Source organism: Synchiropus splendidus, chromosome 2 (assembly GCF_027744825.2).
Source record: "Synchiropus splendidus isolate RoL2022-P1 chromosome 2, RoL_Sspl_1.0, whole genome shotgun sequence".
Taxonomy (NCBI): domain Eukaryota; kingdom Metazoa; phylum Chordata; class Actinopteri; order Syngnathiformes; family Callionymidae; genus Synchiropus; species Synchiropus splendidus.
The window spans coordinates 38,717,404-38,963,158 of record NC_071335.1 but is presented as its reverse complement, the minus strand read 5'-3'; the positions used below and the strand labels follow the sequence as shown (position 1 = coordinate 38,963,158).

General features: G+C 42.8%; 16 protein-coding genes and 2 non-coding genes across 30 annotated transcripts; 6 read left to right on the top strand and 12 right to left on the bottom strand.

Moving 5' to 3' along the window:
* Window positions 1–18,421: 18,421 nt before the first annotated feature.
* Window positions 18,422–22,907, bottom strand: LOC128754681 (glutathione S-transferase theta-1-like). The gene is made up of 5 exons (XM_053857481.1): window positions 22,743–22,907; window positions 21,332–21,419; window positions 21,102–21,252; window positions 20,166–20,342; window positions 18,422–19,028 (listed from the first exon to the last, which is right to left on the bottom strand). Exons 1-5 carry the CDS (start codon window positions 22,846–22,848, stop codon window positions 18,831–18,833), a joined length of 720 nt encoding a protein of 239 aa, XP_053713456.1. The 5' UTR covers window positions 22,849–22,907; the 3' UTR covers window positions 18,422–18,830.
* Window positions 22,908–23,115: 208 nt separating this feature from the next.
* On the bottom strand, window positions 23,116–28,611 carry LOC128754682 (D-dopachrome decarboxylase-A-like). The gene is made up of 3 exons (XM_053857482.1): window positions 28,433–28,611; window positions 27,674–27,849; window positions 23,116–24,525 (listed from the first exon to the last, which is right to left on the bottom strand). The coding sequence occupies exons 1-3, from the start codon at window positions 28,538–28,540 to the stop codon at window positions 24,453–24,455; spliced, it is 357 nt and encodes a 118-aa protein (XP_053713457.1). The 5' UTR covers window positions 28,541–28,611; the 3' UTR covers window positions 23,116–24,452.
* A 4,052-nt stretch (window positions 28,612–32,663) lies between these two features.
* On the bottom strand, window positions 32,664–34,105 carry LOC128754395 (coiled-coil-helix-coiled-coil-helix domain-containing protein 10, mitochondrial-like). Its single transcript, XM_053856985.1, has 4 exons — window positions 33,957–34,105; window positions 33,225–33,441; window positions 32,886–33,027; window positions 32,664–32,813 (listed from the first exon to the last, which is right to left on the bottom strand). The coding sequence occupies exons 1-4, from the start codon at window positions 33,995–33,997 to the stop codon at window positions 32,794–32,796; spliced, it is 420 nt and encodes a 139-aa protein (XP_053712960.1). The 5' UTR covers window positions 33,998–34,105; the 3' UTR covers window positions 32,664–32,793.
* A 690-nt stretch (window positions 34,106–34,795) lies between these two features.
* LOC128753642 (equilibrative nucleobase transporter 1-like) lies at window positions 34,796–47,254 on the top strand. 2 transcript variants are annotated; one of them, XM_053855523.1, is made up of 16 exons: window positions 34,796–35,264; window positions 35,401–35,522; window positions 35,623–35,826; window positions 38,811–38,914; window positions 40,389–40,671; window positions 40,980–41,109; window positions 41,184–41,230; window positions 42,388–42,464; window positions 42,528–42,620; window positions 44,003–44,142; window positions 44,964–45,094; window positions 45,612–45,755; window positions 45,830–45,937; window positions 46,158–46,291; window positions 46,599–46,722; window positions 46,823–47,254. In XM_053855523.1, the coding sequence occupies exons 5-16, from the start codon at window positions 40,488–40,490 to the stop codon at window positions 47,011–47,013; spliced, it is 1,503 nt and encodes a 500-aa protein (XP_053711498.1). In that variant the 5' UTR covers window positions 34,796–35,264; window positions 35,401–35,522; window positions 35,623–35,826; window positions 38,811–38,914; window positions 40,389–40,487; the 3' UTR covers window positions 47,014–47,254. The 2 variants fall into 2 exon arrangements, with proteins under 2 accessions (XP_053711498.1, XP_053711499.1); XM_053855524.1 differs by having other exon boundaries at window positions 46,158–46,344.
* Window positions 47,076–56,930, bottom strand: LOC128753640 (uncharacterized). 4 transcript variants are annotated; one of them, XM_053855519.1, is made up of 8 exons: window positions 56,417–56,930; window positions 55,903–55,998; window positions 55,667–55,825; window positions 54,631–54,695; window positions 53,833–53,990; window positions 52,147–52,644; window positions 48,830–50,277; window positions 47,076–48,427 (listed from the first exon to the last, which is right to left on the bottom strand). In XM_053855519.1, exons 2-8 carry the CDS (start codon window positions 55,927–55,929, stop codon window positions 47,786–47,788), a joined length of 2,997 nt encoding a protein of 998 aa, XP_053711494.1. In that variant the 5' UTR covers window positions 55,930–55,998; window positions 56,417–56,930; the 3' UTR covers window positions 47,076–47,785. The 4 variants fall into 4 exon arrangements, with proteins under 4 accessions (XP_053711494.1, XP_053711495.1, XP_053711496.1 ...); XM_053855520.1 differs by lacking the exon at window positions 55,667–55,825 and having other exon boundaries at window positions 56,417–56,928; XM_053855521.1 differs by lacking the exon at window positions 55,667–55,825 and having other exon boundaries at window positions 52,147–52,588; window positions 56,417–56,927.
* Window positions 56,341–67,496, top strand: LOC128753643 (nocturnin-like). Of its 3 annotated transcripts, none has more exons than XM_053855529.1 (5): window positions 56,341–56,504; window positions 64,276–64,388; window positions 64,448–64,613; window positions 66,086–66,417; window positions 66,486–67,496. In XM_053855529.1, the coding sequence occupies exons 2-5, from the start codon at window positions 64,284–64,286 to the stop codon at window positions 66,993–66,995; spliced, it is 1,113 nt and encodes a 370-aa protein (XP_053711504.1). In that variant the 5' UTR covers window positions 56,341–56,504; window positions 64,276–64,283; the 3' UTR covers window positions 66,996–67,496. The 3 variants fall into 3 exon arrangements, with proteins under 3 accessions (XP_053711504.1, XP_053711503.1, XP_053711500.1); XM_053855528.1 differs by lacking the exon at window positions 56,341–56,504 and adding an exon at window positions 57,009–57,421; XM_053855525.1 differs by lacking the exon at window positions 56,341–56,504 and adding an exon at window positions 62,348–62,458.
* LOC128753641 (chromosome partition protein Smc-like) lies at window positions 57,979–60,669 on the top strand. Its single transcript, XM_053855522.1, has 2 exons — window positions 57,979–58,209; window positions 58,272–60,669. Exon 2 carries the CDS (start codon window positions 58,272–58,274, stop codon window positions 59,838–59,840), a length of 1,569 nt encoding a protein of 522 aa, XP_053711497.1. The 5' UTR covers window positions 57,979–58,209; the 3' UTR covers window positions 59,841–60,669.
* A 147-nt stretch (window positions 67,497–67,643) lies between the features above and the next one.
* Window positions 67,644–77,481, bottom strand: LOC128754938 (ETS-related transcription factor Elf-2-like). Of its 3 annotated transcripts, XM_053857941.1 has the most exons (10): window positions 77,205–77,481; window positions 76,770–76,849; window positions 74,738–74,959; window positions 71,059–71,172; window positions 70,669–70,887; window positions 70,494–70,577; window positions 70,233–70,428; window positions 69,759–70,154; window positions 69,512–69,680; window positions 67,644–68,903 (listed from the first exon to the last, which is right to left on the bottom strand). In XM_053857941.1, exons 4-10 carry the CDS (start codon window positions 71,096–71,098, stop codon window positions 68,316–68,318), a joined length of 1,692 nt encoding a protein of 563 aa, XP_053713916.1. In that variant the 5' UTR covers window positions 71,099–71,172; window positions 74,738–74,959; window positions 76,770–76,849; window positions 77,205–77,481; the 3' UTR covers window positions 67,644–68,315. The 3 variants fall into 3 exon arrangements, with proteins under 3 accessions (XP_053713916.1, XP_053713915.1, XP_053713914.1); XM_053857940.1 differs by lacking the exons at window positions 74,738–74,959; window positions 76,770–76,849; window positions 77,205–77,481 and adding an exon at window positions 73,107–73,272 and having other exon boundaries at window positions 70,233–70,425; XM_053857939.1 differs by lacking the exons at window positions 74,738–74,959; window positions 76,770–76,849; window positions 77,205–77,481 and adding an exon at window positions 73,107–73,270.
* A 2,871-nt stretch (window positions 77,482–80,352) lies between these two features.
* LOC128754977 (uncharacterized) lies at window positions 80,353–94,866 on the bottom strand. 2 transcript variants are annotated; one of them, XM_053858029.1, is made up of 7 exons: window positions 94,635–94,866; window positions 92,547–92,644; window positions 92,100–92,169; window positions 85,508–85,798; window positions 83,475–83,806; window positions 82,688–83,384; window positions 80,353–80,985 (listed from the first exon to the last, which is right to left on the bottom strand). In XM_053858029.1, exons 1-6 carry the CDS (start codon window positions 94,705–94,707, stop codon window positions 82,692–82,694), a joined length of 1,557 nt encoding a protein of 518 aa, XP_053714004.1. In that variant the 5' UTR covers window positions 94,708–94,866; the 3' UTR covers window positions 80,353–80,985; window positions 82,688–82,691. The 2 variants fall into 2 exon arrangements, with proteins under 2 accessions (XP_053714004.1, XP_053714003.1); XM_053858028.1 differs by having other exon boundaries at window positions 80,354–80,985; window positions 92,547–92,647; window positions 94,635–94,865.
* A 1,483-nt stretch (window positions 94,867–96,349) lies between these two features.
* LOC128754371 (ras-related protein Rab-33B-like) lies at window positions 96,350–100,570 on the bottom strand. Its single transcript, XM_053856942.1, has 3 exons — window positions 100,117–100,570; window positions 97,222–97,400; window positions 96,350–96,716 (listed from the first exon to the last, which is right to left on the bottom strand). Exons 1-3 carry the CDS (start codon window positions 100,333–100,335, stop codon window positions 96,401–96,403), a joined length of 714 nt encoding a protein of 237 aa, XP_053712917.1. The 5' UTR covers window positions 100,336–100,570; the 3' UTR covers window positions 96,350–96,400.
* Window positions 100,571–101,245: 675 nt separating this feature from the next.
* Window positions 101,246–122,367, bottom strand: LOC128754370 (N-alpha-acetyltransferase 15, NatA auxiliary subunit-like). Its single transcript, XM_053856941.1, has 20 exons — window positions 122,220–122,367; window positions 117,092–117,176; window positions 116,914–117,018; window positions 115,490–115,647; window positions 108,897–109,031; window positions 108,666–108,819; window positions 107,266–107,385; window positions 107,075–107,170; window positions 106,670–106,776; window positions 106,478–106,550; window positions 106,230–106,399; window positions 106,017–106,169; window positions 105,620–105,748; window positions 105,322–105,535; window positions 105,058–105,251; window positions 104,869–104,977; window positions 103,107–103,205; window positions 102,892–103,035; window positions 102,721–102,818; window positions 101,246–102,619 (listed from the first exon to the last, which is right to left on the bottom strand). The coding sequence occupies exons 1-20, from the start codon at window positions 122,271–122,273 to the stop codon at window positions 102,422–102,424; spliced, it is 2,595 nt and encodes an 864-aa protein (XP_053712916.1). The 5' UTR covers window positions 122,274–122,367; the 3' UTR covers window positions 101,246–102,421.
* A 3,069-nt stretch (window positions 122,368–125,436) lies between these two features.
* On the bottom strand, window positions 125,437–203,436 carry LOC128753317 (mastermind-like protein 3). The gene is made up of 6 exons (XM_053854903.1): window positions 202,365–203,436; window positions 164,963–165,688; window positions 160,993–161,964; window positions 134,496–134,756; window positions 132,831–132,918; window positions 125,437–128,644 (listed from the first exon to the last, which is right to left on the bottom strand). Exons 1-6 carry the CDS (start codon window positions 202,734–202,736, stop codon window positions 127,587–127,589), a joined length of 3,477 nt encoding a protein of 1,158 aa, XP_053710878.1. The 5' UTR covers window positions 202,737–203,436; the 3' UTR covers window positions 125,437–127,586.
* Window positions 203,437–218,781: 15,345 nt separating this feature from the next.
* On the top strand, window positions 218,782–225,005 carry LOC128754515 (short coiled-coil protein A). Of its 2 annotated transcripts, none has more exons than XM_053857198.1 (4): window positions 218,782–218,961; window positions 222,351–222,419; window positions 222,502–222,582; window positions 223,971–225,005. In XM_053857198.1, exons 1-4 carry the CDS (start codon window positions 218,904–218,906, stop codon window positions 224,111–224,113), a joined length of 351 nt encoding a protein of 116 aa, XP_053713173.1. In that variant the 5' UTR covers window positions 218,782–218,903; the 3' UTR covers window positions 224,114–225,005. The 2 variants fall into 2 exon arrangements, with proteins under 2 accessions (XP_053713173.1, XP_053713175.1); XM_053857200.1 differs by lacking the exon at window positions 218,782–218,961 and adding an exon at window positions 221,680–221,777.
* Window positions 225,006–225,155: 150 nt separating this feature from the next.
* LOC128754514 (calnexin-like) lies at window positions 225,156–233,960 on the bottom strand. 2 transcript variants are annotated; one of them, XM_053857197.1, is made up of 15 exons: window positions 233,780–233,960; window positions 231,824–232,093; window positions 231,657–231,730; window positions 230,226–230,284; window positions 230,003–230,144; window positions 229,808–229,889; window positions 228,727–228,919; window positions 228,442–228,631; window positions 228,259–228,372; window positions 228,028–228,184; window positions 227,132–227,347; window positions 226,937–227,053; window positions 226,632–226,758; window positions 226,315–226,451; window positions 225,156–226,104 (listed from the first exon to the last, which is right to left on the bottom strand). In XM_053857197.1, exons 2-15 carry the CDS (start codon window positions 232,091–232,093, stop codon window positions 226,033–226,035), a joined length of 1,950 nt encoding a protein of 649 aa, XP_053713172.1. In that variant the 5' UTR covers window positions 233,780–233,960; the 3' UTR covers window positions 225,156–226,032. The 2 variants fall into 2 exon arrangements, with proteins under 2 accessions (XP_053713172.1, XP_053713171.1); XM_053857196.1 differs by having other exon boundaries at window positions 226,315–226,454; window positions 233,780–233,959.
* Window positions 233,961–234,797: 837 nt separating this feature from the next.
* LOC128754181 (exosome complex component RRP45-like) lies at window positions 234,798–239,129 on the top strand. Of its 2 annotated transcripts, none has more exons than XM_053856620.1 (12): window positions 234,798–234,944; window positions 235,006–235,100; window positions 235,172–235,291; window positions 235,910–236,012; window positions 236,086–236,223; window positions 236,332–236,414; window positions 236,684–236,816; window positions 237,461–237,549; window positions 237,630–237,776; window positions 237,868–238,040; window positions 238,460–238,538; window positions 239,076–239,129. In XM_053856620.1, the coding sequence occupies exons 1-12, from the start codon at window positions 234,879–234,881 to the stop codon at window positions 239,110–239,112; spliced, it is 1,263 nt and encodes a 420-aa protein (XP_053712595.1). In that variant the 5' UTR covers window positions 234,798–234,878; the 3' UTR covers window positions 239,113–239,129. The 2 variants fall into 2 exon arrangements, with proteins under 2 accessions (XP_053712595.1, XP_053712593.1); XM_053856618.1 differs by having other exon boundaries at window positions 237,862–238,040.
* Window positions 239,130–240,568: 1,439 nt separating this feature from the next.
* trnaq-cug (transfer RNA glutamine (anticodon CUG)) lies at window positions 240,569–240,640 on the bottom strand. Its single transcript has one exon. It is a non-coding gene; the product is annotated as a tRNA-Gln (tRNA).
* Window positions 240,641–240,919: 279 nt separating this feature from the next.
* On the bottom strand, window positions 240,920–240,993 carry trnai-aau (transfer RNA isoleucine (anticodon AAU)). Its single transcript has one exon. It is a non-coding gene; the product is annotated as a tRNA-Ile (tRNA).
* A 24-nt stretch (window positions 240,994–241,017) lies between these two features.
* LOC128754442 (synaptonemal complex protein 3-like) lies at window positions 241,018–241,944 on the top strand. The gene has a single exon (XM_053857066.1). It carries the CDS (start codon window positions 241,105–241,107, stop codon window positions 241,807–241,809), a length of 705 nt encoding a protein of 234 aa, XP_053713041.1. The 5' UTR covers window positions 241,018–241,104; the 3' UTR covers window positions 241,810–241,944.
* The last annotated feature ends 3,811 nt before the right edge of the window (window positions 241,945–245,755 follow it).

Genomic DNA, 245,755 nt, shown 5'->3' with positions numbered 1-245,755 from the left:
ATGTCTCAAATGTACTCATCTCACGCACCTGAACTCAAAAGTGCCAAGACTGGTTATAGCCATTTACAGACCACCAAAATGCAGCCCTGAATTTATTGAGCCGACAGAACTCTTCAGTCACTCGTCACTTTTCACTCCAAAGTTTGAGAAAATACCTCAAAATTGCTCATCTTAGGTGACATGTTCATGTCTGTTGCCGTAGCCAATTCATGGCTACTGACTTGTTGGAGCCAGTAGTGTCCTTCAACCTCAGGCAGACAGAAGGAGAGGTCTTGTATTACTGAGGCAGGTGTCCCCCCCATCCCTCGACTCCTCAGAGCAGGTAAGGTAGTTGGCCCTGAACCTGAGCGGACAACCTTGTTGATAACAACCACGATCAACAATGAACATAGGACAAAAACATCGGATTATAGGTTGGTCATAAATCAGTGCCGCAGCAGGACAATGATAGTGGAATGAATGGTTTCAGACTTTGACATAATGAATGTGTCCAAACACATGTCACATGCTTTATATTTACTAGGTCACCATACATACACTGCAATCTTATCAGGCATTATCTGCTGTGTGTGATTTGTTCAGAAAAGGCCACTGAAAGTATGGAACTAGTACAGTCTGAGAGTTGTAAAAGTGTGTGGTGGAGAATATAAAGAGCTGCTCAACCTTCCATCTCACTAACACTGGTCTGATTTCTGTTCACATCTACAGCCCAGTCTCTTTGTCGTGCTGAACTCATTTGCTACCAAGTCTCATCTTCTTCGTCATCATCTCCATTATGAAGAGTCTTCTTCTGGTCCTGGTCATCTGTGGTGTTCCTGCCACCCATGCTGCAGCTGGTGAGTGAGGTCCACTAACCTTCAGCAGGAATCTAGGCCTTCTGTCATCTCTGTGGGTCATGAAGTTCCATACATTTGAATCACTGACATAAATCAATCTCCACTATGGTGCCAATGTACAATTGAAGGATTCAAAGAAAAAATAGGGTTTATGATCCTTGCGTTTGTTTTTCTTAATGTCTGTGCTTCTAGTTCCAGATGCTCCTGAATCAGACCTACCAGCAGAGGTGCACAATGAAAGCCAGCGTGAGTACACAACAAAATCATTTTCAGCATTTTCTTTCTGACAGTAAGAACTTCTCTGGGCAGCTCCCGTCTCTGTGAGTGAAGACGCCCCTCAGCTGCGATCTGGAGGTAAATTCAGACTGTAGAAGATTTGGACACAGTTGCTGAGAGCAAGACGTGGTTTATGTCACACAAGTGATCACATGACAGCAACATTGTCTACTTAAACAAATAGAGGAACTTTTGGTTGGCGAACATTGTGTGTACCATCTAATGAGCACTGTAACTCCTTTAGAACTCTGGCTTGGAATTGATCGTTCATTGAATAGCTTCTTTTTTGATAGATGTGCAAGCGACTGGTGCCTGAACAGCCCAGCAGTTCTTCACAGGACACACATAAAGACAAGTCACATGCATACACCCACGCCACAGGCCCATTTGTAACCAATAAGTGACCTCTGGGAGTGCATGTAGACCATACCACCCTCAGACATATGTTGCCTCAATGGTGGAATTGAATCAGCAGCTACACCATGTTGCCATGTGTGAACGAAATCACCCAGCTTTTAGGCATTTGGGACTCACATTTGTGATGTCAGAAGAGGAATCTGGGTACCATCCAGCAAGCCCAGCAATGATGATGCCTTTTGTTCTCTTTATCAAAATGCAACAGTGTTCTTAGTGTTCTTGTTGCTCATGGACTAATCAGACTCTTGCATCCCTTTAGAACGCTTCCTTGCATGTCCCCCTGGTTGGGTCGGATACAAGCGCAACTGCTACCTACTGGTGACCACCGGCAGATCCTGGGCCAGTGCTCAAGTAACATAACCCAATTGTCAAGATATTTGTGTGATGACAACGGTAGCCCTCACAAGAGAAAGGGCAAAAGCACTGAGAGATTTGGTTGTGTCTCCCTTCTTGCAGGCTCTCTGCGACTCTTATGGGGCCACCCTTCCTTCTGCTCACAGTGTGGCTGACAAGAACTTCCTGCAGGAACTTGCAGGGCGATCAGGAAACACTCACGCCTGGATCGGAGGATTCTACTTTTCTGTAAGTCACTTAGAAACCAACACTCCACAGCGGTGTATATGTGTGTTTGTGTATCCAGGGATGGAAGTGGCTGGACAATACACGCTTCACCTACAATGGCTGGCATTCTCAGAGCAGCATTTCCAATGCATGTATCTACATCAGCACCGTGGGTAAGGTTTTATTCTGTGCAGATTATTAACTTACTTGGTACAGTGCAGCATGGATTTTAATCAAATTAAACGACAACAACACAAGTAAATCAATTGCATCAGTGTTTTTGGAGACAAGACATACATGATTTAACATCCCTTTGTCTTACAGGAGGATGGTCCAACTCAAACTGTGTCACAACCAGGCCATCTATCTGTGTGATCTCCAGCGATGGGTGCTAAGCTTCCACACTGCTGGTCTTTTAATTCGATATTCTTGAAGGATAGAATCAGTATCTTGGAATGGCGCATTGACTCATTAGTGAAGAACTGTATTGTTGTATTACTGCATGAACAAACAAGTAAAACATCCCATTTTCATTATTCACCATTGCATATCATTCATTGTAAAGCAATTGTGATCATTGTTGATAATAATAATTGTTTCATTTTGCTTGAAAAAACGGACTCAAGAAAAACACATTAAACATATCATGTTTAAATCTCAAAACAAAGATTTGTCTGGGAAGTATTTTGGTGTCTGTCTTTTTTTCATGAGATGTAAATCTAAACGTAAAACTGTGTTGTTTTCACCTCAATCGCTTCAACTTCCATCACAAGTTAATTTCAATAAATGTCTTCTAATTTCTTCTCTAAGCAGTGCATCAAACTTTAGCAGCATGCTGAACAGAGAAAACTCTGTCAAGAACTGTGATCATCATTTGAGTCAGAATTAGAAAGGATGGAGTGAAGAGGTTAAGAAGATGACAGCAATTATGATGATATTAGGTAAAATATGACACTTGATTTTTGGAGTCAAAGTGTGTTTTTGAAATAAAATGTGCAAGCGCACAGATATGAACATGCATCAGTGATTTTTAGACAGGTTTGATTACATGATAATAATCAGCAGTGATGTGTGTTTTGAGCACAATATTGCATGTGCAGTCGACAAAAAAGACATTCACGTGTTAAATCCAGTGCCTTGGGCTCATCAATATAACTGTTAACTGTCAGGTGAACAGTTAACTAGTACCCATGTGCCACTTTCACTAACACCCATAACAAAAAAAAACAAGAATGCCTACAAACTAAAAAAAAAACAAACAAGGGGATGTTCTTGATCTAAAACATATTGTTCCAACAGTGAGCCTTTTTATTCACTGCAGGAGTTCATTCATATTGCACCTCAAACCAATGGGGGTGCAGCTGTACAGCAGATGGCAACACATCACACATGTAGAATTGAAACACACAGACTCATCTTAGTCTGAGACTTTAACAGAATGAAACTCATCCATTCAGAAGAAGTAAATCTCCCTCCAATCTGTCCTCACCTGCTCCATTCCTTCGGGTGTCCAGCAGTGAACGTGTTCCCAGTTGTGCCTTTCAGGATTCTTCTGGTGAAAAGAAAACGCATAAAAAACTGCGGTGTCTCATGCGTCTGATCTTTGACTCGCTGTCATTTAAAGTTCTGCAGGTTCCACAGCAGAGGAAGACTGGATTTCACAAATCCACACTCTGGTCAGATCCGTCAGCACTACAGCATTGCCTCCCTCAACTGTTCGGGTGGCATCATGTCCAAGTGCCTTCACAAGATACCAGTGGACATGTGGCATCATAACCCAGTTATTTTCAGTCGTACAGAGGCTCCTGAACATGCATCATCGACATGCATCCGAAATATGTAGGTCAGTACTTTATCCCAGTGAGTGAAATAAAGCAGCAAAAACACATTGCAGTTATGATGTGTATGTATGGCACATGTAAAACAAACAATTCCTCGGCTGAAATGTTTCAAATGTACTCGTCTCAGGTACCTCATAACAGTCACCTCTACTTTATAATGAACTCAAAAGTGCCAAGGCTGGTAATAGCCATTTACAGACCACCAAAACTTAGCCTTGAGTTTATAGAGTTTATAAAATCCTTGACTCACTCGTCACTTTTCACTCCAATGTTTGAGAAAATCCTCAATAGAGTCCAGACAGACAATACAAGAACTCAATTTTGTTATGTACTCAGGTATCAACAGGTATTATATTATAGTCATGGACACAATTTCACTCCACTCCTGCGTGAGTATCAAAGACACTGCACTGAGCTGCTTCCAGGCACATCTCTCTGACAGGCCATGGTGTGCCACAAGGTTCCGTTTTAGGTCTCATTCTATTTTCAGTCTGCATGCTGCCTCTTGGACAAATCATCCTGAGTCACCATGTGTACTTCCACTATATGTGGACGACATTTACATACCCATAAAGAATTCTCAAGGCATAGCTGCTGTTCTAGCATGTCTCGATGATCACTGATAGTATGGCACAAAATTTCCATCAGCTGAACCAGTCAAAAACAGAAATACCTATCTCTCCTTCACCAAATTGATATCCAAAAAATGTGTTGACAATTTTGTTTGTTCTATTCCGCTTAATATTGTGCTGTTTTGTCTCTGGACTACTTAAATGGAGTCAATGGAGAGTCTCCTGTTTTGAGGTCTGATCACAAACCTGTGGAGCTCAAAGAGCAGATGAATGTAAGAATAAATAATTTAATTATCAATCTGTGTCTGTTAATGTTTACTATCTGGACAAGAACCTTATTGGTGTCATAACTGAGTTTTTCCTATCAGCCAAGGAATGCTTCCTCTTTAGATAAATGTTTTAATGAGGTCTGTCATTTGTATATGGTGGTAATAGTTGACCATCTGTTCCATAAAAACCAGACACTAAACTGCATTGATAAGTTTAACAAATCAGCCAAATCCCTCATCAATAAATCATTTTGAGCGACAGCGTCAGTTTGTTTTGAGAAGTGATTTTTGAGAAATATCATTGGTTTACTTACTTCAAGTGAGCTTGGGCTACTATTAAAGCATCTACAACACACACGTTTTCAGTGAAATATCACCTTTTTACTCTCATTACTAAAACAGCCACAAAATATTGAAGAATGTATAATAATAACTGATGTGTATTTGACTTTGGATTCACTTGGTCACATGACCTGGATGCTACTGAAGAAGTATTTGGAAAACATGAAATATTAATAACAATATATTAATTAAGTATAATATTGTAACAAAAATGTGAATGTCTTATGTGTCTCTTGTCCCTCAAATGTTCAAAATAAGTTTAGATTCTACTGGAGACATTTCTTGGACATTATTGAACAAATATTTGAAAATTCTGCAGATATTAATAATTCCCCCAAAATAGATTTGATTTCCTTTATTAGGCCCACTATGGGGAAATGAGACAATTAGCAACTACATCTGCATCATTCCTGGAGTCTGTTAAAAGAATTCTGTAATTACTTCTCTGTGCAGTGTGGTAGACAGGATGGACAAAGCGGAATCAAGAGGTCACAGCGCCACCCAGCAGCATGGAAGCAACAGCAATCAATAAATCGATTTACTCCACTCTGCATGTATGACGGCAACAGTATGAATAATGACCATAAATGTGCTTTGTGAGTTTGTCTGGATTGTTGTATTTGAAGACTATGTTCAGCGAGAACTACCACACCTGCTCTAAGGAGTCGAGGTGTGGGAGGACACCTGCCAAAGTAAGACGAGACCTCTCCTTCTGCTCCAGAAGAAGTGAGCCAAAGTGAGCTTTGTGCCGTTAGGAACATGTTTGCTGCCAGCAGGTTGAATGTTTATTTCAATCTTGTTATTATTCACATGACATTTATTTTACTTACAGTTATTGGCTGTTGTATTATAATGCACAGCTTCTGATACATTAATATAATGTAGGCTTAATTTTGATTTACATTGTGCTCTTGCTTTAGCAAACAGTTTTTGGTCTGCGCTCTGTTACCTGCCTGACACATTGTTCTAATAGCCTTCTTCTGTAGCTGAAGGTGAGGTCTTGTATTACTTTGGCAGGTGTCCCCCCCGTCCCTCGACTCCTCAGAGCAGGTAAGGTAGTTGGCCCTGAACCTGAACGGACAACCTTGTTGATAACCACCACAATCAACAATGAACATAGGACAAAAATATTGGATTATAGGTTGGTCATAAATCATTCCCGCAGCAGGACAATGATAGTGGAATGAATGGTTTCAGACTTTGACATAATGAATGTGTCCAAACACATGTCACATGCTTTATATTTACTAGGTCACCATACATACACTGCAATCTTATCAGTCATTATCTGCTGTGTGTGTTTCGTTCAGAAAAGGCCACTGAAAGTATGGAACTAGTACAGTCGGAGAGTTGTAAAAGTGTGTGGTGGAGAATATAAAGAGCTGCTCAACCTTCCATCTCACCAAAACTGGTCTGATTTCTGTTCACATCTACTGCCCAGTCTCTTTGTCGTGCTGAACTCATTTGCTACCAAGTCTCATCTTCTTCGTCATCATCTCCATTATGAAGAGTCTTCTTCTGGTCCTGGTCATCTGTGGTGTTCCTGCCACCCATGCTGCAGCTGGTGAGTGTAACTTTCAGCAGGAATCTAGGCCTTCTATCATCTCTGCGAGTCATGGAGTGCCATTTGTATCATTGACGTAAATCTATCTCCATGTCACTATGGCGCTAATGTACAATTGAAGGATTCAAAGAAAAAATAGGGTTTATGATCCTTGCGTTTGTTTTTCTTAATGTCTGTGCTTCTAGTTCCAGATGCTCCTGAATCAGACCTACCAGCAGAGGTGCACAATGAAAGCCAGCGTGAGTACACAACAAAATCATTTTCAGCATTTTCTTTCTGACAGTAAGAACTTCTCTGGGCAGCTCCCGTCTCTGTGAGTGAAGACGCCCCTCAGCTGCGATCTGGAGGTAAATTCAGACTGTAGAAGATTTGGACTCAGTTGTTGAGAGCAAGACGTGGTTTATGTCACACAAGTGGTCACATGACAGCAACATTGTCCACTTAAACAAATGGAGGAACTTTCTAGTTGGCGAATGTTGCGTGTACCGTCTAATGAGCACTGTAACTCCTTTAGAACTCTGGCTTGGAATTGATCGTTCATTGAATAGCTTCTTTTTTGATAGATGTGCAAGCGACTGGTGCCTGAACAGCCCAGCAGTTCTTCACAGGACACACATAAAGACAAGTCACATGCATACACCCACGCCACAGGCCCATTTGTAACCAATAAGTGACCTCTGGGACTGCATGTAGACCATACCACCCTCAGACATATGTTGCCTCAATGGTGGAATTGAATCAGCAGCTACACCATGTTGCCATGTGTGAACGAAATCACCCAGCTTTTAGGCATTTGGGACTCACATTTGTGAAGAGGAATCTGGGTACCATCCAGCAAGCCCAGCAATGATGATGCCTTTTGTTCTCTTTATCAAAATGCAACAGTGTTCTTAGTGTTCTTGTTGCTCATGGACTAATCAGACTCTTGCATCCCTTTAGAACGCTTCCTTGCATGTCCCCCTGGTTGGGTCGGATACAAGCGCAACTGCTACCTACTGGTGACCACCGGCAGATCCTGGGCCAGTGCTCAAGTAACATAACCCAATTGTCAAGATATTTGTGTGATGACAACGGTAGCCCTCACAAGAGAAAGGGCAAAAGCACTGAGAGATTTGGTTGTGTCTCCCTTCTTGCAGGCTCTCTGCGACTCTTATGGGGCCACCCTTCCTTCTGCTCACAGTGTGGCTGACAAGAACTTCCTGCAGGAACTTACAAGGCGATCAGGAAACACTCAAGCCTGGATCGGAGGATTCTACTTTTCTGTAAGTCACTTAGAAACCAACACTCCACAGTGGTGTATATGTGTGTTTGTGTATCCAGGGATGGAAGTGGCTGGACAATACACGCTTCACCTACAATGGCTGGCATTCTCAGAGCAGCACTTCCTATGCATGTATCTACATCAGCACCGTGGGTAAGGTTTTATTCTGTGTAGATTATTAACTTACTTGGTACAGTGCAGCATGGATTTTAATCAAATTAAACAACAACAACACAAGTAAATTAATTGCATCAGTGTTTTTGGAGACAAGACATACATGATTTAACATCCATTTGTCTTACAGGAGGATGGTCCAACTCAAACTGTGTCTCTACCAGGCCATCTATCTGTGTGATCTCCAGCGATGGGTGCTAAGCTTCCACACTGCTGGTCTTTTAATTCGATATTCTTGAAGGATAGAATCAGTATCTTGGAATGGCGCATTGACTCATTAGTGAAGAACTGTATTGTTGTATTACTGCATGAACAAACAAGTAAAACATCCCATTTTCATTATTCACCATTGCGTATCATTCATTGTAAAGCAATTGTGATCATTGTTGATAATAATAATTGTTTTATTCCGCAAATAATTCTGCAAACAAACGGACTCAAGAAAAACACATGAAACATATCACATTTAAATCTCAAAACAAAGATTTGTCTGGGATAGACTCATGCGCCTTGATTTGGAAGTATTTTGGCATCTGTCTTTTTTTCATGTGATGTAAATCCAAATGTAAAACTGTGTTATTTTCACCACAATTTTCATCACAAGTGAATTTCAATGAATGTCTTCTAATTTCTTCTCCGAGCAATCGATCAAACTTTAGCAGCATGCTGAACAGAGAAAACTCTGTCCAGAACTGTGATCTCCGGAAATTATGATGATATTAGGTAAAATATGACACTTGATTTTTGGAGTCAAAGTGTGTTTTTGAAATAAAATGTGCAAGCGCACAGACATGAACATGCGTCAGTGATTTTTAGACAGGTTTGATTACATGATAATAATCAGCAGTGATGTGTGTTTTGAGCACAATATTGCATGTGCAGTCGACAAAAAAGACATTCACGATTAAATCCAGTGCCTTGGGCTCATCAATATAACTGTTAACTGTCAGGTGAACAGTTAACTAGTACCCATGTGCCACTTTCACTAACACTCATAACACTCACAACAAAAAAAAACAAGAATGGCTACAAACTAAAAAAAAAACAAAAAACAAAGGGATGTTCTCGATCTAAAGCATATTGTTCCAACAGTGAGCCTTTTTATTCAACGCAGGAGTTCATTCATATTGCACCACAAACCAATGAGGGTGCAGCTGTACAGCAGATGGCAACACATTGCACATGCGGAATTGATGCACACAGACATCATCATCATCATAGTCTGAGACTTTAACAAAATGGAAGTCATCCATTCATTAGGGTGTGTGAGATGAAATAATTGTGAGCTGTTTGTTTTTTCTGTTTTTGGGAAGCTGACTCGGTTGTTTTCGGGGAATTCCGTCCAGTTTCCCCACTACATTTCGTAAATAGCCTCTTTGCTGCATTTTTTTCCGTTTTTGTAAATAGCCACGGAGATGCACGTTTGGAGAATACCACAATAAATTGCACCTTTTTATGATTTTCTTTACTACGCCATCATTTTTTTGAGTGTGGACAAGAACCTTGCAACATTTGGTGTCAGAAGTTGGATGGCTAGTCGGAAGAAGGTGACTCAAATTCATCTTAGGACGAGGAGCGGGACGGCAGGTTCCAGGCACCCCAAGCTTCTTCTACCGCCCGTGGGTCAAAAGGAGGATCCGGGGATGAGCTGTTGACCATCATGAGAGAATTTTTGGTGGGATAGCAGAGTAGAGAAGAGGGCACGCTGGCTGAGCTGCGAAGATTGAGGTCCTCTATGCAACAGAGGGAGCCTCCAGCACCGGCTGGATCTACCCACACCAGCACCTCGACAGCACCACACCACCCCACCACACATGGCAAGTCTACCAGAAACCAGAGTGATGGGCAACAGACCACATCAGCCCAGGTCTGTCTACAGACTTTATTCAGAGCCAAAAATTCTCCAATACCCAGCAGGGGAGGACATTGAGATCTATTTGCTGCGTTTTGAGCGTGTGGCCAAAACCTGGAATTGGCCAGACAATGAGCCCACTGCTACCCTGAAAGCAGCACTGCTGATGAAATTTGACATCTCACCAGAGACCTACAGGCAGCAGTTCAGGTCCTCAACTGTTCCACCAGGCGAGAACCCTACCGAGACTTACCACCGTTTGAAAGGGCTCTATCGGCGCTGAATCCAAAGTAGGCGAGGCCATCATCCTGGAGCAGCTTCTTTGTGTGCTTCTGGCAGAGATGAGGACCTGGGTGAAGGAGCATGAACCAACCGAGGCGATCACCGCCACCAAGCTGGCTCATTCAATACCTCAGCGCTCGCTGAGGAGGACCTCCTGCATCTCACCAGCATCTACAGGCCGACAGCCTAACCAACACAACACCGACAAGCACAGAGGGAAGCAACCCAGGAGACCTCAGGTATCGCCAGCTCAGCCTAAAACCAACTCTGACCCGGGAAGGAACTTGTATGTTACTAGTGCCAGGTCACAAGGTGTCAGTTTGCCCAGTACGAAAGACTAAGTTTTCTGGGTCGTGTTATGTTCCCCGGCCTGAAGAGGGGCCTGGGAAGAACAGACTGCGATGCTTTAAAACTATGACCATAATGGACCATGAAGTGGCTGCACTATTAGACATGTCACTGGTGAGACGGGAGCTGGTTCCATCTAGCTTGGTGGATTACGGCAACAATCCACTGGCAGCTGTACTAAAGAAGATTCAGGAGGCTGGCTTGACACTTGATCCATCCAAATGTGAGTGGGCCTGGAGGGAGACACTGTACCTTGGTTACTAGCTGGGACGAGTTGAGGTGCAGAGTAAACGGACAATGTCAGGCATCATTTTAAAGCTAAACTTCCAATTGAAAGCGCCCATTATCATTTATGTCTCTGCCTGTGAGCTACCTTGAAGTCACCACCCTGTCACCTGATCTTGCGTACTCAGACGGTCATTCAAACACGCGACTGATAATCTTCCATTTCTACAGCCTTGTCCAAAGTTCGTGATGCAGCGTTGTCATTATATGGAAAGCTGCCACTGAGCACCGGGCTGCTATATCTATATGTGCTTATAAAGTATGACAGGTGCTTTTCAGAAAAGCACCGCAATAAGAATTGGGAAACTAGGTTGGAATTCAGACAGACTTTCAGTCAATTCAGTTATGAAGGCATATAGAGGAGCATGCTCAAAGTACATAAATATATTTGTATACCATGCTGTACATTGTGTAGTTTCTATGATTTATTATGCTTTCACACATGCATTATTTGTATTCCTTGTGCTACATTACAAGACTCTATTCACACCTTCATGTTTCCTTTACCCATCCATGAACCCCATTGAAATCGCTGAGCTAGCGCAGTGGCAAGACTTGACTATACTACTGACCAATGAGGTGTATTAATTATCCGTCAAAATGGTCATCTGCTCCTTGTTTTAATGATGAAAATTAATGTGATACACTTGTGATAATTGTTATGATTGTTGTCAATCGTAAATTACAGATCATCAGAACTAAGTTGTTTTGTGTACTTTGTTCTTGGCATTCTTCAACAGTTTTCAATTGCTTGCGGACAAAGGGGATTAATTAAGAAGAGTGATAGCTTTAAATAACGTTTAACCCTTCGGGCACAAAAGTCACAAAATTGCACCTGTAACTTCATAATGAGCGGCATTTTGAGTGAGTGGTTTTTGAGAGAAGAAAACAGATCCCAGTCGTGTAGACACAGGCTGTTTTAGTCACGCAGTAGGAGCAAAATAGAGAGCAGTTTTCAAACTAACAGTATTCAAGCAACAGCTCAAAGTACTGTTATCAAAGTGGAATATTTCAGTGAAAAAACTCAAAGGGTTAATTGACTTTATGCAGCACATGCGTCTTACTGACTTGTGTTATATCCCTATGTTATATTGAGTTCTTGAATTTGAAAGTGCTCAAAGAAGTGTGAATTCACTGATTCTAAAAGTTGCAATGCCAGGTTAATATCAAATATTGAAAAAAAATACAGATAAATAAATAAATAAAAACCATTTAACCCTGTACATTTATTTATTTGACACAAGTTCCATTCAGATTATTTTCATAATAGGAAAGTATACATGTCATAGAAAATGTAAAGAAAATACATGAATTTTCATGTAAAAAATTAAATCACAGCAAAAACAAATGAAAAAAATGTGTAAGGCTTTTGGTGTCAGGTAAATCTGGACTCTCAGCAGTTGTCAATGCGTCTCACACAGATATATGGCAAGGTGTTGCCACAGCTCTGGTAGGACCAGCTGCCTGTAATGCAGAGCGAGGAGGGGTTAGATCACAAATGCACTTTCAGGACAACAAAACAAATGATCAGTAGATTTGGTCTAAGTCCTGTGAATGTCTTTTCATTGGGTAGAAGTTATCCATGAAGCATTTGAAAGTTAAAGGTTAAGATAAGCTGGCCTGGCAGAGGACCAGGACAGGAGAGCATTTGTGCATTCAGTCGAGAAGGGTGGTGGACGTTTTGTAGTTCATTCTACAATACGACTACTGAAAGAGGTAGGAATCAGAGGTCGGGCTGAGTGCAAGATTGTCAAGGAACTTGCAGATACCACAGCGAGAAGCAACCAATTGCTGTGGCACAAACAGAAGGTCAACATACAGGCTGTGGCAGGAGCCATCAGAGCAACACACCCCCAGGTTCCCAGGTTCAGCCTGCAGTGGGCTGTCCTCAGGTGAGGATGTATTGAGACTGTGACCCCGAGGATAATGCTCTAATAACAGAGCGGCGCCATTGTGGTAAAGATCAAGGGATGTTTAGCACCTAGTCAATGTATGCATAATCGGTATTTAAAAATGTATGTGAATATCAAATCCAGCCAGTTTGTCTAAATAAGCAGTCAAAGTCAACTCTCACCAACAGCATTAAGGCGAAGACACTGGTTGTATAGATTTCGTCCAGCGATCCAATGGCTTGTTACATAGTTGAAGGGAGTGTTGTCAATCCACCTCCATCCCTGGACACACAGACACACACTGTAACACAACGCGCATTCAATCGTGTGAACATGAACTGGTGTGTACATGAGTCAGGTAAGTGAGAAGGAAAATGATGAATGCTCGCTGACTTGTTCTTGAGTTTCAAACTACGCTAAGCGAGACTCACTAGAAAGTAGAATCCTCCAACCCAGACCGCAGACTGTCCTGCCTGTCGGGTCATCCGCTGCAGGAAAAAAAGGTCTTCCTGACTATGGACTGAGGTCAGGTCAGCCCTGAAGCTGTTACAACGTGCCTGGTAGAATTGAGACACAAAGAAATAGTAAGTATTTTATCCTGCTGTTCTGAGAGCAGCTGCGAAGCTGTCAATCACTCAAGTTTCTCAACAAATCCACTTGACATTACTTGAGCATTGGCCCAGGTCCTTCGAATGGCCTCAAAGCGATAGCAGCCATCTTTGTATCTGGCCCAACCAGAGGGACACCCATAAAAATGTCCTGCAGGGAGACACAAGTCTGATCAGTTGGCCAGGTAGCCTCACAAACACTCCACTCATGAGCAGTTTTTGCTTTTGGCCCCAGGTTATTTATGCCTATTTGTGGCTTGGACATGACCTGGTTAGGGTCAAATAACTTTTTACATTTTTGTTTATAAATGTTCATGTTTCATCATCATATTCAATAAAGAATAACAATTCTTTGATACTTTTCAATGTGTTTCTATGATAGTCAATCTCTGTTGACTGATGATCAGAACTTGTGCTAGCAAGTACCAAACGAGTTAAAATTTTATGAGATTTGCAGCCTTGAAATATACCTTCAAATGGACAAGGCAAAAAATATTTAGTGCTACCTGCTAATTGTTAATTTTCATGATGACAAATCCAATTCCTGGTTCTGTAAAACCTGAATATCTGGTGACACAAGTACAGTAACATGTTGGAATCAGAGGATGTGGAATTATTTTTATATACCTCTCACAGAAGCAAGCGCTGGAACATCATCAGCCATTCGAAGTGGAGCTACACAGAGAACATGTCAACTACTTTGTTTGTTAGAACAAAAAAAAAAATCAACTGTGAACGCACGCTCATTTTCTTCCTGCTGTCCTTCTGGTGGCATGTCCTGAACAGGTTCAACAGCCTCAGCTGAAAGAAGCAAGAGATGTGATTGTTCCAGATTCTGACTGTTAATCATATGAATTATTGGTCCTTCAACATTGAGCTTTCAGAATTTCTCAAAATCCCATTGGAAACAATTAAGTCCTCACAAGTTTGTGGGCTTATTGATGCTGAAAGATCAGACAAAGTTCAGCTTGCCTTCAGCCAGTTTAGGTGCTGCCATATTTTCAATGTCAGCTGCCTCTGGGAATCATAAAAAAGAAAAGTCAGTGAAGCCAGAAGGTAAGGGAAATATTAAAATTGAAAAAAAAAAAGCTTAATTGGGGAAAATGTAAAACACACAGGACGATCATTATTAGCATCATATATGAGGGTCAGAGAAGCTTTCAATATCTGACTATGTTTACTGCAGAGGACATCATATTGACATTGAAATAGGAATGAACTACGAAAGAAAATAATTTAGTCTAATCTGCAACAAATCACTCACTCACCAGCTGCAGCCGTGATGGCAGGAGCACCACAGAGGAGGACTAAGACCAGAAGAAGACTCTTCACCATGATGAAGGATGTGAGGTAGCACACTCACGAGCAGCAGATGAGTTCAGCAGGACTCTGAGTACCGATGTCTGAGGCGAAATCAGACCAGTGTTGGTGTGATGGAAGGCTGAGTGGCTCCTTATATTCTCCACCACACACTTTTACTACTCACATTTATCAGACTGCAATAGCCTCTTACTTTCATTATCAAAACACACCACTGATAAGCTCTGATCAGATTGGGGTGTCTGTTTGGTGACCTTATTAATGGTGTGGCACGTGTTGGCACATTAATAGCATCAATCACTCTACTCAGATCCAAAAACAACTCTGACTCAGATTTACGATGATGACTTGACTTCATCTATTCCAATGCCACAAACAGGCTCACCATGTGCTCTAGACTGTTTTCAGTAGCTTTTGTGTGGATTCTTTTATTAGCTGTTTTTTCAGGTGCATTTTTGGCACTGTGAATGAATCTTGATTCCCATCTAGTTATATTGTCTTCTGCTGCCTCTGGTTATGGTTTGATCGATTCCTTCACAATGGGTAAAGCTAGGAGTTCCTTGGTAAAGCCTGGTCGGGTTGAACAGAAAGTCTCTTCACTGGTGAATGACATAGATCTGCTGTGGCTGCCGTCATCTAGATTTCGAGGCTTGACACTCACCTTCTACCCTGTGCGTCTACTTATTTGTGCTCATGTCTGTCAACACTGGCTTTGGGACCTTCTGATGCAGTTGATCAGGTTTCATGCGGCCCTCACCCTGAATCAAAATGATTCCTCGAAAACTCTCTTTTTGTAGAACAAAAATGAATAAAAATGCTGTTGGGTTAAGTTACTTCGCTAATGGCGAACCTTGGTTTGAAGCACTAAGTCAACAGATGACATGAATAGTGTCTTGCAGTGTTCACGTGACAGAAACTGTCACATATTTTCATTGGGACAACAACATTTTATGGTCAATTCTCCTGCAGTGTAATCTGAAGAGGAAGTAAATAGCAGGGCAGTAGAGCACACGTGAGAGCAGATGCAAATGCTGATAAACAGCATCAACCCTTCAGACATTCATTCATGTTTTAATCGTTCAATAAATTCAGGAGAAGTCACCCAGTGACCAAGGGTTGCAGATAAAATCCTTGGCATGTTTCTTAACATTAAAATTTAGATCTAAGATAACTTTATCAAATGAACAAATGCCAACACTACTTGAATGAGAGAGCACTGAGAACACTGTACTGTAAACCCGCAACAACTCTACGCAGTTGAGGTGTGGGGGAACACTCACCACAGTAACACAAAACCACTGCTTCTGCTATGGAAGAATGCTGTTAGAATAATGTATTAAGCAGATTAGAGAGCACATACCAATGAATTGTTTGCTAAAGCTAGATGGCTGAAGTTTCCTGAGCTTGTGGTGGCAGAAATGAGCTGCAACCAGGTCATCTACAAACACTGTTTACACTAGCTGCTGATGAGGGGGAGCAGAGAAGAAAACCACATCAGGATCAGGATCAGGATCTGCTCAAACCACAGACAAATGTACACTGCAACAATGCGAGGGAAAATGCGGAACTCACTGACAAGGAAAACCACCAGGAGGGTATTATGTGTATACATGCATCTGCCAAAGAAATTTCAGAACTACTGCAGAGAAGAGACCAAATAGGAGTAACTGAGCATAGCACACAACATAACAAAGAGGACATCATGGGGGTGTGGAGGTCATGTCTGGAAGCAGGCAAGTTGTACCAGGAAACAAAGATAAGTATAGCATTTGAGCAGTTTAGTGCCATAGATTATGATGATTTACTGCTCCATTCATTTATATAGTGATATTGGTGGGTTGTTGATAGTCATCATTCTTAAGCATAGACACAATCAAGTGACTTTCGTCTTTTGCCTCAGAGGCTATAACTCAATGGATAAACGTTTTTAATCTCCTCTAATCCACTGACATGAGTTACAGTTGACATTTACTTTCATTCGCATTCCTTGCATTATATTTACTTTCTTTGCATTATATAACATTGAGTCCGAATCACTACATAGATTGTAGACAACATTTCATCTCACATTTTAGAGAAATTCAAAAGCAGCAGAGTGAAAGACAGATCTTAGAATTTCTGCTTCTTTTCCCCTACCAATCCTAACTTTCCTGATCAGTGGTTCAGTGGCTGTGAGCGCTGCTTGTGTGTGTGTGTATGTACTTGTTTATCCTATCCTTGTGGGGATCTTAGGCCTTTGTGGGGACCATTTGGCCAGTCCTGGTTAAGTTTAGCCCTTTGTTTTGAATGGCAATGCAATCGTGTGTGTGCATGTTTTGCCATACATTGAGTACCACATCTTGATAAGCCAGCACTCTTGTGAAGACATTTAGCTTTGTGAGGACATCTTGGCCAAAAGTCTATTATATTCGAATGCATGTTTGTATGGATGATGTATGTATGCTCAGAGTTCTAGTTAAGGTTAGCCAATTCTTTGGGATGGTTAGGTTTAGGGTGAGATGTTGAGGTAAGGGTTATGTTGTTTAGGCTTTTCATTTCCAGTTTGAATGACCCCCACATTTTCTCTTTGACTATTAGCTGTACATGTGTCCTCTTGACATTCAGGTACAGACAACTTACCTCGGTACATGCCACAAACTCATTCATCAGGGTATTTGTGCAAGTGGCAAAATTTGTGCTGAAACTGAGTGGTGTAAAAAATATGAATGGAGATCTTTGCAGTGTCTCCATCACCATCCAGCTGCAAGTGAGCTATTTGCAGGAGGAGATGTCTCACCAAGACCTTCCTTACAGAGGATGGTTACTTGATTATTTCAGTTTAGTGATATATACTTAATATATTGATGTAGAATTTTTAGTGCACTTGAAGACCAGCTTTGGACGAGGTGGTCCAGATGGAATAGTGGTCTGTGACGTAGCAATAATCATAATCATAATGCAGTTGCTTTTGTATTTCAAGATTTTTGAGATACAGTTTGTAAGGTTATGGCAAATATTGTATGCAAAGCTACTTTACAGGTTACAGATTGTTTGCTAGATTGGGGCTTTTATGGGAAGCCCACCCTGAGGTTCCACACCAGAGAAGAGGTCTCGAGGAGTCCTACCCTGGAAAAGAGAAGCCTTACCCCAGAGAAGAGGAGAATGGAAGTCTGACCTCTGAGAGAAAAAGGAAAAGAAATCATCCTTGAGGTCCCGCCCTGCTGAGGAGGAGTCCCTCCGAGAAGAACCAATCAAAGCAGGCTTTGTTTTTGTGTGTGTGTATATATATATATATATATATATAGAGAGAGAGAGAGAGAGAGAGAGAGAGAGATGTTTTTTGCAAGAAAAACATTTTGCAATGTCTCCTATATTCAACAGATGGCGCTCTCTGTTTAATAACTGCATGGACGTTCTTACAGGCAGAGATGACTGAACCAAGTGCACCTCCCAGGGAGGCCAGGGAATGAAAAGAAATCAAAGGCTTCGAGCCATGCTTCATAAAATATCTTAACAATAAGAGTCTCACAGTATCAGCTGCGTTACTTGATATCATGAACTGCTGTTTGACTTCTCTGATGTGAGCCTTTCCTATAAAGAATCAAAATTTGGGTAAATCAACATAATACAACATAATTAAAACAGGCCCAATCCTAGGGATCCCACTTTGTTTGACTTATTGTGAGCATGTTCCAAATGTTAAAGAGAGGTTATCAGCAAGGAGGCATTGATAATGGAAAGATTTGAAAAGTTTATTGCAACCAGAAACCATCATACTGTGTTTCACAGGGGACCAAAAATCATTTTAAAGGACACACCAGGATTTTACTTACTACATTCATTTTTGCCGGTTGTGAATCAGTCCCTGGGATTGAGGCAATCATGACAAAGCACAAATGAAGAGCTGAGGAATTGACAAATGCGACAAAGGGGCATCTGTGCAGCTATATGACTGTTTTATTACCTCTTGACATCTGTGTATACGCAAAGAATGCAAGTCTGCATGTAATAAAGAATGTGGCCTTTACTCAGGGTTACACAACAGATAACCTGAGCTTGAAACTCAGTCGTACATTAGTTCACACGGCAACTAAAACAGCTTTGATATTTACTTTGGAAACACATTATCTGGTGTGCCAGCCTGCTGCTTTTCACATGAAATGTCTGAGGATTTTGGGCTTGAGGCTCTGCATCTTGCTGCCATCCATCTGGCCCACCCTCTCCTGGGCCCCCATAATGGCCTGATGGGCTTCATCGAAGAGTTCCTTTCCGATAGCAGCCTGAACTCTGTCCCTCCAGGCGCACAGCTTGGGCCTATCTTCAAACACGTCCAAACCAGAACCGACAGGCTGCCGAACAAAAAACTCACAAAGTTAAGGGCTACTGAGAACAAATGGCAGACAATATGTGTGTATGTGTGAACGAATGCTAATAAAACATTTAACTGAAATGCTATTAATAATCAATGTTAAGAGAGCAGATGGGCAGATAAAATAAAAAAGGAAAAACAAGTGTGTGCAGAGAAGTCAGAGGTGTGCCGTGGGAAATGGTCCAGTTTCACCTCATCTGTTTGGCGATAGAGGTGGGGGATGTGATGATGTAAAATTATGGACTATTACAACATGTCGACAAGCTACCAGCGTGAGGAGATTACATGGATTCGGTCACATTCTTTCTATACAATATACTGTAGAGCTATGTTGATGCTCTGATTAGTTCATCAGTCAAAGCAGCGCTGCCGTGGTGCATGGCGCTCCTCTTCCCACACACTCACAGCAAAGCAGCCTGTCAAATGCGCAACTTCCATACTGTTCTTAAACCTGATGCGTGTCTAATTTGACCACAGACCTTCACCAAAGAATGATGACTGTCTGCCCGCAGAGCTAACACCTAACGTGACGTCTCGCTTCAAAACTTTACTGACACTCGTAGAATGTCAAAGTTTGCTTCATGGTTTAAAAGTTGGCGAAAACCTAGATGCATAACAAAATAAATGCACTCCAAAATGTGAAGAGAGAAAGACTCATTGCTTTTATGAAGCAAGTTGAGGCAAAGAATGTTATGGATTTGGCAACTCAAAACTACAATAAAATCATGTAAAAGAGAAGTGATAAAATTGAAAAAGTTATTTGAAGTAAATAAACAAATAAATCATGATACAATTTGCCACATCGCTCTTTCTGAAGACATTGAAAACAAATGCATTTACTGCAATTTGTTTCTGAAAATAGTACGGCAAAATAACAACTGAGTGTCAGTAGCTATATTGTGTCACAAATTAATATGGATTTTATATAGGACTTAAAGCACAAGTGCGCTTTAACCTAGGTTCCTTTGGTGGTGTGCCTCTGGATTTTTTCAATGAACAAAGTGCGCCTTGGCTAAAAAAAGGTTGAAAAACACTGGCTCAGAGGGCACACTGTTCAAGTATACATTTATACCTTTCTATTTTGCAACAAAGAAGCAATCACAAACGTGTCTCTCACCTGCATCACCTCCACAATAGCGACCAGGTCAGCCAAAGAAATTTGGTCTCCAGCAATGAAGGGTCGGTCCTGCAAGAACTTATTCTCGATGAGTGAGAGGGAATGGTTCAGGTCCTCTAAAGCACCGTCCATCTTGTCTTGGGAGACATTCGTTCCCAGCACTTTGGGAATCAAAAGCTGCATTAAAACAAATGAGCTAGTTGTAGATCCAGTACTTGAGAAGAGAGATCAGAAATAAACTCAAAACTATGTCAAATGATGGGCAGCGAATGTCAGCTGTTACAGGAAGATGCATTTGCAGACATTTCATTTTTTAGTAAATGGATATTTCAAGGCATGGCTATAAATCATTAGAAGCAGCAGTAGCAGTACTTGCGAAATGAATATTGTAACTATATCAAGATAGAAAGAAACACGTTGCTGGAAAGGCAAGATGCGCACATTCTCCCCTGGAATAATGCAGACACAAATGAGAGAACTTTTCTTCAATCTGATTCTTTTGAATCCTGCCGTTAAAACATGTAATGTCTAGTCAAGAAATGTTAATAATAATGATAATTAACAGTAATTACAATAATAGTTTTAAAAGTTTCATAACTTGCATCTCAGCATGACCTTTGAACTGCAGATCTCCTTCATACCAGAAGAAAAAAAATAAAATAGAAAATGCAGACCCCTCAAGTGATCACCATGGCTGTGGCACTTGTGTCTGAATGTCACATCAGTCACTCAGTTTTTGGGTTATGGATCATGTCCAATCGATAACTTGGTAGGCTTAAACCAGACGATGATTTAGCCAACTGATATCTCACACCATGAAAGCCTGTCACGCCCATAATAAGTAGTCACAGTGGTTCTAATCCTAGTTGTGGTGATGGTAGTAGTAGTGGTGGTGGTGGCGGTATTACGATAAAAGACATAGTAATTACTAGTTACCCTCAACCAGAACATTTTTGACCCATGCCAGCGGATGGCCATGTGCTGCCAAGACAAGTACTCGTTCACTCGTGCCCGTTTCTGGAGGTCAGCTGGGTACCAGTGGTCGGGAGTCTTGCACTTCTCAGCCAGATACTGCATGATAGCAATGCTGACAAGACAAAACAAAATACAAAATGGAGGGACCATCGAGACACATGTCAGAGTTGAACTGCTGAGCTGTAGGTCACCTTTCAGCCAGACAGAAGTCGCCATCTTTAAGTGTTGGTACTTTCCTAATTGGGTTGACCTTTCCAAATTCTTCACCGTGCTGCTCACCTGACATCCAAGAGAAGCAAGAATTAATGGCATCACATTGTTTCAATGATAACTGTTCTTAAACATCTATGTTGCTGCTATGAACAGGAAATAGTAGTTTTACAGAAGCCAAGAGTTTTAAAAGTGCCATTCTTGCTTCTTCTGACCAATAAGGATTTCCTGGAACACTTAAGGTGGGGCTCCAGAGTTGTCTGAGCAGACAAGGCCGCATTTATGGCTTCTTGCAGATAGTTGGGTATTTGAGGAGACATGCCTGTAAAAGTATACTTTAACGCAATAAGACGTGACACGGGAATGAAATTAGATATCTCATGAAGTGGTCTCAGGGGCGTGGTTTCATAGAGCCTTTATTAAATTTCATCATACAGGCGGAGGCCACATAATGTGGTGTTGAAACACCATTTAGAGCATAAGTTGAACATTGACTCAGGTTTGGGCCTCTTTAAAAACAGTTTGCCCTCTGTTATGTGTGATCTTTGATTCTTGGGTTTACTTCGATCAGTTTGTTACCTCTGTTAATGGTTAAATCATTGGTTACTCTGTTGTGCAGTGACCAAGTTTTTTCATGAAATCAACAACGAATTTAACAAACATCACTGGGTTAGTTTGTTACTTCTCAGTTCCCCTTATGCAGGACACATAATAATCCGAAGAAAGGTCACTTGTACCATAACAAAGAATCACAGTGTGATGTTATGCAACAGATCACAGTTAATGATATAGCAAGTTGCTGGTTATCAGCTGACCATTTCCGAGGATCAGACGTGGAGTACTATTTCCTATGTTTCAAAGGATTTTATACCAAGATTCAGATAGTTATCTTGCAACTTTAAAAACTTTATTTCCTTTGCTTTTCAGGATTTGTATAAAAAAAAAAAAAAAACACCTGAAGATAGCGTTCCGCCCAGAGCTGCAAAACAAAAACCTGATCTGGGTGGGAAACAAATGGTGCACAATGTCTCCATAGAAAAGTGGTGCACAATTCACTATCCCGTGGGGCCACAGGAAAACATGAGGGTGAACTGAGTGAAAAAAAGATTGTCGTGATAAGAAAATGGTAAAAACGTGAGAAGATGCTTCACAGGAGTCTTTCAACCAGATAAAATACAGAGACACAAAACCATGCATAACGTATAACAAGCATGTTATCACATTTATCCATCGGTACCCACTAAACAGCTGAAGGAAAAGTACTTTACTTAGTACTTTAGCTACTTCACTGATCAATGCGATAACTAATTTGGCCGAATGTGGTGAATACCGAATCCCTTCTACCTATTTACTGGGTCGAAGATGTTAAAAAGTAGCAACTAAATCACTCACCAGTGAATAGAGACACGTTCTTGAACTCGAAAGGAATGTTGTTCGCCTTGGCGAAGATATACACGGAGCGACAAGGCTGAGAGAGGAGGTCCAGGTACAGTTCCATGACTCCGCAAACACAACAGCGCCTTTTCCTCTGTGGAAGCGTTCGCTCTGCCGCGGAGTCTGCTTTATCACGGCAGAAAGTTCACGCCCTCGCGGAGCCCATCCCGCGAGGAACCCAGCATGTGCGCATGTGTGAAGTCCAACGTCCAGTTCGAGAGCTCAAGCTAGATGGACATTCTCCCCAGCAAAGCTCATGGTTCAGTTTACGCTGATACAGTCCAGGTCTACTAAGAAGATGCAGATGACGCCATTACCAGTGACATACCGAGAGGATTGGAGACTGAGTGATTGAGAGTTGTGCTCATTAATCGTCTAAAAATAACAGCAAAAACTATTCATCAATCTCAAGCCGCCAAAATAAGGGCGGAAATAAATCATGGCTGTATTTTACCAAGTCAAGAGATATGGCAGCTCGAAGCAAAATGTGAATCTAACTGAGTGATTCAGTCACCAACTCGTTCTTAGTGACACTAACCAAAAGACTCTCCCACACATCCTCTGGAATAATGCAGACACAAATAAGAGAACTTTTCTTCATCCTGCTCCTTTTGAATCCTGCTATTGACACCTAATGTGCGATCAAAAAAGTGTGAATAATAATAAGTGACAGTAATTATAATACGTTTTAAATGTTTCAGAACATGTATCTCAGCATGACCTTAGAATTTCATGTAGCACCATGGCTGTGGCACTTGACTCTGGAAAGCTGTGGTGGTACTGTCCCATCGGTCAGTCAGTTTTTGGGTTAATACAGCAGGCGTGCAACATGTCCAATAGATAACCTGGAAGGCTTAAACCAGACAATGCTTGAAGCAAGTGATATCTCACACCACGAGAGCCTTTCCAGTCCTAGTTGTTGTTGTAGTAGTGGTGATGGTGGCACTATGAGACAAACGGCATAGTAATTATTTGCTACCCTCAACCAGAACATTTTAGACCCATGTCAGCGGATGGCCATGTGCTGCCAAGGGTTACGGTACTCAATCAACATATTCCTTCAAACATGAAGAGTATGCATTAAAATTAGAAGAATTCTAAAATTCTTTTAGATAACCATGGTGCCAGGATCCAAGTTATAAAAGAACCCACCAGTACTCCAACTTCACCTGTACTATGAAACGAAGATAACAACAAGCCTTGAATAAACCTTAAACCACGGAAATGGCAGACCGTAAAAATAGTAAAAACACACATGCCAGGAAAACAGTCATTTTTATTGAGGATATTCAATAACCACTGTCATCCAGAATTAATGATTATTCTCCGAATATATAGATGAATGTGAAATAGAGGTGAAATTCACATGATGTGAAATTGGTTTGATGAGGCTGCCATGTTCAGAAAATGGACATGACTCCAAGCGTAAATGTCTCAGGGTGATTTTCACAGCATGACACAAAACAGCTCTTCATAGCATGGTAAAAAAAAATCCCATTCATCACAAGAAACAGGATATTGTGACTATTTAAACCACCAAAATAGTTAAAGTACAGATATCTCGCAGACCAGTCAGCAGGAAGCTAAATGAACATCGCAGTCTCACCTGGGTAGTGACATGGTTCTACTCTAACAACTGTAGAACACAGTGGACACCACACCACAGGCTCACATGAAGCTCATCACCGTCCCGTTCTTTCCCACCTGATGGGGCTGCAGGCTATGGAACTGGACCACTATTCTACAAAGAGAGGAGAATAGAGTGAGAGTGTGATGGGAAACTTTTCATAGATGCATCTTAATGAACAGGAAACAGGAATCCTTGCTAATGCAAGCTGGAGTCTATCGCTTCATAAAAAAAATGACTCACATCCTTCATTCAGTGGCATTTTCACCATGTTTTAACATTATGTTTTAGATCTCAATCACATAACCACTGTTTAACTCCGTGAACAGCACAGCCCCTGTCCAAGAAAATCTAGTAAATTGGTCCAGGATGCACTAAAGAATGAGTCCTAGTGTAAAGCTTGAGTGAACTCTACATACCATCACATTTCTACCACCTACAATGACATTCAGCAGTAAAGGGAACTAGTTCTGAATTGTATTCCATATCTCAAGCGCAGATTCCCCAACTTCCTCCTGTCTGTATCTCTGGAATCAAGAGAGAATGTCTTTGTGTTTAAATAATGGTGAAATGGAGCTGAAACCCCGCCAACAGATCACATTTCTGACAGTCAAATGTTTTTAGAAATTCTTGTTCTGGCATAGAAATCAGAATGTAGAGTTTATAAAGTTCTTTATTATGTCCTGGGGTTCTCCCAGTCTTCCTGAACAGCTGGATGCAGTTCCTGCACTGTTGATGCCACTGGTACTTCTTGTTGTTCACATCTCCAGAATATCCCAAACTCTTCCCAACTCACAGAAACAGTTCTGTGAACGACTAAATGTCGACATGTCGATGTTGACACATTGCAACGGTCTGACGTGGCATTCCAGCACCCTGCATGGCAATGGCACACTCCCTCACAAGTGCGGCATCATGTTGATGCAACGGCTTTCTATTGTCCCCAGTCTCAGAAGTGGTCATGACATGATCATGAGCATGTCTGGAAGACAAGTGTGGCTGACACTGATTTACTCAAAATAATGGAGTGTGACCATGGATAGCAAAGACAAAATCCTTCTAATATAACCTGTCCATTAAAATGTTTGGTAAATAATAATCTTCCTGAACCAAACACGGAAGAACAAGGGAGCATTATAACATGCTGCGTTTGTTCAACATACACATATTTTGGGCTCCTACTCACAACCCAACAAAAGCTTGGCTTGCATGGAAATGATGCAATGGTTTAAATATTAGTCTAAAAGTCAGTGTTGAGGCGCAGCTGTGCTCTGGTGAAGGAAATGGCACAAAACTGTCCAAAAAACTACAACGACAACCTTGAATATAATCCTTTAATTCTAGAGCTGATTACCAAGAAAGACAAAACTAAATAAATGACTGATTCATGCATTCGTTGCTGGATCTGACCCAAGTCTGCAGATCTGCAAACTTTCATCAGCACCCACCCCCCCACACACAAACACACACGCAGAAACATGTACACACGTTTAAGCAAAAGTGTATGTATGTATGTATTTTGCTCTATGTTCGTTTTAGGGGAATTTTAGACAAGTCCCCAGTATTCACACAATTGCTCTTCCTTTCACACACTCTCTTCAGTCATCCATGTGTACTCTCTCTCTGACTGTTCCCTGACCTTGTTGTCTATGGGTTTCAGCCAAGACTGTGAGATATAATTTATCACAACCACAGCTGTTCATGCTCTTGCTGGGGAACTAGAACTGCACAATTACTAGAACTGAGTGTCGTCCTATCACAAGAGACACTTCTCATACATTGTAGCGGGAAAAGATTCCACTTAGGACTGCTGTGATCCAGCTACCTTTGTTTTTGTCTCTTTTACCACATCATTGATCTTCTGAACATCTGGAATGTGTCTTTCCACCATTTTACATTATATAAATAAAATACTGATTGGGCTGCAATTAAAATTGAGAACAAACGCTGTTTATGTTGTTTATCCCGTGTATATTTAGTGCTTGTCATGAGTTAGGGATTAAAACTAAACAAATATTGTCTTATGAAAGTATAACAAACGCGTTGCTTAACACAACGTTGCATCAAACCACACATCATGAGAAGACGGCCAAGAGTTAAATGAAAGTCCAAAATCTTCGCAGCTATGTGGATGGACATAAGGAGCAGAGATGAAAATGAACAAGTATGAACCTATATAAAATAAGGACTCACAGATCAATTTTCCGGCCGATCACTCATTTTTCAAAGGCCATACTTGCTGATACTGAAGGATTTTATTTTTTTGATAACTGACTGAATACTTATTACACACCTTCAATTTTTTTAGACTCGTTACAGCAGTATTTTACTTTTGTAAACAATAGAAGTGATGCAGTAAACAAAATGCAGTGAACAAACTAACAAAACAATATAGCTTTAAGTGACCTGAGTCTATCAATTGGTTGATGTGTCTGACATACAGAGTAAAGAATCTCTGACACTGCATGTTACGTCACGGGACTACTTTGTCCTCAGTTATCGAGTAAGACTGACTGTCCAATACCATAAATTCCATGCGTTTCCTGGTTGCAGCTTCGCGCTGGTCACTGCTCATTATAGCCATCAGCGCACCAAGTTTTCCACTAGCTTTAGCTTGACCAGCTTCAAATGTTGTGTAGTCAGCTAGTCTGCAAAAACATCATGAACAGGGGGAGAAGTATGACAGGGGTCTTGTGAGATCATTTTGCGCTGTGGTGCATACGTTTTGGTTGGCAGCCTGTCTGTTCTTTAATAAATAACTTGTTTCAACTTCAAAACCTGGTTCCTGCGTCACTGGAATATGTTTGCTGGAGCATGCAACGGCAGCATCTAGGACAGGGGTCACCAAACATTTTGCAACTTCAACCTTTTCTAAGGCCACTGTGGGAGAAAGGATACCTTCATCTTTGCATAAGAAGAAAAGGTTTTCATGTGCACTGCCACGACTAGGACATCCAGCGGTCATGCAAAGGTTTGCCGTTTCTCCTCTGATACTGAAGTTCTTCTACCAAAGACTTGTTTCCTGTTCTCATTTGAATTCACTCACGCCAGATTTACAATTGCAGTATTTAGTATGGTAAGCCAGCAGAACAACCTTTGTAGACCATATACGGTCATTGCATGCTGCATATTAATGCCTATATCCTCAGGCATGTCGGTGACACTTCTGACAGTCTTATGTGTTTTGCACTAGGCAAAAGTATGATTTTCTCACACTTCTTCAATAGTCAAACAGTGACAGTGCAGGAGTAACCACACTCACCGATCTTCACTCAAGTTCAGTTCTCGGGTGAGAAAGTCGAAGATCTTGGCGCTGTGTTCTTTGTTCTTGTCAGCGGTGTCAGTGGCACCGATGGCTGACACGGAAAGAATCACACAAGGAGAGCTGGAGCCAGCGACTAGCATCAGCACTCCAGGCTTCACCACCACGTTCATTCTCTGGGAAATATAAACATACTTTTGGGCCCCCGGATCACAGTGAAAACCAGGACATATACTTTTTTATTAGTATTGTTAGTTAGAAAGTTAGAAAAGACAATTTCTTCTGACCAGTCAAACACACTTTGAGGCATCACTTGGGAGAAAACACCCGAGTGCAATGGCGGATAAGTTAAACCATGAAACCAGGTCCTCCAAAGACATGCACTGACTATTTGGTGACCAAATATATTTAACATTTCATCCCATCATTAACTCCCAGATGTTGTCATTCATACTGGGTTCATTCAACCTGAGAATATTAAGGAGCGTTTACTTGATAACAGATCAGAAAACATGTTTTGAAAATGAGGTTGTAGGCCAAAGACAGACCAACTGTGCAGATGATTTTCTTTTAACATAGCACTGACGTGAAAAGTCGGGGCGTCATGCTGAAGATTTTGAACCTACACCTCTCTGATCATGTACTGAGCTTGACTGATTTTCGACTGAAAGCAGTCACTTGACCGTTCGGAGCAGTTATATTAAAAGAAGTACACTGGTCACTCGTGTAACTGCTGGGGAGAACCTCAACAATACTCACTTCCTCCGGCTTCCCCAGAGCAGCGGCGATGCAAGAGCCGAGCTTCCGAACGAACTCATCGGAGAAGCTGCTGGACGGAAGGTTGCTGAGCAGCTCGACGAAAGGCATCTTGCTGGCAGATTGGAGCAAAGTCGAGCAAACGCGGCAGCGAGTGACGTGAACCTTTCCAGAACCTTTTCCAGAACTCCCGGTCTGGATTTTCAAAATAAAGTTGATCGATGGCGAATCTAAGATTGCTTTACAGAACATTCAACATTTTCTGCAAATTTCAAGTTAGTGGCACATAGATATTAACTTGTGACACGGTTGATAAGATTACTACCAACCGGCTGTTATAATAATAATACAATAATGAATAATTACAGGATAATGAAATGCCAACTGCTGTCCCAGATGTGTCTCATGTCCCCTGAAGGTTTACAATAGATTTGGACCCACTTCGTCCCATTTCCTGGAGGTTATTGAAGAAATGTTAGAAAATATGAATATTTAATAATCACAATAGTCTGTCACGTAATGACGTATGTGTATGTGTGAATACGTGTTGACGTTCGAAGCTCAGACCACCGGATGTATGGCTGTTCAGCTGTTGTGTTCACCTCAATTAAGGAACTGAATCAAAGAAGACCTTTGTCGTCCTGTCTCCTTGGAAGCCAGATATTACATGGTGTCAGAAGACAAAGTAAAGAAGGATTCAACCACCAACGCATCTGTGTCTGCAAGGCAAACTCACTGAGAACTGGAGAAGCTGGATTCAACTCTTCGATGTGTTCAGCACAGCCAAGTGCAGTGAGCGACTATTTTACATGTTGCAGGCGACGAAGCGATAGAAGTATGGAATCGACGTACTGAAAAGAAAGTTTCCAAATCCCAAGAAACCAAAGATGACATGACAGCAGACTTAAGAAGTTGTTAAACAGAGCAAGAGAATACAACTGTATTCCCAAACTGTCAGATGTCAGTGTCCCTTTAAGACTGTTGCTAGAGGAAGATGTAGAATGGCACTGGGAAGATGCTCAGCAGAAAAGTTTTGATGAGACTTTTGAAATGCACCGACACTGAAGTTTTTTTTTTATTTTTTTATCTGAGCCAACAGGTGACATTGTCTGCGAATGCCAGCGCAAAAGGAATCGGGGCCGTGTTGGGGAATTGGCCGTGTTGAGCTGAGGGCCATGAACTCTGAAGGAAGTCAAAGTGGTTGACCAGCAAAGAAAAGTTCCACACCATCAGAAGTTCAAGCATATTGGACATTCAGGGATTAAATCACTCACACAGATGGATTGATGTTCAAAGGAGCTAAATTTATTGTCCCAAATCTGATGAGACAAGAAGTACTGAAAAAAGTACACAAGTCACACTTGGGAATAGTGAAGTGCAAAGAAAGGGACAGAGATGTTTTGTTTTGGCCAGGCATGGGAAGAGGAAGTCGTGTTACATGCAGCCCTGGACATCCTCAGTCAAATGGCCAAGCAGAAAGAATGGTGTAGACCACAGACGTCCAAGGGCCGCAGTGGGTGCAGTTCCAACCGATCAAGAGGACACCTCACCGATCAGGTGTCTGAAGACTGTTATAAGTTGACACCTGATTGGTTCACCTGTTTGTGCTTTTAGGGCTGGAACAAAAACCTGCACCCACTGCGGCCCTTTGGCAGGTCAGTTTGACACACTTGGTGTAGACCATCAAGAACATAGTGGAAAAAATCAGAGTTTGATGAGGGTGACCCATACATTGTTTTGCTGGGGTCTCGAAACACCTTTGGAAGGAATAGGACCGTCCCCAGCACAACTCTTGATGGGAAGAAGGCTGAAAGGAAAGATGCCTGTGTCAACACAGCTTCTCACACCAGATGGAACTGAGGAGGTTCGGAAGAAGTTGGAGGAAAGACAACAAAAGCAGAAAATTTACTTTGACAGACAAACAAACGCATCGAGGAGATGGTGAGAAGATCCGACTACTCAAGGGTGACACCTGGCAGCCAGCTGTAGTACTGCGTCAACACGAACAGCCAAGATCTTTTCTTGTTCGAACACCTGATGGCAGTACCTACAGGAGAAGCAAGAAGTTTCTGAGAAGAACGTTAGAGAAAGTTTTTCCTAAAGAGGTTGACCAAGATGTTGGTGGGATTTTGGAGTCAGGGTTTCAGAAAAGTGATGAGTCACAATGTAGCAAGCTCACTGAAGTCACCGCAGAAAACTGTCCAGTCCCTGAAGCACACAGATCTGGAAGACAATTTAGACTGCCTGATATGTATAGAGAATTGATTTCATATCGATAGTTCTTTACGTCGGTAGAGTTCATTGAAAAAAATTGGTATGTTGTAAATATATTTTAATATTTTCATGGAACTTGTCCTTCAAGAAAGAAAAAAATGTTTGCTCTCAAAAAGAGTAGGATGTGACGTAATGACATATGTGTATGTCTGAATACGTGTTGACGTTTGAGGATCAGACCCCCGGATGTATGGATGTTCTGCTGATGTGTTAACTTCAATTAAAGAACTGAATCAAAGAAGACCTTTGTCGTCCTGTCTCCTTGGAAGCCAGATATTACATATTCTCATGAAATACCAACTGCTATTCCCGACGTGTCTTGTGTCCGCTAACAGTTTGCAATCACTTTGGACACATTTCCTGGAGGCTACTGAAGATATGTTAAAATGATTAGAAGATATTAATAATTACATTATTCTAATAAAATATCAACTGCTGTCCTAGATGTGTCTCATGTCCTGTGGAGGTTTACAATACATTTGGGCTCACTTTGTTCCATGACCTGGAATCTTCAGATTAAATACTTGAAAAATATTACGAAATTATGAATAAATTATAATGACACATTAGAAATATGGACTTCTTACCCAGATATGCCTCATGTTCCCTGACGGTTTATAATAACTTTTGACCCATCTGGACACATTTCCTCGTAGCTATTGACGAAAGATATAAAATAACGAATAAATTATAATTTATTCATAATTTATTTTGTAATTGTAATACAAACTTACCCTCAGTCGGCGTTCAGTCATTTTTGCGTAATTTTCATTGTCCTTTCTACTAAAATTGTTTATTTCATGACTGGTTATTTCACGAGGACATTGAGTAAATATATATTCATATCCCTAATATTATACTTATAACGCTCTATTTATGGTCATATATCTTTATGTAAATATATTCGTTAGTATGCAGACTGGTTTTGCCTAGGTAACTGGGCAGTTATGCAGTTTTTTGAAACTTCATCTTCACACAGAAACAGCTTTCAACTGTAACATGTTGTCAAATACACATTTAATGACCATTGTCACATGAAAATATATTTATTGAACGATTGTACGTTGTGTTATAAACTGAAAGCTCTTTTAATCATGACTGGTTACGTGACCGTCATTGTATTGAATATCAGTGCGGAAATTATGGGACGTTCGAGAAACCAAATGAGACCTACAAATTCCATTCACTTCTTAGTTGAAATACATTTAATGTGTCCATGAGTTATTGTTTTTAACCGACACCGGCACAAGTGCATGCCCATGTCGAGTTGTGTATTTTAGCATCCTTTGTGCACAAGCGAAACGTTTGTTGTTATTGCCCTTTGTTATTGTTAAAGTGGAGAGATGATTTTTCCCCATGTTCCTACATGACTGCAGTAGCACAACACTAGTGCTGCAATCCCCACATCGGAAGTGCGAAGTTGTACCTGGGAATGATGTCTTAACTCAGTTCATTGCATTCCAATTATAGATTGTGGAAATGAAGATGGTAATGTCCATGGAAACTAATCTCACGTGTGCCTCGTCCAGATACAACCCGCAGGATGAAGAAGAAACACAGTTTTGTGGAATGTGTTTGTTTCTTATGATGTGTTTCATTGTTTCAAAGCTTCAACTTCCTTAGGTTTGGGGAGGCCATCTTGTATAGCGTACTCAGAGTAGTGATTATTTTACCACTTTCTGACTTGGAAATCCTACATTGGGTGACACAATGGAGGGCAAAACTGGTAATTTCCCAGTACCAAGCTTGGCTTGGAATTGGCTAATAACCTGAAATATTTAAAAATGTAACAAATGGAGAATCAAATTACATTGATGGCCGAGCCAGACCACCTTTCTGCATGTTTGCATGTTCTCCCTGTGTGTGAATCAAATTATTGAAACTGTCTACACACATATAAGGCAACTTCATGGATCTGCTTTTGTGAAGACTTTTAACCAAATGAGATCACACACATGTCGTACTTTTATCTTTTATTATGCTATATTTAGCAGATCAACAAGAATGTCAATTAATTTCACATTCTGTATTTAGCAATATGCTGCTTTATTGACTAGTGGTGTGTCGCATCTCGTCAAGATGATGACCTTTCATACCAGGGATGACAACCCTAATGGAGAAGGATCAACTTGTTAGCGGAGTGGATTAAAATCTTGAGTGAATGATGAATAAAACGTCGCACCATGGGAATACTTGCACTGTTTAAGAGCCTCACTGAAGCCTTCACATAGACTCAAGTCATTCTGGTTGGTGGCACAGTCCAGGAACTGTTTGACCTCGAAGTGGCAGGGACCTGGTTGGGCTGCTGCAGGACGTGGAGGTTCCTACAATCAAGGACAGACATAAAGTCTTCTCCAGCAAGATGGATGAAGGACACGGCACCAAAGATACAGTGGTGATGTACACCACAATATACAGGACACTTAAAGGTTTTACTTGTTATATGGAGGAAAAAGAGCAGAATAATCCACTTCACCACAGTGAAGCAGCTTGGAGAACACACTGTCAGGGTGGGTTTTACCTGGTACACAGGTTTGGCTGGTTCGGAGCTGCTGCTTCCACTAAAAGCTCCAGTGAGGGCACCCCCAACCACATGACCCACAGCAGAACCTACTGCCACACCGGCAGCTGTGGTAGCCATCTGGGCCATGAGGCCAGGCCCCTGTGATGGAGCTGGAGTCGGCGCCAGGGATGCTGGAGGTGGATGTGCTGGGACTGGAGCATGGGATGGAGCTGGGCTGCAAAGCAAAGTGTCCAGTGGTTTAGATATAATAACACACAGATGATTCCTCACCAGATGACATTCCACCCTAAATGAATGAATTTTGAATAGTTATGGCACCAATTATTAGCAATTCAGAAGTATTGTTTACCTGTTTTACCCATTATTTTGTCATTTTTTCTGTTTTATAAGCAAATGCAAGTGTAAGTGCACAGAGGTTTATTTGAACTGACCCGGACTACTTCCCATGACTGAAGATAAAAGGCTGAGGAATATGATGGAATTGTGTATATGTGCATACATATGCTAATCTATCTTATTAGAGAGAGTACCTTTTCCAGGCAATACATTTGAGTAGAAGAATGACAATAGATATGTTGACCACGACATTTCGGAATGATTAAGATTTAAATTAATAGAGTTATTTACTTGAACCACCTTATGACCACTTGCACTGGTGCGTAGGCGCATTTCAAGGTAAACGCGAGAGCGTCACAATTTCATGAACTTCGCAGATAAAAGCTGACTGACCTGGCAGGAGCTGAAGAGCGGCTGCGGCTTCCTCTCGCCATCTTCTTCACGTTTACTCTCGGGTTTCTTTAACTTGATTTGTGTTAGAAAGTGTGTCTGCCGCACAGCACGAACAGGACACGCTTGTGACCACTGACCTTGTGTCTCACAGGCTTTAAGTAACAACTATCGCGAGATCACAGCGACACTTCTTTCTACCGCTGCCGTGTCAAGCCACATCCTCCTGAAGCAACAATTTAGACATTAATACATTGTCATATTCCCTGAGATGACAGGTTTCAGTTTTGAACAGTCCAAAATCCCAAAGTAAGACACAAATACACACTCAGAAACAAATATAAAAACTTAAGAAACATAATCACAAACTTAAGAAACACATTTACTGCAAACGTTTGAAACACATATACGAACTCTGAAACAAATATGATTTTCTTCTTGGAGGTTAGCATCCCTGAAATGAAAAGTCATCGTGCAGGATCAGAAGCAACTGTGGGTGCCTTTCTCCCTGCCTTGCTCCCCTGCCTTGCTCTCAGGACTCTCTTGAGATTTGGGTGAGATCCGTGATCGCCTGGGCAAGCTCAAACTTTATGCTTTCTGGTCCCAATAGAGGCAAGATCAACGTCTATACACTCACACACACAGCTCTACACAACATTTTTAACTTTTTAGGTTACTTTTTGTTTTTTGTTTTTTTACCCTTTTTAAATTGGCTTTCATGGCAAGCAGAGCGCAAATTGCTCTGTGTTACCATTTGTCCCAACTGCTTTGCCGTAAAAAAAAGTTGACGATAAGGAAGCATTGCGCGTGCGCGCGCATGCGTGCATCAACCGCGCAGCTTTTCTAGAGCTGTTGGACTTGACAGGATTGACGGCCTTTAAGTGGCTGCATTTGACTAACACACTGTGAACTTTCTAACGTGTCTGCATGATAAGGATTTTGTTGCCATCCGTTGCTGCCTGGGCATCGTAGCCATCATCGTATCTTTCCTAATATATAGTATATTTATACTCGCGACAGGGATGATGTCAACCATGGACTTCCACTCACAGGTCGCCTCCATCTTGGAGGTGCTAGCTAATGCTGCCGTTGCAGAAATCTGCAAACTAGTGGACGACGGCTACGCGGTGGTCCAGATGGAAATGACACAGAGCCAGAAAGATAACGAATGTCTTCGGCGGAAAATTAAACTCCTAGAGCTGCAGGTGACCAGATACCGGGCGGAAAGATTAAGAGGCGCTGAAGGTTCGGTCCACAGTCGGTTCCCAGGTGTGCGTGTTACACACCGGCAAAGTCGGGACCCACTTACAGGTGTGGCACACTGAAATATCCATATTTTGCTTTTTTCCCGCTTAACTATGTGTACATGCGTTGCTTGTCAGATATACATTCTTAAATGTACCCTGATTTGAGTGGATGATATTTTTTTTAATTCATCATCTGCCAGGTTCCCTTCTCCATGGCAGAACACGGTTTCTCAACCGTGCCCGTGCAACTGCTCAAAAACCCGTACCTATCGTACTGGACCAGGACCCTGACCAGGAGGTGGTAACCACTACCAAAATGGAGGTAACTCTAACTACAAATCTGATGATTGAACACTGATGAGTGTTTGATCAGTGGAATATTTTATTATTTATTTTTTTTTTATGTGTCTTTGCGCTTTTAGTCACCAGATGCTGAGGAAGAAGAGGAGCTTCGTATTGTGAAAGTGGAAGGAGCAACACAGTGTGGCTCCACCAACACAGAGTCTCCACTGGCCTCCTCCATCGGCTCCAAAGGAACAACAGATGCTTCGAAAGCTGTCCACTCGACACCACCCTCCCAGAGTATCAGCAATGTCCAACCAACCACATCTCAGCTTACAATGGAGGTCAGTGGATCTGACGGCCTCACCGTTGTCAACAAGGTACCAGACACTGATGGCAGCAGAGGCGCAAACCATGACTTATGGGGAAGTGGTTCTTTTGAGCATTTGGAAACTGCAATTAATAATATCAGAAAAGAAAATGTTGCCTTTTCAGGCGTGGATCCAACCACGTCAGATGTGATAGTTATTGATGAGGACGCTTCATCAGACAAGGGGACAAAGGACAATGGATCATCAGTTAATGGAAACAGATCAGCAGTCCTAAGCAGTAGCAATCCAGGCACTAGAAGAGAGACTCAAGATCAAACTCCAGGAGCTATGCTGTGGTCTGTTGCCCGGCCAGGTAGCAATATGTCTGGAAATCAGGCTACACCAGCAACAGGCAGTCGTTTAGCAACAACTAGTAGTCGTGTCTTTGCAGATGCAAACCATAAGAGCTGTAGGTCACGCTGCCCTGTGACACAACCTGAACAGAATTCACATTTGACTGGCTGCCATCCAGCTCTTTCCCAGGTCAGTGTTGGGGAGAAACCACACTGCTGCCCAACATGCGGGAAGCGCTTCCTCCTGGACTCCGACCTTCATAAACACATGACCAGACACACCAGGGAGAAACCATACATGTGTGTAGTGTGCGGCAAGAGCTTTGTGTGTCAGAGTCAACTGGATATGCACCATAACGTCCACACTGGTGAGAGACCATTCAGCTGTACCGTGTGTGGAAGACGCTTTTCTCATCCCAGCAACCTCAGGAGACATCTCAAGATCCAACATTCAACGCAGGGATACCACAGCAATCTGAAATGAGACTAAGCCATGGTTTTGGCACTAAAGACATTGAAAAACATATTTTTTTAAAAAGATTTTGTTTACCTGGGTATCGACTGTTCTAAATAGTGTTTTTATATTTGAATAGTATATTTTTCACATGACTGTGAAGCCGATTGTCTGCTTGATTTGTACTGTATTTCACTTTCTCGTTGTTCTTCCACATTTTTTCACTATCTTTTTATTCAGGTTTTGAAGCCACAATAACTGTAAAAAGGGTCATTCAAGTCATGTCATGTCGTGCATGTGAGACGTCTTGCTACTTCGACTTTTCATTTCAATCAGCGGACACGTTCAGGAAAACGAAAAGTTGTCCTTATTGTATGTCAAGGCTTATCAGATGGCTGATAGGGTGGACTCAAGAAGCGTCTCTGATGTTTAGATTTTGGTTTTAATTGAATGTACAAAATAATGGAAACACCTTAAAGCTAAAAAAGCTTTAAGGTGTTTCCATTATTTTGACCAACCCCTGTACATCTTCATTGTTCCTCATTACAGAAATTTCAGGAGTTTAAAGTTGCACATCTTATGTTTGCTTGTAGCTTTATTGACATTTTAGGTCTGTAGACTCATCAATATGTGGCAGCTAAAGGTGTCGAGCACCCCTGTAACACATTGCAAGTTTGTTGTGTGCCAAAACTATCCCCTTTCTGTATGACTAAATAGTAAGGTAGCAATAAATGCTTATAGAAAAAACAGCTGCTACCAAACAGATTTCCTGTTGTAAATTCCCTGGTTTAAGTGCTGTTCACAAACGAGAGATTACACCTTTAAAAACATAAAACGACAGAATGAAAAAACTCAAACTGATGAACGCGTCTGTGAGATGTCGGTCTTGATGCTTCAGAAGCAACCATCTTGTGTGTGTATAGTTTGGAGCAAAAATCAACTCTTTACAGCAGCCCATTTTTCTGTCTTGTTTAGATCGTTTCTATTCATTACATTGCTCAGGTCTGTTGTCTGTGGTTTACATTTTCACTTCAGTTTCATCATTTATGATCCTCTTTCCATTTTGAAGTGTTGACATTTGTGTTGTTTATTTAAACACTGATGGTATCCCCTTTCTTTTTTACTGAACTGGGAGAATATGAAAACAGAGAGGGATACAAAATGGACAAATGCACAGCAGCAGTAGTAGTAGCTGCAAGGTTATTATGAATGTCTAGAACACTTGCTCAATATAGATAATTAAGACTCTGAGTAATCAAACAAGCACGTGGTGGTCCGACTCGCTCACGACTGATCAGAGTGAATAAGGGATTAAAGTCGTGTGGAAGTCAGAACTAGCGCACATTCTTGGTCTACAAAAGCTCAAGCAAGCAGAATACATGCTGCATGTGAAGGAATCAAACCAGCGCCAATTAGCAGCATAGGAGCGTTTCCGTTCTAGCAAAGCTCTCGGGAAACTTTAACCTAAGAAAGTTGTAACAGATGACACCTGAGGGTGTGATTACGAACCTGTCAGTGTACTCTACAAAATGTGCAAAGCAGTACTAACAAGCTGTTTGGAAGGACTACATGCATATTACCCAGTTTGTTGTTTTGCTCAAGGATTACCCAATTAGAGGTGTTAAAATGCAATGTAGTGTGTTTCGGTGGGCAGGATATTTACCTGTCTCCTTCAGCACCTGCCATTATGAAACCCAAACCAACCCTACTGTGCAAGAGTAGCAGACCTGGTATGACGTGATGCGAGTAAATCTGAACCTCTTGCCTTGCATGCTATTGTGATTTTCTTTTCTCGCCGTTCTTTGTGCACTTCATTTTGTCTTTCCTAAGAACTACTGAAAATGATGTCATGTCTACTTATATCAATAAAGTTACACTTGGCAATGAGAACGATACCCAGAATTGCTATGTCACTTTACAATTAGTGAACAACACTATCAAAAATGATCAACTGCATTATTAAATTAAATTTAAAAAATGGTTTCAGTTCAATTATTTCATGCACAGTGGTCTTCAAGAAAAGTTGTTGGGAAATAAGAATGAAACCATATCGAGACGACTCTTGGATCTCCAATGTCAAGCTGTCCAAGTGAGACATGAACAAAATGATTAGAAAGCCATGATACAAGACAGTTTTTAAGGCTTGGTGTGGTCTCACTGGTTACACCCTCTTTCTTGGTTTAACTGCAGTTTCCCGACTTGATCCACAGGCAGAGAGGCGTGAGAGAGCAGCTCAGTGTGAGAAGAGAAACATCCAGGCTACACAGGTCTGATCCGGCGCTGCAGGAGGTGTGGATGACCAGACAGTGAGAGGGTGAGCTGAATTTTAAACCTTCGTAGTGTATGGATGTTGACGAGTCGTACAGTTTTATTAAAATATGTGTTCTAAGTGTTCAACAGAGAGACACTGAAAACAGCAAGAGTTGTTAGTGCCCACGTGTCTAGATTACCTACTCTAATCTGGATTACACTCCTCATTGGCAGTTGTTCAGAAGTGTCTCTCTGATTGTCTCTGCAATTTAAATGATCTCGATCAGTTTCTGAACAGTACTGTTGTTTCCCCATTTACTAATACAGAGACAATGGAGAGTTGTCTACAAATAATTGTCTCTTTAACAATTGGGAAAAGTGTATTACAGCAGTAGCTGGCTAGCTTTGCATTAGGAAGGCTTGACTCTGAAATTAACATCTCTTCTTTGTTTTGTACAGATTTCCCCCCACTACAGTAATGTTGACATGTATTTTAGTATTCTAAATTGTGAGCAACCGCAGACTCTAGGTGTAAATGATGTGCCACAAACGAGAGATTCCAGTTCTCTCTCCTAAATCAGCCTAAACCTGTCGCCTTGTTGAGATAGACTAATGTGGTTAACGTCCCTACAAAAAGAGGGTCCTTCTAGTCTATTCACCATTTAAAAACTTTATTCCAAAAGCAAATGTCTAAAAAAAAAAAGTGTGTAATTAAAATGATTTTATTAGCTCATTAAATGTATTGGGTTGTATGAACTATTTACACTATTTATTGGAGTAAAGTAAATTAACATTCATTTAGAATTTGATACCTCAATCTTTGTTAGTTATCTTTTCATTTGATCTATAGTGCGTGTGTTCACTGGTACAGAGACTTGTCACAGTGTGCATCTTTTACCCCCCTCATTGAGAAACTGGTTTAACCCCTCTTGCTTCCTTCATCCCCTCCTCCGATCCACTCGAATGGCCTGCTGACAGTGCTCAGGGGATAGAGAGTGCTGTTTCACAGATCTTATCATTTCAGTCTATCATTCCCTCAGTCCCTTGGTTTCCAAACACTGGTTACATGTGACCAATGATTTCTGTTTTGTTTTGTTTTGTTTCAGTGTTGCCTTGATTTTGGCATGTCCTCTTGTGTGTGAGTCCTGTCCTTTGTTGTGTCATGTGTTTTTATCGTCTTTTCTCCAGAGTAATCTAGTAGTTCCTGTGTCAGAACCGTTTCCTTGAAAACCCTCATGTATTGCAGGTTGTCCGTTTTCTTTGTCAGTGAGTTCCATGTTTTCCTTCCACTATTGCAGTGTACATTTGTCTCAGTGTGGTTCTAGCATATGGTTGCCAGAACTTGCCTCTTCTCTGTGCATCCGCATCAAGAGTTACTTTAAACATCAACATCAACGTCTTTGGAGATGATCCGTCAATACCACGTCCAAGGCCCCTTTGTGTGGGACCAGAACCCCAAAATGTCTCAGTTGGAGATAAAGGATTATTTAGAAAGTAGCCGTCTGTAATTGCTGCTGAGATTGTTCTCCTCTTCCAAGGTGGATTCATTTTTTCACAAAACAAACACTTGGGACTCCCACCAGTGTTCACACCATCCTCAGAGGGAGACTTCCACTGGAGTGGCACCTGCAGGACACATGCAGTCAGACATGCCTGGCTGTGAGATGGACCTGAAGCTGCGCTACAGACTGACCCTGGTGTCAGGGATGGTGGAGTGTCTTTGCTTTGCAGGAGTCGTGTTTGGTTACGCATCGCTGGTGTTTGTTTTGAAGGAGGAAGGATACTTCAGGCAGCAGTGTGACACTGCTGTGAATGCTTCAGGTGAGAAGTAGGGTGATGCTGTTTGACGACTGACACAATAGCTAACGTTCTAGGGAAATAAGAGATAAACAACATTGGTTTAACTGCAGTTTATATTGACCGATAATGCTGTGTCGACTGCCACAGCATCCAACATGAAAGCTATTTGTGAGCTACAGAGTGTTGACAGATGAGGCCACCAGATGGAGAGCAGAAAATTACATTGCTAGATGTCCATGTGTATATCAAATGGGAGAGTTATTTCACTGCTTCCAGCCCGTCAGGGAAACACTGAAGTCACACACTTATCTCACTTCCACCCTGAACAGACTGCACCCAGCAGGATGAGAAGTTCTCTCTGGTTTTTACTGTCGCATCTTTTCTCAACAACTTCCTCACGTTGTTCAATGGCTACGTTTTCGATCGCTTTGGCACCTTGGTGACCAGGCTGCTGGGAATGTAAGTCTTTAATTGCCATGAGATGATCAGGGCGTCTGCTTTAACAGCAACAACAACTATGTTTTCATCTGCAGATCTCTCTACACCACTGGTACTCTCCTCATTTCATTCTCCTCTGCAGGTAGGTACGGGATGAACTCTTGAAAAACATTCCATGACTGTCATGCTATTATAGAAGGTATTGTATACTGAAATCTGGTCATCATATTCTTCTGACATATTAAGGATTTCATCCGCAAACCTGTGACTACAAGAGAAGTGGAATGATTTAAGAGACACTTGAGAGACCGTGATGAAATGTTTTTCTAGTCTGCAGTGATCTATGCAAGGGAGTCTGAATCGCTGATGCAAACAACTGAAGCTGATGTGCATTGTGGCAAGACTACTCTGGCATCTGATCCTCAAATGAAGTCATGTACAGCAGTCCTAACGGCAGCCATGAGAGCCAGTGCGAGTGTGCTCAGGTGTCTCCAGTCATCACCCTGTGATGCTCAGCTGTGACTGCATTGTCTTGCTGAAGAAAAAGTGGCTCCAGAATGCACACTTTACGAAAAAAACACAAAGTGGTCAGATTCATGGGGGTCATTTAGTCATGAGTAAGAAAGGATCAAACTTAATGTTTGCGAGAAAGTTCGGTTATCCGGGTCATCATGCCACAAAAGGTTTGAACATGGAAACAGACCAGGTCAAAGAAAACGTTTCACCTGCTATCCTGAAGGCTTCCTGCTGCGCTGGTTCAGGCTTTTGTCAGTCTAATGGAATGAGACAGTCCCTCTCTACCCTGGAAGAAACTTGAACTATGCAAGTACCATTACCATATTGACCCCTCCCTGTAATGGCATACAAATATTTGACACTTGAATGATTATGTCAATAGAGTAGTCATTACCATCTTTGAAATTTGTTATTGCAAACCTATCTAATGTGTACTTCAATAGACTGATTCATTTGTTGCATATTATTAGCTGCTAAAACAACAGTACAGAGTAGATCTTCGACGCTCTAGAAATGTGACGTTCCTAATCAAATGTCATTCACAATACTGGCGAATTGGGAAACCACATCGCCAGCCACAATATATTAGCCTCTGCACGGTCACGCTGTGTTACCACTGATCCCTGGGGAAATCCTTAAAAAGCAGTAGCTCTCCAGTAAGTCCACTAGCCTCTGCACTCATCTGTCAAAGCGACCATTTATGTGCACGAGCAGTGGAGTTGATGCACACAAATGCACAGATGTCTTTGTGACCTAAATTTTGGCAGCTGTTTTGCTATGCAGGCATTTCAGAGGTGTTATTTCCTGCTCTCTCCTGCATTGCTGTGGGAGGAATGTTGCTGCTTCTGAGCAACATGCAGGTACAGTCCATCCTGATTTTGTGCAGCCAAATGTATACTGATCTCTATTGACTCTGTGTGAAGGTGGGAAACCTGTTTGCTGCTCACCGCTCTACCATCATCACCCTCTACAACGGCGCATTTGATTCCTCAGCTGCTATTTTTCTCATCCTCAAGGTGAAACCACCAAACCTTTTTAGGGATATAAGATCAGGTCATGTCAACTTTTGGAAGAACACTGAAAACTAGGGCTGTGATGACTACTGTACTTTTGTACCCTGTCTAATGCTTTATAAATGTGATCTAACATGAAATGAAAGGAAGGAATTGATGAGGATTATTTATTCATCAGGACAAAGGGATTTTAAATTAAATGCTGCTTTTTTTAATATTAGTTTTTTTATTGATACAAAATAGTCATGTATATTGTACTAGCTGGGTTACATTGTATGGTTGAAGTATGTAGAGGACGAAGAGAGCTGCCGTCCCACACTATCACAGGTCAAAGAATTGTTTAATATGAAATCATCTGATCTATGGATTTATATAAAGTGTTGGGAAGAAATAGTGCTATAGATTGGAATTAAAAGAAATCAATTTGGGTGGTATATTTTTGCAGATTTTCCATCTGTCAATATCCAATTAATTTTTTGCTAGCAGGGGTGCTTTAAAATCTCTTCACCTTTTTTGGTAAAAAGAGACTTTAAAGTTCTGGTCTCACTAGTTTCTTAATATTTGAAGCCTGAGCTAGTCAAATGTGAAGAGCTGAACTGAATGTTTCATTTGCAATGGACTAGCATTAACTGGGAAACTTTCACTCCTGCTGGTGTTAACCTTATTCCCTGAGAAACATTCATAAGATCTCTGGGATGGCACGACCTGGATTGGAGATATATAGAAGTAAATTATCTGTGTGTACACTGACAATTTACCCTGCAGCAAGCCAGGACACCTCAGGATGGTTGGGATTTCACCTGAGACAAATTGACAGTTGTGAAGGCCAAAAGCAATGGTGGACAACCTTGCTAGCCTAGCTGCCACAAGATATGGTTAAGGAACTAGATCAGAGACCATTAGTCACTACGCTACTTATGGATTAGTAAACAAGAAGCACAGCCAAGAAATAGAAGCATTACCTGTTCTAAATCTAGAAAGAACTGACAGTTCCAGTCCTCCTATCAAATGCTTTTTGATCACCGGATATCAGTAATTCTTGAGTATCTTTGCGTGACTCAGTGTTCAATGCAGAATTTCAGAAAAAAAGAAGTTGATTTTATGTAATTCTATGACACCGATTAAGATTTCTGGTGAAAATAGGAAAATTGATAAAGCTTCAAAAGCAGTTCAAATTAATGAAATATATTACATATTTACATATATTATATATTACATATATTTACATTTAGCAAATGAGTCATGGTCATGAATGAATCAGTTAAAATGAAGAGCAACTCAATTCTCTGACATGAATCGAGCATTAACGGGTGTGGCAACAGTGATCCAGGACACATGCTTGATGAAGGGATGTCACCCCACCCTGCCCTCACTCTCCTCCTCAGGTTCTGCATGAACATGGAGTCCCTCTTTACTCCTCCTTCCATGTTCTGTCTGTCTGTTCTGTGGTTCACCTGGTTCGCACCTTCCTGCTGCTGCCCCGAACCCGAATCCCCTATCCACTGCCTCAGAGCTACAGCTACGGGTGAGAGAATGGTTTCTTGTTCGAACCTACTGAAAGATTTGCTCATTTTGGAAATTACCGATTACCGGTACTGTAAATACAGTTGTATTTTGCCTGTATATACATTTCAGACTCATCAAGGTTACAAAGTGCTTTACACCGAAACAGAATTCACATCAACATGAAACATGAAACAATCATGCATGGCATACAGCAAGAACAACATTAGGGACCACTGACAACAACAGAGAGGTAACAAAGAAAAAAAAAACCAAGAGGAGATTGAAATACAGTCTGGCAGACAGTGAGAGAATAAAATGAAATTCCCATTAACGAATCCATTTAGGAGACAACATCAGAAGAAAAAAAAAAGTTTTTAAAGAAGCCACAGACTTAGCTAGCCCTATCTCCTCATGTTCCAAAGTCGAGGCACTTTGACGGCAAAGGCTCGGTCCCCCTCTGATTTCAGCCTCAACTTTGGAGCGATTCGAAGGGATCTGTCTGAGGATCTGAGACTGCCAGATGGCTCACAGATGTTAACATACCATAGACGTCGCTGGGAGCTAAACACAGACACTATTTAAAAGTTATTAATCAGATTTTAACATCTTCAAATTAATTCTTAAAAGCAGAGGAAGCCAGTACACAGAAGCTGAAACAGGGGTGATGTTGTCCTCAGTTAAAAGCCTAGCCGCTGAGTTTTGGACCAGTTGGAGGCGGGAGAGAGATTTTTGGGAGGGATGTGTAATAATCTAGGTGGGTGAAGGGGGGTTGTTCTGGGTCCGGGGGATTTAGTATTGAAGTAAGCAGGATGGTAAAGTGAACTCTTTTGTGCTTCACAGAGTTACCTGTGCCAAATCGGACTCGTACAATGTGGAGCATCTGGGGACTGAGAAGGATGCAGTGACCACAGCTCTACAGTCTAGAGAGGCAGAAGCTGAGGAGGAGGTGATGATCAAAGACACATTAAATGGTATTTCAATCCATCCTCAAACTGGCATGAGCTTATTTTTCTGTCCCCTCTAACACCTGTTGCACCCTGTTTTCTGGAAATTAATACCGCCATCTGTTGCGGCAGCTCAAGCACTCTCCACATACTCACATGCATGCATTCCACTCTTTCAGAACAAGACAGCATAGATATCTGTCCAAGTGCTTTACACTTCACAAGCATCAAGTCATTCATTTATGCACAGAGAGCAGGAAGCACCAGCTGAATCGCGGGTTAGCTGTCTTGCTCAGAGTGTGCCTGAACAACACCAACGCAGGTGAGATAAGAGCAGCAACCTCTCAGTCAGTTTGGATGCGCTCCTCTATTTTCTTCAGCAACATTAATGCTGCATGTTTGCATCCAATCCCAGGCAGAAGACGTAATGCATCGGTTGCCAGTTGCATACACAGCCACTCTCTGGGGAGGGACTCCAGTTTCTAGGATGTTGAAGCAGTTACTCGATACTTAATTGGAGCCACTTGTTGGTTTGTGTGTTCAGTGAGAAGCTTCTGGAGTTGTGTGCTTTCCTGGCTCTTTGCAAGACACTTGGTGTGGCTGTCCATCATGCAGCTGAGACACTACCTCTTCATCGGCACGCTGAACCCCATGCTAAACCGCCTCGGTGGAAATGACCCGGACCTTGGTGACTCACACGTTGCAATGTTCTGACTTACTCTTTTAATGCTCATCTCTTGCACTGCTCTGCGCCTCTCACAGTGAGCCAGTACACCAACGCTTTTGCCATCACGCAACTGTGTGGGGTTCTCTGTGCACCGTGGAATGGTCTCATCATGGACCGACATAAGGACAAACCTTTGGCTCCAGGTTAACTTCCTCTTTTATACTATCTTTCCATCACATGCTATTCAAGCAGTGCACACTCTTTACGGTCAGTTCTAGGTATGGACAAATAAAGCATGTTTTAGCATGAAATCTGTGCTCAAGTCTTTGATGATCAATCATTAAGTCTCTTAATCATAATTTCTGTCTACTTCGAGAACATTCCTGAAGCAACTGAACTCATCTGTATGTCACTGGTGAGCAGGAGACACAGAGCAGGAGGCCGATCTGCGCTCCTCCAGCCTCTCACTGCTGCTCACTGCTGTGCAGTGCCTGCTCTTCTCGGTGTGCGCCTCCATCCCCCTTTTGAAACTCCAGTACATCACCTTCATCCTGCAGGTGCTCAATCGCTCCTTCCTCTATGGTGGAAACGCAGCCTTCATCAGTGTTGCGTGAGTTAAAAGCACACTCTCACACAGGTTCAGAGGAAGTCAAGCTGCCAAAATCATAGTCCTGATTCACCAGGTAGCACTTGTCATTGACGGTCGTAATACAAGATATGCATTGTTTTGTGACGTTACACTTCTTTTGCTCGGAGATAAGGAAAGCAACATGTATACCAATGTTTTGGGGTTTTTTTTGCAACAGTCAAGTGTTCTAACTTTGTAAGCTGTGTGTTGATTGATGACGTATTCCTGTGATGCAGTTTTCCAGCAAACCACTTTGGGAAGCTGTACGGCCTCGTGATGTCCATGTCAGCAGTCTTCTCTCTGCTGCAGTATCCCTGTTTCGCACTCATCAAAGGGCCACTGGGCGGAGACCCCCTTATTGTGAGTTCTCTGTCATTCTGTCTGGTATTATTGTATATAACATGCTTATTCCAAACATCTGCACCACATCTGGGCTTCTTTGATCATGGGCATGTTTCAGGTCGATGTCACGCTGACGCTGCTCACTCTGGTCGTCTTCATTCATCCCATCTGCGTCTTCTTCCACTGCAGACAGGGTCACTGCCAAAGGGATGCCAGCCAGGCCAAAGATACAGCCTGAACATTCCATCATACACATATAAGCCTGCTAGATGGAAGTGTCATCTTTTGCAGGTGCCCTTTCAGGGATAGCTGATTTGCCCACCTGTTTATCTCACTTTATTCCCACCCTCCAGCTGCCTTGATTTCTATCTTCATTGTCTACACCTCCATTCTTCAGCCTGTCGGTCTACCTACTGTATGTGCACCTCCAGCCCTCCATCCACCACCAGCCTTGCTGTCGCTATGACTATTACTCGACCTGTAATTCACAACTGTTTATCAGTTACTCTCACTGTAACGAGATCCCGCTGTTGTACTCATCCCACAATGTCTCCACTGATTTACAAGTAGGAATTAGAGTTCAATAAATATTTGAAATAAATTGTACTTTTGTACAGTCTTGTCATTAGCAGCAGACACGAATTGTAAAAATCCCAGGTGGTAAAGTGGACTCATTCTCAAATACTGACTTCAAGTCCTCCACAAGTGATTCAAAATACAAAAACTTTAATCATGCGTACACAGCAAACTACAGCATCTAGTGTATCAGCAAGTTCCAAGGAGACCACCAGACCTTCGGCACACTAAACTACGAACGAGTTGGGAGTGAAGAAACTAGTATGAAACCTAAAAAGAAGAACTTTTTAACCAAATGTAAAGAAATATATAAATGACAGTTTCAAGATACATTTTGGTCAAACAGTTTCAAACCTCTACCTTTGCACTTTGATCAGAGTGACCGAAGGCACAAGGTGCTATGGAGGATGGGTGAAACAGTTAAGAATCATGGTGCAGAACATATGAAAATGGGTTACAGGTTAAACAGAGGGGAATGTATGAAAGTAGCTACTTCTGGACATCACTACAGTCTTTCTTCATTCTTCAGTGCAAGCTGACCTCCCTCAACAGTCATATGGTTGTGGTGCAGGAACAAGATTGTGTCCAGCATCTCTGGAGGAATGTTGTCTCTCCTGAAGGACGATGCTCCTGGTGCGTTCTGTAAGAAGTAATGTGCTGTGTTACTGATCACAGCCGGAGCAGCCAGAAAGACTCGCGCAACCTTTGCCAGTATTGGGAACTGAGCTGCTTTTGTCCTCCACCACTGCACCGGCTCCACCCCCAAAGATGCCCCCTTGTCTGCCCTAAAGACAGATATCTCCATGTCCACTGACTCCTCCACAGAGTTCTCCCGTCTCTTGGGTGTGGAAGAGAACAAATCTCCCAGCAGGAACTCCATCCCAGACAGCCCAGTCTGTGATGTTGATTCATAGTCCGAATCATCTGCTTGCCCCGGGTCACTATCGTCATACAATTCTTCCACCACTTTGACACCAATTGGACTGCAATGTTTTAATCTCTTGCTACGTCTCAGTGGGTCGCTGTCAGACTCCGACTCGGGTGATGAACTCCTCTTCCTCTGGATTTTGTTTTTCTGCCTGACATGCTGTTCCCTCACAATCCTCACAGCTTCTTTTTTTAACCACTCAAACGTTTCCTTCTGCTCCTGAAAGACGGAAAAATACATTTAAGTTGGCATGAATCATTACTTCACAATCAATTATATCTTATAATCTCCAACTGGTAATGTGGATCCCAGGTGGTGCTGGTGTCAGACTTGGCTGGTCGAGTTGGATTCAAGATTTTTTTCTTATGACTCCATGAACTAAGTCACAAATGTTCTGGTTGAGGCATTAGAACTAGCTGTGCTCCACTTTCAAACCTTGTTAAGCAGCAGCTTCAGTTCCAGTGACTGTGTCCTGCCACATTTTCTTCTAATTGTTGACCAAGACACACTTAAATCTCTAGTCACAAAGTTTACATTCCATGATTCCCTTCAGTACAGTATGACACAAGACTATTGAAAAAGTTTATTCATAAATGTGAGAGCTTCGACCTTCAAACTCACCCTTTCCTCCATGAACAAGAGCCCATGGAACTGAGGGTCCAGCGCACAGGCCACACACAAAACCCTGTTGATCTCCGGGTGGTTATAGCAGCTTGTTAATTTCTGTCTTATCGTTGACTTCACCTCCTTCATGAGAGGGGACGAGTCCCCAGACCTGGACACCAGGTGGCGGGAGAGGAGGCCAGTCAGAATAGGCTTGAGTAGACACAGACGGGGGTGGTCCTCCTTGGCAAGGGTTCGACAAGCCACATCTAGAGGTTTGAGAATCAAACAAAGGTCCTCAAGAATCTTCCACTCCGAACGAGGCGGTACCAGCCCCGACGGCATGATGCTGGAGGAGAAGTGACTATTTGATGAGGTTGACTCCCAGTTGTCTTTAGCAAAACCTTCAATCTCTTTCACAGCATCACATATGCTGGTCCTGTGTTTGGTGACCGTACTGAGCACAGGAAAGAGGTTATTCCAGGTGGGCTGGCTGTGAGCCCAGGAGAACAGCTCCGCGTGCTCATGTTTGGTCAGCATGGGCAGAAGGTTCTGGAAGTTGTGGGGATAAAATCCGATAAATTGAGAGGATAACTGGACAAAAGTGGAAAGGAGACCCTGGAAGTGAGCCAAGGTGCTGGAGATGACCGGGTGAGCCATCACTTCATCGATGCAATTTTGAGTAGCACTGTAGAAACATGGCACAGAGGGAAGTGCCTCACTGGATTGGCCGGGTTCGTGGCAGCTCTGCTCATCAGGAGTCCTCGAGTCATCTCTCTCAAGAAAGGTCGTGGAATTTGGGTGAGGGATACTTTCTGCAGCCTCATTGCCCTTCTCCATTTTTATGGACCTAAATTGCATCTTGTTTCGTCCTTCCCCTCCCACTACTATCAGACTTGGTTGGGAGATGCCCCACTCCTGAGCCATAACCTTCACTTGGGCTTCCACTGCCTCCAGGCTCACGGTGCAGTCATTTAACTGCTGAGTGGACAGCGTGAGATTCTGACAACTAAAGCATGGGTCGATGAAATGAGCCCACAGGGAGAGGTACTTTACAACTTTGCCTTGCCAGTTATGGTTCCAAATATCCACACTCAGCGTGACAGAGTGGGGTACATCTCTCACACTGGCAGGTCTTCTGGGTTCATCCTCGATTGGAGCGGTGTGGTCCAGCATGATGTTGACTTCTCTGCTGTCAGATCTCCTCTTCAGCAACTGAGCCAGGCCCGTCTTGCCCTTCACATGGTGCTCTCTGAGCAAGACCTCCAGGAGGGACGGCAAGGGCAGCAACTTGTAGTAGGAGGGTAGAAGCGTGTTGATCAACTGTTTGAAGCCCTCTCCTTCCACCAGACCCACAGGATGGAGGTCCTGAATAAGGAAGTTGGCAATGGCGTCCGTCACATTTGCTGGTAGTAGAATGGTCTGAGTCATCAGGGCACCAGGGTTTGAAAGCATACGTTGTTGACCTGTGTCAATTCAAATACACTGTGAGAGTCAAATACATCTCTTCTACCCCCACATCACTATTCATGGAGCTTCAGAACTAAATCACCACACAACTCCACTGACCAGGTCTGATGATTCATTGTGAACAAGGAAGAAAACCCTCTCTGTTTCTACTGTCATATATTTTAAACCTGTTTTTTTTTTCCAGAGAAATCCCACACAAGCTCATTAAAAATGTAACCATACACAATTCCAAGATATTGTGTGGGTGAATGCATTTCAGGAGATGAATGACAGTACATCACATGTATGGATGCATATAACTAAAGAAATTGCATATTCTTGCTAATCTTTTTACTTTAAAAATGATGAATCCTTTATATAATTTAAGATTGTATCCTTTAAATCGTTCAGAACAAAATACTGTCACAAAATAAAGGCCTGCACCTGCAGTGATTCTGATGTTGGAAACACACATCACACAACTATTCTATTTTAAAAAAATACTTCAATAATGATACTTCAAACTAACTTTCACGTGGCAGAGAAGCAGAGCTCTTTAACACAACGTATAACGTAGTAACATGTAATTATTTATGCTTATCAATAACAGAGGATTTTCGGCGCAATCCTTCAACTTACTATTGGGACGTCGGGCCACACACTCGGATGGGCCCTGGTAGTTGCTCGGCCTCGCACTTGGGTAAAAAGCAGAGTGCTTGGCCTTCAGGTGATACTTGAGGCTGGAAGTACTCCGGTGGTACGAGAACTGTTTACTGCAGAAGGTGCAAAGAACAGCGGCTCTATCCACTGTTCCATCGGAACGAATTTTGAACATGAACAAGCCGTCCAAGGGACCGATCAACGGCCTGTCGTCGACCTCCATCATCCACAACTGTTAGAGACGGTGGATACAGCTGCAGCAAATCCCGCTCGACTCACCGACGGTAGAACAGGCCATCACTTAGCGTTAATTTGTCATTAGCAACTGCACTCCATCAAATTTAGAGTATGCAGCCAAGGTGCGCGCGCTTCAAATATCTATATAACGCATTGTTTTAACGCCGATTAATCCGAGCCATTTAAGCCCCGCCTTTCGATTCACCGGATGTTGCCACACTGGTCACGTGACAGGTGAGCCTAGAGGTTGATCATGGGTATAAATCAAACAGACATACTCTGTACATTTTGTAGAGACATTCGCATTCCGTCATTGCGTGGCAGCTCCTCGGAAGCCTCACAGCGTTCTGAGCTGACGCTATGCGTCATTATACTTTATTATACTGTACTTACTATACGCAGACGTCGAGCTTTATATACCAGTCTTAGGCATGTGACACCTGATGAAATGTTACAAAGAATATAACCAAATCTAGTAACGCACACTAAAACCGTCAAGAAAGTACAACTATTACATTTTTTCGTTCACCAAATGGTCTGTCTTCGCTCTCTACTGACATCGAGTGTGCAAAAACATAATTGCAGCTACATAAATCCAAGATTTCACTTATAAGAGTAATACGATTTTTTTTAACAAAAACAAACATATAGGTACTCACATTATATCACGAAAATGGTAGGTCAATGCCCACACCAACCACCACAAACACGCACATGCACACGCTCTCAAATTTGATACCTGTACCACCCAAAACCAAATGGCAAGTTGCTTACTAAAATATGCTGAGTGACTGAATGAGTATCAATATTACCAGAGCTCAGACTGAAGCTTCATTTTTCACATCAGGTAATTTCTTTCACACAAACACTCAACAAGCTTCAACACATGGCTTTATCTGACACACCCACTTTTGATCAGCACGTAGTGCTTAGAAGAGACACAGAGTAGCAAATGCCACCACCTTGTGAGTGACTGCTCTTTGCCTCACCTTTGGCCTGGCTTGGCTCCCTGACACTGTTCTGGGTTCTGATCTGGTGTTTGGCGATCAAGTGGTTCTGGATGTCGTCTGCTCCTTTGGTACAGCTCAAGTGATCTCCACAGAGTTTACACACCACCAAACTGTGGTCCAGTGGGCGACCTGCAGGGTCCGGTTCAAACCCCACGAAGTACCAGCAGCTGTTCGCTCTGGCGTTGGTGCTCACCAGTTTCTCAGTGCCAGGCATGAAATCATACTTATCTGATGGGTGTGAGGTCAGAGACGGCAGGTGAGAGCTGGACACCAGGGCAGAGATGTTAGTTGAATCGATAATTGTCTCTGAGTTGGACATCGTGGAGACTTCACTGATAACTGGCATGGGACTCTGTGACTGGCTGCAGTCAGACCACAAAGAGGAGCTGCTGGGCTCTGGGAGGGTGATGAGCTGAATGTCCTGCAAGAGGCGCAGAACCGACTCTTTGTCTCCAAGTTCGCATTTCACATTCTCACCTGTGCATCAACAAAAGAAAGATAAGCACACTAAGGAACCGCTTCATCACTGCAGCCATCATTCTACAATTGCCTGCTTGAACATCACCATTTGACACGAGAAGCCTCTACTTATTACAATGTCAAGAGTGCTACAGTGTAAAGGAATCAGCCAGGTCTGCGCCAAGGAAACACCAGTGCTAGCTGTTGGAACTTTGTATCAGCTGCATCATGGAATCAGCAGGTCGGTCTGTTGGTGGATGGAGCGAGACATGATGTCCCAGAAGTGCAAGTCTGGGGAACGGGCGGGCCAGTCCATAACATCAATGCCTTTGTGTTGCAGGAACTGCTGACACACTCCAGCTACGTGAGGTCTAGCATTGTCTTACATTAGGAGGAACCCAGGGCCAACCAGCATATGGTCTCACGAGGGGCTTGTGGATCTCATCTCGGTACCTAATGGCAGTCAGGCTACCTCTGGCGAGCACATGGAGGGCTGTGCAGCCCTCCAAAGAAATGCCTCACCATCACTGACCCACTGCCAAACCTGTCATGTTGAAGGATGACTCTGTCATATCCGACACATGTGAACCTGCTTTCATCTGTGAGGAGCAAAGGGCGCAAATGGCCAATTTGCCTGTCTTGGTCTGGCAGTGATGTGCCATCCTGGATGAGCTGCACTGCCTGAGCCACTTCTGTGGGTTGTAGACTCTGTCTCATGCTACCACTAGAGTGAAAGTACCGTCAGCATTCAAAAGCAACCATCAGCATCAGAACTGAGAAGTGGTCTGTGCTCACCACCTGCAGAACCACTCCTGTATTGGGTGTGTCTTCATTTCCACCTGTTGTCTACTCCATTTGCACAACAGCGTGTGAAATTGATTGTCAATCACTGTTGCTTCCTAAGTGGACAGTTTGATTTCACAAAAGTGTGGTTGAATTGGAGTTACATTGTGTTGCTTAAGTGTTCCCTTTATTTTTTTGAGCAGTGTATATAGTCATCAAATTTGGTTTGTATGAAAAGCAGCTGGTTAATGAAAGTAAAAAATGCCTTCCGACAGTCTGATTTGTTCCAGTGAGGCCATTAGAGAGCTGAGAGGGTACAGATCCAGCACATGAGTGTTATGCTGTGTAGGGATTTGCTCAACTCTAAAATGAATTGTAATGGAAAACAGTCGGACAGTAGACGACAAATGAATCCAGTCTCACCCATCCCCAGGCCCAGGAGGGAGGCATAGTCCTTTCCAATCCAGACCCGAAGCTGTGTTCCCTCAGCAATAGGCTGCGACACTCTGTAGTAGATACGACGGTAGAACTGGAAGACGACCAGGTTCTGATCCTCCTCACTGCTGGTGTATGAGACAAACCTGCGGGAAAGACATGAATCCAAAAACATATTCCAACGAGTTGACTGCAAACAGAACAAAAAGTCACCTCCACCTTAAAAACTAGCTTCATAAAAGCCTCCCTGTGACGGTCGCTTGTAGTGATGAATTGCACACACGCAATAACCACATTGCCTGGGTGATAGATCAGTGTATTCCAGTTTCTTGTTGTGGACAATTTTAAAGCTAAAAAACTCTTCTGGCTCTCAAAGCAACGTAGCTCCCACTAACGCGAGTGACAAGTTTGTTCCAAGGAAAGGAGTAGTTTGGAATTGTTTTGGGTTTACAGCAACAGATGAGGAGCAAGTGATAAAAATAAATCAGAGCTTTTATTTTCACGCCATATCAACACGCCCTATGAAATAACAAGAGAGACGTACTAGGACAAAGTGAGAGGCAGTCTATTTAAGGCCCAAGACCACGGCTTCACACAACCACCTCTTGTGACCATTAAGTTTAGGCTGATGAAGTCAGGCCACCTTCAAACTAGACCATGGAAGCCACAATAGAAAACTGATAACCAGCAGAGTGGTGACGATACTGATGAATGGTGTATGGAAATAAGCAGCTCAAGTTGGAGTCTAGCGCCAACAGCAGTGGTGAGACATGATCAAAATTTCACCTCATCCAGTTGGATTTATCTTCATCAGAGGCGTCCACGTAAACAAACGAGGCGTCGTCCCTGATCTGAAATGGCAAAACACAGAACCAATGACATCCATTGAGATTGTCAAAGTGGACAGCCAGCCTTAAAATGGGAAGAAAGTTCACTGTTGTAGCCTAGTGTGGGAAGATCTTTTTGAGATGTCTGGTCAATTCAGGAAGCGGTTCTTTATCAGATTTTGCTGGTTTTACATTTCACTACTGTAGCAAATGAATTTTCCCAATTAAATATACAGGAAAGCAAATGAAGTGCGCAAGTTTACAAATGATAATGCGTGGGAGTGATCACAGAAGTAACAATGGAAGTAGGCGACATTTTGCAAATTCCATCGGATTGTCATCTGACCACTGCTTGTTGCACAAATACACTCAGACAACAGTATTATTATTGACACAGTGTTCCGAAATGGCTCAGTACATCAAATCAGTGTATTGCTCCATTAGCAGATGGGTGGCAGAGGTTTGTGTACATTAGCTCAGTCCTGCAACCAACAGAGAGTGCCATTTCACAGTTAGCACAATGCATCAATCTGATTCAAATTGTGATCACTAAGGACCACAAACAAGAGTGATATTAAAAAAAATCTTTAGTTAAACTAAAAAAAAAGATTAAAAAAAATAATTTGGAACACTTTCAAGTTCCAGTACCACGTATGATATTATTGATAACTAGCAACTGCATTGTTTATTTTTAATAAATGATAACTGTGGAATTTGCCAAGAAATGGTGGGGAAACATATTTGTACATTTGCAGCCAGATTTATCCCACAAATACAGAGAAACTGTTTGACTCGTGCATCACAAAATATGGTGGAGATAACAGGTGATAGTGATGACATCATGGCACATCACAGTCAGGTTGCATGGCTTCAAGTGCCATGGACACTGCTCTGCTCACTTTCAATACCTGCTTGTTCAACAAGGTAGGTACACTATAAGTTATATATTCTAAGGTTGGCTCCATCGTAACATGAAGGACTTTTGGTTGACTCACCGCCCAGGCATATTTCAGGCAAGAGGGCATCTGTGTCCGGCAAACCTCTCCTATGTAAGGTCCAAAAATCACTCCTTGCTGGAGATGACATTTGGCAAACACTTTGATTTCTTGCATTTGCTCCACACAAGATGGTCCAGCAGCTGAGGTTCCAGACCCCTGTACACCACAAAGCCCAAGGCAGGAGGGCAGCGACAAAACAGCTCTGGAGGGGCCACCATGCAGCCAAGGCTCACCAGGTGGCAACACGGCATCTGGGACATAGTTCTGGTTGGAGACTGGCTGAAGTAGAGAAGTGTCTTCAAAATAGTCTTCACCGTTTAAATCCAAACCTGCAAGAAATGTACTGTTCAATCAAGCAGCAAACTATGCTCAATCCACATATATTAGTGTTATTTTTATTGCATTGTATTTATTCATTTGTGCCAGACTTAAGTAGATTGCAATTTGACCGATTTTGTAATCGAGGGTAATCCCAAAATTATTCAATACATAACGCAAACAACGACTTTGCATCATGTCTTTCCAATTAATATGACACGAATTACATTTGCAATTCAATGTCAATGTGAATGATAATAACGATCATCATCAATTTTGAAATCCACTGAGAGTAAATCACGTGCTAAGCAGTGGCATTGGGCGAAGACTTTACAGGTCGGATCGAAAAGGAAGGTAAAACTGACAGAATCTCAGTCCAGGGATCAACTTGAAACGTGCAGTTGGGAAGGATAGTCAAACACATCTCACCGTGAGTATCTAATAGAGCCCCAGGAGTCGTGGACAGACTGCCTTCGAAGAAATCTGCACGATGTCGACGTTTCAGATGACTTCTCAGGTTGGTTGTATTTCCGCCTTTTGCCAACACGATTTTTCTACACAACCGACATATGGCTTCGCCGCTATTTAATGGGCGTCCTCTCTCGTCTGCTTTCAACCCAAAATATAGCCAAACGAGGGACTTGCCTCTGGGTTTGCTTACCAGGTCCATGTTTGTATCGATGATCCTTCCGGACCCCAGGCTCTGGACCTGCACAAGGCCTAGCTCTAAGCAGGGTAGAATAGACACTGCAGTTACGCTTTGATTTAAATTAACACCAGATCCAGAATGGGGATCAGTCGGTGGATTATTTGGTACATGGATTCTCATATAATTTTATTTGTAGTGGGTTTTTTTCGAAGAATGCATGGGATAATTACAAAATAGGTATGAGTGGATATCTAGATAATATGTTTCTATGTCTTTACGTCATCATTAGCCGACATTGACAGCGTGCTGCGACAGCATTGGGTTGCCAAGTTGGGTTGTTTACGTTTTTTTCCTCAACCCAACGTAATCGCTATACATAGTGATCAAATGCAAATCTAACTACATTTCTGAAATCATTCATCAATATATATTAAATATGCCCATGTGAGTATGCAGCTCTACGTAAGACAACGTGCTTTTAAATCTAACAAAGCACGCCATCGATATCGTCGTATTATCCGACCGGATTTGATGCCATTTTTTATTTTTAGTATGTGCTTAACTGGAGCATGGAAGGCAAGTTTAACATACAATTTCGCTCAACAATTGTTTGAGTCCGTTGTGCAATTTCTCGGAAATGATATCAAAACTGAGGCAACACCTGTTTGGGGGGATAACAAAGTGGCAACCCAAATTCCACCGTCGCTGTAGGATTTTTCGTTGAACGCTCCTCATTCATATCTAACGCCGAGGCTTTCGGATATAGCAGTGGTCACGTGCAGCAGGTATGTGATTCCATTTGAATACTCTGATAACGTGTTGTTTATCGTGTTGAATTGGGAAGCGCCTACTACAACAACTGTTAATATCTAATTGTGCTCGCCAGGCGACAGTAGGTGGTCACTGTACTAGCAGCTGCTAACAATGCAAACTCCCCAAAGTAACATCATGTGGTCAAGCCAAATACAGACTTCCGTACCAATGTTACGCTAAACGTTCGGTGAAATGACGCCAAAGCGAGCAATGACTTACGTCAGATAAACGGAATTGTATTCGTTTGTCTTGTTGCTGTTTTGTGGCCATGCTGGTCACCCGTAGTGCTCCTACCTTCCGCTGTGGTGGGAAGCTTGTTACCTGGGCGACCCAACTCAACTGCAGCGGTAGTTTGTGGTCGAACTGTGGACCTACAACATGACCTGTTGTCTCCTTCCTGAGTCGTCGGCAGTTCTCATTGCTCTGGCACATGTGAGGGAGCTGGAAAAGCAGCTGAAAGACCTACACTTTATCTTCTCACCTGAAGCAAGCGTTCACCTGGAGGGCATATCTGCCGCCCTCACTGAGCTGGAGGCAATCAGGTGTGCAGCCAACCAGCGTGTGCAGGTCCAGATTGCTGAAAACAACGAGTTGAGAAGTCATATCGTCACTGTCAAAGAGCAGATGAGTCAACAGGAGACCGACACACTTGGTAAATATTTGGACTCCCTCTGTGAAAGACGAAAGGAGCTAGTGAAGATCCAAGAAACTATCATGAGTCAGAATGATGATCTACAACTACAGCTAGAGGACTTGAAGGGTGAGCAGAGAAAATTAACAACTGGTTTACAGGATCGATTCACAAGTAAACACAACTTTCAGATGAAACTGGACCTTACAGTGAAGCAGACTGAGAAACTGAAGTGCTACACAGCTGTGGTAACTGAAGACAGAGTAAAACTGCAGAGTAATTTTCAAATGGAAAGAGAAAACCTCTTGGTCGATAGAGACGAACTGCACAGAGCTACCCATTTGACTAAGGAGAAGGTAATGCAACAGAAAGATGTCCTCCTCATCAAGGGTGGCATTTTGGACGGAGTTAATCAAAAGAAACTAGATACTACTAACCGCCTGGGTGAGTTCATGGTTCTCATGGCTCGGCTGAAGAGTGATGTGCATGAAAAGGCAGTGGCCCTCCGCCAGTGTGAGGAACAATTGAGAGTGGAGATACAAAAGCAAAATCAGCTGAAGCTGGAACATGAAGGTTTGATGAATGAATTTTCCAGTATAGAACATGGTTTCAAAACTGCTCTCCAGGTTGGTAGAGAGGAACTTGAGAAGTTAGAGGGCTTGATTGTGAGAGAGAAAAGTTTGAGACTGCCATTCCAAGATTCAGCTGCTCAGACATTAGAGGTGTTGCAGCTTCAACATGAGGAAGAGAGTAAAGTTACGTTGGAGCAATTGCACATAATGCAACAACTGGAGGAGTCCCAGTTGCAGCTGGATGGCTGCCTGGCATCCAACAACAAACACAAAAAGGAGGCCAGCGAATTGGATGGTAAAATCAGGGACCTTCTTAAAGCTGACACTGTCACCAGTGTCACGCTGGAGAAGAATCTGAAAGAGCAGCGTGGGCATGTGGACATGGAGAACCAAAAAATCAGAAGTCTTGAGGAGGAAAAGCAGAAGCTCACACAACTCTTGGACCAGGCAAAGATAGATCAGGAGCGACAGGTGACCTTGATCTCCTCAGATACCAGCGGAATGAAGAACAGATTCACAGTGCTGCAACACGAGGAGGCGGAATTCTTGAACTTGCACCCCACGTATGCTCACCCTGACCAACTACTCAGACACATGACATTGTGTGAGCGGGAGTACAAGCAGTTGCAACAAACAATCATCCAGGAGAACTTGAAGTGTAAAACAGAGAGAGAAATTATCGCCAGGAATATCTCTGAGAAGCTGAAACTGTTGGAGGAGAAAGAACAAATTTTGATGGAAATGGAAGCAGAGTGCTCTAAGCTGCGATCCTGGCACAATGATCTACTGAGGTTCTCTTTGGAATTAAAGAGCAGAAAAGATGGTCTTGAGGCGTCTGCTCAGAGGCTGAAGGAGAAAACAAGCTTGGTGTTGAAACACCAAAAGAAGGCAAAGGTTGAACTGGACAATGTGAGAGCAACTCGCTTGCATAGACTTTACCAACAGGCCGCTGAGCTGAAACAAGTGGAGGTGACCCTCTATAATTATGAAGTTCAACTGGAGCAGGCGAGGAAGGGAAACCAACTGACTCGTCTGCATATATGGAAGATGACAGAGGAGGTCAGACACTCTAAACAGCGCGTGGACTCTTACAAGAGAACGAGGCAGCAATTCCATCAGGACATGCATGAAGTAATGAAGGGAGTACAGGCTGTGTGGATTAAGGATCATGCTTTGATGATGCTTTGAACCATTTAAGGTCTCGTGGAGACCTTCTCAGGAAACTTGACATCCCACCTCAATCAACAAGTGTTTGATTCCCAAGGGAGAACTTGGATGAACCCTGGGCAGAGTTGATGTTCTTCATTTATGTATATCAAGTATTTCGTTTGTTTTATTTTATTTTTTCTGTCTACCCATCTGTGCGTCCAGCTGTCTGTCTTCATGTTGTTTTTAGATTGTTTTGTGTGTGTGTGTGTGTACTTGTACTTCTATCTTTGTGAGAACCTGTATGAGTTTTTAATCAACAGAGAACAACCCTCACTTTGTCAAGCCTCAGTTTGAGGGTTAAAACTACAAAATAGCTGGGTTATTATAATTGGGTTTTAGTTTGGTTCAGAGTAAAGGTTAAATTTCAGTTTCAGTCTCAATCAGTTTGTTTTAGATGGTTAGCTTAAGGGGAGATGCTGGGAAAAGGGTAATGTCAATGTATTGGTAGTCACTAAGACAGGAAGACAAACTTGTGCGTGTGCACGTGTTTGTGGTTACCTACATTTTTTTTCTTTTTTAATTTCTCTGAATGATGATTGATTTATTGTTCAGAGATGTGTGCTTTGTTGTGATTTATTAATTTTATTATTATTGGATAACTGAACTCAATCTGTCCGGGTTTTGAGAATGAAGACTAGGTTTCATTAAGTTGTACAAAATTTCCAAGTTGTTTTGTCGATATGTGCATAAGTCCAACTTTAAAGCATAAAGGCATTTCCACTCTAACTTTTTAATTCTAGTTTTTGTTTTACGAAAGGTTTTTCTTTTTTTTTTTTTTTTTTTTGACATGTTTCTACTGTACGATGTAACCCAGCAGGTAGGACTCTTCAGACTTTTGTGGATTTCTGTGAAAATTGTAACGTTTGAGAGAACATTAGGTTAGACCCAATGTGCTTTGGGTTCTCTGATCTGATTAGTCTTTTCTGAGTCTTATTATATTATTTGGCACATTTTGTGTACGCATTGTTTTTGCATCACACTATTCCTTGCAATCCAATACATTTTTTTTCCCAGATTCGTTTGGTTATCTGGGCTGCTGTTTCACCTGAACTTCCTAAAACAATGACAAAGCGGAGTTGCTATTGAACCATACTATTAAAAGACTAAAAAATCCATGGATTTGTGGATCTGGTTCGCATGTTTACGTGTATAGGATCTCTAACAAACCGTTACTGTGATGAAATGAGCTTAGCCGTTGGGAAGATCCACAAATGTGTGGATGAGAGGTTATATTGATATTAATAAGAGAGGGTGTCGATGGTTTTCCCTTGAAAAATAAGTCAGACCACCTTGTTTCAGGGTGGAGCTTCTGCTTTGGTTCGAAGTTCATTGTGTCAGCTAGAGTTCTGCGCACCAAAGAGAACAAATATGGAATGTAAAAATGGAACCAAAACATTACCACAAACGGCCTCCAATATTGCCTCCAACTAACTCCACTTATTTTTCATCCTTTTTCTGTGTTGCAGCTGACACATTGTCATTGCTATACAGCGTCTTTCTGTCTTTTGTTTTGTGCTTCTTGAAAACAGCCAGTGTTAAATCCTTCTTCCATGTCTTCATGTGTATCCTCCTTTTGTACTGAAGTGCTTCTCAGTAACGTCTCTAATTCATTATGCGTTGTCTATGTGGGGTTGTTTAGAGTTAACATGAGGAAGTTCCCCTTTCCAGTTCCAATCGTCACAAGTTAATGTGTAACTGATTTCCACACCAATTTATAACTATTTAATGGACAAAATGCTCGGCACGTAGTTAGGAGGAAGTGAGGAAAGTTGTTTTCCAAGATGGTGATCTTGTCTGGTCTCTTTGATTAGAGAATTCATGGGAGGAAATGAGTTTCATTTGGTTGCAGTCCTCCAGCATCCACTCTCGACGGTCATTCTTCATGGTCTTTACTTCTCCTATTTCCATTTGGCATGACTGAGAAGTGTTGGGATGAAAACGAGTTTGAAGAGCTGTGTGGTTGTTTCTTTCTTAATATAAGTTTACATGAACTGTTTTTACACTGTGTAATGTTATATCTAATGTATATCCATAGAGGTTTTTTTTGTTTCTTTTTTTTGAGCCATCGCTTGGTCTATCGGCAGAATACTGTAATGAATTGCTGAAGGCCTGATTTGCATTCGTATTAACATAGGCCCTTGATGCAATAGGATATTTCAGCACACATGAACAGGAAGTCATTGCAGAATGTGTGTGTCACAGTGGTGGAAAATCAATGTGGTATTTAAGTCATTACAATTGTGCATACACACTGCAAGTGTGTGTGTGTGTGTGTGTGTGTGTGTGTGTGTGTGTGTGTGTGTGTGTGTGTGTGTGTGTGTGTGTGTGTGTGTGTGTGTGTGTGTGTGTGTGTGTGTGTGTGTGTGTGTGTGTGTGTGTGTGTGTGTGTGTGTGTGTGTGTGTGTGTGTGTGTGTGTGTGTGTGTGACCAGCCCACAGTGACGTCCACTCCCCCTCTCTCTCTTCCGTCAACCAGAGGCTTAATAGAGGCAGACCATGCAGCTCAGATTCACATTTACTGCCGCAGCGATCTCATACGACAGGGAGACTAGAAGACCCCTAGGACACTTCTCTGTAGTCCAGTGATGGACACGATGGGTAAGAAGCAGAATTAGTAGGTTAGACTATGAGAGAAGATGTTAGTGAATGGACTACCATTCACTGTAGCTGCTTCTGTTTTGAATGGGTTTGTTCTAACTATTACGAAAACATGCATGTATGAAAACATGACAGTGACTCACTTGGATGGTCATGTAGCAGTGCTCACTTGTTTCTTTTCTTTTCTTGTTTTTTTTTTTTTTTACATAAACCACAGGAGTTAACTCAAGTTAGTGGAACAAATCCCAAGTGTTTCCACTGGCTGCTTCACGTTCAGAATATTTATCTGTCTGGAAATATCTGTGTATTTTCTGTGATGTACGGATCATAGAGTCTATTCTGAGTGAATCAAGTGGTGCTCATCTCAGCAACATGTGATTTAGTTTTTTTAAGCATTCCAACTCTCAGATTCATTGTTAACCTGTAAAATAAGTGTAGTGAAAATCCAGCAATAGCAATAGTTGTAAATTTTGATTGGTCCGATAACTGACAGTGACCTAGTTTGGTCTGACCCTGTTGGTTCTTGAAACCGCATGTAAATTATCATTGGTCACATGCTGGTGGAACAGATGGTGTGTGTGCGTGTGTGGGCTTGTTTATACTGCCTCGTGGGGTCCAGTTCTTGATAAAACACTATCCTTGTGGGACCTTTTGCCTGTCCCCACAGGTCCAAACCTCAATTTGAGGATGGAGACTTCAAAATAACTGGGTCATAGGTTTCAGTTTGGTTCAGAGTCCTGGTTAAGATCATCCATGTGTTTTGGAGGGTTAAGTTAAGGGTGAGAGTCTGGGGGAAGCATTATGGCAATGGGAAACCTCACAATGTCCCCACAGGGGTAGCAATATAAACGTGTGTGTGTGTGTGTGCTTGTTTATCCTACTTTGTGGGGACCAATTCTTGACAAAATACTATCCTTGTGAGGACCATATGATTTGGCTGGACCCCACGAGGGTAAGTGAAGATTTCAAAATTGCTGAGTCATTACAATTAGGATTAAGTTTAATTCATAGTCATGTTTAGGTTTAGGGAAAGAGGCTGGAGAAAGCGTTATGTCAATGAGAAACCTCACAATGTCCCCACAAGGATAGAAACGTGTGTGTACATCTGTGTACGACAACAAACTTGACCTCCTTTTTGACTTTGGTACCTGTACAAGACGTCATTCTAAGGCAAAAAATGTAAACTTTTAATGTAATGATTTAGTGATAACTCAAAAACATAATCGATTCTTTCCGCATGTACTTTGTATTTGTTCCAGTACATAGACTATTTAGTAATAATGTGAAACAAATATTTACTTGCAAATGTGTCTTCCTCATTGTCGGGTCTTTTCTAGTTGTTACAGAAAAAGAATCCCAGTCAGTCTCACTGTAATTCTGAATAAGTTAAGCTGCTGTTGTCCTCATTATTTCAATCACACAGGTTTCATCGTCAGGGCTGTCAGTATCATGGCCTACGCTTTGTCATGTCAGGCCACCGTTAGCCTTTTTATACATGACGTGTGTCGAGAATGTTGTTGATCTCTCATCCTTGCTGTGGAATGACAAGTTCTGTTCCCCAGTTGTGAAACATTCATAATTCCCCTATCATGTCAGTTTTTACGGTTGTGTGTCCTAATGATTTTTATGGTTATTGATTTATAACTTCTCCATTGTTTGCGAACTGGTCCAGTGGGTCACTGCCCTACATGTTGATGCGACAAACAGGGTTGAGCTAGGACAGTGGCTGCTTATGCATGTGAGCCAGTCTAATCCGATGGGCTTCAAGTCTTGTTGGGAGAACCAACTGATGCCTGTTATCTCTGTCTGCATCTCAGTGTGTCTCATGGGAGGAGGCGCCACCAGACTGCACAGCACACTCTGCAGCAGCCACCCTCCTCCTCAAGGCCAGCCAATCCTGAACACAAATCTGGATCCAGATCTCTGCAAGGTGACCACTTCCGCATGTTCTTGACAGCCACCATCTGACCTGAACATGTGACTTTGCAGGAGTGCAATGGGGCCCCTTCCAGGTCCCTTGATCCGGTCACTGTGCTGCGCCAGTGTGAGGAGGCCCTTGGTGACCAACCGTCCCGTATCAAGAGGAAGTTTGTGTTTTCATCTAAGGTGGAGGACAATCCGATAAGGGTGTTGCAGTGGAACATACTGGCTCAAGGTATAAAGTACAAATGGTAGTGACCCTCTATTGGCATCTTCAGTCAGAGGTCGTCCTGTTAGAAATGAATGGTGTCATCATACTAGTGTTCTATCTCTGAACTGAAGTTGGAATATGACACTGTTCAGTTTTGTGTCAACAGTAGGGATGGACAATAACTTATCGTACACGACATACTGCCAAAAACAATGTCCGGAATGAGAATTCTGCATCTCATGATCAATTTGATAAACACAGAGAATCGTGTTGCATTGGACTCCCATACACAAATACAATGAGACCATGAAGACGCGCCGTGCTTTCCAGTTTGAGTTTGGTGGACTTTGATTCGCGGTCGTAGATTTAGACTGTCTCATTTCTCACCCGCGTTCATGCAGAAGTGTAGTGTGTCCCAATACTATACTACTACTACTACTACTACTATAATATAAAACTGAGGGCACTTGCTGTTCACCACTCGAAATGATCCCTTCGAACCGAGGGAGCTCCGGAGCCGACTTGAAAAGAAGTGTGGATAGATTTCCAGGATACCAAAGAACTTTATTTAAAAACAATGTTGGATAGAACAACAGGGACAGTTTAGTAACAAGGACTACTATTCCGTTTGTTTACTTTCTCTCGTATCACACGTTAGCTTCCCAAATGGTCTGTCGTGTCCGACAACATGATACTACAATCCTACAACAGTATGTTTTTATTTCTTCTTAACAAAGAACAGTCGGCTAGCATCCAGGCTAACATTAACATCCTCATACCTACCGATCTATCACTGCAAATGGCGGCAAAGCCTGCTTTGGCGGCCCATTTCTTCACCAAACCAAGTGAGATTATCAGCGCCGATACAAGAGGTTGCAGTAAGGTAGTTAAATATTTGATGGACATCCACTCCGGTGTTGGTGGCAGCGTCCTCTTCTGCGTCCCCCAATCTTCAATAAGGCGATGAAAAACAACCATTTCATTTGAAAAGGTTTTTCATAACACTACACAAAGGACTGACTGTTTGTATAATGATTTCAAGAATAGAACATGACTGAATGATCATTTATTCACATTATTTCTAATATTTCTTCAGTACCATCTAGGAAATGTGTCCAGACGGGTTCATAGTTAAAGTCAACTGTTTAAGAGACATGAGATACAGCAGACAGACGGCTCAATTTAACCCTTAAATAAAACTGTCAGAGCAGTCTGTCAGAAACTAAAATCAGAAAATAAGAGAAGTGAAACATTGGATTTCTCATCTCTACACTTAGTTAGCTATTATATTTAAACATGAACAAATGATAATGTTAGAGACAAACTCCACTAAAAAGTTTCATCATAAAACGGTTTCAAGAGAGACTGTAGTGTGTCCAACACATGGAATAGAATGAATGATAATTTTTTTGTCCATGTCGCCTATCCCTAGTCATCAGGTTCACACTTTCAGAAGAAGGAATTCTCCTCTAAGCCTTGTGATCCTCTGTCTGCAGCTCTGGGCGAAGGTCTGGACTGCTTCGTCCACTGTTCTCTTGAGGCTCTCAGCTGGTCTCGGAGGAAGTACCTGATCCTCGAGGAGATACTCACCTACCGACCTCACATCCTCTGTCTGCAGGAAGTAGACCACTACTATGACACTTTGCAGCCTGTCCTGACCCAACTAGGCTATAGCAGCACTTTCTGTCCTAAGCCATGGTCCCCATGTTTGGATGTGGAGGGCAACAACGGGCCAGACGGCTGCGCACTCTTCTTTGACGAGTCTCGATTTGAGTTTGTGGAACGTGTGAACACCCGGCTGTGTGCCATGAGAATCCCGACCAATCAGGTAGGTCGAGTGAGAACGAGATCATACAGAGAATCTTTTCTTGTGACCCTGGAGTCTTCTTCCGACAGGTGGCTGTGGTGATGGTGCTGCGCTGTCGGACAACAGGCAGGTGTGTCTGTGTGGCTGTGACTCACCTGAAGGCCCGTGCCGGGTGGGAGTGGCTCCGCAGTTCTCAAGGAGCAGACCTTCTGCGTCAAATCCAAAATGTGCTCCAAAAACATGGTAAAGACACCCCTCTGCTCATATGTGGAGATTTCAATGCAGTTCCCTCTGAGGAGGTGTACCGCCACTTCAGCACCTGTCCTCTGGGACTGGACTCGGCCTACAAGAAACTCAGCAAAGATGGGCTGACTGAACCTCGCTACACGACATGGAAGATTCGCCCTACTGGGGAGTGCTGCAACACTCTCGACTACATCTGGTACACTCAGAACACACTGCAAGTGAACGCCGTGCTGGACCTGCCGACTGAAGACCAGATCGGGCCAAACCGACTTCCCTCCTTCTCCTACCCATCTGACCACCTATCTCTGGTGTGTGACTTCAGCTTCTGTGGAGATTCAGCAGAAAGCTTCTGAGAACAAGCACCTGTAATTAGACGGTCAAGGAAGTCAAACCTTCTGAATCAGTGTTTGTTGTACAAACGTAACGCAAGTGCTCGTGGGTTGTGCAAAACCCACTTTGAGATAACGGAGGTCCCTTCATTACCATGCATTACGATGCAAGCAGGAAAAGAAATAATTTGAACTGTTGCAGAGGAAATGAGCTCAGTGTAAATGTTCATCTTGTGTTTATATTTGAATATCTTGTAATGAAAAGCCAAGGATGCTGAAATGACTTATCAGAACAAATCTTGATGACAGAGAAGACATGTACCTTCACAGTAGCTTGGGAGCAACCGGGTCACGAACACTTGCTTAATGTCAAGACGCACACAATGGCTTATAAAAGCACTGGGTGCTGTTGCACAAGTGAAAGCTGCAATTCCTTCTTGATAAGTTTTTTTTGTATTCAGCCTTCCATTTCAACCGCTTCTGAATCACTGATGCAGTTCAGCATGTGACATTGCGACAAATTAAACTGGTTTTAGAAACTGAAATGAAATGCTGCTTGAACTTTTTTTCAGGGGATGATTAAAGTGGAGCAATATGGGGGGGGAAAACATTTGTTCATGGTTAAGGAGCAGGTTGAGTGAACCACAGGTGTATGCAAATGATCCAAAAGTCTTTATATTCCAGTAAAATCTACTTTATACACTTTGAAACAAGAGTACAGCAAAATAGAATATACTTCAAATGTTGAATGTACAAACAGTTCAGTCTGAACACAAACTTCCATCTTTTCTCATTTGAAAACAATAGTAACAACGAAATGTAATGGGACGGCCCATCGAAAACTGTCTGGGTCACACAGTGGTCTGGTTTACAGTACTCATCAAATGAGACCTGAAAATGGAAGAGCTCCTAAAATACAGAAAACATAAAAAATGAATAATGACAGATAGAGAATACTGTGTTGGTAAAACAGACGCACACACCAGTTTAATGGGGGGGAACTGAAACTGTATAGTTCATATACATATATATTACACACACACCCACACATACATACAACACACATACACACGGATTTGCACAGTGAATACAGTATAAAATCTGCTGGTTTTTGAAAACAGTTTGCTAAACTTCTTTGCCTCATCCGTAGTGTTAATCTATTGGAACTAGAGTTTCCGGGGCCATCTGTGGTTTGGTAGTCAGTTCTAGGTCTTACTTGTAGTGTGAGCCTTTGTTCGTGATTTGCGGCGCACCCTGGTGGGCCTGAGGACAGCAGACCAGATTCGAGTTCCGTGCAGCAAAAGCTGCTAAGACACTGCCAAGCTTGCAACAGGAGTCTGAAACTCAACATTCTGGGTCCTCACCCTTCATTATTTCAGGTGTTTCTAGTTTTATCACTACCTCAGTATCAACTGCCACGGCTTTGGGGTTCCCCTGGTCATGTTGGGCTGGAATCGACATGGGGACAGTCACAGCCTGAACCTGGCCACCTGCAGTCTTCAGCTTTTCTGCAGCCACTCCTCTCCTCTCCTGACCCAACACAACCTCAGAGCCACTGATGATGCCGCTGATGACCTGTGGTGGCGCCACCAACGTTTGATTAGCGGCCGACACGGAGACAACAGTCGCTTTGCCACCAACACTACCAGGCTGTGCCATGACCAGAGTCTGTTGTTGGTTCTGAGGTGGCACAGTCAGCCTCATGACCTGTGACCCTGGCGACATGCTGACAGGTGCGAGAGCACGCACCGCCATTTGACCTCCGATGAGACTGATGCTGGACTGAGACAGGCCGCTGGTCTTGGGTGGACCGGCCTGAAGCTGAGCTAGCTGATGGGCTGGGATGGAGATAATCTTTGCCAGCTGAACTGTGATCTTCTCCCCATTCTTGGCTGTGGCAGGAACCACTGTGGGGAGGGTTTGGAACACAACCTGAAAATATAAAAACACATCACTGAAGGTGCCCTTTCAGTGTCAGACCGAGTCGAGTGATGAAGTTTAAGAGAGTACACGAGCACGGTTGGATCCACCCCATTGCATTACAGAGCAACGCCGAATGTTCTCCAGTGCGCCTGAGATCCAGTTGTAGTCTGGGTACCAGGCGTGAATCAGGATGTCAGGCATTTCTTTCTGCCAACAAACGGCTGCTCTAGAATTGCCACCCAAATTAAACAATACTTTTTTTCTGTTTTTTGTAACATGCTTGTGGTCACATCTTTTTAGTGATCACAGTAATTCACACATTTATTTGAAATTACACGCGCTATTAATCATACTATATTAGCATTCATCACTATACATGACATATCCACACATTCATGTTTGCGGATTTTGATGTATTTCACAGTCCACTCACATTTCAGCATGTTGGTGAGCGACTTGATTCAAACTGTCCGAGCAAAATCATCGACCATCACAACATCGTAAATCATTTGTCAAACCGAAGTGAGTGATTTTAACCCCCCAAATCGAATTGATCACAAAAAGTTCATGAAAATAAACACAGAATAACCCAGAGGGATACAAACTCACACACACACCTTGGATTGGTTGTTGGAGCCTCCACCATCAGGGGCGCTGCTGGTGACAAAAGTCGTGTGCCTGGCTGCTCCCGTTGTTGTTGTCGGTTGCTGAACGGCAACAGTGGAGATCTCTTGACCCATTGATGTCGTCATGACAACAGGGACTTGCATAGCGACCCGCACCGTCCTGTTGGAGAGAGCAGGATCAGTAAGATGCACATTTGTAAGACAACAAAATCTCACTTAGGTTCAGTTGCAGCCTCACCTGGGCGCCGTGCTGTTGGGTACTACGGTTGCTTGAGTCTGCGGAGCTCTTTCTGTCGCGGCAGACACAGTGACGACTCTTGGGACCCCCGCTGTTACTGTAGTCACCCCACCACCAACTGACAGCAACTTACTGTCCATCACAACAGGCACCTGGGCCATGTTATTGGAGTTGGCTCTGCGGAGGATGTTGGGTTTCTTGGAGGAGTGGTCGTTGGCCTGCAACAGGATGTCCGGGGAAGAAACACGATCATAGGACGCTGGTATATCTGAGCCAATCAGATCGTCCGCTGCATTGTCGTCATCGATGATGATGAGGTTTTTTGGCATGGCTTTGAACTGATAGACCAGTCGCTGACCCTCCACCTTAGCCAGAATGCCCCGCTGGTAGTAGTACCTACAAAGAGATTTAAAAGGGTTCATTCAACGCCAGCATGCACTGGCACCTCCAGTCTCTTCCTTCTTCCACACTCACCGTAGTGCTCTTCCCATGGTCTCGTAGTTCATATCCGGCTTGTTTTTGTGTTTGCCCCACAGCTTGGACACGGCCTTGGAGTCCACCAGTTTGAAAATGCCCTTTTCTCTTTGAGTCCACTTGATGTACTTTGGACACGTGTTCTTGTCCTGCAGCAGGTCCAGTAAGAACTCCCACAGGTAGGTTGTGCTGCCTGCTGGAGAAGGAGCTGCTGTGAGTGCACTACTACATGAGCAGGTTGTGTGAGAACATGAAACATACCTTTCCCTTCTTTTGGTTTCTTCTTGATGCCAAGGTCTGTGGCATTGGAAAACGTTGCCTGAGGGGGTTTGGGCTTTCTTCCGGCTATAAAACAAAAAGGGTTTACAGTCAAATGTTGCATTTCTCTGACTTACTAAGTCTTATCAGGAGAGTAGAAAAGAAACGTCTGCTAAACCTCTCTTTTTTCTTCTAGGCTCTGGTTCTGGCTTGTCTGTCATGCCGACCATTTCTTCCTCCTCATCTTCCTCCTCCTCCTCCTCATAATCATCATTATCAAGATCTTCATCTTCGCAGCAGTCTGCGGAGATCTCCACTTCAGTCTCTGTGACCATGTCAGGCCTCATGGCAGCATGGAGGAATTCTGGAGCAGCCATGCATGTCTGAGTGAAAGAGTCTAGAAAGCAAAGATGAGTTTGGGTGTCAGGACTGAAGCGGTGTAACAGTTTACAAGAGGATGACTATATTCATCACCATGATCAGAAGCCAAGATGACTACGGTGTATACTTAGTTTACAGCGAGCACTATGAACATTTGGCACAAGTCAATGTTTGAAAAGTCTCTTACCTGGACTGTTGTCCCCTCTGATGCTGGAAGGAGAGTCCATGTGGAGCAGAGCTTCCGCAGCCTCGATGGTCTTATCGGAGCAGTGGAGGGCAGTGCCTCGCACTGAAGCCTCCACTAGAACACAAATGACAAGCCATCAACATGGTTAGCAATACACGCCACTTACACGAGAAGTGCGACGCTATTATGGGTGTTAGACATTTGGATTGAAGAGCACAGGGTTTCTGGCCCCCGGAATAAGCTAAACAGCTTGTAACCCTTACTTACATTTCCAACGAGGACTTGAACACTAAAACTCACTTGAATTATCTGTTTGTTATGAAAGGTGGTATACTTTTTCCTTATAGGACAACCAACTGTATCTTTAATGCCCTATTGTTGTGCTGCCAGAAGGTAAATAGCACACAGTGATTTGTTTCAAACAGCTGGTAAACTTGGCTCTGTGACACTGGACTTGTCATTTCCAACCCGTGTGTTTGAGGGTGCGGAAGGGAGGACGTTCTTATTTTTCCACTCTATCAGCTTATATTTTTTCCCCTCACAAACAAGTGAAGAAGGTAGGTAGAGAGTAAATTCCTGATTCTGACCCTAGACATCGAGACGGCTCCAACTCCACCTGTTAGCATTGTCAATCACTGGTTGGAAGCACGGGATCCTGTTACAGACTGGAGAGGCCATGTATGGATATTCAACTGAGGCAATGCTCTATCTTTAGAAGGTCCCACTCAATCAGCCCTTCTCACAAACAGGAACATGTTTCTCCCAATCACAGCCTCGACCCTACAGGCTGTTAGTCTGCCCTTGACACCATGCACAAACGCTGCAAGACACAAATCCATTCCACTCCCAGACCGGACGGATTCAGACAGCACTGAACAGCGCGAAAACAGTCGAGTAAATGGACAGAATTGGATATTTTATACAGATGGCGACATTGAGCTGACATTTATTATTGATCTACGAACGATATGGAGACAAATGTAAACAGAAGTAGTTGAAAAAACAATGAAAGCGAACCCGACTAAAAAGTAGTGCGGTCTCCGGTGACTTCCGTGTTTACAAACCTCGTCTTTCCCTCCACTTCTCTTCAAAGACGGACACAAATTTCCCTGTCACTCAAAGCACGCTGCGTCTGCCATTGGCTACTTCATTCCACAATAGACCGCCCCAGTACACGTCTGATTGGATGGCGAACACGAATATAGCAGCCACACCAATCGGATTGAAGTAGCGGAATGTCAATCTAATTAAAAACACACCTCGATACATAAACAATGCTTTTAAAACACCGCGAAATGCGTCCGCAACATTGATGCGGAATAGTCTCGAATCAACCAACAAGTGAAATGAATAACCAGAAAGTAGTTCTACTAAAACTGTCACTGAAGGAGACCCGGTGACAAATGGCATCCACACAACTGCTACACGGAGTTCATTCAAACAAACACAATAAAGCCAAATTAGAAGTACTAGATGCAGAGGTTTACCAAATATAATGTACATTTTATTTCTGGAAAAGCCGGAGACTCAGAAGGGCGGAATACATGAACGTTAAATATACAGCACCTAATGAACAAACGCAAAAACCGCGACAACCCAAGTAGACGGTAAGGGACATACAAGACTGGAATGGATGTATTCAGCGTTTAGCATCTCTTAATTTCATCTGTTTACGTTGAACACGGAGCCACATGTCCTTCCACAGACAGCGTGGCAAAGACAACATCCTCTCACTTCCTGGTTGCACAGCAGATACCAGCATTCCGTTATTCTCCGTCTCATCGATATTGTAATGAACGAACGAACATGCAAGACAATACGCATGCACGCAAAAGGGTATACGTTAAGTCAAGCCAGACACCCTGAAGTTGAAATAACGCACGCAGTGCTGTGATCAACCCGTGTATATGATCACTTCCTGATTGCCCTCCATTTCTTCAGCACTCCGCTCCTAACGCGGAAGGGTAGACGGCGCTAATGGCCCATAACGCAGTGCAGTATCATGGCATCCCCGAGTTGCAACGCTCACAAACACATTCCAAGTCTACCTGCTTTGATGAGGAGGTCGAGCTGGTTTTGGTGTCCCGCATGCTGTGGAGTCGCCATGTTTCCCCTTGCTGCACAATCACATTGACGGAGGACTGAATTCAGCCAGGAGCTGTGAGCTAAAATCACTCCGCCGCTAATAGGAAAGTCAATTCAGGAAGACGCGCAGCTGCTGCCAAAGTGTATCCATCCGCCGAAAACACCGGAAATCCTTCCGTCGCCCGCCCTCCCTGCATCTGACGTCATTACTGCGTCAAATAAAGTTGCAAATACGCTGCAATGATGGATACAAAAAAAACACCATTCTCTTATCAACGCTATCCTTAAAAAATAAAAGTTCTGTCGATTTTGTCAGACAGATCTTCATTGTTTTGTTGCTTGATGACAATCATTTTGTGTTTACACTTTTTTCTATGACATTTTCCAAAGAACATAATGCAGGTGAAATTATATATGTAGGCGCAGACTGTCCAACGCTGAGCTGCAACATAACGGATGTTACTTCAATCAAACGTCAGACAAAGTCTGTCCAAACAGCTCGTGCTTAAGGACATGAAAAGCTCTCAATGGACCGCACGGTACACCATAGCAACACGTGAAACATAGCGTCACTCCTCCTGCTTCTCCTCAGCGGAGATGGAAACATTCATGACTGATAGTGCAGAAAGTGAACACATTATAGAAAGAATGATTGTGGTCCAACGTTAGCGATGTTTAGAAAAAAAATGTGTAATGCGCAAGTATAAATAAATTAATAAAACAAAGTGTTGGAGCGCCCCCAACCGACACAAAACGGACTTGTCTGTAACTTAAATGAAATATAAAAAAAGGACTGTCAATAGAGTTCAATTAATCACAAATTTACACATTTTGCATCTGTTCTACATGTAACTTAAATCAACACAAAAGTAACAATTAATACTTTTATTATATTAAATACCATTTTAACCTCAGTGTGTCTGAGGTTATTCTAAAGAATTTGCATCTGTTATGTTGGGTTGTTGCAGTAAACAAATGCTTGCATGAAGAAAGCATTGTTGGCTACTCTAATGTTGAGAACATCTTCCATAAAGGTACATTTAGAACAGACACAAAATGTGCAATTAACTTGCTATGAATTGGGAGTTAACTCATCGCCAGTGTGATGACATGAAATGATATATTTGAATTTATTTAACAACCCTACATACACATATATTAAAGCACAACTGAATTCTAGACAAGGGTGGTGCCTGTCCTCATCAAAAACGTTTTCACAAATAGAAAATGTACATAATCACAACTGTACTCATTTATTAAAGCAGCTGTGACGAATGTGACTTGAACGCAAGTTGCAGTCGTTTTAAGATTGTGAGAGTTTAAAATCTAACCCAACATTTATCTTAGACATCAAAAGTGTTTAAAAGTTGGACAACCAATTGTTTTAAGAGTGTCCTTTAGTCTTTTTCCTATCGGTCGGTCCTTCTTTGTCCTGCCCCCTCTGCATGCAGCATGTGACACAGATGATCATAGGATTTAAAACTATGTTTAAAATTATGTTTTGAAAACCAACTTAGGTTTTCAGTTTCTTTGAGTTTTTGGTCACGTTGTTCTGACAATCAGAACCTGACATATGGAAGACTTGAGCTCTTACCTGTCACTCTCAGTCTCTGACTCTTGCTCTCCGGCCAAATCTTGCATCATGTCCATCGGGCCATCACACACCAGCGATCAGGCTGTGCACCTCTGTTCATTGGTCGTCTGGCATCAGGCATTTCCTCTATGGTGCTGGTTTCGTCCTCCATCTCCTCTTCAATTGACTTGCCTTCTGCCATCAGCTCCAGGTCAACCACAGCTCCTCTGAGAGTGCAGATGCCTGTTAAAGTGAGAGAAAGATTCTGATGTATGTCTGCATGTTTATATGTAGGCACATGTTTCTCACAGGGTTTGCAAATGGAAGTGCTTTGTGTGTGCGTCTCTGCTGGCATGTGTGTGTGCTGGTGTTAAAAAGACGGACCTGCTAGATGTCGTAGACCCACCAGATCATGTCCCTCTGGCCTCATTGTGACAGAAACAATTTGCCACTTCCACCAGAGGAATGCAAGAGAACACAGAAGTCTGATATCAAGCAGCAACTTTTCAGAAGGTTGGGACTTTGGGTGGCTTGATCCCAGTTGCAGAAGTAAAACTTGATGCTCAAGGGCTGATCTGATCCACTTTTTCGGTCACAGGTTGGTCTCACTTGAGCCATGAAGATCTCAAGATCTTCAAGGTGGCCACTGGAATCGTCTTCCACAATGACATATGTGAGGACAGTGCTGGTGGACATTACAGACCTTGTGCTACTCTACCTTCTATTTCAGGATGTCCCATGGGTGCTCACAGAGGCTTTAGGTCTGGACCCATGCTTGACTTGCCCTTCACCCTCAGTTTCTTCATCTAGCTAGTGACAGTTACAGTGTCTTGGTTGGAGTGTTTGAGGTTGTTACTGTTACAGCAGAGGCCAAAGACAAAGCAGAGCCTTCATCCACGTGATATGTGACTGCCAGGTTACTGCCACTGCAGTCGCAGACGAGCCTGGGGTTTGACCATCAGGTCTGCCAGCGTTTTTGAGAAAGCTCAATTTAGATGAAAAATATATCTATATTTGCACATTGTTTCATTCACAAATGCTTCTTTATATTCACTAAATAACATTCACATCTTAATCACTTCAGTGTAATAAAATGTGAACATTCCATTCCAATTTATTTTGTACATAATGTCGGTGTAAGACACATGGGCAACCAAACAGATTCAAATATCGCAACCAACATGTGAAAAGAATGGTCTGCTCAATCCATCTCTCCTGCTGACATGTTAGAGCAGGGCGGGCCATCCTCAAAGGGCCAGGTGAGACAGCACACACATTTTCACCAGTGAGTTTCAGATGAAACAAGCAACACCAGACTGCAAATAAACCGGTTACACTCTGAGGAAGTACCGTTCATTCAACCGTGGGACTGATGAGCGTCAAACGACCAGCAGAGGTCAGTACTGTAATTCCAAATGCGCGGTTCAGTTGGGCATCGGACACGGACAAACAGTACACTGTATGAAATGTCTAACGCTTCGTCCCTGACCAGAAAACCCTGAATAACAGCGGAGTGTACAAAAGAATACTTTGCAGATGTAACAGTCGACATAATAATGGTAATAATAAAGTATATGGCATGTACCAGAAGCAAAATGTCCACCAAAGAAAGGAGATTGAACTCGAAATTCATATCTCATATAAGTGTTGCCGACCATAAGATATTGTCAAAAGGGCGAGGAGAGTAATTCACTTCTGCTAAAAACCTTATGTCCGGGTTCAAACTCAACTCTGGAACATAGCAAACGTTGCCATAGGACTGAACAGGATATTAGGATCCTGCTGTGTAGCGCACCACGCGGTCTTATTCAGACACATGATTTTAGATCATGACGTTCGTTCTTTGGAAACATAACCGAACAAAACCAACGATAGTAAACGGGCATGTACGTGCACACATCTGCCATGCCAGACTGAATAGACAAATACAACGGTGACGGCGAAACTTGGCAGAGAAGCGCTTCCATCGCAAGCGGCTTCATCTCAGGTGAATGAGGACGCGAAGAACAGCAGTGCAGGAGAAAGTGACATCACAATTGGAGCGACTTCTCACCTTAGTTTCAGTTGTCGTTTTGCAGTGTATCGTGCTCCACAGATCAGGGCCCGCAGTCTCCTGACGGTGTCTTCCAGACCCTGGGCAGACACACGATGTGTAGGTGGATCAATGTACAGTCATCTCAGTCGAGTTTGAGGCGATGACGTTACACACGCGTCAGGCTCCAGAGAAAACACAGACGAGTCTTTCAAGCTGGACCTGCAGCAAGTGTTGGTTCAGCTAAGTGTTAAAGGACCACAGACACTTGGCAGCCGGGCCACTTTTGTCTTCTAAACTGCTCAGGAGACCACGTTCTCAGGACACAAGTGTGGACAGTTGAAAGGTTTCATGACAAAAAGGCCTAATGATTCTCCACATCGAAAGTGGAACGTCAGCGCGCACCATGTGTCACTGTCAACGACAGCAGTTGATGCCGTTCTCTTCCCTTGTTACCTGAAGCAGGGCGGTCGAGCTCGTCACAGAGGAGCGTAGTGAGGCACTTCGGGACACGCAAAGGCCGGAGGAACCGCAGAGTCACGCTGTCCGGCCGTCCGACCGACTCACGATCAGAAGAAGATGTGAGAGAAAATGTCAAATACATCGGACCGAATGTAGAGTCCCCAAAGATTAGCGACAAGACATCGATTCTTCGGCTGGAGCTCTGCTTCTTGAGTGGAAAGAACCTTTCAAAACGACTCAGCACTTAGCTCAAAACCCTGCCCTGGTCACATGACAGACATCGAACGGGTGCACGCGCGCGCACACACTGAGTCACATGGTCTTTCAATAACACAGCCTTTGTTCCGTCACTGGGGCTGCTTGTGTCCATTCTTATGACTGTGCACTCGCAGTCAGTTACACGAACCATGGACCAGGAGAGCAACACGTGGAATCGTCTGCGATTATTGCAATTCTCGATTGGTCTGTACGTCATTTTACAGCGGCAGTCTATTTTGGTGAGATGTGTATTTACAATAATTGTATAATTTAAATTTCACCTAGGATATATTTTCAAGCGGAAAAACGCCAAAAATGAATTTGGAATGCTTCCATTTAATACAGCAGCTGATTGGGAGAATATTATTATAATTAAAGAATATAATTATTTAATAATAATAATAAAGACTATTGTGGTTATTTAATATTTGCCCAGAAGACAGAGAGAACAAAATGAAATCACCAATGCGATAACCGCGAGCGGCCTGTGAGGGGTCTACAATCTCAAGTCGAAAGAGTCATGGCTTGGCTCCATTGCGTGAGTATGAGGAGAGATACACCGAATTCTGACTCACCTGGGTCCGAGGGAGGTGGACAGGAAGGTTGGGACGAACATCACAATTATGGAATGTGTACTGGAATGTGTACCAGTTTGTAGCATGGGGTAAGCAAGCTGTTGCAAACTGACATCTGCACAGTTGGCGATAGACACTATGCTATTATTAGACAGAATATGTGTATTACTAATATTCACATTTATTTATATTAATACATATATTAATAATTCAGTGCTATTGTAATGAAACGTCAGCTGCTGCCCCTAGTTTCGACACATTTCCCGAGGCAATAAATGTTGGAAAGATCACCTCGAATAAAATCACATCTAATAATGCACCGCAAGTGTCTCCATATGCTTCATATCCCCAGACAGGAAGACAGTTGGACTCTTTCAGTCAAATATCCCGGACACTATTGAAGAAAATAATGCTGGCTTCTTAAGATGCTTGTGATACATTGTGTATTTGGTTTCGCCTTTTTGTTCAACCAACCAACCTTCCAAATCTTCACAGAAATTGACGGAACTTCAGCAACATCTGAGCTCAGTTGGGATATATTCAGCTAACTCCAGGATTTCAGTCGCTGAAAGTGGTTGGAATGAACCTGCCCTCAAATCAGTATTTGTTCGAGGATCACGTGGCGATATTACAGATCAACTTTCTTCTTGGAATGAGCTTTCTATTCTAGTGGAGCAAAATAGTTTAGCCATTAGAACAGACAACCTACACCAAGACACCAAGTAACTAAGCAACTAAGCAGAACTCGGCTGACTCCTGAGGAACATAGCCTCAGACTCTGTAGTGGCCTCTGCCTTTAACTGTGGTCTTGCTGGACATCTCTACCAAACATGGCCTAGTAGACCAAAGGTGGTGACTGAGACTCAGGTAGGTCACACCCAAGCCACCCCTAGTGTATCAGACTGTGTGTGACATTCCACTTGTACTGAACATGTGGTGTTGGGGAGTCAGTGGTAAAATAGCGCCCTCTTGTGTCATCAGATGACAGGGCGTGCCAGCAGCATAAAGTATTTGCTCACTAGCCAGTGTAACACAGTGTCTCGCAGCTTCTGGTTATCACTGTGAGCTCATCGGGTTCCAGTGAGTTCCTCGCCCTCCTCACCAGTTGTTCTCGGACTTCCACAGTTTGACTGGGCCAAGCTCGCCATCTCTGGATGGAGCACGTTCTGTCATTCATTCATGCTATTATAGTTAAAAACCGTCATCCCCTTCCACTTGTCAATCCTTCATTTGAGCCTTTGGACAAGGCTACAATCTTCACCAAGTTAGACCTGCATAATGCTTATCATCTGGTGCGCATAAAGAAGGGCGAGATCTTAATTATTTTTAGGTCCAGCAATGAACACAGCAGACAGACGTCCGTCAAGTCCTCCTGCATGTTTTAGAAAATCACATTTTTGCTAAGGTGAGGAAGTCACTTTTTTTATTCTAGGCCAAGATCTGCTGGACGGTGATTGTTGACTTTGTTACGTATATATACACGTTGTTTTTCAAGCCTTGTCTTTCTGATCGATCTTGCTGATTGACACAGTTTGACTGTGACCACAATGTTGTTCCATCATCCTTTCAGTCTGCATCAATATGTCGAAAAGAGGGTTCAGATACAACAAGCAAGCAGCAAGGAGCTTGCGGGTTTGATTCCTGGGTCGGACCGGTGTTTGCATGGAGTTTGCATGTTCTCCCCGTGTGTTTGTGGGTTTTCTCCGGGTTCCCTCCCACAGCCCAAAGACATGCTCTGTAGGTTCATTGGACACTCTTAAAGGTGTGTGTGTGAATGGATTGGTGATCTGTCCAGGGTGGATTGTTGCCTCTCGCCCACAGGAATAGGCTCCAGCACTCCCCGCAAACCTGAAGAGGACTGAGCAATGGTTAATGGTTAAGTATACTGGATGCATTTTTAGAAACATTGGTTCAGTCATTAAGAGAAGGTCCATGTTTTGCTTCCTTGACTGTGCGGATGTGCAGCCTGTGCATCTTTTGCAGAGAATGCATGAGATCCACATGGCACACAGCATTTCGGAACCCCCTAATTTTCCTTCACACATTTGAGTGTGGGTCTCTGATTCATTATAAACCCTCAGCCCAGTGAAGGCATGATCTGCACCAGGAAAGGACGACCTTCATCAGTAGTGTCAGAGGCCGTGGAGAACAGAAACAGCGGGGGCCAGCTTGGGTTAATCCTCATTAAGGAAGTTGACTTGGACGCTGTGGGCCATTGACCCACAGTTGACCGTGAGCAGCAACGCTGTGCAGAAGTGCAGGGCCCAGTCATGTACTCAAACTTGATGTTAACTGCTTTCAGGCATTGTACAAGTGACAAATCTGAGGATCTGTTTTTATTAACTTCACATTGTGATTCCTGCTAGTTGAAAAGAAATAATGTTAATTGAAGTTGTACTGATGAGGCATCTCTATTTGATGAGCTGAAATTCTACTGCAGCTACAGTCTGTAGAGAGAAACAACTCACCATCTAAGGTGGAGACAATGGACATCAAACAAAATGAAAGATAGAATCAAAGCACAACCTTAAAACCTCTAGCAAATCCTGGAACACAGAATGAAAAGTAAAGTACATTGATTTTGTTTTGTAGACTTATTCACCTTGCTTTAAACTCAACAATTTCAGAAAAATATTTGAGCTTAAAATGGGCTCACCTTATCCATCAACTACATTCATCCATTCACCGAGAAGTAAACATAAACGTTTGCCCTAGTCTCTAGATTAAAAGTTTGATCTTACAGTGAACACACTATTGGGCAGTTCATGATGTCAACAGTTCCAACACTGTCATTAACTGGGAAGATTCTATAGTGAATGTCGTCTTGGAATTCATGTCCACTGGCTCCAAGAGAAGAGTAGACAGCGGTTGGTCTTCAAATTCACATCTCTGTGCTGTGTACTTGCCTTCACACAGCGACTGGACTGAAATCCCCACTGTGACTGCAACAAACAAGCACATACAATTGTTTATACACTGTATACTACACAGGCTAAAGTAAAGTGTGGTCATCAGTCACTAATACAAAGATCTATGTTTGGACAATTCAATTTAAGCATTGATTTGTTGTCTAATAACTAAATAGAAATTGTTTTCTTTGGTTCTTTCAAATTTCACTGCGTTTTTGTTCTGTCTGAATCAGCAACAACCAAACAACCCCTCTAAAAGAAGCTTTGATCAATGTACATTATGAGCGATCCCGAGACATGTAGCACTGATAAGGCTCACTTTTAAAAGGCTCAGTGCTGCTCATGTTTTGTCATTAAACACTCCATGAACGGAGTACAAGTCCGGCCTGTCAAAGTCAGACTGGTTAGTTTGGCACCAGCATTCTTTTAAGCATGCGTGGATGAGGAATGTGACAGACCACACCGATTTCACATTTGGAGGACACCAGAAACGTCAGCAAGATGATGTACACAAGACAAGCAATGCAGTGATGAAAACTAAGCTGCTAAACTTCAAACCACTTCATCCTTGATCTGATAAAAAAATTCTCTGAAAGCCTGAAGTGTGTGAAGTGAGGTGCAGTCACTAGTGGCAGAATTTGTACACTCTCATTTAAATTTTCCACGTATACATTTATTTGTCTTTCTTTCATCTCCAAAGTTACAGGTGACTCGAATGAATCAAACCAGAAATATAGGTAATACAGGATATAGCTAGAGAACATGCCTGAGACATTGAGATCATTATCCGCTCATCTGCTCAAATATTAGATCAGGTCTCATAATAATAGAAAATATGGAGCAGTTTACTCTTCAATCGAAACTTAAGAGGTTACAAAATCTCTTTCAAAAACTTTGAGCTTGTGTATGAACGCAGGTCATCGGACACGGCACCTCCCAGGTCGATGCCTGAGCATTCCAGCAGGTGTGTCTGTATTGTGGACCCTCAAGTCCTCCAGCACCCTGAGTCACTGAGGCTGAAGAGTCTCTTTTCCTACACCAGACCACAAGAAGCACCTTCTGCAACTGTGGTGCGCTGCATTTGATGTTGCTTTCCTGTCCCAATTCACGCGATTTCTGGTAAAATTCACATTAATATTTATTTTTGTTTATGTTTGGAAGCCGGCACTATTTAACAACATACTGAATCAGCAGCTGAACTTTTTGATTTTTCAAATTCTTCTCTTCTTTGTCTGCGTGAATGGATGTAGGCGTTATGCAATTCAGCAAGACTGGATTGTCCATATAGTGCAAACTTGATGATTCATCTCTCCCAATGAATGCAAGACTATTTCTTTACGCAACTGCATCTTTGCAGGGAAGTGTGTGGAAGTTACCCCAGCGTGCAAATGAACTATCGTAGAAAAAAATTAACCTTCAAACTATAATCACATGATCAATAGCGTTACTAGACATCGCAGTAGTTGTATTTGATTTGGAAAGAATGCGTACAGCAAGGAAGTTTTCAAACAGTGGGGTGAAATTACGTATGAGTTCATGAGTTCGGTTGTTGCGATATTTATAATAGAATATTGAAGTCCCCTGAATGAGTAGTAATTCACATGATGAGGATATACTTCACCTTTGTTAAATGCCATCATTCACTCAATATTAACATTCAGGAGTTGAAGGTGTAATGAGGTTCTAAACTTCATAACTTCATTCAATATCAATCCACATTATGTGTGGTTCTTACTTGGTCATGCCACCACTGCCACCTTTGCATCAAGAGCAACTTCATTATCTGCGTCTTCATTCTTCTCCCGTTCTTCAAAAGCAGGTGGCGCTATTGCAGCTGAATGTTGTGGTGGTGATGCGTCTGTAGGTGGAGCTACCTGCAGGTCTGAGTCTCCGGTCTCTGGTAACGCCTCAAGTTCTGTCGACTCACCCACATCATCCAAAAGCACTTCAGTTATGGCCTCGACCTCAAGGTTCTCAGCTGAAGATATTGGTATCTCTCTTTGATATTCTTCCTCTTTTGGCTCATGTACAGAGCCCTCCATGTCTGAGTTATCAGTGGAAACCAGCTGAGTTGAAGCCACAGCTTGATCTTCTGCCGGTGCTTCTTCTGTTGGTATTTCGGCAACTGGCGCTCCTTCTGTAACCGTCTCATCTGCTGGTGACTCATCTGCTCTCAGCCCCTCAGCCACTATTGTTGTTGCTGTTACTGTCGTAGTTACATTCGCTGGCTCCTCAGCCCAAACCTGCTCTGCAGTTAATGCTGTAGTTTGAGTTGAATCCTCCTGTGCTGGTGTTTCAGACACTCGAACTGCAGCCAAAGCTGGATCTTCGCCTTGGATCTCCTCCATGGCCTTCTCAACTGCAGACCCTTGGTACACCGTAGGTGCTTCTGTGATGAATTCTTCTGCCAGTATTTCAGCTACAACGGTCTCCTGAGAAGAAGAAATGAACTCCTCAGCCAGTGCAGCGACTTCATGTGACACTCCATCAGAAGGGGAGGACAAAAGTGATGCAGCTCTCACCTTCTCCTGAAGTGACACAGCATGTGCACATTCCCCCTCAGAGTGCAGGTGAGCTACTGCATCTCCAAATGTCATGCCTGCAGGCTTGAGCTCCTCCTCTTCCGTGGAAACCACCTCATCCTCATCTTCACCTGCACCTTCAGCCAGTACCTCAATTGTGGCCTCAACAACGTCGCCTTCCAACAAACTTGGTTTTGCATGCAAACTGCTTTCATTCGCCTCGATAGGCTGCACTGCATTCACCATTCTGCTTGTCCCAGCAGACGCTGTGGTGATCTCGACGGAGGTGCCTGCCAATAGCTTCATGGCCGTGAGAAGATCAGGAGAGGATTCTGCAGGAGGGATGAGATGCACCATGAGACCAAAGATTAAAACCTCTCTGCACTCTGGAAGCTCTGCTTACCTGTCTACCACAGGGGGGTTGAGGACTCTAAAGGAGACTACCAGCTGTGTATGACCTTTTACAACGCGGTTCCTCTCCAGATATCAGTGTTTGAAGATATTACAAGCTTTACTCCACAGTGGCGCTGGGCAATAGAATTGGCTCCTATTATCCAACTGTCTCATCGCATGAACACAATTTGCTCAATGGGTCACAAAGAAAAAAACGCTTTGTTTTTTTATATGCTTTAAAGTGACAATGATCACTAAATTCTGCTTATTGGTTTCACTTGTTAGTGTGAATCGTAACCGATTATCCCAAAAGATACCCCACCCTGGTCCACCCCCCAACCACTCTATGGTCTTACTGATGGCAGAAGAATGAAAATACATGTGGCTGTCACCATAGTACTCGTGGTAAGAGGTCTGAGCTGGGATTCTCCGATGCAGTTGGAAAATGTGATTTTTAGAGTGCTCAAATGAACGTTGTGAAACCGTTGCACTGTGTGATCACATTTGAGGTCCTGAGTGGACCAATATAACATAGGTATCCTTCAGACTTCAAGGAGATTGAAGAAGGTTACACTATACTAAAAATCTTATTCACCAGCTAGTAATTTAACCCCATGTGCAGCAGCAACATAAAATAACAGTCATGATTCCTCTGAAAACTGGAATGATATCAGGCTTATTGGAGCCATCCAGAATAAGCACCTGTGGCAACATAGAAAAAATGTATTTCGTTTTGTACTTAACAATTCACTCGCAAGTCAATACAACTGGAATGATTGGTGGTTTGAGTGTTTCTTGCTTTTAGGTCTGTTCTATAGTCTGGCATGTTTATGACTAAAAGTCCCTGTCAAACATGTAACAAGAACCAAACTCAATATGGACCCCACAGAGAGATTTTTATTTAGAACCTCTGAAGTGCAGCCAGTGACATTCAAATGATCAGAAGTCAATGAAGAGGACGATGGTACATCACAGGGGGTCGAGGAACAGGTTGAAACACGGTTTGCTTTTTGATCGCTGCACATGGTGATGATTCTGATGGTAACTTTGCGGCTTGAGTCTCATCCACAATCATATAGGTTGTACAGCATCTACATTTTCCAGACAATCGATATGTGAGGAAAAAGAATTTGGACCAAGCCGCGTTTTCTCGTCTTCCTTGCTTCTGTTCCTGGCTAAAAACCAAAAACTACTTTTATACATCATCATCACCCTACAGTCCTTTAATATTAATACCATATGATATTAATGATATTAATATCACCATCAGTGAACATTGTTCATCAGGGCAATGATAGAAAGATCTAATGCACAGCAGTTACTGCCACCATTCTTTTTAATAGATGTGACAAACCATAATGTTGCCCCAGACAACATCGACATCTGAATTATCTGCACACATTATTTTCCTTGGAGGGGAGAAACAGCAGCTAAAACAAGTATGGTGGTCTGGATGGATCTAGATGGGTGGTCAAGGAGAACAAGACTGATGGATCCCAGCTACATTTGTGTTGCACGTACTTTTTTAATTCCAGGACCATCACTCTTGCTCTATAGGTCGAGGGAAAACTGGGGAGCAGAAGCTAAAATGGGGCAGTAAGATATTTAAACAGCCATTTCTGCTGTGGGAGCTACAGTACCAGTCTCTGTCTCAGCATGGGGCACTTCATCCAGTGTTGCAGGCGACACCTCAGTGGCTATGACTTCCACTACTGACAGCGTTTCCTCGCTGCTCTCTGGTGGAGCCACCTCTTCAGAGGCCGCAACCTCAGTCACTTCAACAGCAGCCTCATCAGAACCCTCGACCTTTGTTTCTGCAGAGGTCTCTGCGACTGGTTCTTCAGGAGCAGACTCCGCAGTGCCCTCTGTGGTTGTGGCCGACTCCACTGATGCAGCTTCTGCTGAATGAATTTGGGCATCTGTTAAAGAACCTGTCGATGAAAAGGTAAATACATATTTTGGTTAATGTGAGGAAGCAATCTAGGGAAAACATCAACATTGCTGTAAGTACGTTCTTCGTAGACCCAGGCAGAACAAAGTGCATGCTACAAAAATGTGTACAAAAATATGCAAGGGATGGTCAGGACAAGCAAAAGCACCAAGGTTATCCCTGTTTCTTCACACTTTTAGAAACCCACAACAATGGCATCTTCAACAGCCACCATTGTGCCAACGAGCCTGTTTAAAGTTGGAATAGCACACAATTATCGAGACCGTCACACTACGGTTCAACACAACTCTAGACAGAACTACAGTCGGAAAGGTTTTACTTGACGTCAAGTTTGTGGTTTGCACATTCCTGGATTGAGCTGAACAGACCAACACTGGGTTCAGTATGGCAGTATGACTTATGAGAATGTACCATTCTTGAGATATTCACCTTTATGTTTTACTGCATACCATATTAGTTTAATTTTCAAGCATGCCACTGCAGGCACTAATTAACTGTCAAACATTTGCGTACCAAGACCACTCAATTCACACGCTGAGAGAAGCATCTGCCTTTTCTGAAGACCCAACCCCCAGTACCAGAGGTGTTAGTAAGGTATTGCTTAGTTCTTCAGTCTTCAGCCAGGCTCCACAGAATTCCTATGCAGCAGAAAGCAGCACCTACTCTGTCACGGAGCTCTTTGTAAGACTTGTCCAGGATCTGAACTTATAAGTCTGGCAGAATCTGAGAATCCATTTTGAACTGCCTTTTAGTCAGTAAATATAGCAGCAGAAGGCAAGCTTCAGCACACAGTCCTGACGTTCAGTGCCAACTAAACTTAAAACGATGCCAGTATCAAATGTCCAGCATCATATTACACAAATGTGTAATATTTTCTCAAAAGCCAGTAGAACTGTCCATTTTTGCCATTAGCGTTGATGCTAGGTCTGCTAATGGTCATATTGCTTCTTGATTTTCTAGTGCCCCCGGTTCTCTTCGCAAAAACAAATACCGTAATTATTACTATTATACTATTACTATAGCACCTGACTATAAGCCGCACCCACTAAATTTAAGAAGAAAAAAAGTTTTGTACTTATATCAGCCGCACCCGACTATAAGCCGCAGGTGTCCATGTTGCAACAAGAGACATTTACACAGATTTTTTCAAAACTTTTTATTAAATAAATGTTTTCTTTTCAAACAGTGCAGTAACGCAACAGTAATAGTGCAGTAACGTGGCATTCACAGTGCCGTCAGTGGCTTATTAAAAGCCAGTGATCATCATCTTCATCTTCCTCCTGTGCACTAAATCCGCTGAAGTTGTCTTTTTCTGTGTCGGAATTGAACAGTCTCAGAATTTCGTTGTCAGTCTTTCTTTCGCTGTCGCTCTCAACACCGCTTTCTTCTTGAGGCAAATTTGCACTTGAGCTCGTGTTGTCCTCTTCACCAAGCAGCAGTCCAGCCTTTCGAAACCCATTGGTAATCCTGGATTTTTTGATGCTGTCAGGATCCACTGGCAGACTTGGGCAAAAGTGGCTCTTCGCATGCGGCCAGTTTTAGGGAATGATTTCTCGCCACTCGTCACCCACGTCTCCCACTCAACTCGGAGTGCCGCTTTAAATGCACGATTCACACTAATGTCCAGCGGCTGCAAAAACTTCGTTGTGCCCCCAGGAATCACAGCAGGAATTGAGTTTGTCCTTTTGATGGCCGCCTGAACAGAATCTGTCAAATGGGCGCTCATGCTGTCCAAAACGAGCAGTGCTTTTTTTCTGTAAAAAAATCCTCCCGGCCGCTTGGCGTAGCACTCCGTCAGCCATTCCGTCATCAGACTTTCTGTAATCCACTCTTTCTTGTTGACTTTCACAGCGATTTCTTTTGGGAGTTTTTCTTTTGGCATCATCATCTGCTTAAAAATCACCATGGGTGGAAGCTTTTGTCTGGATGCCGTGCAGCTCAGAACACAAGTGAAGTGCGTTCTCTCATGGCCGGTTGTTTTCAGTGTGACGGACAATTCACCTTTCTTGCTAACAGTCCGAGTGAGAGGCAGGTCGAACGTCAAAGGTACTCCGTCCATATTTATGATCTGGTGCAATGGAATTCTCCGCTATCTTTGTTTGAATGAATTTGTGGAAGTTGCTAAGTTTTTCCTCGTAGTTGGGGGGGACTTGCTGACACTTGTCCAAACTCGTCCGTGCCCTCATATACAAGCCTTTTCGCCTCATAAATCTGAAACACCACGATGGTCCACCTTTAAAACCAACTATCTTCTTTTCAGTGGCGATTGTTTTGGCTTTCATTCTGATCTGCACGGTGGAAACGCTTCGGCCGTCTGCTCGCTGTAAAAGTAGTCTTCAAGAATGTTTTCAAGTTCGGGCCATCTGCATTTATTACCTCTGAGAGCTGTTGTCTTTTTGCATTGAGTCAGTTCTTCGCGCTGTCATCTCCAACGTCTCACCATCGATTCGTTTATGCCAAGCTTACGTGAAGCAGCTCTATTTCCTTCTCCGACAGCTATATCGATTGCTTTAACTTAAAAGCTGCGTCGTATGCATGTCTGTGTGGATTCTCCATGATTAGGGTATGTGCAAAATAACTGACCTGAAGAATTTAGTGCGCGTCAGTTTGATTTGTTTGATTGGTCCACTGTGACCTGTTCGGTAATTTCATTGGTCGGCTGCGACCAGGCAAAAACGTATTGGCACACGTATGAAGCACGCCGTAAAAATCTATACATAAGCCGCATCGTCGAATAAGCTGCAGGGCTCAAAGCGTGAGAAAAAAGTCGCGGCTTATAGTACGGAAAGTACGGTAGTGCTAACTTATGAAAAAAAAGTGTGTATAACATATTGATGTTTGAAGACAACTCTGGCCTGAAGTGAACATGGCAATGGATGCTCTCACTCCAGCTTAAGCTGAAAACTAAGCTGCTGTCTCATGGTCACGTTGGGTCAACAATCAGCAGCTTAGGTCTTAAAGGTCTTAAGAGTTCCCAAACAACCTGCAGCTCCTCTTAATATGAGTAATGTGGCAAGCTCTAATGCAGACATGTCATCCCCTGTGTGCGAGCACTGACACTATAGAAGCAGTTAACAAGGAGGTCAAGTCAGGGCAGAATTAGCCAATCATGTGCTTGAGTTTACAACATCTCGCACACCATGAACTGAGGAGCGGATGCCGCTGGAGAGGAAGAATTGCCTTTGCTATACAGGTCACTTTAGAGTTGAAACAAGTGCTTGATTTTTCAGTGTTTAGAGTCAAATGTTTTAGCTCTGCATGAAGAGCACACCAAGTGAAGTCACTGTACAGAGCTTTGAAGTCAGTCTGGACATTTGCTTCATTTGTTTCAGATTCAGGTGGCTCACTAAGCAGTGGTCTCTCTTTCATGAGCCCCGAAAACTCTCCATGCTCCGTCTAGTGCCGGTGCTTTAAATGGCGTATTTCATTTGTGGCGTAAAAGCCTATTAAAATGCTTCAATTCCCGTGCATGAGCTGCACTTCACATGACAGATTGCCAAGTGAGCAGAAAGTAGGAGGGAGGGGCTTCTCGCAGCCCACAGATCTTCATCAGAGTGGCGGTGTAGGCACCAGATCTGCTATGGGGTGTTGTTTTCCCTGGCAAATGCATACAATTATCTTCACATGTGCATAACTGTCTGTTAAGGAGTCCATTCTGACTTTAGTGCGATATCAATAAAAACAATACCCCGTATATGTCAGCCAATCAGAGGCGTATCATTGTCTGATGATGCGTTGATTCTTGGTTTTGGTGCAGTATCAAATGAAAACAATGACCAATACATGTCAGCCAATCACGACGCACTGTTCCGCAGACCACGGAGAAGGACAGACATAAACTTGGCAAACGACCCGATAACAAACATCGTATTTTGCGGATATAAATCTTAAGCATCTGGTAGAAAGTACCCAGTCATTATGCCACACTGCACCACTCTCGCAAATAAAACAAGAAACCATTATTTTCATTTTGGTGAAAGTGATACATAAGTAGGGCTTCAATTAATAAACAATTAATAACCACTGGTGAGTTCACCCCGTTTCCCGAAAATACATTATCCCCAGCTATTTGGATACACTTCTGCTTTCTGATCACCAGAGGTCATATAGCGTGTTCATTCTCTCGTCGCAGGACTGAGCTGAGCAGTCTGTTTGAAACAGTAGCCATGAAGCAAGCAGTTCGGTCTCGATCATGGAGATTGTTCTTATCATATTGTCTTCGAATATTTTCTATATTTCACATGTTCTTTGTTGTTGACTCTCTCTCTCTCTCTCTCTATATATATATATATATATATATATATATATATATATTTATTTTTTCTAATTGGCTTCGTTTGTTCAATGTCAAACAGCTGAAATTATTTTAGAAAATATCGTTTTCATCACAGATGCTTCAAAAACAGGCATTTTGAAAACAATCCTAAAACATCGAGGATAAGAAAAGAGTTGTCTTTTTTGGTATTTGCCAAAACAGAAGTCAAGTCAATTTTAATATGATACAATTTAAATCCAGTGGTGCTGTAACTAATTACACAGAAACATGGTCCATTCCATCATCCACATCAGAAGGTGACGTTATTGCAGAATCAGCTGCATCACTTGCATGAGGATGTTCCTGCGAACGTGTTTCCTGAGCATTTCACTTGCTTGCATAAAGGCAGTGCTCAGAGCCACATGACCTCATCAGACAAAGAACATTTTTGTGCACCAGGGCTCATCCTCATTACAGAGCCGCTGCTCTGAGTCCAGGACCAGCTCATACCAGCTGAAAAGACAAACTCAGAGTGGATGGGGATCTGAGCAGACAGGCTTGATAGAGGCATTCAGAGTAATCATCGGAGCATGCTTGACATTTGCTGGAGGATTCAGAGGGTTTTAAAAAGCCTCTTAACACCACCAGACCGTATGAATGCGCAACCATAATAAAAATCATATTTTGATAATAATTTGCGCTTAATATCAAGTTAGAATGTGGAGAGTGGACGTGTACAGAGCACCGGCATTTGGAGGGAGCAATAAAGGAGGCTAACAGCTGAGCTGTTTTTTTGGGGGGGAGTTTCTGATGTCCACACCTCAGGATTCCAAGCTGCTCAGGAGTGGTTAGGTTCTTCACAAATCTGAGACCAGTCACAGAGGTGAAATTTCACCTGCTGCTTCAGTCTTTCAGATCAGGAGGCTGCTGATAATAAGACGCCATACCTCTAACAAAGTGTGACACGGGCACCAAATATAGCCTTCTCAATGCATTTGTTAAGGCCTCTGGGGCTTGTTGTCAAACTGCATATAGAAATGTTCTGTTGTTTTGTGTTTTGAGTGTTTCAGAATGGGAGGTATCACAGACCGGAGTAGCATGAGCTGGATGCCTGGATGTGTGTGTGTGTGTGTGTGTGTGTGTGTGTAGGCATGTTTTGCCTTACTTGTGAGTACCACGTCTCGACAAGAATGGGGTTAAAACTAGGGACGCTTGCATCCGGCAGCACATGCACGAGACAATGCTGTCCAGGGAAGCGCGTCAGAATTAAATACGCCATTTAAAGCGTCAGCACTTGATGGAGCAAAGAGAATTTTAGGGGCTAATGAAAGTAAGAGCACTGGTTCCTCAGCACCCGGTCCGAGCTGACATTTGGAATGATAAGAAATAATTATTAATTTCACCAAGCAAGATTGAGCAGCCTTTCTCAGGTGTCATTTATGCGGAGACTAATTCCCATTAAGACAAGAAACGACCGGCCACGACCGCCACCTGAATCTGAAAGTTTTGAAAGCGTTCGGAGTGGAAGCTTTGATAAATGCAGTGCTCTTTGTCTCAGAGTCCCACTGCAAGCGGCCAGTATGTAAATGTTTCACGGACATAGAAGAGTCTCAAGAGATTGAATTAAATACATTAATTGAAAAATGATTTGAAATCTTTTTCATATGTCCTTTTGACATAAGAGTTGCTGCACGCTGCAATGTTTTTGCCTCCTTGAAGAGGTATATAAAAATATGTCAGAATTAAAATGATTTAATGGTTCATGTTTTCACATCATGTACACAGAAGGTCTCATCATTTCGATCAGCACTCTTCCTGATCGGAGTATCCCTAGTTAGAAAATGTGTTCATTATAATGAGGCGTCAGTTTGGTCAGAGTCCTGGTTATGGTTAGCCATTTTTGGATGGTTAGGCTGAGGGTTAGAGGCTGGGGAAAGCATCATGTCAATGAGAAGCCTCACTATGTCCCCACAGGGTGCGAGTCTGTGCATGTGTTTGTGTGTGTGTGTGTGTGTGCGTGACTTGCCGGTTGCAGAACCCATTTTCGCGAGTCTCTCTTCATAGCGCTCACTATCATTGTTGACAGTCTTGTAGGCCTAAAAGAAGTAGAGAAGAGGTCAACATTACAAATTCCAGCACAGATAACACTGTGAGCATTCTTTCAAACTTTGCCTTAGACAATGCCACGTTATGAGTGTTACACCATGTAGCTAGCAGGATGAGGACATAGGCACACGTCAGCAACGTGGCCATGCAACGAAATCAATCTGACTTTACCTTTTCTCTCCACAGGATTTCTCTACCAAAAGAACTCTTTAAGAATAGCATTTGCTCAAAGCATGTGTGTTGCAGCAATATTGAAGTTGCAGGAGCTCAGCAAGGTGGATGTGCACACATCACACAGTGAGTCAGCACCAATCGTGAAGATTTTCTGAAGCAGTATGAAGGTCATGGGAACGGTGGTGACACTCACGTAAACCACAGCAGCAGTCAGTCCTCCACCACACAGAACAAAGTAGGTCATGTTGGTAGAACCACCTGGTACACTGAAGGCCATGCACCTCACCGGTGCTGCTGAAAGGCAAGAGACATCTCCATGACACAGACACAGCTTTGCACTGACCCACCACAATATCCGTACGTCACCACTCGTCGTTAATCCAGTTACACAATAGGGCCGCGTTCATTGGAAACAGTGATGGAAAGATTTAACTGCAGCCAAACTAAACACAACTCGTCCCTAAATCAAAGGGCAGAAGGCCACACAAACACTTCCTCTTTCAATATCTGAGCTTGCCTCAGAAAAGCAGGGATCCTGCTCAATCCCATTATGTTATCAGATTGTCTCAGGGGTGAACAAAGAGACGGTGCTGTTGTTGTGCTGGACAGGTGAGCGGCTCCTGCTGGTTCAGAGGATTGTGGGTGAGGAGCACGAGGCGGCTCAAACAGCGACTCACTTTAATCTGCTCCACACAACCCCTCATAGAAACATTGAAATGCAAGGTGCAGGACAGAATTTACTGTTTGATATTGATGGGAGTGGGAATACCGCCGGTGCAGCGTAAAACTCAAAAGCTTAGCTCAGTTCTTTATCTTCTGGCATTATTTGTCAGCTTTCATTTTCCACACACAACAAGACACCAATGAGAGTGTCTAAACCAAACCGTATTGTCACATTTTATTTTGCACATTACATTGCATTCATGAGTAAACAATTCAGAGGTTTACATACATATGACTCATCTAACCTGATCCTTCCTCACCATGTTGATGTGTCATCTTGATACCAATCATTTTAGTCATCATAACTGACCAGAAAACAGGGAAAGTTTCATCTGTTACAGTGTCAGAGAGAAGTCTGTCTTGTCATGTGTTGAATAAATGAGAAGCTGCATAAAGCACATTCACTTGCACAACAACAACAACAAAGAGCGAGAGTCTCTCCACAGAGACTGATGAATCCCTGAAAAGGTCTCCACTCAGAAAGTCTTTGCCAAATCACAACCTCACTGGGAAAGCCAATAAAAAGTCAAAAGCCCACCGTTACCTCCATCTGCTGACAGTCATGACACAGCAGTGATCGGGTTATTTATACTGCTAATCGGTTAATCCCTCAGGACATGCACAGGCCTGGGAAAAGCACATGGGTGGCCTCAAAGATGACGGGACAAGGACAAGGTGCGGTTGCGTGTTCTGAGGAGGTCAAACAAAGGGAGGAATCTCCTCTACTACAGGTGAACCTTCGACACACAAAGCTCTTGTTCTCAGGAGACTGTCTGAAACCTGTGCTTGCTGCCTGCAGGCTTGTTTCTAAGTGTGGAATTCAAACAGGAAATTAAAGCAGTACACCACAATCTGAATTCAGTCTGTGTAACTCAGTTCCTCTACTACCCTGAAGCGGCTGACTTTTTGCTTCTCCAACTGGCATCATTTTTCCCAGCTATAATGCAGGCTTCCCCTCCAGGACACACGACCGGAGTGGGATGCATCTTGATCTAACTTGCACACCTTCTTTTCCATGCTGCTCAGTGAGCTGCAGCCTGCCACCTGACCATGACAGATAGATGGTGCAAGAAGTGAAAACCCCATTTCACTATGGGCCTCAGAGATTAGCAGGAAGCAGATCGGGTGAGAGGATTGCAGGTAGACTCATTAATCTGAACGGCTGGCAGCTATGCAAGTGGGCATGTAACCTTCATTGGAACGGTAAGCTCCACACTAAAACAAAGCTCCACAAAAGGGCTTCCTTTCTTTCGACATTCTGGTTATCAATGACCACAGCAGAGAAGGGGCACTTCAGCGGGATCGGACGTCATCATTAGCAGGTGGACTCAGGTAGATCAAGCCTACTGTCCAGGTGGGAACTCATCGAGAAGTTCGTCTCCTTGTGCGCCCAGATCATAACTGAACTTGATTTTACGCATGGTTCACGAAGACGATCGGATCAGATCACTGAGTGTAAGGCCACGGCCTTGACAAACTTATGTCACGCGAGACATTCGAAACATGAAATACCAAACCAGGTTAATGACACAAATAAATAGGACCGAGGTGCACTTACGAGTCCTGAACTTTGGTTCGAGGAGGTTCCGGGCCAGCGGTCCGACTCGCTGCCACACCCTTCTGCAGAACATCTTGGCCCGTTTGTAGCTGCAGGTGAGTTGTTCTGACCAGCAGTCGCCACTCCGCTCTGGGATCAGAGGCGGCTGTGGGCTGGCCCAGACAAACCTTGTCACAGCGCCCCCCTTCACTTTCGGGAGGCAGCTCACATGGGAGGCGCTTGGATGCTGCGGATCCAACAGTTGATTCTTCGTTGAAGATGACGAAGATTGTCCGCTCAGAGCTGCCGCCCGAGCTTGAACACTCCCCGGTGGGAATCTAAGCCGCTACATCACAGCGTTGGGTTGGGAGTGGAGGACTCATTCGGTCCTGGCCGAGAGACTCAACTGGGGCACCATTAGACACTTGAATAGTTTCTAAAGCAATTCAACTGTGTGATGTCGCGAAACAGGAACGGAGCTAAATACACGTTCACGGTAACCAGCACCATGCAAACCTGAATTCCACGTTCAACACTGAGCTCATAACCTGAACTAAGGTGCAGCTTTTCTCAATCGTGAGGGAAAATAACACATCTTTTTTAAATCACACAGTGATATAAAATAGGATGAACATTCCTTTACCCCAAAATGACCGTTACCATCAACTCACCAAAGCCATCATGGCTATTGTAGTATTGTGGGAAACGTGTTCGTCACATGACTATTGTCATCCCATTATGACGTTGTAGCAGCCAGGACTGACGGGGTGGCGGTGTTTGGAACAGCCACTAGAGGGCGACATGGTGGTATTGTGGAGTGCTGCAAGAGACTCTCTGCCGGTGTTCCCATATAAAATTAACTGAATTATAGTGAAGCAACAAACGCAGCGACAAATAAGTTCAGCCCAGCTCGTTATACGTCTGTATTGACTTGTTAATCTTAGACACTGTGTTTTGGAATGAAGTATTCACATTGCATGCCAGCTAGGCAATGAAACATGTTGTGGACAATGAACCAGAGGAAGTGTGACCCCATGACCCCTGTGCGTCCTGTCTTCACGACCACGGAGTCACCTTAGTACCTGTTCCGACTATCGCGATCATCTCAAAGGTCCCACAGAAGACAAGTGAAAGAGGAGTTGTTCCTCTCCGTATGTGTATGCTGTAGCCTGGCAGACAACTCCAAAGTGAGCTCCGGCTTGACACAAAAACTGACACAGAAATGCTAAAATCGTGAATCAACTGTTTACTTTGCTCAGAAGGGCTGTTTTCCAGTGAACCAAGGGTCTTGCACATAAGTGAGAAATGTTGAATCTAGGTGACACACACACACACACACACACACACACACACACACACACACACACACACACACACACACACACACACACACACACACACACACACACACACACACACACACACACACACACACACACACACACACACACACACACACACACACACACACCTTCCCCTGTCATATGACTGTGTGAATCATGGATTTGTCACCCAATCACAGCACGTGGTCCACTGTGTGGACACTGGAGCACATGTGACTGCTGTGGTCTTTTAAATGTCATGTATGCTCCTCACTCACCAACAGCAGAAGCTTCTTGGACAAGACAGTTAAAAGTGAACAGATTGTTTTATTAAGTGGCCTTCAATTATGTCATTAAAAAAAAAATCATACAAAGAATGACATGGATGAATATCACAGTCTTGATGTCGTCCTGATGTCGAGCGTGACGGACACATTCCGGTCCTTCACAAAAGAGAACTGACTCTCAGCAGCACGACCACGTGTTCTCCACACTTTTCTTGTCCATGATTTTAAAAGAGCTGTTGTGCTGTGGAGACTGCATTGCAGAGACCGTCTTCTGGCCCTTCAATTTAGCACCCACGGCCATGACCACATCCTCCACGCTGTGCTGATGGTATGCCTCCCGGTGCACATGAGGAAACTGTCCCACTGCTTGTTTGGCAGAGGTCTCGAAAAACATCATGTTATGTACCTTGGCGAAACTCATGGCCCGCTCCTGGCTCACCTGGCCCATGGGGTTGCTGTGGTTACGCAGATCGCTCTTGTTCCCCACCAAAAACCTGAGGAACAGAACCGCTGACAATGTTGGTGACACACTATATATATATATTTTTTAAAGACGTTTTTACAGAGCCTGTCCTGTCAGTCACTGCGGGCATCAAGTCAATGACCAGAACATTTCTATTCTGACCACATTTTATGAAACATCATACAGCATCCACTTTGGTCTAATGGCTGTTACTGTCGCTCTATCCAAGAGCTCAAACTAGGGATGCACCGATCTCACCTTCATGGTCCCAATACTGAGAGCTGGTCATTCCATATCTGATACTGATCTTATACTAGCGTTGAAGTGTACCTTCTCCTTGATAAAAGGCAAAAATGACTTCATATGGAATGTTATCCAGCATTTTGCATGTGTTCCATGTTGGCATTGCAGTTGCCGACTGAGCTGCTGCCATGCTATCATTCGGGCGCCGCATCGGGTCGATACCAGATACAAGGATTGGTGCATCCCTAAGTCAAACCTCAGGTAAGAGCTGGTATAAGGCTGTGTGTCCTCACCTGGGAATCTCCTGACCTAGTGAATTCTGCCTGCATTCTTCTATCCAGGCTGCAAGGCTGTTAAAGCTGGCCAGACAAGTGACATCATAGACAAACAGAACAGCGTGGACATTCCTGTAGTAGTGCTGCACCATGGATTTACGGAATCGCTCCTGTCCGGCTGTGTCCCACAGCTGCAGCTAAGAGGGAGGGAAGAGGGAGAATTTAAGGAAAATGACTTTCATCAAACACAACTGTGACACATGGTAACTTGACAGATACTCATGTTTGAAACGTGCTAACATCCTGTGAGCATTTGGCAATAGCACCTCAAAGTGGGATCTGGCTTTCAGTCTGAGGACATAGAGCTGGAATGGGCGTCCGCTGGTGACAGGCCAGCCTGGGTTAGTGCCTGTCACAACAGCAGTGTTCGAACTCAGTGGCAGAACCCTGAGGTGATGATCCAGCTGAAGTAGAAGGATTACAAAGCACTAGGGACTTGTGGGACTCCGAGTCAGCGGACAGGAGTCATGATGCAAAGAGGATGAGAGACGCCTTCAGTCAGCGCAGCATTCGATGGCTCAGGAAAGGGATCCAGAGCAAGAACATTGCTGGACCCACTCTAAACCACCAGGAGTGACTTGTATCCCTGTGGTGGATGGGGTCCGCTTGGGGTATCATGGCTCTGTTGCAGGGCTAACAGGGCTGATGGTCTCGTGCAACATCACCGGGACATCGAGTGCCTCTTCACTATTACCACCTGTGAGTGAGACAACTGCGAGGGCCTAGTCCATATTGGCACTCGGATGAACTACCTGTGAGAGTTGATCTTTGTCACTGTACCCCTGCTCCCCTAATTATGCATGTACACATTTCCCAGGGAGGATATTGGGAACCGCGTTTTCCATTTTCTTGCAGATGATGTTGGCTTCCTTCGACTCATCTGATGAGGTAGTTATTCCAGGCAGTAGCACCAGGGAGGAGGTCCCTGGGCAGACCCCCGCTCGCATCCCCGAGACGAGACTGAGGAGCACCGAGGGGCTCTGTGCGAGCGAGCTCCTGACCCCATGATACAGCCTCAGCTCAGCACTGGAAAGTGGACGGATGAAGTGAATGGCTCATGATCATTTTTCTCGAAGCCACAGCGGGATGCTGGACCAGATCTGCAGTGATGGTCACCTAAAGGGCACTCTATAAAAGCACAGAGCTCATACAGACTAGATGGAGACTCACAGAACACCTTAGCTCAGCAAAGTGGTTTCCTCTTTCAATGCAAGATTGAGTCAACACGCAGCCCTCAGTCAGAGGGAAAAACAAATGTGTGATCTCCCGTGTCAGGCTGAGTCAGACAGACAGACAGCATCAGAATTAGACAATGACAAGTCATTCTGATTCTGAATGTCTCTCTACAATGACCTCCTCCACTGAGAACATGGACACACATCTGTCCAAGTGAAGCCTGCCTCCCTTTTGGTGGGGACACTTTTGTCTCACTGAATTACTTATCGGGTTCACATATATTAAACGAGATCCCAGTGATCTTTCCCTTAATGACAGTGAGGTCAGAGATACAAGGAAAAGATTGGATGGCATACTGTCAAAGGTTAGCATCGAAGGTTGCCACTGTTGGCGGTACGCCTTGGCAGAGCTGTCCCTCACGTCACCCTGTGGTGTCTGATCAAACTTATACAAGGCAGTGTGAGTAATGAATGAGGAAAACATGACATGAAGGTCCTCGATTAAAATATTGATGAGGACACCAATTTTATTGGTAATGTGATGGAAAAGTGTTTCAGAAATTCAAAATAACTTGCACATATGAACACAATCTTCAGAAAACAGACACACGACAGATGAAGGACTGCTTGCCGTTTTCTTCTTCACCCTCACGCTACTTATTCCCTGCTGAGATTTGGAGTCATGTGTTCAGTTCTCTTTCTGAGGAGCGCATCCTCCTCTGCCTCTGGCCAGGCTTGACCTCACCGAAAAGGTTAACCGAAATTCACTTGCACACACAGCAAGGCCAGGACTGCTCTGCTGTTCAATGGCTCCCGTTCTCTGTCATCAAACTCCTGCGGTATCGGGTGAAAACCTCAAGTTGTTTTTGAATGTGGAGCCACGCTGCTTACGTCGTTTCCGGCTTCTAGTGCACACCTCTCTGCTGAGAGCATCCTGGCCCTGTACAACTCTCCACGAAGGCTCAAGTCGGCGGCCAAAGTCTGACATGTTTTGAGCCAAATGGACTTTGTCTTGAGACAGAATCAGAGGTGTGACAGCCCCCTCACAGCTAAACAACCCTGTTTTTAATGAATACATAAGCGACTTATTTGTAGTTATGTATATATGTATGTAGAGCTCTCTGAACAAATGGTCAGCAATAATGAAACAAAGGTCATCAGGCTGTAACACTGGTGCCAAATACAGTCGACGTTTATTCACAAGGGAAATATGGTCAGAAAGAACACAGCACATCAGCCGGCGGGGCAATAAGAGGGGACACAGAAAGAATGCTCAGTCCCCATCAGACTACCCTGGGCACTTGGGCCTTTCTCTTCCACGGTTTTTGGAGTAAGTTCAAACGGGTTCTGATAAGGACACTAGCTGGGTCCCTCCACTTCACTCCCTCCAATGGACACGTGAAGTTCTTACACAGGTCACGTATGTCTTATACCTTTCATGTGAGCTCAGCAGACAACTTCACAGTTCCAGTACTCAACCGGTGTCGAACTGTCGAACCAAGGTAAAGCACGAACTCCTGGACAAACGCGCCCTACATAACTTCCATGTCCAGAGAGAGCTCAACTTCCAGACTTGATTTACACGAAGCGAACTCGACTGAGGCGACCAATTAAATATAGGCGACTAGATTATCTTAAGTTGACTCTTTCAAGTCACTGACAGGAAAGTTGGGTCTACCTTGATTTTCCCTCCATCGATCTCCAGAAGCCTCTCTCGGAAGTCCACGCCGATGGTGGCCTCGACCCTGCAGGGGAACTCCCCGCCACAGAGTCGGTGTGTCAGGCACGTCTTCCCCACGGCCGAGTCTCCGATTACCAACACCTTAAAGGTCCTGCAGCGAGTGAGCAACGAGGAGACGCTGGACAGAGAGGCGGACAACTCACAGGAGGACTCCATCGAGATGCCGCGGTGACTTGCCGCAGGAGCAGTGGAGGCGTGCGGCGAACGCCAGTGAGAGGAGGAGACACTTGGGTCGTCAGACAGCGAGCAGGTGTTAGGGAGGGGAGCTGATCACAGGACTCCATGCCGGGCGTCATCTACCGAGCTCCTCCAGTGTGAAGGTCGTTTCAGAATGAATTGTTTTGAAGACATCAGGGAGTCTTCGCTCGCTAATTTGTCCGTTTGAAGAATGATTTTGTCAGGTAAGTCAAGAGCTTAAACTAGAAATCTGTTTTAAGGCGTTTGTAGAACTTGTTGGGCGGGGGGTTCGTGCGCGACCGCTGCCCGCTGCTGCCCCCTGCTGAGAGATCCCGTGCAGCACGTATAAAGTCAGAGTAGGTTTGAATCCAGGGGTGGGCCGGGGTGGTGCAGGTTTTAGTTCCACCTGATCATCACACACAACTTGGCTGCAGATGAATCAGAAAGGACCAGACAGGTGTCTCAGGAGTTCAATCCTCAACTTATTAAACTCCTGAGACACCTGTCTGGTCCTTTCTGATTCATCTGCATCTAAGTTGTGTGTGATGATCAGGTGGAACTAAATAGAAGAGAAGGTGCCGTCATGAATGGTTGGAACAAAAATCTGCACCCACTGTGGACCTTTCTGGAACAGTTTGCTCGCCCCTCCCGTTGCTATTTTTGTACGTGTACTGTTTGTTTTTAACAGCAGGCAAGCAGCCTAATGAATCAAACCACCTTCATTTGCTTTATAATTCACTGCTGTTAATGATCACTAACACCATGTTACATGAGAGGCTGTGCGACGGCAACAGCAGTAGGTAACTGGCATTGAGTATTTTAACACGTTCTTGAGGTAAACCTGTAAAGTAAATGACATTGAAGAAAAACACACGTTTTTTTTCCTATTTGGTTTTAATACAAAAATCCAGAGATATCTTACATCGCCATCTCAGATATCATCTTTCACATTAGAACCCAAATTTGGAGGAAAAAGGGGAAGAAAAGAGATGGAAATGGTACAAATCCCAGATTCCAGAAAGGAACCAGGCTTCTGAAATTGAACTTGCAGGACAGTAGATGTCATGAGAATGAGGAGCCTCTGACGAGTCGAAGAGGTGATCTTGTCTGATATTGCTGTGATCCATTACCGTCTCAGGGTTTGTGCAAGTAGATGTACATCTGCACCAACACATGGCCAGTACAATCCAGTGGTAGCACACCTCAAAGTGAAGGATGTTGAAACATGATACACACGTGGTTCAGCAGCACCACAATGGGACTCTACTCGCACCCTTAATAGAGAGCAGCTATGAAAACAGAGTTAGTTCTTATAAATAATGAACCTATGCCATTCTCTGCCCGGAACTTCGATCCCCCATGACTCCAGGTAATAGAAACAATAAGAATTTGCTCTTGAATTGAAGGAGCACAGACAGTGTGCAGAGTATGTTTCGTTCCATGCCAGCAGCTTGTGCCTCTGCAGCCATTGATCGGTGATTTGTACAGTCTGTCACACAGCCAAGACATGCCTGTGGAACGGCACCCGGAGCGGACCTTAGAGGCTGCTTTGGTCATCAGCATCTCACTCTGCTCATCTACCAGCGTCTCATAGCACTGGGCTCCAATTATCATTAGATTAGTTTGGATTAAAAAGAATGAAGTGGGCACAGGAAGTGATGGAAGCAGCAGAGTCAAACTCAGCATGATGCATCGTCTATGAGCAAACGCCTAACAGTCTGTCTCACAGTTTTACCCAACAACTGTTTATTAATTTGAAAGTTGGTAGTTTTAAAAAAAAAGGTAAAATGACCATCCTATCGTCTTCCACTTCCCCTTCTTTACCACAATATACACAACTGCGCGTGCACGCACACGCGCGCACACACACACGCACACACACACCTGATTTCCACCATATGGGAGGGAGCCAAGCCATGCCGGGTCAGACCCAATTAAGCTAGACCAATGGACGAAATGTTTATTTCGATTTCCGTGTCTGGTTTGACAAAATTGCTGCCAGGCGTACCGCAAGGCTCCATGCTAGGCCCAATTCCTTTTCTCATCTGCCGTTGTTCCGACCTGCTTACATCTCATTGGCTATCTCCTCTGTTTCAATGGACACATCTCCGTTGGCAAGCTTGGAGCTCTCCTCATATCCAGGGGGCATAAAAGCTAGCGTGTAGGGGTACAGCTTGTGACACTCTGCACGGTACAACTCTGCTCTCTCCTTGCAGTCCCCAAACACGTTGCTTCGAAGAGTCTCCAGGACATCAGTGCAAATCTAGGGGGCAAGGACATAGAGTCAAGTCTTTGAAGTGCACTTACTGGGTATAGCCTTCACTGAATCATCCAGCACTGAGATTAAAACACAGAAACAAATACCAGTATTGTTCTGTTCTCCAGTGACTCATCAAGTGCAGCGGCCAACTCTGCAGCCTTGGTTTCGGTTGATGGATCCAGACACACCATCATCTTAGCAGCTGAGGAGAATTGTGGAGAGTGAGGTGATGCACAGGAACACAGACAGGTCAGGGAAGCTAGTGAGCAACCTACCAGCCAGTCGGTGTGGTATGGAGTTGGAGTGTTTGCTGAGGTAAGCCTGATTGAAGCTCTTTGGATTGCTGTCACCAAAAAGCCGGGTGATTTCCTGCTTAAGAACCGTGCCCACCACTTCCGGCAGCTCTTTGCTCACTGACACTGGACAGAAAAACACTGGTGAGGCGGGGAGATACGGCCCAGAGAAGAGATGTGAGCATGTAACACGCTACCTCCTTTGAAGAAACGAACCAGACACTGGTGCAGCCACGGGTGGTCTGGGTCAATGGCCACTGCCCTCTTCACAGACTGCAGCATCAGCAAGTATTTTTCTAATGAACCAAGAGAGACAAGAACTTCTGTAACAGCAGTATCATACAGTGCGAGGTGATGACCAGAAACAGCACACCCTTCACCGCACTGATTGTTGGAACCCAATCCTGACCAAATCATAAACAGAGCTTAATGATGAGGCACCATGTTTAAAAAAAAACAAAACAAAACATTTCCCACCTGCACTTGGACTAGGGAGGGGCGATAACTTATCGTCCATGACATCCCGGCAAAAACAATTCCCGCAATGAGAATTCTGCATCTCAAGATAAATTCAATAAAAACACAGCTCACTCGCAGCATTGGACTAGCATACATGACTGTGAGGGTGCACCATGCTCTTCAGGTCCGCAGTGTTTGATAGCCGACACTGGCATGTGACAGTCTTGGGAGAGAGTTGAGGCTTTGGTGGGCTATGGTTCACAATCATAGTTTTAAACTTATTTCTAATACAGGACACCTTTGATAATGACAGTGGTCAACTCTGAGTCTCTGGATAGGTGTTTGTTTTATTAAATCGAGAGGTCCTAATAGGTTCTCAGAAGCGGTCGTCTGCCTTAATGCAGGGTCTCACGCTGCTCTGGCACCTCAGCAAAACACCGTGGTGAAATAGCCGGATATTTGACAGACATCTGCCCCAGTGGCAGTGTCCTCTTCCGCGTCCCTGAATAAGGTTCACCGACTGCGGACACACTTTCACAGGCAGAGCTATTGCTACAATCCGGCATCAGTCAGGGACCATCAACAAATTCTAAAACAGCATATAAGTGAAATCAAACATGCCAATGAAAGACAACTTTAGGAAGGAGAATTGTGAAAAGGTTTCTCATTACACTAAACAGAAGACTGACAGTTTGTATAGTGATTGCAAGAATAGAATATGACTAAATGTCAGTTATTCACATAATTTCTATTAGTTCTTCAATAGCATCTGGGAAATAGAGAGTAGTAGACTGTTAAGAGACACAACGTACATTGAGATACATTGAGGACAGACAGCTCAATTTAACCCCTAAATAAAGCTGGCAGAGCTGTCTGTCAGACATGACGGAGAGATGTGACACACTGAATTTCTCATCTCTACACTCTCTACACTACTATTATATTTAAACATGAACAAATGACAAATGTTGGAAACAAATTCCACTAAGAAACAGTCGTCAGTGATAATTATTATCGCCTAAATTTATTTATTTTTTCCCTATTGCCCATGCCTAATCCAAATCTGTGAATCAAGTAAAACATTTTTTTTCCTACGTCCTCTGGATAACAACCAAAAAACAAACAAATGAAGAAAAGTGGCCTTAAAGTGTGCTGACAAGTGCTAATCAAGAAATGCTTGTTGCACTCCACCTCAAACTATATTTCCTTTAAGCAATCGAATTCAGAAAAGTAAAGTAAGCAATTCTGTCGTTGTCGAGGTATTAGTCATCATCACATTGTGTCTCGCCCAGCGTGTCGAGTCAGTCTCTTAAAACTAAGGTGCAACAAGTGGATCATCTTTTTTGATGACTTGGCATTTGCTGAGGACGAGCCTGAAGGCCACTTCCGTATACAACCACGCGTTGTGTCCTAGTCCAACACCAAAACACCAATTGTATTGTACGCAGCGGTAGGAAATCTTTGATTATTTGTTGCAGTGGTATTTCCAGCAAAGCTTACCTTTTCTGAAGTAGATCTCAAATGCCAGGAGGTGGGTGTCAATTCTGTCCTTGACCAGGTGCTTCAGAGGTATTAGGAACTTGACAGCTTCTTCCAGTGGACTTTCTACCTGTGAGGAGGACGTCAGAGCCAGGTGTTTGAGTTTCTTCACAGATGGCCCCTCTAATATCCAGCGCCTCAGTGACTCACCTTGACCAGTTTGTCAGGAATGAGCTCCTCTTTTGGGCCACCAATCTCCTCATCATCATCCTCCTTCTTTTTCTTCTGGTTCTTAAGCTGCTTCTCCTTTTCAGCATTCTTCTTCTCCTCCTCCAATTGTGCTTTCTTCTGGGCTCTCCGCTGCTTGTTCCGGAGTTTCTTAAGCTCTTTGTCCGAGAGGTTGGCTGTGGGGAAAAAGCAGGGTCATTGACACTCATGATGAAGGGAGATCTTCCACCACTGAGCTGTCCTCACCAGTGTCAGCCTGCAGTTCCTTGCTGTCATCAGTAAGAGGACTGTCGTGCAGGCTTAGGTATATCTGGATCGCAGTGACTGCGGCCTTGTAGTAGAATGGATGCATGCGGAGCACGTCCTCCAGCTTTAATAGGTCCACATATGAGCGCAAAGTCATCTTCCTCATGCAGTAGGTGTGAAAGTCAAACTGGTCGTCTGTGATCTCCACAAAATGCTGGGAACAAAAAAAGATAATGACACAGATGAACAAGATCCCTTCATAATAGTACACAAGTGAGAAACACCTTAACACTCTTACCCTTTCTATCTCATGGCACTTTTTCAGTGCTTCCCCAAATTTGTTCATGGCCTTATAGGCAAGAGCACACTCTGTTTGGAACCACATACACTGCATCTCGTTCAGGTTCTCCACTGCAGATGCTCCCTCCTGCAAAGCAACACCAATGTTAAGCCACATTCTTGGCAATAGGCTTCAAGTCGACCAGTGTCACGACATTTTTGATACACACAGGATTAACAAGTTTATTTAAACACATAAAACGTGGTTTCTTTTAACCAGCGTTGGCTCTGTGAAAAACCACCAAATCTATGTTTGTCCTTAGAACAATGTCATTAGGCCAATATTGGCAACTAATGCCAACTAATTAAATATCCATGAGTAGTATAGCATGTGTCTCATTGAGTGAACTTCTCACCCGCGTGAACTTTGAACACATCTCCTCTGCCTCCTTGATCATTCCAGCCTTCAGCATGTACTTGGCACACTTAGAGTTTATGAATCTGTCTGCTGTGTCCAGAGCCTGAGCCTCATCCATCCACTGAGCTGCTTCCTTGATGTTGCCAGCATGCTGCAGAAGGTTACAAAGTCAGTGCATCTGGAAAAAAAAACCTTGCAAACCTGTGCAAACCTTGTAAATTTTGGCTTTGATGAGGAAGAGTTCGATTAATGTTGGTGTGCTCTCGATGGCTGCATTGATGTACTCCAGAGCCAGCGTCTGTTGTCCAACAATGTCGTAATGCTGAGCCAGGAAGTACTGCACCCACAGCAGAGTAGTGGGCGGCTCCTCTTTACCTTCATCTGTGAAGCAGCACACAAACACCAGCTCACGTACAACTAGAGGTAAACAACAGACTGCAAAATTCTATTTCTTCTCACCATTCTGACTAAACAGACGAGAGCTTTTTAATGAGGTTTCGAACCCAACTACCAGCTCCTCAATAATGGCCACCTGCACAGGGGAAAAAGGCAAAGTTTACATGCAGAGTGAGATACAACTTCAGAACCTTTGCTACATGGCTTCGTCAGGTTATGATCATTTCATAAGATAAATCTGTTGAAAAGTGTCACCTTCTCCTTGTCATTATACAGAGACTTGAGAGTGGTGAAGACGGGTGGACAGCCCTTGCTGAAGTTCAACCTCAGATAGTGGTCCAGACACATTCTAAACTTCTCACCTGACAGAGAACAAATAAATAAATAAATTAAACGTGAACAGGCAGGTATGCACACACGGACGCACACACACATCAACCCTGTACACTGTGGAATTGTACATGGAATTGTGGTTGAAGTTCACAGATTATTCAGCATGAGGGCATATGAACAGCATATTTACTAAGCACAATCGAACTGCTCCAACAAAGTCATCGATTGTCTCTCAACATTGAATAGCAGTAGCTCTTGCACCATGGACACTTCATGAACAAGCTGCTAAGATGGAGCTACTATTGAGGAATACGAAAATGGCTGCACCATTAAGAAAGTTGAGTGGTAATCTGCGGGGAACCAGGCCTTTAGGGAACTTCTCCCAAGCTTCCTCATAGATCTTGTGTCTCTCCTCCACACTGCCTGCAAACAAAACAATTAACCTGTCAAGTAATGCAAGGCTATTATTGGAAAGAAAATAACAAAATTGATCCTGATTTTCTTAAATCACATCATACTTGGTTTCTTGGCTTTTTCCAGTCCGTGATAATAAGACCAGTTCTCTGGGTTTCTCTCCTGCAGGCGATGGTAAACTTCTGTGGCTTCATTCAAACGCTCCAATTTCAGCAGCAACTCCCCTACACACAGTGGAGGAAAAGTGACGGAATAAATATATACATAACGTTTTGTTGAGAATTTTCTACTGACAGACTATCTGGTTTTTATATGGCATTGAAAAAGGATCTTTATCTTTACACGTATTCTTCCTACAGTTGATAAATAAGAAATACATATATTTTCACACTATATGCCAATATTTGCAACACAAAATCTGATTCTGGGTTTTCTTTATTTTTGCTGACCTAGTATCAATACGAGAAATTAATAATACGACGGTATATGGTGTACTAAAAATAGTTTGATTTCCTTATTATCTGCCCACATTAACATTCACATTTCAGTGGCTGAAACTGCAACTTTTTGAAAATGTGGCCCAGCCTCCCGAACCTCTTAAATTTGACACTGAAAGTTGTCACACGACTATCTGGGATTGCCTAAACTTGAGCATATCTTGTATATTACGTCAAGTGTACCGTCCGACCTGATCATGATGTGCTGCCCTGTCAATAGATGTGAAAAGTGATGAAGGACCTGCTCCACCACCACCATTTCTAGAACATTTATGTGTCGTGGGGGTCTTGTCCAAACCCCTCCAAAACCGCCCTCATCACTATGGTCTTCGCCTCGGTATGTAACCAATAGCTAAGCCCGTTAGAGGGCGGAGCACGTATGACATAGAAATGTTCAGTTCTATGAATGTGTGTGAAGCCCTCTAACTGTTCGCCCAGCAGGCCGTGTCCTGTTGCTGAGTTCAAAGGAGGAAAGGTAGCAGCAAACAGGTTTTATTTATAATCATCCAATTCTCAGGCACGAGGTGGGGCCTCAGAGTGGCGAAGCCCATTAGAGGGCATGTATTCATAGACCTGAAGTTACATTCAGGTAACTAACATTTATGTCACAAGATGACAAATGAAAAGATAGTATTTGTTCCAATTATGTCTTCGTTGACTTGATGTCGGTGACCTTGTAATATTCCATGGTGAGGCTCTGTATACAAATGGTCTCTATGAGTAATATAAGTCATTTACAAATTCAGTGTTGTTATATCATTTCATTATCTAATAGCACAAATCAAAATCAAAGTCACAATTGTCTAAGTCACAGGCAATAAAGCAGGTTAATGCAACAGTGGTACGACAGTAAAGTTAGGCAGACATCACCATTTAGCTAAAAATGTCTTGGGCCAATTATGCTATTTGGATAGCGATTTGCAAGTGTGTTTGGCTCATAATCATATTTCTCTGCTGTAGGAAAGGATGACATAATCTCAACTGTACTGATAGGGTTGGTGACCTACCTCTCGTCTCTTCCACTGCCAGTTTGTCGCAGATCTGCTTCTCATAGTTGGATAGATGCTCTAACGCCTCCTTGTACAGTCCGGCTTCGCGAAGGACCTGGTTCTGGTACAGGAGCAGTTCACTGTACTCATAGTCGACCTTGTCTGGAGACGTCTGGACACACAACATATATGTTATCAATTTTCTTCTTATAATTTGTGTGAGGCAAACAGAACCTTGACCTTTCTCACCTGTTGTGTTTTTCTGAACTCTTCAATGATCTTGGCAGCCATCTCATAGTCTTCTAGAAGGTGATAGGCTATGGCGTAGCCAATCCAAGAGGCTCGCTGTGCTGGACGTAGCTGCAGCAGCTGATAACGCGTCTCCTGCAGATACATTGGAGATAAACTTCAAGCTACTCACAATCAGAGTCATCTTTATAGTCAGATATTTTCTTACGAAGAATTTGATCTCAGTTTTGTTCTCTGAAGAAAAGTCAACATAAAATCACATCTAGTGTACAAGGACAACATACAGTGTAAAGGTGGTTATTTGTGTACAGCAGTTAAGTTAATATAGTAATTTTCCTAATGCAGCTATGACTTGAGGGAAAAAAAGCACACAGGACAGAAGTAAATCAGAGATTACCCCCTTTAGTGAATGAGGAAACCTCCAGAGGGGGATATTCGGTTCCTTAGCGATTCTCAATGGGAAAAAGGACAAGAAATGGGTCGAGTAGTATAAATACACTTCAGGGATTTTTTTTGTGCCTATCACCAATACGATCACATGGATTGACAATGTATTTGAAATCAAAATGATGAGACCTTCTGTGTACATAATGTGAAAACATGAACCATTAAATCGTTTTAATGGTTCATGCAGACACTGTTCAGACACTTCAAGGTGGCAAAAATAGAAAAACCTTGTCCTGTCAAAAGGACAACTGAAAAACATTTAATTCAACGTGAGACGTTGCAGGTGAATCTCTAGAGACTATGCTATGTCCATGAAATATTTACATACTGTAGCGAGAGAGAGAGCACACATTTATGAAAGTTACACTTTGGATGTTTTCAAAAGTTTTAGATTCAGGTGGCTAACGTACGGTGCATCTGACTGCAAAACAGCAACGGCCCCGGTCGTTTCCATTTCTGTCTCTGCGTAAAGAACACCTGAGAAAGGCTGGTCATCTAGCTCGGTGAAATTAATAATTATTTCATATCATTCTGAATGTCACGCTCGGACCCACGGGTGTTGCTAAGTGTCAGCTGGGGTAACAGCCTACAGCTGAGGAACCAGCAGTCTCATGTTCATGAGCAGAAAACTCTCCATGCTCCGTCAAATGCTGGCGCTTTATATGGCGTTTAATTTGAAAGGCGCTTTCCTGCGCAGCATTAACCTGACGGATTGAAAAACTCTACAGCAGACATGACACTGCCGAGTGAGCAGCAGGGATGAATGAGCGCATCAACACCAGCGGGGCTTCATCAGAGCACCAGCTGTCACACGTGATCAGTTGTTGTGATCGGCAGTGACTGGTAGTGATCGGCATTCATCGATCACGCTGAAATCGGCCGATCAAGATCGGTGACCGATCGGAGCATCCCAAATAGATTTGTGTTTGATTTCAGATTAGAACAAATGTTTTATGATTAAATGTTTTATGATACTACTCGCTTCTTGATCGGTTTACACTGCTGCACAAATGACAAAGGAACATGAGTAACTGCTATTTAGAGTTCAAAAAGCTCTGTGGATTTAGCATCAGAGGAACAGAGTTGTGTGACTGATCTGGTACAGAAATTAAACCTGTGATGCCTGAACCATGAAACAGTTGACAGAGAGTACCAGTTCTTTTAAACACAGGTTTATATTGGTGAAGGAAAAAAAACATCAATGCACATGTATGCATCTCATTTAATACATCTGCTCATTGTCCTTAAATGGTCTTATTTAACAATATAAACATGACATCTAGCCATTAGCTCATGGTTGTTTACTGTCAATGATTAAACATAGAACACTATCACTATATACCATGATGTCAAAGGGGATCAGTGGTCCTAAATACGCTCCTCCACACTTGTGATTAGCTCTGTGAACGTGCAGCGACGGCAATGAGTCAAGTCAGACTTCACAGTCAGGTATCGACAAGAGGAACCATCACTATTATTTCTTAATGATTTGAGATAATCGGACAATTTAGAACGGGTGCTGAACGGGAACCTGCTTTGGATGCCCATACCAAACTACAGCTCTGTGTTAAACACTATGGTCCTCTCCAGGCTGTGTATGAATTAGGGGTGGAACGATATCGGAAGCTCCCGATTAGATACTGTTGCAATATTTGGCTGTCACATCATATCATATATAGTGTGGATATCAGGATATCACAGTATACGATATCTGCGATATCTGATATATTGCAAGAAATTCCATTTCATGTGAGTGAAAAGTTAAAGAAGTTAAAGTGCATGAACATTAATAGCATGACAAAGTGAGTGAGTAATAGTTCTCCTATCTAGTGCATGTATTGCCATCAGCTCTCATGCGCCACGCAGTTCAATGAACATATAACTGCTGCTGATGACGTCACAGTGGAAAAACAGCATACATTGTAGGCCAAGTGAAAGTTTGTTTACAACACAGTCGCCAGCTCTGTGAGCTGTTCGTTGAAGTTGAAGTCTGTCTGTTATACTTCAATCATGATGGAAAGAAGCTGCGTTATTAACTGCTTCACTTGTTCCCACGATTGTTCCCGTTTCATTGATAGAAGAGCCAAGGACTTCGGTCCCGGAATTAACAGTAATGTATAGCCAGGATAGCAGCTGCTAGACTTCTCAACATCACCTTGACTCAATTACTTGGCACGCTGGTGCGTCCACAGCAGTTTTGACTGGATAGTTTGAATAAAGAAGCTCGAAATCAAAGTGCGTGTGGTGCGGTTTTGTACGTTAATCCCACTGGTGTTAGCACCGCTAACGTCAATGTAGCCCATATCTCTTCACTCATTGAGGATTGATTTTGAGTTTCACAACATGCTTTCACCAAACACGTAGTAGTCCTTCTCAAACTAGCCGGGTCCGGTGCAGCAATGATAACTATTAGCAGTGCCTATGTTTATAACATGATGACAGAAAGCACAAGTCAGAGCCTTTAACGTCCCCGGAAAATGTATTTCAAGATGGAGCATGACGATGAGGCATTAATGCAAATAGAATATTCAGAGCGAACAGACATAATACGTTCCTGAATGGAATATACAGATTTTAAATTTGAACAACTAAAAATGCTAGGTAATCCACTATGTATGTTGTAGTAAAATACCAATATTCAATATTCCATCAGTGTATCTGTTATTTGCAAGATATTGTTCTCTGTATCTCTGTACCTAACCTTAACCCTGCAATAAATATCGTTTTTTTTCCCTCCACCCCTAGTATGAATCTGCGTGACCTCATTCTGAACCCTTCTCTGAGCAGGTGGGTCCACAGCTTCCTGACTGTCAGAGGACTAGTAGTTTGGTATCTCATTCCACTCACCCTCAATACCAGATCCCTTCCAAGGCTGCGTGCAGAGTCCCATGTTGTGCTCCTTGTGCACACATGATTGTGGGTTCAAATAAGCAAAGAATTCCATCATAAAGTTTGCTGACGATAGGTGATAACAAGGAGGAGCCCTAGAGAAAAAAGGTCTCCCACCTGGAGAGCTGAGATCAAGAGAGTAGTCCTCTCAGCTGACTATTAAAATCGACCGAACGCAGAACACTCATTGATTGTTTCACTATTGTGCTGAAGGGGTTTGCTCATACTGAAGTCGCATTGTCTTGGCAAACAAAACGAAGCCACACTTATGAGCACCGCAACCTGTCGCTGATCCAACTCCCTGGTGACTGACTGCCAGAGGTGGTGATGTGGAGCAATGTAGCGAGGGCAGCGAGTTGGAGTCAGACCTCAGTCAGAAACCAAGTAGAGGTACAGAAATGAACATATCTTAATGATTCCTGAGAATCTGATCATTTCTCACTGCATCTACCAGATCTTGATGCCTGTGTGCGTTTACACAAACAGCTACACGACACATTGTCGCACAGATTGACATCAACATATTTTTGACGTTGACGTTATCGATGACATCAACAAATCGTTGCAGCCCTTGTCACGAGCCTGAAAATTTGTCAGCCAGCCCGATCACTCTGGACATTCTCGCCTCTCCTTGCTGTCAACAGGCCACTGGTGACGTCACCTGAGAACCAACAGGCCATCTGTCGACTGAATGAAGAGCCTGCATCATTTCCACACAACTACTTTGCACGCTTTCATACTTTGATGTTTTATTACGTTTTATTTTCAGGTACTGCACTACATGTAAAACTATAAAACTGTTTTATTGGAGCAGGGACAAAGAATTTCACCTCGTTTTGTACGATGCACATTGTATGTGTGATCTTCAATCTTTCATTTTCTACCTCGTGATGGCACATTCTGTAACAGTATTAAAATTGAAAAGAAAAGCAATTAAGATTTCATTTTCAAAAGCTACTGCACTTGACGGTTAACAAATTTCAATTTCAATTGTGAATTAGAAAATGCTTTTTAATTTTCAGAAGGAACCTGCCTTGTCTTTGTTTTCGGTAACCACCCCAAATGCATTTCACATCTTCCTTCGCAAGTTTTTTTTTTGACAAAGCTAAAAAGAAAACATTGCCTTTTTTCATTTTCATTCCTGATACACAAAAATAGTTCATAATTGAAATTCAATTGGAAATCCTGAGGCGCGAAGGGAAGTGGCGTTACAGGCTTGACAAAAAGGGCTGGGATGCGCGAGTACTAGCTCACAGTTGTCAGAGCAACTGACAGATCTGATCATTTGTATCAAACAAGCGAGCAATACACAATATGAAACTTTCAATTCAGTGCCTTACGTTGAAACTAAACTTGTGTTCATCATCTTCATCGTTATCATTTCTCACGGATTGACGTAAAGTAATTTTAATTCAGTGGTGCAGAAAGTCATCCCGAGACGCTCCGGTCTCAACACAGTGCTGCAGACAGACCCCTGGATAATGGCAAGCCTCTGATTGACTACCTGTTGACTTGGTATGAGGACGCAGTATCTGAAATACACTTAGCTTCCGTTTATTCCAGGATGACCGTCCACTGACATCACAGAAGCGCAATCTGTGACTTCACATAGCTGTAGGCCTGCACGATTCGGGGGAAAATATGAATCACAATTTTTTTTTTGATTGATATCAATTCTGTGTCACAATATTTTCCCTCATGAAATCTGAAATTTATTGCACACATAAATCATGACAGAACAAAGTTGTAGCACCAAACATATGGTATTTGAGGTACTGATAAAGATTTCTAGTAAGGATGCTCCGAACAGGGTTTTTACTGCTGATCACATGGATTGACAAAGTAATCAAAATGAGCCCTTCTGTGTACGTGATGTGAAAACATGAACCATTAATTCATTTTAATTCAGACACGTTTTAATATACCTCCCTAAGAAGGAAAAAAATAGAAAAAAACGTTGCAGAATGCAGCAACTATTATGTGAAACGGACAACTGAAAAACATTTAACGTAATGGGAGACGTCTCAGTTTGGTGAATCTCTTGAAACTTTCCCTATATTTATTTATCCTGCCCACTTGTACCGGGACTCCGAGACAGAGAGTATTGCATTTATGAAAGTGTCCAGTGCGGACGTTTTCAAATGTTTCAGATTCAGGTGGCTGACGAACGCTGCACCTGACTCCAAAATGGCAACGCATCCCTTTGTTTCTTTCTCTGCATAAACGACACCTGAGAAAGGCTGGTCATCTAGCTCCGTGAAATTACTGATAATTTCTTGGGCAATTGGCGTTCTAAATGTCACGTTGGACCAGTGGGTGTTGCTAAGTGTTAGCAGCACTAACAGATGCTGAGGAACCAGCAGTCTCACTTTCATGAGCAAACTTTAAATGACCGACTGAAAGAACCATCACAGCAGACATGCTGCTGCTGAGTGAGCAGCGAGTCGTGAGGAGCGGCTGCATCACAACCAGCGGGGCTTCATCAGAGCGCCGGCTGTCACGCGTGATTAGTTGTTATGATCGGCAATGACAAGCAGTGATCAGCATTTACCGATCACGCTGAAATCGGCCGATCACAATCGGTGCCCAATCGATCGCAGCATCCCTAATTTGTGGTGTTACCTTGCGGTGCTGCGAGGAGTGAAAAACGCGTCTTGCAAATCACTTGAGACTAGCGCTCATCATCCAGTTTAAATCCAAAATACAGCCACCGAACCGAATTAGAGCCTTTTTTTAGGAACAAGTTTGTTTTGAGACTGATTAGTGGGCTGATTCTGATGGGAACTAAGAAAGAAGTGGTTTGCAGCGCCGTTTGGGAGCGTACAACTCATAAAGGAAAGTTGCTTTTGTGATGCAAATCCTGTCGGTTTGTAAAGTCAATGCAAGCTGAATTTTATTGACAATTAAATCAGACAAGGGTGAATCGAAATCACAATTTTTAATGGTTTATCGTGCAGATCTATACAACTGTATTGTATATTACACATGAAATACACTACACATTTAGTTTAGATCACGACAACATGGAACGCTGAACTGCAAACTTTAGATTATGCATAGCTCGCTTGTTTGATACGAAAGATCGGCGCTGTCATCTACTCGCCTCAAACTGACAAACCAACGCTGGCGCAGAGTGACCTAAATTAGTTTTTCTTTTGGATTTTAATTCTGTCACAGAATAATCAGTCAATATACTTCACAGCATGTGTTCTTACTCTTGTGAGTAACTCTTGAGATCAGTGCATTCAGGTACTCACCCTGTAGCCCTCCAGGTCTCTCATTTGGATCTGGAGCATGGACAGGTCACGGAGGATCTGCAAGTTATCCTTGTCCCATTTCAGCGCATTACGGTAACACTTTATTGCCTCGTCATACTTCTTGTCAGAGCGCTGCAGTAAGCCATACACATGCCAGCCTGAGATGCATTGCAAGTTAAGGATGAAAAACAACACTTTGGAATTTGGTGCATGTGTTTCGAGGTGCAAAATGCTGCCAAGTTGTGCTGACTATTGTAATATTGGAATAACTCTGATAACTTAAATTTAAACAAAACATTTAAGTTTGACCAAGTGATAGATAACACAACAACAATCAAAAGTTCTGCAGTTGTATATCCTCTCTGAAATGATGAAAGATATCAAAGGTTCAGAAGGAAATACTTCCAGTTGCTTCAATGTTCACATTAACAGAAAATTATTACCAATGTCTACTTGTCAGAGAGAAAAAAAAAATATAAAAACAGGGCGCAACTCAGACACCTTTGTCACATTTCAGACAGTTTTGCACGTCAACGACAGACAAATCTCAATCATTCAGCGGCACTGTTTTGATGTGTAACCTCATTGAACTATTAGGTAGTACAGCTTTTAACTCAAGTAATTTCCAGATTTGGTCTCAGGCTTTTCACACTGCAGCTTCTGTCTCGTACAGCCTGAGTTCCATTCGCCCGCTGCTGTGCAGCCTCGCACCTCTGCACCTGCGGTGATGTCCTTTTTTTTTCCCCCTCAGCAGACGCCGCTCCACGCAAAAAAGCTGGTTAGTGACCCACAACGAACATGCCTTCACGAAGTTGTCATCAGCCAGGTGACAACCTATTTATGACCGTCGGCTTGACCACCTTATTTCTCTGTCACTTCTAAACAATAAGAGTCATCGTCGCCTCAGATATTAACTGATGACGGACCTCTGCCATGGTTGTAACAGAATGTGGTGTTTCTCAGCCAAAAGTAAACATGTTGAAAAACTTATGTTGATTTTACAAGGAAATAATAATAAAATCCAGGCTGCTCGCACAACAAGTTAAACAAGAGAGAGTGCACAGTGTGAAAAGCCCCTTAGTCGGGAGTCTACATTTTGACAAAAAGAAATAAATCCAATGATCCATATTTGCTTGACTGACAAAAGTTTGCCTCTAATGAATAATCCAATCATGAAGGCTAAATTAAAGTTGTTGAGTTAGTGGGGCAGCACTTAGGGTCAGAGTTTGAGGCAGCACTTATCAAAAGGGTGTGTGAGCAGGTTCCCCCCTGTCAATGGAGACAGAGAAATAGGCAGACAGAGGGGATGTGCTGACTCAGCTTCACAGAGACAACACAATTGCTGTGTCTGGTTCAGTCACACACTACCACTATAAAGTCAAATGTATATTTCGAGCAAAGAAACGGAACATATGCAAGGATACAGACATGGCTCTTGAGGTCGTTGCGGAGGCCTCTCCTTACAAGTTCATAAGCCTCTTCCTTCTTCCCGAGACAGTTGAGTGTCAGGCCCTTCATCGCTAGGGTTTCTGTTAAGACAGACACCATGAAAACACAAACCCAAATGGACAGTTCCTCACTGTCTACACAGTTATTACTTACCTCCATGTTCTGCAAATTTTGGGTTGGACAGAATTTGTTTGCAGAACTTGAGCCCGTTTCTGTATTGTTTGTGTTCGTAACATCGCTGAAGGGAGAAAAAAAAAAGAATACTGTTAGGCCAGGGGAAAAGTATTATGGCCCTCCATTTAAAATAGTGGGTGTAATAATTTATTCTGAGTTGGGTTGTCCCAAGAACCGTTACTTCACTGCCAAATTGACACAAACACCCAAATTTATCGACACCAGCTTGTTTAAGCCGTTAGGGATGAGCAATATGGACAAAAAAAGTTATCAGGATAAATGTAATTTCTGCAATAACGATAATTATCACAAATATATTTTCATTCCATTTCATGTGTTGGACACACAGCACAGTCTCTCTAGAAACAGTTTTATGATGATAACTTGATGATAACTTCTTAGTGGAGTGGAGTCTTCAACATCATTATTTGTTGATGGTCCCTACCCGGGTGATACCGGGTTGTAGCATGAGCGCTGCCTGTGAGACTGTGTGTGTCCGCCGTCAGTGAACCCTAATCAGAGACACGGAAGACAACACCGCTGCCAATACCGGAGCGGATGTCTGTCCAATATCCAACTATTTTCACCACGGTGAAACGAGGGCCGCATCAGAGAACCTATGAGGACCAACACATCTAATAAAATAAACACGGAACCAGAGACTCAGAGTCGACCAGTGTCATTAGCAAATGTTCCCTGTATTAAAAGTTTAAAACTACAATCGTGAACCAAAGTCCAGCACAGTCTCCACAACTGTCACACGCCGGTGTCAGACGCTGGAGAGCGTGGCCCGCTGTCATTCCTACAGCATGTTGATTCTTCACTAATGCAAATTATATTGACGACTATATGAAAAATCCATCCATCATAATTAGTATTTTTATCATGAAAAAAAAAGAAACCTGCAATTCTGAATGTATTTATTTTACCACTGTCTGTGTGGCACCATGGTATACATGTAGCAGATGCATCCTGATCTGATGCTCTCCACGGTTCTTTCCAGTACTTCCGCCAGGGATTTTGACCCCTTACTCTGAGATTTCACTCCACACACAGAGATTTTCTACTGCTTTTCTCAACATATAGTGAAGAGTGACTCGCAATGTCACTGCTAGGGATGTAACGGTATGGCAGTTTCACATATCACTGCATTATTATCATGGTACTGTGGCAATGTGTACAAATGTTAAAAAAAAACGTAAATACAGAGAAATTATTTAAAAGTGACCTATTTAGGAAAAGAAATGTAGGTTTTTCGAAAGAACAATAATTATTCAACAAATCAGCGTCTTTTTCCTGCTTCAAAATAAACCAGGCGTTGCTGGTTTCGCAAATCAAATACAAATTTAAGAATATCACAATCAAATGTAAAATGTGTAGATCAAGTGCTTCTGAAATACTTTGTGCCACTGTAAAGGACTAAGAAGCAGCTCCCAGCCTCACTGGATTTGATGCAGAACATCCACACCATGTGTGGCCTGTGACCAGGCTTTCAGGTAGGGCATCCAAAGCCACGGCCCCCAGCCCTAAACATGCCATCAATCACTGCAAGCTTTCATGCTGCGAGTGTGGCGCGAGTGTGGCAGACAGACGTTTTTCATGTAAAACAGTGGGGTGACACTACAACCAAGGCATTATACAGGCAATAATAATCGGACATAGGGCTGGTGAATGAATTGAGTTTTTAATCGGGATTACGATTATGTCTTCCACCGATTATGAAAACGTGATAGTCGTCATGACACGATTATTTAGCTGGACACCCGTCTCCCCAACTTCTCTCATTATGTCCCGATGCACCCAAATGCTGCACTACGCCTCGTCCAGAAGGCACAGTGACAGGCTCTGCCTGTCTGCGAGAGTGCTACACGGCGTATTGGATGGTAATATTAGCCACTGATAGCTCCCGACTCGGTACAACGGCGACATGGTATTCAGCGTCAGAACCTCAGAGGAGTAGACAGCGTTCTGAGTCACAACCGCAGTGATAGCTGCTTGTTGGAGATGTTTCGAAAACCAATGAATATTTGGAAGTGGATAAATGCATAAGAACAATCGCTCGCGCACAACCTGAGACAGGGGTGATGAAAACAAGCACTCCATGTCATACATCAAGCTGCAGAGACGCAGGAAGAGTGCTCAGATGTGGAAGTTTTATAATTTAACGAGTGACTTTTCTTATGAGCTCATGAAAAATTACGAAAAAAAAACTGGAATGTGAAATCACTTCTTACAACATCAGAACCACAGAAAAATCTATGCATCCCAGTCAAGTGCCAGCTCAACAAATATTTTCTTGTCTCCACTGTTCTCTTAAACCCAGACCTTACAGACTGGAGTTTCTAGAGAGAAACATTTAACCTACATGACGAAGGTTAAATATAACTGTTAAATTATTGTTTACATTTTACACTTTGTTTTATTGTAGATCATTGTTCAATAACGTCTGAAACTTCCATGACTGCAAAACATAAAACCGTTAATAATCGAGATTATGACATGAATCAAAATAATCAAGATTATCATAATCGACCAGCCCTGATCGGACATTTAGGGCGTCCTGCTGAGAAAAAACTGGGCGTCCATTTTTTCATGGCCTGGAGTGCACCATGCTTGCAGCACTGGCGTCAAGGTTGGCAAAAATGCAGTGGCGATGTGCAACTGTTACATGTAGTGGAAACCCTGCTTTTCTGTACTGGCCATTATTATAGCCCTGTGGTAACAAAAATGGTATCCAGTATTGAATCTTCCTGGGTATCAATATTTTGCTAGTGTAGTATCGTGACAACGCAAGTTAAATTCAAAGCGATCTTTAGTCAAGTCTGAATCACATTTAAGAATAAGGAAACATGCACCCAGAGGCAATTCAGGTGAAATTTCAAACCACAAATCTGCATCCTATGGGGTTTTTGTTTAGGTACACTTGTTCAACCAACTTCCAACTATGAAAATGAGCCAACTCACATCACACTGTCAGCGTGACTGACCCACAGCAACAACAAATAGACTAGCTTGGCAATACTTATTCTACGTGAGATTCTCAAGAATCAGAAAAGTAGTTAACCAGTATCCTTTGAAAAACTTGGCCACTTGTCAGAATAAATGTTAAGTTGTATTCAACCGAAATAATCTGAGCAGAGTATAAATACAAGTATAAATCAATTCTTAACTGACAAAAAAAGTAGATGCTGACACTGACAAACCAGTGAGGACGTCCAGGGGAAAAATAAATAAATAAATAAATCATACCTACCGAAACCGCACTTAGATGGAGTTGGCAATGATAGACGGCTCAGGCAGAATTTGGTGATACTGCCGCACCAACAGCGCATGATCATTACGAGGCAAAGTAACTTTGTGGACCTCATAGATGCAGAATACACTATACATGCGCCACGTCGCCAGCGTCTTCTTGTGGTAACTAAACTTCATTTCAAAACGCATTTAGTCATTGTTATCTGTCAATACATGCTGCACTTAGTTCATTTTACTACTCTTTTGATTCTCTCTCTCCTTGTGCCTCATTTCTCCCTGTGAGGTAACCAGTTTCAAGCTGGTGCTTTCAGAACCTGGAAGTGGCGCAGAGTCAGAGTGGAATGCAACTGCCACGGACCGTTTGGTTGATAATTCAAATGAAACATTCTGGTGAAAAAGGTCTGGTCACCGTGTACATCAATCACATCTCTGTCATTCAAAAGTTCACTCAATCACGGCTGTGTGCCGCGCTGATGACAAGGGGTGTTCAGGAGCTAAGCACAGATGAGGATATAAAACTTTGAGCATAGTGTCAAGTCTCACAGAGACACCACTGTCATTGTGGTGGTTAATCTGACATGTGCAAACTGATTGTAGCTGGCACCAGTTCCAGCTGCATCATTTACACGGAACAAGCGCCCAACTTGTCCACTTTCAAGGTTGGCTTTGGTCAACTCTGATGCCAGTGCCAAGTAAACCACTACATCAGCAAAGAAAAGATATTATTCAACCACTAAATGTGTCCATGCATGTGTAAGCTGTACATACACAGGTGTGATTCAGTTTGTAGAGCACCTTGTCAAACGGTTACTGAAAGGTGATATACAGCTAAAAGTGTTATTCAAACTTATTATTATTGACATTACTATTATGCCATTAATGGGTAGTTGCATATTGATTCATGTCTGTTTTCTAACTGTTATTGTAAAAGTTTCAAAATAGGCATTACACACTAATACACAACCAAGCTCCAGGAATTTGTTAAACTTGCTCTACCAAGACTGCAAGGTTAAGCACTAAATGTGCAGGTGGCCTCCGAGACCTTTCAAAGGTTAAATTTACATCAGCCCTCTATCACCTTTGAGTAAATACATTAAAATAGTTCAATACTGCCTACTAAACACAATCAAGAAACACAGCAGCAGTCGTAGTCCAATTTTGAAACGTTATACTGAGTGACATTTTAATTGGTATTTGATTTGTACGACAGGCTAGACAGAACAGTGTAGGTCGGGAAGTATGTGGACAACCATTCTGCTGGATGTCGTCTCCGCCAGTAAACACAAGTGTACTGTACCACTCCACAACGGCGGACCTCACGCCTGCCCGGCTGCAGTTAAATGGCTGCCTAGCCCGCCGGACCTCTCCCAACTGAGGACTCACGAGGTAGCAGAGTGCAACTTTCATTTGGCTAGTCCGCGTATGTCAGCTGCAAACTCGACACAAGTTTGAGAATTAATAGCAGACAGAACTGACCGCTATTCCCCGACGAAAGCAGCAAGCAATCGCGGTAACAACATTCGTCAAGCAAGTAAGAAGTAGCTCCGAGGCTAATTGCTAACACAACTCGCGTTAGCAAGCAACCCTATGAACAGATAGCAGTCTCTGTGCAAAACTAAAACGGCGATTAAGCGCAATACGGCACACAACGTTGAGGCAACAGCAAGGGCAATAGTCTTAAGTTGTGCTGCACTCGCATGATGAAGAAACATGTCGCACCATTTCAGCCCCACGGTGACAGCGCAGAACAGGGCCGAGCTAATGCTAACAGTCCGCCGGTGGCTGTAGAAAAGCGATCCGGTACCATAATAACAACCGTTACACAGTTTTAAGCATCGAAGCAATAACTCACCAGAATCCGTTTGAAGAGAGCGTTCTCTTTCGGTGGTAGAGTGACTGTAGGCATTGTTGCAGACGAGCTTTACTGTCCACCTCGACCTCAGCACATGTAAGCTAAAGTTAGCACTGGCAGAACAAATGAATCGATCACAGAGCAGATCGGCTGCTCCGCTCCACTACTCTGACCTCGACTTGTTCTTTTTGGCCAAAGCGCAGTTCCACCCAGTCAATATTTCTGTCGCTACTTTTCTTCCTCTCGCTTCCCCATACCAAACTAGTTTTCATGAACAGACGATTGATTTCTGAACATTATGCGAACAAAAGGGTGAATGCATTTAATATCGGTGAAACTGACGCAGTGTTGTCGCCAGTTACGGCAAACAATAAAGATTGATGTGGTGAATATAACTCACCAAACTGTGACATCATTAGTATGTATACAAATATGCATTACAACCACTGCCAGTAGTCACACATATTTATATACTGTCGGGAGGGGGGGTCAGAAATCAGTGCCACGCAAGTGAAATTGAAAGTGTAAACACTGAAACGGTTTTTCGGGATTTACTTTTTTTCCGAACAGAAGATTAATTTTCAACAGCATGACCATCATCTCGCTCGGTACTTGGACTGTTTTCAAATCATTCAACTCTCATTAGAGGGCGCCATAACTGCGGACTGGCACGGTCATTTTGTTTGACATTTCATCAAAGTCAACTTAAAATAGGCGAATTTATGGGTTCATTGCTACCTATCCAGGGATTGGAACCCATGACAGCCCACTACATGGTTACCAGAGAGCCAGTCAGACTGGATGGAGTCTTGTCATCCTCTACCTGTGATGCGTTGATTCGTGCCACAGTCACGACTCTGAAGTGTGTGAGGAGGACGGTGTGTGTCTGTGAATGCTTGGCTACATGGTGAGACACACTGAGTAGGACAAGTGGCAGCACCGGCAGTGTGCTGAGCTGCTGCACATCCCTGTCCTTCATCCCAAATAATCCGAGACACGATCCCACATGCTCAGGAGAGTCATCTGGCCCCAGATCTACACATTCAAGTGTGTCTGAGTCTTCCCATCAAGTTAAAGAGCAGATGACAAAATGACTTGCTTAGCTCTTGGGTTTCACTGGAGGTTAAAATTCCTGCTCACGTTTGAACATGGGTAAGCAGGGGATCCTGCTTACCCATGTTTCCCACAGGAACTTCATTCATGGCCATCTGCAGTACTGGCAGAAATGGATCACCACACCATGCTCCTGTGAGTTTCTCTTAAACTCTCATTCATTAATATTGTTTTAAATCTGTGTACTGCACAACAGGTGCACACATTTAAGGGGAGGAAGCAGTGTATGAAGTCTGAGTTTGCCATGAGTCGTGAATGAAACTGTGACCATGCAGTAAAAAAAAAAAAACTGACTTTGCATCCGATGCATCAACTGTGGGAGAACTATTTGCTCAAAACAGAATCAATTCTTAATCTTTCCAAACATTAAATTCTTACCAAAATTCTTGTTAGGATTTCAACCAACTGTGGAGCATTTTGTTGAGTTCCATGACTCGTGAAAACACAATACAATACAATAAAAGCCATGGTCGTAAGTAAGTGGTAGTAGTAATCCCGTAAGTCAATGAGACCAGTGAACCAAAGCAGTGAGAATGTGTTTAGTTAGCCCCCCAAACCACCTTGTGAGGGAAAGTGTCTGAAAGCTTGGCATTCAAAACAATGAGTGATTTATAGAAGTCAGCAGTTGATTTGGAAAGGAAGAATGGGCAGCTCGTGGCAGGCCTGCGGCTACTCAGCTATGATTAGATCTGTGGACAAAAGCAATGATTTTCAGTCTCAGCAACTGCCATGAGTTGTACTTCCACCACTCCAGTGATGAAGACTTCATCAGCCACACAGAGGAGATAGTGAGGCTTAGGCTGGAGGGAATCGTACCTCCACTGTGCTCCACCTTTTACTGCCCTTAGTCCTCTGCTCCCTGTGTCCTGTCTATGCTAAACATGAGTAATGATGTTGTCATTGTTCGTCTCCATTTGTCAATGTCATGAGTGTGTAGTAACAGTGGGGGTGGGGAAGAGAGGAGGGTGTGGCTTGCACAGGAAAAAGGTATGTTTTGGAAATATATGTTGGCATGGCTGATGAGCTGTGGGTGTATATCCCGAGGCTCTAGAGCTGCATGGGGCTCTTCAGTGAATGAGTACTAAGAAAGGTTGTTTAAGGTTTTCGGTTGTTTTTGAATGGAATGCTCCATGAAGACTACGCTGCCAAACAAAACCCATTAAAAATTGAAACAAACAAACAAACAAACAAGCAGGTGTCTATTGCTGGTACAATAACCACGATGAGGAAGTGGCCAAGTAACCTACAACAGATGACTAATTAGACGATCTTTTGTTGAACTGTTTCAATGCCACATCCACCGGAACAGTCTCACATCATTTGTCCCATGTTTAGTAAAGGATTGATCGTTCACATTGGACACAAGGGCCAAGGATGTATCTTTAGAGGCTTATGTGTTAATTTGAATTGAAATTCTCCTGATTATTCCATCAGGTCACAATCTATAAGGGAAGGAACGGGGGGCAAAACTGATCTATTTTCTACATCTAAAATCTTGAGACTGGTTGCCATTTGTACCTTTGTAAAAAAAAAAAAAAAAAAACTGATTTCTTTTCCCGTCGAGTAATACCCCAGCTTCAATGTAGCTTCTGGGAAATTTTCAGATGGTTTCGGTTTTTGTCATCTTTTTCTACTATTTGTAGCATGTCAATTCCCACGTACCTTTATTAGGCCACTTCCAAGAGAAGCCATTAAAACACTGATGTGAGGAAATGAGATTTAACATAAGCAGTCAACACCACAGAGGACAGCACTAGTAGCTCTGTCCATGAGGAAGACAGGAAATGGGATTTCATGTCCCATATAATGAATAGTGGACAACCAGTTGTACAGTGTCCAGGTACATCATTCCTGACACACACCACTGCCTCATGTGTTTCTGCATTGTTCAGAAATTCAAACAACAGCCCCAAAATCTCCACCAGTTTGACAATGGTATATATTTTTACGGCAATGGTTGACTTTTTTATGTTCTGATTTTTTTTGTTGGCTCCCATTGTAACACTTGTTTCAACAAGGACTTCTGTATTTGAAGCGTGGACACAACCTTAAATCCAATGACTGTAAAGTTCAAATAAAAAAAAAAAAAATCACAAATTCACATTTTAAATGATCAGCAAGAAAACGCTCTCTTTATTGTATCTGTTTGAAAAACAAAAAAACCCAGCTTCTTTTGTTGACATTTCTGGATTCTGTACAGAATGAAAAGAAATAAGCACTGGTTAAGAACAGAGGCCAATTAAAAACTAGGAAACAAAACAGAAAAAACAGAGATTTTACGATACAAATTAGTAGTAAGACATTGTCTGAAGTGCAATGACATAGCTCAGATGGGTTAAAAGAGAAACAGAAAAACTTAAAAAATAAAAATACTCTATTTTTCAACAAACAGTAAATTCTTTACAGAGTAGAGACTGTATTATCTGATGTATTTAAACCTGTAAAAACATATGTACAAATAGCCATTATCTTTATATACTCTTCTCATAGTCACATATATGTCAGCACCAGTTAAAAAAAACAGTTAAAATAAAACAAAGAACATCAACAAGTTTTTTTTTTCTGTTTTGTTAGAAATGTCTACAGACTTGGTCCCAGTACAAGAGGGGATGAGAGGATAGCTTTCACTTCAAAGAAGCATGGACATAGACACTTTCTCCTGACCTCCTTAAAGTGTGTCAAAAAAAGCAAGGTTTGTTCCCAGCATCATGCCCCGACCAATGCCTTGCAGCTGAACTCAAAAATTCTCAAAGAAACAACAGATCTGTTACCCCAAAGACAAAGGTGTAACCACAGAAGCTCACTGGTGGGTGCTACTGAAGACAGCTATGCGCACAGGACTACAGGCATGATATGTGAGCGTTAAAGGGCTGGATTGTAGAACACCAACGACTATATGGAGACAAGAGCCTAGTTTACAGAGAAGAAGGCAGTTTTGGTTTGTTCATCCACCAAATGCTCTTTCAGGTGAGTACAAGCTCTGTCATCCTCCAGTGATCCAGGCGAGTAGCTCACACACATGTGCAGGACACTGACAAAGAGGAGGGTATTCATTGGAAGCAGTGGTTTATTTTGATAGATGTGATCCAGAACACTGATGGTCAAACAGTGGTTGATTTTCAAAGTCAAGTGGTGGACAAGGTCACAGTTGGGAGTGATGGTAGCGCAGCAGTCACCACAGTCGAGGACAACACAAACTAACAGACAGCACTTTTTATGTTTTTCATTGACGAGACATGAGTGCAGCTATGTTCTGCAATTAAAAAAGGCAGAAATGTGTGGGCTTTCAATGAGTTTAGGAAATAGAAGTCACTTGTGGTGTTAGATACATTCAGTGAGCATTCAGCTTTGTGACCCTCTGGCATTTAAGATGCCATTTTTCATACCTGTGGTGGATTGAATGTTAAATTAGCTCAGGCTTCTGTTGGCTGTGTGTGTGTGTGTTCTTGTTCTTCTATCTTTGTGAGAACCTGTATGAGTTTGAACATTTCTGCAAAGTGAGGACATTTTGGGCTCACTTAGTTATGCCTCCTTTTGAGGGTTAAAACTACAAAATAGCTAGGTTATTATAATTGGGTTTTAAGAGTTAAGGTCACGTTTTACTATTTGTTTTAGATGATTAGGTTTAGGGTGAGAGGCCGGGGAAAGCATAATGTCAGTGATGGTCCTCACTAAGATAGGAAGACAAACGTGTTTGTGTGTGTATATCTTCCGCAGTCCATTCACTTTCTGACACATTTGGTGCTTGTCTGTCATTACAACCTCAGTATGGAAATGGACTCCGCCCTCCCGTCACACCTCACTAAACAAGTCAGTAGCTTCCAGCAGGAGTTAGAGAGTGACAAGTTCTTTCCTTGGTGGCGACAGATAACTGTCTGCTTTGTAGCGAGGTGGAAAATTTAAACAAGAGCGTTGGGAGTGCGTGACAAGTCTCTGGACCAAGAAAGAATGAAGGAAGCAGAATACAGAGAACCACATTACAGGTGACAGTGAAAGACACAAACAGCAGAGAGTCTAGAGTCTTGTGTCAGTCAGACGAAAACAAAATTCCAACATGAATATTTTGATTATGTTAGGTTTGGGGCGGGGTTGGGTTGTCATTCATTAATGCACACAAGACACGATATCAGAGTGCAGATATCACACATAAAACAGATAACCTTCGAAATCTTGCTCACGTTTTGTATAACATGCCCCCTTCATTCGATTGTTTGAAATTCCTCCAGTATAAACGTGCGTCCAGTTTCTTGTTGGCTATTGGTTTGGGAAAAACTCATCCATCCAACCATCATTTGAGTCCAGCTCCACCCCTGATCCATCTGCCAATCCAAAGGCTCCTCCCCCAGAGGGCGTGCCCCCATACCCATATGAAGACATGTCCTGATTGGCTGTCCTTTGGTAGCCCTGTGTCTGGCTGCCTACCCCAACAGCCCCTGGTCCGTATGGTCCGCTTGGTCCTCCTCCTGCTCCTATTCCAGGCGCCAAACCTGCCATCCCACTCATGCCCTGGCCCATCACCCCTTGGTTCATGACCATCGGTCGTGGTTGGTTGGTCCTTGGCTGACTAGTCATGTGAGGGGCTAGCATTGGGCCACCCATACCTGCAGAAGGGTTCCCCATCCTTGGGTCTATCCCTTGACCCATTCCCTGTCCCTGGAAATGTTGCTTGGTCATTCGTGGAGGCTGGCCAGGCTGCATTCCGTAACCTTGTGCTGAACTGAAGCCCACCATGTCTCCTCCAGATGCCCCTGTAGTCCTTCCAACTGCTCCTCCAATGGCCTGCTGCTGGGGCCAGCCCCCAGGACCCATCCCACTTCCACCTGCTCCAGCTCCTAGCATGCTCTGTAGCCTTTGTGCCTGGGCTTTGGCATTCTGTGGTCCTTTCAGGGGCTGCGGATTTAAAGTGTTCATCAGCATCCCCTGCCCACCATAGCCTCCGGCTCCGCCACTGCTAGGACCTCCTGGCAAACCTCCAACTCCATGCCCCGCTCCTGCCTGCCTGGGGGGCCCTGCAGTAGGGTTCTGTTGTGGTGGAAGACCAATCGAGGCTTGGACACTTTGGCTCTGGTGCTGCTGCTGGTGGATCATATGGCTCATGGAGGGGTTGAGCCCATAGAGAGAACCCTGATTGCCCCCCTGGTTACCGTAGGGGAGGCCCATATCATTTTGGGGTCCTACTGAGCCTCCCTGGCCCTGGACAGAATTCATCTGGACCATTTGCTGCTGGTTCTGCTGCTGCTGCTGTTGGAGCAGACGAGCAGCCCGAATGGTCTGGAGTGCCTGGCTCCTTGTGGCGAGATCTTGTGGAGGACCTGGAGAGAGCAACACAAGTCAGAACGTTGAACACTGAAACATTGTTTAAAGTTTAAAGTTTTGGAACAATGGGGTCTTCAGGAATGACAGTTGTAGGATATTTGTAAGACTCCTGGTAAAAATACACCTGACAGACTGCTCCTCATCTCTGTGTCACCCTGCAAACATTAGAGGCCATAGTATACTTGAAATCACTGAGAAGACCTGACATTCACTGTAGACGGTCGACATGACATTACAAATGGCCCACTCTGTCAATATGCTCAGACCAAATTAAAGGCATGTAGGTTCAGCGACACAGTATTTTGATGCCACAGAACCACCAAAGCACTGCTGTGATACATGCTTCCGAGCAACCTGTAACACCAGAAGCTGCAGCAAAGTAGCTTTGCAGCAGCTAGACTCTCCAGTTCACAGGAGGATTGTGTGTTTACTACAGAATGTAGATGTGTTGTGTTGGCATGTATGCAAGTGTGGCTGTGTAGCAGAGCTGTGTGAGGTGTGTGAGAGAGTATGATGAAATAACGTTGTGGCATTGATGTCTTCCACCAATGACCACCAGCAGCAGTTTACTCGGACTGTCCGACCCACGCCTCACATGCATGAGCTTTATTTTACTACTTTCCTTGTTCTACGTTCTTTACTACGTTCCTTGATGTCAAGTAGCAAGGGATATTGTATTTTTAATGTTTCAGAGTAAGATGATACACTGCATCCCCTACACTTTCCATTCTGGCCTGAATGATCCTCTCTAGCCTAGTTTGACGTGGTCTCCAAGCTGTTGGTGGAAAACACACAAATGCTGCATATTTTTTGGCGCTGAACTGTGGCACACCGCTTGTGGACCATTTTAGAGTGAGTATACTAAGGGGAAACATCATCATTGACTAGAATTGAAGTGACCCATGTTGTAACCGGCCACCAGTCAGTAGTGTGGCATAGCTGCTTTTGATGGAGGGGTTCATGTCCAGCCCATAGTTGCACACACTCTCCATACTCTGCCTGTTACCTGACGCTGCTGCATGAATCTCGAAAGATTACTCTGATCCATTCAGTCCATTCAGTAAGTGGGGTCATAATTGTGGCAATGTGTGTCAAATCACGAGCCTGGCTAAAACAACATCTAGGTCCAGATAAGTGGAGCAACAGAGTAGGCATTGACTAGGGACATGGGAACCAACTCTATGCCCAGCTCCTGCCTGGCTGGGGGCCCTGCAGTTGGGTTCTGTTGTGGTCAACTAGTATTTGTAAATCATTTAAATAATTTTCAGGACTACAGGCATGTAAAAAGTAAACATGGAGCAGGAGCTCATAACAAATTGACTTGATAGTTGATAGATAGTCTTTCTCTTGTATATTGCCCTCCATTATTTCATCTACCTTTCACACTCACTCTTGCACTCAATGTATCTTCCCCTCAGACCCCTTCCCTCCCTCGTTCCCTCTGCTCATCTATCTCTCTGACTTCACCAAAACTCTGGAGGATCCAGGACAGACAAGTTGCCATGGTAACAGGCCGAGAAGGAAAAATCTTTTTTTTCCTACCAGAGAGCGAGAAAGTGGGAGACTGAACAAAATCAGAGAGCAGATATCTGACATGAGAGGACGTGGTTTGAAGATTAGTAATGTATGGGATGTCTCCTGTTCTCTTGGTTAGGACCCAACAGGGAGGAAGGCATGAAACAATGTCATGCAATATATGTGTGATTCAATGCGTTATCTAGTGATATAACAGCTACAGTTTAATTTTGATAGAGTTTATCTGTTAGATCCCATGTTCCAGATCATTTTGAGCCACTCATTGAGGTTAGAAAGTGGAGTCTGAATAAATCGAAAAGATGTGTGCATTGAACAAGAGGTGGATCAGAAATAAAAGGCTTCTCTCTTTCTTTGTTTGATTTCAACCCTTTACAAACATAAGTGTTGACTTCCCAACCCAAAACAGTGACGCATATGGTTTAAACAGCCTGTGAAGGGTCCACATAAGTCCAAGAGTCATTTTCCACAATAGTATGCATAGGATTATTTACAGTAGATAGTTGTGGATGGACTGGTAATATAAACATGATAATACTGAAGCTGCACACCACTTCTCTATTCAGGTAATCATGCAGCCTCAGAGGCAAACGACAATGGAACCGTGGCAAGGAAAAGCCGCCTCTTCCAGGTAGAAACCTCGAGAGAACAGCCCAGGTTTCCATCCAATAGAGAACTGTGTCAGATGGCTGAGCAATAAAAGGCGAAAACTTCTGTTCTACTTCTTCTACTGTTCTCTCTCCATGGCTCTTCTCGATTTAAACCAACTGCTGCACCTCTTGACACCAGTCCGTAAAGATGATCAAGTTTGTGGACGACACCACCATCATTGGGCTCATCTCAGATGGAGATGAGTCAGCTTACAGGAAGGAGGTGGAACGACAGGTGTCCTGGTGCAGCCACAACAACCTGGAGCTGAATGCACAAAAGACAGTGAAGATGATTGTGGACTTCAGGAGAGTCAGAGTTCCTACATACCCCTTCATGATGGCTGAGTCGCCCATTTCCCTTGTGGACTCTTTCCACTTCCTGGGAACCTCCATCACTAAGGACCTCAAATGGGAGCTGACCATCAACTCCTTCATCAAGAAGGCCCAGCAGAGAAAGTTTTTCCTGCAGCAGCTGAGGAAACTGCAACTGTCGACTAAGATGCTGTTGCAGTTGTACACAGACATCCCTTATAGCCTCACCGTCTCTATCACCGTGTGGTACAATAGCGCCACCTACAGAGGTAAGGGCAGACTACAGCACATTGTTTCATTCTGCTGAGATCGGTTGCAGACTGCCACCTCTTCATGACCTGTATGTCTCCATGACCCAGAGACATGCAGGTCAGATCAGAGCCATCCCTTCTCACCCTGTTCTTCTCCTTCTCGCTCCATCTGTCCACCCTCCTTCATCATTCATCTAATCTAATCCCTCTCTAATCCATCACCTCCATTTTATAACAAGGCACTGTTTACTCCATGCCGATGTTTGGAGTTGCACTAATCATAGACAACTACTCAGCATATATGAGAGCTTTCCCTTCTCTTCCCTAAATTAAAAAAAAAAATCTGATCATGTCACGGTCATACTAGCATTACTACCTCACTATTTATATTGCATATCATTCCCTATCAATTATCATGCCCATTTACATTGCATTGGGTGGTACATTTTGATGTGTCTTCTCAGCAGAGAACATTAATTCTGCTCAAGGTCATTTAGCAAATGCCTATGTCCGTAACCATTTAAGCTACAACCTTTTGTGATACCAATGTTAAATGCTTTAATGAAAAACTCTGGCGCCCAAAGGGTTTATAGTTCTTTCCCTCTACTATGAAGAAAAAAGACGCCACTTCTATGAGGTGAAACCCTCAATATAACATAACTAGGGACCCACCGAAAATTTGGCCCCAGAAAGTTTTTGGACAAAATTGTATGTTATCATAACGCAAGCAAAACCACGGCTAATGGGTGCAACCCTCTGTACATGTCTGCGGCGTGATGGTCTTTCTGAGAAAATCCGACCAATCGAGGTATGTGTAAAGCTGACATTACTATTTGCAAAGCATTTCTCTACATTGCAATTCTTACATGATGGAAATCCTCTGTGGTCTGGACTGCATATAGCGCTAATAGCAAACGTGACAGTCATGTCACTACATTTGTACTCGTTGTGATGCTCTTTAGTGTAGTCAGTAAATGTTAAAATGCAGGTGACTTAAACGCACTTAGTGTTTTTATGAGAGAACATCTCTGTAATGTTAAACGTTCATCATTCATGACTGGGTTACGGCTTGACAACAAAATGCTTTGTTTTGAATTTAATTTAATTTTATATCGCATATTGTTTGAAGTGTGTTGTGTCAGTGCCACATGAATGTTTTCAGAATCTATTATGATTGACTATTTATTACTTGACTAAATGTGGCTGGAATGCAATGATCACAGCCATAAATGCAATCTTCATTTGGTGTTTCGGTTTTCAGTTCTTGGCCTTCGTCGCCTAATTTTCGTTTTTCACTTTCGACCAAGAATTTTCATTTTGGTGCATCCCTGGTAAAGTAGTAACTAGAAATATAGATTATTAAATAGTCATGATTTCTGTCTTTAAAGCAAAAACACTCAACAAAGATAAACGGTGAATATGTATATACAAGTTACCTTGGAATTGATTGACTTGAGGGTAAGGGTTCCTCTGGCCCTGGCTCATCTGTCTTGGTAGATGCTGCTGCTGCTGCTGCTGTTGCAGCTACATACAAACACAGAATCACATACAATCAATATGAAGGAAGTGGACAAACATCAGCTGAACAAAAACACAAGCAAACACAGCGACAGGTGACCATTTATTCACCACCACAAAAGTCACACACAAATAAGGTGTGAATTTAGAAGACTGCAACAAATACAGTCAGTTGCAACACATGTTAACCATACATGGATGGAGCAGTAGGGGAAGATGCATCATTAATGTAGGACCATTTCAAAATGACACTCATAAGGAATGCTGTTGAGTATGTACAGTATGTTATAAGGAGAATTTGGCATTCAACAACAGCACAGAATGATGGTGCATCGCTGAAAGCCATACATCCACTTTTAGCATTAAATATGCTACTGAGAAGTTCTAGACCTCTAATTGAACTAGACTCAAGACATCATTCGTAATATTAAATGTGGAACCAGATGTTTACATAGAACAAGATGAAGCGTATGTCACAGTTGAATAACATGCGTCAGATGTCTTAGGTGTATAGGGATCTAGATGGACATCACAGACACAGTAGCTACAGTAGCATCAGTTTGAATCAAAAGTCTTGAGTGCATGGAGTCAACAAAGCCTTATGTTCTAACCCTGAGTTAGGTCTGGAACAAAACTTAAGGCATTCGGCTTATGTGTGTTGTCCAGCTGCTCCTGGGTGCTGTCTACGTCTAAATATCCTCACGGGACAGAACGTTTGGTTGGAATTTGTGTAAATGGTTTGCGCTGTTAATGTCACAGTTTTCGTTTCCCGCGTAGAACGCGCACATCACTGGTCGTGTTAATGATGGAGTCAGCATAGTACAACTCAACCAAGTATGCTGGTCTCCTGGCATAGGACCCTCCTGCCATGGGCTTTATTAAGATATCATGCCACATTAACACTTCAGGTTCAATTCAACTCAAACACATTTTAATGAAAATACTAGTTTCTAATTTCAGTTTACAAGCAACAAATCTCCAAACTCACAGAAAGTAGAAGGCACAAAGGCACAAGAGATCAGTCCAAATGAACCAGTGTATTTGAAAAGCAGCCAAAAACCAATTTCTACTTTTGGCAATGATATCATTATTACTTACAGTTACAATTTTTGTATCATTAAAATCACTGGCAAAAACATCAGTTTGAGAGACAAAATCATCCATCACTCATACTAGCCAATGTTATTTCAAAGCTCTCACAAAGGAGTGTTCACAAGCTTTTCAGAAAAAGGGTGCGCTTATGAAGATGCTTTGGGGACAAATGTCCAACGTAATAGTCTTGAATAGTTGGACAGTCCCAAGAACTGAGTCTGGTCAAAAACATTCTAAAATTCTAATTCTAATTCTGCTTATAAAATAGTAATAAAGATATCCTACGGGCAACGTAATGAGCATTGAGGTCATTATCAAAAGTCAGGATGTGTTTTTTTTCACAGAGATGGAAATTGAAAGGACCATCACTTTATCAATGCAACTTGTTCTCTCTGTGACACACAGAGAAATGGAGAACAGGCTGCTGCTGGTGATTACATGACCAGACAGAGACGGCTAGAGGAGAGGATGAGGTGGGCACTGATACTCACCTGCTCGGCCAGAAGCTGCTGCTGTTGCCTCTGCTCCCTGAAAAGCTGTTGCTTCTGCTGTTCCATCATGTGCATCTGCACTCTTTTCTCCTGCTCCATCACCATCATTTGTTTCATCATGGCTGCCTGCTGCTGGTTACCCACATACCCCGGCGGTGGTCCTGATCCTTGATTAGGCCCCACTCCAGATGCAACACTGCCTCCGGGGTGTGGTGGTGGAATGGCTCCTGGTGGTCTTGAAATTCCACCCACACCTTGTTCCTGTTCATGAGACACAAACCAGCAATGAGGCGGATTAATGATGGAGCAGCTACACATGAATACAACCCCACTATGAAGTGATAAACCAAAAAAGTGGGCTCTGTCCGCCATCAATCATCAGCAGAGAGAGGAAAACACTCACACATAAATATTTATTGCAGCTATTATAGTTCATCTCTGATAATCATCTCTAACAAATTGGAAGACCACTAATCACAAAGCCCATGTTTACATCTAATCCACAGAAAAAGTGTTCCTGGGTGTCACTGCTACAGAGGCCGGCAAAGACCTAGCTGATTCAGCCGGGTCCTGGCTGCATACATTACCTCCTCATTAGCATTTAAAGTGCACTTCGCCATGCTCCAATAGGACACAGCTTACACCCCGGCCAATAAGAAGGAAGCATTAAGGAATGGCAGGTGAATGAATGTGGACATCGAAAAGACAATCAAGCAAGTCAGGTAGGATGGAGGAAGGTTGTTAGGATACTATCTGACGAGCATATTTTTGTTGTGCTGGTGAGTGAATTATGTACCACAAAGTGTGAGAAGAGGTTTATTTCAACAGTATCTATTTAATGCTGTACAAAGAGCCTTGATATTGGAGGCTCCATTCTTCTAAGAAAGCAGAGGCTTACAGCTGGAGAAAATCCACCAGACGGATCGATGCCTACAGCTACGAAGTCTGCAGCATTCCTGACAGCTGGCAGAGAGGCAAAACGCAGTGTTAAGAAGTGACCAACGGGTGGCAGTGGTGATCTGTGAGCATGTGTATGCGCGTGTGTCTCACAGCCTCCTCTCAGCAGATGGCTCAATCATGACGTTCTGATCTACGATCTCTCCCACTTCCTCGCTCACTACCTCTTCCTTGCACTCCTCCGCCTCATGGGCGTCCACCGCACGGACAGGAAAGGAGCATTTCGAGATTCGAAGTGGAGAGGATTTTGTGAGGTGGATGCTCAACAAACTGTGAAAGATATGCAGCACAATGACAATAATCTGAGTGAAATCTGTCTTTGGATGGAAGACAAATGTGGCAACATGTCCGTGTGGCTCAAAAGGGGCAAATAAATGAAGGAAAAGCACATAAAAAGAAAGTGAGGAAGTAGAAGGGTGACAAAGAAACTTAAAAGAAGGGGTGATGTGGGATACCGTGGCAAAACTTCATGCTACCGGGAGCAGATGGCATTTGGATGAACTGTACTAGATGCAGCGTTGGCCACCTACAGGACAATGCAACCGAAATCAACATATGTTCCAATGACTGATGTTATTCTTCTGCTTTTCTCAAAATCTGTATGGTGTTGTGACCAGCAAAGCCTCCAGTTTCTTGTCCAGAAACCCATGGTTTTTGACAGAGATCACAAAAGTGGGTCACACGCTGTTTGTTGGTGGATGCTAATAGCAGCACATACAACCGCAGACAGCTTCTGAGAGGACAGGAATTACATGAAACAAGGAGAGCTAAGATGTGTGTGTAAAGAAAACCACCAACTCAAACACTGAAATGGAGCCGAGTGACATGTGCCACACAACACTATGAACATCAATAAGTGTAATATAACAGCACATCATCCACAAACACTCCAGTCTGTTAGCGCAGAGGCGCCCTGCAGCAGAACGTGTGCTGTCTGTGCTCTCGGAGAGAATCACATCTGTCACCCACTCGTGAAAGAGAAGGACGTCACTGTATGAGCAGAGGGGAACTGGGATGGATGGAGATGCACATCCACTGCAACAGAGAACCAGTCTACACACATGTTGAAGCATAGTCAGAGAGGTGCATGTGGTTTACTGTTCATGACACTGAAGATACAGGTGAAGCTGGGGTGTAATTTGAAAAATATTTTCATGAAATCAACACTTGAATTTAACTGGTCAAACCCAAAGCTGCATGCTTGAGCCTGCTGAGCACCTTGAGGCTTGACCACAGTCTGGGACAAGGAGGAAGTTGATAGATTAATTATAGGTAGAGATCAGGGATACATGGGGTCAGAAATATTTGTCCCTGACCTTCAAGCCCACGTCGTTTGTCTAGAAACGTTACATTAAATCAAAAGACTCAAGTCAGAGAAAAATCATTTTCCTTACCCGAGTAAGGAAAATATGCTAATAATCTACCTGATGCAAACTCTGCTGGCATCCTTCATGTCCGCCATTACCTTCCTTCCACATCTAGCGATTAAGGAGGCACGCCGTAATGTCTTGTGTGAAATTTCTTCATCCATATTTTTTTATGATTGGGGACACACCAAAATGAAAATTCTTAGCCGAAAACGAGATGGCTGAATACCAAAACTCTAAAATAACTATTATGTCATTGCATGATAGTGCACTGTGGGAAGAATAAATGCCAGCTAACTATAAACACGTGCTGGCTATGAACAGAAGGCTCAGACTCAGAGACAGCGCTGAGTGGAGAACACATATTTCTCAGTGATGTTTACATGAAGAAAAAGAAAAGTTGAAAAGTCAGAGAAAATGAGGAGGAAAAGATTTTACTGTCCAGCGATGTCCTTATCACACATGATGAAGAAGCCTGATCAGACAATCGCACGCAAGCAGCACTTCATTTGGCCATATTGTTTCAGTGCTTAAAGTCTTTCAGAAAAAGGAAAATGCACTTTTGGGTCATTTTTGACCAAAAATTCCGATTTTCGGGTCATCCCAAATATGTAAGCACAAAAACGTGTTGGGTGGCAACACCATTTTGGTAACAAAACAATGAATTAATGTGAACTCTTCTATTTAAGTCACTGCAGAGTGTCCTTCAGTCAACCTTATTTCGGACTGTGTAAAAAAAAAAAGGAAAAACTTCCACCAATTGCAAGCAGAACACAATACTGCATACTAATGTGGTCAGCAAGCTTGACATCTTAATGGGTAACTCATAACTCAATAAGAAGAACATGACAGAAGGACAGAACTGTGAGGAACCTGCTGAAGTTTGAGCTTTCCATCTCCAATATCAGCAAAGCTAAGACCTCCTCCAGAAACATGCCCTCACTCCCGGTTGCTCCCAGAAGAGCATTATATTTAAACTGTCGGAATTGATCATCTTTCTGCTCTTAAGCCTAACTAGCCTATTCCTGTTTCTATTTCCCTCTTTCCCCCTCGAAACGCACACAAACCGCGGAAACATTTACACAGAGAGGAATATCCTCACTTAGAAGTGGGTTAACAGGGTCTCTGGGGACTCTCCTTTAACTACCCAGTGAACCAGGTGAATGCCAGGCAGTTGAGCACTGAGATCCATGAGGGCATGCAGGGGAGGATCAATTGAAGTAAATGAATCCCTGCAGCATGAGAGCTCTTCCCAACCAATCTCTCTCTCTCTCTCTCACACACACACACACACACACACACACACACACACACACACACACACACACACACACACACACACACACACACACACACACACACACACACACACACACACACACACACACACACACACACACACACACACACACACACACACACACACACACACCAGAGGCCACCCACTAACGGCAGTCTCTGACTTCACAGTTCACACTCTCAGAACCACATTGCAACACATGTAGAATTCACAAAATGAATAACAACGGTAGAGACAGCGATTTCCCTTTGAATTTGGAAGCAAGATTCAACTCTAGAAAAAAAGAAACAAAAAAACTTGGCATATCGCCTGTTGTTTGATTTGACAATCACAGTTGAACATGATGATGGGTCAATAAACAAGATAAATGAAATATTTGAAAAATGTGAAGGTAAAAGAACTGGCAACAAAACAAAAACCTGACTCAGTAAATGCACAAACATTGTATATTTTCATGTATTTCCAAATGATATTCTGTTTATTGCCAAAAGCATGAAAATAACAGATTTGCTGATTCCTTGGCAGGAGGCCAAACGAACAGCTATCATTTGAACTGCATATTTAATCTTTGAGCACAGACAACATATACACTGCAAAAGAATCAAATGCTATCCATGTTGTAAACCCTTGATTATTTTTAGACAATTGATGCAGTGATCCATCTGAGGAAGATGAGCAGTTGCTGGTTCCAGTCTGCAATTTCCTTGTTGGGGACGGACTAAAAGACGGCGAGCAGAGGACAGAGCAAGAATGAGGAGGAGGAAGAGCAGCAACAGGATGAGATCACAAGCGGTCAGGGAGGGTGAGCAGGGACAGAGCACACAGAGAAAGACCAGTGGTACAGCATATCACCTTGGAAACAGTCACCATGGAAACCTTAAAGACACAGACAGATTGATGCGGTTGTGTGATGGAAGTGAGCACAGGTTCTAACTCTATGTGTGCGTGTGTTCATTGATGTGATGGACATGATGCAATAAAATACATTTTTAAAAGTGGTACCTAAGTCTGTCGTGTGCAGCAGGAGGGCGACAATGGCGACTATTGTGTGCTGCACAGGCATACACAAACCACTGCTCCTGCATATGTGTCAAGTGTCTGGTTATTGCGTATCAAGAAATATCAAGAGGATTTGAATTATTCATAACGGTTTTCAGTGCAATTACACAGCCGTTAACTGATGGACATACGTCGGTCCTCTCATCACCTACCCTTGTTGACTTGTTGGTGACTGGAAACTGCCTTTTTGACATCACACAGCCCTTGTCGAATGCACCATGTACCAACAACCTTCTGTCTCACCTAATCTCTTTTTTGTTAACTGATACATCATCTCAACTTCAGTCCCTCCTTTACCTCCCCCTGCACTTCACCTCCATCTCCATGTTTTCTTTTTACATCGTTTCCCATTCCACGTTCTTCTCTCTGCATCCTCATTTATCCATCTTTATTCTGGCTGTTGTTCAGTTAAAGCCATGATGTGTCCCCATCTCATTCCTCATCCCCCCCCCCACTCACTCCTTCTATTTATCCTGACTGCTTTCTGCTTTGCTCCGTCTTCAGCGCATGATCATGCAACCTCAACCTCTCTTTGTCTCCCCCTCCCTGTGTAAATCTGTAAAATGGCCCCCATTATGGCTTTCCTACCTCTCTTCCCCCTCCCCCTCTCTCCAGAGAAGCCATTAGGTGCTGCTGTAAGGCTATCATTCTTCTCCTCTCTCCATCTCTCTTTCATTCCTGCCATATTCTCAGGATGATCGTCTCTCGCTTTCTCCTCCCCTCTGCTCTCCATCTTTCCTTCTTCAGTTGCTTCAGGCACCCTTTCTTCTTCCCTCCCACCCTCCCCCTCCTCACATCTTCACACCATCTGATTCTCCTCTCTTCCATCCTCCCTCCATCTTACTCCCTCCACTCCCCACCTATTCACATAGACTCCTCTGATCTGGTGAGGAGGGCTATACGCAAGCCCACTACTCACTAGACATGAGGCTGACATGATGACGACCGCAGCCACCATGTTGTTTGGATTATTTTAGAATACTTAGTAATTAGAATATTACACAGCAAGTACAATCTGGAACAGCTCAGACAGAGGAGGGGCATTCAGTCTCTCTCATAGAACACATGAACATCATAAGACAACGAACACTTCTCAACAACATAGTGTTGAATGTATGATGAGAAGACCACAGCAACACTGACCTCCAGGTCCAACCAATTTGTAGCATGAAAATCAACCATTACTCAAGCATAATAACCCTTAGCAAACTTTGTTGAGTGAAATATTTCCACTATCAATAATAATAATAATACATCTGGTTCTGGTCCTCCAATCACAGTATTTTACAGTACTAAAGGGATACAAGGTAAACTAGTGTATGCAGGACTGAATGTATACAGGATAGAAAATGATGATAAATGCATCTATTTATATTTATTTATATTCTATAAGAAGTTAAGCATCAGTATATCAGTCAAACACAAAGGATCAGCCTTTAGAGCACAGCACTGCCGTGATTTCCATGCGTCTTCTACATTTAGCCTCAACTCTCTGTACTGCCTTATCTTGTTCCTCCATCGCCCCCACATGCCCAGAGTTGTAGACCATTAATCCTTCTCCCTTTACTCCTCTGATTTACCTTACCAGAGGGAGAGAGAATGACCATCACCGAAGTCAGCATCTCAATAACTCCACAGCAGGTTATTGTCTGCTCCAGAGCCAAAATAGCCCTTGGTAATATGATGAAATTTGATGTAAAAACTTGCAACGGCTCTGTGAGAGTCAGAGTGTGGAAATACCTCCATTCCTCGGCTGCTTTATCACATTATTGCATTCTAGTCATCGCACTGCTCGTCTGCCTTGCTTCTCCCAACATTCTGCACATTGCTGTCTCTCTTTCCATTCCCTCTTCTTTATTGCGTTTGTCTCACAAGAGAAGCCCCTTCATTAATCACTACGACTCAACATGTCTCTGTACCGTATTCATCAATAGCGTAACATACTGATACTGACTGAAGTACTGATCAGGGCACAAACAAATAATACATTAGCATGACAAACTCTAAGTAAGTCAAGAAGTGCAAGAAACACAAGGAAATGGTGATGCAACCACAAATCGACAGAAGTACAGTTTCCCATCACCTCACAACAGCTGCTGCGATTGTGGAAGTGACATGGTGTTGATCAATGACAGCGTTTTCAATCACATTATAGGACTGTCAACAAAGGAATCTCCAAAGTTGGAGAGCAATTTCAGCATCCGTTACTTCTCAGCTGGAATATGCAGAATAACCCTACACACAAAGGCTAGCTAGAAGAGAGGTCATTCTCGCAAATGTATGCTCACTGGGAAACAAAATGGACCATCAACTCCACTGACTGTGATGTGAGAAATTGCCACTGAAGTTTCACAAGCCAATCAATAACATTCCACATTTCACTTAAGTGCAAGATTCAGATGCTCCAAACATCCACCCACACATCACAACGGAAATTTTAGCTTCTCAGACGCAGTACTGGCCCCATTATATCAGTCAAATGTATGTAGCTGAAACAGTGCCTCAAACCTCCATTTATTTGCATCTGATCATTAACACTGCAAGATGATCACTAACTTTCATTTAGCATTTCAGAATATGAGGGAGGATAGCGTACCTCATTGGCATTGGCATGATGAGCATGTCCAAAAGCAAAGGTTAGTGTGTTCAAATATATTAACAACTACTTTCTGTCTAAGAGAACCACTGGATTTATGCTGTGATATCTTAGGAGCCCTAACGTGGTGTGGCATAACACAGCTTCCCTTTAATTTTTTTTCCTCATCTGTGCTCAGCTTATGAACTCTACTCGTCGGCACTGATCCGGGGATCCGGGAACCCTTCAGAAGCTCTACCATATAATTTATTATTGCTCCTCCACAACTTCTGTGATGCAGTCAGGGAAGCTATCGATGGCCACCGTGTGCCTTATGCAAAAAAATTGGTGAATGAGTCTCAGACCAGTGGTGCCTGCTCCAGATCAGAGCAGGCTTTAGAGTGAGGAGGAGCGACGAGTGGCCTGTGGTAGTCATATTCCACTCCACCACCATGTTGCCTCCAAGATTCTGACCATTCGGTGGAAATTCCGTTTAAACAGTTCGGCATACGGCCGAAGCACCAGTTTAGACAACAGTGGGTGCTGCATTCAGGAGTCGTGCCCTGAATGCAGCATGTTTCCAAAACGAGTAGTGTACGAGGGCTTGCATTTGAGTACTCACAGATACCGACAGTGAGTACTTTTGCCATGACACTTTTCTTTTTTTTTTTTTTTATCATTATTTGACTAACATTTCTGACTTGGGCGACGATCCCAAGTTACACAGCAGATCAAACAAAAATTTTACAAAATTGTCATAAAGTGTCACTCAAAATCTGCATTCTGCCATAAAGTAGCATTGGTTTTGAGGTATTGGAGGCCATTCTGTGAGCACAAGTACAAGTACTCGAGAGTGGTATTGGAATGCGACTCCGACTAAGCAGGGGTGAATTTTCTTGGCTCCAGTCGTATTCCTGTGCCACGTAAACATAGTCCATGTAATGTTTCTTCTACGCACTATGGTGATTAACCATACGATCAACCATAATACCAGCAACTGTATCTCTGGCTGCAGATGATTCAATAGCACCGCTGTCATGCATCACTCATTAAAGATAAATTGTGATAATAAGATGTTTTTTTTAAGTACTACGCTACTCAACTATTAGTCTTTTTTAGCAAACCCCTCCTGGTATTTGATTACACATTTATTCTTCTGTTAAGTCAACAACAGAGCTGGCCAGCTTGCTTCTGTTGGAGCTGATCTAAACAGGAGTACTCCCTTCACAAAACAGAGCCTTGAAGAGCCAATTACAGCAACCAGAAACCATCACTAGCACAAGCATTATGTCCTCTATCATGTTGCTTGCACAAAGCAAGGGAAATGAAGGATTGATTACCAGGCAAGGGAGATGAATAAAAACAGTCAGCTGGAAGAGATGAAGAGCTCCCGGGGAAGAGAGGGATGGAAAATGAAGGAGGGGACTAACCCAGAGCAAGAAATGGACATGTAAACAAACAGTGGTTAGAGGGGAAAATGAAAGTGAGCTACAGAAAAAGTCAAGGGAGGGGAGTATGGCAGCAGAGTGGGAGCCAGCCTCAGTGAGAAAGCAAGCTTGACCATATGTCTGAGTCAACAACGGTAAGAGAAACCTCAATAGAAGAAAAAAGGTGTGGAGGTGCGAAAACACTCCACAGAGAGACAGAAAAGAAATGGAGAAAGAAAAAAGACACCTCAAGTGATTCTAAGATGAGAAGATCAATAGCCACCAAAGAGGTGACACACACAGTAAAGAAAGGCAAAGGGGTGTGCTTCTACTGAGGAGGTGGGTGGGTGGCTGGCTGGCTGGCGATCGGGAGGTGAGAATAGAATGACAAGAAGAAAAACAAATTATTCTGTGATTCTGATAATTAGCTCTGACTTTATCGACAAACTCTGCCAGGCAGCAGACGTTTAGCAGAGAATTCACACAACCCTGATGGTCTGGCACGAGAGGGGTAGGAGTAGAGGAGTGAGGGAGTTGGGGAGGATGGTGGAGAGATGGAAGTAAGACACACAGAGGCTGAAGATGGATTGAGATTAATGAAGGCGAGTAAGAGCACAGCAGCAGGACGAAGGATGCTTAGAGATGGGCTGAAAGAGCGGGGGGTGGGGGAATCTGGTAAGAGGGAGGGCTCTGAACTGGCCTTCCCGTCACTCCTTCACAAAAGAGGTCAGCCATGCCATTAACTTTAGTTTAATGAACTTAAACTTATTAAGGTACACTTTTTTGTCAATACAATACATGGACATAACAGACAAAAAATACAAGATGATGAAAGACATATGGGGCACTTGATTTATCCACCTCAAACTTGCAGCCCACAGGACTCAGTCCAGTGGTCCACCACTAGGTGGACCACTGGACTGAGTCCTGAGGCCCAATTGTAGCATGGGTGCAGCCCCCAGAAGCCCTTCCACGATCCTAGACTGATCAATGGAGGCTGGACAGCTCTTAGAAAGCAAATTCACCAAATCACTCAAATGGCATGAAAACACTGCAAATCTGACTAAATGTGATTTTGATGATGTGAGGAGGCGACACCAATAAAGGAAAAATAAATATACAAAACTGAAGGGCGGCGCAGCTGTTCAGCCCTGCGGTGGTGATGACTTGTTATCATGTGACACATGGTGTTGGTCCTTGGTGTAGTAGGTGGAAGCTGATGATTTTCTCGATGACAGAATTGTAATAATCGTAGGATTAGCCATAATGCGGCTGATTTCAGTGTTTTGTGAGGAAGAGAGACTGATGTTTTTATGGAAAATTGTACGACGGAAAGCCACTCTGGAAGGCGCAATGAGCCACTACACAGACTCAGCCACCTCTTCTAATAATAGATAGAAGCATAGTTCAAATGTTTCAAAAACCAAAGATTATTTACCAGTGTGCACAAGTGCATAAGAACACGCTCAATATTTGAAGAAAAGAGGTATTTCAAGCCCTCCATGTGTGTCTCAACAGCTGCTCCAAGTGCCCGTGAAATATTTACATACTGGCCGCTTGTAGCGGGACTTCGAGACAGAGAGCACGGAGAGGGAACAAATGCTGTAGTTAATGGGCTAATGGTTACCTGAAGAACACGGTATACGCTGTGGGGTGCACATGGAAGAGAGGGGTTAAGTTACTGAGTATTGAGGGATTTGTTCAAAAAACTGTTGGAGAAGGGAGATGAGAGTGAGGGGGTGGGTGGTGGAGTCAAAGACAGCATTGATGACTACTGACTCACTGAGTCTGTAAGTGTGGGTGTGAGTGAGTGATAGGGAAATCTAGAGAGAACAACAATAAAGCTTAAGCTACCTCAGCTCTAAGAGTGTACCCTTGATCTAAGCTCCCTTTCCGAGTTCCCCTGCAGTCTCATGAAAGGGAAGATCTCGCTGAAGGAAGACGTGAATGTCTCTGTCCTCTCCTGCTCTGGCACCAATCATTCCATAGTCACATTGTTTCCAGAGCATTGATGTTCTAATGGCTGAGGCAACTTTCATGTATGTTTGAGTCCAAACAGAGTGATGAGCAGTTTTTGCTGCAAAGAAATATATGACAAATCAAACAGTATCCATATCCATGTCTTCAATGTGTTTGATGTGTTTTTGTCTGCATCATAGAGGTTAGTAATAACACTACAAAGGCACTGTTTCAGTACAACCCTCCGACAAGCCACTGAAATGCATCCACTCGTTTTTTTTGGCCCCCAAATATTGTCCTTTTACACACACACCAAAGCTAAGAGGCTGCTTAAAGTTAAATCACATTTCGTCACTACAGCCAAAGGATAGCCGACTCATGAGAGTGATTTGATTGTGTGTTGTGTTTTATTAAGTCAAGTCTCTAAACTTGAGCTGGTTGCATGACAGGACACCACTTTTACTTTAAGTAGAAATTCGTCCATCTGTTCTGGGGGTTTTCTGTTCCATTCTCATACAAACGCTGAAACAGATGAACAGAGCACTAAGCCATAACCTCCCCATCACCATGGTTGGCGCAAGTAAACATTTGTTCAAACATGCATTGCTATATCCTAATGCAACAGTTCCTACCAGCGCAGACTATTGGTCATTGTTAAGGGGCTTTTCACACTCCATTCTGTCTCGGTGGCCTGAGTCTGATTCGTCCCAAAATAGCTCATTTGTGACCTACGACGAAGAACGTTTCAAGGAAGTCAACATTGGCCGGGCGGCACGAGCCCAAACCTATTGACCAACATTGGCTTGACCAATCTTACTTCTCTGTCGCTTCTTAACACTTCGAGTCATCGTCACCTCACATACTAACCGATGACGAATGTCTGCTATGGCTGTATCAGAAAGTGGCGTTTCACAGCCAAGGTAAACATGAAAGAGTGTTATGTTTATTTTCCAAGAAAATAGCTGAGCTGCGTAATGCGGAGCATCTTGATTTTTCTACGCTGCTCTCACAACATGTTGAAAAAAATGAGAGAGATTATTGGCGATTTTTATGAGTGGAGTACAGATTCATACGTCAGAAATTATCAATGCATAGTCTGGTCTTCTACAGTAACTTTAGAAAAATCAGTGTCTTTCCTGTGTGTCTTCATTTATCTAAATCTGTCTGTCTGTAAAAACATGTTTATTAGCCTAATGAACGTGAAAACACGTGATCAAACACACACACACACACAAAGCGAGTCCCTTTGCACTGCACTGTTCAATGACTCCCGTTCTGCAGCATCAGCCTCATATTGCTGCACACGTCAGCGTTTTGGGAGTTTCTTTTGAACATTGTTGTCCACCTAGACAGTGATCAGACCCTTTACTGCTCTGCATTCATCATGTTTGTGTTGATTCACGCAGAACACGTAGTTCCTGGCATCCAGCGGCGAGTCGCCTGAGGCGAGTAGCTCACTCCTTGCAGAGAGCTTCATGGGACAAGGTGCAGCTATACAGGCAGGTTCAAATCCGCAGCCAAAACCCGGTTCGCTTGTTTTCAGATGTCTGAGCCCAACGCACAGAGTGAAAGGCCACTAACACGTTCATGGTGGCCGTGCTGGGCTAATGCTTCAACCCCAGACACACAGCAGAGAAGTACTTGGAGGATAGCTGCTGAGATTGATTGGACCTCGGCATATTGCAGCATAGTTAGCCCCGCTCATTGACCACTTGGGTATCAATACTTGAGGCCTGAGGACTATCAAATACACACACAAACATATTCTTGTTTGGGTAAATATAAAGAGGTAGAAATGCACAGACTCCCAATCACTGTGTTCAAAATAACGATTTGACCATTAGGAGTGAGGCATGAATCAGTGCCAAAGGCGACTGGAGAGGCAGCGTATTGATGAATCGGTACAAGTGTACAGAAACCACAGACGCACAAAATGTTGCGGCTGAAAATACAAGTTGATGCGTAACAGGAGAAAAACACCACGAGTGTCCAAGGGTTTTACAGCATTGTGGATATGGCAAAAGCATCACATCTTCAGTGGCTCATATCAAATCATGTCTTTACACAAACACAAGGGACCAAGACGAGAAACAAGCAGCTGGACACATGTTTAGTGACTGTGATATTGAATCTGTAGGAGGAGATTAAAGGTCCAATATGAAATGAACTGAAAGAAAACTGGAAGATCCATTCTATATTTAGACTGATGTGATTTTCCCGAGTGGAATAATCCACACCCCTCCCACTGACACCGAACAGAACTTTCCTCCGAGGTTGGAAGGGGAGTCAGACTTAGGTACTACCAATAATTATAAATAAGTATATATATATATATATATATATATATATATATATATAAACAAAGTTTACAGGCTAGCTCAAAGCCATGTTTGAAAGAGAATGGGACAGAGACAGGACCCAGATACCTTTGACGATGAAGTTCCTGAACCAGTGAGACAAGAACCTTTTCAACAGAGCAGCACACCAGAAGAAGCAGATGTGAGAGAATCAACTATGGGAATCAATGAGTGTGGCACCATGAGGACAGCACATCAGGAGTGGTGAAGAAACAAGTGTCTTGACCTCGGGAATTCGAATTCCTGCCAACTTGTACATTCTGAAGCAGAAAGCAGCGAGAGAGAGTGGTTCCAATCTTTCATTTTAAGTGTGTTTTGTTTCCTGTTTATTTGATGACCATGGTGGGCATCTGTGTCAGATTCTGAAAGTTAGCGTGAAAACGGCAAGGCTGATTTATTCTTAAACCAGAAAAATGATTGTTGTTCTGAGCACATTATACTTGAGGTGCACCGATCAGTTTTCAGGTCAATCACTGACCTTTGAAGTCTGACCTGCTCATAATGTTTATTTAAATAACTGACAGAATATTTCTTTGATATTTGAAACTGGTTTGATTGAAAAACATGATCTGTGAATACATGGGTAATTTGCTTTGAAAAATAAAGGAGTGAGGCAGTAAATGTGATAATTGTTTTGTGCACTTAAACCCTGTCAAAATGTCTGTTGAAGATTGCTGATAAAAATGAAAATAAAAATAAAAATTTTGTAATCTTAAAAAAATCTTGATTGTTTTTCCAAGACGCCCATCCCTATATGTATGTAAAAATCCCACTCTCGGACTGACTATTGCACAGTTTCAGTACATCTAAAACCCAAACAAAAACAAACAAAAAAAAACCTGACAAAAATTCAATTATCAGAGTATCTGGATATCAGACCATTTGGTAAACTGATATCCATCAAAAATACGGACCACATACGGAAATTCCATTCAATTTGGTTGAAGAACAAGGATTCTTGATTATTTAGAGGACCAAGTTTTCCCTTAATTTACAAGTCGTACACACACTAGGAAATAAGTCTATTAACCCCAAGTGAACAACTGCTATCTGTCGTGTATACATCAAGTGACCGGAGAGAATAAATTTTTTGGGTAATGCCATCACCACGAAAATGGGAGATGCATTTCAAGTCAAAACCACTAGGCAGCGTGTAGGGACAGCATGTCCACTCTGTACACAACGAATGTGGAGTTTGAAAACTCAATATGTGTATGTAAACAAGGCGAACATCAACAGTAGTGATCAGCTCGAAATACAATGTGAATTTTGGTGCCTCAATTAGGGAGGGTAGAATGTGTTCACTGTTACAAATGGCAGTGGCAGTACGATGGACGTTAAATGCCATAATTATAGATAAATAAATACATAACTAGATGTATAAATAAATAAATGTCAAATGAATAAATAACCATTTGATATCTGATTTATTTTTGCCACAGAATGATGATAATTCTGTCTATACATACATATACATTCATTTAGACTTGGATCTTTGGGGGGTATTTAATTATTTTGAATTGTATTTATTTGTACATTAATTTATATAGAGATTTTGTTATTTCAACGTTTATTTATGAATGCTTTTATACATTTTTCTATTTCCACTTTTTGTCTTTTATTTATTTTGACATTTCACAGGAGTGAGCAAGCTACCAAGACGCTACCTGTGTACACCCCCAACCACCGACCCCTCTCAGAGCGTATTCAGTACAGGAGGGAACATCGTGACATGTCACAGAGCTGTGTTAAAGCCTGATACTGGAGACAAACTTATTTTTCTGGCCTGTAACCTATAAAGCAATGACTTTGTTTATTTATGACATTTATGAAATTGAACTCTCTTTTGTCACATTTATTTTACTCACACTTGAAGACTTAATGCACAAAAGGCTTTATCATGTAGCAGAGAGTTAAAGTTAAGTTAAAATTAGTTGGTCTATTTATTGTTATATTTAATTTTTTAGGACTGCATGTCTACCTCGGACGTTCTGCATTTTGTTATCCTTCAATTTTTTTATGTACCTAATATTTGTTAAAGGCAGTGTCGTAGTTTGACATGTTCTGATCATGAAGAGCCGTTCAAGTACAAAAGCAGCATCTAGTTTTGTCAACTTTCATTGGGGGCAAAATGATAGTACTGCCGCCCACACGGGGGCTACAGATTTACTCCCATTTCAACTAAAGCAGACTGTCTGTCACACCAATGTGAAACCGAGAGAAGAATAGATGAAAGACAGAAACATGGACATGATGGAGAGCTTTGCTGAGCAAGGTCATGCTACTGTGGGGACTTTAATAGGGACATGACATTCAAGGAGACTGTCGTGAATATCTGACATAGATGCACATGTCAAGGTCTCATGTTCAGAGAGAGGACCACAGGCTGGAGGGTGGGATGGTAGGAAATAATCCGACAGGAGGAGAGTGATGAATGGAAAAAAAGAAGATTTTGGCCACTGCTAAACAAGCAGGAGAGCTGCTGCAGCCTTTCTGCCAGATTACTGAGTGACGTCGCGTTATCATTTCCCTGATAGGAACTCTGCCACTAAAGCAACAAGGGAGTGAGAGAATGGAGGAGGGGGAGGGGTCACATTGCTGGAAAATCGTCTGATAGCCAAGAAAAAAAGGAGGGAGAGTCAGAGGGAGGGAAGAGGAAAAGTAAAGCAGCAACAGCAGCGATTGAGACATTACGGCACACAAAGGAAGAGAGCAGACACAAAGAAAGAGAGATGGGCAGTGGTGAAAGAGTCCAGAGAAAAAGAGAGAGGCGCAGGGGGTGACCTGAAAACATTTCGGACGAAAATTTACCAAGATTAAATCAAGCAAAAAAATGGTTGGGAAAAGCACTGGTGAGTCAAAAGAGATGAAGTTGACAAAAGAAAAGGAACCCTCGGGACTTGTGGTTCTTGTGTGTGTCTGCAACACTGCAACATTTACATAGGGGGCAGCTGTTACATTAGCTTCTGCCATTGTGTCTAATGAAATCCCAGTCTTGTTAGACACATATATGGTGTAAACATTCAGTTTCTGTTTCCCCAGTCAAGCAGAAACCCTTACCATGAATGCTTATGTTGTTGTTCATTACTGCACGTCATTCCAAAGCAGTTTCCTATTTGGTGGGATCTTGATTCTAACAGCTAAAGAGAAGCAGTGTGTGTGCGCTTATGTATTCTGTTGGTGAGTAAATGTGTGTTAATCACAGTGTCATGCACGCTCCCTTGCAACCCCTCCCATCCCCCAAAACCCAAGATACCAGGCAGAGAAACGGCACTTTAACATCCACGCGAAGCCATAATAGTGTTAGCCAGCAGATTCTCTCTCTCACACACAAACACAAACACACACACCCCCTCCTCCCGTCTTTCAGGAAAATCAGAGGCTTTGTGAATACCAAGCATACCAGAAAAAAACACATGAGAGAATAAGGCCGCATTTTATGAGCCTCAAAAGACAGATGCGGTGCGCACACGCACGCACGCACACACTCAATCAATCAATGACTCATAGACACACACACACTCAATAAGCAGCTCAGTGGTGTAGCATTTGGATAAGAAGCACTCCTAAGACCCTCTGACAATAGTGGGACAGCAGAGCTTACATTATATTAAGGCAGACAAATTGTACACAAGCATCCTTCAAGTTGAGGGGTGTCAGGAGACCACACTGACAAAGAACAAGCACAACACTAGAACGGCAGAACACAACACAACGCACGCGTATACACACATACACACTGGTCCTGTGAAAGCCTGTTTTCAGTTTGACATGTTTAAAGTCAAAATTCACTTTAGTTTATTGAAATGATTTAATGCTATGTAGAACTTCCAGTTGTCAGCTTCTTGATCCATGAGAATCTTTTCAAACCAACAATTCCAAACCAACACCTAGCAGCCCCTTCTACCTGCAGACGCATGATAACAGCATCACACTTATAAACAGGCACGGGGGAAGTTCAGTCTGAAGAAAGATACACAAATATCTGGCTAGCATGCAGATGCTTATATTTAAGACAAGAAACTACTACTATTAATAATATTTTGGTGGCCAATTAGAGATGTATGGAAATGGAAACCGGTAGCCAAATCCAAATAATACTTTAATAATAATGAGTTAATAATAAAACTTTTAGTTTATGATTTAGTTTTGCACTACTTTCTAATATTGCACAAAGATTCTTGAAGTACTTTTTAGACATGTTTAAGCAAATGTTCGTAAAATATTCTGACACTTTAGTCACACAATATTCCAGGAGCATTTGTTTTTCAGTTTTTCACTTGTATTAGCTTTTCAAACAAAACATGCACCCAAAAAAAGTGCATTAACCTAGACCAACCCACAACAAAGGAATTGAAGTCCATTTGGCACCAGTCTACTGTGCCACAGTAGATAGACTAATAAGTAGACAGAAAGCACTGGATAGTTTCGTCAAACACTCACTGCAAACTTCAATTGTAGTCTCACTCTCCCACACTTCAGAATATCTCCACATTGCCAACATTTTACCGAAGACTGTGATTTATTTTGACAATATTACAATGAACATGAAAAACACAAGAAAGAAATGATTCTACACTACGGCAAACACAAAATCTGACCCAATCAACATCTCAACACTTCTTACCTGTAAGTCAGGCCTAATGATGCACACATTAATATGAATAACATCTCTATTTAACTATTTAATTTTAAAAAGAACTACCTTTAATCATTGAAGAATATTTACTTCAAGCCTCGCAATACATGAAAAATACAAACCCAACTCCATAGGACATATTTCTTACCGTGCCTAGACTGGGTTCTACATTCATATTCAGTGCAACAGGTCACTGTGGCAGGTACTCAATCGAAGCAAAGTAGACCTGAATTACTCTTAATACCGAAGCGTCACCACAATGATAGATCTGGCCGCAATCAAAGAAAGAGCAAATGTGAAACATGGGTTCGACAGTCTAAATCCTCTCTGACTGGTGTTGAAACGCTCCTGCTTTGTCCTCATCAGCAGACTGAGCAGCGACAACCGGAAGACGATGCTGAGGTGGTACCGCGGCACCTCTGTACCTATGGTGTATTGCCAGGTTTTCTATGGCGGTCTCGCAGACCTCGTTTCAGTTTTACGGCACATTTTCTTTTACATGCATTCTATTACATTACAATATTGATTTGAAACAAGATATCCGCTCAGGCCTACCCGTACTCCACGTTGTTTGACAGTGCCACACACACAACTATTCAAATGCGGCTAAATACATTTGGTTGACGAATACTCAGGGCAACTTTGCTTTCGATAACCACATTATTATGTGTTGAATGATTTCCACAGTGGTGAACGAGTATTGTTGCGATATTTACTTACATTTATATTTCAGGAGGACATTGCTCTTTGGTATAGAAGTAAATAATTTTGTGACAAAGTCATCAAAACTCTTTCCTGTCCATTTACTTTCTAATGCTTAAGTTATTGTAAGCGTATTCAGTATCAGTACCAGTCCAATCTTAAATTAAGTTACTAACTAGATAGATGGTAAACACATTTATATTCCAATATGTCCAGGACTATTTGAGCCACACTCGTGTCCGCTAACTCAGACTTAAATTGTTCCTTAATTTGAACTGGGGCTTTAGCAGTATACTGGTATTGACGATAAACTTGATATTAAAAAATGAACTTTCAATATTGTGTCAAAAAATTCACATGTGAAATAATATGTAGCAATAGCTCAATTTAAGGTTGGACTGGGAGATCTGCACACACAATAATTTAAGCATTAAAAGTTGCAAAATTGCAACAAGCAGCATCGAAGCTGTTATACAAGCCCAGCTGTAAATATGAGGCCTGATGTGGTTTCCACTTTGACAAGCACATGGTGGACACCTATAACTTCAACCCTCATTTGTGGGCATGTTTCTTTTGCAAAGTTAGAATATATGCAGTTTGAAAACTGCCCCCCGTAAGGATGAGGAAGGTTATAGCATGTGAACTCCCCAGGAACCTATGCCAGCTCTGCTTTTAACACAATTTTTCTAGCTCTGCTTGAAGACAAGTTTTGCCAGCTCAACGTGCCTGGTTCGCCCATTCCCATTGAGGACTCAGCGCCCACGCTAGGGACAAGAGCAGACTGCAGCACATTGTGCGTTCTGCTGAGAAGGGGATCGGTTGCAGTCTGCCACCTCGTATGTCTCCAGGACCCAGAGACGTCCAGGTCGGATCAGAGCTGACCCTTCTCACCATGGTCATGGACTGTTTGTCCCTACACAGGAACAACTTCTTCCCCTCGGCCGCCAGATTGTTTAATTTGTTATTTTATTTTATTATGTTTTTGTTCATGACAGCACTCTATTGCAAAGCACTTTGCTAGTTGGAGGGATCCCCATTGACCATGGCAATATAGAAGAAGAGAGAGTGATGTCGCTTCTGTGACAGTAGGTCACAAACCCAACGTCTCTTCTCTTTTGCAGTATGGCTCAATCTCTAACTGTCTAGAAATAGTGACATTAATGTGGAATGTGTCTTCGAAAAAAAAAAAAAAAAAAAACTTCATTGGATCATTGGAATTCATATTGCTTGTCTCCTTTGGTTACTGCAGAGATTGCACACAAAAAAGGAAGTGAAAGATGAATCTGAATCTGAATTGATTGATTGTGCCATTAGTATTAATATTGTTATTGTGACATTCTTTTGCCCACAGAAAGCATGAAGAGAAAATCTGCAATTGTGACAGCTCTAATTTAAACATACATAAACACACAACAACAACAGCCATGCAGGTCTCCAATTCCATCCCCCGTCTTGATTTATGGTGTCAACCTGTGAGATTGCTTTTCGCAAGAGGAAAACCCTATACCTACCTGCCTCTTGAACACACACACGGATGCACACACACACAAACAAATGTGCACGCACAGAGACACAGCTTCATAAACCTAGTCCTGCCATCCATGTCAAGGTGAAATGGAGGTGCAGAACAAATAGATGTGCTCCTTGCAGGCCTATGGTCCATTGAGCACTGACCACAAAATGAAATGCACGCACATAAACATGCAGCCTTCCCACCCCCAAATATTGACTTATTTTTTACATTCAGGCTTCTACAATAGACAATTGCACCATAGATTTATGTCCCAAATTAAAAATGTCAGGACAAGAAAGTCTGAAAAAACATTGTTTTTTTTTGTTTTTTTAGTACAAAGTCCTGAAGAGTACAATCTTATGATGATATAAATGGAAAATAAACCTTGGCTGAAGAGACCAAATACAACAATCATTTATTATCACAAGTGGCGTTGCATCACGGACGAGCACCAGCCCTTACCAGACAGGTAAACTGTACCTGTAATACCTGAACACTGAATAATGTAATGAGCAAGCAGACTCTAAGACCTTGTCAATGTGCATTTGTGAGTGTGATAGAATTACAGTATTGTACAACACAGACCAGTGCACAAGATGTCCACTGGTGAATGGGCACCTTGTTATCTGTCCTCCAAAGTTCTTTGGTACTTGTATGGCAATACAACATTTTGGACGGCCATTCAAATTAATAAAGTAGCGAAATAGAAAAAGCCAAAAAGGCACATCAGACAGAGCTGACAAAATAAACAGTACAAGAATTGCTGAGTTTGCAAAGAGCTCATGATCCTTTTTAACCATTATGACAGCGAGAAACTCCAAGACAAGACCAAGACCATAGACTGCCAAGACTGAGACCACAAAAAGCAGTCTCAACACCAAGACTGGTTGTCCAGAGCTTCAGTCTCACCTGAACTACTTGTTCAATGCCTTGACTTCAGAGATAGCAAGACAGATTTTCTCTCCTCGCAATTAATCCATGTCTTCTTACTTTGAACAGAGGGGTAGTCGATAACTAAACAGACAGTAGCAGGGTCCCTTTCATTGAAATAATGTTTGATCTGATGACAGAAGTGATCCAATTGGGCACATTCAGGATTCAATTTCATTCTGATCAAAAAGGGTGGATTATGCTGACCGTTTGATCAGCATCCATGTACATAGAGAGTCTCTCTGAGGCTGGTTATTTTCATGCATTTGACAGTATTGCCAAGTCAGAGACGCAAGGTTCCGATAACATGTTAGCTGCATGAGTACAAATCTGAATTGGATAGTATATCTTTCACAGCATGTCAAAAAGTAAGAAGAAGATAATGTACTCATGCCACCGCTGGTACTGACGTGGACACAGTGTTTTGACCTTTTTTTCCAATATGATTTTAGTAATTTTTCACATTCAAAATGGGAATTTGTGAGTATCATGAGTATCTTGAGTAACTTGAGATTAATGTGTTCTCTCTAGTAAAACTATATATACTATATATATATATATATATATATATATATAAAAACACACTACATTTTAAAGTACGATATTGAAGTCAATTCTCTTTCGCCCCTCTTATACCAACCAGTAGAAGACCAGGAAAAGTCAGACAACATGGTAATTTTGTGCACTGGTCATCCTGGTATTTGGATCCACGTCAAACAACCCTGTAATTGACATGGGAATTTATCTGCATCGGTTACACCCTTATGGCGTGAGAGCTCATCCCATTTTCACCAGGTAAATTTCACCACAGACAAATGGCCCAAACAGCATTGCAGAACTTTTAGCTTCACACCTACAGCATTGCTCTCATTAAGTCAGTCAAGCGTATGTTGTAGAAACATTAGAAATGTTGCCAGCAAGCACAGCTTGACGATCATTCTTATCTTATTAGCACTGACTAATTTTTAATGTCTAATAACTATTGAGGGAATAACCAGACCGAACACACAACAGGATGGCGAGAGGCAGCTCAGCAGAAGCATCAATCACCTTCTTGGGGTTCAAGTTTATTTGCCTTCTTTTTTTCTCAGCAATACAGAGGACACAGGTGGAACAATGCAGTTGGGGGATGGAGTGGGAGCAGTGGAGAGTAGAGGAAGGTGACAAATGAGAGGAGCAGCTAGATCAGTCAGGATATTAAGATGAAAGATAAGAGAACTTGATTTAGCAGCAGGAAAAAACCCACCGAAAAAAGGACGTGCATGAGATGGAGCACTTGCAAATCATTTTGTGGCTGTGCTTTTGTGGATGGTTCTTCAAATACGACGGCTAAGAAGACAAACACAATTTGCCAAACAACCAAAGGACCCCCCACTGTCTCCTCAATCACTTGTCCATCCATCCGCTGCTGCTGTCACTACCTATAACTATTTGGATGTCTGTATGTAGGTTACACTCACTTTCCCTTCTTCAGTGCTCCCTTCACTTCCAACAATACAAGACTCGTCTGACCTCTTCAGTTTCCACATATCCAATCAGGAGGCAGCAGACACCTCCTCCATTTGTCCACATGTCTTCATAAATTTATCCCGAGGGCTGCCTGCAACACCGTGCCATGCTGTCCTTCGTATTGCATTTTAACACGAAACCCATAACGGAAACATGTTAAATTAAACCACTCACACCACAAAATGGCCCTGTAACATCATATTTACACATCTGCCTGCTAGACAGACTCACTCTCTCTGGGCAATCAGGTGCAAGACTGTTGGATTCGGCTCCATTAAAGGCAGATTATTGGCGTCAGAGCAGTTTAAAGGTTAGTTTCTCGACGTAGTTGATTTTCCACTTCAAACTTCCTCCAACATAACAGTCCAGGATTTCGTCATGGCTTTTGTTGTCTAACCACAGACGGTCGTTCAGATTCTTGCTCTTGCTTCAGCTCACCACGAAGTGATGGAGAGCAGGTGGAAATGATGAGAGAGCTGGCTTCAATTTGGAGACAGCAACACTCAGATCAACAATGTTTATTTGTTATGTTGTGCCTGATGAAACATGTCATTAACCAGAGGTGAGTGGTTTTCCGGGAGAATTGGAGTGAGAATATGGGTGAGTGAAGGATGGAAGGTATGGGGTCGATTTGGGGGACAAGTGCAAGGTCTGCCATGTGCCCAACATTTGTGGGCATGTTTAACCATACTGAGTACCAATTCTTGAGAAGGCACCTTCTACATTTTGCTCTGCTGAGGACAGTTTGCCTTTCCTCATAAGGTTTAGAGGGTTAAAACGTACGTAAAAGTAGTTTTATAATTAGGTTTAGGTTTTGTTCATAGTCCTGGTTAAGTTATGCCATTTGTTTTGGAGTATTAGGTTTAGGGTGAGAGGCTGGGGAAAGCATTATGTCAATGAGAAACCTCACAATGTCCCCACAGGGATAGCAATATAAGTGTGTGTATGTGTGTGTGAGAGACAGAGAGAGGGAGAGAGAGAGAGAGAGAGACACTGACTGTTGGCCATACTAGCAGCCATAATCACACAGGTTATTATGGATAATAAAATAATAAAAGTCAAGATTTCAGAGACTGAGCCTTCACAGCTCACACCATAACCCATCAACACGATCAGAAAGTTTCCAGTCCAGTTCATTGTTGGGTCAAAACTTATCAGTTAACATTAAGATTTACACCATGACAGGCTGTTACCGCACACACAAGACACCAGTCTACCTCCCCTCATCTCTGAACTGCTAGAGAATCAGACTGCAAGGTGCTGTGGGCTACGGTTTCCACGGCAACCAGCAGCCAAGAAAGCCAGCGGGATGTTTAGCTGGCATGAGGAGAGGAGAGTGTGCATGCAGGGTGTCTCTGTGTTCGTCTGCAAGCAACACACACACGCACACACGCAGCAACTCAGTGTGTGTGTGTGTGTGGTGGTTGGGGGGGGTGCATGTATGAGACTGTGTGAGGTACTGGCAGGGTGACAGCAGTGTGTTTAGTATGCAGCCTTCCGACTACATCTCCCTTCCTGCCTCCATTTGGCCCTCAGACACAGCATTAAAATGACACACACAAACATGCACGCGCACTCCGTCATGATGGATTTTCTACATAATTAAACCTCCATGGCACCACTGTGGAATATGCTCTTTTTAAGGGGCAGGACTGTGGACCGTTAACACCTGAGAAGACAACACATTGTATTTGCATGGACACAGGCATGTGCACAGGGGCAGGCACGCACATGCACACACAAACAGGGTGACATTACAGAGAAATACCCTGATATTTCCTCCTCTACACCTGAACCCTATGGGTGTATGAAGACAGACTATTTCTGTTTTGGAGCAAACCGCTTTATCACAGGGAAGGCATGATGATGTCGCTCATGTAATCTTTGGATTGTTTTTCCAATCCTTCCCCATACAGACCAAAATACAGAGATGCACACACAAACACACAAATGCAGCCTGCCTAAAAATCCTAGCTGATCGGGTTGAGAATGTAACATTTGCCCTCATAAGTCTGACCCCGTTTCCTTAGACTCACTCACTCGAAGCCACACCTCCATAGCGGTGCAGCAGAAACATATTATTCTCAGCTCTAAAGTGCTCTGTAAAATACAGCCGTTTCAAGTGGTTTCGATATTTGAAATGTCTTTTCAGAGCACTTGTAGTAGTAAAAATACCAGGCCTGTAGGTGGTGTTGCAATGCTCAAGTAACAATCAAATACCTCCAATTCACAACAGTGGTGAAGCAGCAGTTTTCAACTCAAGTCACACGAGACTTGTTGAGCCTGCAGTACTTTGTGAATTGAAACATGACAATACCCCACTACATTTGGTATGACCGATATGCAACATGTCTCAAAATACCGTAAGTAATCACTAAAGTGGCTCTGAGTAACTAGTGGAAAACCTTTCAAAGACAGACGCACAGTTGCACACATTTCGGAAATTTCAGCCCAGGCTTTCATTTCTGATGTCTTTTGAATGGGCAAACGCTCGACCTCCAATCTGAAAGCCTCATCATCCAGAATTGTCAGTGGTGCTACGAGAAGGCTTTGTGAGTCATGTTAGCCGGCTATGATGTAGCCTTTACACTCCTCTTTCACAATAAACCGGTCCTAACATCAACCCATAGTGTTTCATGATGTGACTTTCCCAGATTCACAACAGTTTTCAGAGGCTGATTTACTGTTTGAATGAGCCTTTCCACTCCAACTTGAAGCGGTACCAGCACAGTGTGAAAAATAGAACCATCAGATGGCACAGCACATGCATATGAAGCTTGAGCCCTCTGCTCGCACAGTAACAACACAACGTGATTTTACAGGCTTCTCGGTAGGGATGTGCGACGCAACGATATGCACGATTATGACGTGTTGATGATCTGCCATCAGCACATAAAGCACGCCACCACTGGACCACTAGAGCAGAGTCTCCTCTGGAGTGATGAATCACGCTTTTACGTCTGACAATCTGATGGACGACTCTGGGTTTGGAGGTTGCCAGGAGTACTGTACATTTCGGACTGCACTGCGTGAAATTTGGGGGAGGAGGAATTATGGTGTGGGGTTTTGACTGCTTCATTTTGGACAATTCCATGCTCCCAACTTTGAGCAAAGAGTCCGGACCTGAACCAGATAGAACACCTTTGGGATGAATTAGAGCCAGGCCTTCACGACCATCATCAGTGTGAAGCACTGAGCACAGCTGGTGGCTATAGCAACAATGAACCACAGTGTAACAAATTGTCTGGAATATCACCACTAGGAATCAATGAAATTTATGAATCCCTTTTGCAGATACACTCTGAATTTAAACGTGAACAAACGTTCAAAGAAAAGAGTACCCAGCACTCAACATATTCAAACAAAGTCTGCTGCAGTTTCGCTATAGACATGAACCAGGCAAGTGGTCACATAACAATCTCCATAGATCATGCACTGCCCCCTTAGAGAACTCAGCATAGTTGAAATTTGGATTATGGATGAGATTCATCACATCTTGGAATTTTTCACACCAAGGAGGAAGTCTGCATTGATCGCTTCACTCTCCCCACTTCCAGTTCACCTCCTCATTGAGAAATAAATCTATCGTTCACCCCCGCCCTCCATAGCCATGAAACGCGCACACACAAACATGCTCAGAAAGACTAAGCCCTCCAGTAGCCATGTAGCCCCATATGAATAAATCCAATGCTTTATTGGTGCAGAGTGTCTCCAGAAAGGAGTAAGGACAGAGGGTGGGAAGAAGGAAGGGAGGAATAGCATCACAGCAGATGCTGAGAGCATCATATGGGTGGAGGAGGTGACCGAATGCAGCCAGACAATGAACTCACTAACGGCACAGACGACATGACAACAAGCACATACAGATAGCAAGACAATCTAAACAGCACACACACTACCTGTGGTATTACAAAGAACAACTTGCCCTGAGTGCCAGAAAAAAAACTGCCCGAGGTGGGCTTGTGGTAATGACATGACCAGCGTGGTTTAGTGGTCCAATCCAATCTTAGCCATCAGTCAGCAGTGACAGATTTGGGATATGAGTTAAGGAGCTGTTTAACTCAGGTGTTTGCTGGAGTGTGGTGCTGCAGAAGCATCAATACGCTCTCGACAGGCCATTTTCCCGTCATGTCAGCTTGTTGCTGGGGCATTAGGACTACAGAGCGGAACTCACATCGGCACGATGAAACTGAAACAACGTACCTGTCCATGAGCCTGCATGGTGGTGTATGGCATGTTCTGGTTCAGAACCTTTTGCTTCATCAAGAGCATCCTCTTCTGTTCTTCACTCAAGTGAGCTGTTTGACCTGGGATGGGCCCCTGGGTCTGTCCTGGTCCGGCTCCCTGACCCCCACCACCTCCTCCACCCATGTAGGGGGGCATCATGGGGTTCTTGACCTGATTGTTCGCTCCCATAGGTGGGGTCATCCTCTGGCCCATGTGGTCAACCCCACTACCACTGAAGTGAGTCAGCGGTTTGGTGTTGTTGTAAGACAACATGGCTGCTGTCTGCTGCTGCTGTTGTTGCTGCTGCTGCTGCTGCTTGGTCAACGGGTTCTGGTTAATGCTAGTGGGCTGCTGCTGTCCCATCATGCCCATATGGTTGTGAGGGAGGTAGTTATTCATGGGGGTTTTGGGGCCATTGTTGGGAGTCATACCAGCCACCAGAGGGGCCTGTGGTGCATTGAAGGCTTGTTGTGGGTACATCATTGGGCTGTTGGGTTTGTCTTGGTTAAAGGGACCAGCGTTATAAGGGCTTGTGGGGGGTCCTGCCGGGGACCAGTTGGCAGTTTGCTGCTGCTGCTGCTGCTGCTGTTGTTGTTGTTGTTGCTGCTTCTGCTGCATCAGTTTGGCCCGTTGTTGGGCTGCCATAGCTTTTAGTTGCTCAGCAGGCGAAAGCTCTGGTGTTACGGGCCCTACTGGCTGTCCTCCAGCTGTTGCCGGGCCTGACACAGTCTGACTGACCACAGGGCCCGCATTCATCACAAACCCATTCCCAGCCCTAGAAATTGCTTGCGTCTGGGCCTGAGTCGGAGTCTGAGGGGACCGAGCCACACAGTTGTGTAGAGGAGAACCTGATGCCATGGCAACGGCCGGAGATTGCTGCAGAGGTTGTTGAGGTGGAGTTCCATTCGCAGTAGTGGCAAATTGAGGTCCTGAGGATGACGGTCGAACCTGACAATAAGAACCAAAAACACAAGATAGGTCAGAATATTTTTCTTTATGAACAGACTTCCAATCCTGATATTAAAACACTTCCACAGAGGTACATCACACTGATATAGCTTCGACATCATTTTTCTTGTTTGTTTAACCTTCAACCATAATTGCTACCACTAATAATGTGTGTTTTTTATATACCTTCACCTTCCATTAGGGCTGGTCAATGAATCAAATTTTGATCCTGTTTTTGATTATGTCGTCCTACGATTCTAAAAATGTGATAATCGTCATGAAACGATTATTTAGCCGGACACCCGTCTCCCCATTACGTCATTACGTCACGATGCACGCAAACGCTGCACCACGCCTTGTCCAGATGAATTGACCGGTGGGAAGCTACTGTGGAGGGCACAGTGAGCGCGCTACACAGAGTGAGCCACTCAGTGCGAAGCTCCGCCTGTCAGCAAGAGAGCTCGAGCCTCTATTTACACGGAGTGGGGGACGCTAATATTAGCCACTCTTAGCTACCGACTTGGTCGCCATGGTATTCAGAACCTCCGAGGAGCAGACGCTCATCCAGTGTTTCTGAGTCACAACAGCAATGCTAGCAGCTTGTTGGCGATGTTTCAAATACCAGTGATTATTTGGAAGTGGATAAATGCAGAACAATCGCTTGCGCTCAACCTGAGCTCTCCTTGTCATTCATCACGCAGGAAGAGCATATGTATAGTTTTACAATCAAAGTAGTGACTTCTTCCAGCACGAAAAAATGAATAAAAAACTTGCAATAGGACTTTGCGTCCCAGCCATGTGCCTGCTCAGCTCCAAATATTGTCTCCTGTCTCCACTGTTCTCTGAACCCTGACCATACAAATTGACGACGGTTCTAGAGAGAAATATTTAACCTACATGAAGAAGGTTAAATTATTTAAATTTTACACATTGTTTTATTATAGTTCATTGTTCAATAAAGTTTGAAAGTTCAATGACAGCTAAATCTTAAGTCGTGTAGTAATTGTTTGAATAATTGTGATTACGATATGAAGCAAAATAATCATGATGATCATTATCATTTTTGCCATAATTGCCCAGAGAATGTTTCAATGCCAAACGCTAGCTTCGAGTTAGCAGGACTCTCATGAAAGCTGCTCCAGCGAAGTAGAACAGCGGATATTTTCCCAAACACAAAGCGACCCTAACATTTGATGACAATGAACAGTGATACGTGCATTTAAACTGAGTTAGCACAGTTTAAATGCAAAACTAACCAACCAAGTAGTTAACCAAATGAATGTCTGTTCAGTCACTAGATAACTAAGCTTCTAGTTATAGTCCTAGCTTGCATTTACGCCAGGTTTTTTGAGGATTCATTTAGTCATCTTCAATATGGGTCAGTTAACAGCCTCAAGTTACATTGCCTGTCAGACTGAACAACCTGAATAACAGTTTTGGCAGACTACTGTCCTTGAGGACTCTTTAACCACATTACTCAAGTAAAGGTTCGTAGTTCAGTGTGTAATTTGCTTTTAGTGAAATTGAACTCAATGCTGCTTTTGCCATGTTGTACAGACAGTGTTGCAATGTTATTCCCCAGTATATGCCATGTCACTTAACTATACCTTGTTACAGTCGACCAATCTACTGTGGAGGACGAGGATGATGATTCTCTCACAGACTCAGAGACAATGACGCTGAAAATTCTGTGGCAGCTCTGAGTGTCTTCAAATTATTTGTTGAGTAACTGAAATATCTTTGCATAAATACGTTACGTTATTATGATATAGGGATGGGCAATAAGTTATCGAACATGATATACAATTCTGCATCTCACGATAAATTTGACAAACATGCGGCACACTCGCTGCATTAAACCTGCATACATAAACATGACAAGACCGTGATGGCGCGCTGTACTCTCTAGCTCTGTGCCGTCTGACAGCCGACACCGGCGTCTGACAGTTGTGGAGAGTGTTGTGGACTTTGATAATGACAGTGGATCTGTCTGTGGATCAGTGTTTATTTTATCAGACCGCGTGGTCCTAATAGGTTTCCTGACACAGTTGTCTGCCTTGGTTCACACCAACACATGCAGGTCTCCCTCTGGAAACCTCTCGCTTCTTAGAAACAAACTTATCGCTCTAATTAGCGACAGCCATGCTCTCACCATTGTGGAAAACTCCCCAGCGCAAAAGGTGTGCGTAAGTAAGTATTAAAAAAATTTTTTAATCATTAAATTACTTGCAAAACAAAGAACTCAAACTAAGTGAAAACACACAAATTAAAAAAAAATCATAAAAAAAGGAACCAGGGAAAAAATAAAAAAGAATTTGAGTGAAAAAAATGTATGGGGCTCTACACTATGTGCAGACTTAAAACTACACTTCACTCTGAAGTGTCATCGTGACAGTGGAGTCAGCAGAGCCAGTGATACCAAGTTCCCGTTTTAGCCCTGGACGTGACATAAACATGTCCCTGTCCAATACAAAACACCCCTCCTGTCCAGTTATGACCAGACCGTAAAAATTATGACACAGCACACTGATGCTGTGGAGGACACGTATGCACGCAAGCGCAATCAGAAGCATTGAGAGGACGTTCTGTAATACACACAAAGCTGGTTTACTGTCAAGCCCGTAGGCAATCTGGCAGTCTTCGTGTGATCTGGGGATGTCTTGTCGTGCTTCTGCATCAGCCCGCGCCACACCATGCCGACCAGTGGTTCTGCCTTCTGTAGAAACCAGCGGTTTCAATTGAAATTAGGGTTGAGTGAAGGTGGTTGATGCCCAAAGTTACACATCTGCAGCGCGACATCATGACTCGCAACATAGCACCTCATGATGTATCTTGAGGATCATTTATCAGTTTTTGTTTTTTTTTTCAAAAAAAGACCCTTCTGGATCTCTCTCTGTAGCAAAGTATGGACAGCATTGTTTAGAGTCATAACCTAGCCAACAAAAAAAACATTTTAACAAATATTTGTTGCATCTGTTCTCATCTTTTTAAGACTGACCTGTGGCGAGCCCATCGGGACTTGCTGTCCACTCTGGGAAGGCTGTGCAGGGGGATTAAGTGATGTGGCCAGCACTGCTCCACCTCCAGGAGCCGTGGCACCCCCAGGCGGTTCCGGCGGTCCAGGTGTCTGATTATTTGCAGATCGTCCGAATTCTGCCTCCTTTTTGTCCTCAAAGTCTTCGTTGAAGAGGTCATGCATGTCGTCTTCGGGCACGGTATTGGTCAGTTCGTCAATCAACTCCTGCCACTCTTGGTCATTGAGGTTGATGTCCGAGAACAACTTGTTTTGATTGGACAAAGACTGAGGATCCGAAGACTCCATACCACCCGCATCGTCAAGTGGCTCTTGCTTCAAGTCTTTCAGCAGACCAAAACTGTCCTCCAGGTCAAGTGAGCCATTGAGCTTCATGTCTGGAAGATGGTTAACCCCATTCTTGGCAAGGTCATCAGATGATCGGTTCACATGGTTACCATTGCTGTTTGTTGTGTTTCCAGAGGATGTATTGGTACCGCTCAGTAACGGCTTAATGTCCGTATGATGGTGCAGAGGAGAAGGAACACTGTTGTTGTTGGGGAGACTTGTTATTGAATCCAAGCCACCAGGAGCCTCCTTCCGTACCCGTTTGGTAGTTGGAGAGTAACTGCCTCCATCACAGATGCCGTTCTGGTCTCCATTGAGAGGAGAGCGTGCGCTGTCCAATTTCCTCTTCACAGTCTCCTGAAGCTGAAAGTGAGAACAAGGGAAAACTATGAGGATTGAATATCAAATGTTCAAACACAAGGATGTGATTTAACTGCAATATTGGCACAATGAGTCACATGACTGCTCATGTGAGCCTTACAGCCTTGTTTGCCATACCTACATAGTTGTAGGTAAAGTTCTGGCTATATGGAAAATGAAAATATGTAAAAACACAAATGTAAGATATTGACATTGCTCTACTGGCTTGATATGTACATCAGGCCTGGCCAACCCACGGGACCCAAGCAGCATGCAGCTCTTTGCCCAGTTTGCGGCTCTTCACCAAATGAGCCGCCAACCAGCTGCGGTTTTGGTGAAGTTGCTGTTGAGGTGATCGTTTATACAGGAAATAAGTTAAAAAAAAAAAAAGTAAAAGCCATTCCGGCAAAATTTCAAAATATTGTATGCATCACGTTTAACTTTGAAACATAAACAATGCGTCTTGCCGCACGTGTGCCAAGCCCCTCCATTCAATGCCAATGTGAGTCGCAGTCCTCAGACCTCAGATCCACAACCAACACAAACATTACTTTGTTCCACGCTTCACTTTGTCATGACCTAAACTAAACGTATAGCATGTTTTTCGTGCATTATTCATCAGTGATTGCCATGACGTCTGTCAATTCAGTGGTGCAAAGAGTCAACATGATACGCTCCAGTCTGCAGTGTCGTTCACACACACACAGAGCAGGGCGATGTTATTGCCGCCACGAGTCAAGCAACGACAAATTAATGAAATAAATGGCAAGCTCATTTTTATCAGTGTGTATTTCTAAGAGGATCACGGAAAAGTGCATTTATTTAAAAAATAAAAGCACAAGAGAGATATGCCGGACGCGAACTGGCAACCTTGTGAAACACAAGTTATTAAGTATTAAGCGTGGCCTGTTTCGACGCCGTTACGGTGACGGTGTACAGTGTAATCCAAGCGTACAGTGTTGAAGTTTTAGTGCATCCCTATTTTGTTTTATTAAGATTTTGTTTCATCAGATCAAGTCATAGATGCCACATTGATCAGATTGGCATCTGAAAATGCATCTGAAGATTCTGCCTCAGCATTTGGGCCGTGGCTTGGTGCTGTAATATTAATCCGTGGTTTAAGACCTTTCAACAGAATACTATCACTATATTGAGAGTTAGTTCGGACCAGAATCAAGTGAAGGATAGAAACAGGGATGGGGATTCTTCTTCTTCTTCTTCTTCTTCTTCTTCTTCAGTGGTTGACATGGCGTGTCAGGAGGGGAATGAGCTAGGGGTGGGGCTTTGGACGCCCTGTTTCAAAAACCTAGCTAAAAGCCTGCAGCATCACTTGGTCCATTCTGTTGTTAGCCAGCATGTTTCAGACTGCGGTGTTCATTTCTCAACCTCTGCTCCTTCCTAAACCAACTTGTTTTATGACTTACTGCACAGCATACAATTGAGTGACATAACAAAACAATGACAAACTCAGTTACCACTGTGTGACTTTTGTTGATTTTTATTGATTCATTGAGGCAGCCAACAGATTTCGGGTGTCGAACTCAAAACCCAAGGTCCAAACCCAGCCCACCTTTAAATACAGTTTACTGAAAATCACGTTCAATGCCATTTAAAGTGCAGCATAAACAACACCAACTCCAATACATGCCGGCATCATACTAGGTGTTAACAATTGGGAGTGGAGAGGAAGAGGTAAAATTATTTGAGAAAGACAATGCTCCAGAGACAAAGAATTTTTAAATAGTCTAATCAGCTAGAGTGCTGTGAGACAGGTAGAAGAATAGCGCGCTGGGAAAGCAAGCATGAGAAAGAGCGAAGAGGCGCAAGTGAGAAGAGGTTTGTGTTTTTTTCCCTTTTGCTGCTCTTATTTTTTGACATAAACACCTCCTGACAAATGCTAGAGAGCCACATGAAATCAAAGGAGGAACACATGCATTTGATGGGGCAGATGGTCCCAAAGCCACCGTTAAGTTGAGGAGCAACCAAAACATGAAGATAAAGGAGGAGGTGAAGAACTGAAAAAGGTAGAAGGGAGCAAAGAGAAAAGAAGGTGACTGCAGGAGTGGTGTGCAGAATAACGACAGGGAGCAAAGGATGAGAGGGTGATCAGAGACAGAGAGAGAGACACACACACAGATGGAGCCACTAAGGTGCTGTTGTTATAGCAACCTGCTGCTCTGGCGCTTTGTGCTCTCTACCCTCCTTCTCCCTCCTCCTCTTCCTTTTGTGCTCACACTCCCGCTCCCTTATACCCCTTCTCTCCTCTTCACCGCGTCACACTTGCATCTGCTGGGAGAGTAATTGCAAAGACACACCAAGTAGCTGCTTTCATCTGTGCATATGAACCTCCTCTACCATCTCACTCAGCTTTTTGCCTGAGTGTCTGCTGCTGATGACCAGTGCACAGGACAGCTGTGCATTGTCATTAATGGCGTGTCCAAGAACACCACTGCTGCCTCCATCGCTATTCGTAGTGTACTTTCTCCCATGGCATCTACTGTGTTCCACTTTTTTTGTTTATACTCTCACAACCTCGGTCACAATCAGTGGCAGGCTTTTAGCTACAATTTTGAAACAGGGCATCCAAAACCCTGCCTTCAGCCCATTCCCCTCCCGACACACCAGGTCACTGACTGACAGGCCAAGTTGCTTTGTAATAATGAAACTGCAAACATTTGTCCAAAATTATCTTTTTATAAAAACAAACATCTGAGTCAAATGATCGATAACAGAATGAACTCAGTATCTGTTGCCACAATAACACTTTCAGATGCAGGGGTCTCCTGGGCGGTTGTTTTACTTGACTTTTACTTTTTTCATGTAAACCAGTGTGATGACACCATGAGTAAGGCACTATATGCACTAGTGATTTATGGCGATCTGTTCTGAATGCAGGAGGGCGTCCATTTTTTCATGTTTTGCAGATTAGGGCGTCCTCAGGACACCCAGATGTCCCCCTAGCTAAAGCTTGATAAGCGGTGTTTGAGCATACCCCCACCACATCCCCGGAAACAGTGAAGGTACTTGTGGACTGTCACTAGGAACAGACTCGCTGTCACTGCGTGCAAAAGCAGCGCCACTTTCTGTCTTACTGTACGACTTAACATCTTGATCAGAGTGTGAATATTCCACTTCAGAATCTGAGTCGATCAAATTTGCTCTCTGTTATGGTCCAATCTAACTATGATCTCCCGAGTGCCCTCAACAGTGGTTTTCGAACTATTCAACTATTTACTATTGATAGAAACATGCTCAAAGTGTCAGAATTAACTTATAGGTGTTATGTAATTGCATCTTGGCTTGTTTAACTGCAGCAATATGACTTGTTGGTTCACTTGGTTCAGTTGTGACTCATGCTCGTCTCCGCAGAAACAGCGAAAAACAGGAAGACTTGACAAACTGCTTCCTGTTTGGCTGTGTAGGGTTCAGGCTGAGCAGAGTCTGAGAGAGAGGCTTGGAGATGTCAACAATCTCATCAATCACAAGTACCTGTAGGAGAGGGGGGCTGGTGGATCGACCAGCGCTGTCACTACAGAAAGCCAGTGAGTAATGTTTGCTGGCTACAGCAGAAAAATCTAGAAGCACAAACGGTTGAGATAATAAAATTAAAAGTCCCCTTCAACCAGTTTTCTCTTATTTATTTCAAGAGTGCACTCACTTATTCACTTAGCATTTTAAATTTGGGTTTAACTGTAATTAATGCATGACACAGTTGTCGTGTGGGTCTAATGTCACATCCCCGGACAGGACCGTTTCAGAACGGGGAAGTCTGTTTGGCAAAAGGACTGTGCGAGCAGACATGGAACAGATCTGCCACGTGTTGCCACACGGTTCACAAAACGGGAGCATACATACAGCAGACAGCTCAAAGGCAACCACAACAAAGAACTTGAGCTGGAAGACCTCTTGTGACGGGTCCTCTGTGTTGAGACTCAAGTCGCATCGTGGACAGCTGTACCACATGAGTGGTTTAGGAACTGATCATGCAGTTCATTTCTAGATTTAAGAGGCAAAGAAAGACATCACAGAAGTTAGTTTAATTAGTTTAACCACCCTGAGCGTGTTGTCACTGTGTGTGTGAAAGCCAAGTGCTGTTGTGTATTTTCAGGTTTGTTTACAACTTTGCTCATGTCAGTGCAGACACATTTGAGATTTGTAAGAATGGAATGCGGCACAGGAGCAGTGGATGAGTTAGCAAAAGAAAAAAGGAACTGTATGTGAGTACTATATGTGGCTGAACAATTCCTCCCTATATATAGAACAGCAAGTCCTTCCTGTTTCTGGAGATGTACCATCACACTTGAAGAAGGTGAGGGTGGCAGATACAAAGGGCCAAAGAGAGAATGTGTGAGTAGGGGAACTGGTCAGGTGTGAATCTTTAGTGAATCAACAAAAATATAAATGATTAAATAAAGACCCCCAATGTTGGAATCTGTGGATTTTTTGACATAGCTTTTGTAAAGAGTAACATTTAGTCATGCAGGATATTGAAATTCTAAATTCCTGTATTTGTGGTTTTTAGTTGACAGTTGCACAGTTCAAAAAGTCAGTTCCAGACCATCCAAATGCCAACTTCAACTTGGCAGACATCCCTGATTGTGAAAGTGTTCCTCCAGCCAGTTTACTGAGTGTAAAAGTATGTGCCTCCAATAGTCTATTATGTGTGTAAGTGTGTGTGTATTGCATTAGTGTTGTAGTGCACTTACAATACTTCCTTGACATGTGAGAATACTTATGACCTACTTCATATGGTGTGATTTAATGTGTATCACGTGTGTATATAGTTTTTGTGCATTTACAGTATAAGAAACATATGCATCATTCTAAAGAATGAATTCTAACATTAGCTGACCTTGATGTACCTTCCATTTTTATTTGAAGCCAACAATATATTCAATCTTGTGATAAGTGTTAATGCAATAATGGTAAATGTGAATTACAGCATGTCTGTTGATTGAATTGATTATGATTGAATTGCCACCAAGCGGGTCCGACGGCCATGAATAAGGCTGTGAGCTCATGTGCACTGCAGAGTCAGTGCCTGAGACGACTTGTGTCTAGCACTTGGCCGACAGTACAAAGAAGTAGGGGAGAGAGCAAGACCAGCGTAGACAACATCAAACACAATGCTGCAAAGAGACGCAATAACATCTTAAACAGCACAGGATTGCAAGCAGGATTCTTTGATCGAATATGTCCCGTAGCATATTAAATACAACACATTAATCTAATTGCTAGTATTATCACAAAATCATGAAGCAGGCGATTACACAGCTTCTAAAAGGCGTATAAAATATCGGAATGCTGTCTTCATTATTTGTTGTAAGAGTATTACAACGCACCCAGTCCTTGCAATTGTTTTGAATCAATTTCAGTTGATTTGTGTGGAAATTGCAACGTTTTTAAAGATAGTTTTTTTTTATTGATAATTTATTCCATTTTGTCAAAATACATTAAAAATGAAATTCACATTTGTCATAAATATGCTCATGACTTTTTGCTTATCTTAGGCCAACAGAGAAGGCCTTGCAGGCGGCCTGCCACTGATTTATTCATGTCGTAACGTGTGTGTAAGTCAGCACGTAAAATGTGTGTCACTTTCACCCATCCAAAATGTCAGCTCACGCCAAAAAGAGACGGTGGAAGGTGGATACCAAAGGCAGATGTTTCCGCAAAATATGAACTACTAAATATTTATTTACTGAAGTGAGAGGTAAACCCACTTGTTTAGTTTTTGGAGAGCAGGTCATCGCGTTTAAAGATTACAATGTAGTCGACATTACGAGACGAAAAACGTTAAAATACAGACACTTGACTGAGGTCGAGAGAGCACGGGCAGTGGAGGATTTGCTTGAGCTGAAGTTGAAGATGAAGATGAAATGCACATTGTTTCTTCTCCCATTACCTGGAGTGTTGAAAATGCACCCAGTGATGTTCAGCTAGAACTCATTGATCTGCAGTCTGATGCAGTGCTGGCAGACTAGTTCAAGTCAGCATCCCTGCTGGAGTTCTGCTCCAACTTCAAGGAACTTTGCAAACCTGAGGAAACATGGTTGGTTCTGAAGAAGATTCCGTTTAGATCTGCCTATATATGAGATCAAACATTCTCAGTGATGAGGTTGAACAAATCCTGATACAGATCCTCTCTCACTAATGATCATCTTTCAGCTGTTCTTTGCAACTCCACTTATTTATTTAGGGACATTTTTTGTATAAGTTCACTACCGGCACTCAGTTTGTGATGGGCTGCGGCCAGAGCATCTTGGCTTTTCCCTTTCTCGTCCACCAGCTTTCTCGTCCTGCGCTTGTACCCTCTGAGCTGTGGGGGGGAAAGAGAGCTGGAGAACAATGCCTACAGTGAGGGAAAGATGTTGCTATGGTAACAGATCACTCTGGCATGGAGGGAGAGGGCAAGCTATTTGACAGAGACACCACAGTTTCACTGGCTGCACACACGTGTCTATGTGAATGAGTGTTAAGTGTGTGGTGATGAGAAGGCATGCTGAATGAGAATGTGTGCATTTCTGGGTGGGTGTCAGAGTATAGCCTTTGTGAGTGTAATGAACCCACTTTGACGTGTGTATGTGCAAGTGGTCCAGATGTTAGCTGTGTAAATCGATGGCCACATGAGCCACACACCCCACAGACTTCAGTCCCAACACCAATTTCCCTACTTTTGTCCATCTTTTTCTTGTATACTGCAGCATCCATCCTCCTGTCTTCCATCACGGTAACCATCACGAGAGACCCCGGCAGCATTCTCCAAGAAAATAAGGCAATTTCGGTGTCAGCTGCTCTTTTTCCATTTTAATTCCACTGTCCATAACTAGGTCAGGGGGCAGCAGACTGTTGTTCCCCATGGGCTGCACCATTCTCCTTGTGGGCGTGTGCGCGAGTGTGTGTATGCGTTTACAAGTATTAATATTCATATGTGGTCAAATCTTTGACAATTATTATTATTTCTTATTATTATTGGGTTAAAATTTGGTAAAGTGTCCTGGTTAAGTTTTGCCATTTGTTTTGGATGGTTAAGTGTGAGAGGCTGGGTGAAGCACTATGGGTTCCTGCCAGTGGCGGAGCAGCACCCGCCGAACTCATGCTTGACTTATCAGAGCATTTGGGAAGTCTGTGGTCTGTTTTTTACTTTTACATTTTACTCTGGGTGCACTGACGGCCATTTTTTTGGCCAATGCTGATTGCCAACAGCCCCAACAGGTCAATACTGATTTACGCTGATCGTTATTTTCTTTTTTTCCCTCAACTCAATCCTAAACTTTTTTTTTAGATTAATTACACAAACCTACTAAGTAACAATATTACTGAACAACACAGTGTAGAAAACATTGCAACTTTTAAAGAAAAGGGCTTAATCTAAAATAAATGTTTTAATCTCTTTTCAGTGGACAATGAACAGATCAAACCCACTATGTCAACTCATCACTTCTTAAATGGCGGAATGATGCCTTATAACCAGAGAGACCGCTCTTCTTGTCATCGACTACGTGTCCAGGGAATGAGTATCAAACAACAGAACGTGCTTAATTCGATAAGCGTTCCAATTTGATTCAGTTCAATTGATTTGAGGCCAATATCTTGTTCCAATGCTGCTTCTGAGACTGCACACCTTGCGAACAGCAATTCAGCTGTCATTTTTCTTGATAATAATGTATTGTCAAATGACTGCCATCGTGGATGGCTGGCTCTCATGTGTGCAGTTGCAGGTCAATTCTGCAGGCAGGGTTCAAGAATCACAAGTTGTGTTCTTTTCTGGAGCCATGCCTGCTTTGTCTTGTCATTGTGAAGTAAAATTTTCAAGCAAAATAATGTTTCTCATCATGCATAAATATAAATAGCATCTAATTAAAATAAATAAATGAATTCCACCCCAAAATCCGCTGGTATTTGTCATTTGATCGGCCCAACATGATGTTACATAAATGCCTATATTGGCGCAGATTGACTGTAGCATCCCTATATATTACATATATTTTGCCATGGGATAGCACGGACCCTGTTGTTGAGAACTAGGCTTCTCCATAAATCATAAATTACTATATCATATTACTAACAGCAATATGATAGCCCTCAACACCACGTAGGTCATGTAGGCTTCCATGAACAGCATTATCCTGCTCATCCTGAAGAAAAACAGCTTCAGTGCACACTACAAATTCCATCCAAATGTTTTGACATTTTCAGCAAATCCAGTAAAATGTACAAAAAGTAAACAACTTTATGACTGATTCCATTTGTTATTATTCTGTGATCATTGACAGCAGAGTTCATTGTGAGTTGTGGTCAGAGTCTGTCTGCTGCAAAACAAACACCACACTCGACTGATGTTTCTTTGCTGTTTCCCATCCAGAATAGCATTAGGCAACACCTACACGGCGTGGAACTTTTTCCTATTCGATCATTTTTCAAAACAAAAACAAAGCTGCTTCTGCCTTCCACTGTTTACCAATGATGTGGTTCAGCTTTTATTACGAGTCAGAGGCATGAGAGACATGAGAGAATGTCCGGGGACGCGTGTCCAGCAGCTCTGTGGTCACCATTTCAAATCCAAATGTTTATGTTTGAATGTGGTTTGACAAAATAAAGACGAAAAAACTGGTCTTCGTGAAGGGGCTTCTCTAAAGAGTATGTGCTCCTCGCATGTCCAAAGCATGTCTTTAATTGTTTGCTGCTTATAATGACACAGTGGTGGAATTGTGTTAATATTGACAATAACCTCAACAACTGTGGCCAAATTTACATTAATTTGAAGTGCGGCAGTATCGTGGTGAAGTGGTGACTGGGCCGTGAGGTCATTGTTTATACGCAAAACTGGTTTCCACCGAAAAAAAGTTGTCATTTCTTTTTATCGATAAGCAGAAAATCACATCAACCAAGTGTGAAAACGTCTTTGTGAATTGTTGATAAAATCCTTTTCCATTCCAGTTTCCATTCGTCTTTATTTTAGCTATTTGTGAAAAGAATAAAAATAGGTGGATGGAAACCCCATTAATTTAATTTCACTGATATGGATCTCTCAATAAAGGGAAAAAGGGCTAACATTAAATAACTCAGTAGTTAGTTATTTTACTTTATAGTCCTGCAGTTTTTGGTACACACTATTCTGTACTCTGTAAACTGTGTCCTTCCTTGCATTAAAGAGGAATCTGAAATGAGTTTTTTATCGTTCATTCTCGTGGACACACACTTTTACTACCACAGACTGTTTCCATAATAACATCACAAGCAGGTTTGTTCAAGTGATTCACAGACATATCAGTACTACGTGTTAGCGGTGCTACAGCTACCACGTTTTAACAGTACTCTGCTCACAGTAATGTTCTTGACATGTGAAGGACACTTTGATATCAGCAAACTGAACTGCATTGACTGGTTAATCTATGTCGAGAGTGTTGTGTTGCAGTTTAACCATGCTCCTGCATCGTCTCTGCAGTTTGTCAACCAGGAGACATCTATTCAGATTTCATTCATACTTTTTCAACTTCACACAGCTTCTGCTGTCATCTTCTTTTTTGACCGACCATGCCACCATGTGCTGAGCCAGCTAAAGGTTCTTACGTAGAGCAACTTGACCCGTGATTACCCAGCGTACATGTATTGATTTGCTGGCCCAGAGCGAGAGTGTGTGCATGTTTGTGTGTTATTTTCCAAAGCTCTGAACTGTAATCAGCCCCTTAATGATAGTAATCTACAAAGCTCTGTGTGGTTACAACAGCTTGTGTGAAACTCGACCTGAACATGTTCAGCAATGAACACTGACCAGCAGAGTACTTCAGTAGTCAACTGAAATCAATATTTTATATTTTTTTATATTATATTTTATATTGCTGCACACCCATTATTGACACCCTCAACATCAGATTTTCCATTTTAGGTGTGCACCGAAATGAAAATTCTTGCCTGAAAACAAAAATGAGGTTACATAATGTTGAAAATGGAAACACCGAAAGAACTATGAGGCCATTTATCAGTGCCACATGCATTTAGGGTTATGTGTGCTTAAATCACAAAAATGAATGTATTGAGGTCCCATACAGTAGTATTTGAGCTTGAATTATAAATCGCTATTATCATATTATCATACATGCATACATGTTGTATTGTTCATGTTCTCAGACACGGTTGACCATTTGGGTTGCACGTTTGATACGAGAGACAGTAAACAAACAGGAGAACAGTCTTCGTTACTAAAATGTCCTGTCCAACATTGTTTTTAAATAAAGTACTTTGGTATCCTGGAAATCCATTCACACTTCATATTCCTACTTTGTTTCAAGTTAGCTCCAGAGCTCCTTCGGTTTTAAGGGATGATTTCAAGTGGTGAACGGTCCCCGGTCTTAAGAGTATTGGGACACACTACACTTATACGTGAACGCGCAAAACTGAGCGTTGCGGTGATAAATGGGACACAGCCATAAGTTGACACAGCCGAGTTGTTTCAGTTCTAGAACTCTTTCGGCTCAAAACCTTAAATGCACAAAATTTCGTCACCAAATTTGGTCAATGCCCACTCTCCTATAACAAGGTTCATTAGAGCAACTGCTCTTGCACCAAAAACAACATTCTTTTTAGGGATGCACTGGAATTGGTTGTGGATATTGGCATTCCAAATCTGAAGTCAAAACATGGCGTGAATGACTTCCATTCTCCACACTTAAGTAGAGTTGTGCTAGAGGAGGATCAAATCATCACATAAACGACTACAAGTGATATACTACTGTCAATGTTGCATATGCACACATAAAGCAGGCGAGTCAATTTGCCAAAAAAAAGAGGTCCTGTTCTGATATTATGTACCTGCATAACTAATGTGAGAGTATGGTAACATATTTCATTATTTAAGCTCAAACACTGAAATAGAGACAAGATAAGTCCCACAGTGGAAGCACTGCAACGTCTAAATGATTTAGACCGATTCCACAGAGAAATTGTTCTTTTTATAGCCCACAAATATACATGAGCTTGACAAGTAGTCAGTGACATTTAGTTTGTAAAAAGAGATTCTGGAATTTGAGTCACAAGAGTTTCTGAACATAGTGAAGTGTTCATAATCGCATACATCCAGACTTAAGCCTAACTTTTAAATACAAAGGTTTAAGGGAATGTACAATATATTTATTATTTTAGATCATTCAGTGACTTATTTTTAGGTGCTGTTGTAGAAATCCTGCATGCCCCATCTTTTGGTTCAAAAGCACATCATGCTCATCCTCCTCCAACAGCCAAAAGAAAAATAAATATCCAAAATTTGTCTATCATATTTGTCAAATTATGTAAAACCAGGCATTTAAGAATCTTTGATTCAAAAGTCCCAATTTATAGACCCAAGAACACACATTGAAGAGTCACAGCAGTCCTACTGAGGTCATATAAATGACACTCAGAGCACTTCCTCTCGGTTGTTTCCCTTCCATCTGTCTTTTTCTGTCTTGTAGTACTGCCCCCTGATGGTCACCTTAAGACACCTTCGTCAATATGTTATCTACAAAAGAAAAAAATTATGTGTAAGGCCAGGTGTCGCAGCAGAATATGTGAATACTAATGTGAATTTATGTCACAGTAAAAGTGTGTTCAGATCAAAGCTCAAGGCATCCATAGGTTCAAACAGCCAGAGATGCATGTCCTTAATGCTGCTCCAGCCGAGCTATGATGGCCATTATTATCCTGGAAACTTGGATGGCTTTTATCTGCTCTCTGACTCCACAATGAAAAGTGGAAACAGTGTGCGTGCGTGCGTGCGTGCGTGCGTATGTATACCTGAGGCTGGCTTATCTCTCTTTTTCTCCCCGTTCTCTTCACTGGTCCTCCAACCCAATCTGTAGCAAGTGCTCCCAGGCCATAAACAGCCCCACACATGCTAGGACACAGCACTAAGGAACACCAGTACTCGGCTTTGTTCCAGTACGATGGATCAGGGGTTCTGAGGAACCATTCATGCAAAAAATAAATGTGTGTGTGTGTGTGCGTGTGTGTGTGTGAGTGTGCAAGAGAACATACACACGTCTAATACACATACAGACACACTTCATAACCCACACTGCCCTTCCTACCAGACTGTCGCTTCTTAACACCATCACTTATTCATGGTAGTGAACATTAGAACAGGACTCTCCCTTGCTGCACTTTCGTGTGTGCATGTGTAAACAGATAAATATAGGATGGGGTTAGATCATGACGTTAGTATACTTGGTTATGGTGCCACAGTACTAAAAGATGAGGGTAAATGATCAATTATAATTTACCCTCAGAAGGAACAAGGGAGTGATAACCCTGAAGACGTCTCATGGAAGCCTCATTGTTCTTCCCTTCCCCCCCCCACTCAGCCACATGTAGCTTCTCTTCTCCCTCCTTCCTGTCTCTAGCTGGTCCAGGATACGACAAGCAAAGCTCTTCTCCTCCCACCCTTGTTTTCAGCCAGTCATGTCCTTCGTTTCAACCTCCTCACTTCTCTGGTTTCCTCGTTCCTGCCTTGTTGTGAGCCAACGTGATCCCTGCTGCTCCCTCATTCCTCCGTCAGTGCCCCCAACTCCATTTACTGCCAGATTTACACATTGTGGTCTCTCCTGGTGATGGGCCATTAAACATGCATAGGCGCGCACACAACACTTAGTCATGGCCTCGTCTGATCAGAGTGGTAAATGTATATTAATCTGGAAATATAGAGAGATCTCCTGTTGGTGACAGAGGCCCTGCCCACATCTCCCGACCAGCCAATGAGAAGAGGGAATGTTGCTTTCTCATTTTACACTTAAGGAGGACCTGCTCAATTGTCACTGAACGGTAGAAAGAACATGATGTAATTTTTTTAATTCTACTCATCAGATCAAAAATAATAATAAATCGAATAATAAGTGGACAAATTATAGTCCACACATTTTAAACTAAAAGTAAATCCCAGAGACACACATAACAAATATGACAAGAGAAAATTGAACAAATTGCATAATGCTGATAATGTGACTTTATGGAGCTTATAAACACAGAGAATCATTAATATGATGCCCAGGTTGTCAGTAGTGAACAATGACATATACATCATTGCATGGAAGAGTAACACTAGTTGCTGAGGATATATTCACATGTAACAGGCATATCATGATGTTTCAGGATGGTTACAACAGGGTTGATTTGCACGTGAATGCCCCGTGCCCAGGTAAGACTGGGTGACAGGCATCCTGGCCCTACATTAAAATTCCACATCTGAACAGTGTTACATCTGAATACATTCTGGACGACCATTGCCGCTCTATGGAGCTCATGCACATTTAGATGTGCTAGAAGTACATATCTGGCCACAGTCATATCATTAAACAATGTAAGGTGTCAATTAATTGTCTGAACACAAATTACACATGCAAATCAAAGATTGAGGTTTAAACATTAAAATCGATCACACTCTGAATAAAGACTCATAATTGTAGTATTGATTGTTGTAAAAAATATAGTTAAATTGTACTTGGCCGTCATATTGGCAGTAAATTGTTTAGTACAATCATGCTTATGATGGCAAAGGTCCCATCATAAAATCATATTTGGAGTAAAAATTGTGATCATTAACAATCATTTAATCAGTTCAGAATGATACAAATTAAATTCCTGACATGTACGATCTATCGATCCGTCTGTCATATCCCCTCAGAACTTAACACTGGCTTTTGCAGCTCCACCTCAAGTGTCACAACTGACCCCTCCTCTAACTTTCCCTCTTTGCACATTGGCCCTTTGCACGGGTCAGAGCCACACTGTAGAAGGTTGTTCGGTTGCAGAAGTTGTAATGGAAAAGGGCCAAAGAGTAATTCCTTGATCACTTCTGGGGCCACCTCCCCACTGGACATACCCAGAAAACATCCCAGAGGAGGCAACTAAACAAGGTGCCTAGGTCACCTCATTTGCCTTCTTCCAATGGAGCAGGGCAACAGTTACTTAGAGCCTCTCCTTGGTCGTCTACGCACCTCACCTTGCCTTTTGTATCAGGTCATGCTTCACCTTGCTACAGCATCCTCATTATTGAAGATTCTGCACCAATTCCGACTCTAATACATGAATATAACCATGCCTGTTGAACAATTGGAAAATCGATGGTTGGCATTGCAAGGTTGTTTCAATTTACAGCTGCTTTAAATCCTGCTAGGCGTCACTGCATGAATAATGCAGTCAGCAAGTAATTCCTACCACTGAAAAGATCATCAGGATATTCATAACGGAGATTTTCAAGAAAATAAACATTTTGCGAAGGAAAACTGACCATCATCTCTTGTGGCTGTGGCCAGCATGTGGCTAGCAAAGATATGTGAAGAGGCCGGTCAGCAGTATTCTGATAGGGACTGTTGGGAGTCAGCACTCGCCTCCTGAAATGGAGCACTAATTATCGGAGTACCTTATAAACAGGCACAAGCACGTGCTTGCACGAGACTAAACTATATTGTCCCAACGCCAAGATGGTCACAACATCCCGGTGCCCCTGAGGGGAACTGATTCTGAACCCATCCCTCAAGTCATTCATGCACACACCCACCCTACAACCGATTACCAAGAGTAAGAAAGAGGATTGCAGAGTAGGTGGGGGTGGGGCAAAGGGTTTCCTCTCTGGTAACAAGAGCACTATAAGCCAATTAGAATAGCCTCCAAAGTGACTGAGACACAGGGAGCGAGCGCAACATGCTGTCTGATGGACAGAAGTGTGTGCGTGCGTGCTTGTCTCAGGTTGCACTCTCCACGCTTGTAGCTATAGCTTAAGGCTTAAATACATACGCACACACATTCACGCACATGGCAGACATCCACAAGATCCCCTCCCTAGAGGTCCACCTCCTACACACGAAGGCATTCAAAAGATTTCTTTGTCCAGCTATCGTGCCAGAGAAATGGAGGAGAAAGGCAAGAGAAAGGGGTGAGGAGGGGAGAGAGAAAGATGGAGGAGAAAAAGAGCAGTAATGGATTTGGAGAAAAGGGATGAAAACTACAGGGGGGAGAGAGAGAGATGGAAAACATGGATCAGGGAGCTGGAGCGCCACGGAAGGAAATCAGGGGAGAGAGCGGCTGAGGGGATGAGAGTGAGGAGACAGCCAGGCTCCGGCACCGCTCTCAACTCGTTTGGTCCAGTTCGTCTCGCCAGGCGTTCCTCGAGATACATTCCTGTGGCTGGCTGGGCCAAAGAAAGAGAGAGAGGAGAGGAGAGCAAGGGGAGAAGTGTCTAGGTAGATTGCAGGAAGAGAAGAGGAAATTAAAAGACGAGAAAAGCAACAGATTGTCCAGCAACTACACAAATGACAAGGGCTCATTAATACAGTGTTTTTCAACCTCTTTCAAGCCACGGCACACTTTGTTCATTGAAAAAATCCTGAGGCACACCACCAACAATATCTTGGCCAAAGCAAAATTGTGCTTAGTTGAAAGTCCCGTAGAAAATCCCTTAAAATTTGAGGCAAATTGTAGCTGCTGACACTTTCCCATGCTATTTGCAGAAACAAATGGCAGAAAACGTATTTGTTTAAAAACGTTTCCACAAAGGGGTGGGCTATACGGCAAAAATATGGCAATAACTGCTTCAATTTTATCACAATGTCTTTTGCATGGGGTGAATCTGGCTTTCCAGACACATCTCGACATATCATGACATTCTTTGCTCCAGCTTGCTTCAAAACGATTCTCCCTCTTTTTGGAGACAACTTGAAGTTGTACATTTGACCGGTATGTGGGAAGAGGAGCATTGCGCACAACAGTGCGTGCTGCAAGTGATTGATGAGTAGCGTCAGCATACTGTAGTGTATAGAAAGAATGTGACTGAATCTATGTAGTCTTCTCATGTTGATAGCTTGTCAACAGGTTCTAATTGTTCATTGTTTATTGGGTGAAACTGGATCATTTCCCACCGCACACTTGACAGTCTCTCATGGCACACTTGTGGGCCACGCACAGCTGTTGAAAATCACTACATGAATAGACCCATGGGGTATTTACCAATGCGTAGGCCTCACTGTTGCTGGCTTCTGCAAAAAAGGGTCTCAAAGCAACAACAACAAAGTAAAAAAAAAAACACCTATGACCATCTACAGCAGACCTGGGCAAAGTGCAGCCCAGTGGAGAGAGAGTGACCCTTGAGAGCATATTCAGATAAGTTTTAAACTATTTACAAATATCTTTTAATGTATATAATATAATCAGCTTTTATTTTTCGTGTCTCCTTGCCTGAAATTTGAGTGTTACATGTGTCCTTGTTATTCAACAGTGACTGGTTGAGTCGTTACTTTACAGGCAGCTGTATTTTACCTGTTTATATTTGTGAAGTTACAACACATACATTTCATATTCAATAATAGTTTTTGAAGTTACACAGAAATATATATGACTAGAACCTTAAGTGATGCACCAACATAGTAAATTAAAACTGTTGATTGGATAATCTCAACCCAATAAAATTGTGAGATCCTACAGAAATTTAGATAGTCAGTTGAGAAATGGTACTAATTATTGTATGCATGTCCCTCCGTCTTCGCTGATAAACACATAACAAACCTCATATTAACTGTGTTTTGCAACTCACGACAACAATGACCTGCAGAGGTGCAGATTTTGAGATCTTCAGAATTTTAGTGCTGCCCGGAACCAGAAATGATCAGATGAGGTTAGAATGGGAATGGGGGAGGAAAGGAAGAATTGAAAAGAACATCCTTGACAAAAGTCATGGAAAAGTTGTAATAGTACACCAGTGGAAGAACAGAAACCGATTTATAAAGACACCAGTGATAATTGATCAATGCAGTCAAAATGAGAACATAATGAACTCAATGGTCTGAGTGAGGAGAGTGATATCAGGTCTCGGCTACTAACAAAAAGCAGAAAATGTGTCCTTCAGCCAGACTAAACCAATATCTACGGACATCAATGAGCATTGTGTCATAGAACAGACATTTATTTTATTTGTGTGTGTGGTACAGTAACACAATGTGATGAGTGACAATTTTGAAAAAGTCAATGGACAACACACCAAAACTTTCTTTGACATCGACAGTCTCCATGCCTAGATACATGTGTGTGTGTGTGCACATGAGCATGTGTCCAAACAACGGGCATCACGTGAGCGTCCCTCTGTGGGTTTGTTGCAAGCACCCTGCTTATGCAGGTGGACAGAGGTTGTGGAGTCGCCCTATGTATATGTGTATACGTCCGTGTGCGTACCAGTCTCTTTAGTAGACTTGCACTAATCCTCTTAGCGTATGCTTGAAGCTCAGAGTGCATTATGTAACCCCTATAATCCAGCACCACATCAAGACAGACAGCAAAAGGTCGAGGCAGCTGTGAACGTCACACCCGTCCTTCAGTCTGCAGCTACGACCAGCCAACCACAAACCTCCTTTCATGTTTGTTGTTGATTGACACCTAAAATAAGCCAATGGCAACCACCTGGGAAGGAACGTAGCGAGTGAGACAGACACTGACACATACAGAGCGGAGAGTATAAACATAAGTGACGAGCGTACTGTTGGTGCAGAGTCTGCATGTTCATCTGATTTAGTGGCCACAAAATATGAAGACCAGAACGAGGTTGCGCAAAAAATTATGGCGAAGCAAAGCAGCACAACAAACTACTTCCATCAACTGAAACAATTCCACTGCCCACTTTACAAAGAGTGTATTGAGAGAAACTGCAACCCTACATCGTCTCGATCTCGAGCATGCTCTTTCTGGATATGAAATTTTGTCCATAGTGTTCATCCCTTGTGCAAACATTGAGAAAACAGTAAGAGTCACAATCATTTGGAAAAGATTCCAGTCTCGCTCTCTATTCCAACACAACACATGCCAGCCCAAAAGTATTGTATGTCATAGCGACAAACAAAACCTGCATCCTCTGTGACCATTCTGAGACCTCATCAATGGACGTCAGAAATAAATGGATCTCATAAGTCCGCTATGTTGGTTTACGAGCAACCCATGTAGACTGTAGGCGATGGTGATCCGCACTAGTAAGTTCTGCTTTATAGTCCCATTTATTTTACATTAACATACATTTGAATAGTTTGAATTTTACCCCTAGACTAAGAGAACACTGTGTGTCTGGATCGATCACAGAGACTGGATAATGGTGGGAATACAGTATTTCCACCAAAACAGGTGAGTCACTTACAAAGTCTCACACACACACGCACGCACACACACGGAAATAAAAACCTTTCTCCAAAGGGCAGAGATCATATTAAAAGACAATCCTGGAAACTATTATCCAAGATGCACACACGCACACTCCAGGTCTGCTCCCTGAAACATTTCGTATAATTTTTGCTCTCTTAAAGAGCATTGATAACAGGCCTTAAACATGCAGGCAAATGAAGAGCACACACACTCCCACCCTCACAACTGGCTCAGCCACTGAACATAATTACAGACTTGTGAGGGCTCTGAATAAAGAGTAGTAGGAGGATGAAGGTGGGAATCTGTCTTGTGATATCTTTTAGTCATTTGGAATTTAGCTTCGCAGTAAATGATGGCAATGAGAGCTTCACTTCTGGATAACAATTCAGAATGAAAACATCAAAGTTAAAGCAAGTCATATCACAACACTGATGCATTCTTGATGAAATCAACCAACAGGTAAACACACACTTGTCAGGCTACACTGTGCAACTACTACGCCTTTTAGCAAACATTTATTTTTCACAGAGAAATATATTTTGCTTTGATGACTCAGTCATGAGAACAACTCAATGCCTTGAAACAAGTGCTTGACGTACCAGGCGTGTATTCTATCTTAATGAGTATGATTATTAGTGATGCAACACTATGAAAATGTCATGCTATGGTTATAATGACCAAAAGCAAGGTCACCATTATTGCAATGATATTGTTGCCATGTGCTCAAATGTAAAAAGAATTACAAAGAAAAAGGTTTAACACTGAAATTATTTAATTTATTCATTAACAACAACAATGTCCAAGTGTATGACAAGATTCATGTCACTGTTGAGGATGAAGAAGCCGCTCCCAGCATCTTTGGGTCAGCTGCTACATGTCCACTCTGTAGGTGGGCAGTGACGTCATGACATTGCGCAGTTCGAGTTGTTCCAACAGTGGAGTTGTGGATGTTTCCGAACAAGAACAGCATGATGTAGCACAGATGACTTCAGGGCATTAGTAAAGTCTCCATTAGTGCGGTGACAGCGTGAATATGTGCAAAATCTGCCCATTACATACTGACGGATGTAATGGGCATGTGAGGAACCACTGTAGCTCAGCTCAGGAGCAGACCCAAACGCCAACACCATAAATAAAACACTTCAACGAACATACAGTATATTGGGTGTGTTGTAATGCATGCAGCTCAGGTTCACTCCGCCATGATCAGTCAGTCAGTCTCAGTTATTAAGCGCAAAATCACAATTTATTGATTTGAGACAGACACCGTTTTTTACTGGTAATCACTTAAGCTAATTGAGCAGTCAAAAACATGATTAATTGAGGAAATATTCTTTATATTGTGTATCTTTGTGTTATGTTTTGTAACTTTTTCATTTAGTGAAATTTCGTGATTTTGTTACATGTCTTACGGTTTTGTATTATGTAGTAAAATGCATTTGGGCTCATTGGCATCGTGTGATCTGTGCTCAAATGAGCATCGACCTCATGTGACGTGGTCTGTAATTGTAGAACTACAACAGCAAACATCGAAGTATCTCGTTTTGAGATCATTTTCTCCATACTTGAGTTTGAGGTATAAGTTAAACTACCGTATTTTCCGGACTATAAGCCGCAACTTTTTTCTCGCGGTCTGAACCCTGCGGCTTATTAAACAATGCGGCTAATATATGGATTTTTAGGGATATTCCAATCAATCGGTCACCGATTATGAAAGGCTGAACTTGTTGTGATCTGTGAATGCTGACCACTGCCTGTCATTGCCGGTCACAAAATCCGATCACATGTGACAGCAGCCTTTCTGATGAGGCACCGTCCGCGGTTTGTGATGCGTCCGCTCCTCCCTGCCGACTCGCCACTCGCTTGGCAACGCCGTGTCTAATGCGGAAGCTTTTTTCAGTCTGTCATGTCAAGTTTGCATCCTGCAGCACATTCACGTTAAAAGGTGCCACAAATTCAATACGATATTTAAAACACCAGCACTTGACAGAGCACAGTGAGTTTTCTGGTGCTCATGAAAGTGAAACTGCAGGAACCAGGGGTCACTCGCGGACACTCGCCGGTCTGAGTGTTCAGAACGTGAAGCATATTGCCCGAGAAATAATCATTAATTTCACTGCGCCAGATGAGCAGCCATTCTCAGGTGTCGTTTTAAGACGGAATCAACCGCGGCCGAATCCGCTGCAGTCTTGTGTGTGTCAGATGCAGCGTTCGCGGTCCACCACCTGAATCTGAAACGTTTGCAAACGTCCAAAGTGAGAACTTTCATGAAAGAGGTTGAAGACAGCTGCTTCAGCTGAGTGCTCCTGTCTCTCGGAGCATCCCGAGTTTTTACAGTCTAATGAGCATGCTCTTTGCTGGCAAAAATATTGAGCTTCGTCACATCAAACCGATGACATCACGGGCGTTTTATTTACCTTTAAAGCACTCAAATTGCGCTGTTTTCGCCCGTGTGTCCGCAGCTCTGCTAACAGAGACGATCTACTGGAGGGTGAAAACAGCGCTTTTTGAACACTTTAAATGTAAATAAGATGTGAGGAGTTCATGACTGGAGTTCAGAACATTGGCAAGATTGTTTCATGAGTCACTCTGGACACTGGACCCCGTTTTCAAAACTAGTACTAGAGGATTGCTAGAAGTGATCCTCATGCATTTTCTGTGGCACAGACAGCAACAGTGCACCCGCGGATTATAGAGCGGTGCGGCTTATGTATGAAAAAGATCCATTTTCCTTCTTAGATTTGGTGGGTGAGGCTAATATTCCGGTGCACTCTGTAGTCCGGAAAATACGGTACACTCTAAGTCTAGCTCATTCACATACACACACAAGCGGGAGTTGTACTTGTATGTTCCTCATCATTTGTAACCCACCCACTACTTATTGTTCATCTATTTTTAGACCTCTCTCTCACTCTGTCTATTTATAGACCCCCAATGTTGTCCAATCAGAGTAGTCCGTGAGGGCAGACACACACACACAACCCTGGCTCCACAGTTTGGGGGACACTTTCTGTGCAATGTGCACTCACAAGCTTTTCTCCAGCAACCATCACAAACAGAACTCGCTTTTTTCCAAAACTTCTCTGACTGACCAGGGATTACATTATTCTCCAAACACTTTCTTAAAGCCCAAAACACACACGTGTACACACAGGCACACATACATACACAAACCTTTGACATATCCTCGCCGACACACAGCCTGTATGGCTGTCTGCATCAGTCGCTATGACAACAGCAGGAGAACAATCCACAAAAACAACCACTCAGAAGAGAAAGGGGGAAGCAGAGGGAGAGACAGACAAAGAGGGGAGTGGGAGGGTCATGCGTACGTGCAGCTGTGCCCACTCTGCATCAGTTCTTTTCCGACTTCGCTTACCTTCATCTGCCCTCTAGAGAAAAGAAACAGTTCCACAAACTGTCGAGTCTTGGGCTGCAGCGAACGATTACTTTTGTTGTTCACTAATCTATTATTTTTTCGATCAGTCGACCAATTGCGATTACTTTTGTTTACATCTGTTTGCTTAAATCACCTCAACTGTGATACTTTGACACCATACATTTTAAACATGTACTGTATATTAAAATAATGACATATAATCCAAGAACACATAACCATGTGAAGCATGAACTATAAAACAGTTGACAGAGAGCTCCAGTTATTTAAAACAAAAGGTCTTAATTGGTCCTCCAGAAGAATTTAAGATCATCAATGTTCATATATGTATTTCATAAAACATATCTGATCAACATGCTCAAAAGGTCATATTTGAATAATAATCTAAAACGATGCCTTCAGGATAACTCCCTAATTCAGTTCAGGGTATTATTAGGAGACAGACAGAGGACACTTCGCTACATCAGTGTAAAAAATTACTGAAGAAGCGCAAATATTAGATGTGACATCATTAAAAACAAATTCAAGCTCCTCTCACAACAACATTTAGCCCCGGGCTAACCAAAATGCCTGGCGTTAGCTCGAGGGTGTGGTGTCACACACCAAACACAAAACAGCCTTTGATCACTGTACCATGGCGTCGAAGGGGTTTGGTCATCCTAAAGATGCATTATCTTTGCATACAAAACAACGCTACACTTTTGAGCACTATGGCCCGTTGTTGCTCCAACTCCTCTGTGACTGTGAGTGCTGCAGTCAGCCGGTGGAGGTGATGTGGAGCCGGGGGCTCGCAACAGCGGCAGCCAGTTGAGTCGGACCTCAGTCAGGAACCAATTAAAGGAACAGAAATTAGCATATCTTAATGATTCCAGAGAATCAGATAATTTTTCACTGCTTCAGAATAACAACCAGTTCTCAATGCTCATCACACGGGCTGTGTGTGTTTACAAAAACCGCAACGCATCATCAACAAATCGTTGCATCCCCAGTTCAGTCACATTTCCAGAAAAGTTTCTGACTGCACCAGAAAAGGACAGAAATATACTAAACAGACAAAACGGATAATCAACACTAGAGAAAGAAAAAAATTAACATCATAACAAAAACAATGCAATATACATACGTCGTCAATTAACCACCGCTTAGTCCTGTTCAGCGTTGAGGGGGATGCTGCAGCCTATCCCAGCAGTCATTGAGCGAGAGGCGGGAATACACCCTGGACAGGTCGCCGGTCCATTGCAGGGAGCACGCTCAAACCCACGCGCACACACACACTTGGGGACAATTTTAGAGTGTCCAACTAACCTAGTGAGCATGCAAGGCGAGACTGCCATGTGACCGCCATGTGGCCATCTACGCAATATACTAAAATAAAATCTAACAAATGCCAAGAATGGACAGTGAGTCGAGTCACCACCACTGTGATAGCAGTCAGCAGGAAGGAACGATGGAATTAGTCCCTCATACAGCAAGGGTGGATAAAATGTGCAACCCAGCACTGACATGGTGAGAGAAGTCATGGAACGAGAGCAGGACACTGTCTAGCACGGAGGCCACATCTGCCACTAGCCATGGCTCGCTAGCATCATGCCTCACTCTCCCTTAAATGCTGGACTATCGCTGATAGCTCGTCGTTCATCAGGCTGTCATCATTGATGTTGCTGGACAGAGACTCCACAATGGTGGCCTCACTTGATGCCCAGCTCCAGTGCGACTCCCTCGTGTGTTCCTCCTGGCTCAGTTAGGTCGCATGACCAGCAAGGAGTTAGGATGTAATGCTGACTGTGTTCCGTAGTGTGGACAATCACACAATAGCAGAGTCTCCAGGCGCGAGGGTACTGTCCACGTTGGGTCCAGCATATCCACCCCAAAACAAGACAAAAAATACAACAGCAAATCAAACAGAAAATACATAAAAACTCAAAGAGTAGAAGCTGTTACAGATGATACAAAAAAAAACCCATTAATATTACTATTTCAACACCATAATCTGAAAAATATGACTACTATATCATGATAACGATTTTAAAAAGACAATATAACAATATAACCCACAAATAAAAGACATAACTCAATTACCAAAACATTTTAGTTCAGTAAAAAGTTACAGAAAATGTCAGAGAAATTCTTAACTGGTAATTGTGGGAGAAAAGAATGTAGTTTGTCTGGTTGATCCGGTCGAGTCAGGATTTTTTTAGTCCTGTCTTAACTCTAGCTATTTGTGTCGACCCTCCAACATTCATAACAAGCATCAATATGAGTTGCCTTTTACCACATACAGTGAAGCAACATAGATTTCCTAAGTTAAAAGGTCATTTCATGTAGGTCTGCCTTCGTCTGTGTGAAAGAAACAATGTGCAGTGTAGTAGTTTCACAAAGCTACCTTAATTTCAAGACAGGAGATGCAAGATTGTCTTTAAAAATATAACACACATAACAGAAAGTGTAACATGATATTCATTAATGTTCCTCTGACTCAGAATGCGCACAGTCTGACCACAATTGTATTTTGGGATCAACATAGTGACTAAAAGAATTGTTGATAGAACGGCTAAAGCACAAGGAGGAAAGGAGAAAGTGAGTGTAGTTGGGGGACAACCAGCTGGTGTTTTTCCTTGGTTTGGATCGTTGTTGATTCTATTTTTGGAATCATTCAGGAAGTGATGTATGGCCCAGGCTGCTGACGGTGTATTTAGTTCAAGTTAACAGCACTCAGGCAAAAACAAGTCGAACTGACTGTAACAGGGAGATGATGCCTGCAGTGAGGAGACAAAGCAGGGGGGCAGAGGAGGTCTTTATGGACATTACACGTCTGAATGAGCTTTTTCTGTCACCACATTCTTGAGTCAGCTTCACTGCAACACTGAACATACCGTTTTTCCTGCTGAAGACACAGCCCATCACTGTACTCTTCACTAGTGCATGGTAATCTTATGACACCATGCTTAATTTTCTTTTCATCCACTCACTGTGTGTAAAACAGTTTGAATAGATATTGTAGAGTAGGTTATGAAACCAACAACTTCAACTTTCAACTTGTGGTTTTTTTTTTTTTTTATTTTTTTTTTTTTTTATTGTTTTTTTGGCAGAACACAAAACAGCAAAATTTCATCTTGTGTTTAATGTAACTGACAACATACTCCTTCACGAAGTGGAACTTGTATTATTGGTAAACAATATCTGGGAATACAGCTGGATTTTGCTTATATAAATAATGGAAGATAATTATTAAATAAATTATATATTATATAAATAATGTGCAAACATGGGGTGAGACAATTACTTGAATAATTTGAGTACTGAACAACAACAAAATAGGTTGTTTTTTTTCAATCCGCACACTCAAGTCACAACATGCAAGCAACAAGTGAAGAGGGAGACGAGTATGGTGGAGGCGAAAACGGACAGAAACTATCATAAGTATTGGAGCATTTTCACCTGGATGTTTGGTGCAACAAAGCATGCCTCATCATCATAACCGTACATCTTCGAAGCTGCGTCAGCTCCATCGCAGGCTTCCAGATCGGAGCAGTCGAAAAGAAGAGCTGCTGTCAGTTCGGCCTGGACAGGCCGCACACAACAACATGCAGAGTTGTGTGCCAACTCCACACAGAAAATATTGTAAGGGACAGGTGCATGTTTCTATCTTTCACAGTAACTTACTGCATTTCAATTGGTTAATATTCAACAAGGTCAAGCTGTATGTGTACATGCATGCCACCAGTCAAAGGCTTGGCACCGTTTGATATTTTTAAACATATTGCATTTACATGCTGATGATATCAAACATATGAAACAGGATCGAAGTAGCCACTTTTCACTGTTGACATTGCAAACCCTTGGCCCTCTCTTGATGAGCTTTGTGATGTTGTCACTTTCGAGGAGTGGTATGTCAGGTTTCAGTTGCAGAATTTTCTTGCCGTCTTAATGGGTTGGAGACAACCAAAAAATTTTGCCCACTCCTCTACAGAGTGATCAGATAATGTTGAGCCTTGATTCCATCCCAGCAGCCAGTATGGCGGAGTTAACCCAGCTTGGTTTAAGTGTCACACAGATGCACACTCACCAGGTTTCAAGATGTGATCAGCTCAATAAGTTGTGTGAAGCAACAATCATTTCAGAAAGTTTTTTCCAGATCAGTACTTGAGATTTTATTGTGAATAGGGATGTTCCGATCGTGATCAGCCGATTTCAGCGTGTTCGGTAGTTTCATTTTTTCACATCATGTACACAGAAGGTCTCGTCATTTTGATTAAAAATTCATTGTCATCTGCCCTCTGGCTGATCAGTCTCTGTGATCTGCAGCAAAAATCTTGATCGGAGCATCCCTAGTTGGGAATGCACTCAAACACAACAAAATGTTGCACATTCTGTGATGGACAAAATAATATCATATAAATATAGATTTATACAAAGATGGAATGGCAGAGAGAAATGAGTCGAGTCAATGGGTGGAAAGTAACTAAACTGAAAAAGGTGTACAGTTCTGGAGAGTCACTGCAATCAGGTGCCGGCTCTTATTGCATGCAGAGAGCTGTAGGCTTTTACAGGGAAGAAGAGGCCCTTCAATGTTGTCGCTTTGCTGTTCTACTGCTTTCTTGAAGAAGCTGTACAAAATGCCAGCGCACACCACCACATTTTCAAGCCTGCAGTTTCAGACCCACAGTTACAGCCCCGGAAATTGGAAAATGAACGTTTTAGGCCATGAAGTTTTCGGGTTATTATAGACATGCTCAGTGTTTGTTAACAATGATGGATGGCCAGTACTGTTGTTCGTCCAGAAATTTTACCCGCACAAGCATTCAATGATGAGAGAAAAAAAAAATAAGAATCAATAACCTGCACAACATCAACAAGTGGTCTACTTTGTGTTACTGAAAAGATTATTGAACTTCAGTACGCAGCTGGAATACCAGAGCTCACAACAACTGCATAACAACCAGGCAAAGTGTTAACCTTCAGACAAAACATTCACTTGAGGGGGGGACACACAAAGATTATCAGGCAGTTTTGGTCACAGTTCAAGTTCCTGAACCGTGATGCGGAACCAGCCATTCTCACCTTGTCTGTTCATTTAGGTGTATGGGCAGGAAACTTTAGTTCCGCGGGTTGTATTCCTGTCATTTACTTATGTTTCTTTCAGGATTCTTCAGTGAAAAATTAAATAAGTAATGAAACTACCATCATCTTGTCCACTTCCTTGTCGGGGTTGTATTTTCCACTTATTGTGATGTCTCCACTCTAATTTCATCACATGTGATCTCGTAAGACTACAATGCATCTTGTCACTGCACAGACAATAACAGAATGTCCCTTCCTTGCGAAATAAACTAGCATTTCTGTTTCGTAGGCAAAAAAAATCATCAGACCAACACCTGTAAAGTGGGTGGGTACATTTACAGGCAAAATTTATCTGGTATTGCTTTTGTTTGCGTCGGAAATGTGACACCATCTGGTGTCAAACAACCAATGTGGAGAACCATCATCGTACTACAATTTAGTCCAGAAGTTTACTTTTGGATCAGGACACCAAAACAATCGCTTTCTGAAATACCTCAGAAAATGACAACATTTTAAACAGAGGGAGAAGTCAAGCTGTGTTGAGTGTGTGTGTTCTTGTAGAATATTTCAAAAGCGTGGGAGGAGGGGAATGTGGTCATGGCCTCACCAAATCAAAAACATCCAGTATGTGTGCATAGAAATTTAAGCACCGGTGTGAAAGCAGCAAATGTCAACATGAAAAAGCAACAAACCAAAAAGAAGCATGGCACACAAAAATGAAAGCACTTCTGTGAAGACAGAACAGAGAGGTGGACGAAACAGCATGCTGATGATGTCAAGTCAACATGGCGACGTCACACTCTGTGAGTGTGTGCGTGTGTGTGTGTGTGTGTGTGTGTGTGTGTGTGTGTGTGTGTGTGTGTGTGTGTGTGTGTGTGTGTGTGTGTGTGTGTGTGTGTGTGTGTGTGTGTGTGTGAGTGAGAGAGAGCATAATGGGGAGCGTCAGCTCCATGCCAGCTCAGAGGTTTAAATATAGCTCTTGGGCAGCAGTCCCAGCTGACATTAACAAGGCAAGAGCCACCAAGACCATCTACGCTACATTAGCACTTTACTAAAGCTGAAACAAGAGAAGCCGTGCTCATAGGAAGGGCGAAGGGAGGAAGACCTCGGATTGATGAACACTCAGCCGCCCACACTATGGCCTCTGCTGCCAAGTGTGGAGTAGGACAACAGTGAGTGTGTACTAGTCTGCATGTGAGAGAGAGACATTCCTGGGCGAGGTTGGTGCCAGGGAGCAAGCAGAGCTGAAGGCAGACTGTCCCGCGCTACAGTGTTTGAGAGCAGCTAACAAGGCGCACATAGTACACAAAATCCTGCAGCAACACAGACCATTAGGTAACAGCAGTTCATTACGTATTTGCCCAGGGAAGTCAAACTCCCCAATTCATAAAATGTGAACATGCAAACTTTTCAACATCAAAAAAAACAAAAAACAGAAGACTTTACATTACAAGTGCCACATGTGTTTCCTCTGCCATACAAAAATCTTAGCGGGAGAGAAATTTATATGGCAGGGTGGATGGACAAGCTTGTATCTTAAGTCTAGGTGTATAGCTACACTGAGGGGTTGAAATAAATAATTGAGTGGTGTGAATAACTTGATAACTTGATTAGTGTTAGAAAAATAATATTGAGGTGATGCTTTCAACAACATTGTTTAATCTAAAATATAAACAATACCCAAATATATTGATACTAACTGACCTGTTTCTCTTCCCTTTTTCCCAATGGAGAATCAGTAAGTCAGTCAAAAATAGAACAGGAATTGTTAAAATGATATGAAGTGCAGATTTTGTTTATAATCAATAATCGATGGAACATCCCATTCTTAAAATAATAGTTGCAGACCTAAGGCAGCAGACATGATTGTAAGACAAGTTTCAGCCCACTGGTGCGAAATGCATGTAAATAGTTGCAAACTGTGGAATGGATTTCCTGATCGTAGGCATCACTTTAAAAATGCACCACTGTTCAGCGAATGCATTCCACAGCTGGCAGAGCAGCCATTGGGATAGGAATTACAGCAGAACAACTGAAAGACAGACTCAACTCATTGATTGGAAATTTGGTAGGATTGGTATTTCTACACGGTCAACATTGCAATAAGGGACCGATACAGATTCTGGATGAGACCAGTCTGATCCCTCATTACCATTCAGGAAAATGAATGGAATGGAACAGTGAAGGAATTTGCAGTCCTTCAATTTTAAAGAAACTTTCACGGTCACTCGCCCTTTTACTTAATTCAGTTTTGTTAGACTCCCACCAGTATGGTCGTCTCCCATTACCATTCTTAGAAGCATATATTACCCTCATCGCAAAACCCGGCAAAGATCCAAGTGAATGTGGCTCATATAGGCCGATTTCTCTTCTTCATACAGATGATAAGACTTTGGCTAAGGTCCTTGCCTCCAGACTGGAAAACATCATTTCACAAATCATAGCCAAAGACCAAACAGGTTTTGTAAAAGACTCATACTTTAACACAAGACAACTAATCGATATAATCTATTCTGCTTCTGAGGAGGCTCCCGAATGTGTTGTTGACGCCCGTCTAACTAAAAGCCTGCATCAGGATACATCTGGCACCTGGAGGGGCAATATAGAACATAAGGTCTCACTTTATGCTGATAACTTGCTGCTTTTCATCTCCCATCCAATCATATCTCTATCACCATATCACCATTTTTTTTGGCACACTTTCTGGATATAAAATACATTTTAACAAAAGTGACCTCTTTCCAATTAACAATTGGGGTGAACTTTTGGATCTCTCTGAATCACCTTTCTCAGTGTCCACTTCAGACTCTACCTTTATTTATTCCTCGATCATTTTTTTTCAAACCCTCAACGCAGTCATTTCCTCCTATATACAGTGGGGCAAAGGACCACGATTAAATAAGAGTCACCTTCAAAGGCCCAAATCAACAGGGGGACAGGTCCTTCCCAACTTCGACCTTCATTATTGGGTTGCTAACCTGCGTCCTCTGGCATACTTAAACTGACTAGGTTTTTATGGGACTACATTTAGACAAATTTTCATATCTAGCCCTTGTTTGTTCCTCATTTCCTTGCATCTTATATAAAGCTATTAAAAACCCAGGACCAGGCTTTTAGCGAGAGGAGGCGTCTGGGCATCCCGTGGACGCCCTGAACTGCAAAACATGAAAAATTGGACGCCCACTTCTCTTTCAGATGGACACCCTAAAGTTTTAATCAGTGCCTGTGTAATGCTCCAAATCATAGTCTCATCATACTTCAGTGAAAAGGAAGTTTCCGCGCAGTCTTTTCGCTGAATATGATAATTCACCACGTCTCAACCCAGCACCGGAACCTTGGCCACTATTTTGGCCAAGGTTCTAAAGCAAGGTGTTTCAAACTTGTGGTCCATGGGCCATTTATGACTCTCGGAATGGGATTTTGCACCCCCATCTTAAACACAGCAATACTTAAATATAGCAACACTGTCGCTTGCATTTTTATTCACCGTTGCATTGTAACGTTTCCATTTATGGTTACCATAGCTTGTGGGCCCGGGCACAATGGCAATCCAACACAATTCGATTTTCTTCTTCTCAGAGAGCATCTTAATTATAGTGAAAAACCATGCGATGCACATTTGAGGTGAGGACTTATATTTTATCTTGAAATGTTGAACGTTATCTGGTGCTAGCCATCTTTTTAAAAGGAGCCCTTCCCGTAGATCAAGAGGTTCACATTGACATGAAGTCAATGCATCATCATCAATGAAAATAAATACAATGATGTAAAATTACCAATGATGATTAATGGCAAAAACCTCATTCTCCGCCAGCGTGCAAACCTTTGACTCTGGCAGTCCCCAAGTCAAGTTTTGAGAACCCTGATGGAGAATTCAACGTGGATGTATTTGTCTCTGTGATTTACAGTGTCCAAACACCCACTTATTTGAGAGCCTTTCCCTTCTCTAAGCCACATCATACATACATCAGGTTGAAAAATTTAACTCGAGAGATTTCACCAAGAGTTCTGCAGCACATTTTTCTCCTCTTCTCTTATGTTCTCTGGATTATTGGAAAGTTAAGAGTGTGTTAGTGTTTCAATACGAGTTTAAGGGTGCCAACAATGCCTAAATATGCATGAAATTACACCACCACCAAAGTTGGTTGTGTTGAATTCAAAGTAGCAATTGAAAGTAGTAGTAGAAAGTAATTGCATATTTGTCTCAGTGTTGCACTAAGTGAGATCCTGTGATGTGCATCAATGTCATCACAAGCAAAATATCTTGTTGGCTGTTCCGTGTGGTGTCAATGTAAGCTGCTATACAGCTTCAATCAAAGCACAGACATCTCCTGCAGCTGGCTGTAGGTGTCCATTTAAAAATGGAAGACAACTTGGAACCAACGCCTTTGATCCTGATTGTTTCGGGGAGTCGGCTAATAAACAAATCCCGAAAGTTGGTCACAAACAAACCAACTGGTACAGCCACAGTTTTCAAATGAAAAAAAAAAACGGCAGATACTAATATATCAGAACGACGGAGAGAAGCATATTGATATGTTTCAGGTCCTGATCGATCTAATCACTAATACAATATCATAATATCAGATTGGAAATGATTAGGGTGTTTAGTTAAAAGCTCATACAAGAAACAGGTAATGGACATTTTCTTCTTATTTTTTTGACATTCATAAATGTTACCATTTCTGTTACCTATACCTACCCATGCGCACTATATACCAAATCTGAATATCTCTGTTCCCTTCACTGTTAATGAGTATGCATTGTGAGCTGGAGTATGACCATTTGGATGATACCGTAGCTTCGAATAACATGCCACGGCCAGAGTATCACATTAGAAGCTAACTGGCGTCACCAACAGTTTGCTTAAAAAAAGATATGTTATCTTAATTGTATCATCACTTACATCTCCCACAGAACACTTAACTCATTTTATTTAGCAGGACATGCTATGTAGCATCTACAATAAAAAGAAATCATTAAGTCAATGCAGTGATGGCTGAGAAGTGGTCTGACGTTTCTCCATCTAACCACTCATTATGGTGGGAAAATGCAAAGTCCCTTCTCTCTAATAGTTGCTTTGAAAGCACACTCTCCATAATTACAGGTTAGTCCTTGCCCCAACTTGGGTGTGTCTGAGAACCATTAAACCCTTATAGGATGCTCATGAAAACACAATACACCCTACAGACAACATGAAACAAGCACGTAGTGGAAGTTATTTAAGCCGTTTGAACACATGTATAGTAGGGATGAGTGAAAAGGGCAAAAAAAAAGTATAAACAGGAAAAAAAAACTGTTTAATGATCCTTGCCAGAGAGACATGGTTCGATAAATTGGGCTGCAGTACTCAGATTGGCATGAATCTGCTCCTCTCCCCCAAAAATGTATTGACAAAAAAAAAAAGAAAAGAAAAAATTTGTCACTGAAAATCGGGTATCGACCCAGCCTCTAAAAGTGGATTGGGCATCAGTGAATAATTCCCTATCCTGGCATTTGAACGTGTGTTTAGTGCTCACAATGACGTCACATGCAGTGCCAGTCATAATGATAATATGGCAGCGGCTAAAGACTTGAATGAATGAATGGATGTCCGCAGCAGCTGCACGCATGTGTGCGTATTGAGGGAAGTGCTTCATTGAGCAATCAATTATGAAAATAAAAAATACAAGACACAAGTTTAGTTAATAACATAGCCATGCGAAACGGTCAACTAACAGAGTTCAGCGAAAAGATGAGACATATCACTTACTAAGTTTTCAAACCTGTTCTTTGCATTGCTGGAGTTTGTCTACAACCATGCTATTGAGGGAATGTTACAAATGTGAATATCAATCTTAATATTCACAAAATTATTGTACAAACCACAAATCAATTCTATCATAATATGGGACTTGCCTTATGTCCACTATCATATGTCACTGTACTCAGAAATGACCGGTAGAGGACTCTTCTTGAGCTACTTGTGCTACCTGCTCTGCTGATGGATATAAAATAAACACTGAGAGGAATGACTCTCTTTCACACACGACACCGTTTTCTCCATTTCTCATCTCATCTGAGGTGCAGCAGTCCGTTTTTCTCTCTACTTTAGTGCAGACACAACTCCATCGGGTATATCTGTCACCCCCTCAGTCCCACTTTTAATTTGCCTACTATAGACACGTATTGAGCAAACAGGTGCAACTTCTAACAGGGAAAACAAAGTGATAAAAACAGAGAAACCAACTTCTGAACATGAGCGGACTCCAGTGGTTCTCCTCGCAGATCCTGCTCTAGAGCCTCTACTTGCTGAATGTTTCGCAGCATTTAAATTGCACTGACACTCAGTGAACGGTTGGGAAATGCCCCGTCTTACGTGAGAGATGATTATAAAGCATGTCAGACAATGAATGTGTGAGACTTGAGAGCCATCCGTCAGTGTACAGAAACCTGGCACCGAAGTATAGAATGCCTTATGATACTCGCTACGAGGCTTGGGCGATATGGACAAAAAAATATGATCATGACAAATGTCATTTCAACGATAATTATCATTACATTTTACATTTTTTCAATACATTTTCATTCTCTTCCATGAGTTGTACATATTACAGTCTCTCTTGAAACTGTTTTAGGATGAAACTTATTTGTGGAGTTTCTCTCCAACATCATTATTTGTTTATGTTTCAATATAATATCGTATTGTATTCTATTCACAAAATCATTATATAAACCGTCAGTCCTTTTAGTGTGATGAAAAACCTTTTCACAATTCTCTCTTCTAAAATGGTTCTTTTTCCATTGCCTTATTGAAGATTTCACCAATTCACTAATTCTACCATTTCAGAATTTGGTGATGGTCCCTAACTGATGCAAGGTTGTAGCATTAGCGCTGCCCATTAGTGTGTTCGTGATCAGTGAACCCTAATCGGGGACGCGAAAGAGTACGCCACCTCCAACACACGAGCAGATGTCTGTCGAATATCCAACTATTTTGCCGGGGTGCCAGTGCAGCGTGAGACCTGGATGTGTTGATGTGAACCAAGGCAGATGACCGCGTCCATCAAATGAAATAAACACCGATCGAGAGACTCAGAGTCAACCAGTGTCATCGAAAGTTTCCTGTATTAAAAATGAGTATAAAACTATGATCATGAACCAAAGTCAACCAAACTCTCCACAACTGTCGCACGCCGGTGTCGGCTGTCAAACATCACGGAGATAGAGAGCACGGCATGCCGTCACGGTCTCGTCTTATTCATGTATGCAAGTCAAATGCACCTAATGAGCTGCGTGTTTATCGAATTCATCGTGATATGCAGAATTCTCATGGCAGAAATTGTTTTTGGCGGTATATCGTGACTTATCGCCCATCCCTAACCGCTACCACCAAGACATTTCAGTGCCATAAAAGAACCTGAGTTTGGTACACACCCCCACTAGCCTACTATCGAAATGATTACGGCTACAAATATATGACCATTTGTTTCCCTGTAGCACATCCTTCAGAGAATGACGCACCACACGAATGCCGTTTGTATGAAAGCATATGATTTGGTCCACTCTTTCTTTAATCCTCTGTTCTCATTCACAATATTTCCCTTTTTCCCTTTACGATCCACGGTCCATGGCGCACTTGCCAATTTGTTTACAACAGCCACCTGGTTGGCACTGCGCCCTGCCAAAACTTGTCTCAGGCTATGACGGAAATCTTTGTTGAAGGAAATGTTGAAATGTAATATTTATTATACACATTTTACATGTTAAGAATGTCTGTCGTCTTATAGAAACCATATTTGAAAGCCACTAGGAGTTCGTTTAAGAGCTGCATGCAGCTCTAGAGCTGGGTTCTGCTGACCCCTGATTTAGAGAAACAAAGGGTGCGTTCCAGTTCCTTCCTTAATCCTCAATCCACAAAAACACACATTCTGGCAAGGAGCGTGGGCTGTTTCAGTTGTTAGGAAGTAAAATTGTGGAACACGATTGCGGCACGTAGCTTTTTCAATCTGAGGACCTCCACGAGCTCCCTTGGTATCGAGGAATACCCAGAATCCCTTCCATAGAATCAAAGATGCCATTGAAGTATTTTCTTTGTTAATGGTGACATAAAAAACATAAACACCGCTGCAGACGGCATTGTCGCTGATCCTATGAATGCCTCTAGCTCCTCCCCCTTCTTTTTCTTCTTCTTCTGAATTGACAGACAGAACAGGGCTTGGCATAATGCTGCCCCCAACAGGCTAAGGACGTACCAGCATTAAAGAGTGTCACATTTCTAAAGGAACAGAAGTGTTTCTTAACCCTTGGTTTTGAGGAATGAGGTTGAGGGTTAAAGATTGAGGACAGAGGTTGAGGATTGAGGATGAGGATTAGGGGAGGAATTGGAATTCTCCCAAAATCATGACTGAACTCAATGAGGAACAGTATTGACCAGTCAATATGGTGAAAGTATTTTGACACTCAAGCTGCCTCAGTGGGATCTAACTTTGTATGGCTCATGTTCTCAACCATGTTAGCAGCTTCCTGTCAAAGATTGGAGACCAATGATGATTGTGGCAAATCACCATAATTTCAGGACAAGTGTAACATAAAAACAGAAGCAATATTTGTTAGGAAGTTTTAAATCCGTTTCAAATTGACAACAGCAATACAATTCCATTTCACTGTAGGAGTAGTTTGATCTTGCGATCTGCATGCAACACATGTCACCAGGCTGGAGCGTTTTGTAATTTGTGACAAAATGATTACATTTTGTCACCACATCATAATGTACACCTTAACGCAATTTTTAGTCAAACCCAAATACAAAAAGGATCTGGGGGCATTTGTGCATGAGATATACGAGCTACTGCATCATTGAGGGTTTCTGAGGAAGACTGTTCCAGCTATGAACGCATACAGCCATCTAGCTGCCGCTCCTTCCTTCAGTGAGCAACATCCTCATTGACATTGCATCTTTTAAATTCATGAAATAGGCCTATCCATCAACTTGTTCAGCAAATAAAGACAAGACATGCGAGTGGTTTCGAGAATGAACATCACGACCCAGAGAAGAAAGAGTGGGGGGTCTGTGTCTTTAAGCGGCATCCATTCCTGGATCATTATTGTCAGCCAGCTAATGGGCGGTCCAGTTTAATGTCCACAAGGGCCGATGGGAGGTCTTGCTCCATAAAAATTATGGCGACTCTCTCAAGCAGGAGCTGCTAGTCAGGCTCGCTGGCCCCTTAAATATTGTCTACGGCAGTAACTGAAATTAAAGACGATTTTGCATTTCAAAAGCAGGGGACCCAAGACCTCAGCAGCCACAAAAGAGGGAAACAATGGTGACAATTGTTACATGTGTCCTTTGGTCTTGTCTGAAAGGGGGACGTGGTGGGAGCAAGGGGAGGATCGAAGATTATTAAACGCTGAGAGATTAGCCGAGAGTTAACAGCCAAATGCACTCCACATTTTCAAAACCCAGCAGAATATAGCGATCATCCCAGTGATGCCACTACCCACTTGATACCAATTGATAATCAATATAGCATTTATATAATGCTGAACAGTACACCACATCCAAAGAGCATGTTTTATCACTGCATCATTTCCCATCTTCCAGCATAGAAACGCTCGAAACGTGACAGACACAGACAAGCAGCCTTCGTGTTGCTCTCATACAGGAGACTGTGATTGGTTTTCACACAGGGGGCTGGTTGTTTATGTCAAGAGGATGTTACAGAACCGACAGACCACGAGCAGAGAACTACTTAACGCTTCCTGTGTTACTCTGCATATAAAACCAGTTTGCAAGAAAGGGGAAGTTACCATAGCATTCTTCAGGAGTTCAATTAAAGTTGTGGATGTGACTATTACCCCGAACCATGCAACTACGCTGATTTTACTTGGCCACGTCACTTTATTCTACCCAGAAATGCACTAAAGTTACACTTGGGTTTAAAAGAGGATTCCTACTCGACCAGATGTACTCCTATTCTCAGCAAGTCTCGTCGTGGGCGTTGGGAGAGCGCAAAATCATATGGATAGCGAGCCATGATGTCAACACAAGTGTGTGGAAGTTTGGAAGCAGCGTGTCTCAGAGAACAACCTTACCGCTATCAGTGTGTTATTCCTCTGTTCCGTGGTGGACGCAGAGTCAGAGTCCGTCTGCTTGCTCTGCGGTTGCTTGCTGCTATTGCTGCCGGACTTCTTGGACCTTTGCTCCAGACTCCGCTGGTAGAGACTGACCGTCTCCCTCCTCTCTAGCTCCAGTTGTTCGGCGCGGGCTTGTTGGTACCTGGTCTCACAGCTGATGTGGTGTCTCTTGCAGCCTTCTATCCGCTGCCTCAGCCTCTCCACCACGGTGCTGTGTTTGGGTATGCCCACCGCACCGGCAGGCACCATGCTCCCGGCACCCGGGTTCATGGTGTTGTTGATGCAGATACTGCCGTTGGGTCCGGCAGCGGGGGAGGCAAAGTCCCCCATCACTCGGCCGAATGGCTGCTATTTTGAAGGAACTTTTCTTCCAGAACAGCTTGGCCACTGCCTCACTCTGCGGCCCCCGCGGAGACCGGACAGAGGTTGGAACCAAGAGCAACAACCGCCGAGGTTTAAAGGGCAGCGAGTCCCGCAGCCATGTATTACTGGCCGTCCTTCATGAGAAATGCTTCAAAAGAAACGGCTCCTGATCGTACGAACAGCCGACAGCCCGAGCGAAACTCGAGCGTAGCCCATTCGGAATTGAACAACAAAGCCGCCGCCACGCTGCTCACAATAGCACCGCAAAACAACCCGATATATCAGCGGCGTTAACAGGCGGCGGACAGCACAGCACTCGGTACCCGTCCCGCGAGGCAGCAACAGTCCACTGGCCGTGTCACGGTGCAGTCCTTTGAGAAAAAGTTTGGCTCCCTGTACCGAACGGGCTCCGTAGTTTCCCTATGAACTTGCATCTCCCACTAGCTAGTTCTGAAAGAAATCCTGGGGAAGATGTCGTTGAGGCACCCGAGGAGACGCAAGCGCCCTGGCTAGTCCACTTGTGAGGCAACTTGAGTCCAGACGGTGTTGAACACGGATGTGGAAGCAGTGGCGGAAGTGTGCAGACACAGACTGCCGCCTGCCACCATCACAATAATCAGGTCCACTGCTCCACCATGCCAGCGGAGTGATATCAGGACAGGAGCAGAAAACCAGCGAATCTGTGAAGAGCCCGCGGATGGACTTCCGCAAAATCCGGAGCGGAGTCTTCACACTTCGCTGGGACCAATTCTAGTCCCGGCCGGGGTTGGACAACCTCTTCAAATATAATCCGATGGATCGAGGGTATAGACATTTGCTATATTTAATGTTTATATTTTTTATATTTTATATATTTTGTTATTTTATACAATGAACAAACCTGAGCAATTTTCCTCAAGTTAATCAGTAAAAAATGGACGGCATTATTGTTATGAAGACATGGAAATTGCATGTTTTAAAACTGTTCTCATACATGATCTCCTTTGTTTTTGCTTGACTCTGTTTGACTCAGATTAACTCAAAAAGCTGACTATGAATTTTTTTTTTTAGGAAGTGCAGTTCAAGGGATTGCGTTTTGGAAGTGCTACTGACAAACACCTGGGTCCTGATGCAGAACTGGAAATGAAATAATAGGAAACTGAAATAATTCTCTGAGCATATTTCTAGTAATAAATTGGTTGACATGACATGAGCAGCAAAAATACTCATCTATGCAAACGTACACAACAGTAATTGAGACCAATACATGTTTTTATCAACTAGTGTGCCGTGAGAGACTGTCAGGTGTGCTGTGGGAAATGGTCCAGTTTCAGCTCATTTTTCCAGAGATAGAGGTGGGTGATATGATAACATTAAATCATCAACAATCATGAACAATGTGTTGACCATCTACTAACACGAGGAGATGACATGGATTCGGTCACATTCTTTCTTTTCACCTTAGATCTATGCTGATGCTTTGATTCGGTCACCAGTCGCAGCAGTGCTCCTCTTCCCACACACTCACAGTGAAGAAGCTGGTCAAATGCGTAACTGGTTGTTTTCAAACCTGACGTGACTCTAACTTGATCACACGCCTTGACAGCAGAAGGATGGAGTGCTCCTTGTCAGACCCACGACGCCAAAGACTGTCTGCACCACAGAGCTAGCAAAGCTAACGGCTAACGTGACGTCTCACTTCAAAACTTGATTGACTCGTAACCTATCAAAGTCTGCTCCTTGGTTAAGAAGTTAGCTAAATGCAGAATCGAACAAATGCGCTCCAAAATGTGATGAGAGAAAGAATAATTGTAGTTACGAAGCAAGCCGAGGCAAAGAATGTATAAGATTTGTCTGGGAATTATCCAAACTAGAATAAGAAAATCAAATTGTGATAAAACTGAAAATGATTTAAAAGAAATAACTCATGATATATTTTGCCATATTGCCCATCCGCTTTCAGAGACATTTTTAAAGAGATACATTTTATGCATTTTGTTTCGGCCAATAGCATGCCAGTATGGTTGTGTGCATACTGTTTGGTCAGTGACGTTTACGCTATTAATAGTATCTAAGGGTGGTGCGGTTGAAATCTCAGTGTTAACGCAACTTATCATAATCAACACCATAGGATGCTGGTCAAAAGATTCATTATATCCAGATCAATGTTTTTGTCTGTAATAGAGCAAAGAGAAGGGAGAACATAGTGGCTAGGCAAAAAACACAACCACGCAAGAATCAACAACTCATACAATATGAATACAACTGATAAATGAGTAGAGGGTAAAGGGTTGGAGATGTTGAATGACAATCTTGACGGTGGACACCAGAACCTTTTTGACCAGTGAAATTAGCCATGCTTCACCAAAATTGCCATTTTTGTCTGTTTAACAGGTCTCTCTGCCATTGCATGACAGACACACATTCCAGTAATCTCTCCATCTTGTTCAGGGTCTTTCCTGCATAATCCCGTCAGTCGGATATGCCAGGAAAAGCTTCGGATAAGGCAGTTATCCTGAGGCGATACTGAGGCTGCTACCTTTACTGAGATCCTCACTCTCTCACGGGGGAGGCCTGTGAGCACAGCAGGCACATAGCAGCGCTCTGCCGGGAAGGTCAGTGGCATGCTAAGCAACAATCGGCAAAGCAGCGTATGAAATGAAGAGAACTAAAAAAAAGACATAGGTGAAAGGCATTCAATTATTTATTTATTTTTATCCAATTTATTTTTATTTGTTGTGCAATAATTAGAAATTATATGTTCTGATTGCTGAGGCAAAATGTGGGGAAAACCTGGATCTATCAGCCATCTTATCTGTTACATTGAGCTCATTTCTCTAAACGTACCACTGCTTACATATTTAAATCGACCTGCTTTCCACACTAAATGTGAAAGGGCTGCAACTTGTCTTTTGGTTATATAATTCAATAATATATCAGGCTTCTTATTAATGATGAGTTATAGTTTTAGTTTAACTGGAGGTGGACATTCTGGACTGGTTAGCCAGCCTGCATCCCATTGCTTGCACAAGATGTTGCTGTTCATGTTATGTCCTGATATGTCTGTTAAAAGCCCCTGTAAACTGGAAAACATTGTCGTTGGTGCACTCTAAACTGAGCAGTTACGCTTGCTTAGTGGACGGTGGTACGTCAGAGCTTGCTTCATTGCCAATGCGTGCTTGATGTTGCCTGTATGTCTCCAGGACCCAGAGACGTGCAGGTGGGATCAGAGCCGACCCCTCTCACCCTGATCATAGACTGTTTGTCCCTCTTCCCTCTGGCAGGAGGGAGATATGTTGCAGCATGATCGGTGAATGCCAATCACTACCTGTCATTGCCGATCCTGTGTGGCAGCTGGCACTCAGATGAAGCCCCGCTGGTTGTGATACCTCCGCTCCTCCTTACTTGTGACATCATTTTGATTGCAGATCCATGTGATCGGCATTGGTGATCATTGGTGATCGGCATCAGTGAGCCGCAGCAAAAATCTTGATCGGAGCATCCCTTGTTATAACCTAACTGCCACAAACATGGATAACGGTGGCATTTGGGAGTTTTATCAAGGTTAGGTCACTATTTAAGGAGGGCAGCTCGATGATCAGTCTGGAGGTGCGTAGATCCAGTAGTACTTAACTTCAGTGTCGCGGCACTAGCACAAAGCTAGAAGTGTAATCTGTCAGAATGAACAATATCGATTCTTTTTCAGTTCACAGTTTTACAACACACACAACACAACTTTAAGATGACAACAAAACAAAATTCAAGTGTTTATTAAGAAAAAGTCTGGAGTATCACCGATGTGACAGAGATGTCCATCAAAGGATAAGAAAATTATGCCGGAGAGCACAAGACATGTAATAGTCAGGCACAGTGAATGTACCAAAGCCAGGAAGAAAAAACAAAATAAACATCCTAATGAACAACAGAGCAAGAAAATGTCCAAAGAAGACACAAACGACGTGCACAGAAGAATTACACTGCCACATCTGAAGCACCAAACTGCCTTCACTATTGTAGTTCCTTGATGACCCACCAACTCACGTTCACCTGAGCCCAAGCACAGCACTGGAGTGGAATGCAACTCTTAAGTAAGGCATTGCCTCTGGAAAATGAATAATAAATACCCAACATTTTAATACAAGTACGTTGGTGTGCAGTTTGTTTTGGAGATATTCCCAACTGGTATGACATCATTCAACATGGGGGCAGTATCTTCAGCTGTCCATGTGAAATAGCCCTGTGTGGCACAAATGAAAAACATCTAATCTAATCAAGGTGAGGGAGAGAGTTCAATACTGATTGCACGAGGGGCGTCACTGGTACTGGTGAGACGATTGACAGTAAGAAGAACAGGAGTCAGTCATGAAAAGTCAATGTTGATAACTTGGTAGCTTGGTTGACATTCTGTGCACTCAGACTTGCCAGTTTGTAAGGTGTTAGGTAGTCACCTGGCCGCTTTTCTCATAAAGGGTCGAAGAACTGCTGTCTGAACACCACTAGGGGTCTATATGTGCACGCCTGGTCGTCGCCATATCTATCATCTTAACTTGGTGCTTCATCTCACTCCCAAAGGCAGACCTCTGCGCATAAAATATTTACAGTCGGTGGTTTTAATGCAACCAAGCACCCACCTTTCCACTGAGGGAACTATTGTCTCTTCTCTTCTTTTCCTTCTCTACTGCTGGCAAGGACAGCTGTGCACTGAAAAAGAGCTGAATAGAGGTAATTTGACATAAACAAAGTTTTAACAAAACTATTTGCCATTAATTTATGTTATGTTGATTCAACCAACAAAATGCAGTTTTTGCACGATATGTCTTTAAATATGGTAGGAAGCTCAGTGTAATTCCTTAGCTAACTTTTGTATTATTGTTCTTGCATTGAACTTCAGCCATTTCAATTTTGTTCTTCAGGAGCTGATATATTGCAAAGTGATTTTTTCCACTGGTCTGTCCCTGAGTTGGTTACGATTCTCTCAAGGCCCACCGAAGAGCTGTGTCAGTGGAGCCATTTTGGTTCTTCATTCTCATTAAACTCTGATACCCCAAATAATGGCTTTTCAGTGGAATTATTGAATGTCAACTTATTTTAGGCTCCAAGTGACAGCCCCCAATTACAGCGGAGCATCTATTGTTTCAGTCTTTTCAACATATTCTCACTTCCATGGCATAATACTGTATATTGACATACTGTATATATTGGGAAATTGGACTTTTTTTGTCCTACACCTCCTATACATATGCATTCTCATTGCATTTGAAGCACAGGCATTTCAATGGAGTAAAGAACAACATGTGGTGTGGATTGTGGTGATGTTCAGAAGCTCACTATACTGAATTTCATTGGATGTCAGTTGCTATGTATAATCACTTAGGTGGCTGTCTTTCCTGCAGACGGTGCAGGTCACCGTGACAAGCGGTCATTGGATTCAATTTGTTTTTCAAGCAAAAGACAGATTCCATTGAACATTCCATGCTACGAACATTTCTTAGCAGCCAGCTTCAGAAACATGGGCAGAGGGGCAGTTTATGCAGAAACATGCTCAATTGAGTTTCTTCAACGACTTGTCCAGTAGCTGAACTTTTATGTTTGTCAGAATAAGTGAATCCATCTACCTCTAGAGCTGCTTTCGCTGAAAAACAAAGTATTCCTTTTAACTGAATACATGTGTGAACTATGATGTCCACAACGGGAATGAAGAAATGAGTCAGATGTTTTTTTCATTAATGGTGTTTGTTGAATGGTGCAATGATCAGTTGAAAATGGAATTTGTCTTCTTCAATAAGTTTACATTTAACCACTCTGTTCTGATCTTCACACATGCAAAGACACACTTGTGCTGACCCCAGACCAATTGGAACAAGGTTGACTTGGGTGGAAGAGTTCCTCCATTTGGACCAAGAAGCCAAGGTTTCAGATTACCTGGACGACATAGACTTCTGCATCATTTCATTCTGATAACAATAATTTAACAGAGCATGCCCCCAGCTTCTCATAACACATAAAAGTAAGTCCGGGCTGCCTGGTGTCCAGGGACACAATATGATGACTTATGATATTAGCTACATGTCACTGTATTTACTGTATTCAAGGGAGAAACAAGTCCACAAACAGCGCTATATGCCTGGAATACTCGTGAAAATAATGAAATCAATATTAATATCTCTGGGTCAGCATGAAGAGAGGGCAGCATGCAAACAAGATGATATGACTTGATGGGACCAATAAGATTTGAATTTTCAAAGCCTTGTAATGTCTTATTCATCCCTCCAAAGTGATGCACTTTGGACCAGGTCAAAACGCTTGCATGTCCCTTGTGCCATGGAAGAGGAGCTGTGAAACACTTTCTTGTCACTGCCCTTGAAACTGGATGCTATTGCTGGTGCAGGTAGGGAACACAGTTTCTGAGTCTATCAGCACAGCCACAGACCAGTTCAAAGCATTTATAACTATCAAGGTGGAAAACGAAATTCGCTTGCCAGAGAATCCCAACCTCTCCAACAAAAAACCTGATGGGCCACCCTCGAAAAGTAAGTGCCTGGAAGCTTGGAATGGACATCGGGACTCAACTAAGGGGGCTTTTACACCAGAGTCTCTGACTAGAGACAAAGTCAGTTTGGCTCAAAAGACCAACATGTGAACACAAACAACTCAGGTTAGGGAAGAGCTCAGTGGGGGTGAGATTCTTGCCTGAGGTGGCTGTGAGTGCTTGATGCTGGAAACATGAGCAGCACGACTGCATACCAAACATGATATCTGCAGAGCAGTTGTCTGGATGGACAGCATTGTTAAAAAAAAAACTCCAGGTGCACTGCGGTGTTCACCTGCAGCGGCAGGAGTTGAAGACAGTGAATGGGAGTCATTCAACAGCAGACCAGTCTGGGACTCGCTGTGTACGGCTGATTCAGGCTGATGATGACTCCTTGTAAAGTTATCAAGCTCTGCAAGCTGCAGAGTGCTGCAGACAGGGGTGGAATGTATAGTTCTGACCCATTGAAGTCACTCTCCAAGGACACAGTGGCTGTAGAAAAGAATCTTGATGACCTTGTGGATACAATAATATCATTTAAATGTTTGCATTCATTGTATTGGATGCTTGGGGATCACATTTTTTATTTAAAAAGTTTTTCAGATGTTTTAAAATGTTCTATTTTTGCCAAAAATAATGATACCTAAAATTAATTTCAATCAGAATGGAACAATTTCTTTCGGCTAAAAAATCTGAGACAAATTAGTAAAACAGGAGAAATAAATAAAGAAATAAATACATTATTCTCCAATACAATATCAAAATGGTCCCACACGGCAGACGTGCGTTTCCCTTCGAGCTGTTCCATAATCCACAAGACATTCACAAGGAACTTCAGCACTTGCATCCTGTTGACAGATGCACTACCTTATAAACACAGTTTGGCGCGTTTTTGCTGAGTAGACACAGTTTATTCATCTGTCACGTGATTGTCTTAAAGCGGTACGCACACACAGGGATTGCTCTGTGAGCTCAGCACGTGCGCATCGGTGTTGTGGGACCCATTGCTACGTCCATAGACTCTTTCTTGTAACCACTTTTCTTTCATATCTCTGTTCTCCTTCAGTGTGCTCCGCCTTAAAATGTTCAAACACTTATGTTTTTGTATAGCTGATGGATATAAGGATTTTTTGTCAACAACTGTATGTGTTCTCCTGCCTCATGGTAGGGGGCACTTGTGTTCCCAGGGATTCTTCATGAGACAACAGAAAAAGTGGCAACAGACAGTCTTGATTGATCCACGCTGCTCTCACAACACGTTGCACACAGTGAGAGAGATTACTGACGACTGAGAAGGTTTTAATCAGTGAACTTCAGATCCCGACGTCAGAAATGATCAATGAATAGTCTGGTGATCTTCAGTAAGTTGGGGAAAATCTTCGTCTTTCCTCTTTGCTGTCCTCATGCAGACAGATGCAGCGAGACCTCACTAGTGAAAATAGTTAAAAATAGTAATTGTAGAGTGCTGCATTATTCATTTAAACAAATCTGTCAATAAAATCAGGTGTTTATCTGCCTAATAAAGGCAAAGGCAAACATCCACACACATCGCGAGTCCCGTACCACTGCGCTGCGCTCCGAGCGCAATTTTCCTGCAGCTCCCAGCTGCACACCTCAGTGTTCTGGGTGTTGGAGAAATTGTATTTGAACTATGTTGTCCACCCAGACAGCGATCAGACCCTTTACTGCCCAGCATTTGTCATGTTTGTGTGGAGTCACGCTGTACACGTAGTTTCTGGTGTCTAGAGCTGAGTCGCCAGAGGCGGGGAACTCGCCACCCGCTGAGAGTTTCCCGAGACGAGGTGCAGCTCTCCAGCCGGGATCAAGTCCGAGGCCAAAACACGACTTGCTTGTGTTCACCTCTCGGACTTCTGAGCCGAAAGAGCTTCGTATCGAGACAGAACCTCTAGTGTGAAAGCGCCCTAATTTGGCTATACTTTCAAAATGGAGGATTACATATCTAAACTCAAACAATTTTCTAAACTGGACAGGCAATCAAAGCAGGAAATAATAATTAAAGAAAGACCAACGTCGGAGCTCAAGGGTTTGCTTCAGACTACGGGACGGAAGACCTGTTCTTTTTAAACGGAGTGGTACACACGAAAAGGTTGGCTATGTGGATGTCCAGCAAGAAACAGCCCGTTCTGCTTTTCCTGCCTTCTTTTCTCATCTTGTGACAATGTCTGGACTAAGATGGGATATTGGGACCTGAAGAATTTGCAGAGAAGCCTCTTAAAACATGAGTAGTCGACCACTCACATTCAAAGCCAGAACGCGCTGAAAACGTTTGGGATGTCCAGGATAGACTCGGCTTTGGATGAACAGCGGGGACTCAACATCAGCATCCACAATGCCAAGGTAACAGAGAATCGGGAGATTTTAAAAGATCTTATCAGTTCCACCTGCTTCCTCACCAAGCAGCAAAAAGGTATGACCATAATAACGTTTTTTGCTGTTTGTTTGTTTTTTTTAGCTTTTTTGTATACTACAGTTTGTATGTCAAAAAGCTGATATGAGATTTTAAACATAACCCATTAACTGCTGTCATTCAAATGGTGAATAGGCTACTTTGTAAATCTGATTGTTATGAAGTCAGTGCCTCACCAGCCATAAACCTCACTGCACGTCAATGCACTCTACCCGTAGCGTGGCTTCCTCCACAGCCCTGCTGCGAGGAGTTCAGATGGAAGAGGACTGTTCCGCAGCCTCATGGTCTTCGGCCTCCACCTTTGCCAGAGCATATCTCGTGGATGCGTCAGCTACTCCATGGCCCATTCCATCCTCAGAGGAGCCCCGTCCAGATGCTGAAATCACAGATCCAATCTTACTCCAGCATCATATTCATCTTTCCCTCACTATATGTTTTGTTTTCTCCACAGCTAATGTCTTACAACCCCTGGTCTGGGAAGATAAGACCAGAATTCCCCTTTTGACACCTCCTTCCATCATATTAAGCCGCTTGAACCTCTTACAGTATTTTATTAGCAACAGGTTAGTGGCTCAGTGACACCTCGTTCGCCCTTCTTGCAGGCGAACCAGGCTCACATCCCGTCCGCCACCATCATTTGCAGGACTCATGAGGGACAGGACATGGCACTGTTGTAGAATCAGGTTCCGGTGTCATCTTGTGCCTACATTTGTTTCCAAGCTTTGGTTCACTATCCCTCTCCATTATAGGCGCCACCCTGGGACTCTAGAGAGGGTTGGCCTCCCCTTTAGGTTCATGTATGAGGCTTATATAGTGTTAACTAGGCTTCTTGCAGTCACCCCTGTATGCTGTTGTAGAGTCAGGCGTCCGGCTTCCGAGTGCGCGTTCTGTGAGCTAATTCGATTCCTTCTCCCCTTTTGTCCTCACTTGGAGTTAAGTTGTATGACGGAAATCCTGTGGGACCCTCTGGGTCCCTGAAATAATTTCAGTAATTTGGCCGTTACAGTACTTGGAGTAGAAGTTTATGACTAATACCCTGGTCTCCCACCTTCCCCTAAGTCCAGTGTGTTGCAGTGTTTGGAGTTTGTGTGGTTATGGCTCAGGCAGAGTCCTGTCTGCCTCTGCGCGGCGGTGTCTTCACTAGGTGGAGTTTTTCCCCACGAGGGGTCGTACTTACTCATTCGTGGCAGCTAGCTGGGGGTTCATTTCTGCCCTCGCTTTGCTCTTGGGTTTTCCAATAGTGATTCCTCACTAGAGGGTGGAGCACACTGAAGGAGAACGGTAGGTTACCTACTGTAACCGTTGTTCTCCAAAGTGTGGGAAGCCCACTTGTCTCGTCACCCAGCTACTCACCTACTTACGGGGGAATATCCAATAGCGAAGCCTCACTTCAGAGAACATTGGTTACAGGAGGTAACCTACTGTTTTGACTGCCATGTTTTCTTTTCCACTGCCTGGCGTATGTTTTCAGAAAGGTGGTTAAGAAAAAGTTGATTTTGGTTTTCCCAGGAAGTAGACAGAAACTGGATTTTTTGTTTGCTGGATCTGCAAACCTGTGTCAGTTACCGGGGAGCAACAAACACAGAGGATCAAACCTCTTCGAAAAAAAAAAACGTGAGCCCTTTCAACCGCACAGCTTTGGGCAGGTTCCGGTTCCTGAAGTTTTCAAACAGGGAAAGAACTGGGTCTGAGCCTGAGAGATTATCAGCAGTTGTAACCAAAAAACTTGTTTTGGGTTCACAAACCGTGACATCATTGGTGGGTGTGTCATATTCTCTGTTCACAAAATGGGAGACAGTAAACTACCTTGTTATTTTGTTTGATATTTTTAACTGGCACATAATCATTAATTTAAATTGAATATTAATGCATAAAGTAAAACACATGAACTCGAACCAGCAACCTTGTGATCCATGTGGCTGTACGCCAACCATGATGGTAGCGCAAGTCGCAGATAGGGCCATTCGGCTAGAAATGTGTGTTGCTTTTTTCACTGGCTTTGGTTAGTCAGCTTGTTGAAACAGGCAACGTGGCCGGAAATTCTGTCTTCTTTGTATGTGCACTTCATGTTTTATCAAATTGTTCATTTTTCTCTGGTGTGTCCCAATAAAACTGTGAAAAAAGGATCAGAAACAATACATGATGGCAGTTGTTTTTGTTTTCATGGTAGCTGACACACATAATCAAAAACAAATATGAACTTAGCCATCACAAAAGATGATGGGTAATTATGCTAATTACATTGTAATTAGATGCATATGACCTCTTATTAAGAGATGACATCTTCTCTTCCTTTAAAATATGTGCATTGCTGGAATACACATCTCCTGACATGTCTTGTATACATACGCACACACAATCTAAGCGGGAAAAATAGCAGCAATAACGATGTGAAAACACAAACATGCATGTAGCCACAGACAAGACAGCAACCTAAATTTAGACATAATTTGTGTTTAGGGATCCATGACAACATCAAGACATTTACTCACTCAGACAGCAGAACTGGAATCATGAGTGAGGTCAATGCCACAGACACAACAGATATCCTTTAATGACTGTTATTAAGTGCCCAGCTGCTGTGTCTTGATCCTGCAGGACAAACAATGCCAGCTTTGCACTTCTGACTCGGGTCTTTTCAAACTTCTTTCAGAGGCACCAGAGCCTAATGTTCTGATGATCATGTGTGCAGTTGTGGTCAGTGAGCATTGTTTCTGTAAAGCTGAAGTTTGATTGTAGTATCATGCCGGTTTTCAGGTTGTCAGTGGAAATGTGCTTTCATGTTTATGAAGCATGAACGAGCGGTGAGAAATCTGTACTCACTTTACTGTTGAGGACTGATTAATGGCACCTCACCAGGTATAAGAAAGTCTGGTTATCTTGTCAAATCCCTGGCTGCATGAGTAACTGAAGATGATAAGATTCCTGCTTCATACCGCAGCACTGTTACCTCAATGTCACAGATCCAAACTCACAATCTATTGTGTGTCCTCCTCACTATCCACTGATATGAAATACCTTCATATCATGTCCTCTTCACCGATCAAAAAGTGCATGCAGCCTAAGTATTATTTAAGCAACAAGTTCCTCAGTTTTCCTCAGTGCAGTTGAAATCAAAAGAGCCAACTGTAACTGTGAGATTTTCCTGTCTACCTAGTAAGACTGAATACAATTCAGTTGAGAATTACGGGTCAAACTCAAATGTTCAAACATCTAAACTGATTATTGGCTCGTCATTTCGATAGAGGTTCTCCACTCCACCAGCAGGACAATTCCTCCTCCTGTGTTTGGATTTGAGAGGCAGGAGAAATGTTGGGGGGTGGCAGCAGGGTGGGAGCATGTCCAGTGAAGCTCATAAACCAACAGACAGATGCTTGCAAACCGTGGAGTGGATTCTGCATGGAACGGCATAGCCGACCCTTGCTATTCCCTCCATGTCCTCAGTAGCTAGTCTAATAGCCTCCATGCTGTTTAGACTCAGGACTGTTTATTTGAATCTAAAAATGTGCTATTCCCTTACAAAACCAACATATTCTGTAATTTCTGTTAATTTGTTTCTGATTTATTTTGCTCACAAATGCCAACAGCCTCATAACCTCATTGTTGTGCTGCATTCCTTAAAATCCACGGTTGTCATTTTGCTATTTCTTTTTTTTTTTCCAGGTGAACCTGGACTCTGAAGTAAGGTAAGGTAGATTTTATTGTCAATTCTGCAATATGCAATGCATATGGAGCATTGAAATGTCACTAAGAATTAAGTCAAAGTTTTCAGCCACTGGTTCCTGGAAGCTGCCGCTATGCTAGGAAGAAAACAGCTCTTTGAGTAACAAATAAATTGTCTATTGGAGATTTCTACATATACTATATACACAATATACACAAAATGGAAGTTAGAGAGAGCAAAATAAAAGCGAATCATGACACAAAGGGTGTTAACATTGTAACAGACTGTGTGTGTTTATTCCTGTCAATATTGTTTTGATGGGTAAGTTGTGTGTGTGGGGAAGAGTTTTGCCTGGGAAACTTTGAGGGCGTGGAGTGTGACGTTGAGGGCCCCAAAAGCGTGATGTGCCGACGGCATGATCCACGACTGAGAACAATCTTGGATTCCTGTGCCTTCTTCTTTTGTTCAACATTGAGACAGTCAATCACCACTATTGGGATTCATGACTATTCAAAGCATGACTACCCTTTCCGGGGTGTTGTGGAAGGAGCGGAGGTGGTATATTCTGGTGCTACAGTATCGTGAGTGAGTGAGAGTTTTCGAATGTCTGTGCCTCCACTTTGTGATGGGCCAGTGAAGAAGAATTTTGTGGACACCTGGAGTGTAAATGGACAAACTTTGGACACGTTGGGTCCTGTTGATGCCACTTTTCGTTTGGACTCAGTTTAATGGAAACACACTTTCCACGTAACACTTGTTATGAGAAGAATGGGGAATTTCCGTAGGCTTCTTAAATGGTCATCACTTTCGCTGCGTAAACAATGAACCGAGTTCAGTAGATTGTCATCTGCATGGTGGTCCGGCAGCAGCACATTTCTCTGAGCCGGTGTGGGAAAAAGCAAGACAATCCTATTATTGGCCATTTATGTTGAGAGACATAACGTGGCGATGTGAGCAGTGTGGACCTTGTTAAACTCGCAGGTGTCCGACGCCCAAGTATAGAGCTCCTATGGGTGGTTCAGAGATGATGGGACCTTCTTTGTATTTGGCTATTGATATATTGGAGCTGCCTGTGACATCTCAGGGTAATCGGTACATTTTGTTGGTTGAGGTCTACTTTACCAAGTATGCCACACTGTATTCGCTGAGAGACCACACAGCACGTACCGTGGCTTTCCAAAGGAGTATTTCAGATAAAATTGAAGACACGTTCTCTATAATCAACTCTCAACCCTCTCATCATTAAGAATCAGGGAAAACTAAATATATAGATTCTGAACGCTAATTTGAGCCTGGCTTCATTTCGTTTAAGATTATTTAGTTGAATGAGTACGAATTGTGTCTGAGGTGTACACACAGTTTTTTTTAATATCAGCACCTTACTTGGCTTGAGAGGACACTTAAAAGTGTTCCCAGGAGTAGCGTGGCAACCTCACACAAGATGGACACTGGTGGTGTTGCTCTGCTGTGGGCTTCTACATTTTAGACAAGATACAGCCTCAGACTCAAAAATTCTAAGCAAGCAAGTATTTAATTGGAAAAAAGAAGGGGACGCAGTGCACAAGCGATGATGCAAACGATAGCACGAGGTGGCTAACATCGCAGAGCCAAAAACGACCACAAATTTGGGTGATATTTTAGCTGAAATTAAGTCGGTGGCCAATCATATGATCAGCGTGGAGACATCAGTGGGCACTTGACTGAGCATTATTGAGGCTTACCTACAGACTTCCCCCCGCTGGAGATTGAGGTCTCGAGGTCTGGCTGCAACTCCAGACAAACCTTCGAGAAGGTGTCCTGATACACTTTTAGCGTACTCACAAAGAGAGGCGATACTCCAAGCTGTTTTAAGTAAGAAAAAAAAAAAATCCAGTATGGAGGATGTCGACTTTGTTTGTACCCCCAACTTATGGAGATTCTACAGAAGAGGAGAGAGGTCAACGCAATGGAACGGGCGATGGCCAGTCTATTAAGGGCGATTTCACGCAGAGTGCTCTGTCTCGCGCGCTGTGTCTCGAGACAAAGCGCAGAGTCCGAGATGTGAACACAAGTGAGTCGGGTTTTGGCGGCAGACTTGATCTCTGCTGGAGAGCTGCACCTTGTCTTGGGAAACTCTCCACAGCAGGTGAGCTTCTCACCTCAGGTGACTCGGTGCTAGATGCTGGAAACTACGTGTAAGGTGCATGAAGCCAGTGTGAAACCGCCCTAAATGAGGAAAATTCACTTCATGGAGGATGCATGCTAGTTTGTGATCATACAAACTGATGAAAGTGAATTCTCTCCATTTGGAATATATGAACATTTATGTTGACTTTGTGTCAGAGTTGTTTGAAAATAAGGTGAAATAAATTTTCGTTATGTTTGCAAGCACTATATTTTATTTTTGAAGAGTTCGTTTACTATGTTAAGCATAATATAATTTTATTAAAACTTACATTTTATTTAGTTTTATGTTCACCCCTCATTATTCACTTAGGGTCTGTTCGATGGACTTTAATATATGGAGGCCTATTTCCGCAGGTAAAAAAAAAAAAAAAAACTGGGAGAAAAGCAAAAAAAAACTTGGTTTTCTCCCAGTGTGTTTTTTTTTTAACCTTTTTTTGCGGAAATGGGCTTCCATACTTTAAAGACACATAATGACGGTCCTGAAAGAAAAAGCCTTCTTCTTTTGTTCCACATTGAGGCTGCTCGGTTACAGTATAAACAAATGGCGGAAGTCATAGGTGTTTTTAATATAGCATCAACTTCCAGAACAGTAATTAGCTCCACTACCACTCCTACTCACATGCAGTGTCAACGATTGACCATCAGAGGTCAGTGTTCCATCACATATGCTCAACCTCACATTTCAGCAGTTGCAAAAGTTGTATATGTATTTAATATTACTACAACCAAACAGGATCTGATTGACGAGTTCTTTTTTTCTTGTGGAAAAAAAGCTATTTGTGTCAGGTGTGTCTTCAAGACGACAATGAGAAACAGTCAAAAACCCGTGAAAAGTAAATGTAGAAAATGTTTTATATTCTAAAGGGCCCATTGTGTGACGTTTTTCTCCTCAGTATTCAAAGCTCACATGCTAGTATTGATGTGGTCAATATTTAACTGTCATGGAATGAAAGGATGGATAACTGCAATACAAGTCGACTTACTTTCAATGATTCAACTCTTTATAGTCTTGCGTGATTCAAAATACGTAACACGTTTAAGTTGAACCTTGCATTTATGCAAGAGTGTTTGTGTTTTATGCTGCTTACATGATGTTACTGATTTACAAATTTTACTCATTCACATATTTCCTGTTGGGGCAGTCCCGTCCGTGTTTGCGTACCACGTTGCCATAGTGATGCAGTCCCTTGACACCTTTGTAACTTGATCTACCTGTCAGGTAGGGCAGGTAACCATGACGACATGAATCGTCCAGGCAGTTGTCTGTGTGTGTTTGTCCGCTGGGAAAGAGAACAAAGCTGAAGTCATTTCAGTGTTTGTATTTGTGAGATAAAACTTGGTGTTAAACAGGCACGTGACCGAGGAGTCATGGATTTGGATGAAGAAGACGGGACTTTTACCAACATATCACTGACAGATGACACAGGTTAGTGCTCATTAGCTCTCAAGAAAACTAGCTTGGAAGAACACGGAAGTGGGGTGTTGTGTCTGAATATTATGCTTTAAATATGTTTTAACTGTTAAATCCATATTTCAAATATTTGTGAGATTAGCTTGTTTAAACAGGGAAGTTACAGAGTGTGGCTCATAAATTATGTCAAGGGACAAAGTTTGATGGAGTCAGATCGACTCTCATGCCATAAAGCTCATGTTAGTAGCAACCCATGAGATCCTCAGGTCCTTTGAAGCACAGGCCTCTGGAGGGCACAAGGCGAATCTCCCAAGACGTATATGACACGTCATCTGACATGAGCTCTCAGTGATCTTTCTGTAGGCTCAACACCATATGGTGAGCTACTTAATGACGATATAAAAAACTTTATTTAGTACTAGTATGACAGTTCCAAATGCATGCAGAAGTTGTAACAAACTACATTTCCTCAGGGACTGTCAGTCTGACAGCACATGTAGTGCTGCAAGGTGTGCTTGCCAAGTTGCTTCCTCCTCCCGGATAGTTGCTCAACTTTGTGAAACTCTAATTTGAGTGGCAGGATTGTGTCAAGAAGAGCTGAAGTGACATTTAAAATGTCTTACAACTGTGATTTTGAAAATGGTTATTCACTCTCTCGTTTGGTCTCACAGTTGACAGTATGATCCCAGAGAGGAGGTCGAAGAAATCCATGCAGAACCAGCTGGACTGTTCTTTAATGAACGCAATAAAATGACAAGCGGACACTGACACGTTTGTTAGCAGCTCAAAAATAGGTTCCTCACATTTGGCAACACACCAAAGACCTGCCGTAAACACAAAGAATGACTTACAAGTCAGTCACAAACTGTGTAATTTCTGCATTTAAGATTTGACATTTGAAACATTTCATGGCAAACATTCCCACTGGGACATCTAGCAGCCATCAGCTCTATCTGGCAGAAAGGACCTGAACTGACACCCTTTGAACCTAAAAGTGAATCCCACCACATGGAAGCCTGCTTGTTATTCTTTTTTACGAGTTTAATTGTGATCTTATTATTTTCACCACTGCTTTTTCTGAGCCTACCCATATGCAAAAAAAGGTTCTTTTGAAACCAATAGACTGTTATTTTATATGTTTGGCAATGATTATTTTCAGGGTATGAATGTCCACTCTGGTCTGGGCTTATGGTCAGTCTGTATTTTCTTCTTGGACTCCTAAGTAAATGATCGCCATTGAGTTTGTAAACTAGTCCGGAGTCGCGACTCAGGACTTTCAGGTTGCCCAGATAACACTGGGGTGTCTAGAGATTCATTGTACTAATACCGAGAGAGCCAGACTCAGTGGTTTATAGCTGTCCAGTGTGAAACGTACCATCACAGAAAATATGAAATTAATACATTTACAATTGTTGAATTCCTGTCTCTTTTTGAGTTAATGGCCTTTATTTCTTTCTTATTATTTGTGGGTGAGTGCATTCCTAGGGTGCTCTAGCTTAATTCTAAAGCAGTGGCATTGATGGCAAACTGCGGGATTCTGCAAAATATCATCATGAATTCATCAGTGTTATTCATCAAATTTTGTGAATTTGAAAATGTGCGTAGAGTGGTCCAGTTTAATTCTAGAGCAGTCCCATAACAATCAACGAGTTGTACTTTCTTAAACAATGCACCGTATTTCTGTCTTTTACTTGGTGCAATGTTGAATTGATGATTTGCGTTTTGGTGCGGGCTTGACTGCGGTACTCTACACAATTGTTCCAGTGAATCATCAATGGAGTTCAAAGAAGGTAGGAGGTGTTTCAAGCCTATTGCTTGAATTTTACAAAGTACTTTTATGTAACTATTTCACATTTATCATTAGCTTTGCCTGGTTTAGGGTAGAGAGTCATCATGGCGCAGGCTGGAGGAAGAATACTGGCCCCAAACGATCCCATAAGCATTTGTAAAAGTAGAGACCTTCATTTTGATCCAAATTTCAGATCAAAGTCGACTTGTATTCCATCCGAACCTGATGACTTACCTGGAGACATTTAATTGCAATTCTTAATTCCGCCAGGGAATTCCTCCCAGGTCTGCGTCTAAAGATTCACTATTTGCGTGTGACATTTTTGCAATATCAAAGTTTTTCAGGAGTTTATCCAAATTTGTTTATTTCAGGTCTGGTATTATGTCTCCATTTTGTGACTGATGCCCAAGACACGTGGCAGCAAGGATGATAACAACAACAACAAAAATGGAGGAATCCCTGAACAAATTCTTATACAAATATTAAAAGAGCTTTAGTTTAAATAAGGTGACATAAAAACTTGAATATAGCCACCATCATGACTTATCGTGCTACTGCTTTGGCTGCTTTGATATATATATATATATATATATATATATATATATATATATATATATATATATATATATATATATATATATAGAGAGAGAGAGAGAGAGAGAGAGAGAGAGAGAGACATATATTCAACGTTGAATCCAACGTTGAAACAATGAGCTATCTATCCGGGAACGGACATGGGAGAGTCGGCTGGGAATTTTCCCCTTAAAATGAATGCCTTCGTGTAAGACTCTCCCAGCAAAATTAAAGCACGTGACTTGTGGCGCTTTATTAATTGTATAATAATAACAACAATGGCCAGTGGCTGGGCGCATTCCCGATCATAATGGCCTGGAAACGAGCGTGAGTCCCTCCAGCCGTCCCCACGAGTCACGCCGCGTCCTCCCACCAGTGAGGTAGCGATGACGTCAGCGTCACAGTCATCATCTTGTTCTCTGCACACAGCGCGTCTGTGATCTCGGTGTCTTTCTTTCCCTCAAGTCGGGTGAGTTTAACCGCATTCACCAGAAAAGCGAGAACCAACGGCCGCGAGTTACTACAGCTGTTTTCCAAGCGCGTTCCTTTTGAGGAAACTTGGCTTCAGACGCTAGCTCCATCACTTAGCTCGCTATGCTAGCAGCAGCCAGCCCGGCCCGAGTCCTGGTCGGTAGGCTTGGTTTGATTTGAGAACAAACAAACACACAACCATGTTTGTTTGTTGCCACAATATGACACGTCACAACCCCCTCTTGTTTCTTCGTATGTCAGCATTAAGGGGTTTATCTGGCCACCCAGTGTGGCTGACAAACGCTTCCACGTTCGAACAACAAGACGAGTTCTTTCCGATATGGCTCTTATGTATGCTACATACGAGATCACGATGCCTTCTTATGTCCACGTCTGGATTGGTCTCGCAAACACAAACTGAAACTACCCAGTGCTACGCCGTTCAGTCGAATGTTTCAACTTCCGGAGAGTGACCGGGACATTTTCAGTGAACATGGCGGAGTGCGCCTGGATTTGTGATGTTACCAACCGTCTGACTTCATCTACTGAGCAGTGTGTTCTACTCTTGCAGTTACCTGTGGACCTGCAGCCCTGCATTCTAAACAGGACACGCTCTTCATCATGAACTGTGACATCGATGGTGCGGCTGACATGAAAAGAGCGTACACAGTAAAAGCGTGTTCATATCAGTGTCTGAGTTGTTGTTGTTGTTGTCCATCCAGGAGACATGGAGAACCAGGTGGAGATGGAGGAGAAGACACGGTTAATCAATCAGGTGTTGGAGCTGCAGCACACTCTGGAAGGTAACAACATGTTGAGAAATATGTTTCATAATGCAAAAAGAAGTTCAAGTGATTGCTCTGTTGAGTTGTATGAGCAGAATGCATGGCTGTAGTAATGAGAGGCACAGGAGGATCTTCACCCTATTCCTGACTACGTCAATAGTGGACACACAATCATGCACAAGTCTCACCTTTTAGTTCAATATGTTTTACATCACGCCAATATTTTTTCATTTAAATTGTTGAAATGACTCACCCTTGTTTCAACTCAAATGTACCTGATGCAACTGTATCTGCCTCATTGTCAGCCATGCATACTTGGAACCCAAGTTCTACAAAAATCGTGTGACAATAATAACAAAGGAAATGCATTTGTCAGCCGCCCATCTTCTAAAGTGCATCTTAGCAACAGAATGTATGGATTAGAAAATCAGTTCATCATAAAATATCAAATGAAAATGTATCTGGTCCGTACAGCTGATCTATTGCATACAAAAAACACACAAAAACAGTGACATGTTAAATGTGTGATAATAATAATAATAATCATAAAAATGTCTCTGGTGGAGAAATCATATGTCTTCTTTTGTGCATTCTTGCTGGTTTTGGGTACGTATGCATCTTGTTTGTGTCGCGTTGTTACTTTCCCACCAATGTATCTTAGCATTGTGATACAAAACATGAAATCCACAGTAGTTCCAAATGCCAGCTTGTGTTGCACTGCCACTCTGAAGGGTCTCTGAGTGTGTCACTGAAGATATGCAGAACCAGTATTTTTTATTTTTTTTTCTATAGTCCAGATGGTTTTTAGGTAGAGTTGAGCAGATAATTTCGGCAGGAAGTCAGTTGATGAAAAGTTTTCAGTTCTGAAAAGTTATTTTCAGACTGTGAATCTGGTTTTACTTGGATGGCAAGCATTGGAGGGAGAGGAAGCGTGTGAGCTGAACAGTCCAAGCAAGCGAGTGCAGGTTATCATCTATGAAGAATGGCCAGAAATATTTAGTTAAAAGTTAAATGTCGATAAATGGAATGTAAAGTTGCCCATCATACATAGTTTGATTCCTGAGTGCACTGAACTCTGACTAGTGTGGAACGTCTCATTACAGATAAATGTAATGTTACACCCCGAACTGACAAATCTAAAAAGGTGTGTCAGGAAGTGTCCAATATGCCAGGTGCCTCTTTTAATTCTTAAGAGCTAATCCTAATCTGGAACAATTTGTTACTAACATTGCGGTGCATCAGCCGGATTGATCAGTCTGACCCTGCAATCATTGCAATTATTATCCTACCCAGAACTGTGTGTCGAAACCTGTTTAGAACTGTCAATCTGCTAATCTGAGGAGTCTGGGAACAAAGTGCATCGTTGGTGTGACCCCAGTAAAATGGGTGAACTATTTTCCCCGCAGACCTGTCCGCCCGTGTGGATGCAGTCAAGGAGGAGAACCTCAAATTGAAGTCAGAGAACCAGGTCCTGGGTCAGTACATCGAGAATCTGATGTCAGCCTCCAGCGTCTTCCAGACAACAGACACCAAGAGCAAGCGGAAGTGAAAAATGAGTCTGTGTCTGGCTGCTGCTAATAGGAGATGCACACGGCGTGGAGAGGAGCTTCTTCTCAGCAGACCTGGCCTCTACTGAACCATCCTTCTTCTAAGTTGCTGTTGCAGAGTAACACTGCAGTGATTCCGGTCTGTTCAGAGGCAGTGTCTACTCCATCGGTGGTGTCCACCTTCTAACCATCTTATTTTACCTCTTGTATTTTCAGTTTTTGTGGTATCTGGTTAATAGTTTAGCTGTTTAACCTGCTTGGTTTAATTTGAGGGCATTTTCCAAGACAAACTTGCACGTGGCTCCTTCCTCAAATTAGCATGCCGGCAGATTAAAGCTACTAAATTTAGCAAGTACTATTAATATTAACCCAGAATCTTATGACACTTAATTTATTTTTGTAACGTATTTTGTACTTCAGCTGTCAATGTTTTTTGTCTTCATTTTAATGCTAATGTTAAACAGTATTGTCAGTTAGTGATAGACTATGCAGCAGATGACGCAAAATGGTTGTGGATATTTCACCACAGAAGAAGCACAGAAGCAAGTAGAGAAATTCATCTGGAAGCTCCTCCTGAGTTTTTATTTACATGGCTTCAAGACAAGACGCAGTTTAGATCTTCACATTGCTGAAAAGGTGGAGTATACACGCGATAACACTGATGGTATTCTACTTTTGATTGGTGCTGATGCTTTCTTGGTCGTAACGGGTGAGAGAAGCTGGAGGAGAGCATCCACTTAAGTGCAGAGGGTTAGAGTGTTATTGATCTGGTCTTGTTTGCTGCAGAATGGATTTTCCTCCGGGTGAGGCTGCTGCACCCTCTCACAACTATTGTTTCCTTCCTCATGTGATGCATTACAAATTGTAAATTCTGTAATAAATGTAAGTTCATGTGATGTCATGACTCTGTCGTGCGGATTATATAACCCGCCTCCACATGTGCTCCTCACAACCCCTGCATCTCCATTTAAAATGGTCCCAATAAAAACCTTGCAGTGTTGACTGGTGTCAGTATAATGGAGGACAAATGAACACACTGGGGAGTTTATATTAAATCATTTTACTTTGATCATCATATAGTTTGCAAACGAACAGTAACGTCAGCCAGTGAACGGCGAGAACTATAAAAGCTCACAACATTGTTAGAAAATTAAAATGGCATCCACTTCAGCAGGACTCTGGAAGTTGGGGAATGTCATAGCTGCAGGCAGACAGATTAAAGACTCAAGTTTCTACAGCTCCTGGCTCAGAAAGCACAAAGTACTTCAGAAAAACACCTCAAACATCATTCATTCAAGCTGGCATCAAACTATTTAAAGAACTCCAATAAATATGAATATTACAGCTACTCAATCCTTAAATTACTATAACTTGGTAAGAAATAGCGATGCAGTTGACGACTAAGTGAGTCTACACTGAGTTAGACTATTTTAAACCTAAAATGAGGAGACTTTACCTCAGATGATCTGATGCTGTAGAATTATCTCACCTCTGCAGTCTGAGCTTTCTGAACAAATATTTCAAATAACATCCTCTACCATGGTGAGCAGAGACGAGGGTCCATGTTGACGACGGATGGAGACGTTGATAGATAACGTTTGTGCAGACTGCTGTTGCCAGATGACAGTGGTCTGTAGCTCAATCCTCTAAATATATGAAGCTACAGCGGAACGGTGGGAGCACCGTTGAAAGGGAGAACAAGCGTGAAGACACGTCAGATCAGGAGAGACAAAATTGGGAAGGAAGGTTGTTGGAGTGTGACAATGTAGTAGGGAGGGGAGCGCAATAGATGATGGCGCAGCCGTGGATATCACAGGTTAATCAGGAACGCATGCTGTTCCCTCTGACAGGGGAGCAGCACAGAGCACCCTATCGCCTACTCCCTGCTCCACAAAGGAAGGAGACAATTGGCATGGAGCTCTCAGTCCCTCCGTACCCTCCTCTTCCGCACTGCTTGTTTTTGACTCTCATCAGATTCTTCCTCCTTCTTCACCTGCAGATTGGAGAATAACAAAGTTACTGCCTTCAATGTTGAGTGTTCAGGTCTGGCAGTGCTGACACGACACACCTGACCTGGACTCACTAAAATAGAGCACAACCAGACCCCGATATAATTTAAAGCTGACATGAACAAAAACGCAGCTGTTGAATGTTGGGGTAACTGGAGGCTTCAACCTCAAGGAATTGGGTAAACTCCACAAACCTCATCTTCTAATCTGCTTTCAGGAGTTTGGCTCTCCTCATCTCCATCATCCTCTTCCACCTCCTCCTCATCCTCTTCTTCTTCCTCTTCCTCTTCTTCTTCCAAATTTTCAGCTTCCGCATCATCGCCATTTTTAGCTGCTTTAGACAGAACACAAGTCAAATACAACCACAGGCACAACTTTTGTAAATAACGTAGAAGCTGAGCACACATGAATACACATGCCTATATGTCCACATACTAGTACAAATATACATTTTGGGTTTGATGATAAATATCTTCAATTGTTTCTTCTCAGTGTGGCACTTTCTTCTTACCTGCAGCAGGTTCTTCAGCAGCATCTGCCACTTTTTCAGCCTCATCAGCAGCCTCCTCCACCTCTTCCTCCTCCTCTACATCCACCTTTGGTAGATCCACCTTCTTGTACACATAGTCATCAGGTTTCTGGGACACCAAAGACAGAGGAGTTATTTTCATGACAGGAAGCGTCTAGTAAGGGGTATACAGGCAAACAATATAACCAAGCACATTCTTTGACAGACTTCTGTCACTGGTCCACAGGATAGAACAACAAAACAACATCATTGGTGTGTGCTGTACACACAAAGCTCTGACACAGTACCTTAGGCCAGCAAAAGAGCACGATGAGCCCAATAGGCAGACCCACTGTCAGGATGTAGACCACCCAGAGCCAAGGCCGCTCCTCTGCAGCCAACATCATCTGAGTAATGACGCCAGGCTGGTGATCACATCAGGCAACAGCATTAGTGAAACCTATGGGTGTTGAAGTGTGTGCTCTCACCAGGTCAACACTCACCTCATTGGCACTGGCCACCAGCTTCTTCAGACCCCAGCTGTCTGAGGCCCAGCGGTCAGCAACCTCCTTGTGAGAAGTGATGATGAAGTTGTCAAAGTAAATATCTGAGGTCATGGACCACAGCTCCAAACCGACGGCCTTAAAAGGCTTCAACTTGAACGGCTGCAGATCTTCAAAGAAGTCTGGGTTATCGATCCTGCGTGGCTTCCAGACGCCCTTCAAGACACAAAATGTCAGTGAGGACGTGGAAGAAACACTGCGGCTGTGTATGAGCTTCACACTGAACGTATCGTGCTGATACCACAACTACGAAGGCCTTGCTGGCAGATATTTCAAGTAAAATGTTACGTTTATTTAAGGTAGCCAAAACAAATGAGAGGTCGAGTTCCAAGATGGAAGTGTACCAAACCTCCGAAGCAGCTCGTCACACACAGATGAACAAGAGTGAGGAGTAATGACTGAGGAATCATGGGTCACATGATCAGACACCTTCTGAGGTAATGGACAAAAAAGTGCAATGACACAGTCAAAAGATATGCCATTCTTTCACACTCCTAAAGTCACTCAACTCTTAGCCTCAGTAAGAGTGAGCTGTTAATGAATCTAACAATTTACTGACAGGGCTCTGAACATCGACATGGTCTTCACAAACAAGATATCTGACAGTCTGTCTGGGGAAAAGGAAATATAGAATCTGCTCCTTTTCGATCCCATAGATCAATTTGAGATGAAGGAGTTGTATGTTTGATGTGGGACTGGAGTAAACTGCACGGGGCCAACTTCCAACAAAGTTTTACTCTGTGCTTGAATTGTGCTAAATTAACAGCAGAGAGACAGTGGTGCATGTTATGGAAGAGTATCTATGAAAGAAGCCAGTACTGAATCTGAACCGTTACCTGATAGCTGGGGTTGTCCACCAGGGGTGCCTTCCACTTGCCCTTGTATTGTGGGTTATTGACCATAGGCCGCTTCCACTCTCCACAGCCAGGAGCTGCCTCGCAAGCGGGATTCGGAACCTGTGGAGCCTCCCACTCTCCGTCCATTTCTTCATCCCTTAACACAGAACATGAACTCTTCAGATAAAAGAAACAAAACTAAATTGAAAGGAGGTGCAAGTTTCCAGTTACCAGTCCTCAGGTTTCTCTGCATTGGGGTCAGAAATGAACTCAGGCTCATCATCCAGCCAGCCATCCGGCTTAATAGCATCAGAGTCCTCGATTTTTGCAGGAGCATCCTCATCCCTGAAAGATGAAGGTTAACCATCACGGTCCAGTTCTGAGTTACCAACAGAAGTGAGGGGATTCACTCACCAGTCCTCAGGTTTGGAAGCCTCTGGATCAGGGATCTTTGCCCTCTCATCCCAGTCGTCGGGCTTAGAGTCGTTTGGATCATCGATCTCCTTTGGCGGGTTCACAGGGGGAACAACATCATGAAGCAGGCTGCCACGACTCACGCTGGACTGATCGATAAACATTTCATACGTGTTGTCCGGGTTCAAGACTGGAAAACAGGAATGGAAAATTCCTTTGAAAGAGCGGGACTGGTAACACCTGACAGACTGACCATTCAACCAGTTCTTCTAAAGGCCCATGTACCTAAAGTGTAGAGGTGAGTCTTCTTATCTGTGTAGAACTTCTTGAGATCCACATCAGCTCGCTTGGCATGCTTCTCCTCAATATCCTTGTTCAGAGGGTTTTGGTGACGAAAGATGAAGTGCAGCTTGTAGTCCTCGCCACACTTGTCTGGCCCAAACATGATGGTGTAGGCCGTGCGGTCATGGAACTGCTCCTTCAGAGAGAACAACACAAATGTGTGGGTTCAGCTGGGTTATGAAGTAGTGATGAAAAATGTAAGAGCACAATGTATGCCATCTAGTGGTGTGACTCATTCATTACACACGACATGTGTTCGCCAAGTGAAAACAAATGGGCAAATCAAGCGCCATAACCCAAAATATAACAATTCAATTCCTTTGTCCCAACAGCTGTAAACTTACTGTGTCAACTTTCCCTGCAGTGATCTTCAAGATCACTTCAATTCAAGAAATAGTGACTACATATTAGTGAATACAGGTGTTGAAGGCAATTTGAGTGTTAAGTGTGTGTTTGAGTGTTAGCTGCACTAACAGCCTGCTGCTGAGGAATCAGAGGTCAAAGGAATTTCTGCGCCGCTTGGAGTTCACTGCAGGAAAGGTATCTAGAATTATCACCCAAGTGTAACATTAGCCGTCTTTTAGTTCTAGAAACGTTTTTGAAGATTTAACGGTTACACTACTTGTTTGCACAGCAAAGGCCAAACTGAATCTTGCAATCTCAGAATAAAGTCAAGTGTAACCCAAAATACACAGACAGACCAAGGAGAGACACAAAACAGCAACCTTTCAGTCTCTACTTTTATCCATACAAAACCCAAAACCTTTTGTCCTCGCTACAAGTTTGATGTGTGAGTAATGCATTGGTGATGTCACTAGTCCTCCACCTGCAAACTGGCACACAGAAGGTTCTTAGCAGGAAAAAGTTCCTGCAAAATAGTTCAATTAAGTTCAGGCACTTATGCAGATGGTGGATTTCTTATACTGGGTCATTTCTAACACTGCGAGAGTAGGATAACATTTTAAGCGGTCAGGTAGTGTTACTGTACTAAAGCATCAATACAAAAATGAAACTGTGCACGTACCAGATTAAGGTCACCAGTGTCTGACAGCAGTTTGATGTAGGCACCGCCACAGTCGATACCATCCTGAAAATTGACCTCGTATCTGAAGTGAAGGCCAACAGCAGCAAATTTGTGAATTTGTGATTGCGCATCAATAGACCATTGCCATTGAAATACACTGTATCATCATGAGTTCATGAGTGTGTACACACTTACTGCACTACCAGGGGATCATCCTGAAAAATGAATGGTTTGTTGAGCAGGGCAGAGATGGCGTGGTGCTTTGCCCGGGACTTCAACACCAGACCATGGTCTCCTGGTACCTTGTTCTCTTTCAGTTGTTCCACAACCCACTTTCCTGACATTCAAAATTACCACAATGTCAAAAGCTTTTATATAGGATCAGAAAAGGTCATCCAAGCTCAAATCACTCACGTACCATCATATTTTGCAATGTCATCGTCTGCATCCCCCTTGACAGTTTTTGACAGCTGCCACCTGTGGAGAGCAGCGACACAAATAAACCACTGATGAATTAGCTATATTTAACTCACAGTAACCCTGAGGTGATTACTGTATATGACCCATTGCTGGTGGTCAGAAGTATGGGACACCGTTGCAAAAGAGGCACTTTTCAGGTCCCAGGTTTGATGTCTTGCCCAGTGGAAATGGCTACGGCTGTCCCAGGTTGAGGAGTGTGTTTGTAGGAATTTTTCACTAGTCTACCAAATGTGCATTGGTGAGGTCACACTCTGATGTTGGTGGAGAAGTCCTGGCTCTCTCAGGTTCAGGTCAGGTCAGGTCAGGACAGGCCCGGCCAGGCCAGTCAAGTTGATCCACACCAGACTCATCCATGTCTGTATGGACCTTGCTTTGTGCACAGGTGCACAGCCATGTTAGATAGAAGAGGAAACTGTTCCCACAAGGTTGGGAAAATGGAATTGTCCAAAATGTTTTGTTATCCTGAAACACTATCCTTAGTTCCATTCACTGGAACTAAGGGGCCAAGCACAACAAAAAAAAACCCCAAAACAATATTCCTCCAAAATTCACAATTGGCACAATGCAGTCTGAAATGTACCGTTCTCCTGGCAACCTCAAAAGCCAGACTCGTCCATCAGATTGCCAAATGGAAAAGCACGATTCATCACTCCAGAGAACACTTTACACATCCGGCGCTTGCATTGCACATGGTGAAGTACGGTTGCTCACCCATGGAAACCCATTCTATGAAGCTCTCTGCGTAATGTACTTGGGCTAATCTGAAGGTCACATGAAGTTTGGAGCTCTGTAGCAATTGGCTGTGCTGAAAGTCGGCAATCTCTTTCCACTATGCGTCTCAGCATCCACTGACCCCTCTCCGTCAGTTACACCTGTTTTATACACCTGTGGCCATGCCAAGTGATCAAGACACCTGAGCAAAGACTTTTGATAATATAGTGTCTGTGATAGATTCATTTAAAGTTTAAATGAATTAATGGAGCAAATTTGTGTTTACATGTTAAAGAAAAATCATCAATACAAACAAAAAAGACCATCCTTCACATGAGACAAAGTGAAGAATAAATGAATCGCATTCATCACCCTTTTCCTGATCACCCATCATGCACATCAAAGTAAAATCACCAGAATATTGAAACACAGAAACGTAATTCTTTTAGTTTATCTGGTTTCATCCATCTATTGTTTTCATTTTGGTTACAAGTAGGAAGACAGAGAATGTCGAAATTTTAACAGAAAATATAGTAAAGTCTTTGAATATCAGCACATCCCACATAGTCAGAAGCATTGCTCCAGTTCAAATATGTATTAGACATAACGGACAGAAATCTTTCCCCACAGTGAGCAGTCATCTTGATGGAAAACCTACCTACTCAGTGATCCATCATCAAATGTTTCTGTGAAGAACACATCCCCAGTGGGAACAGGAGTCTTGTACGTTACCTAAAATGTTAAAGGAATATAAGTGCTGTGGCAAACACTTGAACTCACAACTGGTCAAGCTTTTATACATGTATAAAAGCCACAGACACACACCTGGAAGGAGATGTCGGCATCATTTCGGCCTCCATCTACATTAGTTTCATCAAAGGGATCTTCATCTGCCACTGTGACCTCATCTTCCTCTTCATCCTCCATTTCCTTGTCTGCCAGTAATGTGTTCAGCTCCTCTTCATCCAGGCCAATATCTTCAGCGACATCTACTATGTCATCCAGGGATGGCTCTTCTTGGCCGCTCACCTCTCTTATGGTGGTCAGCAAGGACAGAAGGAGCAGGCCCAACATCCAACCCCCGCATAGCCTCATCTTCAAGAGAGCAAGATAAAGAGTAAAAAAGGGATTTAGGTGGAGGGGAGCAGGTGTGAGACAGACAGGGGTAATGTATAGATCGTTGAGACGGTGATGAGTCAGCAGCCCGTAACAAAGTACTAATGTGAGAAAGGAGTGAAAGTGACAATATCAACCAGATTAAAATACTCTTTGTCTTTGATGCATGATCTAACCGTCTTGGCTTTAGTGATCTCAAAACAACGTTTTACAAAGCAGTGTTATGTGTTGGGCTATTGATTAACCCGCAGCCCCTTTGCAACATGCGTTGCAGTTATGAACCAACATGGCACATTAGCTGACACCATATTGATGTGAATGTCTTCCAATCATAAATAACCTGGTAGCACATTAGTGAATTACAATAGTGTGGTATACAATGAATACAGATGCAGCATTCATTTTAGAAAAATGTAATACAACTACATTGAGCATGTAATCACATTGCTTCACTTCAAAAATGATGACAATGTTTCCTGGTTTTGTTAAAACATATGGTAGTTTGTGGTAAATGCTTCCAATACTACACTGTTAGTTTTCTTAGCTGACATACCTACTGGTTTTGCTGTGTAGTACAAGGTTAACCAGTATCATACTTTCAAAAGTATATTAAAAAAAACATATGTTATAACAACCAATAAATCTATAATGTCGAGCTAGTCACAGACACTCATAACATTTTTGTTGCTCCATCCCATGAATGAGAGTTACGCTAAAAATAAAGGAATGTGTAATTACATGTTCAAAAAGACAAAGCATTGAGTCCTATTCTTAAATCGATCAGCATTTGTGCTATTGGTGTATCCAACAATCTTCACTAAGTGTATTTACTGAAAACAAAATGACCATTGAGCAGCAACTAAAGTGGATCATTTGTCTGGCAAAAGATAATAAAAATAGGAGGCTGAAATGATTAACTGTTCTTTCTTTTAGATCCCTCAGCTCATGTTATTCAAGGGAACAATCGGGTTGTCAAGATTACATTGTGTGTCGGATGTGGGATTCAGATAAACACCTACTTACTTAATTATTCGTCTTGCCACCAGTTAAATAAGTGACTTATTCGTGTATGTTTATCATGGATAAGCTGCGTAACTACAATACACAGCGCAGAGTAACCATCAGTTAGCGTTCTTTTCGAAGCTGGTCAGAGTTCTCCATTGTATCGCCTTGCCCTCTTTAATGGCTGCCGCATCAGTTACTTTTGCCTGGCGGATGTTGCTTCCTTTCCTTTGGTTAGAGTAAAGCAAAGCAGCACCCCCACAACCGCTGGCATAAGGCATTTACCAGTAACCATCCAACTTGATTTAAAAGAAAAAAATCACACTAGCACCCATGCCTGTGTAAATTCTTCTGCAAACGGTCAGTAGACGAACGACGCGGTTTCCAGTTAGGTTAGAGCTGATCCCCAGAAGCACCTGCTAGCATTAGCATTGACAACATCGCAGTGCTAGTCACAAATACCTAACGTGAGCACATTTGGAGCTTAACCACAAAAGAAGGCGCTCAGGACGGAGGCCCAACTGCACAGTTACAGTCAAGTCAACAACTACAACACAACGCTTCAGCAAACGTATCTTGAAACATCAGACATAAATGCACAGCAACCGTTAGCCCGCTACATTAGCAGCGACGTCGGAGAATGAATGAGTCCAGCATACAAACCTTGTGTCTGATCTCCCAGCCAAAAAAACTATTTCAACAAACGGCCAATCTATGGATGGGTTTTGAGGATGTATGTGACGACAGAAATGAGCGGACAGCACTAATCGGGGATACAGAGGGGGGTTGGTGATGGTTCGAGCAGGACAAGCAGAATGAGGTTGGGTGACGAGTTGCGGCGCATGCGCGCTAAGCAAGCTTTCCACGGTTCACGGTGCATTCATGGAAACCCGCTATTATGAATTCACTGGATAAAGTTAACGATTTCACTCGTTCATTTGGGTTCAAGGATGGGGCACATAATCTAAGACAGTGGTCACCAACATTTAGCAACTGCGAGCTACTCCAAGGGCACCGTATGACCCGAAGGGCTACCATCGGTTCAGAACACACTTCTGAAATCACGATATATAATGGACGATTCCTCTCAAATACTTGTCTGATTTTTCACAATAATGGCCAATGATGTAAAAAAGGAATCACAATATTGAACACAATATGATGGTTATTACATGAAAATTAAATATATGTTTTAACGGCGAGTGGGCTACTCCCTTGGTCTCTGCGGACAAACCAACATCCTCTGCATGCCAATAACTACAGCAATGATAACTATCACCGACTGCTGCATCGCTGTGTAAAGTGCATTCCTTATCAGAATGGTTGATTTTCTATTGTCAGTCAATGTCTGGCAACGAAATCTAAACAGTTACTTGGACGTTTCTAGATTCGATTGCCACTGCACTTCTTCAGCTTGACAGGGGACGAGGTTTGAAAGCGTATTTGGATTCTTACGTCCATGAATGCAGCAAGGATTCACTGCCGGCAGCATTTCAAATTAATTTACTCGTTTGTAACAATTAGACGTTGTCTCGCGCACAAGTGGAAATTTCAAGTTATATGGCCCATCCCTACTGATTATTTTACAAAATGTGTTTATAAGTCGTTATGAACAGTCTTTCACAATATCCAAAACAACTGGAACAACTTTTATTATGACATAAAGTTTTCATTTCCGGGTCGTAGATTAACCGAATGGTGGCAGCGGGTTCGCTTGTTGCACGTTTAGCAAGACAGGCAGAACCTTCACTTCAGTTGCAGAATGAAGGAAACGCCACTGTCAAATTGTGAGCGGGATTTCTTGCTCAAAGCTATTGAAGAGAAAAAGGTGAGCTGAGTGTCTTTCGCGTGGTTCTCAGAGATTTCCAAATTCTAAATTATCATTCCAGCGACTTGATGGAAGAGGAACATATGACTACAGGAAACTTAAGATCACGTTTGGGACCGACTTTGGAAGCTGTTTTGTTGAGCTTGGTAAAACAAGGTAGTGTAAGCAATGTTTTAAGCGCATTTTCATGAAGCACCTATCGCTGTATTGACACACGTATCGATTAGGGTCATGGCCCAGGTGTCCTGTGAGTTGGTGGCTCCAAAAGACAACCGACCTACTGAAGGAATCCTGTTCTTCAATATAGAACTGTCCCCTATGGCTTCCCCAGGCTTTGAGCAGGGAAGGTAAGAGAGAAAACCATACATCCTCTAAAGACGGAAATACAACATACTACCTCAAATCACTCAGTATACACACACACACACACACACACACACACACACATATATATATATATATATATACTCTGTTATGCTGGAAATTCTACATACACCTGGCAAATCTTGACTTAAACTTAATTTTCTTCGTTTTTTTTCTTAATTGGAAGTGACAAAGGCATCTCCCAGAAGCTCATCAGACGATGGCATCATTGACATGACTTTTTGTTCAAATGTCAATAAAAATTTATTTTCCTTACAATGATGCCTCTTGTCCTGCTGTACAATGTCTTCTTGTTGCTCTGGGAGATGCCTTTGTCATTTCCAGTCAAGAAAAAAAACCTTGTTGGTTGCAGAAAAGTCACCAAGTCAAAATTTGCCTGGGGTATGAATCATTTCAGGCTTAAATGTTTAGTGTCTATGTCTGTGTATACATTTGTTTTTATTGCTGACTTAGATTCTATAATATTTTGTCCTGTGAAAGTTTTATATTACCTTGAAACGGTATTCAATAGTTATTGGAAAAAAAATCCATGTTCTTGGTTTGGGATTTTCGGTACTGAATGCTTGTCTTCTTGATGCCAGGCAGTCTGAGTTGTCTGTGAAGCTAAACAGACAGTTGGAGCGATGTTTAAGAAACTCAAAGTGCATTGACACGGAATCCCTGTGTGTCGTGTCTGGAGAAAAGGTAATATCCACTCACTGAAATCAGAAGCTCTATCTAACGCCATTGTGAAACGTGTGTTCATATGCATTCTCAGGTGTGGCAAATCAGGGTGGATGTTCACACATTAAACCATGATGGGAATATAATGGATGCTGCCAGTATTGCAGCAATCTCAGCACTGTGTCACTTCAAACGACCGGATGTCTCCATCCTTGGAGATGATGTGACTGTGGTGAGTCAACCAAACCGCATTTTCAAACTCTTGTTAGATACTGATTATCACTTGTTGGTTTTATTCATATCGAAACAAAATGTCAACCATTTCTTTTTCAACCACTAGTACAGTGTGGAGGAAAGAGAACCCATCCCCCTTAGTATCTACCACATGCCAATCAGTGTCAGCTTCTCCTTCTTCAAACAAGGGTAAGACAAATTCATGCAAGTCACAAATCACCTTCATCAGACTTGGAGTTTACCAAATGTTTTTATGGATATGGAGTATCAACACCCTCATGCTGTACTTAAGTACTGTTTTATCGAAGATTGGAATTGACGCCGAAAGTTCCCTCTCTGAACCCGTTTGATTCTGGCTGTGTCGTCTAAACAAACACTGCATTCAGTCATTTCCCTTTCTGTGTAACCATCACCTTGGAGTAGTCTTTGCTTTTCACCATGTTGTGTCCTTGATGCAGGAATTTCCTCCTGGTTGACCCCATTGAACGAGAGGAGCGGGTGATGGACGGACTGCTAGTGATCGCCATGAACAAACACAGAGAAATCTGCTCCATCCAGTCCAGTGGCGGCATCATGTTACTGAGAGAGCAGGTGAAGAATGTTCTGTCCCTGTCGTTGATGTGATGTCCACCACTGTTTTTAGTATTGCACAAAAAACATGCACCTAGATTGCTTTTTTAAAATGTGTACTACATGTATTTGTGATTGAAGTAATAACTATAATCACAACAATATTAATGAATAAAAAGTGGATAGAAAATTTACAAATTAAAAGCAGATATTGCTTATGTGTTGTAATTGAATCTTCTGCCACTATATTACATGTCTAATTATTTGAGCTTTTTTTTTAAACATTTCCACATCACAATGAAGCTTCGGCTTCAATGTCATTCTGTCATACTAGACGAGTGAAAATGCTCATGAGAACATGAATATTCTTCATCAGAATCTTTGTCTGTGAAAACTCTTATGTTCCCTGTGATGTCTCCTCTACTAGGGGATTTCCATACTCTGTTAACCAAATCTGCTCACATTGAAGTTCTAGGTGTCTGCCATCTGGTTGTGTAAAGTAGTAACTGCATCAGGATTCATATTTGTAGGTGACTAGTTTAAATGCAGCAATCCTGCCATAGTAGTTGCCTGTCACAATTTTGCAATAATGGCACCCTAATGCTTCAGAGAGGGCTTTGTAGGATTTGTGGCTATTTGTAATTGTTACTTTTGTGTCGTAAAAGGTAATGAGATGCAGTAAAATAGCAAGTGTCAAGGTCTCTGAGATCACTGAACTGATCACCAAAGCTATGGAGAACGACAAGGCCGCCCGGTGAGTGCTCACCTCGCTATCATTGAGGATATTTTGGAGTGTCGGTAAACTGCAAAACGGTTCTGTGTTCAATCTAACAGGAAAGCTGGTGGTCGATGTGGATTTGCAGAGTCGATGACTCAGGAGCGAATCACGGCCCTGAAAATGCAGGAAACCCCTGTAGAGACGACGGAGGTGTCTGCGACGGCTGACAGTATTGTCCAGAAGGCCAAGGCAGCCCCTCAGATGTATCCCACCACTCTTCTTTCAAGCCTTTGCTGTGTAATCATGGCTAACTGAATCACTGTTCTTCCCACTCATTTCCTTAACCAGTCCCATTGGTGTCCCATCTCCGGTGGTGCTCGTCCCGGGTGTAGGCCAGGTGGGCCAGAGGCTGCAGAACAGCTGGGGACTACAGGATGAGGAATGTGAAGAGGAAGATGGAAACAGTGATGAAGATGATGAGAACATTGTGGAGGAACAGAAAAGCACTCCGAAGATGAGAGTAGCAGGTAAGACAACATTGAAGTCAACTTACCGTCATGTTGTTTTACAAAAATATAATGATTTCACCTAACCAAAATTTAGGTCCTTATAAAGTCCTCATATCTATACATAGATGGAGCATTTATCTATCTCTTTGTTAAATGATATCAAAACAGTACCTGAACCGCCATGTGGCTGTCCGTGATGGAGGAAATATCAGGTTTCTGGGACTTTGGGACCAGCTCTGCTTCTCATTTGGTCAAATGTGTTCACAACGAGCAGACCAAACATATGGAATATTTAAATTGAGAAAATGTAACATCTTTTGAAAAAGTTATCTTTAATTTGGAGACCCAACACATCCCAAGTTTTTGGAATTGGATGTGTAGTTGTGTGTCTGCCTCTGGGTGGTTAAGTCCTCATGAATGTTCTCTTTGTGTTCAAGGGGATGTTGTTGAGATATCTGACAGTGAGGAAGAAGACGTTGTCATTTTGCACCCTGAGTCTCACGCCAAAGATTCCAGGTAGGCGTTGACAGTTCATTTTGAGCAATTCATTCTTGAGTGACAGATTATTTTTTTTCCCCAAAAAACTTCTTCTTGTCATCATACTGTACCCGCACAGGGGGCCACACGGACCACCTGAGAGCGTCTGTAATAATAATAATAATAATAATCATAATCATAATCATAATGTATCTTGTGAATGCACAAATCGCCTCAGACTTGTTTCTTGAACATGAAGATGACTTCACTTTGCTTAAATGGCCAATTGCCAGATCCTGGAGGGCTCCTTTGGGATGTGATGGAACAGTAGATTTGAATCATGGATGCCAGCTGCCAAATCCAAATTGAATGTCAATGTAGACCAAAATCTCTCAGGGTTGCTTCCAACACATTGTTGATTTCTATGCCACAAAGAATCAAGGCAGTTATAAAGGCAAAATCAGGCCCAATCCTGGACTACTGAATGCATTTCTATGTGTGCACTAAACAATGTGATATAATGTGGTTGTTACATAACAATGAAACTTGTTTTTGATTTTCATAATCTTCTTCCAGCCACTGCGAGAAGGCGACATCCAAAAAGAAAAAATAAAGCCTGGAAACCTGCCAAACATTGCAGTTCTTTGTTCTTATTTCTTTAGCCAACAGGTCTGCCACTTCATTTGAGACACTACTTCTGGACTGTGGGGTGAGACCCAAGCAGGGTAGAGCACTTACACATCACATCCAAAGGTTCACTCCAATCCCATTATGTGGAAAACTGACCTGGTTTGGACCTCATTTTCGTCAATGAATGAATGTTTCAGTCTTTCATGCATTATGTTTTTCTAATTTATAGTGTATATATGTACAGATGTGCAGAAGTGTAGTCTTTAATACTTAATTATTCTTTTTTTTGACAATATTTTCATTGACACATAACAGCAATGACATTGCAATTAAAAATAAATAGATGGCTAAATTAAGCAAAGGACAAAAAAACAAAAAAAAAAAACAGTCACACACACACAAAAAAAACTACTGCGTGACAACCCTAGTCTTGTATAAAAGACATTGTGAAACATAGCAACAATATCATATGAGGGGAGATTACAGTCTGGTTGCTGCGTAGCTGATAAAGGAGAGCCACATCTTATCGAACTTGCCAGTGGAACTTCTTAAAAGAAAACAAAAGTTTTTCCTATTTCAAATGTTGAATAACGTCTCGTAACCACCATTTATAACTGGGAGGACAAGAATTTTTACAGTTTAACAATATGAGTCTACGGGCAATGATCAGAGTAAAAACTGCCATTGTGTATTTAATACCCTGAAGTGGACAGTTATTGCTGTGGATCCCAAATAGGTCGAGTTCGGGATCAGGGCTGATTACATGCCCTGTAATTTCTGACAAAGTAGTAAAAATCTGGGACCAAAAGTTAAATACATTTGGGCAAAGCCAAAACATGTGTCCAAGCGATGCTGGATGTTGGCTGCATCGGTCACAAAGAGGATCCATGTTTGGGTATGTTGTGGTGAGTTTCACTTTTGAATAATGAAGACGATGTTATATTTTGAATTGAATGAGTCCATGTCTCACACATACTGAAGTCTGGTGTATGTTTCCTAATGCTTCCTCCCATTCATCTGTGAGGGACAGACCCAAATCACCCTCCCAGGCAGTTTTTAAATGATCTACAGCTGTTCTTTGTTCTTTGAGTCATCAAAGTGATGTATATAGAAGAAATGACTCTCCTGGCTGATGGATAGAGAGAATCCTTCGGTGAGTCCTCCGGTAGATTTGGAAAACAAGCTGAATTTGACTTAATAAAATGTCTGAATTGTAGATACTGAAAAAAATGACTGTGGGGAAGATTAAACCTGCCGCACAGTTGTTCAAAAGAAGAAAATATACCATCTATATAACAGGACTTTATGTTCTTTATGCCTTCGTTGCTCCAGGTTTCAAATAGCGACGGTAGGAAACAATGATTGGAGTTTATCGGTGCTAATACTTAATTATTCTTATTGCGCAGTGAGAAAAAAAAAATCGAACAAGTAAAAAGATTAGGTTCCACCGAGATTTGAACTCGGATCGCTGGATTCAGAGTCCAGAGTGCTAACCATTACACCATGGAACCACTAGGGTGAGTCCGGATCCTCACTTATTATAAACCGACGACCCCGGAAGTGACGTGCACGTGGTTATTTTCCATAAATAAACAAGTGCATGTCCCTTCGGGACTCCGCAGTAGTCGGATTTACTTGGCCATGTTATACAGGTATGTTGTCGCACGCTGAAATGATCTCATACGCATTGATTTTACGGTTGCAGGCTGTATTAAGTATTAAAGAACCTCATTAAACGATGACTTCAGTGTCTCTGACGACGTATTGATTGACAATCTAACAAAACACTTTGGCCAGTACGGGTCTCGAACCCGCGACCTTGGCGTTATTAGCACCACGCTCTAACCAGCTGAGCTAACCGGCCTTTCGCCTGCACTGTTGTACACACGTCACTGTTTAGGCGCCAAGCGCGAGCGCAGCGACATTAGCTGTGTAGCCTCTGTGACTTGCACTTGTCTGAAAGAAAGGAGGCGATATGTCTGTCAGAAGACACAAGAAGAAGAAGGTTGAAGACAACAGCCATGGGGAGAAAAGTGAACTAAGAAGAATACAAGAGCAGAAGCGAGGCTACACCTCGGCTCAGGTGGGGAGGATAGTCGAAGACCATGCTGATCTCCCCTACAAGAAACGACGCACCAATTTTCAGGGTGAGGGCTCTACGAATGTTGAGGTTGGGGTCCATTCAATGCTGGAGAGATTCGGTGCTGACATACGTATGGTCATGCGGACCAAGAGGAGGCATTTGGAGGGCCGTACAAAGACCTACATAAAGGGCAGCCAGCAGAATCTGGAGCAGCTGTGGAACCGCTACCATGGCCAGAGGAAGAGGATGACACGGAAGTATTCTGAACAGGTGTCTTCGGCGCTTCAGCAGTGGGAGACAGGAGCTCAACGCGCGGTAGAACAAGCGGATACAATGAACGACCTGCTCAAGCAACAGCAGACGATCCTCCACCAAGCCAGGCTGCACCAGAACCAGAAGCTGGACGCTGTCCGAGAACTGTTCGAGCAGTTCGTCAAGAACATGGAAGACTTGGAAACGAGTCACGAGCGTTTCCTGCAAAATGCAAACCAGGAACTCAGGAAGGAGATGGGAACTCTGCAGAAGAAGATCCTGATGGACACTCAGCGGCGGGATTTGGCGACTGTGCGCATGTCCCTGCGAGCCATGCTGCTCTAGAAGTCAAAGGAGGATTTCACAGTTGCCTCACGGTTGACCTGGCGAAGCACGTTGGTTACCCCGGTTACATATTTCATCCCGTTATTAGAAAAAAGACATCTGAGTACCATTATTGTGTTGCTTGCAAAAATAAAGTGAGTCATGAAAAAGGCTCTGTGCTCCATTGATTTCCTTCTAAAGCAAGTAAAAAGACGCATGTAAGGTTGAGAATGTTGGCCCAAACCCTACTGCATGCCTTCCGGTATCGGCTGCTCTATGAGCATCAGGCTTCATCGCACTCTCACAACCTCTGACGAGGATGATATTAAAGTTGTCCCCATACCTCGAGCCTCGCATTATCATGCTTATTTGACAACTATTTTGTTCAAGGGGCCGCTGGAGCTGACTAGTTGTTGTTGCAAGTCTACACACTAGATGGAGCCATTGAGCCACAGGTGACATGGGCCACCATGCCCGTGCACCACTCTCACCTCCATCATAGGAAAAGATGAATAAGTTATGTCCTGAAGACCCCGGGTGGATCACTGCGCATGTGTTTGTCAAATCTATTTGTCAAAGCTAAATGTCTTTCGAACATAAAACAAGAACTACACTCGACAAAAATATGAACACAACACTTTTGTTTTTGCTCCCATTTGTCACGAGATGGACTTAAAGAGCTAAGATTCATTCCAGATGCACAATATTACCATTTCTCTCAAACATTGTTGACAAGTCTGTCTAAATGTGTGATGGTGAGCACTTGTGCTTTGCTGAGATAATCCATCCCACCTCACAGATGCGCCACATCAAGATGCTGATCTGACATCATGACCAGTGCACAGGTGGGCTTTTTTCTGGGGAGTCAGAACCACTCAGTATTTGGTGTGACCCCCATTTGCCTCATGCAGTGCAACACATCTTCTTCGCATAGAGTCTATCAGATTGTCAATTGTGGCCTGTGGAATGTTGGTCCACTCCTCTTCAATGGCTGTGCAAAATTGCTTAGTGGGAACTGGTAAACGCTGTCGTATACGCCGGTCAAGCACATCCCAAACATGCTCAATGGGTGACATGGCCATGGGACTGGGACATTTTCAGCTTCCAAGAATTGTGTACAGATCCTTGCAACATGTGGCCGTGCATTATCTTGCTGAAACATGAGGTGATGTTCATGGATGTATGGCACAACAATGGCCCTCAGGATCTCATCACAGTATCTCTGTGCATTCAAAATGCCATCAATAAAATGCGCCTGTGATCTTCGTCCATAACAGATGCCTGTCCATACCATGCCAATGCCACCACCACCACCACCATGGGCCACTCGATCACAACATTGACATCAGCAAAGCGCTCACCCACACAATGCCACACATGCTGTCTGCCATCTGCCCTGAACAATGTAAACCGAGATTCATCCGTGAAGAGAACATCTCTCCAACGTGCCAGACGCCATTGAATGTGAGCATTTGCCCACTCAAGTCTGTTACGGCGACCATCTGGAGTCAGGTTAAGACCCAGATGAGGACGACGAGCATGCAGTTGAGCTTCCCTGAGACAGTGTCTGACAGTTTGTGCAGAAATTCTTTGGTTATGCAAACCAATTGCTTCAGCAGCTGTCTGAGTGGCTGGTCTCAGACGATCTTGGAGGTGAACCTGCTGGATGTGGAGGTCCTGGGCTGGTGTGGTTACATGTGGTCTCCCGTTGTGAGGCCGGTTGGTTGTACTGCCATATTCTCTGAAACGCCTTTGGAGACGGCTTATGGTGGAGAAATGAACATTCAGTGCTCAAGCAACAAATCTGTTTGACATTCCTGCTGTAAGGATGCCGATTGCACGTTGCCTCAATGCTTGCAACATCTGCTGCATTTTGCTGTGAGACAAAACTGCACATTTCAGAGTGGCCTTTTATTGTGGACAGTCTAAGGCCCACCTGCACATGAATCATGATGTCAGATCGGCATCTTGATGTGGCGCATCTGTGAGGTGGGATGGATTATCTCAGCACAGCAGAAGTGCTCGCTATCACACATTTTTCTCGTGACAAATGGGAGCAAAAACAAAAGTGTTGCGTTTACATTTTTGTCGAGTGTACTGCGAGGGCTGCAAATGTACGGCATAACTGCTTGTAGCCTCTACAAGACATGCAGCTATTGTTATTGCCACTCACGTGCACGTGCACACACGTCCAGGCATGTAAGTGTCAGTGGAAAAATAAACTTTTTGGTACGCACCCACTGCAGTGCACAGGTGCATGCCAGAGCTTGCCAAAATAAACAATCATACGTACATCATCAGTAACCACTGTTCAGGGTTGCGGAGAGTGCTGGAGCCAATCCCAGCGGTCATTGGGAGAGAGGCAGGAATACACAGGTTGCCAGTCCATCACAAGGCACACACACCAAGGGGTAATGTTAGAGTGTCCAACTGACCCGGTGAGCATGTCTTTGCGCTGTTGGAGGAAACCGTTTATCCGGACAAATCCCACGCAGGAGCAGGGAGAACATCCAAAATCCATGTGGAAAGACCATGACCCGGGAATCGAACCCTCAACTTTCTTGTAGCAAGGCCAGAGTGCTAGGACAGTGTGGCCCAGTTTCATAATCAGCAAGTTGTAGATTTCATCCTGTGGTTAAATGCACTGTTAAGGATATGGTTAATATATTTCACTGAACAAACTGAATGTGTGCAGTAGTTTACCATGATTGTATTCCAACGTGCTGGATAACATTAGTATTGCATGCACACTAAAGATGGACTTTCCTTGACTATACCTCTTGATGTGTTCTGAGCTCACAGTTGGAGTTATCAAAAACCAGATCTAAAGCAACAGAGTAGTGTCATCAACGTGGCAATAATAACACACTGACTTGACAGTTATCGCCTGCCAGTGTTCGCATGGTTGAGTCATTACGATAAGAGGTTGAAATGACACTGAACTACGGTCCCTAAAGCAGGGAGGGCAGAGTTGACTGGTGCAATCTTTTCCTGATGCTGATTTCTGAATGGGAAGGCTGCTATTTCTCCCCTATATGTGGGATGGTGTGACTACATTGAGCTGGGGACACGCATGACACCCAGTCCGAGCGTTCAGACATGGTTCTTGTCAGGTACGACATTAAAAATTCACCCTGGTTCAACCTGTTTAGACCAGGTGATTTAACACGATTAATTCAACTGACATTGACATGGCGACAAATGGTGAACGTGGATGCTCATCGGCTTGGGTCGGGTGCTTGGACGGGCTGTCTGACATATATAATAAACCATCTTGTAAGTAAGAGGATGAAGCTCATCTAATCAGACACCACCAGGCACCATCAGTGCTTTCCACAGAGGTTTGGGTGAAGTCCAGTCAGGATGTGCCTGGAGACAGGCTGCATGTTGCCCTCTGTATCTGAGTCCATGAATCTAAAGGGCGGCAGCGAAAGCCATCCAACAGTCCAGATGGAACTAAGAAGACAGGTGAATGCACCCGCATAAGCCAGAATTCATAATAAATGAATTATCCTCACTTTTGTCACCACAATGCACAACTGTTCTTTAAAAATCATTAGTCAGGACAAGTGACACCTTCTCTGCATAACCCTCAAGAGGAAAAGACCCACTTCTTCTTCATACCAATTCTAAATTCATGTCAACCTACACCCAGAACATCCTCGGTTTTTAGAAAGAGAAGATGACACTGAAGCTCAAGACCTGGGCTGTTCACTCACTATTTATTTGTTAATGGCGATGATGTTCTGTGATTTATTGTCTGCCCAGCAAAAACTCGACTCTGACCAACCTGACAGGTTGAAACATGAAAGGGAAGTTCTTATGTAACTCTGTTGATGTACAGCACTGGTGGTGACGAGAGTGACTCACTGAAATGCTGTGTATTTTGTGTGCTTCAAGGCAGTCCAACAGAGTGAGATGGTGGAATGATCTTTTAAGATGTTGAGCAATCTCAGTGGGGTTTGTG

Coding starts and splice junctions, on each gene's coding strand:
- LOC128753641 (XM_053855522.1), top strand. CDS start 58,272: ATGAAACTGGACCTTACAGTGAAGCAGACTGAGAAACTGAAGTGCTAC.
- LOC128753642 (XM_053855523.1), top strand. CDS start 40,488: ATGCAGTCAGACATGCCTGGCTGTGAGATGGACCTGAAGCTGCGCTAC. Junction 42,621..44,002: donor CTATTTTTCTCATCCTCAAG/GTGAAACCACCA, acceptor TCTCCTCCTCAG/GTTCTGCATGAACATGGAGT. Junction 44,143..44,963: donor CCTCAGAGCTACAGCTACGG/GTGAGAGAATGG, acceptor TGTGCTTCACAG/AGTTACCTGTGCCAAATCGG.
- LOC128754181 (XM_053856618.1), top strand. CDS start 234,879: ATGAAGGAAACGCCACTGTCAAATTGTGAGCGGGATTTCTTGCTCAAA. Junction 237,550..237,629: donor GAGAACGACAAGGCCGCCCG/GTGAGTGCTCAC, acceptor TCAATCTAACAG/GAAAGCTGGTGGTCGATGTG. Junction 237,777..237,861: donor GCCAAGGCAGCCCCTCAGAT/GTATCCCACCAC, acceptor TTCCTTAACCAG/TCCCATTGGTGTCCCATCTC.
- LOC128754371 (XM_053856942.1), bottom strand. CDS start 100,335: ATGGAGTCCTCCTGTGAGTTGTCCGCCTCTCTGTCCAGCGTCTCCTCG. Junction 97,401..100,116: donor TCGATGGAGGGAAAATCAAG/GTAGACCCAACT, acceptor CCTCCCTCTTAG/CTGCAGCTGTGGGACACAGC. Junction 96,717..97,221: donor CTAGGTCAGGAGATTCCCAG/GTGAGGACACAC, acceptor TCTGTTCCTCAG/GTTTTTGGTGGGGAACAAGA.
- LOC128753317 (XM_053854903.1), bottom strand. CDS start 202,736: ATGGGGGACTTTGCCTCCCCCGCTGCCGGACCCAACGGCAGTATCTGC. Junction 134,757..160,992: donor CCATGCAGGCTCATGGACAG/GTACGTTGTTTC, acceptor TCTCATGAACAG/GAACAAGGTGTGGGTGGAAT. Junction 132,919..134,495: donor AGCAGCTTCTGGCCGAGCAG/GTGAGTATCAGT, acceptor GTTTGTATGTAG/CTGCAACAGCAGCAGCAGCA.
- LOC128753640 (XM_053855518.1), bottom strand. CDS start 56,816: ATGAGAATCCATGTACCAAATAATCCACCGACTGATCCCCATTCTGGA. Junction 55,999..56,416: donor GGCTCTATTAGATACTCACG/GTGAGATGTGTT, acceptor CATTTCTTGCAG/GTTTGGATTTAAACGGTGAA. Junction 48,428..48,829: donor TCTTGTTCATGGAGGAAAGG/GTGAGTTTGAAG, acceptor TCCGTCTTTCAG/GAGCAGAAGGAAACGTTTGA.
- LOC128754370 (XM_053856941.1), bottom strand. CDS start 122,273: ATGCCTACAGTCACTCTACCACCGAAAGAGAACGCTCTCTTCAAACGG. Junction 104,978..105,057: donor TTCCTGACAAACTGGTCAAG/GTGAGTCACTGA, acceptor TCCTCCTCACAG/GTAGAAAGTCCACTGGAAGA. Junction 103,036..103,106: donor GGTTCGTTTCTTCAAAGGAG/GTAGCGTGTTAC, acceptor TTTTCTGTCCAG/TGTCAGTGAGCAAAGAGCTG.
- LOC128754395 (XM_053856985.1), bottom strand. CDS start 33,997: ATGGCGAGAGGAAGCCGCAGCCGCTCTTCAGCTCCTGCCAG. Junction 33,028..33,224: donor CAGCCAAACCTGTGTACCAG/GTAAAACCCACC, acceptor CCTTGATTGTAG/GAACCTCCACGTCCTGCAGC. Junction 32,814..32,885: donor ACAGTGCAAGTATTCCCATG/GTGCGACGTTTT, acceptor CTTCTCCATTAG/GGTTGTCATCCCTGGTATGA.
- LOC128753643 (XM_053855525.1), top strand. Junction 64,389..64,447: donor TGGATCCAGATCTCTGCAAG/GTGACCACTTCC, acceptor GTGACTTTGCAG/GAGTGCAATGGGGCCCCTTC. Junction 66,418..66,485: donor TGAGAATCCCGACCAATCAG/GTAGGTCGAGTG, acceptor TTCTTCCGACAG/GTGGCTGTGGTGATGGTGCT.
- LOC128754682 (XM_053857482.1), bottom strand. CDS start 28,540: ATGCCTTTCGTCGAGCTGCTCAGCAACCTTCCGTCCAGCAGCTTCTCC. Junction 27,850..28,432: donor CTCTGGGGAAGCCGGAGGAA/GTGAGTATTGTT, acceptor TATATTTCCCAG/AGAATGAACGTGGTGGTGAA. Junction 24,526..27,673: donor CTGAACTTGAGTGAAGATCG/GTGAGTGTGGTT, acceptor CTCTCTTTGTAG/AATAGTGGTCCAGTTCCATA.
- LOC128754442 (XM_053857066.1), top strand. CDS start 241,105: ATGTCTGTCAGAAGACACAAGAAGAAGAAGGTTGAAGACAACAGCCAT.
- LOC128754514 (XM_053857196.1), bottom strand. CDS start 232,093: ATGAGGCTATGCGGGGGTTGGATGTTGGGCCTGCTCCTTCTGTCCTTG. Junction 228,920..229,807: donor ACACTGGTGACCTTAATCTG/GTACGTGCACAG, acceptor TTCTCTCTGAAG/GAGCAGTTCCATGACCGCAC. Junction 226,455..226,631: donor TGCTGAAGAACCTGCTGCAG/GTAAGAAGAAAG, acceptor TTCTGTCTAAAG/CAGCTAAAAATGGCGATGAT.
- LOC128754515 (XM_053857198.1), top strand. CDS start 218,904: ATGGATTTGGATGAAGAAGACGGGACTTTTACCAACATATCACTGACA. Junction 218,962..222,350: donor ATCACTGACAGATGACACAG/GTTAGTGCTCAT, acceptor CTACTCTTGCAG/TTACCTGTGGACCTGCAGCC. Junction 222,420..222,501: donor CATGAACTGTGACATCGATG/GTGCGGCTGACA, acceptor TTGTCCATCCAG/GAGACATGGAGAACCAGGTG.
- LOC128754938 (XM_053857939.1), bottom strand. CDS start 73,164: ATGGCGACTCCACAGCATGCGGGACACCAAAACCAGCTCGACCTCCTC. Junction 70,578..70,668: donor GCCTAGAAGAAAAAAGAGAG/GTTTAGCAGACG, acceptor TTTGTTTTATAG/CCGGAAGAAAGCCCAAACCC. Junction 68,904..69,511: donor GCTCCAACAACCAATCCAAG/GTGTGTGTGTGA, acceptor TTATATTTTCAG/GTTGTGTTCCAAACCCTCCC.
- LOC128754977 (XM_053858028.1), bottom strand. CDS start 94,707: ATGTTCTGCAGAAGGGTGTGGCAGCGAGTCGGACCGCTGGCCCGGAAC. Junction 92,648..94,634: donor CGAACCAAAGTTCAGGACTC/GTAAGTGCACCT, acceptor CTTGCCTTTCAG/CAGCACCGGTGAGGTGCATG. Junction 85,799..92,099: donor GAAAATGGGTTCTGCAACCG/GCAAGTCACGCA, acceptor TTTCATCGACAG/GTTCTTTAACAGATGCCCAA.
- LOC128754681 (XM_053857481.1), bottom strand. CDS start 22,848: ATGGAACTGTACCTGGACCTCCTCTCTCAGCCTTGTCGCTCCGTGTAT. Junction 21,420..22,742: donor GAACGTGTCTCTATTCACTG/GTGAGTGATTTA, acceptor CTTGGATGTCAG/GTGAGCAGCACGGTGAAGAA. Junction 20,343..21,101: donor CAAAAATGTTCTGGTTGAGG/GTAACTAGTAAT, acceptor GTTTTAATGCAG/CTTTTGATTCCCAAAGTGCT.